Source organism: Zea mays, chromosome 6 (genome assembly GCF_902167145.1).
Source record: "Zea mays cultivar B73 chromosome 6, Zm-B73-REFERENCE-NAM-5.0, whole genome shotgun sequence".
In the NCBI taxonomy this organism is placed as follows: Eukaryota; Viridiplantae; Streptophyta; class Magnoliopsida; order Poales; family Poaceae; genus Zea; species Zea mays.
In genome coordinates, this window is record NC_050101.1 from 83,161,835 (window position 1) to 83,450,192 (window position 288,358).

The 288,358-nt window shown below is 46.3% G+C and overlaps 8 protein-coding genes and 1 pseudogene across 10 annotated transcripts; 7 read left to right on the top strand and 2 right to left on the bottom strand.

Moving 5' to 3' along the window:
* Positions 1-14,296: 14,296 nt before the first annotated feature.
* Positions 14,297-44,774, top strand: LOC100283133 (uncharacterized). 3 transcript variants are annotated; one of them, XM_035959614.1, is made up of 6 exons: positions 14,297-14,515; positions 41,629-41,699; positions 41,777-41,999; positions 42,599-42,694; positions 42,785-42,953; positions 44,157-44,606. In XM_035959614.1, exons 4-6 carry the CDS (start codon positions 42,629-42,631, stop codon positions 44,351-44,353), a joined length of 432 nt encoding a protein of 143 aa, XP_035815507.1. In that variant the 5' UTR covers positions 14,297-14,515; positions 41,629-41,699; positions 41,777-41,999; positions 42,599-42,628; the 3' UTR covers positions 44,354-44,606. The 3 variants fall into 3 exon arrangements, with proteins under 3 accessions (XP_035815507.1, XP_035815506.1, NP_001281202.1); XM_035959613.1 differs by having other exon boundaries at positions 41,777-41,925; NM_001294273.1 differs by lacking the exons at positions 41,629-41,699; positions 41,777-41,999 and having other exon boundaries at positions 14,389-14,515; positions 44,157-44,774.
* Positions 35,659-38,694, top strand: LOC118472197 (uncharacterized). The gene is made up of 2 exons (XM_035959962.1): positions 35,659-38,138; positions 38,372-38,694. The coding sequence occupies exons 1-2, from the start codon at positions 37,052-37,054 to the stop codon at positions 38,404-38,406; spliced, it is 1,122 nt and encodes a 373-aa protein (XP_035815855.1). The 5' UTR covers positions 35,659-37,051; the 3' UTR covers positions 38,407-38,694.
* Positions 44,775-46,512: 1,738 nt separating the features above from the next.
* LOC100217110 (uncharacterized) lies at positions 46,513-52,047 on the top strand. Its single transcript, NM_001143479.1, has 10 exons — positions 46,513-46,853; positions 47,076-47,138; positions 48,669-48,747; positions 48,898-49,029; positions 49,621-49,699; positions 49,853-49,898; positions 50,273-50,379; positions 50,462-50,531; positions 51,200-51,282; positions 51,802-52,047. Exons 1-10 carry the CDS (start codon positions 46,632-46,634, stop codon positions 51,830-51,832), a joined length of 912 nt encoding a protein of 303 aa, NP_001136951.1. The 5' UTR covers positions 46,513-46,631; the 3' UTR covers positions 51,833-52,047.
* An 861-nt stretch (positions 52,048-52,908) lies between these two features.
* On the top strand, positions 52,909-54,698 carry LOC100191750 (transferase). Its single transcript, NM_001137177.1, has one exon. The coding sequence runs from the start codon at positions 52,993-52,995 to the stop codon at positions 54,406-54,408; it is 1,416 nt and encodes a 471-aa protein (NP_001130649.1). The 5' UTR covers positions 52,909-52,992; the 3' UTR covers positions 54,409-54,698.
* Positions 54,699-60,452: 5,754 nt separating this feature from the next.
* LOC103631142 (uncharacterized) lies at positions 60,453-189,938 on the top strand (annotated as a pseudogene).
* Positions 189,939-190,448: 510 nt separating this feature from the next.
* LOC103629491 (uncharacterized) lies at positions 190,449-191,435 on the top strand. Its single transcript, XM_008650596.3, has one exon. It carries the CDS (start codon positions 190,559-190,561, stop codon positions 191,210-191,212), a length of 654 nt encoding a protein of 217 aa, XP_008648818.1. The 5' UTR covers positions 190,449-190,558; the 3' UTR covers positions 191,213-191,435.
* A 1,048-nt stretch (positions 191,436-192,483) lies between these two features.
* On the bottom strand, positions 192,484-195,594 carry LOC103631143 (uncharacterized). Its single transcript, XM_020539306.1, has 8 exons — positions 195,381-195,594; positions 195,243-195,293; positions 195,093-195,166; positions 194,735-194,997; positions 194,463-194,531; positions 193,351-193,409; positions 193,179-193,280; positions 192,484-192,608 (listed from the first exon to the last, which is right to left on the bottom strand). The coding sequence occupies exons 1-8, from the start codon at positions 195,592-195,594 to the stop codon at positions 192,484-192,486; spliced, it is 957 nt and encodes a 318-aa protein (XP_020394895.1).
* Positions 195,595-237,522: 41,928 nt separating this feature from the next.
* Positions 237,523-239,642, top strand: LOC100193132 (uncharacterized). The gene is made up of 3 exons (NM_001138291.1): positions 237,523-237,891; positions 238,320-238,481; positions 238,893-239,642. Exons 1-3 carry the CDS (start codon positions 237,547-237,549, stop codon positions 239,250-239,252), a joined length of 867 nt encoding a protein of 288 aa, NP_001131763.1. The 5' UTR covers positions 237,523-237,546; the 3' UTR covers positions 239,253-239,642.
* Positions 239,643-239,750: 108 nt separating this feature from the next.
* Positions 239,751-241,163, bottom strand: LOC100274165 (uncharacterized). Its single transcript, NM_001148540.1, has 2 exons — positions 240,306-241,163; positions 239,751-240,200 (listed from the first exon to the last, which is right to left on the bottom strand). The coding sequence occupies exons 1-2, from the start codon at positions 240,716-240,718 to the stop codon at positions 239,999-240,001; spliced, it is 615 nt and encodes a 204-aa protein (NP_001142012.1). The 5' UTR covers positions 240,719-241,163; the 3' UTR covers positions 239,751-239,998.
* Positions 241,164-288,358: the final 47,195 nt, after the last annotated feature.

The window sequence follows — 288,358 nt, forward strand, 5'->3', positions numbered from 1 at the left end:
GCATTATTGATTAATGCGTTGGCTATGGGCATGGGATATTCATCTTTAGGAGTTGCTCTATTTAAATTGCGAAATCAATGCATACCCTAAGCTTACCTGACTCCTTCTTCTCCACCGGCACAATATTGGAGACCCACTCTGCGTATCTGCAAGGTCTAATAAAATTAGCTTTTAGCAGCCGGTGGATTTCGTCCTTGATTCGTGGGAGAATATCTGGACGAAATGTTCTAGCTTTTTGCTTGAAAGGTCTGAAACCAGACTTAATAGGCAGCCGATGTTCGACAATCTCTCGGCTTAGTCCAGGCATTTCAGTGTAATTCCAAGCAAAACAATCTGAATATTCCTTCAATAGATCGATCATCTCATTTCTAGAATCAGTCTCCAGGGTCTTGTTTACAAAAGTCGGCCTTGGAGTTTTACCATCTCCTATGTCAATCTCCTCCAAAGGATCGGCCGATGTAAACGCCTGTCCTAGTTTATCAAGATCTCTGAATTCCTCTATCATGTCCCCCACAGAGGAATCAGATGATCTTTGTGTGATGGCGGACTTTCCGGTCTCGGGGACCGGATCATCCGTAATACTGTCTTTTCGCTGTGGTAGATGTTCGGTCTTAAAGTCCGAACTGTTTTGTGAAAGACCGGACCATCCGGCTTTGAGAGTCGAATTGTCCGTGATCAACGACTCATGAACTCTGTGTGTATTCATCATTTAAACTTTATTTAGGATTTAGCTGATTCTCCATCGGCTCTAGCATTACATGAATGAAACCTTTCTTATCTATACTTATGAACTGATAATCAGAAAAATCTACTCCTATGAGACATGTAGCAGTCTCATAAGTCCAGAGTACAGGGGCATGAGCCACAGCGATGCAGGCCGATACATCAGCATGTACTTGTTCTACCTCATCGCCTACCCATTGTATTAGCATTTGATGTAATGTAGAAGGTATACATTGATTGGCATGAATCCAATCTCTACCTAGAATTAAACTGTAATTCCCTTCTACATTAGCGACGAAGAATGCAGCAGCAAGGGTCTTAGTCCCGATGGTTAATTCAACGGACGTGACTCCCCTGGCTTTAATCGAACTATCCCCAACACCGCTGAGGGTCATGTTGGTTTTGACAAGTTCGTCATCTTGTTTACCTAATTTTCTGTATAATGAATAAGGCATTAGATTTACAGCCGCCCCTCCATCTACCAACATCTTAGCAATCGGTATTCCATCAATGTGACCGCGCACGAAGAGCGGCTTTAAATGATTTACCGATTCCTTTGGTTTAGTAAAGGCGGCTTCTTTAGGACCGAAATCAAACTGGGCAACAACAGGTTCATCGTTGCCGATAATAGTACAATCGACAGAAAATGTAATAATATTTACATCCATATCTGGGCGTTCTGGAGAAGCCTCGTAGTCGACCAGGTCTTCTCCCAGCAGGTCGTCCTCTTCCATTGATGTTGTCGTGTCGTTGGAGGCTTCCTGGTGAACGGCGGACGGTCCGCGTGCGGGGGTCGGACGGTCTGCGCCTGGTGCAGGTTGTCCAGAGACTTCCTGGTGAACGCCGGACGGTCCGCGCGCAGGGGCCGGACGGTCCGCGCCTGGTGCAGATTGACTTTCTATTTCTGTGGCCGTTTGTTTTTTCTCAACGGCCTTCGGTCTCCATTTCTTTTGCGGTGGCGGGTATAGTGGATGTGTGTCATTAAATGTCTTTTCCGCCTCCTTCTCCTGGCTCTCCTTTGCTCTTAGGCGTTGTAATTTTCTCTTTTTGGATCGTGTCAATCCCGCTGGGCACCATCGAGGCATGGAGTATTTTGGATCGGCTGTTTTGATGGTAGCCGTATCCTTTTCGGTTGTGTTGGCCGATTCGCCAAAAATCATCGGCCCTTTATTATCTTCTTGTATGACAACATCTGCAGTGCCTATTTTGATGATGTCCTTTTTTGTTATTTTTTGAGTTGCTGCAGGCATATGCCCCCCTGCCGGATTGGTCGGCCTGGAAGGCCGAGTAGTCCGGCAATCCTGTTGGGTTTGTGCCTGGTGACCGGATTGAGCAGTGCTCAATCGGTCTTGTACTGGTGGCGTCAACCTGTCAAAAACAGATGTTTGGGGTGCCCCCCAGGCGGGGTACTGTGGCATCCCAAATGGATATGGTGGCATGCCCCACATTTGATTTGGGACATATGGCGGAGGTAAATATGTGTATGGATATGGCATAGGTGGATATGGAGGTGGAGGTGTCCATGCAGGTATGTTAGGTCTCACTTGTACAGTATGACCTTTCATTTCTTCCGATTGGTGGGGTGGTCCAATCGGCCTGACCTGACGCTGCTCATGAATGGGTGAGCGGGGTCGCTTTGCTGGCCGGTCACTGGGGTCGGCCTTCTTTTTTACGTATTTAGACAATAATTGATCAAAAGTTGGGTTGGCTTTAACCAACCGACCAGCTGCCTTGAATGTATTTGTTTTCCACGTACCTATCTTTGGTCGTCGTGGTTTGAAAGTACGTGGACATTGTGAGTCCTGAGTACGGCCGGACCGTCCGCCGGAGCTCTCCGGATCGTCCGGTGGGGTCCCGGACCGTCCGCGCCTACGTGCCGGACCGTCCGAGATACGCAGCACGGGTTCCTGCATCTGTCTCCCTGTTTGCGCTTGCTCCCCAGTACTGGAGGCTGTGATGGTCACCTTTAGGGTCTCCCCTCCATCGGGAGTCTTCTCGGCTACCACTTTCCTGCAAGAAACTTTACGATCCCCATCGGCCTCTTTAGCATTGCCGATGATTGTCTCTTTGCCTTTGTCTTTATCGGCTGTGTTTGGCCGAACTAGGACTTTCTTGCCCTCGAAGTCAATCATGTTCATAGGAAAGGGCTCTGTATCCACCTGCATTTCCTGAAATTTCAATCGTCCCTCGTTAATGGCCGATTGAATCTGTCGCCGAAATACATTACAATCATTAGTGGCATGAGAAAATGAGTTATGCCACTTGCAGTATGCACGACGTTTTAGCTCGTCGGCAGATGGAACAGTGTGATTTATTTTAATGTTGCCATTTTTGAGTAATTCATCAAATATTTTATCACACTTTCCAACATTAAACGTAAACTTTACATCCTCCTGCTGTTTCATTTGAATCGGCTGTAGGGAAGCACAAGCCGAAGATTTGGCCTGCTTTGGCCAAACCATTTCAGCAGCATATATTTCTGTTGACTCGTCCTCTGAGCTACTTTGATCGCACTCTATTATATGTACGTTATGACGAATTGCTTTAGCAGTTTCTTTGCTTCGGCTTTCACAAGCCGAAGCTCTCTGGTGTAACTGTGCTAGTGTAAAAAATTGGATGCCTTCTAATCTTTCTTTTAAATAATATCGTAGACCATTAAAGGCTAATCCTGCTAGCTGTTTCTCTGCTAAATGAATTTGGAAGCATCAGTTTCTTGTATCTCGGAATCTCCGGATGTAATCATTAACCGACCCATCTTTTGCTTGTCGTAATGACACTAAATCTACCAAATCCAACTCATAGTCACCGGAGAAAAAATGATCATGAAACTTTTGTTCTAGATCCCCCCCATGATGAAATGGAATTAGGAGGTAAAGTGGCGTACCACGCAAACGCAGTTCCTGTTAAAGATAATGAAAATAAACATATGCGAAATGCCTCCGTGTCGGCCAACTCTCCTAATTGTGCTAAAAATTGGACTATGTGTTCACGTGTGTTCTTTCCTTGATCACCCGAAAATTTTGCGAATTCGGGTATCCTGGTTCCCTGTGGGTATGGGTGGTGATCAAATCGGTTGTCATAAGGTTTCCGATATGATTGCCCCCCAGGGACCATGCTTACTCCGAGCTTATCTCGGAACGCCCCGGCAATTTCTTCCCTTACTATATCGATGGCAGCCGGTGCGAGACCACCGGCTCTCTGGTCAAACATAGGTGGGGTTGGCTGGATATTAGCATATTGTCTTTCCCCCCATTGGTTTGAACTACGTGGTGCATTGCCACTTGACCTATATGGTTCATATGTTTGATCGTTCCTTTTCGGCCTTCTCGGTGGGGCCGGAAAGTTTTCCTGGGCTCTAGATCTCGAATTAATGGGTTGATGCATTGTATAGTGCGATGGGAAGTGCTGCTGGGACGGGTGAGGATTCAGGTAACAATCCTCCTCAAAAAGGTCATGTGCGGACTGTCCGGACATTGGCCCGGACCGTCCGTGATTATGTGCGGACCGTCCGTCGTTGTACGCGGACCGTCCGACTGGGTAGTTTAGATTTTGTGTCGTGTGTGGTGGTTCGGGCGCATATCTAGGTAACTCATTAAAAATCGGCCTGACTGTTGTTGGTTCGGACGGTCCGCGCTCACGTGTGGATGGTCCGGGCATGCGCAGATCGGCTGATTTGCTGCCGATTTGTGGTTGCTCAGGGTATGTGTCCATCGGCATCCCATAAAGGGGTTGTGACTGGTCGTGACAACCTGTAGCCGATGTGTTACGCGTGTTACCTCCTAACTCAACCTCGTGCGAAGGAAAATTTGTGATACTAGATTTATCAAATGCACGTACTAGTCTCTTAAGATCGCTTTGCATACCCCCTATGATGTTCTGCATTTGTTCATGCTGATCTTCTACATAATTTCTAAGAGATTGCAGATCGTTGGTATTACTTACATTGGGGATATCTGGCGTGGGTTGGAGCGAAGCCAGATCCGTCGCCCGATGTCGGACGACCTTGTTGTTCCTGTCCACTTTGAAGTTGGCCAAGAACTTTGCTTTCGCCTCCTGGATCATCCGCTCCTTGTGCTCCTCGAACTGGAGCTGCTCGTCAGCCGGCAAGGTTTCCCAAGTCAGCTCTATGATGTTGCTTGGAGAAATATCAGAGCTATCCCTTGAACCGGCCATTGAGGGCCGATTTGATAAGCTTAGATATGTATGTCCCCAGCGGAGTCGCCAAAAAGTATGTTGACGCCTTTCCGGAGCGTCAAACACTCAACAAGAACCGTGGCGGTGCCCTCTGCACAGGGGCAGACGGTTCGCGCGCGGGGCCGGACGGTCCGCGGCCTGGTGCGCGGCTAGGGCTTCTCTGCCTGACGGTCGGACGGTCCGCGCCCTGGGGGCCGGACGGTCCGCGCGTACGCAGAGGCGGCGGAAGTCGCCGGCGGCGCCTGGATCTCGCTCCCGGGAGGGACCCCGTCGGGAAGGAGAGATCCTAGGTGGTGTCTAGGCTCGGGCCGGCCGACCTAGACTCCTCTAATCGACGTAGAGCCGAAGAGAGACGAAGAATTTGGGGATTGGATAGCTAAACCTAAACTAGACTAGAACTACTCCTAGGATAAAATGTAAATTGTATTGATTGAAGGTTCGATTCGTTGTTTTCAAATCGGCCGTAGACCTCTCTATTTATAGAGGAGGAGGGCTAGACCCGTTACAAACAAATTTCCGAGTGAATCCCGCGAATCTAGCTAACAACCGTAGCACAAAACTCGGAACCCTAAACTGCTCTGCGCACGCGCGGACCGTCCGGCCCCCAGGCGCGGACCGTCCGCCCTGCTCAAAATGGGCTCCAACACTAGGTCGTATACGCAGCTTGTTTTGGAAACAGCAGCTATTGAGATTCTCTCACTTCTTGTGCCTGCTGCTCAAATAGTGTCCTCTTTGGTCCAAATAATAGCACATGTACAAGCAATACTTATACAGTCAAATAGTGGCTAAGGAATGTCAGGTGGTTTGGGGCAAAGTTCTAGGCTGCCAACTTCTCCTTCAGGGGCTGCTGAATCCTCAGGTCCCAACCAAGCGAACAGTGCTGCAATTGGCATCAATGCCACTAACTTTGTTTCTAGGAGTGGTTACTCCTGCCAACAATTGTCTGTTTTGATGATTCAAGCATGTGGTCTTCTGCTGGCACAACTCCCACCAGAATTCCACATGCAACTATACTCAGAAGCAGCTCGAGTCATAAAAGACTGCTGGTGGCTTGCTGATGGTTCCAGGCCTGTTAAAGAGCTTGACTCTGCTGTTGGCTATGCACTGTTGGAACCTACATGGGCTTCCCGAGACAATACATCAACAGCCATAGGTAGTACATTTTTCTTTAGTCTTGTGAGCTGGATCAGATCAGAGTTAACTTAATGGGAAATTATATTGCGTCCTTGTTAGCTAAAATACCATATTGTAATGTTTCAAAAATAATCACAAAAATCATGTATGTAGTAGACCTAAAGTTAAGTGTAGCCGCAATAATTCAGTTTAAAATTCATCTTTGATGTTGAGATTAAAAAAACAGAAGTGTCACTGTCAACACATGGTGAACAGTGTCAGGTTGACTGCTTGTCTATTTTATTTCTTGGCATCTAGGATGAATTTCAAACTGAATTGTTGTAGCTATACTTTATGTGTATTACATACATGACTTTTATGTTGACTTTTGGAACATTGCAGCTTGGTGTTTTAGCTATCAATGGCGCCAAACCTGCACTCTAAGGCCCCGTTTGGTTTGGGCTAACTAAAGTTTAGTGACTAAAGTTTAGTCACTTTTAGTCACTAAAGAAGCAAACATAATGACTAAAGTGGGGTGACTAAACTTTAGTTCTTTAGTCACCAAATGGGTGACTAAAAGGGACTAAATTAATATTTTTACCATATTTGCCCTCTACACTTTCTTCTTATAGCAAACATCCATTAATTAATAGGGGTAAAACAGTCATTATTCACAGCAATTAATGCTCTTTAGTCCGGTTTAGTCACTGGAACCAAACGGGTTACTTTAGCGACTAAACTTTAGTCACTAAAATTTAGTTTAGTGACTAAAGGAACCAAACATGGCCTAACTTAATATGCTAGTGCCTCACTTATGTCTTATGTCGTTTGTGCTTTGGTTGCAGTAACATTGTTGCCCTTCTGCATTCCTTTTTTAGCAATCTTCTACAAGAGTGGCTGGAATCTACTTTTACTGTCATCAAACACCTTCGGCCAGTCAATTCAATTGTCATTATTGCATTCATAATAGTATAGAACTTTGTATTATTTTATTTTCCTCATCATGTGAACCTATGCTGATATTGCATTTTATTTAGTTAAGAACATTACCTTTTGTGCTCACCATCCAACTAAAATAATTCCTCTACTGCTCTTTTCCCCCATTGAAAGACCATTATTTTATATTAGTATGTCATTCACCTTCATTTAGCTTATGTTATTTTTTAATTACCAATAATCAAATTCATTGTACAACAGTCTATCATCATATGAATTAGTTTGAATTTAATTCTCTAACGTATAAATTAGTTTGAATTGAATTATTTTGCAATTGAATATGGAGTAAAACTCGTTATAAGTAATTTTAGCAGCAAATTTGTTCTCTAGGTGTTCTCCATTTGAACCTATGGTTTACCATAAATCATGCAGTCCATAGAGCTATAATGAAAAGAGATGCAATAGATGCTGAACATTAGAGTTGCAGTGAAAGAAGGTGCTAATTTTCAGTGGTTACCTGAACACCACTGGACCGAGCAGCACGTTGAGAGGCTTTGTAGTCATCCTCGCTCTCCGTCATGCGCGCAGTCCTCGTCTTCCTTGGAGTCGTGGTAGGGATATCCTGACAAAGATAGCGCTTACTGAGCAATACTGACGAACGTAGGTGTTAGGGAGGGACATCGGAGGAGTTACCAGACCTACCGACGCGTCGCGGTCGTCCACGCTCTCTGGGAACTACTCCGGCTCTGGCACACATGCGTGCTCGAGCTCGTACACAGAGGAGAAGGCGTGATGCCTCAAACATGCTCACTATTTATCTTCATCGACTGTGTGTTGTCCCAGGCGAAGTGGAAGTCGTGCAGATTTAGTGGAACTGGACGGTTGCTCTGATTGTGTCGTGGAAGTAGTGCGCGGGAGTGGGGGGAATCCGCTAACTAGGGGAAATGCGGTCGTGGGAGAGCAGTTGCTCCGATTGTGAGTGGATCTGCGGTACGGGGTGGTTGGGTGGGCAGTGAAGGCCGCCGAGCTAGGGAAGGAGCTGTGGAAGCCGTCAGCTAGGGAGAGAGGTGGTGGAGGCCGCTGGCCGGGGATGGGGTTGTGGAAGCCGCCAGCTAGGGGGAGAGGCGGAGGAGGGCGCCGACCGGAGGAGGAGGCCGCCGTCGGTGGAGGTCTGGAGGAGGTTGTGTTCTGTCCTTACTGGAGAACGAAGACCGTGGCTCAGGAGAGAAATCCTAGGGTTAATAAGTGGTTGTTTGCTGAACACCCTAAAAGAACAAAAAACGCGAGATTGTATGTAATCCAGCATGAGTCAAGTTGGCTAGAGGGTGGGAGGCTAAACATTCTGCTCGAGACATCCAGGGTTCGATCCCTGATCCACAGTAGGATTTTTTTTACTGCGGACAGTAAAGGGAACATGGGAGGGCAGAACAGAGTGGCAGCCTACCCTCTACATTCTACATAGTAGTAGAGATTATATATATAGGTCTATTGATCCATACCTATTTCTATGCGTTCCCAATGGCCGGACCGTCCAGCCTTCCTAGATGTCACATATGGTGCTCAACAGAAGTTATCATGTTTTTGTTGTCTTTATCCGATTGCATATATGGAAGGTTATACGGGAGAATAGATCTATGCAGTTTATGTCAACATGCTTCGTGCATGACACATGATAGTAAAAACTTATGTTTCAAAGGAGTAGAAATTAGATGGTTCTTAAGTAGTACCTCCGTTCTCGAATATTTATCGTCCGCTAGTTTATTTTTAAACAAAAATGTGACAAATATAAAAACGGAGAGAGTATATTTTAATATGCACTTTATCTCAATTTAAAATCACCAATCTTTAATTACCTTGTCATAACTGTTGAGTACCAAAATGAGGACCGGACGCTCCGCGCGTGCGCAGAACGGATTAGGGTTCCGAGTTTTGTGCTACGGTTGTTAGCTAAATTCGCGGAATTAGCTAGGGAGATTAGTTTGTAAAGGGTCCAGCCCCCCTTGTCTATAAATACAGGTATACGACCGATTTGTAATCATCAATCGAATCAATAACACTTTTATCTCGCATTTATTTCATGTACAATTAGGAGTAGTTCTAGTCTAGTTCTAGTTTAGCCTCTCAATCCCCAAATTCACCACTTCTCTTTGAATCTACGTCGATTAGAGGAGTCTATGTCGGTCTACCCGAGCCTAGACATCACCTAGGATCTCTCCTCCCCGACGGGGTCCCTCCCGGGAGCAAGATCCAGGCGCCGCCGACAACCTTCGCCGCCCCCTGCGCACGTGCGGACCGTCCGGCCCCAGGGCGCGGACCGTCCGGCCGTCAGGCAGGAAAACCCTAGCCCTGCGCCAGGTCGTGGACCGTCCGGCCCCTGGCCGCGGACCGTCCGCCCCTGTGCAGAGAGCACCGCCGCGGGTTCTTGTGTAGTGATTGGTGCCTCAAAAAGGCACCAACACACTTTTTGGCGACTCCACTGGGGACGATTTCGTACAGATATATCGAGATCGGCCCCCAATGGCCAGTTCAAAGGATAGCTCTGAAGTTTCCACCAGCAATATCATCAAGCTGACATGGGAAACCTTGTCGGCTGAAGAACAACTCCTATTCGAGGAGCGTCAGGAGCAGCTGATCCAGGAAGCAAAGGCGAAATTTCTGGCCGACTTCAAGGTGGACAGGAACAACAAAGTCGTTCGACAACGGGCGACAGATCTGGCTTCGCTCCGACCTACTACGAATACCCCCAATGTAAGTAGCACCAATGAACTCCAATCTCTTAAAGCTTACATAGACGAACAGCGAGAGCAGATGCAACGTATCGTAGGGGATATACAAAATGATCATAAAAGGCTAGTGTGTGCTCTTGATAAGTCTACTATTGCAAATCTTCCTTCGCACGAGGTTGAACTAAGGGAATACACACGTAATTCATCGGCTACAGGTTGTCACGACCAATCACAATCCCTTTATGGGATGCCGATAGACATGTACCTTGGGCAACAACAGCCTCCCACGCACATCGGCGATAAATTTGTCGATCTGCGCATGTCCGGACCGTCCGCACTTGAGCGCGGACCGTCCGGGCCAGCGCGCGGTCGAGCCCATTTTTAGAAGCGAATTACCGAGTCCTGCACCCAAGCCGCCACATACCGTGCAAACCCTAGATAACCCATTCAGACCATCCGCGTATGATGCCAGACAATCCGAATATAATGTTGGACGGTCCGCGTATTTAACCGGACGGTCTGGCACAGAGTTTTTTGAGAATGATGGATATCCAACTCCGTATCCGTCCCAGCTAGACTCCCCATCTCACCATACGACACACCAGCACCATAATATGATTTACCAAACCCATGAGGGTGAGTACTTTCCGGGCTCCAAAAGGCCAGAAAGGAATGGCCAGTCCTATGAGCCTCATAGGGCATGTATTAACGCGTCGCAAAACCCAAACCAATGGGGAGGAAAACAACATACCAACATCCAAACAAACTCACCCATATTGGACCAAAGAGTCGGTGATCTCCCACCAGTTGCCATTGATATAGTAAGAGAGGAAATAGATGGGGCGTTCCGAGATAAGCTCGGAGTTAGTATAGTCCCCGGGGGGCATTCATATCGGAGACCTTACAATAGCCAGTTTGACCATCTCCCATACCCACAGGGGACCAGAATACCCAAATTCGCAAAGTTTTCGGGTGACCAAGGAAAGAGCACGCGAGAGCACATAGACCAATTCTTAGCACAGTTAGGAGAATTGGCCGACACCGAAGCATTCCGTGTACGTTTATTTTCATTATCTTTAACAGGGACTGCATTCACATGATATGCCACGCTCCCTCCTAATTCCATTTTGTCATGGGGAGACTTAGAACAAAAATTTCATAAACATTTCTTCTCTGGCGATTACGAGCAAGATTTAGTAGACTTAGTGGCTCTACGACAAGAAAAGGATGAATCGGTTAGTGATTACATCCGGAGATTCCGGGATACGAGAAACCGATGCTTTCAAATTCATTTAACAGATAAACAACTGGCGGGAATAGCCTTTGATGGATTGCGCTATTATTTAAAAGAGAAATTAGAAGGCATCCAGTTCTTTATGCTAGCACAATTACATCAGAAAGCTTTGGCTTGTGAAAGCCGAAGCAAAGAACTAGTTAAAATGGTTCATCATAGTGTCCATATAGTAGAACACAATCAAAGTAGTTCGGACGATGAACCAAAGGAAGTTTACACTGCCGAAATAGTTTGACCCGAGCAGGCCAAATCTTCGGCTTGCTCCTCCTTGCAGTCAGTTCAAAAGAAACGACATGAGGAGGTTAAGTTTACATTTAATGTCGGCAAATGTGATAAGATATTCGATGAATTACTAAAAATGGTAACATTAAGATCGATTATATCGTTCCACCCGCCGACGAACTAAAGCGTCGCGCATATTGCAAGTGGCACAACTCATTTTCCCATGCCACTAATGTTGTAATGTGTTTCGACGACAAATCCAATCGGCCATTAACGATGGACGATTGGAATTTCAGGAGGACACGGAGCCCTTCCCAATGAATGTGATCGACTTCAAGAGAAAAAAGATCATAATTCGGCCCAACATAGCCGATAAGGGCAAAGACAAAGAAGTCATCATCGGCAACGCATGGGAGACGGATGGAAACAACAAAATCTCTTGCAGAAAAGTGGTGGCCGAGAAGACTCATAATGGAGGGGAGACACTGAAGGTGACCATCACAACCGCCGGCACTGGAGGGCAAGCGCAGACAAGGGGACATGCGCGAGAACCCATACTACGCATCGTGGACAGTCTGGTGCCCAGGCGCGGACGGTCCGTAACATCACCGGACGGTCCGGAGCGTTCTAGCGAATGGTCCGACAACGACAAGGAGCCACAACGACCACGTACCTTCAAACCACGACGACCAGAAATAGGTACGTGGAAAACTAACACGTTCAAGGCCGCTGGTCAGTTGGTAAAAATCAGCCCGACCTTTGATCAATTATTGTCTAAATACGTGAAAAAGAAGGCCAGCCCCAGTGATCGGCCACCAAAGAGGTCTCACTTACCCACCCAGGAGCAACAACAGGTTAGGCCGATTGGACCACCTCACCAATCGGAAAGGACGGGAGGTCATAATGTCCAACTAAGACCTAACGTACACGCATGGACACCTCCACTCCCATACACACCTATGTCATATCATTATACATACATACCACCACCACCATATATCCCGAATCAGATGTGGGGTATGCCACCATATCCTTTTGGGGCACCACAATACTCCGCTTGGGGGGCACCCTAGTCATCTGTCTTTGCTAGGTTGACGCCTCCAGTACAAGATCGATTGAGAGCCCCTCAATCTAGTCCACGAGCACAGGCCCAGCAAGATTGCCGAACCACTCGACGCCAAAGGCTGACTAATCCAGTAGGGGGTATATAGCTACGGCCTCCAACAGTACGATAAAAGGGGATGTCATTGAAATAGGAACAACAGATGTCATCGTACAACAAAATAACGAAGGGCCGATGATTTCTGGTAAATCGGCCAACACAAACAAAAAAGAAGATACGACTGTCAACAAAACGGCCGATTCAAAATACTCCATGCCCCGATGGTGCCCATCGGGATTGACGCGACCGCAAAAGCGAAAATTACAGCGTCTAAGAGCAAAGGAGAACCAGGAAAAGGAGGCGGAAAAATATTCAATGACACGCATCCGCAGTATCCGCCACCACAAAAGAGATGGAGACCAAAGGCCGTTGAGGAAAATCAAACAACCACAAAGATAAAAAATATAACAACAACTGTGCAGCTCTTTGCAGGTATGGCAGACAGTCCAGCTATAAATACCGGACCAACCGTACAGGGCGTGGACCATACAACCCCTGAGTCCGGACCGTCCACACTACACCAGGACACCTCCAACGATGTACCGACACCCATGGAGAAAGACGACCTACAAGGAGAAGACCTGGTTGACTACGGAGCTACGCCAGAGCACTCAGAAAATTAGGAAAGCAAGATGATGAATTGGTCAAGACCAGTACGACACTCGGCGATATTGGGATTGACAGTCCGATCAAAGCTAAACGGGTCACGTCCGTTGAGTTAACCATCGGGACCAAGACCCTTGTATACTATCCTAGTAGGTGGCAAGATGTCTAAGAAAACCTATGTGATCACATCGGGTTAGTTGCTTTTGGTTCGCTCAGCTCCACAAAAAGGCAGGGGGCATATGTTGAGTACCAAAATGAGGATCGGACGGTCTGCGGTCCGGACGGTCCGCGCGTGCGCAGAACAGATTAGGGTTCCGAGTTTTGTGCTATGGTTGTTAGCTAAATTCGCGGAATTAGCTCGGGAGATTAGTTTGTAAAAGGTCCAGTCCCCTCTATAAATACAGAGGTACACGACAGATTTGTAATCATCAATCGAATCAATAACACTTTTATCTCGCATTTATTTTCTGTACAATTAGGAGTAGTTCTAGTTTAGCCTCTCAATCCCCAAATTCATCGCTTCTCTTCGACTCTACATCGATTAGATGAGTCTAGGTCGGTCTACCCGAGCCTACACATTACCTAGGATCTCTCCTCTCCGATGCGGTCCCTCCCGGGAGCGAGATCCAGGCGCCGCCGGTGACCTTCGCCGCCCCCTACGCACGCGCGGACCGTTCGACGACCTTCGCCGCCCCCTACGCACGCGCGGACCGTCCGGCCGTCAGGCAGGAAAACCCTAGCCCTGCGCTAGGTCGCGGACCGTCCGGCCCCTGCCAGCGGACCGTCCGCCCTTGTGCAGAGAGCACCGCCGCGGGTTCTTGTGTAGTGATTGACGCCCAAAAAGACACCAACAATAACTCACAAAAACCCACATGAGATCTAGCGTCACTTTTATTTCTAAACGATCAACTAAAAAATAGGCCTAAACGCACTTTCCATAAGTCTAATATCAAGGCCACATCCCACATGCCCGATGCCCCTTAAAAATTACAAAGTTAGCCGACCTAATCAGTGTATCTGGTGAGATCAAACCATTATATTTTAATCCGAAACGTCCGACGGTGACCTTAAGTTTTGACCCAAAATTTGAATTTTTTTTGGACAAACATAATAAGGATGTGCAAAACGTCGAGTGAACATGAGGTTCATATCGAATTGAAGCAAACACAGTTTATTTCGTTTACGCACACTTGAGAATCCAGGTCATCTGTCTAAGTCCTTGCAAATACATCATTTTTTTCTATGTTTTTTTGAAAATAAACTGACTGATATAAAAATCCGTACATTAGTGGGCCGTAACCTCCAGCAGCTACCCTGCGACGTGCGGATTTTCGCCCCAGGCACACTCTGTTTTCTGTACTCTGTTCTCTCCCTTGTCCCCATGCATACAGCATACTTCAGCCTCTCTCTCGGTTCTCCCGGGCCCCTCGCGTGCGCTCTGTCTCTGTCGCCGTCGCCGTCGCCGCCGCCGCCAACCTACGCCAAGTGCCCAGATCTCCACCCTCGGGACCTTCGCCGGCAGCGAACACCCACCACCAGGTACGCCCATCCCTTTTCCGTTCCTGCCGTGCGAAACAGTGTACTACTACACCCAAACTTTCTGCATTCGGATCTGACTAGAAAAAACCTAGGGCGCCGCGTTGCCGCGCCGTCTTTGAGCAAGTCAGTGATTATATAAGTCCCTTTATTCATGGGCTCTGGAGAACCTGCAATTACCCAAGAACGTTGTAGACTTGTAGCACCTGGAATATTAAGAGGAAATGGAAAATTAAAAGAGCCACATGTTAAATAATCATTTTAAAACCCTTGGATTTAAGAACTCACTAGCATTTTCTATTTTTCCTATGGCCCAAGTGTTAGTATTTTGAGATTGAAGGGGAAAAGAAAAGAAGTGGTCATGGAGTGGACCTAGAGATCATATATAGTTGTACCGGAGGCACAACCTCAACCACCATAGTTTTGTCTGTACGAATATGCTTTCTCTTGCAGAGGACAAAGACAAAAAAATCATTGAACATGAATCTTAGTAGGTTTAGACAAAAACAGTAGATTTAGTGGGAAGGGAGCATACAGACAATTCCTCTAGTAGAAAACATAAAAAGGAACTCTGATTACCATACCACATCAGAAAGTTAGTGCATGAAAATGAGTTACCTTGTTATGATGGGTAGTGAACTGAGATTGATGAATTTTAATAAGCTAGGTTAAAGGACTTGAGCAGAGGAGAAACTATTAGTAAAAAAAACGATATAATCTTATATTTTTGAGACATTAAAGCTGTTTTACTTTTATCTGGTTTCAAATACTGCAATACCTGCAAGGAACAGCTACCTTTTTCTGTTTCAATCCACTCGTGCACCAATGATGTATATGTTTGACAATTAGCTGACATAACAGATTTTTGTTTTTTCACAATCAATCTGAAAAACATTACTAAGATGAAGTGACGTATCGTTGACTTTGTCTGATAAGCTGAAAACCTACACGAAGCTCTAGGCGGAGATACATGACTAACATCTCTATAACGTGAATATCATGAATAACCTTCCTAGAACGTGAAAACTCATCACAGTTACTAAACATCTTTGTCTATTCAGCTCTAACCATTTGAGTTTGTTTCATGCTAAACTTATCTTCAATCACGAGTCATGATCAACTTATTTAAAGTTTAAAGGCCCATAACAGTTATTGCATATACCAATTTAGTTCTGACCGATTCTTATGACCTATTATTTTACATATCAGTGCCAGTTTGTCGAACCGCCGCCGCCTGGGTTGCTTGACGGTGCACCAATTTTGTTTATATAGAAGAGCAAAAGGCTCACACTTTTAGGTGTAAGGCCCCTGAAAGGGTAAATTAAGAAAAAACATAGAAAAAGCGGATTTCTATACAAGTGTAGAACTATGTACATAGAGGTGGCCCCTGAGCAACATATGGGCCTGTTTGTTTCAGCTTTTTTCTGACGATCTTTTCTGAGAATCTACCTGTGGGAAGAATTTGGCTATGGGGAGAATGAGAGTATCATGGAGATTACGTGCGGAGGAAGATGAAAGAGTCCATATGGTTTAGGATCTATAAAGTGACGGATCGCGACGACTCAGCCAATTTTATGTTCATGTTGATTTCGGACAGTTTTCACCAAAGCGATTCTCACAAAAGCGGACTGAAAAGTTGGGCAGTCTGCGACTGCTTCTGGCGGCCAGAAGCTGAAAAAAGCTGCAACAAATAGGCTCTATATAGGGAGGAAGAGAGAGAGAGAGATAGATAGAGAGAGAGAGGGAGGCCTTTCGTGGATGGGGGATTACCATTTTTAGTGGCCAGCCGCACGCGACCCATTTGATAGACCTCGATCACTCGGTAGGGACCTTCCTAGGGGGGGGGGGGTAGTTTGTTCGTCCCCACCCGATTAAGGATGCACCAGAGCAAGAGATCCTCTGCGACGAGTGATTGGACTTTCACATGGCGCAGGTGGTAATGTCATAGGGCCTGTTAGTAATCCATTACTCGGTAGATGGCTTGGCATCGTCGCTCTTCGAGGAGATTTAGTTCTCCTAGCCGGAGCTGACCCTACAAGTTACCTTAAGGAAACTTGTAAAATTTCACTTGTTGAGGGCCGCATGAACAACATACTTAGCTATTCCCTTTCAGCTTTTCTCCTGAATTCTTTTCGAGGTCTCAGGAGACGAAATAATTGGCATTTTTACCACTGAATTCATTGCCTTTTTGCTATAGTGCCCTCAGTACCTATGATTTGTAGGTCCACCTCTGTCTATGATTTGTAGGCCTGACAACAAATTATCAAAGCCCATTGTTAATAATGGCAAATTAGGAGTTGAGACAACAAAGGCTTGAAGCTACAGCTGGGGCAAAGGGCCTGTGCACTCTGGCTGCCTCTCCAGCTACTCCCTAGGGTGGTTCGCTAGTTTTTTGTATGATGAATGTTTTCTTGTATGCCTACTGATGTATGGTCTACTTTAGACCTTTTTCTCTATCTTTTTAATATATAAAGGGACACAATTCTCCTACGAGTTTTCGAGAAAAAAATAATGGCAAATTAGCAAGTCGTCCCTAGGAGACAACATAGGAGGGGCGGTGTGACAACCAACAAACCCTGATTAAGTGGTGGCTTAGATGGGAGGACATACCAAGCTGAGGAAACAACGATCTACCATGGCAGAACTGGTACTAACCATGGCTTAGCCGCTCCTGGGATACTGCCTCCAGGCCTCGTTGCTAATTGCCATACCACTCAACATAGGTGTCAGCTGCTAGAGACAGCCCCAACCTGGCCTGTGTGGAGGCACATCAACTCGGCGACTTTATGTTTCTCCCCCATAGTAGATCCTACGGAGCATACAAAAAAAGGCAGTAAGGAGATGCATGGTACACGCTTATTTGCATATGGTTCTTCATCAACGTCGATAACTTCGGCAACCTTACGTTTCTTCCCCATAGATCCTACAGAGGAGAGGCACGGATCCTACAGAGCATACATTTCTGACTTTTTTTGGTATGCTTCATAGGATCTACTATCGGGAAGAAACTTAAGGCCGCCAAAGTTATCGACGTTCCTTTTTGCTATCATATTTGCGTTTAACTGATTTTTTTGGTTCCTAGGGTGCTCCATGATTCGAATCCCACCGGCAGAACTTTTTTTAAAAGGGGAAAAACTCTGGCCTCTGCATTCCCACCAACAGAAAGTGTTGGCCTGGCCATTGACACACGCCATCCGGGCGTGAGACTCGCCACTACCATCATCATTTAGAAGCATCATCTCCACACCTAGTGTCCTCAATCCGAGGTACCTCCTCCCAGAGTCTCCAAAGGCAGGTGCATCTACCTCTGCCTCTGCTTCTGACTCCTGGCATTGGAGCAAAAGAAATGGTTCACTATCAGGCTGGTAGCCACATAACAACATTTATTTAACAATATTGGTAATTTCTCCCATGGGCATTAATTCTATCACATCAATAGCAGCTTGTAGTTCAGCCACCATTTTGTTCAACTGCTTGATACTTCCTGTTGCTTCAGTTCAAATCCTAGGTTTTGACCTAAATTGCAACGAGGTGCTATAAATTAAGAAAAAATAAAAAAATCTAGAATCTTCACATTCTCTCTATGTTTATGTAAGAGATCATCTGTACAAAATTTGAGTTAATTTGGAGGAGGTCAAAAAAATCACTTGCTTACAAAAATTGGTTAAGTGAAATACCAAATGTTTTGTCCCTAAACAAGTGATATTTTCGACCATCTCCAATTTAACTCCAATTTTGTACACATGATCTCAAATTTTGTACTCAAATTTTGTACACATGATCCTAGCTACCTAGAAGAAATTCCACCAATGCGGCGCATGCGTGAGGGCGTCTAGGTCAGAGGCAAGGTAGTGGAGGAGTTCCGAAATTCCTGGATCATCTCCACTGTGCACTGAAGGCCCTGAACCTCCCTGTTGGTGTGTCCAAGAACGTCCACCTCGAGGTTGCCCTTGCCGCATAGCGCCTAGATAGCCCCAACGAGATTGAGAGCTCGGTCGATCGAGCGACCAAGAATGATGGCGGCTTTAGAGTTGGTCCATGTGAGTAGGCGTATGGAGCTTGAGAGAAAGCGTTGTGCTGGTGACGTTGGGAATCATGCCACCTTGTGCGATGGTGACGCCAGCGAGAAGCTTGTCGAGCTCTGGGTCATTCCGGACGATGAGCAACAGGTGACGAGGGACGATGCGACTCTTGTTGTCCTCGACACATAATTTTAAATGAAATGACCACAAATTTACACGTCAATGTTTTCCCCAACAATTTGCATATTGTTGCGCGAAACAAAATGCATGTTGGTACCAACTCTCCCAAGGTTTCATCGAGCCGGACGTTGTCGCGGTAGCAACGACAGATGCCGAGACGAACACGTGACACCAGGGCCACACCAGTTTAGGGTATGCGAAGTCGAGGCGAACGTTGTCTCGGTAGTGACGATGGACACCGAGACGAGCACGTGACACCATATGAAGGGCATCACCTGGTTCTACTAGCCATTTTCAGTTTAGATTGTTCCCAACTTTCATTGCATCGCCTGCTTCTATCACCGGCGCTTGCCGTCGGAGATTACCCAAGGAGTGTGGTAATTTCTTTCCCGAGCGGTGAGCGCCGACTTCATCAGTGAGGTTCTGGATGGCTCGCCCCAATCCACAGCGCCAGGCCACGGCCCCGACGACGAGAGGAAGAACTCGCGCTTCCAGTCCTTGAGAGAAACGGGTTCCGGGTTCGGCATCCCCGTGAAGCGCAGGCCAGAGTCGTACCTGGGCCAGAAACAGTACCAGCTTTTTCTATACCTGTGGGTGACGATGGTCAGCAGGAAGAAATGCTAGAACACCGAGAGTGACGGCGACACACCGATAGAGTGGCAGAGCACGAGGAAGCACGCCATGAAGCGGCCTCGCGCCTCACGGAAGAAAGGGTGCAACGGCACGCGCATCCCGACCTCCAACGTGTGTGTGTACACGCAGATAGCCTCGATGATAAGTGCCAACCAGTCTCGGTAGGTTGTTCTTCCTCTAGGTTTCTCCATTCCAAAGGAGGGTACAATGTTACATTTTGACCAACTCGGTACACACATACTATTGGCGAAATTAACTGAAATCAAAGCAACATAACAACCACATAAAGTAGAGGAATATTAATACTTTGTTACTCCATATTTGGTTAATGTTTTGTCATACTTATAGAAAGGACACCACACTCATTTCATCAAGCTTAACCACTGTCAGGCATAACCAAGTAGTAGCCCCAAAATATAAGTTTTGTCTATCACTCTTACATGAGACGATGAGAGCACTTGATACTAAAGCCAACTGGTTAGACATGCTTTCGCGAGCACATTGCAGAGACGATTGCAAAATGGTCATAAGTTCCATGGAGATCTCCAGATATTCCATGGTGATATCATGTCAATCATAGTTATTAAGGCGTTAAGAGCATCTCCAATAGTTATGTAAATTTAGCACCCTAAATTATAAATTTAAGAAGTTGCTAAAACATTTTAAGGAGTAGAAAAATGTATGTGCTCTAACAGTTCCCTATTTATTGGTTGCTAATTTTTAAAGTAGTCTACGTCAACAAAAAATAAGTGAGCATGCTTTCTATTTTTAATTGAGCTGTCGGCAGAAATCAATATCACAAGTTTTCCTGACATCTTGAGAGGTCGAAGTTATTGATGAAAGACCTTCACGGCGATGGCGTGAAGACATCACATGATGTGGTCTGACGATGCCTCGACATAAGAGGTTGTCTAGCAGTGGCGGCATCAAGACATCTGGGCGCTGGAGATGAATTTGTGGTTAACAGGACAATGGGACAGCGTAAAACAATGGCAAAAGTACGATTTTCACGATTGATTTAGTACCAACGTAGATTTAGAGTCACAACAAGGTTGATAAATGTAGGGATAAAATTGGGTTTTGTAGGAAGTTTGTAAATTTAGGGAACTAATTTACATAACTGTTGGAGAAGAGTTTTTCTTGAAAACTTGTTAAATTCGTATTTAGTAACTTGTTTACGTAACTATTGGAGATGCTCTAAGGCAACATAAGGCGACCGACCCCCTTTTTATCTTTTAGGCGGTAAAGCGTAAGGCGAGGCGACGCCTTAATAATATATATAAATATATAAATTATACCACACACACACACACAAATATATATATATATATATATATATATTACTAATTTAAAGTTAATGAGCAAGTTAACATATTAGGTCCATTTCAGTCTAGTTAGAAGAGGGAAACAGGAAAAAAGCCCATCAGCCGAACACAGCCCAACATCCTAACCCTAAAACAGCCCCAGCTGCTCTCTCTCCCTCCCCCACGCCGCCTCTCTCACTCCATCCCCACGCCGCCGCTCTCCTCTCTCTCCATCCCCACGCCGCCAGCTTCTCCCTCTCCCCCGGCGCTGCTGCTCTCCTCTCTCCCTCTCTCCTGCGGGCCGCCGCCGCGAGCGCCCTGCACGCCGCCGCCGTGCCTCGCCTTGCTCTCGGCCAAGGCGAGAGGACGCCTTACGGGTCCAAGCACGCCTTACTGCTTAGGCGTCGCTAAAGCGTCGCCTTAATAACCATGATGTCATTTTTTTCCAATATGCTCCATGTCGAACTGCAATTCAAGTAAATACAAATTTAGTTTCTCATGATAAATAATATAGCAACCGACATAACAGATGATTAAAGTACATCTTTGAGTGTGTTCATGTCTTTCCCATCATAACTCCCCAGCATCTCCAGCACATAAAAATCAGAAGCGACCTCCATAACTCTGGAAGTGAACTAGTTAGTTGTTAATAAACAAAAATAGGATTTATCAATAGGCAAAGGAGAAAGTTAACTGAACTCACTTAATTTTTTCCGATTTGAATATGTGAGGGGGATATTTTACTGAAAACTCCTTGCTGTTTTCAACTTCTCGTAGCTGTAGTGCTCCACAAAGGTTTCTAGCCTGAACAAAATGCATCATGGGCCCAATGTTGGAGCATGCAAGAAAAAGCTAACTGCAGCAAATGAAAGATGTAAGGCACATACCACAGTTTCCACAACCGCTTCAAGTTTCTTGTCTTCAGATTTACACATTGGGTCATAAATTTCTGCTTGCCAATTAACCAAGTTATGTGCAACCAGAATCCAACGATCCTCCTTGTGTAGTGGGACATGTATCTACAAAAGAACATTTTGCTAATCAAGTTAGTCCATGAAGTATGTTACATTTTCTTCGTAGTAAAATAGCTTCACCAGTATTTACCATTGTTGTTCACTTGTTCTCAAATGCTATAAATCAAGAACAAGACAACACAATTGTTAATGGTTAAAGACTTCGTCCTTCAAAGCATTATTTCCTCTCGGATATAATGATCTTCAGACGAAGGTCATGAAGGTCACACCTTCATCATTTTATCATGCAAACATGAATATAAACAAGAAAGTAAAGGAATACAGAAGAATACAAAGGAATAAAGGTAATAATTGCTATATATCAATAATCCATTTATCATTATCTTCATCAAATATGAATAAGTATTAACAATGTTCATATTACAATGATACCTTCGGCTTGCCAAAAGGTGGGAGAACGGGAATGACGCGAGAGCGATTACAATCCAGCGTGAACAGTACGGTGTTACTGTTCATCTATTTATAGGCACGGGACGCAGCCCGGATAAAAGTACATTTATATCCCTGGTAACTGCCTATAAATCCTAACATGAATTATTGAGGACTATAAGCTCTTTAGCCCCTTTCAGTCATCATCACGCTTTGAGCTTCGTCAACATGTTAGGCCGAAGGTCCTTGGCTTTTAGCTTCGTCGCCCACTCTTTGTCTCTCGTCATAAAAGTTCTTCATCCCAAAGCCGAAGCTTCCTGTAATTATTCATAATCATGCTGAAAACATATGGTTAGACACATTTTTGAGGACCTTCGGAAGAGTAAGGACCCAACAACCGTATTGAGCTTTCCTACATGTTCTGGGAAAGAATTTGCAACTGTTCTGAGGTTGCAGTCCGTAGTTCGAAGTTGCTCCTGTTTTGGGGTTAAAGAAGCTTAGACAATTTTCTTAAGGCATATAATCTGTTGGGATTATAAAAAGAAATGTGTGTACCACGATTTCCTGAGTCATGATGAACTTTGTAAGTTTACCTCACAGGATCATCATAGCCTCAACGAAAAGATCCATAAACTCCTTACAAATTTTTCCTTGAGATAATGCAGTGACAAATTGCAGTTCCGTCATAGAATAACGTCCAAGTGTAAGTTTTATTGAATTGCTTGGATTTGCCTTCTTCAGATGCATGGTTCCATAAGGGTCACCTTTTTGGGTGCAAGGGTAAGTACAACTACGTTGTAGTGCTTTCACTTGGTGTCGTGGGGTCCCAAGCGGGATCACTTGCTTCCACGTGGGGTAGTGTCACTGCCGCCGCTAAAGGCAGCATGAGCCTCATAGGAGAGGCCCTCGAAGTCTTACCTTTCCTTTTCTCCTGGGTGGCTGGGTGGTAGTGTTAGACAGCTGATTCCCTACCATATACAGGACCGCTCTATAGCCGGTTGACCATAGTAGGCAACATAGAGTATTATGGTTAGTGACATCCTGATTGAGGGCTTGGTATAGGATCATGATTAGGAGTTTCCTTAGTATATGAACCTGATTGGGGGTTTCCATCTTTGAGGAGATCTTGTCTATGGGTTTTCTTTAGCCCAAGATCTCCTCACTTCTATATATTGTAACCTTTGTGTCTCTCATTAATCAATCTACTATTGCACACAAATTCAATCTCTTTCAGGTAGCCTAGGGGAGTGGTTCATGCTAAATCAAGGCATTCTCCCAACATTCGAGGAGGCATCGACTATGATGTCTTTGGGGCACGACGTCGGTAGTGCCCGCCCGCTTGAGGTAGCGGAGGGTAGGACTGAACCGGATTGAGGCGTCGTTTGTGTTATGGCTCAAGGTCGGAATTGCCGGAACTGGTGTTGGAGGCCACCGCTTCATTGAGTGGATGTGCTGGTGAAGCACTGAAGCCATGTTGGAACAACATGAAAGCACATCAATGTGCACCAAAGCTCCCACCTGTCTCGTCGAATGTTGTCGATACGACATCAAGGTACCAATGGTACTAGAGAAATTTGTAGATTTAAAGATTGAGTGAGGGGCATAGGCTGGAGGCCTGCTGGATCAGGGCACTGTCACAGCAACAAGCACACAAACGATTTATAGAGGTTTGAGCCGCGTGTGCGTAATACCCTATGTCCTCATTGTTGTGGATGAATTGATGGAAGCAAAGACGAAATTACATGCTCATACACTATCTGAACTAGAGGACCGACTAGCCTGCCCCCTACTTTGGTTCTGGTGAGAGTTCTATTCTAATTACCAAAAGTGCAAAAGTCTAAGAAGGTTTGGACTAAGCCAGACCCTAGACTGACTTTTTTCCCTCTAAGTTAGACCTAGAATGAGGGCATGGCCTAGATGCTCTAATCGATCCCCTATCCCTAGACCTGCTTCTACATTGCTCTAGTCCTCCCTTTTATAGCACAAGGAGGACATAATTACATCTCTGCGTGGACGGTAAGCCCTGCCCAATAGAGGTTCAACTGCTCATATCTTGTCATAGTTACTGTCAAGGACCTCCCTGTCACACCCGGATTTTAGGGGTCCAAAACCCGGGTGCGAACATAATCACCAGGTGTGCTGGGACCAAGTCTCACACATATGATGAATCATGGCACATGATCGAATGTCACATCTTTACTACATAACAGGAGTTTTATACAAAATAAATAATTACATTATAAGGAGACGACGGTCCAACAACCCAAAGTTGACTGGGAGACGACGACCTAGACCTCTCACGAACTCGCCACAGCATCCTCCATGCGCCTCATCCTGTGGTACCTGTTCTTGACCTGTGGGGGGGTGTGAGACAGCAAGAGTGAGCTCACATACGTTCATCGCTCAACAAGTTGTGGGGAATAATGTGCATGAACTCGCCAAAGGTGGGAGCTCACGTGAAGTGTAAGGCTTACCAAAGAGGATGGTTAGAGCTGAACATTGCTTTTAAAGTTGGTCAAAATTTTATTAGCAATTACTAAGTATAAGTAAATACCAACCCAATTAAATAGTAGAACAGAAGTAACAACATCACCTGCGATGCAATGCATATGACAAATTGAATTTAAGTTCCATAAATTAATCATGTGAGTGTCCGAGCTGCTCTTGACCGTGAGCACGGCTAGTATACCAGTTTTACACTCTGCAGAGGTTGCACATCTTTACCCACAAGTCATGTTACCCATCTGCCAAGGGATCGCGACTTCCCATACACCTCTACCGAGGAGGCGAGGCAGGGTAACACTACGAGGCCTTTACAAAGTTCCACTAGCTTCAGAAAACCCGCTACAGTTTATAGGAAGCTCCAATGCAGGAATCCCTTGCAGGAGCGCCATCGCAGCAAAATCCTCCCGAGGGCCTCCCTACACTGACCACTCCCCTACTGCCCTTGCCCCTTTCGGGTAAGGTAGTCCTCCACTAGCTTTCCTAATTAGTCAGCCAAGGGCGTCCATAAACCCTTGTGGTAGCACTGTTTTCCCGGGTGGTTCTCCATGTTCCAATTAACATAATGATCTTATCATGAACAGTAAATAACAACGGATAACAAAAGTATAATCATGAATAATGTATCTTCATACCCGAAACCACATAAAGCACTAGCAAGTACTACCCAAAAAGTTCAGTGTAAACAAGGTATAAAGATAATCAAACTAGGGTAACCTATTGGGTCCCATCAAAATTAACCTATGCAGATCATTATGATTAATCAGAACATGAGTAGGTAAAAAGAAGTGATCAAGGGCACAACTTGCCTGGGACTTGAGATTCCAGTACCAACTTGCTTTTCAGATGACACAAGTCCTCGCGCTAGTCGTAGCAATACAAACAAACATGGTATAGATAAAATTAACATCACACCAAACATAAGAACAAACTGAATAATAATAATCTACACGTTGCTACGAGACTAACGCAACTTGAACGAGTCAAATCGGAGTTAAAACGGAGGAGTTATGAATTTCCTAGGGTTTTATGTGCTTGAAAGGAGATTAAATGGGAAATTGATTTTCTAACTGTTTTCATGATAAAACAGAGACTCTAAGTAATAGACAATAACATTACAAAATTTTAGAAATTGGAATGGAGTAATTTGGACTTAGTATGAATTTTCTAGGGATTAAACATGTTTTAATAATTAAGTTCACATTAAAATCATTTCTGAAATTAATTCATCTGCCTCTGGTTTGCGCGCATGAAATATAGAAAGTGCAGGGTCTAACCCGCAAAGGTTCCTAAGACTCAGGCCGCAACCTAGGTGGACGGCGGGTTCAATTTTAAACTAACCGAGGGGCCCTTCTGCAATTCTACAAAGCCGAAGCGGTATCGTCAAATCTCGGTCTTGCGATCGCAAATGGACGGTCCCGATTAGATCTCCCAGTGCAAGGAATTGGTGCGCAACCAGAGCCGTCAAACCAGTGATCGAAGGTCCGGATTTAATAATGCCCCTATTCGATTTTCACCCGCCCGATTCAAGATCGACGGCCCCGATCGGACCTGACCGAACCGGTACCCCCGGCTAATCGCGACCGTTGGTTAAAAGATCAACGCCGCATGTTCTTTTCTTCTCCACCTACCCCAGGCAGCGGCGCCGCCGCCATGGCTACACGGCGGAGGCACGGCCGAGATCCAATTGGCCATCCCCGATCACCAAACCCAAATTGGACCGAGCTAAACGTAGAGGAGGACGAGGCGAGTCGATTGGATGGGTTTCTTACCGACGGAATGAGGCACAGGAGCGTGGCCACGGCGATGGGCGGAACAGGGACCAGGCGCGAGCTCCGACGAGGAATTGAGAGCGGCGCGACCGAAGTTTGTGCCCCCCCGAGTGGTCACACACCTGCGGCATGAGTAGAGCAACACCTCGGCACCACCCGAAAGCCTGATTATGGAGTAACGACCAACGACCGTGGTGGCGGTGATGAAGGTTTCTCTCCCCTCTCCCGGCGTCGATGATAAACTGGCAGAGGAGTAGTTGGGTCGCGAGGGTAGGCGGATACGGAAGGAGAGGCGAGCCTGGTGAGCTTTATACCCGGAACGTGCCCACGGTCGCAGGGAGAAGCCGAGCAACCCCCATCGCCGAGCTCTGCGGAGTCCGCGCGGGGTCTGTTCCTTCAACCACCAGCGCAAGAAGCGGAGAGGAGATAGGGAGGGGATAGAGCTAGCACGGGTCCGCCGTCACCCATGAGCGCGAGGCAGCGGAGGCGGGCCCTGGGTTTTCCTCCGCGGTTTGCGGCAACAGCACCACTGGCGCGCGCGATTTCCGCGGCTCAGGTTGCGAGTAGCGAGTCCGAGCGCGAGTTAGGAGATGACCCAAAGAAGCCGGTCGCGGGACCCACGCGACAGCCAAAGGGGGGGTTTAGCGCGCGCTGAGGTGGGCTGCCCGCGGAGAAGGAGTGGGCCGCTGGTGGACATTTCGGCCCAGGTGAGGTCTTCCCCTTCTTTTTTTTTATTTTCTAATTTCATTTCAATTTACAAATCCAAACTAAATCAAATTTGGTTTTAAGACTCCAATACAAACTACATGTACATCACAAAATTTTCAGCCTGAATGCAAATATATATATATATATATTATATTTGTCTTATTTAATTCTTTTATACATGATTCCCAATCATATAATAGAGAATAGGTATTTGAAAAATGTCATTTGTAGTTTGTACTTTTCTTTAGTGAATAAGTATAAATATATTTTAATAAAGTAACAAATTTATATGGAGATTATTTTAAATCTTTATTGGAAACATAATTATGTTATGTGGTGTTGTCCCACATGTAAGAAAAGAGAAAAAAAAATTATTGGAGGATTTTCTAGCACCAGAAATCTTTAGAGGATTTATTTACTATTATCTTATTTATTAGTTTATTTATTTTCAAAAAAAAATTTCAAGATGAGATTTTAGGTGCTACAAATCCTACCCCCCTTAACAGAAATCTCGTCCTCGAGATTTGTAAGAAAAGGGATGTATACTCATATTGTTCTCGGAACATGTGCACAGACAAAGAAATCTCGGCATGATGCATAATTCTTTAACAAAACATAGGGTCAATAGACCTTATTATTATCACTAAAATAGTAAAATACTAACTAATAGCTAAACTAATATTTAGGTCTTACAAATAGTAAAATATATATGTATCTATATTTATGTTTATCTCTATTCTTGTTGTTCGTTGACTTCTTCACCGACTACTTCATCTTCAACTAGCTCTTCTTCTTGAATTTCATGTTCACTTGGTTCAGCTTCTACTTCTGCATGATGGGCATGTCCCCGGTTGATAGATAGGGGCTGACTCTTTCCTGCCGAGGCTTGTCCTTGCTTCATCGGAGCCGGTGTAGTGTAGGCAGCTCTGTTGGGACAGTAGTTGGCGTAGTGTCCCGGTTGTCCACACTTGAAGCATGCCCTGTTGGTGGTTGTGTTAGGAGCAACGGGTCCTGCTGGGGTGCTTGCTTTCGGAGGAGCAGTTGGTGTCTGTTGAGTTTGTTGTCCGGTACTTCCACTAGCTGGTGTACTTGGAGTGGTAGTATAGCGAGGACGGGAACTACTTCCAGCCTGCCCTTGGTTAGCAACCTTTCTTTTCTCTCCAAATATACTCCTCTTGTTTTCTACAGCAATAGCTTTGTCAAGTAGCCTTTGGAAGGATGGGAATGTGTGCGATACCAGTTGATATTGCAAGGGTCCAATCAAACCGTCCAGAAAAAGCTCCTGCTTTTGCTCATCATCCTCAACATCTCTAGGAGCATATCGAGATAACTGGATGAATTTGTCCCTATATTCACTCACGGACATACTTCCTTGCTTGAGGGAGAGAAACTCCTTTCTCTTAATCTTCATGAGTCCAGCAGGAATATGGTAATTCCTGAATTGTGTGGAGAATTCTGCCCAGGTAATTGTATCGACAGCAGCATGAGCAGCGCAGTACGCATCCCACCAATCTGCAGCAGGACCAGCGAGACGACCTGATGCGTAGAGTACTTTCTCTCGGTCCGAGCACTGAGCTATGTTGAGCATCTTCTCTATAGACTTTAGCCAGTCATCAGCTTGTAGTGGATCCGTGGAGTTGGAGAAGGTTGGTGGTTTGTGGCTCATGAATTCCCGATGCTTATCTCGGGGTGGAACTGGTGGTGGAGGTGGAGGCAATGGCACCTGTTGCTGTTGCTGCTGTTGTTGAAGTTGTTGTTGCAGCTGCTGTTGTTGCACCCTTCTCTCCTGGCGTATCTCTTCCCGCTCTTGGTGCATCTCCCGACGTGCATCCTCTCTTTCCTGGCGCATTTCCTGGCGTTCTTGCTGCATTTGGGCGCGCATATCTGCCATAGTGTCAGCCATTTGCTGCATCATCCTCATTTGAGCTGCAATCAGTGGGTCAACTCCGCCTGGTGGAGGATTAGGAGGATTCATCTCTGCTGGCTGTGGCTGGGGTTGTCTATATATCCGCCGAGTGTGTCGATTAGGAGGTAAATCAATTCCACCACCCCTCCTGGTATTGACCATCTAAGTTAGAAGCATATCGTAAGATAGTTTTGCAAGGGAATCATTTGGTAGGCAGAATGAATAGGCTGATAGTTGGTTATGTACTGAAGATTCTTTGGTAGGGCTTGACCAGATATTTTATGTCAAGACTAGGGTAACTAGTTGTATGAGGTGAATGTCCAAAGGTAAGATAGAATCTGATAAGATGAGATAGATACGGAATACTAGATATTTTTTTTAGGGAAATAATCTAGTTTATCTAGTTATTTTTATAAACATTTTTTTTATATGTATATGCAGATGTAATTGTGGACATTACTCCACAACTCATCACACTCAATCAAAGATCCAAATCAAACAAGTATCATTTTTCTCGAACACGCAGGAGATCTGCGTATCATTCCATTAATAGATAGAAGAAGGTACAACACACCACACCCGACACACACCTGACACGACACACACACACATGACACAACAAGATACAAGACGCAACACAGAAACCACACACAGCCACTCTGAACAAGCCACTAGTCTATCCCCCTGGGTCAAGCATAAACATAAGAGTTGAAAGCAGGTTCAGCCCTTTTGCCCCGGCACTACACCACATCCTGAGCTCATCGCCAGCGAGGGTGAGAGCACTCGCCAGACTTGGCGATCTCCCATTAAACACGCAGTCGTTGCGATGACGCCATAGGCTCCAAGCGCCAAGAATAACTAGAGAATTGAAGCCGGATTGGAGATCACGGGGAATCTTCTCCACAGCTCCGCTCCACCAATCATCAAGGCTGCAACTAGCATTATCTGGTGAAAGGTTAGGCAACCCAGACCTGCTTAACAAGGAATACCAGAACTGTCGTGCAAAGACGCAAGAGATGAGAAGATGTTGTATTGTTTCCTCTTCTTGGTCGCAAAGGGGGCACACACTGGGGTGGGGTAGCCCCCTTCTAGCAAGACGGTCTGCGGTCCAGCATCTGTTGTGCATGACAAGCCAAAGGAAGAAACTGCACTTAGAAGGTGCCCAAGATTCCCAAATGCGCTCATAAGCTCTCAAAGAAGTGGAACCAAGAAATAACATATCATAAGCCGACTTTGAAGAGTATTGGCCTGTCGGGGAGAATTTCCAGATATGCTTGTCTGGCACTCCAACATTAATGGAGTAATCTGCAATGACTTCACTAAGAGTTAAAAAATCCGAGAGGACATCCCAAGTGATGGTGCCTCTCAGGTCCCGAATCCAAGCCATCTCCACGATACCCTCAGCCACCGTTCTCCTATTGGTAATCCTGGTCGGGACGATGGCAAAAATATGAGGAGTTAGATCCTCAATCCTCAACCCCATCAACCATCTGTCCCTCCAAAATAAGGTGTTACGACCATCACCAATTTCTGTAATCAAAGCTGTAGAGAGGATAGATTTCAGAATGCTGGAACTCTGGAGAGGTAAATCAGCCCAAGACTTCGAGGGATCCGTTTTTTCCAACCACAGCCATCTAACCCGAAGGGCCCAATTCAGCTTTTGTAAATCTGAGATGCCAAGCCCACCAAGCTCCTTTGGGCGTGTCACTTTGCCCCAAGCGACTAAGCAGTGGCCACCGAGTACATCCTTACGTCCTTTCCAAAGAAAACCACGTCTAATCTTGTCAATGGCTTTGATAGCCCACTTAGGTAAATCCAATGCCATGGCGTGGTAAATAACTGTTGCCGTGAGCACATGTTGCACAAGTATCATAAGAACAAGCATTTCAAGCATATAGCTACAAAAAAAATAGTTTTGTTTTTTTTTTTCCTAAGAGTAGGTCTCCTATTCCTAAAGGTCACTTTTAGGCACAGGACTTCAAAGTGTGAAATCCACATTTGTCTTTAGAATGAAAAGGTAAGAATAATCAGAGTAAGCGGAATTAGATGAGAAAAGATTAAGAAAAGTTTAGAAAGAATCAGAGTAGCAAGGTAAGTAGATAATGGTTGTCCAGTTCTATCTAGGTTTCGTCTTACAGTCAACATTGCCTCTGATACCACTTCTGTCACACCCGGATTTTAGGGGTCCAAAACCCGGGTGCGAACATAATCACCAGGTGTGCTGGGACCAAGTCTCACACATATGATGAATCATGGCACATGATCGAATGTCACATCTTTACTACATAACAGGAGTTTTATACAAAATAAATAATTACATTATAAGGAGACGACGGTCCAGCAACCCAAAGTTGACTGGGAGACGACGACCTAGACCTCTCACGAACTCGCCACAGCATCCTCCATGCGCCTCATCCTGTGGTACCTGTTCTTGACCTGTGGGGGGGTGTGAGACAGCAAGAGTGAGCTCACATACGTTCATCGCTCAACAAGTTGTGGGGAATAATGTGCATGAACTCGCCAAAGGTGGGAGCTCACGTGAAGTGTAAGGCTTACCAAAGAGGATGGTTAGAGCTGAACATTGCTTTTAAAGTTGGTCAAAATTTTATTAGCAATTACTAAGTATAAGTAAATACCAACCCAATTAAATAGTAGAACAGAAGTAACAACATCACCTGCGATGCAATGCATATGACAAATTGAATTTAAGTTCCATAAATTAATCATGTGAGTGTCCGAGCTGCTCTTGACCGTGAGCACGGCTAGTATACCAGTTTTACACTCTGCAGAGGTTGCACATCTTTACCCACAAGTCATGTTACCCATCTGCCAAGGGATCGCGACTTCCCATACACCTCTACCGAGGAGGCGAGGCAGGGTAACACTACGAGGCCTTTACAAAGTTCCACTAGCTTCAGAAAACCCGCTACAGTTTATAGGAAGCTCCAATGCAGGAATCCCTTGCAGGAGCGCCATCGCAGCAAAATCCTCCCGAGGGCCTCCCTACACTGACCACTCCCCTACTGCCCTTGCCCCTTTCGGGTAAGGTAGTCCTCCACTAGCTTTCCTAATTAGTCAGCCAAGGGCGTCCATAAACCCTTGTGGTAGCACTGTTTTCCCGGGTGGTTCTCCATGTTCCAATTAACATAATGATCTTATCATGAACAGTAAATAACAACGGATAACAAAAGTATAATCATGAATAATGTATCTTCATACCCGAAACCACATAAAGCACTAGCAAGTACTACCCAAAAAGTTCAGTGGTAAACAAGGTATAAAGATAATCAAACTAGGGTAACCTATTGGGTCCCATCAAAATTAACCTATGCAGATCATTATGATTAATCAGAACATGAGTAGGTAAAAAGAAGTGATCAAGGGCACAACTTGCCTGGGACTTGAGATTCCAGTACCAACTTGCTTTTCAGATGACACAAGTCCTCGCGCTAGTCGTAGCAATACAAACAAACATGGTATAGATAAAATTAACATCACACCAAACATAAGAACAAACTGAATAATAATAATCTACACGTTGCTACGAGACTAACGCAACTTGAACGAGTCAAATCGGAGTTAAAACGGAGGAGTTATGAATTTCCTAGGGTTTTATGTGCTTGAAAGGAGATTAAATGGGAAATTGATTTTCTAACTGTTTTCATGATAAAACAGAGACTCTAAGTAATAGACAATAACATTACAAAATTTTAGAAATTGGAATGAAGTAATTTGGACTTAGTATGAATTTTCTAGGGATTAAACATGTTTTAATAATTAAGTTCACATTAAAATCATTTCTGAAATTAATTCATCTGCCTCTGGTTTGCGCGCATGAAATATAGAAAGTGCAGGGTCTAACCCGCAAAGGTTCCTAAGACTCAGGCCGCAACCTAGGTGGACGGCGGGTTCAATTTTAAACTAACCGAGGGGCCCTTCTGCAATTCTACAAAGCCGAAGCGGTATCGTCAAATCTCGGTCTTGCGATCGCAAATGGACGGTCCCGATTAGATCTCCCAGTGCAAGGAATTGGTGCGCAACCAGAGTCGTCAAACCAGTGATCGAAGGTCCGGATTTAATAATGCCCATATTCGATTTTCACCCGCCCGATTCAAGATCGACGGCCCCGATCGGACCTGACCGAACCGGTACCCCCGGCTAATCGCGACCGTTGGTTAAAAGATCAACGCCGCATGTTCTTTTCTTCTCCACCTACCCCAGGCAGCGGCGCCGCCGCCATGGCTACACGGCGGAGGCACGGCCGAGATCCAATTGGCCATCCCCGAGCACCAAACCCAAATTGGACCGAGCTAAACGTAGAGGAGGACGAGGCGAGTCGATTGGATGGGTTTCTTACCGACGGAATGAGGCACAGGAGCGTGGCCACGGCGATGGGCGGAACAGGGACCAGGCGCGAGCTCCGACGAGGAATTGAGAGCGGCGCGACCGGAGTTTGTGCCCCCCGAGTGGTCACACACCTGCGGAATGAGTAGAGCAACACCCCGGCACCACCCGAAAGCCTGATTATGGAGTAACGACCAACGACCGTGGTGGCGGTGATGAAGGTTTCTCTCCCCTCTCCCGGCGTCGATGATAAACTGGCAGAGGAGTAGTTGGGTCGCGAGGGTAGGCGGATACGGAAGGAGAGGCGAGCCTGGTGAGCTTTATACCCGGAACGTGCCCACGGTCGCAGGGAGAAGCCGAGCAACCCCCATCGCCGAGCTCTGCGGAGTCCGCGCGGGGTCTGTTCCTTCAACCACCAGCGCAAGAAGCGGAGAGGAGATAGGGAGGGGATAGAGCTAGCACGGGTCCGCCGTCACCCATGAGCGCGAGGCAGCGGAGGCGGGCCCTGGGTTTTCCTCCGCGGTTTGCGGCAACAGCACCACTGGCGCGCGCGATTTCCGCGGCTCAGGTTGCGAGTAGCGAGTCCGAGCGCGAGTTAGGAGATGACCCAAGGAAGCCGGTCGCGGGACCCACGCGACAGCCAAAGGGGGGGGTTTAGCGCGCGCTGAGGTGGGCTGCCCGCGGAGGAGTGGGCCGCTGGTGGACATTTCGGCCCAGGTGAGGTCTTCCCCTTCTTTTTTTTTATTTTCTAATTTCATTTCAATTTACAAATCCAAACTAAATCAAATTTGGTTTTAAGACTCCAATACAAACTACATGTACATCACAAATTTTTCAGCCTGAATGCAAATATATATATATATATATTATATTTGTCTTATTTAATTCTTTTATACATGATTCCCAATCATATAATAGAGAATAGGTATTTGAAAAATGTCATTTGTAGTTTGTACTTTTCTTTAGTGAATAAGTATAAATATATTTTAATAAAGTAACAAATTTATATGGAGATTATTTTAAATCTTTATTGGAAACATAATTATGTTATGTGGTGTTGTCCCACATGTAAGAAAAGAGAAAAAAAAATTATTGGAGGATTTTCTAGCACCAGAAATCTTTAGAGGATTTATTTACTATTATCTTATTTATTAGTTTATTTATTTTCAAAAAAAAAATTCAAGATGAGATTTTAGGTGCTACACTCCCGACCTAGGGTAGCTGGCCCCTGACTACGGACAGCTTCATCTTCCTCCTCCTCAAGGCCCTCCAGTAAGAACAGCCGCTTATAGATGCGATTGTGGCCCCTTGTGAATTTGTCGTCACAATTGTAGCAGAGGCCAAGGCGGCGGCGCTCTTCTTGTTCTGCCTGCGAGAGGCGCTTGATGGTGCGGCCTTCGACGGTAATGGTCCCCGGCGCGGCCGGTTTGGCTCCTGGCGGCGCGGGTAGGGCCAGCCGGGCGGCAGGGGCCGACAGTAGAGGACGCCTAGGAGCGCGCACGGCTGGGGCGACGAATTGCTCGCGCAACTCGAATTGGCGCGCCAGACTCATGGCGGCGACCAGCGTTTGAGGATTCTGGATCCTGATGTCTATGCTGAGTGGCGGCTGGAGTCCGCCGACGAAGAGCTGTACCCGCTGCGCCTCCTGGAGTGGTCCCGCGCGAGGAAGCAGGGCCTGGAACCGGTCCTGGTACTCGGCAACCGTACCGGTGCGCCTGCACTCCGCCAGTTCGGCCAACGGCGCGGAACGCAGGGGCGGCCCGTACCGAAGGTGCAGCAGCTCCGTGAAGCGGTGCCAGGATGGCGTGCCCTCGTCCGCCTGGACCATAAGGTACCACATCTGTGCGCCCTCCTCAAGGTTGTAGGAGGCCATCCATACCTTCTCCTCCATGATGCGCTGCTGATGGAAATACGATTCGCACCGACTGGTGAAAATCAGTGGATCAGATTTCCCATCATAGCGGGGGAAATCCATCTTTTGAAAGTGCGGCGGTCGATCATTGTGGTGCTGCCCATCATTGGTCCCATGGCCGCCCGACGAGGAGGTCTTTCCCTTCTGGAGCTTGGCGACAGAGGATTGGAGGGCGGCGACCGTCGATGTCAGGGTCTCTATTATCTTGGCCAAATCAGAGGTGGTTGGCTCGGCCATGGTAGAGGTGGTGTCGGCGTAAGGCGGCGAGGTTGGTGGGCTTGGCTGGGATTGCGGCTGGGTGGAAGAAGAAGTCAAGGAACGACTGGATCGCGATACCAGGTTGTCAAGGACCTCCCGACCTAGGGTAGCTGGCCCCTGACTACGGAGTTCGTACCACGGTCCGTCGTCGCCGGTGAGGTTTTTCCCCTCAGCCGTCAGCTTGTTTAGAGAGAGAGAGAGAGATTAGGAAATAATAATCTTGCTTGCTTTATTCCCTGCTGCCATGTGGCTTATAAATAGCCCTATGGCTAACCAACTTCTCCTATAAACTCTCAACTAACTCCTATTTTCTTGGACTTATCTGCTGCCAACTAACTCTCCACAATTCTCTCATCTCAATCTTATTCTCTAGCCTTATCTTTATTTCTAAATCTATCCACTGGTTGTGGCCTCCTCCTGTGCGCGTTCAGCGCGCTCTGCAGCGCGCGCGTGCGTCACGGCGGCGCCTATATGTGCGCCCGCACATGACAGTTACATAGTGCACTCAATCGTGCCGTAGTGTTGAACATGTTGTGCTACAGTGGACGGTATGCGTGCCCACACCGTTGAGTATAATGTATTAGCTGGTACTTTATAATACCTTCGGGTATGCCTGTCATCGCAGGCATGGCTATAATGAGAACTTCAACTGCACGTCGTGCATAGTGGTGCTGGCTCGCCTGATGCCCTTTGACTACAATGTTGCCCATCACATTAAATGTGATGAACATGAGACTTATATCCTTGCTAGGCGCCACAAGGCTGATGTGGTCAGAGTCGCACATGGAACCAGAGTCGTCCCACCCGTCGTTCTTGGGGTCATCTTGCCTGGGACCGTCACGTAGCACCGGGTTCATACTACCTATGCCTTTCATCACATTAAATGTGATGAACATGAGACTTATATCCTTGCTAGGCGCCACAAGGCTGATGTGGTCAGAGTCGCACATGGAACCAGAGTCGTCCCACCCGTCGTTCTTGGGGTCATCTTGCCTGGGACCGTCACGTAGCACCGGGTCCATACTACCTATGCCTTTCTGCCTGAGGGTGTGGTCCATAGTGTGTGGGTGCTGGTCCTACATGGCCCCGGGACCTGCGCTTCAGGAGCTTGGCTCCCGAGTTGCAGGCCCTACTGATGCCAAATTTGCACCAGCTGGGCCCACTACGGGTCTCTCACTTATGTGGAATTTCTCGGAGGGCGTTTTGCCACTATTCGGGGGTAATCACTGTTAGGCAATAGAATATGCCATCTGTGGATATCCTAGCTGCTATAGATAGCAGATGTAAATCAGGGATAGAATCCTAGCTGCTATAGATAGTAGATGTAAATCAGGGATTAGTTGCTAGATATAGCAGATGTAAATCAGGGGAATTATCCCTGCCTTGTAAAGCAGGCCAGCCAGCTCTATATAATAGAAGGTGCCCCCCTCTCATTGAGGTGTGGCCAATTGCCCTCAACCCTGTTTCTCTACATGGTATCCGAGACCCAGGCATCGATCTAATTTCCCAACCCCCCCCCCCTCACCTTCTCTCCTCCAGCCGCGCCGCCTTAACCAGACCGCGCCGCCTGCCCTCTCCTTCCCCTTCCCTGTGCCATGAGCACCATCTCCGATGCTGCCGATTCTGCTCCTGTCCTCTGCCCCTTTGCCACCATCAACATCATGCTCCACGTCCCCATGACCCTGGAGTTGAAACCTTCCAACTACACCAAGTGGTCGACGACGTTTCAGGCCACGTGTGGGAAATTTGGGCTGCTGCATCACCTCTCCACCTCGCGCCCCACCGATGCGGCATGGGCACAGGCTGACTTCTGCGTCCGCGGATGGATGTACAACACCACCTCCGACGCCGTCCTCAACCTCGCCATGACCGACAGCACCCAGACGGCGAGCGCCCTTTGGAAGGCCATCGGCGAGGTGTTCCAGGCAAACAAAGCTCCCCGCGCCATCTTCCTGAATCACGAGTTTCACTCGATGACTCAGGGGGACCTGTCCATTGACGCCTACTGCGTTCGCATGAAGGAGAAGGCCGACGAACTACGCGACGTTGGGCAGCCCGTATCTGAGCCCAACCTCGTCCTCAACCTGCTGCGTGGACTTAACGAGGTCTACTCCGGCGTCGCCGACAACATCGCCGGACAGCAGCCCCTCACCCTCGCCACCGCACGCCATCAGCTACTCCTCAAAGAGCTGCGGCTGCAGAACGACGAGAAGACGCGTGCTGCTGCTGCCCTCCTAGCTAATGTTGGTGGTTCGCAGCAGCAGCACCAGCAGGGCGCCCGGCGCCCTAATACCAAAAAAGGCGGCCACCAGCCCTTCTACAACACCTCTGGTAGCTTCTCCAACAACTCCGGCAACACCAGCACCAACAAACGTGTTCCCTGGGGCTTTAATCCCTGGATTGGCGAACGTGTGGCCCCTGGAGAGCGCGTCACCCCTCCTGGACAGCGCCGCCAGGAAGGTTCTGGTGCCCAGGCTGGGCGCACCCTGGGCATTCTCGGGTCTTCCCCGCAGGCCCACACCGCCTTCGCTCCACTCCAGGCGTCCTCCAGCAGCTCCAACACCTCCACCAGCACCTGGGATGCAGCAGGCCTCATCGCTGCCCTGCAAAACATGCAACTTCAGGGCAACTCGCCCTGGGTTGTTGACTCCGGCGCCTCTACGCACATGACGTCCTCGGATGGTATGCTTACTCAGCGCCTTCCCCCCTCCATCTCCTCAATAACAGTAGGTAATGGCACTAGTATACCTGTTATGTCTAGAGGTCATTCCGTCCTTCCTACACCTACAACAAATTTTGCTCTTAATAATATCCTTGTCGCCCCATCCATAGTCCGCAACCTGTTATCCGTTCGTCAATTCACTCGCGACAACAATTGTTCCTTTGAATTTGACGCCCATGGTTTCTCTATTAAGGATCTCAGGACGGAACGCGTGATTCTCTGTTGTAACTGCGACGGGGACCTATACACCATGCCTGCCTCCACACCTGGCGCTCCACCTCATGCTCTCCTGGCTACATCGTCAACTCTCTGGCATCAACGTCTCGGTCACCCCGCCCCCGCCGTTTTAGAGCGTCTCAATAAACTTCATGTTATTTCCTGTAATAAAGTACAACACTCCCTATGTCACTCATGTCAACTAGGCAAGCATACGCGTCTACCTTTTAGTTCTTCGCATTCCATAACTCATGCACCCTTTGAACTCGTTCACTGTGATGTATGGACTTCACCCATCAATAGTCTGTCTGGTTTTTCATATTACTTGGTCTGTTTGGATGATTACACTCACTACTGTTGGGTTTTTCCGCTCCGAAAAAAATCTGATGTCCACCAACACTTAGTCGAGCTTGCTGCCTCTGCCCAAACACAATTCAGCCTCCCCGTCAAATGCTTTCAGGCTGATAACGGCACTGAATTCGTAAACACTGCCACCATCAAATTCCTCGCTGCTCAAGGCACTCACCTTCGCCTCTCCTGCCCCTACACATCTCCCCAAAATGGCAAGGCTGAACGCATCATCCGCACACTCAACAATTCCATTCGCACCATGCTTCTACATGCCTCCCTACCACCCACATATTGGGCCGAGGGACTCCTGACAGCCTGCTACCTCCATAATAGGCGCCCATCCTCCTCTATTCAGCATGAAATTCCCTATACTCGTCTGCATAATCAACCACCAACTTATAGCCATCTGCGTGTTTTTGGGTCTCTCTGTTACCCCAACATGCAAGCAACCTCTAAACATAAGCTCGCCCCTCGCTCCACGGCATGCATCTTCCTAGAATATCCTAGCTCACACAAAGGTTACCGCTGTCTCGACCTATCAACCCGTCGCATCATCATCTCTCGCCATGTCACATTCGACGAGACCACCTTTCCCTTTGCAGCCACCTCAGACGTCTCGTCCTCTGCTTCCCTAGAATTCCTCCTCGACGACGATATGGTTTCGGTGCCCTGTCCTACTGTTGTTGCAGGTGGGACTCCATCCTCGACGCACGTGGTTGCTCCATCCCACTCGGATGTTGAGCAACCGCCCCCAGACGTTGCAGCCTCACATGACTCGCCTTCTGCGACACCGGGCGGGCGTGGTCCCGTGCCCCCGCCTGGACCCGACGTGGTTCCCTTCCCACGAGTCTACGTCCGTCGTTCCCGTACGACGTCTACGTCCGAGCCGGCAGCTGTCCCAGCAGCCCCTATGACTTCATCGCCTCCGCCGTCGCCGCGCGTCACTCGCACCATGACGGGTGCCATTCCTCGTGTCTGCTATGAGGGGCTGGCGGCCACGACGTCACCCTCACCATCGCCGCTCCCGACGAACTACCGCAGCGCGCTGGCCGACGCCAACTGGCGTGCCGCGATGATGGATGAATATCAGGCCCTCGTCGACAACAACACCTGGGAGCTTGTTCCGCGCCCCCCGGAGCCAACGTCGTAACGGGGAAGTGGATCTTCCGGCACAAGTTCCATGCCGATGGGTCCCTTGCTCGCCACAAGGCTCGCTGGGTTGTCCGTGGCTTCTCCCAGCGCGAGGGCGTTGACTACGACGAGACCTTCAGCCCGGTTGTCAAACCGGCTACCATACGGTCTGTACTCAGCATCGCTGCATCCCGCGCCTGGCCCATTCATCAACTGGACGTGAAGAACGCCTTTCTTCACGGCCACCTCGAGGAGACCGTCTACTGCCAACAGCCGCCAGGATTCGTCGACCCTGGCGCTCCAGATCACGTCTGCCATCTGCAGAAGTCCTTGTATGGCCTGAAGCAGGCCCCGCGGGCATGGTACCAGCGCTTCGCCACCTTCGTCCGGCACCTCGGCTTCGTCGCCTCCATCTCCGATACGTCTCTTTTCGTTCTACGAGAGGGGACAAGTCTCGCCTACCTACTGTTGTACGTCGACGACATCATCCTCACCGCCTCGTCGTCGGCCCTGCTACAACACATTATGACTCGGTTGAGCTCCGAGTTTTCCATGACGGATCTTGGCGCCCTCCACCACTTCCTCGGCATCGCTGTCACGCGCTCCTCCGATGGTCTCTTCCTCTCCCAGCGACAGTACGCGGTCGAGCTTCTTCAGCGCGCAGGCATGGCTGAGTGTCATCCGACATCGACACCTGTTGACACTCACGCCAAGCTATCCGCGACCGACGGGGATCTACTGTCAGAGAAGGATGCATCAGAGTACAGGAGCTTAGCGGGGGCTCTCCAGTACCTGACGTTGACTCGTCCTGATCTGGCATATGCTGTTCAGCAGGTGTGCCTCTTCATGCACGCCCCGCGCGAGCCTCACCGTGCGCTGGTCAAGCGCATCTTACGCTTCGTCCAGGGGACTCTCTCCTCGGGTCTTCACATTGGCACCGGGTCTATCACCAAGCTGACTGCCTACTCTGACGCCGACTGGGCAGGCCGCCCAGACTCTCGACGATCCACCTCTGGCTTCTGTGTCTATCTCGGCGACAATCTAGTTTCATGGTCCTCCAAGCGCCAGACCACGGTGTCCCGCTCTAGCGCCGAGGCCGAGTATCGGGCTGTGGCTCACGTTGTGGCTGAGTGCTGCTGGCTTCGACAGTTACTCCAGGAGCTACACATCCAGCTGCCTTCTGCCACAGTTGTCTTCTGCGACAATGTCAGCGCCGTCTACATGACGGCCAACCCCGTCCACCACAAGCGAACGAAGCACATCGAGATCGACATTCACTTCGTCCGCGAAAAGGTGGCCCTTGGTGAAATTCGGGTTCTCCATGTGCCCTCCTCTCACCAGTTCGCCGACATCATGACTAAAGGGCTTCCGACAGCACTCTTTCGAGAATTTCGATCCAGTCTTTGCGTCCGGGAGCCTCCCGCTGCGACTGCGGGCGGGTGTTAGGCAATAGAATATGCCATCTGTGGATATCCTAGCTGCTATAGATAGCAGATGTAAATCAGGGATAGAATCCTAGCTGCTATAGATAGTAGATGTAAATCAGGGATTAGTTGCTAGATATAGCAGATGTAAATCAGGGATAAATCAGGGGAATTATCCCTGCCTTGTAAAGCAGGCCAGCCAGCTCTATATAATAGAAGGTGCCCCCCTCTCATTGAGGTGTGGCCAATTGCCCTCAACCCTGTTTCTCTACAATCACTTTCTCCGGACGCTGAGAATCCTTATAATTGAGAATATTGTCATTTTTAGATGAATCAAATGTTGCAGAAGAAGATATATGGCCTGATTGGTTGCCCGCATATAGTCGAACCAGGCTCACGGTATGCAACTGCGATGTGTTTGGTTGCACGGCCAGGATCATGCTACTTATCGTTTGTTTGGTTTGCTACATGTATAGGTGAGCCTGATTCTCGTGGTGGCAGAAAAGGCCTCAGGCTAGGATCTAGAGATGCGACCAAAATCAATGTATCTTCAGAGCCAGGCCCAGGCTGTCGCGGTGTACAGCTGGGCTCTCGCTAGCCTGGTTAGCACGACCAGGTTGCCCAGGTGCGGGCAACCAATCAGGTCCATAGTATATGTGTACTCCCTTCGGTGTCATATTATTTGTCCTTTTGGATAAGGTTCGAGTTAAACTTATAAAATTCTAACTACAAATAACTGTTTTATTATTTAGTTTTGAAACCTAATATTCATATGCACCGATTTGTCTTTAAAAGTACTTTTATAAAATATAAATGTATTAAGAGTTTATTTGGAGATCGTGTCGTTGTCCTAAACGACAAATAATAGGACACCGGACGGGGTATGCTTTTATCTTTGTTAGGATAATAAAATAATTCACAAATTCAGTGACATAGTTGCTTAGATACCGGAGGTTCTTTATAAACAAAAGAAACATTGGTTTGTAAGCACATTAATTTACTGGTCAATGACCAAATCGAATCACTGGACATGAACTGGAGGACCAGTTATGCATTTTGCTGCATATTAGGGCAAGATGTTATGTAATGTGAACATTGGGCACTGATACTAATTAACATTTTGAGTGCTTGTTGTTCATATATCTTATTAAAGTTCAAACCAGAGGGAATTTCCCCCCAGAAAATATTCATTCAGAAAAGTTGAACTGTTTAAACGCCTACGAGAATTGTTCTTTGCTAGTTGTCTGTTACTGTTACATTTATCAAGTATTTACATGGCTGTGGATATTTCTCTGCAGCTGATATAGGGCATTTACCCTTTTGTGACTATGGCACTAGCGGCTATCTATAACCTTTTCATCATTAACAAATCAGGCGGCCTTATATACTACAAGGTATGTTTCTGGGATCCCTTATCTCTTCTTTATTGAGATCTTCTAGACCTCGAGCTGTAAACCATGTCATCTGCCTGCATATCTCTCCAGGACTATGGTTCAGCAGGGAGGATGGATACCAATGACAGTCTAAGATTAGCAAGTCTGTGGCATTCGATGCATGCTATCTCCCAGCAACTCTCCCCTACCCCTGGCTGTACTGGCATTGATCTCTTACAAGCTCATAACTTTGATCTCCATTGCTTTCAATCCCTCACAGGTATGTTATCTGCTTAACAGTTCAGCTAATGCATATTTGGGGTGTGTGGGTACACACACAGAATTAGTTTAAGTGTTACAAGCTCTGACTTAAGTATACTGTAGGTTCGTAAACTTGGATAATTTTTTTCTCATTGATATTGCATACAGCACCAAAGAATGTGGTTTTTGTGCTGACCACTACATGTGTGGGAATACTTCCATTATCTGCTATTACTTTGCCCGGTGCTAAGTAGCAGTGTTTTTAGCTCAGGAATGGTAAGATTTTTGTAGCATGTGTGATTTTTGTAGGCAGTGAGGGTTTGAATGCTTAGGGCTAGTTTGGCATCACCATTTTTCCAAGGGACCATTTTCCCAAGGAAAATTAGTTCATTTTCCCTTAAGAAAATGGAAATCTTTAGGAAAAATAGAGTTGCCAAATTAGCCCTTATGATAGAAAATGGAGACTTTAAAACCTGTCACAGTTCATTGCAAAACAATTTTGTTGGAGCATGGATAATTTGATTCGAATCATTATGCAGCTGAAATATATCTTTGGGGGTAGAGTTATAACTTATGCGGTTATCTTTTGGTTGTTTGAGATTGTGGCCTATAACCATTGAATAATAATAAGAGCATCTCCAATAGTTATGTAAACAACTCCCTAAATATGAATTTAAAAAGTTTTCGGAGAAAACTCTTCTCCAACAGTTATGTAAAGCAGGTCCTTCAATTTACAAACTCCCTACAAAATCCAATTTCATCCTTACATTTATGAACCTCGTTGGGACTCCCTAAATCAATGTTGGTTCTAAATCCATCATGAAAACCATATTTCGGCCACCGTTTTGTGTCGTCCTACCGTCCTATTGACCACAAATCTATATTTAGTGTCATGTGTTGTCTTCATGCCGTCGCCGCAACCTTCTGGTCTTTTATCGACAACTTCGACCTTTTAAGACATTATGGAAGGTTGTTGATGTGCTAGCTCAATTTAAAATAGAAACCATGCTCACTTTTTTGTTGACATGAACAATTTTAAAAATTAGCAACTAATAAATAGAGAACTGTTGGAGCACACACATTTTTCTACTCCTTAAAGTGATTTAGCAACTTCTTAAATCTATAATTTAGGGTGCTAAATTTACATAACTATTGGAGCTGCTCTAAGTCACCCAAACTGGTCTGTTTCACATGTATATTCTGATTGCCTCGCTTGCTTCAGGGACAAAATTTTTCGTTGTATGCGAAACTGGAGCTCCAAACATGGAAATGCTGCTGAAAGTGATTTATGAGCTGTACACGGACTTCGTTTTGAAGAATCCGTTCTATGAGATGGAGATGCCGATCCGGTGTGAGCTGTTTGATCACAACCTGGCTCAGATGATCCAGAAGGACCGTGTTGCGCTTCTGGGTCGGTGAATCTTGAAAACTCATGGTCTCAGCCCTTGAAAACCCTACTTTTCCGTTTTCGACGCTTGGACTTGCTCTGCTGGAACCCTAAATTCTACCTTGCGGCACTGCTGTGCTGTGCATAACCGATAACTTGAATAGTGTGTTGCTCGCTTGTAATCTTCTTGCGGTGTGATGAAATGTAGAGCTTTGCGGGCATAAATGCCGCTGCAAATAGTAACAACATGGAAGCAGCTTTTGTTCTTGCATGTTTTCCCTGCAATGAGCTTGAGCAGCTAGATGAGGGCTGGTTTGGTGGAAGTGGAATTGAAGGGGATCCATAGAGAGGAATTTCCTTGCTATTTTTGAATAGCAAGTGAATTTCTCCCATAGATCCCTTCAATTCCATTTTACCAAATTGGTTATCAGTGATTTTTCAATGCCCTTTTACCAAATTGGTTATCAGTGATTTGGTGTTCCTCGTTGTTGGGGATCATTGTTCGGGTGACAGATGGTCAATGTTCTGTCGACTGTTGTAGGACCACCGGTGCCATGGCACCAGCCTTCGGGCCTGATTGGTTCAGCTTTTTTCTGACCAGCTTTTCTGAAAATCTGGTTGTGGGGAGAATCTGAGTATCATTACGATTACATGTGGAGGAAGATAAAGTTGTTTATAGGGCTAAGGATCTAGAAAGTGACAGATTCCTACTATTACAACGACTCAATCGATTATGTGTTTATGTTGATTTTGGATGGTTTTTGCCCCAACGAATTTTATAGAAGCTGGCTGAAAAGCTGAGCGTTTGGCAGTCCGCAGCAGCTTTTGGCTTTTGAAAGATGGAACAGTCAGTACTGTTTGTAATGATCCATCTCAAGCTACGGACAAATTCAATGCGAATGAAATCGTTGTTATCGCATTCAAATGCTTCTGAGTTCTGACAATCTGACCTAGTAATAGCACTAAAACTTTGCATACCCTATTATACAATATAGCTAGCGATATGTTTAGAACGTATGAATTTTATACCCCTCCGTCTCAAAGTATAATTTATAATTTGTTTTAGGTAAAACATATATTTATTAATTACGTACGAATATAGTTTATACGTTTGTCTATATTTGTTATCATTAATTTAAGGGAAATTTGGATCCATACCATTAAAAGATCACCACTTTGGATCTATACCATTACTATCTCACTTACATGTGGGTCCTAATGAGTCAATGACATGTGGGGTCCATGGTATATATCTAAAGTTTGGATCTTTTAATGGTATAGATCCAATTGTTCCTTAATTTAAATGTTGAAAAATAGCTAACGATATGTTTAGAATGTAGGAATTTTACGGGAACCCTGTATGAATTTTATAGCAGTTCAATTTTATCGAGCGAAAAAACACAGTAACGACAACATTTTTCCCACCAGTTCCAAGTAGACGCAGTTGCAATTTGGTTCTATCTGGAGCAGAACCTCTATCTATTATTTTAAACTTCTTTTCTACAATTATTAAACAATATTATCTATAAGTTCCGTGTCTCTTAGTTGAGTCGAGAGACTGTCTAACTCCGGTGCCAAATGCCCAAATCGACAAGCACACTTGGCCCATGCTAGAGCTAGACGCAGCAGTCACAGTTAGGAATGGCAATGGGAACTACCCTACTACCCTGTCGGGTTTTAGCTCTTCGTTCTCGTTCCTGTGATGATTTTTTTATACCGGAATCTCCACAAACGCTTGTGGAGGAATTTTTTCTCCATCCCTGATCCCTGTGAGATAAATCCTATTGGGATCTTGTCTTCGCTTAAATTATAATTAAGACGCACTTCATATATTATTAATATAAAAACATGTCACTTATACTGTGTCAGATGTAAGAAACATTATATGTACATTAAAATAAATATATTTGTATAATACGGGATCTCTTAACAATATAATTATTTATTTTTATAATTAATTATTATATGGAAATATCGTCACATCTAACTTTAATGAGTCCATGAAAAACAGGGTAGAGAATGTTTCTACGTCTCTGTTTCCGCTTAGTCATCGAGAGATAATTTTTCTGTGTTTACATTTTTTTCAAGAAACTTCCCTATTCATATTCCTGTGGAGAACTTCCCGTCGGGGAGTCGGAGATGGTCACCTCTAGTCACGTTCAAAGCGACACGCGCACCGGTCCTGGAGGCAGCAGTGAACCGGGCAGAGGAAGAGAGAGAGAGAAGTAGGGAACGCCCACCGCGGCGCCGCCGACGCCACACCCGGCCGAGCCGAAACCGAGACTGCATCCTCCTTCGCGGCGCGCCGAGATGAGCGGCATGAGCCTCTCCCATCGTCTCCCTCCCGCCGCGGCGGCGGTGGACCCCTACTACGTGTATGCGGCGCACCCGGACCCACAGCGGCAGGGCGTGCTCACGCTCTTCGTCGCGGGGCTCCCCGACGACGTGAAGCCCCGCGAGATCCACAACCTCTTCTCCCACCGCCCCGCCTTCGATCACTGCCTCCTCGAGTACACCGGCCGTGGCAACCAGGTCCGTCTCCCTCCGCCTATCCCCCGTGCTACTCCGCTAGACTAAACCCACCATCTTTCTGTCTCTTCTGTGAGGCCGTCTAAGATTTAAGTGTAGTTTAGAGCGCAACCCGGATTGATGTAGCGATGGGAGAAGATAGACTGCTGCAAATACTGCCTCTGTATGGATATGTACATCGATGCAATGATGTTGTTTACTGAATTTTTTATTCTTATGCCACAGGCGGTTGCTTTTGTGACGTTCTTCACCCATGAGGCGGCCCTGTCGGCAATGAGTTCCCTAAATGTGAGCCAAACGACCATGCTGTATACCTGTACTGTAGCTGCTCCATAACTGTCAACAATGAAGTTGGTTGTCTTCAACCTTGTTACTAGTGCTGTAGAGATAGGGGACAATAATAACCTAATTCTTTCTGCATTTCTATCTGCTCTATACTCTACAACATGACCCGGATGGTGATGTGGATAAATAACTGAATTCTCTTGTAAATCTAAGGAGTGCAGGCTTGGTGCAGTGTGAGAGCTGTCTCACCGAGTCACCGGCACTGGGTCTGCCCTTTTTCTCTTGTGAATCTAGCCAAACCACCTTATCTAATTCTGTGCTCATTGTTATGCATTATGTGAACCAACACATGATCCACCTGAGTAGAAATTTGAGTACTGAAGTTTACTAAGCTGAACAATTAGCACGTTAGCAATACCGAGGCATCACTGGACGCTTTGTGGACTCTAGTTCATGTCACTGACTCCTTAGAATTAGATAGACTTACTATTCACCCTGCGAGATGTAAATAATGAAACATTGTACCATGGTTTTTAAGGCGGTAAGGTGAGATAAGGCGTTGGACCACCGCCTAGATGTGTAGGTGATGCCTTATCAACCTGAGAATCAGCAAAACAGCCCCATGGAGGAGGAAGAAAAAGAAAAAAAGGAAAAGAAAAAAGGAGAAGGAAGGGGTAGGAGGCCTAGCCCACCAGTCTGCCCATATAATCCTTCCTCTAGCAACCCTAGGTTGCCTTTCTCCCCCACCATTCAGCTGCTGCTGCCCCCGATTTCGCCGCCGCCACCTCAGATTCGCCGCCGCCGACAATTCGGATGCTGCCGCCAACGATTCAGATGTCGCCGCCCCCGATTCAGCCTCCGTCGCCCTGGATTTGGCCTCCCTGCTCCCGATTCGGCACTGCTGCCCCGAAACGGCGCCGCCCCTTCCCCTCTGCCCTATGCCCTCTTGCTGATTCTTACCTAGTCGACGGGGACACCTTGGATCTTTTGGGCGCCTGGACGCCTAGGCGACGCCTTTAAAACAATGCATTGTACAGATCACAGCTACATGGTCAGAGGAACTTCAAAGCTACTGTTGTTATCATATTCGCCACTTAAGCATACTATAATGTATTATTCTGTCTTAGTATTGTGCGGCTCTAGCACCTTCAATTTAATCGCTGCATTGCTCATTATTTGAATCCACATCTTGTGTAACATCTGTAATCAGTTAGATTGTCCAAAATCATACCCATATATTTCTTGGCCACATACTAGTAGTGTGGGAGTTGATACAAATTCTATGAGAAAACATCTGGCTACACAGAGCGAAAAACCAACTCGGAGTTTTAGAAATGCTAACTAAAAGAATGTCTATGTTTGTCAAACCTAACCAACAAGCAAACTTTTATTTATAGCATGTAAATCGCAAGTTTAATGTATGCACTAGTAGATAGAAATTAGCCTACAAATTCATAACTTTGTTACTTTCTAGCTATATTTATTAAGTATTGAGTGCTATTGTCACTGGTCTAATATTTTTATCCATTTCAGGGAACAATTTTTGATCCGGAGAGTGGCGACCGTTTGCACATTGAGCTAGCTAAATCAACTTCACGCAGACCTCGTGGAGGTGCCTTAAATGCCATTACAAACTTTATTATTAGATTTTCCTGCCTGTTTGATCGTTATTTAATGTTTGCATGCTACCATACTAATTATTTATTTAATGTATCATGCAACCATGTCGATTCTAATCATTTGATGGTAATTTTTACCTTAGGTGTCGAAGGCTACCGAGTTATTGACAAACGGGCTAACAAAACAGAAGGAAATGCTGACCATGAAAACGTTGGTGATGAAGATGATGACGAAGTATGGGGGGAAGATGAGGATGGAGGCAATGACAATAATGGTCAGCTTTATTACTTGATATATTTATGAATCACCTTCTTGTTTTTGTTAAATGAGGTTACATGAAATGGCGCTTATGTGGTAGAAACCCAGTCGCAACATTCTAATCTTGTTAATAGGGCACTGGGAAATCTTAATAATGCATATATACAACTATCCAATCACAATGATGCGATTAAACTCTGAAACTTTGTTGCTTTATGGTATGGTAATGAAAATATGAAATTCAGGCATACCTTCTTTTCAGAAAATATATAAATCTAGCCCATTGATACATAAACATGGCTGCAACTATCTGTAGTTTTTTAATTTAAACCCACTTTGTATTTTCCTTTTTCCTTTCTCCTATTGCAGTTTCGGTTTGTTGATGACTTTGATGAAACCTCATCCATTGTTTTTTATTATGAAAATTTCCATGTTGATTAAACATTGTAACTAGGACTGAATTAGGATTGACATAGCACCTAATTAGGGGGTAGCAACTTTCTCACTCATTTAATGAAACAAATGTAGTCTAGGTTTTCTAATGGCACTATAACTACTTCATAGCATAAACCTCACCTGCACATTTTTGTTGGCACCAAACGTGTAGGTGATGGAGGATCAGATGAGCCATCGGGCACAGAAAATGAAAATCCCAGTGATAAGAATGAATTGCCTACGGATCAGAGGTTGGCACACAATTCATGTTACAAATAGCTGGAGACGATGCCCTTTCTTTATCTTTTATCTTAATAAAATATCAAAGCATCTTTTCTTGTGTTATCAACTTTTCATGGGTCTTCTAGTGGTTTATCACGAATAACATTTCTTTTAATGGGCAGTGATCAACCAGGGCACAAGCAGCAGAATGGGCAATCTCTCTCAAATGTGAGTTTATTGTTATGGTTTCACTTCATGTATTTATACCTACATCATAGTTGTAATAACTAATGACAGCACACACTGTTGCAAGCCTATGAAACATTGTAAGTAGCTGCCAATTTTTCATTAGATTGTTACTTGAACGACATGCATTTGTGCATTGTGCTGGTAGGGGCTACTAATTTTAATAATACCTAGAGGACCCTTGCCAAACTATTCTTGAAATGGGATATATCTGCATGTCTTGTCTCAATAATCATCTAGTATCTTGACTTACCCACCAATCAAACTAGTGGGCAGATTTTTTAGAAGTTTTTTGTTTCTTAGTTAAAGCTTGCTCGACATGTACAAAGCTTGATAATATGGCATGTTTGGTGTAGGAAGGACGAGACAAATCTTCAAGTGATATACCACCTTGCTCTACTATCTTCATTGCAAATTTGGGACATACATGCACAGAGGACGAACTCAAGGAAGTTTTATCCAAGTATGATGTGTGGATTCTTCTAATTTGCTTTTGAAGTGGATCCATAGTAATGAAACTGCTCATTGTTGTTCTATATTGTCAGGGAACCTGGATTTCATGTCCTTAAAATGCGTCGCCGTGGTGGAATGCCTGTAGCTTTTGCTGATTTTACGGTATACCTACCTATCTATACCTTTATCGATTTAACTAGTGACTTGAACTACTGCTGTTATGTGGTCTAAAAAGTAAAAAATGTTGTATCTTGAACTACTCCCAGTTAATGAAGTTTCTGAAGATCACTTAGTAAGTTTTAAGCCAATGCAAAATGCTAGTTCTATTAGCATGAATAAATAAGTGCAATATTTTTACAAGGCTAGAAGGAATGCAGTTTTTTAGGCCATTCTCAATGCAAGTTTCATGAGAGATTTTATTTTATTAATTAGTATGCCACATAGGATTTTTGATAACATGGCACTATTTATTATAAATTAGTCGAAACTAGTTTCATCACCATGAAACTATGCCAACCCGTGTCCAAGGTATTGGAAAGCGTGTGAGACCACCATTGAGAGCAATTTATTTCATTTCCATCTATTTCACCTATTCATATTGGTTATTTAGATGCAACGTTAAAGTCATATGTTAGTCTATGAAATTGTGTCATGAAACTCTTCATTGAGGGTATATTTCATCTTATTTTTGTTGACTTGGCAATATTGAAAATGGTGTGATGAAACTATCACCGAGAATGACCTTAGAGCGACGCATCATCATTTCAGCATAGTTTTTTTTATTTTTACTTTTTTACCAAGAGCCTGAGACAGGTGCTTGCAATCTGCAGGATATTGAATCGTCTACCGCTGCTATGAATAGACTCCAAGGCACTGTACTGGCATCTTCTGATAACGATGGATTGCACATTGAGTATCCTCAGAATTACTTGCTTTTGTTTCAATATTTCTGTTTGTTCGAGCATCCCCTTGAAACGACGTCAAATGGTCTAGTAAGTTTTATCGGAAAAGCCAGGAGTACCAAATGCATCTCTTAGTACAAGTTAGTTTCTCTTTTGGGTTTCGTAATCTCGTAGTACAAGTTAGTTTCTCCCTTTTGGGTTTCGAACAAAGTTGGGTTTATTGGTCTGCCATTTCCGTGGTGTTCACCTTGTGAGTTTTAAAGATCGTTTTGCATTTGCCATGATGAAATGTTACCCAAATGTTGGTTCCTCGCTTCAAAGATAAACGCAATTGTTTGATTTTGGGTAGGTTAGGCTCAACATGTCGTGTCCGGTATTTATGCAACTGAGGAGGCTAGAATCGCTGTCGCCGTTGTGCGTCACTGTTGAGAATTACTCCTGGCTTATCACAACGTGCTGTACAATTTATTCCATTGATTCGACATCAGGCGCTGTTATATGGCCTTGTTTCCTTTAACTCCAGCAAACAGGTACGCAAGGTCGAAGATGAGGAAAAGCTAAGTTGTTGGACTGCAAGGATTGGCAGTGTCATCTCCTGTCTGTCTTCCTGGAGGCTACCAGTAGGCATCCCTGCACACGTAGCTGCGTGTAGCTGCTTGCTAAGCGTGAGAATCCAGAACGGTGCTAATTGTCCTGTATGCCATTATACAATACTCCCTCTTTTAAATCATGAGATACTCTCTTCGTTTCAAATTCAAATTACAGCCCGTTTGGATAATTGGAATTGAATTCTATTCTAATAATAGTAATTTAGTCACATATCAATTAAGCTAATACGGTTTTATACAAAATATATTTATATATTATTATTAGTAAGATATTAGAAATATTTGTGTTATGTTTTACTAAAGACGAGTGAGCTGAAAAGCGTCCTGTAAATTGTAGAGTGAAAATATATTGTACTGATATATAAAATTATTTTTCATCCTCTATATAGGTTTATATCTAAACTTTAGAAAGTGACGGAATATTAAATTTCAAATTAAAGAGGTTACTTTATTAAATAAATTCTAATTTCTTAAGATCAAAACGCCTCATTATAAGATTTCTCGGCACTTCAAAGTACATATATCTAAAAAAACAAAAGAACCAAAAGTTCTTCTAATCTGAAATGGAGAGAGCATTTACTGGTACCGAGACATCCATTCTGGAATCTGCTATGATCAGCGATGATCTGTACGGCATCCTAGAGTTTCACATGGATCCAACACGGGACCAGAATTCATCAGATCTTTGCCTATGATCAAGAGAAGTCAAAACCAACAACTGTTTGGTCCTGACTACGTACCTTTCCGTCTTCTGATCGCCCGGTATTGTTTCCTTCTTTTGTTCTCGAAAGATTTATCGCCCGGTACTGTCGAACGGCTCAGAGGCGTACACGGAAGTGGTCGAACTCGCTGCAGGGTCCCGCACCCTGCGTAGAAGTCTTTTTTCCCAATGTATCCTCCATTCGACGCCGGGAACATGGTGCCGCCGCCTCCCGAGTCCCGCCGAACTGCCAAGCGCGAACGCTTCCCGTCCTCTTTAAAGCCAGGTGTCGTCCAGTCCAAGTGCTTGCTCCCAACCATTTCTGCGCGTGCGCCTCCACCGCCAGAACCCCGAAGAAGAGCATCCCCCTCCTTGGAGATTTTCAGTAACCGTTCCTGCTCGACGCCGACGGCATGCCGACCGAGCGCGTCGATGTCGCGGTCTCCTCACGGACGCTGCTGCGGGCGTCCGACCCGCCTCCGGACTTCCCCGCGGTGCTCCAGGCGTCCAACCTCGACCTCATCCTCGGTTCCTTCCACATCTACCTCATCGCCATGTACCCCGCCCCGGCCGCGGGCTTCCCCGCCGTGGTAGCTGCCGCGCGGGACGCCATGCCCGCTTTCCTCTCTCGCTTCTTCCCTTTCGCTGGCCGCGTCGTCGCCAACGCCGACACCGGCGTGCCCGAGATCGCGTGCGACAACACCGGCGCGGAGCTCGTGGTGGCGCGCGCTGGGGTGAGGCTCGCGGACGTCGACTTCGCGGACGCCGACCGCTCGCTGGGCCGCATCGCGGTGCCGTTCCAGCAGGACCTCGCGCTGTCGCTGCAGCTGGTGCGGTTCGCGTGCGGCGGGTTCGCGCTGTCGTGGGGGACCAACCACCTGCTCGTGGACGGCCACGGTCTGACGGCGCTGCCCAGCGCGTGGGCGGAGCTGCTCCGCACCGGCGGCCTCTCGTGGGAGCCTCACCACGAGCGGGCCTCGCTCTTCCGGCCGCGGGACCCGCCGCGGTACAGCGCGTCGCTGGACGCCGAGTTCACGCGGTACGCGCCGGCGGGCCTCCCGAACTCGCTCCTGACGGCCACGCTCGTGCGCCGCAACTACGTGGTGTCCGCCGCGGACGTGGACCGGCTCCGCGCCGCGGCCAGCACCCCCGCGCGCCGCGCCACGCGGCTCGAGGCGCTGTCGGCGCACGTGTGGAAGCTGCTCGCGGCGGCCGTGGGCGGGCTCGACGCGCACTGCCGCATGGCGTGGCTCGTGGACGGCAGGCCGCGCCTGGACGCCGCCAGGTACGACGGGGCCACCGTGCGGCGCTACCTCGGCAACGTGTTGACGTACGCGTCGCGGGAGGCGGCCGTGGAGGCCGTGTCGTCGTCCCCGCTGGCCGACGTGGCGGCCATGGCGGGCGCGGCCATCGCGGAGGTGTTCCGGTGGGAGCGGTACGAGGAGCTGGTGGACTGGATGGAGGTGCACAAGGGGGTGTTCCGGGAGGGCGGCAAGTGGACGGAGGTGGTGGGCACCGGCATGGGGAGCCCCGCGCTGGTGGTCTCTACGTTCGTGCCGTTCCGCGTGGAGGGGGACTTTGGGTTCGGCCGGCCGCGGTTGGTGTTTCCGTGGGTGCGCCCGGGGCGGCTGGGTTCCGCGGCCATGACGGTGTCACGGAGCCCGCGGGAGGACGGGTCGTGGCTCATCACCGCCAGGATGTGGCCGCGACTTGCCGACGCCGTGGACGCGGACCCGGACGCCGTGCTCAAGCCGGCCACCGCCGCGCGGCTCGGGTTCGGCGCGCCCGATCCGGCAGACGTGATGCAGCATGCTACCAGTCGCATGTGAGTCATAGAGTGGTTTGCCGTGCGCGAGCCGCGAGGCGAGCCGGTGGGCCTCAGCCCTCAGACTCAGGGTGGCACGGGCGGACAGAACAGCGCCCCTGTGGGCCTGCGTATGACATGGCGGCATGGCGCTGACGGGAGTTTCATGTGCGCCCATCGATCTGGTACAGTTTTGTACATTTTTTATCGGCACGATCCAAGAAAATATTTTGGACATTCACAGTAGCTCTCTCTCTCTTGACTGGAGATAACGAAGATGGTGGGACCGTGGGAGTAGCAGTGAGCGATTGAATCTGTTGGTGTCTTTTTGATCGTCAATCACTGCATGAAAACTGACGGCTCTGCTCGCTGCAGAGGCGTGGACGGTCCGCGAACTGGGACATAGCTAAGGGTTTCCTGCCTGACGACCAGACGGTCCGCGCGTGTGCAGGGACGGCGGAAGTCGCCGGCGGCACCTGGATATCGCTCTCGGGAGAGACCCCGTCGGGGAGGAGAGATCCTAGGTGTTGTCTAGACTCGGCAGGCCGACCTAGACTCCTCTAATCGACATAGAGTCGAAGAGAAGCAGAAAATTTGGGAATTAGAGGGCTAAACTAGAACTAGACTAGAACTACTTCTAAATGTACAAGAAATAAATGCGAGATAAATTGTTTATTGATTCGATTGATGATTTCAAATCGGCTGTATTCCTCTGTATTTATAGAGGAGGGGGCTGGACTCATTACAAACAAACTTCTCGAGATAATTTCGTGTATCTATCCAACAAAAGCAGCAAGAAACTTGGAACCCTAATCGGCTCGGCGCGCGCGCGGAACGTCCGGCCCAGGGCCGGACCGTCCGGCCGGTCCGGCCCTCTATTTGGTACTCAACATATGCCCCCTGTCTTTTGGTGGAGTTGAGCGAACCAAAAGCAACTAACTCGATGTGATCACATCGGTTTTCTTAAGCATCTTGCCACATACTAGGATGGTACTGCTTGAGGAAACGTCCATTCAAAGCCTTGGTCAAATCTTTGCCTTGCAATGTTTGCAGTAAATAGGCGTTACCAGATATTACTTGTGTTACTTTGTATGGACCCTCCCAGCTTGGCGATCACTTCCCAAACTTCTGGTCTTTGTTTCTTAGAGGCAAGATGGTCTTCCACACAAGGTCCCTACCTGAAATGATTTAGCTTTGACCTTCTTGTTGTAGACCTTGGCTACCATGATCTTGTCCTTTTCTATCTCTCCTAAGGCCGCCACTCTTTTATCGGTCACCTCATCAACACTGTCCATCATCAAATTATAATAATCACCAACAGTTAAGTCATTTTGCCTGGCGATCCTGACAGCATTCAAACTTATCTCCACGGGTAAAACTGCTTCCTGCCCATAGACAAGCTCAAATGGAGAAACTTTAGTAGCACAGTGTTTAGATATTCTGTGAGCCCACAAAGCTTCGGACAAAATCTTGTGCCAATACTTAGGATTATTATATATCTTCTTTTTTATCAAGTTAGTCAATGTTTTATTACTAGACTCGACCTGTCCATTGGCCTGAGCATAATACGGAGATGAATTGAGCAATTTAATTATATATTATTCAGCAAACTCACATAACTCTTTTGACATAAAAGAAGCCCCTTGATCTGTAGTCAAGGTCTGGGGAATGCTGAATCTATGAATAATATGTTCGGTTATGAACTCAATTACCTCCCTGTGTGTCATGTTCTTCAGAGCAACGACTTCGGTCCATTTGGTAAAGTAGTCAGTGGCAACTAACACGAACCGATGCCCCTTTGATGATGAATGATGAATTTCTCCTATAAAGTCTAATCCCCATCATCTGAAAGGCCAAGGCTTGATAATAGGATGTAATTCGGCTGCAGGGACCAACTGTAAGTCGCCGAATTTTTGACATACTTGGCATCCTTTGTAGTACTTAAAACAATTAGCTATCATGTTAGACCAATAGAAGCCAGAACTTCGCAACAACCACTTCATCTTTGGAGGCAATTGATGGGTACCACAAATCTCTTCATGTACTTTGGTCATGGCTAATATAGCATCATCTGGGCCCAAGCACTTAAGCAGGACGTCGTTGACTGTTCGGTGGTAGAGTTCATCACTCATTAAAACATACTTGAAAGTTGTACGCTGAATGTTCTTATCCGTCCTAATATTGGGATTTCGTAAATAATTAATTATGAGTGTCCTCCAATCACTTGCATTGGCTTCATTATCAGCCGAATCAATTAGGAGAACTTTCCTGGCAACCCCGGACAGTCCGAAGTCTTCACTCGGACGGTCCACGACCTGGGGGATTGGCCCTGTACCCGTTATTAGATTTTCAGTGTTGTCAAATCTCCCTCGCTTTATCCGATAACCTGATGCATCTTGTGCTAAATTGTTTGCTCTGTGATTCTCAACTCTAGAGATGTGTCGAATACTGAATTCGTCAAAAGAATGAATTATGCCCCAACACTTTTCAAGGTAACTATTTAGAGTACCATCAAAACATTGATATTCTTCTAATACCAGTTGGACAGCCAGCTGAGAATCACCAAATGCCTTCACATGTTTTACTCCCATACAATTTAAAAGCTCTAAACCGAACAAAAAGGCCTCATATTCGGCTTGATTGTTAGTGCAATAAGTTTTCAATCGGCTAGAGAAGTCGAAGGAGACATTACTTGGTGAAACAAGCACGATACCAATTCCTTGCCCTTCATTGCAAACCGATCCATCAAAATATAAAGTCCAGGGAGTAACAGTGAGGTATGATATGTCTAGTTTATGAGTATCATTGATCCGATGTTCTACAATAAAATCTGCTACGACCTGGCCTTTCATAGATTTCAATGGTTCATAAGCCAAGTCATACTCTATAAGTGCATAAGCCCATTTACCAATCCTACCACTCATAATCAGGTTTTGCAACATGTATTTAATCACATCGGTTTGACTGGCAACGGCGCAATGACTAGACAGTAAATAACATCTACACTTGGTGCATGCATAAAATAGGCATAAGCATAACTTTTCGATAAAAGTGTACCTTGTTTCAGCATCCACCAGCCTCCGACTTAGGTAGGTCACCACATGCTCCTTTCCTCCAGTCACTTGCGTCAGAACAACCCCAATAACCTTATCTTCAGCTGCAATGTACAATCTAAACGGTACTCCTACTTGTGGTGCTTTTAATATGGGAGCCGAAGACAAATACTTTCTGATGAGATCAAACGCTTCATGTTGTTCTGCCCCAAGTGAATTCGGCATCATTCTTAAGCCGAAGGATAGGGGTGAAGGCATCAATCTTCCCGGCTAGGTTAGAAATAAACCTCTGCAAATAATTTATCTTGCCGAGAAACTTCTGCACATTTGACCTTACAGGTTGGAGGTCCCACATTCCGAATAGATTTGATTCGATCAGGGTCTATCTATATACCGTGTTCATGAATGATGAATCCTAAAAACTTACCAGCCGACACTCCAAAAGCACATTTACGTGGGTTCATTTTCAGACCATACCGACGCATTTTACCAAAGGCTTTGTGTAAATCAGCTATATGAGAGCTAAACCCAGCCGATTTGACTACAATATCATCAATGTAGACTTCCACAGTGTTTCCTAACAGCTCATAAAAGATCAAATTCATAGCCCTCTGATAAGTAGCACCAGCATTCTTTAGACCAAATGTCATAACAACCCACTCAAATAAACCAATGAAGCCTGGACATATAAAGGCCGTTTTAGACGCATCTTCTTCGGCCATGAAAATCTGATTATATCCTGCATTACCATCAAGGAAGCTAATAATTCTATTTCCTGACGCATTATTGATCAATGTGTCGGCTATGGGCATGAGATATTCGTCCTTAGGAGTTGCTCTATTCAAATTGAGAAAATCAATGCATACTCTGAGCTTACCAGACTCCTTCTCCACCGACCACCGGCACAATATTGGAGACACACTCTACGTATCTGCAAGGTCTAATAAAATTAGCTTCTAACAGCCGGTGAATTTCTTCCTTGATTCGTGGGAGAAGGTCTGGACGAAATGTTCTAGCTTTCTGCTTGAAAGGTCTGAAACCGGACTTAATGGGCAGCCGATGCTCTACGATCTCACGACTTAATCCCGGCATCTCAGTGTAATTCCAAGCAAAGCAATCCAAATATTCTTTCAAGAGACCGATGATTTCATCTCTAGGATCGGTCTCTAGGGTCTTGTTTACAAAAGTCAGCCTTGGAGTTTTACCATCTCCTATGTCGATTTCCTCCAAAGGATCGACCGATGTAAACCCCTGTCCTAATTTATCGAGATCTCTGAATTCCTCTATCATGTCTCCTACAGAGGAATTAGATGATCTTTGTGTGATGGCGGACTCTCTGGTCTCGGGGGCCAGATCATCCACGATACTGACTTTATGCTGTGGTAGATGTTCGGTCTTAAAGATCGAACTGTTTTGTGAAAGACCGGACCATCCGACCTTAGAAGTCGAACTGTCCGTGACCAAGGACTCATTCATTTTGTGTGTACTCATCATTTAAACTTTATTTAGGATTTAGCCGATTTTTCATCGGCTCTAACATCACAGGAATAAAACCCTTTTTATCTATACTTATAAACTGATAATCAGAAAAGTCTACTCCTGTGAGACACGTAGCAGTTTCATAGGTCCAAAGTACAGGAGCATCGGCCACAGCAATACAGGCCAATGCATCATCATGCACTTGTTCTACATCGTCGACTACCCATTGTAGTAGCATTTTATGTAGCATGGAAGGTATACATTGATTAGCGTGAATCCAATCCCTGCCTAAGATTAGACTGTAATTTCCTTCTACATCAGCGACGAAGAATGCATCTGCAAGGCTCTTAGTCCCGATGGTTAATTCAACGGACGTGACTACCCTGGCTTTGATCGAACTATCAGTCCCAACACCGCTGAGGGTCATGTTGGTCTTGACAAGCTCGTCATCTTATTTACCTAATTTTCTGTACAATGAATAAGGTATTAGATTTACAGCCACCCCCATCCACCAACATTTTAGCAATCGGAATCCCATCGATGTGACCGCGCACGAAGAGCAGCTTTAAATATTTACCGATTCCTTTGGTTTGGTGAAGATGACCTCTTTAGGACCAAAATCAAACTGAGCAACAACAGGTTCATCATCGTTGATAATGTTACAGTCGGCGGAGAATGTAATAACATTTATATGCATACCTGAGCGCTCTGGGGAAGCTTCATAGTCGACCAAGTCTTCCCCCAGTAGGTCGTCCTCCTCCATTGGTGTCGGCACGTCGTCGGAGGCATCCTGGTGTGGTGCGGACGGTCCGGACTCAGGGGTCAGACGATCCGCGCCTTGTGCAGATGGTCCGGCCTTTCCAACCGGGTTGTCTGCCATACCTGCAGGGTGCTGCACAATTGTTGTTTTATTTTCTATTTTTGTGGTTGTTTGCTTTTCCACAACGGCCTTTGGTCTCCATTTCTTTTGTGGCGGCGGGTACTATGGATGTGTGTCATTGAATATCTTTTCCGCCTCCTTTTCTTTGTTCTCTTTTGCTCTCAGGCGCTGTAATTTTTGCTTTTGGGACTGTGTCAATCCCGATGGGCACCATCGAGGCATGGAGTATTTAGGATTGGCTATTTTGATGGCAATTGTATCTTCTTTTCTGTTTGTGTTGGCCGATTCACCAAAAATCATCGGCCCTTCATTATCTTGTATGACGACATCTGTTGTACCTATTTTGATGATGTCCTTTTTTGTTTTTCTTTTGGTTGTTGTAGGTATATGCCCCCTGCCGGACTGGTCGGCATTTTCGGTCGAGTGGTCTGGCAATCTTGTCGGGCTTGTGCCTGGTGACTGGATTGAGAGGTTCTCAATCGATCCTGTACTGGAGGTGTCAAACTGTTGAATACAGATGCTTGGGGTGCCTCCAAAGCGAGATAATGTGGCATCCCAAATGGATATTGTGGCATGTTCCACATGTGACTTGGGGCATATGGTGATGGGGGGCATATGTTGGTGGTATGTATGTATATGGATATGACATAAGTAGATATGGGAGTGGAGGTGTCATTGCAGGTATGTTAGGCCTTAACTGAACAACATGACCTTCTGTTCTTTCTGATTGGTGAGGTGGTCCAATCGGTCTTATCTGCTGATGCTCCTGAATGGGTGAGCGAGGTCGCTTTGCTGTCCGGTCACTTGGACCTGCCTTCTTTTTTACATATTTGGACAATAATTGATTGAAGCTCGGGCCAGATTTGACCAGCCGACCAGCTGCCTTAAATGTATTTGTTTTCCACGTACCTATCTCTGGTCGTCGTGGTTTGAAGGTACGCGGTCATTGCGGGTCTTGAGTGTTGCCGGATCGTCTGCTAGAATGTTTCGGACCATCCGGTGATGCTTCAGACCTTCCGCGTCTGGGCGTCGGTGAAAGGGAAATGTGCCCTTGGGCCATTTCTAAGTATTTTGGTGATTTAGTGTCCAACACAAGTGCCTAAGTGTAAAAAGGTGGACAATGTACAAATCAAGGATAAAGGTATGTTTCTCAGACTTAGTACATTGTTTTATGGACTAATGTATTGTGTCTAAGTGCTGGAAACAGGAAAAATCCAATTGAAAATGTCTTGGCTCGAGCAGCCAAGAATCTGCTGAGTCTGGGAGCACCGGACTGTCCGGTGGTGCACCGGACAGTGTCCGGTGCGCCAGGCTGGCTCGAGCGAACTCGTCGCTCTCGGGAATTCGTCAACAGCGTACGACTATAATTCACCGGACTGTCCGGTGAGCCAACGGTCGGCCGCGCGATCTGCGCGGGACACGTGGCCGAGCCAACGGCTAGAAGGGGGCACCGGACTGTCCGGTGTGCACCGGACATGTCCGGTGCGCCAACGGCTCTCAGGATGCCAACGGTCGACTGCGCCATATTTGGAAAGAAATCGGGCACCAGACAGTGTCCAGTGTGCACCGGACTGTCCGGTGCGCCAGTCGACAGAAGGCAAGATCAGCCTTCCTAGATTGCTCTCAACGGCTCCTAGCTGCCTTGGGGCTATAAAAGGGGCCCCCCTAGGCGCATGGAGGAACAGACCAAGCATTCCTACAACATTTCTAAGCACCAAGACATCAATTCCGCGCCTTTGATTCTTTGCGATAGCAATTAGAGCTCTAGTTGAGTAGTGAACTCATTGAGTTGTGTTGTGAGCTCTTGTTGCGACTTGTGTGCGTGGTGTTGCTGTGATTTCTTGTCTTGAGTGTGTTGCTAATTCCTCCCTTGCTCCGTGCTTCTTTGTGAATTTCAAGTGTAAGGGCGAGAGGCTCCAAGTTGTGGAGATTCCTCGCAAACGGGATTGAGAAAAGCAAGCAAAACACCGTGGTATTCAAGTTGGTCTTTGGACCGCTTGAGAGGGGTTGATTGCAACCCTCGTCCATTGGGATGCCACAACGTGGAGTAGGCAAGCATTGGTCTTGGCCGAACCACGGGATAACCACCGTGCCATCTCTGTGATTGATCTTGTTGGTTATTGTGTTTTGTTGAAGATTCCTCTCTAGCCACTTGGTGGTTATTGTGCTAACACTTAACCAAGTTTTTGTGGCCTAAGTTTTTAAGTGTTACAGGATCACCTATTCATCCCCCCTCTAGGTGCTCTCAATTGGTATCGGAGCCGTTCTCTTCACAAAGGGACTAACCGCCCGAAGAGATGGATCCTAAGGGGAAGGGAATCGTGATCAACGACAAAGAGAAGGAATCCTTCGTCAACGAGCCGAAGGATGACAAGCCTACCGACTCCGGCTCGGGCCATAGACGGAAGCATGGGAAGAAGAAGAAGACGAGGCGCATCAAGGAGATCGTCTACTACGACGACAACAATGAGTCTACTTCTTCCCAAAAGGACGACGACCACAACGACTACGAGAGAAGGAAACCGGTCAATTCGAACTTTTCTTTTGATTACTCTCGTATTCCTCAAAGTACAAATGCTCATTTATTATCTATTCCACTTGGTAAACCTCCTCATTTTGATGGAGAGGACTACGAATTTTGGAGTCACAAAATGCGTAGTCACTTGTTCTCTCTCCATCCTAGTATATGGGAGATTGTAGAGAGTGGAATGCACTTTGATAGTTCGGATAGTCCCATGTTCATTAATGAGCAAATTCATAAGAATGCACAAGCTACTACTGTTCTTCTAGCTTCATTGTGCAGGGATGAATACCACAAAGTGAGCGGCTTGGATAACGCCAAGCAGATCTGGGACACCCTCAAGATTTCACATGAGGGGAACGACGTCACCTTGCTCACCAAGATGGAGTTGGTGGAGGGCGAGCTTGGACGATTCGCGATGATAAGGGGCGAGGAGCCGACACAAACATACAACCGGCTCAAGACCCTTATCAACAAAATAAGGAGCTACGGAAGCACGCGATGGACGGACCACGACGTCGTCCGACTGATGCTAAGGTCCTTTACCATTCTTGATCCTCATTTGGTGAATAATATTCGTGAGAATCCCAGGTACACCAAAATGTCGCCCGAAGAAGTCCTTGGAAAATTCGTAAGCGGGCGAATGATGATCAAGGAGGCGAGGTACGTGGACGACGCATTGAATGGTCCAATCACCGAGCCTCAACCCCTTGCTCTCAAGGCAACAAGAAGCAAGGAGGCGCTACCTAGCAAGGTGGCACAAATTGAGGCGGCCGGACTTAATGATGAAGAGATGGCCCTCATCATCAAGAGATTCAAGACGACGCTAAAGGGTCGCAAGGGGCAGCCAAGCAAGACCAAGACAAAGGGGAAGCACTCATGCTTCAAATGTGGTAAGCTTGGTCATTTTATTGCTAACTGTCCCGACAATGATAGTGATCAGGATCAAGGGAACAAGAGGGAGAAGAAGAAGAACTATAAGAAGGCAAAGGGCGAGGCACATCTTGGCAAGGAGTGGGATTCGGATTGCTCCTCGTCCGACTCCGACAATGAAGGACTCGCCGCCACCGCCTTCAACAAGTCATCCCTCTTCCCCAACGAGCGTCACACATGCCTTATGGCAAGGGAGAAGAAGGTATGTACTCGAGACTCTACTTATGCTTCTTCAAGTGAGGACGAATCTAGTGATGAAGATGAAATAGATTATTCATGTTTATTTAAGGGTCTAGATAGAACCAAGGTAGATAAAATTAATGAATTGATTGATGCCTTGAATGATAAGAATAGGCTTTTAGAAAAACAAGAGGACTTGTTGTATGAAGAACATGATAAATTTGTAGAAGCACAAAAATCTCATGCCTTAGAAGTTAAGAAAAATGAAATGCTTTCTTGCGAATTATCTTCTTGCCATGAGACAATTTCTAGCTTAAGGAGCATTAATGATGATTTGAATGCTAAATTAGAAATAGCTAGTAAATCTACAACTTGTGTAGAAAATGTTGTTATTTGCAATAGATGTAAAGATTTTGATATTGATGCTTGTAGTGAACACATAGCTTCTATTGCAAAATTAAATGATGAAATGGCTAGTCTTAATGCCCAACTTAAGACTAGCAAAAGTGATTTTGATAAACTGAAATTTGCTAGGGATGCCTACACGATTGGTAGACACCCCTCAATTAAGGATGGGCTTGGCTTCAAGAGGGAAGCCAAGAACTTAACAAGCCATAAGGCTCCCATCTCCGCCAAGGAGAAAGGGAAGGCCCCTATGGCAAGTAGTACTAAAAAGAACCATGCTTTTATGTACAATGATAGAAGACAGTGTCATAGGAGTTGTAATGCTCTTGATTCACATGCCTATGATTCTTATGCTATGTATGCTTCCAGTTCTTCCTATATGCATGGTAGAGATATGCCCAGGAAAAATATTCATCATGTGTCTAGAAAGAATATTGTTCATGTTCCTAGAAAAGTTATGAATGGTCCCTCTACAATTTATCATGCTTTAAATGCTTCCTTTGCTATTTGTAGAAAGGATAGGAAGATAGTTGCTAGGAAATTAGGGGCAAAATGCAAGGGTGATAAAACTTGCATTTGGGTCCCTAAGGAAATTGTGACTAACCTTGTAGGACCCAACAAGAGTTGGGTACCTAAGACCCAAGCCTAAATTTGCCTTGCAGGTTTATGCATCCGGGGGCTCAAGCTGGATTATCGACAGCGGATGCACATAGGGGTGGGCACTTTTTTACCATAAACCGAAAACCGAACCGAACCGAAATTTCGGTTTTTTCGGTAGTTCGGTTCGGTTTCGGTTTTTGTATCTAAGAAGTTCGGTTTTTGGTATCGTAATCGGTTTTCACCGTATACCGAACCGAAATACCAAAAAACCGAATACCAAACTTTATCAATTCTCAAATTTGACTATTAGAGTATGTGAACTAAATGTGTGATACAATTAAATTATTATTCACTTGTTTGTATGTGATGTATGATGTATCTCTAAATATTTGTGCCTATATAATTTTTATTTTTTAAAATTATGTGTAATCTATCATGTAAACTTGTTGTATGTATTGTCTTGAGTATAAGTTTGGTATTCGGTTTTTACCGAAAAACCGAAGTAAAAAACCGAAACCGAATTTCTCGGTTTTTCATTTTCTAGAAAACCGATCGGTTTCTAATGTATGAAGAACCGAAGTTTTTGAAAACCGAAAAACCGAACCGAAGTTTAGAAAAAAACCGAATGCCCAGCCCTAGATGCACAAACCATATGACGGGGGAGAAAAAGATGTTCACCTCCTACGTCAAGAATAAGGATTCCCAAGATTCAATCATATTCGGTGATGGGAACCAAGGCAAGGTGAAAGGTGTAGGCAAGATTGCAATATCTAATGAGCACTCTATCTCTAATGTGTTTTTAGTTGAGTCTCTTGGATATAATTTACTATCTGTCAGTCAATTATGTAATATGGGATATAATTGTCTATTTACAAATGTAGATGTGTCTGTATTTAGAAGATGTGATGATTCACTAGCTTTTAAGGGTGTACTAGACGACAAACTTTATTTAGTTGATTTTGCAAAAGAGGAGGTCGGTCTAGATGCATACTTAATTGCTAAGACTAGCATGGGCTGGCTGTGGCATCGCCGCTTAGCACATGTGGGGATGAAGAACCTTCACAAGCTTCTAAAGGGAGAACACGTGATAGGTTTGACTAATGTGCAATTCGAAAAAGATAGACCTTGTGCAGCTTGTCAAGCAGGGAAACAGGTGGGAGGCTCTCATCACACCAAAAATGTGATGACAACATCAAGACCTCTGGAGCTGCTGCATATGGACCTCTTCGGACCCGTCGCCTATCTGAGCATAGGAGGAAGTAAGTATGGTCTAGTTATTGTTGATGACTTTTCCCGCTTCACTTGGGTGTTCTTTTTGCAGGATAAGTCTGAAACCCAAGGGACCCTCAAGCGCTTCCTCAGGAGAGCTCAAAATGAGTTTGAGCTCAAGGTGAAGAAGATAAGGAGCGACAACGGGTCCGAGTTCAAGAACCTTCAAGTGGAGGAGTTCCTTGAGGAGGAAGGGATCAAGCACGAGTTCTCCGCTCCCTACACACCTCAGCAAAATGGTGTGGTAGAGAGGAAGAACAGGACGCTCATAGATATGGCGAGGACTATGCTTGGAGAGTTCAAGACCCCCGAGCGCTTTTGGTCGGAAGCCGTGAACACGGCTTGCCACGCCATCAACAGGGTCTACCTTCACCGCCTCCTCAAGAAGACTTCTTACGAGCTGCTAACTGGTAACAAACCCAATGTGTCTTATTTTCGTGTATTTGGGAGCAAGTGTTATATTCTTGTGAAGAAAGGTAGAACCTCAAAATTTGCTCCCAAAGTTGTAGAAGGGTTTTTATTAGGTTATGATTCAAATACAAAGGCGTATAGGGTCTTCAACAAATCATCAGGGTTGGTTGAAGTCTCTAGCGACGTTGTATTTGATGAGACTAATGGCTCTCCAAGAGAGCAAGTTGTTGATCTTGATGATGTAGATGAAGAAGACGTTCCAACGGCCGCGATACACACCATGGCGATTGGAGATGTACGGCCTCAGGAACATTTGGAGCAAGATCAACCGTCTTCCTCAACTATGGTGCGTCCCCCAACCCAAGATGACGAACATGTACCTCAAGTGGAGGCGCATGATCAAGGGGGAGCACATGATGATCAAGTTGAAGAGGAAGAAGCACCTCAGGCACCTTCAACCCAAGTTCGAGCGACGATCCAAAGGGATCATCCAGTCGACCAAATATTGGGTGATATTAGCAAGGGAGTAACTACTCGCTCGAGATTAGTTAATTTTTGTGAGCATTACTCCTTTGTCTCTTCTATTGAGCCTTTCAGGGTAGAAGAGGCCTTGCTAGATCCGGACTGGGTATTGGCCATGCAGGAGGAACTCAACAACTTCAAGCGCAATGAAGTTTGGACACTGGTGCCTCGTCCCAAGCAAAATGTTGTGGGAACCAAGTGGGTGTTCCGCAACAAACAGGACGAGCACGGGGTGGTGACGAGGAACAAGGCTCGACTTGTGGCAAAAGGTTATGCCCAAGTCGCAGGTTTGGACTTTGAGGAGACTTTTGCTCCTGTGGCTAGGCTAGAATCAATTCGTATCTTGCTAGCATATGCCGCTCACCATTCTTTCAGGTTGTACCAAATGGATGTGAAGAGCGCTTTCCTCAACGGGCCGATCAAGGAGGAAGTGTACGTGGAGCAACCCCTTGGCTTCGAGGATGAACGGTACCCCGACCACGTGTGTAAGCTCTCTAAGGCGCTCTATGGACTTAAGCAAGCCCCAAGAGCATGGTATGAATGCCTTAGAGACGTTTTAATTGCTAATGCTTTCAAGGTTGGGAAAGCCGATCCAACTCTTTTTACTAAGACTTGCGATGGTGATCTTTTTGTGTGCCAAATTTATGTCGATGACATAATATTTGGTTCTACTAATCAAAAGTCCTGTGAAGAGTTTAGCAGGGTGATGACGCAGAAATTCGAGATGTCGATGATGGGCGAGTTGAACTACTTCCTTGGGTTCCAAGTGAAGCAACTCAAGGACGACACTTTCATCTCCCAAACGAAGTACACGCAAGACTTGCTAAAGCGGTTTGGGATGAAGGATGCCAAGCCCGCAAAGACGCCGATGGGAACTGACGGACACACCGACCTCAACAAAGGTGGTAAGTCCGTTGATCAAAAAGCATACCGGTCTATGATAGGTTCTTTGCTTTACTTATGTGCTAGTAGACCGGATATTATGCTTAGCGTATGCATGTGTGCCAGATTTCAATCTGATCCTAAGGAGTGTCACTTAGTGGCTGTGAAGCGAATTCTTCGATATTTAGTCGCTACGCCTTGCTTCGGGATCTGGTATCCAAAGGGGTCTAACTTTGACTTGATTGGATACTCAGATTTCGACTATGCTGGATGTAAGGTCGATAGGAAGAGTACATCAGGGACGTGCCAATTCTTAGGAAGGTCCCTGGTGTCATGGAACTCTAAGAAACAAACTTCCGTTGCCCTATCCACCGCTGAGGCCGAGTATGTTGCCGTAGGACAGTGTTGTGCACAACTACTTTGGATGAGGCAAACCCTCCGGGACTTTGGCTACAATCTGAGCAAAGTCCCACTCCTATGTGACAATGAGAGTGCTATCCGAATAGCGGAAAATCCTGTTGAGCACAGCCGCACAAAGCACATTGACATCCGACATCACTTTTTGAGAGACCACCAGCAAAAGGGAGATATCGAAGTGTTTCATGTTAGCACCGAGAACCAGCTAGCCGATATCTTTACCAAGCCTCTAGATGAGAAGACCTTTTGCAGGCTGCGTAGTGAGCTAAATGTCTTAGATTCGCGGAACTTGGATTGAATTGTAGCATACATGTGTTTATGCCTTTGATCGTGTTCATTCTGCATTCTGTTGCCTATTATGGTGCTCAAGTTGTACAAACACTCCCTGGACCTCACAAGTCCTTTGTGCAAGTGATGCACATATTTAGGGGGAGTTGTGCTACAACTTGACCCTTTGAGACTAACCGTTTGCTTGAGTTTGCTTGATTTAGTCTCAAAGGAGTTTTGAAAGGGAAAAGGTGGACTTGGACCATGCAAGACTTCCACTCACTCTGATGAAAAGAGTAACTTCTCCAAGTTCATCTTTATCCTCTTATTGCCTTTGTACTCTTATTTGAAGATTTTGGTGAGGCAATAGGGTTAAAGGGCCAAGATTGATCCCATTTTGGTGCTTGATGCCAAAGGGGGAGAGAATAAAGGCCAAAGCGATAAATGGATCAGCTGCCACTTGAGAGATTTTGAAATTAGTAGAATAGAGCTTTTGGGTTGTCAAAACTCTTTTATTGTCTCTCTTGTCAAAAGTTGGCTTCTTATGGGGGAGAAGTATTGATTATGGGAAAAAGGGGAGTTTTTGAAATCTTGAATCAATTTCTCTTGGAATGACTCTCTTTATGTCTTAACATGTGTGTTTGACTTAGAGATAGAAATTTGAGTTTGATTTGCAAAAACAAACCAAGTGGTGGCAAAGAGTGATTCATATATGTCAAATTCGAATCAAAACAATTTGAGTTCTTATTTGAATTGATTTTGTACTTGTTCTACTTGCTTTATGTTGTGTTGGCATAAATCACCAAAAAGGGGGAGATTGAAAGGGAAATGTGCCCTTGGGCCATTTCTAAGTATTTTGGTGATTTAGTGTCCAACACAAGTGCTTAAGTGTAAAAAGGTGGACAATGTACAAATCAAGGATAAAGGTATGTTTCTCAGACTTAGTACATTGTTTTATGGACTAATGTATTGTGTCTAAGTGCTGGAAACAGGAAAAATCCAATTGAAAATGTCTTGGCTCGAGCAGCTAAGAATCTGCTGAGTCTGGGAGCACCGGACTGTCCGGTGGTGCACCGGACAGTGTCCGGTGCGCCAGGCTGGCTCGAGCGAACTCGTCGCTCTCGGGAATTCGTCAACGGCGTACGGCTATAATTCACCGGACTGTCCGGTGAGCCAACGGTCGGCCGCGCGATCTGCGCGGGACACGTGGCCGAGCCAACGGCTAGAAGGGGGCACCGGACTGTCCGGTGTGCACCGGACATGTCCGGTGCGCCAACGGCTCTCAGGATGGCAACGGTCGACTGCGCCATATTTGGAAAGAAATTGGGCACCGGACAGTGTCCGGTGTGCACCGGACTGTCCGGTGCGCCAGTCGACAGAAGGCAAGATCAGCCTTCCTAGATTGCTCTCAATGGCTCCTAGCTGCCTTGGGGCTATAAAAGGGGCCCCTAGGCGCATGGAGGAACAGACCAAGCATTCCTACAACATTTCTAAGCACCAAGACATCAATTCCGCGCCTTTGATTCTTTGCGATAGCAATTAGAGCTCTAGTTGAGTAGTGAACTCATTGAGTTGTGTTGTGAGCTCTTGTTGCGACTTGTGTGCGTGGTGTTGCTGTGATTTCTTGTCTTGAGTGTGTTGCTAATCCCTCCCTTGCTCCGTGCTTCTTTGTGAATTTCAAGTGTAAGGGCGAGAGGCTCCAAGTTGTGGAGATTCCTCGCAAACGGGATTGAGAAAAGCAAGCAAAACATTGTGGTATTCAAGTTGGTCTTTGGACCGCTTGAGAGGGGTTGATTGCAACCCTCGTCCGTTGGGATGCCACAACGTGGAGTAGGCAAGCGTTGGTCTTGGCCGAACCACGGGATAACCACCGTGCCATCTCTGTGATTGATCTTGTTGGTTATTGTGTTTTGTTGAAGATTCCTCTCTAGCCACTTGGTGGTTATTGTGCTAACACTTAACCAAGTTTTTGTGGCCTAAGTTTTTAAGTGTTACAGGATCACCTATTCACCCCCCCTCTAGGTGCTCTCAGTCGGTCCGTCCGTGATGAGCAGCAAGGGTTCATGTGCCTGTCCCCTTATCTGTGCTTGCCTCCCAGTGCCGGAGGTCGTGATGGTCACCTTCAGAGTCTCCCCCGATCAGGAGTCTTTTCGGCCACCACTTTCCTGCAAGAAATTTTACTATCCTCATCGACCTCCCGCGTGTCGTTGATGACTATCTCTTTGCCTTTGCCCTTATCGGCTGTGTTTGGCCTAATTAGGACCTTCTTGCCCTCGAAATCGATCACATTTACAGGGAAGGGCTCTGTATCCACTTGCATTTCCTGAAATTTCAATCATCCCTCGTTAATGGCCGATTGAATTTGTCGTTAGAATACATTACAATCATTAGTGGCATGAGAAAATGAGTTATGCCACTTGCAATATGCACGACGTTTTAGTTCATCGGCGGATGGAACAATATGATTTATTTTAATGTTGCCGTTTTTGAGTAATTCATCAAATATTTTGTCACATTTACCAACATTAAATGTAAACTTAATCTCCTCTTGCCGTTTCTTTTGAACCGGCTGTAAGGAGAAACAAGCTAAAAATTTGGCCTGTTTGGGCCAAACCATTTCAGCCGCGTATACCTCTGTTGATTCGTCATCCGAGCTGCTTTGGTCGCACTCTACTATATGCACGTTGTGACAAATTGTTTTAGTAGTTTCTTTGCTTCAGCTTTCACAAGCCAAAGCTCTTTGATGCAATTGTGCTAGCATAAAAAACTGGATACCTTCTAATCTTTCTTTTAAATAATATCGTAGTCCATTGAAGGCTAATCCTGTTAGTTGTTTTTCTGCTAAGTGAATTTGAAAGCATCAATTTCTTGTATCCCGGAACCTCTGGATGTAATCATTAGCCGATTCGTCTTTCCCCTGTCGCAGGGCCACTAGGTCTACCAAATCTAATTCATAATCACCGGAAAAGAAGTGATCATGGAATTTTTGTTCTAACTCCCCCATGATAAAATAGAATTAGGAGGTAATGTGGAGTATCATGCGAACGCGGTCCCTGTTAAAGACAATGAAAATAAATGCACGTGGAATGCTTCTGTGTCGGCCAATTCTCCTAATTGTGCTAGAAACTGGCCTATGTGTTCACCTGTGCTTTTCCCTTGGTCACCCGAAAATTTTACAAATTCGGGTATCCTGGTTCCTGTGGGTATGGGTGGTGGTCAAATCGGATGTCATAAGGCCTCCGATATGACTGCCCTCTAGGGACCATGCTTACTCCGAGCTTATCTCAGAACGCCCCAGCTATTTCTTCCCTCACTATATCAATGGCAGCCGGTGCGAGACCACCGGCCCTTTGGTCAAACATAGGTGGGGTTGGCTGGATATTAGCATGTTGTCTTCCCCCCATTGGTTTGAGTTATGTGGTGCATTATTATTTGCCTTATATGGTTCATAGGATTGACCGTTCCTTTCCGGCCTTCTAGGTGAGGCCGGAAAGTACTCGCTCCCATGGGCCTGAGACTCCGTATTAATGGGCTGGTGCATTGTATAGTGTGATGGGAAGTGTTGTTGGGACGGGTGTGGATTTAGGTAACGATCTTCCTCCAACATCCCTATGCCGGACCGTCCGATCGGATACGCGGACCGTCCGGTCGGATATACGGACCGTCCGTGATCATATGCGGACGGTCTGTCTGAGTGGTTTAGGGTTTGTGTAACATGTGGCGGCTCGGACGCATATCTCGGTAACTCATTAAAAATAGGACTGACCGTTGTTGGCCCGGACGGTCCGCGCTCACGTGCGGACGGTCAGGACATGTGCAGATCGGCTAATTTACTGTCGATTTGTGGTTGCTCAGGGTATGTGTCCATCGGCATCCCATAAGGGTTTGTTCGGTTATTTTCAATCCATATGGATTGGAGGGGATTGATACGGATTGGAGGGGATTTTGACTTACTAGGGATTAAAACCCCCTCAATCCCCCTCAATCCATATGGATTGGGGTAGAACCGAACAAGCCCTAAAGGGGTTGTGATTGGTCGTGACAACCTATAGCCGATGCATCACGTGTATTTTCCCCCAATTCAACCTCGTGCGAAGGAAAATTTGCAACAGTGGATTTATCAAACGCACGTACTATTCTTTTATAATCCTTTTGTATACCCCCTACGATATGTTGCATTTGTTCTCGTTGTTCATCTATGTAAGCTTTAAGAGATTGGAGCTCATTGGTGTTACTTACATTGGGGATATCCGGTATGGTCGAAGCGAAGCCGGACCAGTCGTCCGTTGCCGAACGACCTTGTTGTTCCTATCCACCTTGAAGTTGACCAGGAATTTCGCCTTCGCTTCTTGGATTAGCTGCTCCTTGTGCTCCTCGAACTGGAGCTGTTCGTCAGCCGACAAGGTCTTCCAAGTCGGCTCTATAATATTGCTGGGGGAGATATCAGAGCTATCCCTTGAACCGGCCATTGAGGGCCGATTTGATGAGTCTTGATGTGTTTTTCCTAGCGGAGTCGCCAAAAAGTGTGTTGGTGCCTTTTTGGGGCGCCAATCACTGCGTGAGAACCGGCGGCGGTGCTCGCTGCATAGACGCGGACGGTCCGCGACATGGGACAGGGCTAAGAGTTTCCTGCCTGACGGCCGGACGGTCCGCGCATGAGCAGGGGCGGCGGAAGTCGCCGGCGGCGCTTGTATCTCGCTCCCGGGAGGGACCCCGTCGAGGAGGAGAGATCATAGGTGTTGTCTAGACTCGACAGGCCGACCTAGACTCCTCTAGTCGAAGAGAAGCGGGGCTTTTGGGGATTAGAGGGCTAAACTAGAACTAGACTAAAACTACTCCTAAATGTACAAGAAATAAATGCGAGATAAACTGTTTATTGATTCGATTGATGATTTTAAATCGACCGTATTCCTCTGTATTTTTAGAGGAGGGGGACTGGACCCGTTACAAACAAACTCTCCGAGCTAATTCCGTAAATTTAGCCAACAAAACTAGCAAAAAGCTTGGAACCCTAATCGGTTCTACGCGCTCGGACCGTTTAGACCCGCGGCGTGGACCGTCCAGACCGCGAACCGCCCTGTCCCCGGGCTAGACCGTCCGGCCCTATATTTGTACTCAACAGGACCGAATGAAGTCGTGAAGCCTAGAGCAATGCGTGTCAACCGGAAGGAACATTAATCCGGAGTAGGTGAACTTGTTGCCGGTCAAACTCGAGCCGTAAATGGTCGTAGGCGATTCACTATCCACGTGTTTGGTTTTGGTTGTCATGGGAATCAGACTAATCGCATGCATTTACCACGATCCAGCATACAATCTAGGCTTATTACTTGCCTACCTACGCAGAAAACAGCGTATTTGGTGGGCCAAACTCACGTTTACCTGGCTGCACACGTATGGCCATCCAATCCCACGACATGTGTTAGACCTTGTTTGTTAATTCCGTTACCCATGAATTGGATGAGATTGAAAAAAAATTAAGAAGAAATTTGATTTGCTTGGGATTTAAACCCACCTAATCCCACTCAATCCACATGAATTGAGAGCTAACCGAACAAACCCTTAGAGTGATAAAAGAATCAGACCATAGAGAACATTCAGTATTTGCACTGATTATAAAAGAGCGCCGTGAGTTCTCCAACGAGGATTAATATGAAGTATCGACTTTTGGATACCTTATAGAAAATATCAAAACATTTATAATTCTTTATTTCCTTTAGGAATTTACATTTGTACAATTATATTTAAGTATGTATATTACTGTAGTGACTACTTTAGAATAGTATTAGAATCTAGGATGCAAAACATTTGATTATTGGGAAATTTGGATCCATACCATTAAAAGATCACCACTTTGGATACATACCATTACTATCTCACTTACATGTGGGTCCACATGAGTCAATGATATGTGGGGTCTATGGTATATATCTAAAGTTTGGATCTTTTAATGGTATTGTCGGCGTTTCGAGACAGGGGGTTCCCTAAGCCGACGAGTGAGTGTGCTGCGTGCCCCAGCCCAGATGGGTCGAGCGCGTGGGCGAGCGCGAAGGGGGGAGAGGCGAGGTGGCCGGAGTCGAGCGTGAGAGAGGTGGAAGTCCCGCGGCCTTCGTGTTCGTCCCGCGCCCAGGTCAGGTGCGCTTGCAGTAGGGGGGTTACAAGCGTCCACGCGGGTGAGGGAAGCGAGCGGCCCCAAGAGAGCGCCTGTCCCGTCCTCGGTCCCGCGCGGCCAACCCTTTCTAAGAAGGCCCTGGTCCTCCCTTTTATAGTCGTAAGGAGAGGATCCAGGTGTACAATGGGGGGTGTAGCAGAGTGCTACGTGTCTAGCGGAAGGAGAACTAGCGCCCTTGGTACATGCCAATGTGGCAGCCGGAGAGGTCTTGGCACCTTGCTGGCGTGATGTCGTGGCGGTCGGAGGTGCGACGGAGCCTGGCGGAGGGACAGCTGTTGGAGCGGTCGAGTCCCTGCTGACGTCGCCCTGCTTCCGTAAGAGAGCTGGGGGGCCGCCGTCGTCATAGAGTTTGTGGAGCGCCATTATTGCCCATCCGGCGGAGCAGGCCGGATGGGACGCCGGTCTTGTTCTCCGTGACCCGAGTCGATTCGGGGTAGGATGATGATGGCGCTTCCTGTTGACGTGGCGGGTCTGTGCCCTAGGCAGGGTGACGTGGGGGCTCCTCCGAAGCCGAGGTTGAGTCTGTCCTCTGTTGCCGAGGCCGAGCCCGAGCCATGGGGTCGGGCGAGGCGGAAGTCGTTTGGCCGAGGCCAGGGCGGAGTCCGAGCCCTGGGGTCGGGCGACGCGGAGTTTCGTCGTCTTCCGGGTCTTAGCCCGAGTCCGAGCCCTGGGGTCGGGCGAGGCGGAGTTTCGTCGTCTTCCGGGTCTTAGCCCGAGTCCGAGCCCTGGGGTCGGGCGAGGCGGAGTTTCGTCGTCTTCCGGGTCTTAGCCCGAGTCCGAGCCCTGGGGTCGGGCGGAGCGGAGTTCGCCGTCTTCCGGGTCTTAGCCCGAGTCCGAGCCCTGGGGTCGGGCGGAGCGGAGTTCGCCGTCTTCCGGGTCTTAGCCCGAGTCCGAGCCCTGGGGTCGGGCGGAGCGGAGTTCGCCGTCTTCCGGGTCTTAGCCCGAGTCCAAGCCCTGGGGTCGGGCGGAGCGGAGTTCGCCGTGGCGCTTTTGGCAAGGCCTGACTGCCTGTCAGACTCACTCTGTCGAGTGGCACCGCAGTCGGAGTGGCGCAGGCGGCGCTGTCCTTCTGTCAGACTGGTCAGTGGAGCGGTGGAGTGACGGCGGTCACTTCGGCTCTGCCGGGGGCGCGTGTCAGGATAAAGGTGTCAGGCCACCTTTGCGTTAAATGCTCCTGCAATTTGGTCAGTCGGTGTGGCGATTTAGTCAAGGTTGCTTCTGAGCGAAGCCAAGGCCTTGGGCGAGCCGGTGATGTGTCCGCCGTAAAAAGGGGGGCCTCGGGCGAGACGGAAGTCTCTCGAGGTCGGCTGCCCTTGGCCGAGGCTAGGCTCGGGTGAAGCGTGATCGAGTCACTCGTGTGGACTGATCCCTGACTTAATCGTACCCATCAGGCCTTTGCAGCTTTATGCTGATGGGGGTTACCAGCTGAGAATTAGGCGTCTTGAGGGTACCCCTAATTATGGTCCCCGACAGTAGCCCCCGAGCCTCGAAGGGAGTGTTAGCACTCGCTTGGAGGCTTCCGTCGCACTTTTTTGCAAGGGGACCAGCCTTTCTCGGTTGCATTTTGTTCCGGTGGGTGCGCGCGAGCGCACCCGCCGGGTGTAGCCCCCGAGGCCTCGGAGGAGTGGTTACACTCCTTCGAGGTCTTAATACCTCGCGTAACGCTTCGGCTGGTCTGGTCGTTCCCTCATGCGAACTGGCCGTAGCCCGGGTGCACGGTCGGGGCCCAAGCTCTCGGGCTGGTATGTTGACGCTGTCAACGGTTTGGCCGGAGCCGGTTTTTGCGAGAGCAGCCCCCGAGCCTCTGCACAGGGCGAGAGGACGATCAGGGACAGACTCGACTTTTTACATACGCCCCTACGTCGCCTTTCCGCAAGGAGGAGGGGGGGAGTGCGCCATGTTACCCTCGATGGGCACCGAACATGGTGTCTCCGGTGAGCTGCAAGCGGGTAATCCGAGTGGACGTCCGTGCCCCGTTCGTTGGGGGTCGGCTAGGGGCCCGGAGGCACACCCAAAAGTACCTGCGGGTGATTTGCCGGACCCGGTCCCCTGGCGACGGGGTCCGAGGGCTCGATGCCTCCCTCCGATGGGATTCCGTTACAAGATCGTTCCCGCTGGTCTCAGAAATGTCCTAGGGTACCTCGGGAGCGCAGCCCGAGCCTTGGTTATGTATCGAACGTACCCCTGGTCATCCCTCGCTCGGTGTCTGAGGCGACTGTGAACCCTTCGGGGGCCAGCCTTCGAACCCCTGATCAGTAATGGGCGCGGAGCCCGAGTAGCCTGAGGCGGCCATGGAACCCTTCGGGGGGCTGGCCTTCGAACCCCTGACCAGTAGTGGGTGTCGGGCCCACGCGATCTGAGGCGACTGTTGAACCCTTCGGAGGGCCAGTCTTCGAACCCCTGATCAGTAGGGGGGGCTCGGAGCCCGGTTCCTTCGCGGAGAAGGGTCCTTTTCAGGGTATCCCCCTTTCCCGGTCCCTGTTGCAAGAGATAGAGAAAGAGGAAAAAGGAAAAGGATACTAAATCGAATGACGTGGCGTACCTTTTCTGACGCGGTTATTACGGCGAAGGTGAAGCGTCGCGCACTCCTCCCGTCAGAGACGCCGCCTGTCCCGCCGCGGAGTAAATGCGACGGGGCGTGTGGTTGGCGGGGTGGCCGTTACGCGTGCGCGAGCCGTTTGAGGAACGGCTGTACCGCTTCGCGCTTTTCGAATCCCGCGTCCGGTCCAGGCGGCGTACTGGAAACGGTTTCGCCCTGGCCTTCATATACTTGAGAGGGGGTCCGGTGACGGTTCTTCGCTCTGCTCCCTTCTTTTCCCTTTAGGTTTTCGCAACCCGGGAAACTTTAGTCGGAGGAGAGAGAAACCGCCCTCCCTGCCCCCCGCGCCGCCATCTTCTCCATCTTGGTGATGGCGGATCGAGTGACCATAATCCCCCCGCGCGATCCGTGGCCCTTCTCCACGGTGACGGCGAGTGATCTGGAGGAGCTGGTCGGCGAAGGTTTGCTCCGCCCCCTCACCGACAAGCAGCGGCCAGAGTGGATTCCTCCCGTGGGCGGAGCCGCTCCGTCCCCACCGCCGGGGTATGTCGTGAGCTTCGTCTCCTTCCATGAGCGGGGATTTGGTGTGCCGACGGGCCGCTTTATGCGGGCCATCCTATTCCACTACGGGGTGGAGTTGCACAACCTCTCCCCCAACTCCATCTCGCAGGCCGCTATTTTCGTAGCGTTATGCGAAGGGTACTTGGGGATCGCTCCTCATTGGGATTTGTGGACTCACCTCTTTCTCGCCGAGCCTTTCGCCTTGTCGACAGGGGAGAGGAGGATCCGTGCAGCGGTGCGGGCCGGCGGCTGCATTCTCTTGTTGAGGCAGTCGCGGGCGTTGCAGTACATTCCTGCCATTCTTGCGTCTTCGAACAAGGGGTGGCAGCGCCGGTGGTTCTACCTCCGGAATGACGGTGAGTTGCTCCCACCGTTTTCCCAGCGAGTAGTTACGGCTGCCACCGACGCCTGGCGCCACGGGACCCCGCACGAGAGGCAGAAGAATCTCGAGCCCCTTCTCCAGGCCCTGAAGGAGTTGCGGGAGGGGGGACTTACCGCTGCGGGAGTGATCGCCGCTATCCACCGTCGGAGGGTGCTTCCATTGGCGGAGCGGCGGCTGCCGCTCTGGGAGATGACCCCGGAAGCTGACTGGGAGGGCTCACGAATGTCCCCTGATTCTCTCCCCTTCAACGCCCTCCAATGGCGGGTGTCGGCCGCGATGGGGAAGCCGGACCCCCACGCATACTCCCAGCTTCGGATGCGCCCCGACCAGGGGTGCGTGACTTTGGTGAGTGTTCGCTCCTCCCTTCTTCGTATATCTGGTTGCTCCGGGTCCTTATGATCGGGTTCCTTTCTCCCCTCCTTTTAGGATGTGGGGTGGCACAAACCCTCCCTGCCACGGGTCCCGGAGGACGCGGTGGACCGTGCAGCGCGGCGGGTCGCCGTGGAGGAGAAGAAGAAAAAGAAGGACGCGGAGAAGGCCCGGGCCCGCGAGCGAAGGCGGGCTCGGGACGCCTTGGAGAAGCGCCGTCGCCAGCAGGAGAGGGACGGACTCCCGAGGGAGCCGTCGCCGGAGACGCCCGACGACGATGACGACGACGATGATGATAATGATGATGACATGGCCGCCCGTCTCGGCCTCAGCCTCGGCCTGGGGTTTGGCCAGGAGCCGTCGAGCCAGCCCCCGAGCGAGCCGACTCCGTCAGCCCCCGAAGTCGGGGCGTCGGGCTCCCGACCCGAGGCACGGGGGCGAACCGAGAGGTCATCTGACCCCTCAGCCGGAGGAGCTGAAGCAGTTCCGGAGGTCCAGGCCAAGGCGTCTGTTCCCCAGGGGCCGCCGCTCGTGTCGGTGGCGCATGGGGGTGACCCTCAGGTCGTCGCGGCCGTGCCCGGGGAATCTGCCTCCCAGGCGCCCCAAGCGCCGGCGAAGCGGACCTCGGCGGCTGTTTCGAGAGCCGGGATCCAAGAAGGCTCCCCCCAGGCGCGGTGGATCATGGCCCGGAGTGGGTGAGTACCTCGGAACGTCTTTGTCTTGGCTTCCCATTCGTATGTCTCGGTTGTGATCCCTTTTCTTTTTTATCCAGCAAGCGAAGTCATGGCCAGACCGACCTGGCACCCCGGAAGGCCCTCAAGACGGCGCCGAACTGTGTGGCCAGCGCCATTCAGCCGACCCTTTCGCGGGGTACTCCGCCATCGGGGGCTCGGGCGTCGCCAATCTCGGAGGAGCGGGCTCCCGAGGCCGGCTCTCCAGCCGAGGCGGCGATCGTGGTTGAGGAGGCGGCTGACGCCCACGCGGCTCTGAGTTCGCCTGTCGTGCCGGTCATGCCGGCGCCCGCCACCGCCGAGGTTGCTGCCGTCCCTGTCGAAGGGTGCCCAGTTGCCGCCAGCGCCGGGATGGCTGATGCGTCGGCACCCAAGACCTCAGAAGAGGTGGGCGCGGTCGCGCAATCCGTCCAGCCGGGTGACAGCCTCATCGCTGTGCGGCGGAGCCCCGAGGCCCGGCGCCCGTTGCTCCGATTCCGGACCCGCGAGGCCTCGGACCCCGTCTTCGTTCTCGATGATGAGCAGGAGGACCAGTCCTGGGGTGAGCTCCGCGAGTGCGCAGAGGCAACGGTGGGGTCGCTCCGGTCGTCGCTGGAGGTTTTCTGCAGAGACGTCCCCAAAATCCTCCAGGTAGCGGTTTCGGGCATACCTTTTTTCCTTCTGTGAGCGAGATACTCGTTGTGACGCCCTGTTTCCTTTCCCCAGGATCTGACGGACCGGAGCGCCGCCAAGTCGTCGTTCATCCGCCGCGAGGTTGATGTCTGGGGTTCGCTGCGATCCCTGAGGTCTTCGCTCGCCGGGGCTACCACGCGCCTTTCTCAGCAGGATGCCAAGGTGGCGGACCTCCAGCTGCTCTGCGCCGACCTGAGAGCCGAGGCGGCAGCAGCGCGTGCGGAGGCGCAACAGCAGCGATCGGAGCTCGTCCAGGTCGTCGAGGAACGGAACCGACTTCAGGGCCGGGCTGCCGAGGCCGAAAGCCGAGCCGAGACCCTTGCGGCTGACTTAGCCGCGGCCCAGGTCGCGGCCTCGGAGCACCGCGCCCGAGCCGGGAGTACGTCTTGGTCCTCCCTAGTTCTTTTTCTTGTCCGTTTCCTTTGCTTGTGCTTGAGGTATTTCTCCTGGTTGCTTGCAGAGCTTGAGTCCGCCCTTGACGAGTCCGCCAAGGCGCTTGCTGAGGCGCTTGCCGGAGCCGCCGAGCAGAGGGAGGCGGACCTCGCGGCCATGTCCGAGGCCGTCTCGGACTTTTATTGTGTCCTCGGCTCCGGCGACGTCCCTTCAGGAAGCTCCCCTCAGAGCCGCCTTCGAGCCTTGGGTGGTCACGCCCGCGGCAGAGTCCGCGAAGCGCTACACCACGGCGTCAGGCGGGCCTTCGCCGTGCTCGCTTCCCACTACGTTGTGGACCTGGAGCGGGTTAGTGAGGGGTACTGTCTTCCCGACGAAGACGATGCTGCTCTAGCGGAGGTGCAGCGGCTTGACGCGGTCGCCGCGGGTCCGAGCGCGGTGCTGGCGACCACCTTTGAGGCGGAGGTCCTTCCCCCTGCGATGTCACCGGAGGCCGAGATGGACCCCATCGATGGCGGCGATGGAGCTGAAGGCGCGGCTCCTTCCCAAGGCGGCGCCTGATTCTCGTTTGAACAGTTTCTTGTTGAATGTGCGTCTCACCGCGGCCGCTGAGGCCTGAACACTTTTGCCTTTCTTGCATGGAGTCGTACTCTCATTTCTTTCCATCTGCATGTTCGTCCTGGCTCATCAATAATAGGGTGGCTTCTCGAGTTGGGCCATTCTTCGTGGCAGGTGATGAGTGAGGTATCCCTAACCCGGAGGCACGGGAGTTCCTCGGCTCAGTCGGCCTTGCCATTTTCATGTACCCGCGTTCGCTCCTCGAGACCCTGCTTCTGACATAGCCGGGAGAACGCAAGAGGCCCCTTTTTTGATTTAAAAAGATCTTGACGCAGAGGGGTTCCCCCTTTTTAGCCCCCGAGGGAGGGTCGGGCTCTGCCAAGGCGAGGCCGACCCTTCCTTGATGACCGAGGCGCAGAGGCGGCCTGACGGATCGGGCCCCGGCCCGAATATCCAGCGAGTGTTTGGCGACATCCCTCGGTATGCCGGGCATGTCCGAGGGACTCCGCGCAAAGACGTCGGCGTTTGCGCGGAGAAAGTCGACGAGCACTGCTTCCTATTTGGGGTCGAGCCCGGAACCGATCCGGACCTGCTTGGTGGTGTCGCCACTGGGGTCGAGAGGGACGGCCTTAACCGTCTCCGCTGGCTCGAAGTTGCCGGCATGGCGCTTCACGTCTGGCACCTCCTTGGAGAGGTTCTCCAGGTCGGCGATGAGGGCCTCGGACTCGGCGAGGGCCTCGGCGTACTCCACGCACTCCACGTCGCATTCGAACGCGTGTTTGTACGTGGGGCCGACGGTGATGACCCCGTTGGGGCCCGGCATCTTGAGCTTCAGGTAGGTGTAGTTGGGGACGGCCATGAACTTCGCGTAGCATGGCCTCCCTAGTACGACGTGGTAGGTTCCTCGGAACCCGACCACCTCGAACGTCAGGGTCTCCCTTCGGAAGTTGGAGGGCGTCCCGAAGCAGACGGGGAGGTCGAGTCGCCCGAGGGGCTGGACGCGCTTCCCAGGGATGATCCCGTGGAAGGGCGCAGCGCCTGCTCGGACGGAGGATAGATCGACGCGCAGGAGCCTGAGGGTCTCGGCGTAGATAATGTTGAGGCAGCTGCCCCCATCCATCAGGACCTTGGTGAGCCTGACATTGCCGACCACGGGGTCGACGACGAGCGGGTATTTCCCCGGGCTCGGCACATGGTCGGGGAGGTCTGCCTCTTGCTTGCGATGCCGAGCCGAGGCATTCGCCGCATGCCCTCCATAGATCATGAAGCAGTCGCGGACCTCGGGGAACTCTCCTGCTGGGTGATCTTCGTTCTTGTCGTCGTCGCGGGCCCTGCCACCCTCGGCGGGTGGGTCGGCCCTGTGGAAGTGACGCCGAAGCATAACGCACTCCTCGAGGGTGTGCTTGACGGGCCCCTGATGGTAGGGGCACGGCTCCTTGAGCATCTTGTCGAAGAGGTTTGCACCTCCGGGGGGCTTCCGAGGGTTCTTGTACTCGGCGGCGGCGACAAGGTCCGTGTCAGCGGCGTCGCGTTTCGATTACGACTTCTTCTTGCCTTTCTTCTTGGCACCGCGCGGAGCAGACGCCTCGGGAGCCTCTTCCGATGGGCGGCCCTGGGGCTGCCTGTCCTTTCGGAAGATAGCCTCGACCGCCTCCTGGCCAGAGGCGAACTTGGTGGCGATGTCCATCAGCTCGCTCGCCCTGGTGGGGGTCTTGCGACCCAGCTTGCTCACCAGGTCGCGGCAAGTGGTGCCGGCGAGGAACGCGCCGATGACATCCGAGTCGGTGATGTTGGGCAGCTCGGTGCGCTGCTTCGAGAATCACCGGATGTAGTCCCGGAGCGATTCCCCCGGCTGTTGCCGGCAGCTTCGAAGGTCCCAGGAATTCCCGGGGCGTACGTATGTGCCCTGGAAATTGCCAGCGAAGGCTTGGACCAAGTCGTCCCAGTTGGAGATCTGCCCCGGAGGCAGGTGCTCCAACCAGGCGCGAGCAGTGTCGGAGAGGAACAGGGGGAGGTTACGGATGATGAGGTTGTCGTCGTCCGTCCCACCTAGTTGGCAGGCAAGGCGGTAGTCCGCGAGCCACAGTTCCGGTCTCGTTTCCCCCGAGTACTTCGTGATAGTAGTCGGGGGTCGGAACCGGGTCGGGAATGGCGCCCGTCGGATGGTCCGACTGAAGGCCTGCGGACCGGGTGGTTCGGGCGAGGGACTCCGATCCTCCCCGCTGTCGTAGCGCCCCCCACGCCTGGGGTGGTAGCCTCGGCGCACCCTTTCGTCGAGGTGAGCCCGACGGTCGCGTCGATGGTGCTCGTTGCCGAGGTGGCCCGGGGCCGCAGGCGCGGTGTTGCGCGTGCGCCCAGTGTAGACCGAGGCTTCCCGCATGAATCGGGAAGTCGCGGCGTGAGGTTCCGAGGGATATCCTTGCCTTCGGGAGGCAGTGCTCTCGGCCCGTCGGGCCGCAGCACCTTCCAGGAGATTCTTGAGCTCTCCCTGGATTCGCCGACCCTCGGTGGTTGATGGCTCCGGCATCGCGCGGATGAGCATCGCCGCGGCTGCCAGGTTCTGACCAACCCCGCTGGATGCGGGCGGCGGCCTGACCCTGGCATCGTTGGCGACACGGTGCTGGAGACCTTGGGGCAGGTGACGTATTTCCCCGGCCAGGGGTTGGCCCACCCATGCCTGTCCGACGTCCCGACGGATCAGCTCAAGCGCTCCTGTTCCCTCGTTGAGCCTGGCCTGCGCCTCGCGGACTTGCTCGAGTTGTGGGTCGTAACCCCCCGCCGGAGCGGGGACCACAGCTAGCTCCCGTGGGATGTCGGCGCGAGGCGCCGGCCTAGGGAAATCACCGTCCTCCAGCATGCCAAGATGGTTGCCTTCGGAGGGATCCCCTAGCTCGATGTGGAAACATTCGCGGCTTGGGTCGCAGCTCTCGTCGCCAAGGCTGCGGCTTCCGTCGGAACAGTCGGAGAGGCAGTAGCCACATGCGGTCATGAAGTCCCGCACGGCACTGGGGTTGCCAAGTCCGGAGAAATCCCAACAGATGCTGGGATCGTCATCTTCCTCGGACCCAGAGGGCCCGTAGGTCGAGACGTCCGTCAGCCGGTCCCAAGGCGACCGCATACGAAACCCCAGTGGGGTTGCACTCGCCTCAATGAGAGTGCCCGCCAAAACGAGGTCGTTTGGCGGGTTGAGGCCGAGTCGAAATGACGCAAGATGGGAGTTAGTTGGTACCTTTTGGTCGACGAGGAGCGACGTAGTCACATCGGGGACTGGTTGCACCGTCATCTCAGGTACGAGGGCGACGTCCTGCAGGCTTTCCGCGAGCGCGCTGGCGTCGTCTTCTTGTTCGGGGTCAGCGCGTCGCGGGGGGACGGCGCTTGCCTTCGTCTTGAACGCGAGGTCGACGTCCGGCGTGCCCTCCGTCGGGGCGTCGGGGGCGTCGATTCGCTCGACGGCCAACGAAGCGCGGCCTCCCACCTGGCCTTGATGGCCCCGCCTCCTCCTCCGTTGGCGGGGGAGGGAACGGAGCGAGCCCGAATGTTGCTCTTCCACCACGCGGGGAAGATGTCGTCGATTCCGCCGCCGGCGGGCGGGTTGTCGGCCGCCATTGCCGTCGTCGCGCGGCGGTGGAAGGAGTATCATGTCGTAGCTGCCGTCGAAGGACATGAACTCAAGAGTCCCGAAACGAAGCACCGTCCCGGGCCGGAGGGGTTGCTGGAAACTGCCCATCTTGAGCTTGACGGGGAGCTGTTCGTCAGCACGCAGCAGGCCCCTACCCGGCGCGCCAACTGTCGGCGTTTCGAGACAGGGGGTCCCTAAGCCGACGAGTGAGTGTGCTGCGTGCCCCAGCCCAGATGGGTCGAGCGCGTGGGCGAGCGCGAAGGGGGGAGAGGCGAGGTGGCCGGAGTCGAGCGTGAGAGAGGTGGAAGTCCCGCGGCCTTCGTGTTCGTCCCGCGCCCAGGTCAGGTGCGCTTGCAGTAGGGGGGTTACAAGCGTCCACGCGGGTGAGGGAAGCGAGCGGCCCCAAGAGAGCGCCTGTCCCGTCCTCGGTCCCGCGCGGCCAACCCTTTCTAAGAAGGCCCTGGTCCTCCCTTTTATAGTCGTAAGGAGAGGATCCAGGTGTACAATGGGGGGTGTAGCAGAGTGCTACGTGTCTAGCGGAAGGAGAACTAGCGCCCTTGGTACATGCCAATGTGGCAGCTGGAGAGGTCTTGGCACCTTGCTGGCGTGATGTCGTGGCGGTCGGAGGTGCGACGGAGCCTGGCGGAGGGACAGCTGTTGGAGCGGTCGAGTCCCTGCTGACGTCGCCCTGCTTCCGTAAGAGAGCTGGGGGGCCGCCGTCGTCATAGAGTTTGTGGAGCGCCATTATTGCCCATCCGGCGGAGCAGGCCGGATGGGACGCCGGTCTTGTTCTCCGTGACCCGAGTCGATTCGGGGTAGGATGATGATGGCGCTTCCTGTTGACGTGGCGGGTCTGTGCCCTAGGCAGGGTGACGTGGGGGCTCCTCCGAAGCCGAGGTTGAGTCTGTCCTCTGTTGCCGAGGCCGAGCCCGAGCCATGGGGTCGGGCGAGGCGGAAGTCGTTTGGCCGAGGCCAGGGCGGAGTCCGAGCCCTGGGGTCGGGCGAGGCGGAGTTTCGTCGTCTTCTGGGTCTTAGCCCGAGTCCGAGCCCTAGGGTCGGGCGAGGCGGAGTTTCGTCGTCTTCCGGGTCTTAGCCCGAGTCCGAGCCCTGGGGTCGGGCGAGGCGGAGTTTCGTCGTCTTCCGGGTCTTAGCCCGAGTCCGAGCCCTGGGGTCGGGCGAGGCGGAGTTTCGTCGTCTTCCGGGTCTTAGCCCGAGTCCGAGCCCTGGGGTCGGGCGGAGCGGAGTTCGCCGTCTTCCGGGTCTTAGCCCGAGTCCGAGCCCTGGGGTCGGGCGGAGCGGAGTTCGCCGTCTTCCGGGTCTTAGCCCGAGTCCGAGCCCTGGGGTCGGGCGGAGCAGAGTTCGCCGTGGCGCTTTTGGCAAGGCCTGACTGCCTGTCAGACTCACTCTGTCGAGTGGCACCGCAGTCGGAGTGGCGCAGGCGGCGCTGTCCTTCTGTCAGACTGGTCAGTGGAGCGGTGGAGTGACGGCGGTCACTTCGGCTCTGCCGGGGGCGCGTGTCAGGATAAAGGTGTCAGGCCACCTTTGCGTTAAATGCTCCTGCAATTTGGTCAGTCGGTGTGGCGATTTAGTCAAGGTTGCTTCTGAGCGAAGCCAAGGCCTTGGGCGAGCCGGTGATGTGTCCGCCGTAAAAAGGGGGGCCTCGGGCGAGACGGAAGTCTCTCGAGGTCGGCTGCCCTTGGCCGAGGCTAGGCTCGGGTGAAGCGTGATCGAGTCACTCGTGTGGACTGATCCCTGACTTAATCGTACCCATCAGGCCTTTGCAGCTTTATGCTGATGGGGGTTACCAGCTGAGAATTAGGCGTCTTGAGGGTACCCCTAATTATGGTCCCCGACAGGTATAGATCCAATTGTTCCTTGATTATAAGGTAGAGAAACACTTCTAGCTAGGTACAACTAATAAAGTGGGATTGTTGATAAACTTATATTTATGTGACGAATTTGAAAGAAATCTAATTGGGCATATTGATTATTTTAATTAGTAGCACAGCTTCATGCTTGTCGAATTAGAATTTACTGCCTACAACAAAGGTATGCGATGAGGATGAACTCTCTTTTATGATCGAGGGAGACTGTTGGGAGCCTACATTGCTGAAGGTTCTCAAAATATTTGTATTACATAATTAAGTGTATAATGAAAGTCAGACGAAGCAAGCCTTCGGCTATTTCAGGCGTACGATGTAGGTTGAGCGAAGCTGTCTGTCGGCTGAAGCTACGTAAAGAGAAGTTTCGCCTATGCGCACAAACAACGAAGATGCAAGTCGAGGTAGCCAGCTTCGGCGGAGAAAAGGTCTCGGACGAAGAACGACGAAGGAGCAATAAGTATGAAGAAAGGGAAAAGACGACAATATCCTTACGACATTTGTAAACAATGAGTATAAAGCCTTAAGGGGCACAATTGTTATTTTGTATAAAAGCGGTTTATCTTTCCTATAAATAGATGCACAATGTTCTACATAAAATATCTTTTTCGAGGGCCATAGTTTCGTGTCGCTTAGCCTTCGAAGAACCTTCGCACTACCTTTTGTTGAAGAGCCGAATGTATGCTTGTAAACTTATCTAACATAATGGGAGATGAAATAAAAACGCTAAGATAAAGAAGATGAGTTTTCATACTCTATTGTATTGTCGTTCCACTTCGCATCACTTTCATTTACATTTTCCTCCGAAAACCTTTGTCCTCTACATTAACGCTTTAAAGAAATGTTAAGCTTAGGACGAATGTCCACAATCCTAACTCATGTTGTCTTGATTTTCAACGCTTTCGAGGGATTGAAATCAAGTATCCAACAGAGACAATTTCCGACATTATAAAATTCATATGAAGACATACTTAAGGCCTCTTAAAGCCTAAGGATCTACTAATTCAACTGATGATGACAAATAGAATGCAAGGGTTAGAACATTCTCTTGCTTCCTACGCTAATTGTAGCTCTAAACACCTTATAGTTAACAAATAGATGTACCTTGTCTTTTTCTCTCCGACCATCGTTACATTGGTCTAGATTTTGTTAGCAACTTTTACCTTTCTAACTTTTACTAGTGTCTGGCACATCTTTTACGTTTGAATCCACAGGTGTAGTTTTTTTTTTGAACGGACCTATCGGATAACGAACTTTTTTCATTGGATATTGGCACGCCTATATTTAACAAATGTAGGATCAATCCGCCGCGTGTTCTTTTCAACGTTGCCAAAAGCTGCTTTCGTTCTTTGAACAAGGGTGCATGATGAGACCAGATCGTCCATGGCGTGATGCTCACTGCGGACCTCATAAAACACATTAGATTCTGCGGTCTAAAATTAGGAACTGTTTGGAAGGGTTCAGTTTAAAAATTTCAGATGCGTTCCAGCAATACTTTTAGTTCTTTGAGCTCTAGCTTTTAAAAAAATGAAAGTAGAAACCGGTTTCATAAAATTTTTAAAGTTTCACAAAGGGTACATCAAAAACACTATTTCCATACTTTCTCGTTAAATTATACAAAAATTATCTACCATGTCATTGCTTACACGACCTATCAATTTAGGTCTCACTAATTATCAAGTATAATTAAGGAAACTCACATAAATTTATTGTATTACGGAAGTTGGAGTTTATGTAATTTACGCCTCACTAATTATCGAGTATGATTAAGGAAACTCACATAAATTTATTGTATTATAGAAGTTGGAGTTTATGTGTAATCCAAACACTACTAAAACACACCTTAAGAGGTGTTTGGTTTCTAGGGACTAATTTTTAGTCCCTACATTTTATTCCATTTTAGTTATAAAATTATCAAATATAGAAATTAAAACTCTATTTTAGTTTCTATATTTGTCAATTTATATACTAAAATGCAACAAAATGAAGGGACTAAATATTAGTTCCTAGAAACTAAACACCCCTTTAGTATGTTAGAGCTGTCTTACAGTAAAACTGAAAAACTGAAACTGATTGAATCTCTCCCAAATAAGGCCTTGAAATAAACGTGATTCTAGAAACCACTCGAAGAAATGGACGAGGAATGGCTATAGATGTCCAAACGGTGCGGGCTGCCCGTTTGGCCCGCAGCCCGGCACGGTTTTGGCCCGGCCCACGCACGGCACGGCCCGATCCTAATCGTGCCCGGGCCGGCACGGCCCGATCCGCGTGCCGGGCTTGGGCGCCATATGCAGCCCGCGTGCTCCGGCCCGGCCCGGCACGGAAAGCAGGCCGGCCCGTTAGCAGCCCGCGCCCCATCCTAGGATACCTAACCCGCGCCCCCACTCGCCCAGGCCGCCGCCCTCATTTCGACCGCCCCGTCTCCCAAGTCCCACTCCTCCCCGCCCCGGTTGTGCTTGGCGATTTTCGTGCTCCCGCTCCCGGCGGCTCAGCCCGTGCCTCGCCGTCGCCTTGCTGCCTCCTCCGGTCCTCCCACCGTCGACGGCCGACGGCTCGCCACCTCCGACGTCTCTGGTGCTCCCTGACTCCCTCTCCTCCCTCCCTACGTCTCCCTGTTCCTAACCCTAACCCTAATCCCATTCGGATCTGGTGATTGGTGATACCCTAACCCCCAATCCCATTCGGATCTGGTGATTGTTGATGCTCGTTCATCGTTGGTGCTCCTCGCTGGTCGGCTGGTGCTCCTCGCCTCATCGGATCGAGTTGTAGCTTCACAGCTGGACGACTGGTGCTCCGTGCGGTGCCGGTGCGGGTGCGTGATTCCCTTCCTGATTCTTCTCTGTCTCCGGTCCGGTGGTCCGCTGCTCTGCGCCTTGTATGGTCACTGGCTCACTCCTCACTGCCTCACTGGTGCAGTAGTGCCCCTGCTGGCTGCTTGGACATCTATAATTTTGTTCTGTTTTCATTTTCCTCCCATTCTCGTCCTCCTTCTAACCTGTCCGGTTGCCTGACTTTCTCTGGTGCTCGGCTGGTCCTTGCTTGCTGTTGCTGGTCGATCTGCGCCTCTGCTCGGCTGCTCCTCGGACATTGGCTCCGTTCCGTCGTCTCTGGTGCTCCGGCTTCGAAAGGTATGTTTAATTTTAGCATTTAATTCTTGTAATTGTGTGGATAGTTGCTTTGAACCTTGTCACTGGCTCACTGACTCACTCCTCACTGCCTCCATTTTGTTGCTTTGAACCTTGTAGCCGTTGAGGTAGCCGGAGCCGACTGTACGTTGTAGCTCATGGACCTTGACGCGGCAGCGGAGGAGGAGCGCAGACTCGAGGACTTTAATGAGGCTGAGGTAATTGAAGAGTCTACATTTAGTCTTGCTGGCAGGGTAATTGAAGAGCGTCGACGTCGTCTAGCTCCTGATATGGTAGAGATATTATCCTGCATCAAAGATTGGGAACTTGCTGATGCTCACCTGCAACACAGTGTGGAGGAAGACACAAAAGAACTTGAAGATGAGCACGACAACCTGTGGCTTGATGATCCAGCAACATTATCAGCTAGGGATGATTGAAATGCTTAGTCTTGCAACCTACTAGTCATGTGTCTTATGAGTTGTATTGAACTAATGATCTGTACACTGTAATGGACTGTAATGATTTATAAACTTAGGAGCTGGGCCGCACTCTTTTTTCCTTCTTAGGGTTTTCTCACGAGGTGTGAGTTTTTACCTAAGAAGGTTTTTAATGAGGCGGCCATTGCACTAACAGCTCCAAATAGTCATTTCATATCTGTGTTTGTGTAATATCCTGTGAACCAGCTGTTATTTGTTGTGTGATTAATTCTGTGTGAATCCTGTGATTAATTCTGTGTGAAACATGTGATTAATTCTGTGTGAATCATTCTGTGTGAATCATTCTGTGTGAATCATGTGGTTAATTCTGTGTGAATCTGGTATTAATTCTGTGTAAATCTGATATGTACATGTATTTAATTCTGTTATTATGTATTGGTTCGGGCCAGTGGTCGGCCCGGTACGTTCAGGCCCACCGGGCGAACGGGCCGGCCCGGCACGATTTATACATGTCCGTGCCGGGTTTGGACATGCCCCTAGGCACGTGGGCCAGCCCGACCCGGCCCGAAGCTTCAACGGGCCGTGCCTGGCCCGGCACTATTCGGTCCGGGCCGAAACGGGTTCGAACCGGGTCCGTGCCGGGTGGCCCGTTTGGACATCTATAGGAATGGTGAAGGCGTGCAGGCAAAAGTCATCAAATCGAATTCGTCCACGGATGTCGTCAAGTCTAATTCGACCACGTGTCTTCTGGCCTATCTCTATACGGGCGTGAGGTATAGATGGCCAAAAAGCACGAGGCCCGTGAGCCCGGCACGAAGCCCGCTTTTTGGGCCCGGTCCGAACCCGACACGGTAGAATAAGCGGGCGGGCTTGGACAGGAAACTAGGCACCGCGGGCTAGCCCGGCACGGCCCGTTTACCTCTAAGCCCGTTAAGCCCGGTTTTTTTACACTAAAACGTGCTTACTGGCCCGTTTAGCTCGCTTTTTGGCCCGTTTTTTTCGTGCTAAACGGGCCGGCCCGACCCGTTTAGGCCCGCTGCGGGCCGGGCTTGGACAGAAAATTAAGCCCGCTGGCACAGCAGGCCCGGCCCGGTTTCTGGCCGGGCTTCACCGGGCCCGGGCCGGGCCGGGCCGGGCGGCCCGTTTGGCCATCTCTAGCGTGAGGTCCTCGCATGTTGGCCGTGCTGGGCCGTCCGAGCTAGAGGTGGCCAAGGGTCGGCTCAGCAGATTCTTCTGCCTTCTTCAGTCTGGGCCCGTCCGTTTCTTATATGGCTCGAACATGTTAGAAGAGGCAATTTGTCGTGGTATACTTAAGGTGTAATGAATCATGATCCAATATTTCTCATAACAAGTTAGAACTTTTAAATAACATTTTGTTCAAAAACTAATAGAAATAGAGTATAATTTCAATTCAAATTCGTTTCGATTCTTGAATTTTATAGTAATCTAGAGCCCGTTACCAACCCTAGGTATACCACCGTCCCTAACTCTCCAATGAATTAGATACCGATATTCAAGTACCCAACGAGTTTTAAGTTTTACCTCATATAAAAGTAGATATAAAATTATTTCTTTTTTCGTGTGTATGTTAATGAGCAAGAACATCTACCTAGCGGGTAGACAGATATGGGTACGAGTGAGTACTACCCATACCCGTGTACCCGTGGTTAAAATATACGCGCATCATACCACTATTACCATATAATAAAACTCATCTTAGCTAAAAGAAAATATTTCTCCAGATATGGTTTATTTAACTATCAAGTTATGTGATCATTTGGTTTGTTATATATTTGAACTTGAACTTAGTTTTGTGTGTTTGTTTCATAGTTTGAGTGATTGGCATATTAGAATTTAAGACTTTCCTATCGGAATTACTCATGTGGGTACGAGTACGAGAAAGATTCTACACCGATGTGCGAATACAGGTAATCCGACGAGTAGAATTTTTTATGGATACATGTATGAAACAATACTACCTGATGGGTATATACCAGTTGTCATCCCACTTCGAAACAAGTTCCAGACCCACAAGCCAAGGGCAAGGTTTGGTAGCTACTATAAATATCCAAGCTCGCCATTAATTTGGCCTCTTAATCGAAGCTCTCGAACATCTCGATCATAACTTCACATGATTAGTAGTGACTGTGGCATCATCTTCATCGGCTTCATTATATTTTTGTTGAGAAATTTGGGGGAGAGCATCCCCACCTTTTCATTTCCTTCATAGCTCATATGTGAGTAGGTTGTTACATGTCAATTATAGGTAGGACAACATGGTAGAGGGGAGAAAAACTACTGCCCAGGCAAGGACAACAACATGATCCGTAGGGGGCAATCTACAAGCCTAGATCATTGTAGAATACAACATCATACCAGTGTTTTCATAGACGCCAACAACACAGGAGTAGAAAAGCATTGAAATGGGTAGAATGGGAGGTGCACTGGCAGCCAGACTTGCCATGGAGATACCACATCATCTTTATCCAACTCAACACCAATATGGGCTCAAAAACTCACATAGGAGCATCCATAATGAGACGGGTGGAACTTTCAACCCCCGAGTTACAAATCGCACAAGTGCTTCATTTTATTCAAGATATGTGGGTTGCCCATTAGTTGATTCATATTCTTTATCTATTGATCTCTCTGTTCTTTTCTATTAATCTCTTTGTGATCTTGCCTATTGTTCTCTTTGTGTTCGATTTCTAGTTTCTAAGATGATTTCCAACGAGGTTGGTTGTCGCAATGTGGATTTGATTATGTGTAGTTGTCACACCCCGTTTTGGAAGGTAAACCGAATGCGAACCATGTACGTGCCAGGATCAGAAATTCACGTACACAACGATGACATAATTGGACATCATCACACAATACTCAAATAATAGCAGAAATAAGTATAACTTTATTACATCATGATGCCCAAAACATCCACATAGTCATTAACTTAAACATAAATCAAAGTGTTGAACGAAACACAATAAGATAAGGCCTTCACAGGCAGCCGACTGGGGGTTTAATGCTAGTCTATATTAGAATTCCTCGAAGTCCTAAAACTCCTAGAAATCCTCAGCTTCCTTCATCTTCTCCTGAGCAATGGTTGCAATAGGGACAACCTGGTAATTGGTGTTTAAGCAAGGGTGAGTACACATCAACGTACTCAGCAAATGTCCCGTTTGGCAGAAGTGGATAAGCTGTATGTGGGGTTAAGCTCAAAGCAGTTGCTTTTAGTTGGTCAGATATTTATCATTAATAGAAGCCAAGTTTTATCATAAAACCCAAGTTGATATTCCCAAAAAAGAGCACTTCCTCCAAGAGTAAGGTTGAAAGGGAAATGTGCCTTTGGGCAATTTCTATTATGTTTTGGTGATTAAGTGCCCAACACATTTAAATAAGCTCTCATGTGCTAAATAAAGAGAGAAGTGATAATCAAGGCAAAGGTATGGTTCTAGACTTAGTACATTGGTTTTTGTGTGTATTAATATATTTGTCTAAGTGCTAGAATCAGAGAAAAGAGAAGAAGAAAAGGACTTGGCTCGGAGCAGCCAAGACTCAGCTCGGTCTGGCACACCGGACTGTCCGGTGGTCCACCGGATAGTGTCCGGTGCGCCAGGCTGGATTCCGGCGAACTGGCCGCTCTCGGGAAAACTTGGCGACGTACAACTATAATTCACCGGACTGTCCGGTGAGCCAACGGCCGCCAGCGCAACGGTCGACCGCGCAATCCGTGGGCGACGCATGGCCCGCGCCAACGGTCGGCAGGGGGCACAGGACTGTCCGGTGTGCACCGGACAGTGTCCGGTGCGCCAACTAGCCCGGAGTTGCAACGGTCGGCTGTGCCAAATTAGGAAGGAGATCCGCACCGGACATGCTACAGTGACTGTCCGGTGGTGCACCGGACTGTCCGGTGCGCCACCCGACAGAATGCAAGAATTGCCTTCCTTGTTGGTCTCCAACGGCTCCTAGCTGCCTTAGGGCTATAAAAGGGACCCCTAGGCGCATGGAGGAGTGACCCAAGCATTCACTAAGCAATTCTAAGTCTCCACACTCCGTCTTCACGCACTTGATCGATCGTGTTAGTGATTTGAGCTCCATTCTAGCTGTGAACTCTCTGTGCTTCATTTGAGCTCAAGTCTTGGCTTGTGTGCGTGTGTGTGCTGCAGATTTGTGTGTGTTGCTCCCAACCTTACTCTTGTGTTTTCATTGTGATCTTTGTTGTAAGGGCGAGAGGCTCTAACTTGTGGAGATTCCTCGCAAACGGGAAAAGATATAAGGAAGAATACCGTGGTATTCAAGTTGATCATTGGATCACTTGAAAGGGGTTGAGTGCAACCCTCGTCCATTGGGACACCACAACGTGGAGGTAGGCAAGTGTTATACTTGGCCGAACCACGGGATAAATCACTTTGTCTCTTGTGTTGTCTTTCTTTGTGATCTTTGTGATTCGCAAGAGCTCACTCTATAGCCACTTGGTTCTTTTGGGCACTAACATCTTTATAACCAAGTTTTGTGGCTATTAGTTGTTGAATTTTACAGGATCACCTATTCACCCCCTCTAGGTGCTTTCAATTGGTATCGGAGCCATTCTCTTCACGTAAGGGACTAATCGCCCATAGAGATGGATCCTAAGGGAAAGGGGATGGTGGTCAACGACAAGGAAAAGGAGTCCTTCCTCAACGAGCCTAGAGATGACAAGCCCACAGACTCTGGCTCAAGTCACAAGAAGAAGGACGGGAAGAAGAAGAGGCGCATCAAGAAGATCGTCTACTACGACAGCGATGAATCTTCTTCTTCACCAAGAGACGACGACGACGAGAAAAAGAATCTGGTTAATTCAAATTATTCATTTGATTATTCTCGTATTCCTTTTAATTCCAATGCTCATTTACTTTCAATTCCTCTTGGTAAACCTCCACACTTTGATGGAGAGGACTACTCTTTTTGGAGTCACAAAATGCGTAGTCATCTATTCTCTCTCCATCCTAGTATTTGGGAGATAGTTGAAAGTGGAATGCAATTTGATAGTACAGATAACCCTATGTTTATTAACAAGCAAATCCATAAAAATGCACAAGCTACCACTGTTTTGCTAGCATCTTTGTGCAGGGATGAGTACAACAAGGTGAGCGGCTTGGACAACGCCAAGAAAATCTAGGACACCCTCAAAATATCACATGAGGGAAATGATGCCACCATGATCACCAAGATGGAGTTGGTGGAAGGCGAGCTGGGAAGGTTCGCTATGATCAGGGGAGAGGAGCCAACACAGACGTACAACAGGCTCAAGACCCTGGTCAACAAGATAAGGAGCTATGGGAGCACGAGATGGACGGACCACGACGTCATCCGACTTATGCTCAGGTCTTTTACTATTATTGACCCTCATCTTGTGAACCTCATCCGTGAAAATCCCAGGTACACAAAGATGACGCCCGAGGAGATACTCGGAAAGTTTGTGAGCGGGCGCATGATGGTAAAATAAGCCCGATATGTAGACGACGCGCTTAATGGCCCATTACCCATCTACGAGCCTCAACCCGTTGCTCTCAAAGCAACAAGTAGCAGGGAGGCGCTACCAAGCAAGGTGGCACAAGTTGAGGCGGCCGGGCTAAACGAAGATGAGATGGCTCTCATCATCAAGCGCTTCAAGACTGCATTGAAAGGACGCAAGGAGTACCCCAACAAGAGTAAAGCAAGGGGAAAGCGCTCCTGCTTCAAATGTGGTAAGACATGTCATTTTATTGCTCAATGTCCCGATAATGAAAATGACCAGGGAGAGGAAAGACATGGGAAGAGGGAGAAGAAGAAGGCCTACAAGAAGGCGAAGGGCGAGGCGCACCTTGGCAAAGAATGGGATTCAGACTGCTCTTCTTTCGACTCCGACGATGAAGGACTTGCTGCCTCAACCTTCAACAAGTCCTCTCTCTTCCCTAACGAACGCCACACTTGCCTCATGGCAAAGGAGAAAAAGGTAAGCGTTCGAGAAACCCCTAAGTATACTACTTCAAGCGATGATGAATCTAGTGATGATGAAGTAGATTATTCTAGCTTATTCAAAGGCCTAGATAGAGCAAAGGTAGAAAAGATCAATGAATTGATTGATGCTTTAAATGAAAAAGATAGACTACTAGAGAGGCAAGAGGACATTTTGTATGAGAAACATGACAAATTTGTTAGTGTTCAAAAGTCTCTTGCCTTAGAAATTAAGAGGAATGAATTACTATCTTCTGAGTTATCTACTTGCAATGAATCTATCTCTAGTTTAAAGACTTTGAATGATGATTTAATTGCTAAGCTAGAAGTAGCTAATAGATCAAGTTCATGTGTTGAACATGTTGTTATTTGCAATAGATGCAAGGATTTTGATATCAATGCTTGTGATGAACATCTTGCTTCTATTGCTAAATTAAATGATGAGGTGGCAAGTCTTAATGCTCAACTTAAGACTTGCAAGGTTGATTTTGATAAACTAAAATTTGCTAGGGATGCCTACACTATTGGTAGACACCCCTCAATTAAGGATGGACTTGGCTTTCGAAAGGAAGCCAAGAACTTAACAAGCCAAAGGGCTCCCATTTCCAACAAGGAGAAATGGAAGGCCCCTATGGCTAGTAGCGTTCAAAAGAATCATGCTTTCTTGTATAATAGGAAAATTGTTAGTCATAATAGGAGATATGATTATGATGCATATGATTCACATGCTATGCTTGCTTCAAGTTCTAATTTTAATGGTAGGCCTAGGATAAATTTTGTGTCTCATGCTCCTAGGAAAATGTGTAATAAACCTACTACTGTCTTTCATGCTTGCAACACTATGTTTGTACTTTCATGTAAGAATGAAAAAGTGGTTGCTAAAAAATTGGGACCCAAATGCAAAGGAGACAAGGCTTGCATTTGGGTACCAAAAGCTGTTGTAACTAACTTGTAGGACCCAACAAGAGTTGGGTACCTAAAACCCAAGCGTAAATTATCTTGCAGGTTTATGCATCCGGGGGCTCAAGCTGGATTATCGACAGCGGATGCACAAACCACATGACGGGGGAGAAGAAGATGTTCACCTCCTACGTCAAGAACAAGGATTCCCAGGATACGATTATCTTTGGAGATGGGAACCAAGGCAAGGTCAAAGGCTTGGGCAAGATTGCCATCACAAATGAGCACTCTATTTCTAATGTATTTTTAGTAGAGTCGCTAGGCTATAATCTCCTGTCTGTAAGTCAATTGTGCCACATGGGCTACAATTATTTGTTTACAAATGTTGATGTATCTGTCTTTAGAAGGAGTGATGGTTCATTAACATTTAAGGGTGTACTAGATGGCAAACTCTACTTAGTTGATTTTTCGAAAGAGGAGGCCGATCTAGATGCATGCTTAATCGCTAAGACTAGTATGGGCTGGCTATGGCATCGCCGTCTAGCACATGTTGGGATGAAGAACCTTCACAAACTTCTAAAGGGAGAGCATGTGTTAGGACTAACCAATGTATGTTTCGAAAAAGATAGACCTTGTGCAGCTTGTCAGGCAGGGAAACAGGTGGGAAGCACTCATCACAACAAGAATGTGATGACTACATCAAGACTACTGGAGCTTCTCCACATTGACCTCTTCGGACCCGTCGCCTACCTTAGCATCGGGGGAAGTAAGTATGGTTTAGTAATTGTTGATGATTTTCCCCGCTTCACTTGGGTATTCTTTTTGCAGGATAAAACAGAAACCCAAGGGACCCTTAAGCGCTTTCTAAGGCGGGCTCAAAACGAATTTGAGCTCAATGTGAAAAGATAAGAAGCGACAACGGGTCCGAGTTCAAGAATCTGCAAGTGGAGGAGTACCTTGAGGAGGAAGGCATCAAGCATGAGTTCTCCGCTCCCTACACACCACAACAAAATGGTGTGGTAGAGAGGAAGAACAGGACGCTTATCGACATGGCAAGGACGATGCTTGGAGAGTTCAAGGCGCTTGAGCGGTTTTGGTCGGAAGCTATGAACACAGCTTGCCACGCCATAAACCGGCTCTACCTTCATCGCCTCCTCAAGAAGACCTCGTATGAACTTCGTACCGGTAACAAACCCAATGTATCATACTTTTGTGTATTTGGGAGCAAATGTTACATTCTAATGAAGAAAGGTAGAAATTCTAAATTTGCTCCCAAAGCTGTAGAAGGGTTTTTACTAGGTTATGACTCAAATACAAAGGCGTATAGCGTCTTCAACAAATCATCGGGATTGGTTGAAGTCTCTAGCGACGTTGTATTTGATGAGACTAATGGCTCTCCAAGAGAGCAAGTTGATCTTGATGATGTAGATGAAGATGATGTTCCAACGGCCGCAATACGCACCATGGCGATTGGAGATGTGCGACCACAGGAACAACAAGAGCAAGATCAACCTTCTTCCTCAACGATGGTGCACCCCCCAACTCAAGATGATGAACAAGTTCATCAAGAAGAGGCGTGTGATCAAGGGGGAGCACAAGAAGAACAAGTTATGGAGGAAGAAGCACCACCAGCCCCTCCAACTCAAGTCTGAGCGACGATCCAACGGAATCACACCGTTGATCAGATTCTAGGTGACATAAGCAAGGGAGTAACTACTCGCTCAAGATTAGCTAACTTTTGTGAGCATTACTCTTTTGTCTCTTCTATTGAGCCTTTCAGGGTAGAAGAGGCCTTGCAAGATCCGGACTGGGTGTTGGCCATGCAGGAAGAGCTCAACAACTTCAAGCGAAATGAAGTTTCAAGCCTGGTGCCACGCCCAAAGCAAAACGTTGTGGGAACCAAGTGGGTGTTCCGCAACAAGCAAGACGAGCACGGGGTGGTGACAAGAAACAAGGCTCGACTTGTGGCAAAAGGTTATGCCCAAGTCACAGGTTTGGATTTTGAGTGGACTTTTGCTTCTGTGGCTAGGCTAGAGTCTATTCGCATTTTGTTAGCCTATGCCGCTCACCATTCTTTCAGGTTGTTTCAAATGGACGTGAAGAGCGCTTTCCTCAACGGGCCAATCAAGGAGGAGGTGTATGTAGAACAACCCCCTGGCTTTATGGATGACAGGTATCCCGACCACGTTTTTAAGCTCTCTAAGGCGCTCTATGGACTTAAGCAAGCCCCAAGAGCATGGTATGAATGCCTTAGAGATTTATTAATTGCTAATGCTTTCAAGGTTGGGAAAGCCGATCCCACTCTTTTCACTAAGACTTGTGACGGTGACCTTTTTGTGTGCCAAATTTATGTCGATGACATAATATTTGGTTCTACTAATCAAAAGTCTTGTGAGGAGTTTAGCAGGGTGATGACATAGAAATTTGAGATGTCAATGATGGGCGAGTTGAACTACTTCCTTGTGTTCCAAGTGAAGAACTCAAGGACGACACCTTCATCTCCCAAACGAAGTACACTCAAGATCTTCTCAAGCGGTTTGGGATGAAGGACGCCAAGCCCACAAAGACGCCAATGGGAACCAACTGACATGTCGACCTCAACAAAGGAGGTAAGTCCGTTGATCAAAAGGCATACCGGTCTATGATAGGTTCTTTGCTTTATTTATGTGCTAGTAGACCGGATATTATGCTTAGCGTATGCATGTGTGCTAGATTTCAATCCGACCCAAGGGAATGTCATCTTGTGGCCGTTAAGCGGATTCTTAGATATTTAGTTGCTACGCCTTGCTTCGGGATCTGGTATCCAAAGGGGTCTACCTTTGACTTGATTGGATATTCAGACTCCGATTATGTCGGGTGCAAGGTTGATAGGAAGAGTACATCAGGGACGTGCCAATTCCTAGGAAGGTCCCTGGTGTCGTGGAGTTCTAAGAAACAAACCTCCGTTGCCCTATCCACCGCTGAGGCCGAGTATGTTGCCGCAGGACAGTGTTGCGTGCAACTACTTTGGATGAGGCAAACCCTCCGGGACTTTGGGTACAATCTGAGCAAAGTCCCACTCCTATGTGACAATGAGAGTGCAATCCGCATGGTGGATAATCCTGTTGAACACAGCCGCACTAAGCACATTGACATCCGACATCACTTTTTGAGAGACCACCAGCAAAAGGGAGATATCGAAGTGTTCTATATTAGCACCGAGAACCAGCTAGCCGATATCTTTACCAAGCCTTTAGATGAGAAAACCTTTTGCAGGCTGCGTAGTGAGCTAAATGTCTTAGATTTGCGTAACTTGGATTGATTTATAGCACACATGTTGTTGGGTCTATGCTTCGTCGCCGAAGGTCTTATAGAAAGAAGTGGTCCTCGAATGAAGCTGTTTGTATAAGATAGCCGAAGGTTCCTCTTCGTAAAGCTTCGGCATTACAAACCGACTTAAAGATAGAATGACCTTTTAGTCCATAAAGGTCTGAGTCAATGTTGTAAGTTTTTATAAGGGGCATACTTGTAATTCCTCACAGGCTGCGCCCTGTGCCTATAAATAGTGAACAGTATTCCGTTATTGTTCAGGCATTCGATTAATTACAATCGCATCTCTCGGAATCCAACTCTTTGCCAAGGCAAAGGTATTGTTGTATTCAATAGTTCAATACATTAAGTAAATACAATGTAATTCATCTATGATGTATTTATTCCTTTCATACCTTTCGTTTTATGTCATTTCATAATTTTTACTGAAATTTTATTACGAAGATTTGAGCTTCGTAATTATGCTTTTATCAACCTTCGTCCAAGATCCATTGTTCTCGAGAGAATAATGTTTCATGGACGAAGGGCATTAACATTTAACATTTTATGTTGCCTTGTTCTTAATCTTAAGCATTTGAGAACAAGTCCCCAACATTGGCGCCCACCTCCGGTGAACTCACTTCCACTTTTTTGAGTTGATGGCTTCGTTCAACGACCAAGCTGGAGCTGCTTCGGACCCGAAGTTGGTGCTCCCGATCACAGGTGGCTCGTCCTCAGAGCCAGCTAACAAGAAACAGAAGAAGGAAGCACAGAGAAGGGTACAGCATGTTGGGGTGCAAGGACCCTTCATCAAGTCAAGATGGTCTCACATTCCTATTACCTTCTCCCAGGAGGACCTTCAGCTCAAAGATTACCCACACAACGATGCCATGGTTATCTCTTGTGTTATCAAAGGATTTCTGGTCCACAATGTCTTGGTTGATACAGGCAGTGCAGCGGACATCATATTTGCTAAGGCCTTCAGACAGATGCAAGAGCCAGAAGATAAGATTCATGATGCTACACATCCTCTCTGTGGCTTCGGAGGAAGACAGATTGTAGCACTGGGCAAGATCACCATGTCAGTGACCTTCGGGTTCATCAACAACACTAGAACTGAGCAAGTGGTGTTTGATATTGTTGACATGGAATACCCTTACAATGCAATTATTGGTCGTGGTACTCTCAATGCCTTCGAAGCAATCCTTCATCCTGCCTATCTTTGCATGAAGATACCTTCGGATCAGGGACCCATTGCTATCCATGGAAGTCAGGAAGCTGCAAGAAGGGCCGAAGGCAATTGGACTGACTCAAAAGCAATCCATAACATAGATGGAGCTGAAGCTTGTGAACAGTACAAATTCAGAAGGGAGAAAGCAGCTTCAGCAGATCAGCCGAAGCCTATGCTCTTATGTGAGGACATAGCAGAGCAGAAGGTGCTGTTAGGCTCTCAATTATCCGAAGAGCAGGAGAAAACCTTGATAAGGTTTTTGTTCAATAACAAAGATGTTTTTGCATGGTCAGCCAATGATCTATGCGGAGTTAATAGGGATGTTATTGAGCACTCGCTCAATGTCGATCCATCCTTCAGACCCAGAAAGCAAAGGCTTCGGAAAATGTCAGATGATAAGGCCGAAGGTGCTCGCAACGAAGTTAAAAGACTCCTCAGTGCAGGAGTTATCAGAGAAGTGAAGTACCCAGAATGGCTAGCTAACACTGTAATGGTAAAAAAGGCCAATGGCAGGTGGCGAATGTGCATCGATTTTACAGATCTTAACAAGGCTTGTCCGAAGGATGAATTCCCACTACCAAGGATAGACTCTTTAGTTGATGCAGCAGCTTCTTCAGAGCTCATGAGTCTGTTAGACTGTTATTCAGGCTATCATCAAATTTGGATGAAGAAGGAAGATGAGCCGAAGACTAGCTTTATAACTCCAAGTGGCACATATTGCTATCTTCGGATGCCTGAGGGGCTCAAAAACGCTGGAGGAAGTTTCAGCCGAATGACTGCGAAGGTTCTCCAATCTCAAATAGGCAGAAATGTGCTAACTTATGTTGATGACATCATTGTCAAAAGCACGAAGCAGGAGAATCATATTGCTGATCTGCAGGAGACCTTCGCCAGTTTCAGGCAAGCTGGCTTAAAATTAAATCCAGAAAAATGCGTCTTCGGGGTGAAGAAGGGGAAATTTCTTGGATGCTTGGTTTCAACAAAGGGAATTGAAGCTAATCCAAGTAAAATTGAAGCTATACTTTGGATGGAGCCACCAACTACAAAAAAGGGGGCTCAAAGATTGACAGGAAGATTGGCATCTCTCAATAGATTCATATCCAGATCAGCAGAGAGAAACTTACCATTCTTCGAAGTGCTGAAGTCAGCCGAAGTCTTTCAATGGGGACCAATCCAGCAGAAGGCTTTTGAAGAGCTAAAACAGTATTTAATAGATCTAACAACATTGACTCCACCAATGCCAGGGGCTCCTTTGTTATTATATGTGGCAGCTTCGCACTCAGCGGTAAGTGCAGCGCTTGTTCAGGAGAAGCTTGATGGTCAAGTCAAGAGGCAGGCCCCAGTATATTTTGTATCCGAGGTTCTTAGTTTGTCAAAGAAAAATTATACAGAGTTGGAGAAGGTATTGTATGCTGTCTTGATGGCCTCCAGGAAGCTTCGGCACTATTTCCAAGCTTACAACATAATTGTTCCTTCTTCACAACCTCTGAAGGATATTATGAGGAATCGAGAAGCTACTGGAAGGATTGGAAAATGGGCTGCAGAGCTCAATGAATTTTGTATTGAATATGTTCATAGATCTTCGATTCAGTCACAGGCGCTGGCAGACTTTATTGCTGATTGGACGCCAGGGGCTCAGGAGGAGGAAACGAATAAAGACAGCGAAGCCTGGACAGTGTTTTGTGATGGATCTTGGGGAACCTTCGGAGCAGGAGCGGCTGCTGTGTTGATTTCACCTTCCAAAGTCAAAACTTGTTATGCGGCAAAACTTGATTTTAATTGCACAAATAACATTGCTGAGTACGAAGATTCATTTTGCATCAGTCAGGCACCCGGAGTCAAATGGACTCGTTGAAAGAGCCAACGGCATTATAATGACAGGAATAATGAAGCTAATCTTCAATCAACCTAGAGGAAAATGGCCAGATCAGTTAACCAAAGTGGTGTGGAGCCACAACACGACAACATCAAGGTCTACAGGCTTCACTCCATTCAAGTTGTTATTCGGTGACGAAGCAATAACTCCAGAGGAAGCTAAAACCGGGTCAATAAGGATAGTAGCTTCGGCAGAGTCAGATTCCGAAGCTGCTTATTCTATAGAAAAAGATGCTTTAGAAGGGATCAGACTGCAAGCCGTGGAGAATATCAATAAATATCAAGCTGAAACAGTCAAATGGCGGGATAGAAAGGTTCGGCTAAAAAATATTGAGCCAGGGCACTTGGTGCTTCGGAGGGTGGCCAACCCAGAAACAGTGGGCAAATTGCAGTTGAAATGGGACGGACCTTTCTTAGTAGCATCTTCGTCAAGACCCGGTTCATACAGATTGAAAGATATGGACGGCAATGACATTCCTAGGTCTTGGAATGCGGATGAGCTTCGGCGATATTATGTATAATTCGATGTAATTTTTCATATTTTTTATTTTTTCTTTCATGGCACCCTTTTCCTTTCCAAAGGGGGAGAAAGGTTTTTAATGGGGCCAGCATATGTAATTTCCTTTTTTAGTTCTATAAGAGCAAAATCCCCCAAAGAATGTAAATGTAAAAGCTGACAGCGCACCATCGAGTGCCAAAAAGTAAAGGCGAACAAGCTCCAAAGTCGTTCCTAAGGGAATGCAGAGCTTACAGCGAAAAGTCAACGCTGATTCCGCCAAAAGTAAAGGCGAAGAAGCTCCAAAGTCGTTCCTAAGGGAATGCAGAGCTTACAGCGAAAAGTCAACGCTGATTCCGCCAAAAGTAAAGGCGAAGAAGCTCCAAAGTCGTTCCTAAGGGAATGCAGAGCTGAGGTGTGATTGTTTCTAAGCAAATAATGGCTATGAATATGGCTTCGGATACGTGTTTGGCCATTCATTTGCACATCACATTACATCATAACATTTGCATTCATAAACATTCATCTAGGCATATGTAGGATAATCATCTTCATCACATAAATGGTTGCTTCGGCAAAAAGAGAAAAAAGAAAGGGAAAAAAGAGCTTCGTGCACAAAGAAGAAAGGAAAATGTTGTTTTCTATGCTTCGCTGCGTACGAAAAGAAGGGAAGGTGTTTTTTCGCCTTCGGCTCAAAAGAAAATTTCGTCCACATCAAAGCATTTCTCATACATCAATGGAAGGATAAGGATATATAACAAGGTATGAACAGAATTCATTAAAGACAAGTTTTGGCTACATTTACAAAAGTTATCTCAAAAGTTTTTCAAGTATTGTCTACAGTCTACTATCTAAATCTCCAAGGAGCTTCGGCTTCGGCGTTATTTTTGATCATCAGCTTCGGCTTCGTCATCCTACATGAATAAGGTCGTTGGAAGTCAAAATAAAGTTTACAGGAAAAGGTAAGCACAAGGTATGGTTTCTTACTGGATCAAGGTGGCTACGAGCTTCGTCTCCAGCTTTCTCTCGACCACCTTTTGTCCATATCATTTTTACAAATCGATTCGAGATGCTTCGGGCGAGATCAGGGATGTCATCCAGGATTGATGGTGACAAAGTGAAATTTGGCCTATTAACAATCTTCCCATGATCACAGCCAGCCTTCAGGAAGGCTGCAGCAGTCCCTCGAGAAGCCACCCAGGCACAAAAGTCACCATGCCCAGCTATGACTTCGTCGAGCTCGTCAATCTCCCCCTCAATATGTTCGAAGGTTTTCGGTAGATCTTCAGCTGAGGGGGTGAATTTTTCACTGCTGGCTCCAACTGAGTAAAAAATCTTTCTTAATCGTTGAATGCATTTGTTGCTAAATAGCAAGCATTTTTCTTGAAGACTTGTCAGTAGTTTTCTCAAATCTGAATTTTGCTGAGCTTCGGCTTCAAGTTTTGCATTAAGATCTTGTTTTTCTCGTTCGAACTGCTCAGACTGGCGGAGAAGCTTCGTGTTCAGTTCTGATATTTTTGCTTCAGCTTCCGCCAATAAACCTTCGGTTGCCTGGAGCTCAAAGTTCTTTTTCTCAAAAGCATCTGATTGCTCCTTTATTTTGTTTTCCAAATTTCCAATTATAACTTCATGCTTTTTATCTTCAAGATCTTGCTGCATTTGCAAGGCTTTGCTCAATAGCATACTCTACACGAACACAACCTTCGTCAGACATGTTTTTATTAGAAGCAATAAAAGTTAAGGGACAAGTTATTCACCTTGAAGTTGGAGTAAAATAAACTACCAACGACATGTTGTCGTCGGTAGCGGCTGATGTCTGTTTCCAGCTTCGGGAATCCAATACTCTTGGACAGAGTACTAATAACTTTGGCCCCTGTTTGGTCTCGAATACACTCTAATTTCTCATCATCAACGCCTCCGAAGAGGAGTGCCCCAGGTTTGTATCCACAGGATTTGGCATACTCTTTAAGCTCTTCTATTTCAGCTTTTGATAGATGTTCTCCAACTAAGTTTTGGAACGCGAAGGCTTCGTTTTCTGAAGCTTCATCAGCAATTTCTTTTCCTTTCTTTGACGCTGCGGTCACGGCCTCTTCGGCAGCAGTGGTAGCTTCTTCTGCAGCCATGTCTAGCAGTATTTGGTCAATATGTTCAATTGTGCTCTCCAAATTCAAATCTTCAGCTGAGGCAGCTTCGGCAGCTGCGGCCTCCGAAGGTGCAATTTCAATATCTGCCCCCTCTGCAGCCGCTCGTGTTTTTTGGGCCGAAGCTCTTGGCGGTGTTTTGTCAATTACCTCTATCACGGTAATAATTCTTTGTTTCTTTGCCTTGATTGTTTTCCTCGATTTCTCGGGCTCCTTGTCCTTCTGAAAAAACTTTGTCAGTTGAGGACCCAGTGGACTTAGCTTCGCAGGTAAGGATTCAGTCATTACCTTCAGAATTTCCTCAACAACAGCAGCAGAAGGTGATGCGGGGGTTTCTTCTGCTTCGGATATTTGTTGCTTCGGAGAAGAAGCTTTCCTTTTCTTCGGAATTTTCTTCTTTATTGGCTCTTTTTCACCTTCATCTAAGGCTTCAGTTACCCTTTTCCTTTTTTGGCCTCCGGCACCTTTGTTCAGATTTTCGTAGTCTGGGTATTCGAAACCCAAGGCGTCCAACACTCGATTTAGCCTTCGTTTCGGACGGGTGCCGAAGGCCGCGGTCATCAATTGATCTTCTTTTTTCGAATAATTGCCAAGTATCTCATTGCACATCACTTCAATCGTATCCAGCCACTCTTGGCAAGGAGTTTTAAAGTATTTCTTAAATTTGAAGTAGTAAGGTAAACGTACAAGTTCACCTTTTTTCTTCTCCCCCTTCAGCTTCGGCATTTCCCACTCTTTTACACTAGGAAAAACCTTGAAAGCCAAAAACTCCTGGACCAGGTCCCTTGTACTGATGTGCTCTGCAATTATTTTAAATTCATACATTGCTTTTTGAGTCGAACCTTCTGGTAACATGTGGCACTGGGGGCGGGTTTCTCCGAAGATCAGTTCAAGTGGACTTTGCACAAGCTTTTCCTTATCGTCATCAACCTTGACATAGAACCATTCCGATTTCCACCCTGCTGCCCATTTGCTTCGGTAGCTGATCACAGGATACTTCGTAGTTTTCCGATAAGCAAAATTATAGCAACCAAAATTGTCATGTAATCCATCCTTTCTAGCCTTTGTCTGATAGTGCAGTTCGTGAACTCGGCAAAAGCTGTCCGCAAACGGTTCCACCGCCTGGCTTCGGAGTGCCCAGATATAAACATTAAGCCTAACGATAGCGTTAGGGGTTAGCTGGTGAAAATAGATTCCGAAATTCTTCAATATCTCTGCAATAATCCCATGAAGGGGGAATCTTAACCCAGCCTTTAGGAAGCTCTTAAAAATAACAATTTCATCTTTCTCCGGCTTTGGGGTAGTCTCTTCTCCCCCGAAGCGTAATAGCTTCTTTTGATTTTCAGTAAAATAGCCTGACTTTACCATCTTGGACAGATCAGCCTTCGAAACAGTAGATTTCCCGAAGTCCAAATGGCTGGGTTTGCTTGGCGTGGCAAGGTGATAATCATCTTCGGGGTCAGTTTCCTCAGCATCTTCTCCTTCTACTTCAGCGATTGCTTGTTCTGCATCATCGATAGGAATCTTTTCCGAAGTCACTAGCCCGGATCGTTGCATGGCTTCGGAGATAGGGACAGTCTCCGAAGCTTCAGTTTCGTCCCCCTCACGCTCAACCCTAGCGGTAGAACGGACTCTGGCCATTTAACTATGAACTTGTGAAACTTTAATACTTTTTTCCTCCGAAGCAGGCTTCAAGATGGAGCTTCGTTCGATCTCGACAAACAAGCTTCGGCGACGGTTAAAAATTTTGGCAGCAAAACTGTGCAAATAGCAGTAAATGCTGTGGTAACTTCACACCTACTCGTCTGTTTATATAGTGCCGCAGGTAAGAAGGCGAAGCGCCAGAAGTTTTACACCAGGCGGACACCCGCTCGCACTCGCTGAACGGTGGACCGCAGAGACCGAACAGTAACTCTGCAAGGTGGGGCCGTTACGCGCAGGGAGATTGAATCGTTTCTCGACAACGAGCTCAGGGAAGGTGTTTTTGAGACCTTCGGCGCTCCGAAGCCTAAGAAACTTTTTTCACGGATCAAGCTCGTTACGAAAAACGATCTAGCACCGCGAAAGGGGCTACTGTTGGGTCTATGCTTCGTCGCCGAAGGTCTTATAGAAAGAAGTGGTCCTCGAATGAAGCTGTTTGTATAAGATAGCCGAAGGTTCCTCTTCGTAAAGCTTCGGCATTACAAACCGACTTAAAGATAGAATGACCTTTTAGTCCATAAAGGTCTGAGTCAATGTTGTAAGTTTTTATAAGGGGCATACTTGTAATTCCTCACAGGCTGCGCCCTGTGCCTATAAATAGTGAACAGTATTCCGTTATTGTTCAGGCATTCGATTAATTACAATCGCATCTCTCGGAATCCAACTCTTTGCCAAGGCAAAGGTATTGTTGTATTCAATAGTTCAATACATTAAGTAAATACAATGTAATTCATCTATGATGTATTTATTCCTTTCATACCTTTCGTTTTATGTCATTTCATAATTTTTACTGAAATTTTATTACGAAGATTTGAGCTTCGTAATTATGCTTTTATCAACCTTCGTCCAAGATCCATTGTTCTCGAGAGAATAATGTTTCATGGACGAAGGGCATTAACATTTAACATTTTATGTTGCCTTGTTCTTAATCTTAAGCATTTGAGAACAAGTCCCCAACACATGTGTTTTATGCCCTTGATCAAGTTACCTTATGCATTTATGAGATTTGTTGTTTATGTATGGTGCTCAAGTTATGCAAGGGATCCCCGGACCTCACAAGTCCATGTGTGAATGATGCACATATTTAGGGGGAGAAGTGCTACAACTTGACTCTTTGAGACTAACCTTTGTGTTTGAGTTTACTTGATGTAGTCTCAAAGGTGAATTGAAAGGGAAAGGTGAACTTGGATCATGCAAAGACTTCCACTGCACTCCGGTAAAAGTGTACTCACCTCCAAGTTCATTCTTAAGCTCCTATTGACTTTTTGCTCTTAATTGACGATTTTGGTGAGGCAATGGGGTTAAAGGGCCAATAATGATCTCGTTTTGGTGCTTCATGCCAAAGGGGAGAAATTAAGGCCAAAGCAAATAGATCAGCTACCACTTGAGAATTTTGAAAATAGTAGATTTAGAACTTTTGATCTGTCAAAATACTCTTATTGTCAAATTTTGGTCTCTTGTGGGGAGAATTTATGATTATGAGAAAAAGGGGGAGTTTTTGTCACTCGATCAATTTTTCAATTGGAATATCTCTCTTTGTGCCTAAACATGTGTGTTTGACTTAGAGATAGGAAAACGATTTTGATTTGCAAAAACAAACCAAGTGGTGGCAAAGAATGATCCAAATATGCCAAATTAGAGTTAAAAACAATTTGGTCTTCAATTTGAATCAATGTTGCATGTTTTGCATTGCTTTTGGATGTGTTGGCATAAATCACCAACAAGGGGGGAGATTGAAAGGGAAATGTGCCTTTGAGAAATTTCTATTATGTTTTGGTGATTAAGTGCCCAACACATTTAAATAAGCTCTCATGTGCTAAATAAAGAGAGAAGTGACAATCAAGGAAAAGGTATGGTTCTAGACTTAGTACATTAGTTTTTGTGTGTACTAATATATTTGTCTAAGTGCTAGAATTAGAGAAAAGAGAAGAAGAAAAAGACTTGGCTCGGAGCAGCCAAGACTCAGCTCGGTCTGGCACACCGGACTGTCCGGTGGTGCATCAGACAGTGTCTGGTGCGCCAGGCTGGATTTCGGCGAACTGTCCGCTCTCGGGAAAACTTGGCGACGTACGACTATAATTCACCGGACTGTCCGGTGGTGCACCAGACTATCCGGTGAGCCAACGGCCACCGGCGGAATGGTCGGCCGCGAAATCCGCGGGCGACGCGTGGCCCGCGCCAACGGTCGGCAAGGGGCACAGGACTGTCCGGTGTGCACCGGACAGTGTTCGGTGCGCCAACCAGCCCGGAGTTGCAACGGTCGGCTGCACCAAATTAGGAAGGAGATCCGCACCGGACATGCTATAGTGACTGTCCGGTGGTGCACCGGACTGTCCGGTGCGCCACCCGACAGAAGGCAAGAATTGCCTTCCTTGTTGGTCTCCAACGGCTCCTAGCTGCCTTGGGGCTATAAAAGGGACCCCTAGGCGCATGGAGGAGTGACCCAAGCATTCACTAAGCAATTCTAAGTCTCCACACTCCGTCTTCACGCACTTGATCGACCGTGTTAGTGATTTGAGCTCCGTTCTAGCTGTGAACTCTCTGTGCTTCATTTGAGCTCAAGTCTTGGCTTGTATGCGTGTGTGTGCTGCGGATTTGTGTGTGTTGCTCCCAACCTTACTCTTGTGTTTTCATTGTGATCTTTGTTGTAAGGGCGAGAGGCTCCAACTTGTGGAGATTCCTCGCAAACGAGAAAAGATATAAGGAAGAACACCGTGGTATTCAAGTTGATCATTGGATCACTTGAAAGGGGTTGAGTGCAACACTCGTCCATTGGGACGCCACAACGTGGAGGTAGGCAAGTGTTATACTTGGCCGAACCACGGGATAAATCACTGTGTCTCTTGTGTTGTCTTTCTTTATGATCTTTGTGATTCGCAAGAGCTCACTCTATAGCCACTTGGTTCTTTTGGGCACTAACATCTTTATAACCAAGTTTTGTGGCTATTAGTTGTTGAATTTTACAGGATCACCTATTCACCCCCCTCTAGGTGCTTTCAAAGGTACCAAATATAATAATTATAGACATCATCATTAAACCATTACCCACGAGTCGTGATCCCTCTCCAGCCTGGGTTTGCAAGACCCGATCTTCACGACTGAGGTGAATGGCCAGGGATTCACTATATAGCCTTTACAATGATTCTCCTGGTGTGTAGCTGCCCATTAGGTTTCGCTACTCGTACAAACACAATACTCCTCCCTAAGGTGGGTGACTAACAAAACCAAATCGAATGAACCTCGACACCCACCCTTAGCAGAGCAAGCACTATGCCCCAGCCCCCATTGACGGCACAACAATGAAGCAAACTACACCCCAAGTTCCTCCAATTAATCAGCTAAGGGTGTCTCATTCCGCCCTCATGGTTGTACTGTTGTCCCGGATGGTTTATCAACGAACAAGTCTTTATGGAGAGGCACTCGAGAAACCGCCCGAGCCCCCTAAAATGCCACAAGTTCATAATCATAATCATAATGGATCATAGTATCATAAAGTAATTCTCATCATGTTCGTTGATTAGGGTAGATCACTAGCAAGTAGATGATTATAATAACCCAACCCAAAAAGTTGATCAAGGACAGGATAAATAGAAAGCTAGTCAATCCTTAGGTTAATCATAGTATGCAGGACAGTGAATCATAAGGTATATAGGACATAATAGGTCAAAGGACACTTGCCTGCACCAAACTGTTGCTGCTCAGGGGCTTCTTCTGCAACTTCCTCAGCTACCATGACAGAACGTTATATAAGCGAGTGCGAACATACATTCAACATTCTTGGAACAGAAAGAAACAGTACACCATACAAGGGAAACATGTGCAATACAAAATAGCACTCACTTCTACGGTCACTCGAGGAAAAGAAACACAGAGATCGAAGCTACGATTGAGAAGTTATCGCGTCTATATTATACAAATATGAAATAGAACATTTAATCCGACATACTCATATTAATCAACATTTATTAAATGCAATTAAAGCTATCGCCTAGTTTTAATTAGTTTTCTAAGCTAACAACTTTCAGTTAGATAAATAATTCAAATAACATTAGCGAATATAAGCGAGACGAAAAATGCAACGCGCAAAACAACACGACAGCACGCGCACGGTACACGCACAACATGCGTACGGTGCAGGGGCCAACTCTACACGCGATAACTAATTAATAGATAGTATGATTAAACTAAACAATTATTAAATAAAGCATAATTCTGTTAAGATTAGCTACGCTTATGTTTATTTATAAATGCACAAATCAAAATCCTAGATTAGATTTAAAATGAAACGTCCATCTATTAACCCTTGGTCAAATAAAAATTTAAATAAATTAATATGCAACAGTAAATAATATTACTTCTAACATGTATACAATTTTAATATGAATCTAACGCAACTTAAACGAAGTGAATCAGATTTAAAACGCAAAAGTTATCGCAGTTTTAAATTGAACTAAATTCCTGCGCATGGATTAAAAGAAACAGGGACTAAATAGAAAAATCTCCATCTTCTTCCTCATGTTCCTTCTCCTTCCTCTCAACCATGGGAGGGGGAGGGGAGAGGAGGGCGGCTGCGCGTTGGGGGGGGGGTCGACCCGGCCGCGCGCGGAGTGGGAGGGGGGGGGGGGACGGGGCCGCCGCTGTTGGGGGAGGGAGCGCCGCCGGGCGAGGGGGAAACGGAGGGGAAGGGGCACCACAGAGAGAGTGAAGGGAGAGGAGGGCCCTGCACTTATGGGAAAACGGAAAACCCCTAGGTGCAACAATGGTGGAGGTTCATCGGAGAAGACGAAGTTCGTCGGAGCCGAGCACAAATTCACCGATTGGGGACGAACCATCGGTTGGATCGACGAATTGAAAGCACCGGAACGAAGCTCTCGACGAGACGAACGCAGCGGTACCCTCGAATTCCACCGACGATGCACGGATCAAATGTAATTGCTCACCGGAGTTGTCGTCGGAGTTGGAACCGTCCTGAACTTCAGCGAGCAATTCCGGGAGCTTCAGATCGAATCTGAGGATGGGGTTTCGAATTTTGGAAAGGGCTCGACGAGAGGATTCCAGCCATATATATATTGCTAAGGTTTGCAGATATTTTATTTTTCGTAATTACCATATTTTTAAAATTAAAAGTAATTTAGAAAAAGGCTGAAATCGTTTTTAACATCCAGAAAATATCTCGAAGGATCCAAAAATTCTAGGAAAATTCCTAGACATGATTTGGCACCCAATGAACTCAAAAAATATATTTAGAGCTTTTGAAAATGTTTTAAGTATCTCAAATAAATATATTTTGAATTTCAGAAAATATAAAAATATGAAAATTTACGGAAAACTTCTACAAGACATATTGACAAGCTTCAAACACTTGTTGCCCTTGGAAACACTATGAAGCATCATGAATGCAACAATCATGACACTTCTAGAGCTCTCGCCAATATAGAACCAAAATAAACCAAAATAACTCTTTACTGTTTTGATAAAGGGAAAAGAAAAGTGAATAAAGAAAGGGTAACACTTGAATTTTGAGTATAGAGCAAAGAAAATTTTATACCCCAAAATTCATGGTGTTACAGACCTATCCCCCTTAAAATAATCTCGCCCCTGAGATTCAAGGCTGGCTAACAAAGAGTTCAGGATACTTGGCTTTCAGATCATCTTCGCGTTCCCAGGTTGCTTCTTCTTCAGAGCGGTGACCCCATCTGACTTTGCACATTCTGATGGTATTCCTTCGAGTGACTTTGTCTGCTGTCTCCATAAGCTGCATTGGTTTCTCCTCATACGTCAGATCTTCTTGGACTTCCAGTCCTTCCACTCGCAACTACTCCACTGGTACTTGCAAGCACTTCTTCAGCTGAGACACATCGAACACATCATGCACTACTGACAGGTCTTCTAGTAAGCTGAGCTGATATGCCACTTCTCCACGCCTTGCCAGAATCTGGTATGGCCCAATATATCGCGGAGCTAACTTGCCCTTGACCCCAAATCTTCTGACTCCTCTGATAGGTGACACCTTCAGATAAACATGATCTCCCACTTCAAAACTCAATTCTCTTCTTCTTGTGTCAGCATAACTGCGCTATCTTCAGATTCTCTCAAACCATTTTAATGTTTTCTTCTGCTTCGAGCAAAACGTCTGGACCAAACACCTATCTCTCTCCAGGTTGATCCCAGAGCAGTGGAGATCTACAATTCTCCTATAACAACAGCCATCATGCCAGCCTGAAACAGTGACATCTTCAAACTGGCATGATGGTTGTTGCTATAGGAGAATTCCACTTAAGGCAACTTCTTATCCCAACCTGACTTATCTTGCAATGCACATGCTCTCAACATGTCTTCCAGAATCTGGTTAGTTCTTTTAGTTAGATCGCCAGTCTGCGAGTGATAAGCTGAACTGAACTTCAAATGCGTGGCCAAAGCTTCTTGTAGCTGTTGCCAAAAATGAGAGGTGAACTGTGTTCCTCGATCTGACACTATCTTCTTCGGATCACCATGCAAACAAACAATCTGAGACATGTATAACTCAGCTAGCGTTGCTCCATTATACGTGTTGTATTCACTGGTATGAAATGGGCCACCTTTGTTAAGTGGTCCACAATCACCCAAATGGAATCGTAGCCGGCCCGGGTATGAGGTAGGCCAACTATGAAATCCATTCTGATCTCCTCCCACTTACACTAAGGAATCTGCAACGGCTGCAAAAGTACCGCTGGTTTCTGATGCTCTGCTTTAGTTCTCTTACAGTTGTCACAAATGGCCACATCCTCTGCAATCTCTCTTTTCATTCCGTACCACCAAAACCTCTTTTCAGATCCTGATACATCTTCTCGCTGTCGGGGTGTATGGAATATGCTATCTCATGAGCTTCTTTGAGAATTAGTTCCCGAATAGACTCGATATTGTGAACACACAGCCGGTCCTTGAACCATATAACACATTCTGCATCCTCTAGAAAGTTTTTGCCTTTTCCTTCTAATATTAGCTGGCAGATCTTGCTGATCTTTTCATCATCTTTCTATCCTTCTCTGATATCCCGCTCTAGGGTGGGTTCCAGCTCAACTATCACTCCCCGAGTGCTGTTCATAAATCCGAGGCTCAATCTATCAAACTCATTGGCTAACTCATACGACAGTGGGTGAGAATCTATCATATTGACTTGACTCTTTCTGCTTAGTGCATCTGCAACCACATTCACTTTGCCCGAATGATAATATATCTCCAGCTCATAGTCTTTAATCAACTCTAGCCATCTTCACTGCCTCATATTCAGCTCTAACTGGGTGAAGATATACTTTAGACTCTTGTGGTCTGTGTATACATCACACTTCTGTCCATACAGGTAGTGCCTCCTTGTTTTCAATGCATGAACCACTGCTGCTAATTCCAAGTCGTGCATGGGATAATTCCTCTCATGAACCTTCAGCTGTCGGGATGAATATGCAACGACTTTCCCTTCTTGCATTAGCACACATCCCAAGCCAGTGTAAGAAGCATCACAATACACTGAGAATGACTTGTGAACGTCGGGCAGAACTAAGACTGGCGCTGTTGTCAGCTTCTCTTTCAGCGCTTCAAAGGCTTCTTGGCACTTCTAGGTCCACTTGAATTCAACTTTGTTTTCTAGCAAGGCTGTCATGGGTCTCGCAATCTTTGAAAAACCTTCAATGAAATGCCGATAGTATCCGGCCATTCCAATGAAACTTTTGATTCCACGAACATCCTTTGGTGCTTTCTAGTTTAGAATGTCTACTACCTTCTTTGGATCCACAGCTAATCCATCGACAATCCATGAACACACTTTTCATCAGATACATGAAGAAAGCTGGCGCATTGGCCAGACCAATCGACATCACTATGAACTCATACAACCCATACTTGGTGGTTGTTGGGGACTTGTTCTCAAATGCTATGAGTTAAGAACAAGGCAACATAGAAAATGTTAATCGTTAAAGTCCTTCGTCCTTCGAAACATTATTTCCCTTAGGGTATAATGGTTTTCGGACGAAGGTTATGAAGGGTATACCTTCATAAGCTCATTATGTGATGACGGAGGATGAAATGTAAGGAATATAAATGACAATATGAACAATTATATATTATTATTAAGCATAAACAGGAATATCGTTAAATTACAGGTGTACCTTCAACTGGAAGGAGATGATAGTACAATCGTGACGCAAAAAGCGAATGCCAAGTTAGCGTCCCCAGTACGGGGGTACTGTTCACCTATTTATAGGCGCGGGACACAACCCATACAAAATTACATTCATGCCCTTTACACTTGTTAATAACTCTATAGTAATCTGTCGAGGTCTAAATAGCCTTTTCATCTTTAAGTCGGTTCCACCTTCTGCTGTCACGCCGAAGCTTTCCTGCTCACACCTTCGGTGCTGCACCAACCTTCGTATTATTCTGGTCTACTGTGATGCCGACTTGAGTCCGAAGATACCTGTTCACACATTATACTCCAGAAATACTGTTAAATCCTGTTTTTGAGGACCTTCGGAAGCCGAAGGTCCCCAACAGTAGCCCCTCGCAATATTAATTTGTTAAAAATAATAAATTTAGATTGCGACATGGACGAAGGCTTTACGCCGAAGGTCCGAAAAAACACCTTCCCTTTGCTAGAATAGCAACATTCACTGACAAGCGGGGTCTTTCAATTTTCAATGCACTTGGCGTATAAATACGGCCATACCGCAAACTCATTTGACACGCTCTCTGGCCAACTGCTCCCGCTCACTCAATTTTTAGCTCTTGTGCACTACGATTTGCTAAGCTTTTAATTTTGAAGCTTCGGCTTTGAAAATAGTTTTTTAGTGTCTCCGAAGATGTCTGAAGATAAGAAGACTACTGCTGAGATGAAGCTGAGCCTTGACGAAGAGAAAAACTTGGGGTTTCTTATAGCGATGTCAAAGACCAACACAGAAAAAATTACCAAGGAGATTCTGGAAGGTTTGTCTGAAGATACTGGTGACAGTGACAGCTATGATGTGGACAGTGGTGGTGAAGACTCCGAAGATCGTCCCTGGCGACCAAGCCATTCAGTTTATGGTAAATCAACTATCAAAGAGAATCATCTTGTCAACATGTGAGGAAGGTATTTCCGGGATTTGTCCATTGTGAGGGCCGATGAAGGGGAAAAAACTTGCCCACACCCTGAAGAGAATGAAGTCGTAGTGTACCGAAGCTTTTTGAAAGCTGGACTGCGATTTCCCTTGAGCAGCTTCGTTGTAGAGGTGCTGAAAATATTCGAAGTCTATCTCCATCAACTTACCCCCGAGGCAATTATAAGGTTGAATATCTTCGTGTGGGCCGTGAGAAGCCAAGGTTTGAAGCCTGATGCAAAAAGCTTCTGTAATATACACGAATTATCGTACGAAACAAAACCTTGGGGTAAGGAACAGTATCACAATAATTTTGGCTGCTACAGCTTCGTTTCTCGATCCGGGTCAAGCTGCCCCGTGCCAACCTTTCAGAAGAGATGGCCCGGCGACTGGATGACAGAGTGGTTTTATGTGAAGAATGATCTGACAGTACGAGAAGATATCAAGGGTATAATTATGCGCCCCATTTGGCAAAGCTTCGGCCTTCGGAGGCCGAAGGTTGAAATGAATGAAGCTGCCGAAGAATGCCAGAGGGCCTTCGGCGTTATCTGTTCTTTTATTGGAACGAGAGACTTAGTACAAGAGCATATTGCCTTCAGGGTATGGCCGCTTGCGGAGAAATGGGAAATGCCACAAGAAACCATAAAAGAGGCCGACGAAGGTGGACTTATCAGGTTGAAATACACTTTTAAGTTTGGAGATAAATTCGTTGAGCCAGATGATGACTGGTTAAAAAGCATTGAAAATTTAAGTGATGAGCTGCTTGGGACCTATTCGAAGGCCGAAGACACTGCAATGTCAGCAGCCTTCGGAGGCCGAAAAAAGAAGAGGCTGAATCGGGTATTTGATGCAATCGGGTTTGTCTACCCTGACTATTGCTATCCCATTCGAAGGCAGAAGAGAAAAAACACAACCTCTGCAAAAGAAGAAGCTGCAACTGCTCCTAGCGAGCCAGAACCGAAAAGAAAGAAGATAAAGGTCCTCACACATCGACCGCGCTATATTGAACCAGCTTCGGTGCCTGAATTTACCGGAGAAACCTCTTCGGCCACCGAAGCTGAAAAACCAACCGAGACAACCTTGCTGCCAGAAGTTACAGAAACGGCCGAAATGCCAACAAAGATAGAACTGGAACAATCAAAGATTTTGTTATCAGAAACGAAAGAAAAGGCCGAAGCGCCGTCCGCAGAAAAAATGGAAGAAGTAAAAGAAGCAACTGAGGGATCAAAAACATCAGAAGTTTTGTGTCCTGCATCAAATATTGAGGCAGTAAAAAATCAAAAGGTGCCAGCAGTGACCCCGAAAAGGAAGAGAATGGCCAACGTGCTAGATGTTTTGGAGACAATTAAATCTTCAAGCACACCTCCGAAGGAGACTGTTGTCATCCCCGAAGAAAAAACTGAAATCTCTGATACTAAAGCTCTAGAACAAGAAACTGAAGCCGAAGCTGGGTCCTTAGAACCCACGAAAATAAAATCCCTGGAATTTGAGGAAGAAAAAATTGCAGAGCCAACTTTTGTTGAAGAAATCAGTGCTGCTGCCCTCGAAGCATCTCCCAAAGTCCTTGATTATATTATTCGCCATGCTTCGGGGAAACAACTTTCAGAAAAAGAAAACTGAAGTATCCAAAGGGGGCATTAATATTCAATGGCAGTGGAGAAGAAGACTTTTTGTATTGTCTCCCTGACAGCAAAGAGATTTCTGTCTGTCGGGAGATGAGCAAGAGCTTCGGATTCCCAACACTGGAAGACGGGCTCTCAGTGCTATCGAAAAATGATTTGGCCGACAGCCTGGCGTATAATAGCTTGAAGGTGCAACAAATGGAATCTTTTCATTTTTTGTTGAGATCAAAATTTTTCGTTTGTTTAAACCTATTGACACACACATATTTCTCTTTGCAGGGCCTGATACTTAGCAATGCCCTCAGGGCACAGAAAGATGCTGAAGACGAAGGGTGCTCTATAGCCCTGAGCAACCTTCGTTCCGAAGTAATTGAACTGAGGAACGAAGGTCTCGAGAAGGATAAAATATTACACTCATTGATAAATAAAATAAAGAAAGACGAAGCTGTTTTTAAAGGTCAAGCTGAAGCTCATAAACGCGAACTTGAAGATCTTCGGAAACAACTGGCCAGAGCCAAGGAAGAACGTATTCTTGAAGAAACAAAGCGAGAACTCAGCGACCAATGGGCAGATCACTTAGAAGGAACTGTTGAAGAGCTTCGGTCGTCCAAAAAGAGATGCTATAACAAATCTATAGAATGTGTTAAGAAGCTAAAGGCTAGCTTCGCCAAGGTCGGCGCATTCTCAAGCGAGGAAAACTTTACGAGAGGCAATCCCGAAGGTCCCATCGAATGGATCGACCACGAAGCTGAAGCCTTCGAAGAGATTTTAAATAGCCGTGGGGATATATGCGCCTTCTCGGGTGCCAGAGGAATTGCCACTATTTTAGAGAAAAGAGGCTGCGAACATGTAAAGATTCTAGCGCAATCCGAAGGTGCTTTGTCCTTCGAAGATGCAAGGGATCCATCGGCCGAAGCTAGCATGGTTGGTGGAAAATTTTTCACCGATATCTGGGATAATGGCGGCCGAGAAATGGCCCGAGAGATTATTCAAAGAAGCGAAAAGGGCATTCACGATGCTAGAGAAGTAGCTGAGGCCGCTGAAAAGAGCGCAGAGCCCGAAGGTTAATTAGGTATTATCTAATAGTTTTTATTGTGCTGTAATTTTAGGTTTTGAGATTCGTTTGCAATTTGTCATAGCAATGTAGCTGTATCCTGTTCTACTTCAGATTCTGCCAAAGCCCCTTCGGACACTCAGCCGAAAGGAGACGACGAAATAAAAAAGATGGCTGAAGCTATTATGGACGAAGTCGTCAATCGACTTCTAAACGAGGCTGCAGAAGTCGTCTTGAGAGAGGATTAAGTATTATTGCAAAAACTTCTGAAATGTAATATATATTGTAACATTTCGTAATCCTGAATGTAATATACCTGTTTTTCTTGCTTAATTCTTTACGATGCATGAAACTTTACACGTACCGCTTTTGAGTCTTTGACGAAAAAAAACACCTTCCCTTCTTTTCATGCTTCGTGAAGAAGAATTTTTCAACAATATCTAGTGTTCTGATGAATAATAACCAGGCTTTGTGAATATATTTTCCGAAGCTACACCTCCGAAGATCGATAATGTATCTCCTTGCGACATTATGATTTTTCCCTTTTTTCAAAACGTTCTTCTGTAGATTGATATTGTATCCACCTCTTGTGCCATATGCAACATGATGTATGATGCTTATGCTATGCAAAATGATGCGATGATGTTATGTTATGTGATGCGATGCGTATTCCGAAGATGCACACGCATCCCTGCAATAAAACACATAATTGTTTACAAGCCTCCCTTAGGAGCTTCTTCGCCTTTTACTTCAGCGGAATCAGCGTTTATTTTTCGCTGTAAGCCTCCCTTAGGAGCTTCTTCGCCTTTTACTTTCAGCGGTATTCGCGTTGACTTTTCGCGCTTCGCCTTTTACTTAGGCGGTATCAGCGTTGACTTTTCGCTGTATGCTCTGCATTCCCTTTGGAACGACTTTGGAGCAGAAAACTTACACTGCGCTCCCTCTGGAGCGGCTTTTTGTGACTTCGGCAAACTTACTCTGCGTTCCTTAGAACGGCTTTTTTGTTACTTCGAAGAATTTTCAATAGTTCGAAGGTCCTCTTTGTTGTCACAAATTCAGCCTGTGAAGAAAATATATTTTCCTTGTGGGAATCGACGAAACTATTTACATGAAACCTGAACAATGTCCTTTATTACAGAAAATAAAACTGAATGAAAAAAATTGCTATTAAGGTAGGATATTTGTCAATAGATGTGCTTTGACTCTGGCACAGTGCTGTTGACTGTGCGAGCTTCGGACTGCTCTCTGAAGTCCCTTTGGTGTGGAGTATATTGGCTCCCTTCTGGCTGCTGGCCTTGTTGCAGCGGTGGTGGAGGCGGAGGTTGTTGCCAGGAAGCCTGAGGTTGACTTGCCGAAGCAACAGAAACTGCAGGGTGATTGCCTATATACTCTGGGATGTAAGGCGAATGATACGAAGCAGTGTGCATGACCTGCTTCGGCTGAGCCTGCTGTGCTGCCGCTTCAGCTATTTCTTTTTGCTTCTAGATGGTAACATGGCACATCCTGGTGGTATGACCTTTGTTCTCACCACAGAATAAGCAAAAGATTCTTCTCGGTTGATCACCAAATCTTCCTCCGAAGCCCCTGGCGCCTCTGCCCCTTGGAGCTGGTGGTCGGAAGGAGCCTTGCTGTTGCCCCGAAGCCTGTGAGGAACATTGTGGCCTTTGCTGTTGGCTCCCTCTATCATCATTTTGTGTAGAGTTATGAATTGATCTAACGTGCCTCGGGTAGAACCTTCCTCCGAAGCCCCTGGTCATTTCAGAAAACCTGAAGGCCTCCTCCCTTCTTTGGCGAAAATCATTATCGGCCCGAATGTACTCGTCCATCTTCTGAAGTAGCTTCTCCAAAGTTTGAGGGGGCTTCCTAGCGAAGTACTGAGCTGACGGTCCTGGCCGAAGCCCCTTGATCATGGCCTCAATGACAATTTCATTGGGCACCGTTGGTGCCTGTGCCCTCAGACGCAAGAACCTTCGGACATACGCCTGAAGGTATTCTTCGTGATCCTGGGTGCACTGGAACAGAGCCTGAGCAGTGACCGACTTCGTCTGAAATCCTTGGAAGCTAGTTAACAACAAGTCCTTCAGCTTCTGCCATGAAGTGATCGTTCCTGGTCGAAGGGAGGAATACCAGGTTTGAGCAACACTCCTGACAGCCATAACGAAAGATTTGGCCATGACTGAAGCATTGCCACCATACGAAGATACTGTTGCTTCGTAGCTCATCAAAAACTGCTTCGGGTCTGAGTGGCCATCGAATACGGGGAGCTGAGGCGGCTTGTAGGACGGAGGCCAAGGTGTAGCCTGCAGCTCAGCGGACAGAGGAGAAGCATCATCAAAAACAAAATTCCCATGATGGAAATTGTCATACCAGTCATCTTCGTTGGGAAAACCCTCCCGATGAAGATCTTGATGCTGAGGCCTTCGGTGCTGCTCATCCTGGGCAAGATGACGAACTTCTTCAGAGGCTTCGTCTATCTGCCTCTGCAGTTCAGCTAGCCTGGCCATCTTTTCTTTCTTCCTCTGTACTTGTTGATGAAGCATCTCCATATCTCTGATTTCTTGATCTATCTCGTCCTCTGGTGGTGTCGGGCTGACAGCCTTCCTTTTCTGGCTTCGGGCCTCCCGAAGGGAGACTGTCTCCTGATTGTGGTCTAGCGGTTGCAGATCTGCAGCCCCAGTCGCTGAAGCTTTCTTTGGCGCCATAACGAAAGATTATGGTTGCCGAAGGTGTTCAAAAAACTTCAAAGAGTGGAAGTGAGTTCACCCACGGTGGGCGCCAATGTTGGGGACTTGTTCTCAAATGCTATGAGTTAAGAACAAGGCAACATAGAAAATGTTAATCGTTAAAGTCCTTCGTCCTTCGAAACATTATTTCCCTTAGGGTATAATGGTTTTTGGACGAAGGTTATGAAGGGTATACCTTCATAAGCTCATTATGTGATGACGGAGGATGAAATGTAAGGAATATAAATGACAATATGAACAATTATATATTATTATTAAGCATAAACAGGAATATCGTTAAATTACAGGTGTACCTTCAACTGGAAGGAGATGATAGTACAATCGTGACGCAAAAAGCGAATGCCAAGTCAGCGTCCCCAGTATGGGGGTACTGTTCACCTATTTATAGGCGCGGGACACAACCCATACAAAATTACATTCATGCCCTTTACACTTGTTAATAACTCTATAGTAATCTGTCGAGGTCTAAATAGCCTTTTCATCTTTAAGTCGGTTCCACCTTCTGCTGTCACGCCGAAGCTTTCCTGCTCACACCTTCGGTGCTGCACCAACCTTCGTATTATTCTGGTCTACTGTGATGCCGACTTGAGTCCGAAGATACCTGTTCACACATTATACTCTAGAAATACTGTTAAATCCTGTTTTTGAGGACCTTCGGAAGCCGAAGGTCCCCAACAGTGGTAAACGTTGTCTTCGGTACATCGGAAGGTCGGATTTTGAGCTGATGATAACCTGACCTCAGATCTATCTTTGATAACACACTGGCTCCTCTCAGCTTGTCGAATAGATCTTCTATTCTGGGCAGGGGGCACTTATTCTTGATGGTGACTTCATTCAGAGCTCTGTAATCTATGCACATCCTCTTTGTACCATCCTTCTTCTCCACAAACAACACTAGGGCGGCCCAGGGCGAGATGGAGGGTCTGATGTAGCTCTTCTCCAACAACTCGTTATCTGCTTCTTGAGTTCCACCAACTCCGGTCCGAACACTCTGTAGGCTCTTTTAGAAATGGGGGCGGTGCCTGGGATAAGCTCTATGACAAATTCAACTTTTCTCTCGAGTGGCATGCCTGGTAACTCCTCGGGGAACACATATGGGAATTTTGACACTACCCTGATAACCTCGAGCGGACTGACTTCCTCACTATGGACAAATATTTGGTGACAGTTTCCTTTCCTTGGTCCAGACAAGATCAACTCCACTTATACTTCTTCTCATGACAAGTACATCATCTTCACAGTCCTCTTATCATAGCTAAGGCCTACTTGGTACTTCGTCAACCCATTCATCCCTAGGACGACATCTATGTCTACATTCCGAGTACCCATTACTATCAAATCGGCGAGGAACTCTACCCCCCTTATTTGGACTCTTGCATTTGGGTAAAATTTATCTATTTGGGTCCTCCCACCAGCTGAACTAACCCACATAGGAGGGTACATGGGTGCTACTGATATACTATGTGTTTCTACCTATGATGCAGTCATAAAAGAATGTGTGGCTCCAGTATCAAACAACACATTTGCAGAATGAGATTCGACTGAGAACGTACCTAGTGCCACTCCTAGGGTCTCCTGAACTATGTCGGCCTCTACGTGGTTCACCTTTCCATACTGAGCACGTGGCTATCCACGGTTGTTTGCTCCTTGCCGAGGTGCATTCTGTCTTGCTGGGGCATTAGGAGCTGACTGCTGCTGAGCTGCTTTCTTTGGGCATTGCGACACCTAGTGGCCTTGTTCTCCATAATGGAAACATTCTCTGCCTCCTTGCACTGGGACTGCCTGACCATTCTGAGTAGCCGCTGGGGCAGAAAGGCGAGGTGCCTGACTATTCTGCCTTGGGTATTGGTTTCCTCCTAGTTGATTGTTCTGACAGTAATAAAAGTCGCCTTGAGGGGGGTGAATAGCCGGAAACTGAAATTTACAAACTTAAAGCACAACTACAAGTTGGGGTTAGCGTTAGAAATAAATCCGAGTCCGAAAAGAGAGGGCGAAAACAAATCACAAGCAAATGAAGAGTGTGACACGGTGATTTGTTTTACCGAGGTTCGGTTCTTGCAAACCTAATCCCCGTTGAGGTGGTCACAAAGACCGGGTCTCTTTCAACCCTTTCCCTCTCTCAAACGGTCACCTATACCGAGTGAGCTTCCTTCCTTGATTTCCCGGGTCACTTAGACCCCGCAAGGACCACCACACAATTGGTGTCTCTTGCTTCGCTTACAAGGCTTTAAGAGTAAGAATGAGAGAAAGAAGAAATCCAACCAAGCAACAAGAGCAACAAAAGAACACAAGTCGATCTTCTCACAAGTCCTAAAAACTAGAGTTGAATTGTGGACTTTGATTTGATCGGAGACTTTGATTTGTGTCTTGGAGTATTGTGTATTGCTCTTGTATTGAATGAGGAGTAGTGAATGCTTGGATGTCTTGAATAGAGGTGGTTGGGGAGGGTATTTATAGCTCCAACCACCAAAACAGCCTTTGGAGAGGGCTGCTGTCGATGGGCGCATCGGACACTGTCCGGTGCGCCAGCCACGTCACCCAACCGTTAGGGTTCTGATGGTTTCGACCGTTGGAGCTCTGACATCTTGGGGCACCGGATTGTCACTGTTCACTGTCCGGTGCGCCTTCTGGCGCTGCTCTGACTATGCGCGAACTGTCCGCGCACTGTTCACACTGCAGGCGACCGTTGGAGTCGATCATTGCGCTTCTTAGCCGTTGCTCCGCTGGCACACCGGACAGTCCAGTGACTCACTGGACAGTCCGGTGAATTATAGCAGAGCAGCTCTCCAGAAACCCGAAGGTGAAGAGTTCAGCCTGTACGGTCCCTGGGGCACCGAACACTATCCGGTGACACACCGGACAGTCCGGTGCGCCAGACCAGGGTTCTCTTCGGTTTCTTTTGCTCCTTTCTTTTTGAACCCTAACTTGATCTTTTTATTGGTTTGTGTTGAACCTTTAACACCTGTAGAATATATAATCTAGAGCAAACTAGTTAGTCCAATTATTTGTGTTGGGAATTTCAACCACCAAAACCATTTAGAAAAATGTTTGACCCTATTTCCCTTTTAGGTACTGTTGCGGCTGCTGGTACTGTCTTTGAGTCTGCTACTGATTCTGACGCTGATTATGCTGCTGATATCCCTACGGGTGGCCATGTCTGAACTGTTGAGATGAGTTGCCTGAGAAACGGGAGCGACTGTTTCTCCCAGGCTGGAGTCCACTTACTTTGCGCTTTCGGTCTTTCATCTCTTTGCGCTTTCTCAATGTCATTATAGTCCTAACAATCAGATGCTGGATGGTCAGGAAGGTGTGATTCATCAGCTGATAATGCAGGAGATCAGCCAAACCTCTCAGAAATCATAAAGTACCTAGTATGCGGGGCAGTGAATCATAAAGTACATAGGACATAGTAGGTCAGAGGACACTTGTCTGCACCAAACTGTTGCTGCTCAGGGGTTTCTTCTGCAACTTTCTCGGCCTCCACGGACGAAACGTTATCTAAGCGAGTGCGAACATACATTCAACATTCTTGGAATAGAAAGAAATAATACACCATACAAGGAAAACATGTGCAATACAAAATAGCGCTTGCTTCTACATTCACTCGAGGAAAAGAAACGTAGAGATCGAAGCTATGATTGAGAAGTTATCGTGTCTAAATTATACGAATATGAATAGAACATTTAATCCGACATACTCGTATTAAACAACATTTATTAAATGCAATTAAAGTTATCGCCTAGTGTTAATTAGTTTGCTACGCTAACAACTTTCAGTTAGATAAATAATTCAAATAACGTTAGCGACTATAAGCGATACGAAATAACGGTGCGAGACGAAAAACGTAACGTACGAAACAACACTGCAGCACGCGCATGGGCCAACTCTACACGCAAGAACTAATTAATAGATAACATGATTAAACTAAACAATTATTTAATAAATAATAATTCAATTAAGATTAACTATGCTTGTGTTGATTTATAAATGCATAAATCAAAATCCTAGATTAGATTTAAAATGAAACGTTCTTCTATTAACCCTTGGTCACAAACGTTTAAATAAATTAAATAAAATGTGAAACAGTAGGTAATATTACTTCTAGCATGTAGAGAATTTTAATATGAATCTAATGCAACTTGAACGGAGTGAATCTGACTTAAAACATAAAAGTTATCGCGGTTTTAAATTGAACTAAATTCTTGCGCACGGATTAAAAGAAACAGGGACTAAATCAAAAATCTCCATTTTCTTCCTCCTCTTCCTTCTCCTTCCTATCAACCATTGGAGGGGGAAAGGAGAGGAGGGGTGCTGCGCGCGGGGGGATGATGGGGCCATCACCACCGAGCAAGGGGGAAGGGGCGCCGCTGCCAAGGGGAGAGAGGGAAGGGAGAGGAGGACCCTGCACTAACGGGAAGAGAAAGCCTAGGCGCAACAATGGTGGAGGCTCACCGGAGAAGACGAAGTTCGCCAAAGTCGAGTACAAATTCACTGATTGGGGACGAACCGTCGGTTGGATCGATGAATCGAAAGCATTGGGACGAAGCTCTCAACGAGATGAATACAGCGGTACCCTCGGATTCCGTCGATGACGCACAGATCGAAAGTAATTGCTTGCTAGAGTTGGAACAGTTCCGAACTTCGGCGAGCAATTCCGAGAACTTCGGATCAAATCTGAGGATGGGGTTTCGAATTTTGGAAAGGGCTCGACGAGAGGATTCCATCTATATATATATATCTAGGGTTTAAAGATATTTTATTTTCGTAATTATCCTATTTTTAAAATGAAAAGTAATTTCAGAAAAAGGCTGAAATCGTTTTTAATATCTGAAAAATATCTCAAAGGCTCCAAAAATTGTAGGAAATTCCTAGACATGATTTGGCACCCAATGAACTAAAAATATTTAGAACTTTTGAAAATATTTTTAAGTATCTCAAATAAATAGATTTTGAATTTTGGAAAATAGAAAAATATTCAAAAAATATGAAAATTAACGAGGAACTTCTACAAGACATATTGACATGCTTCAAACACTTCTTGCACTTGGAAATACTATGCAGCAGCATGAATGCAACAATCATGACACTTCTAGAGCTCTCGCCAATATAGAACCAAAATAACTCTCTACTGTTTTGATAAAGGGAAAAGAAAAATGAATAAAGGAAGGAGTAACACCTGAATTTTGAGTATAGAGCAAAGAAATTTTTATACCGCAAAATTCAGGTTGTTACAGTAGTATAGGTGTAGATAAACCATTGAACAATCTCAACTTGTTTTATATCTACAAAACTGATAGGCTTAGATTGCTTCATGCATGTTTCGTATATTAGTTAACAATGAATTACTCTCTTCTAGTTAATAGGAGGTTGTTTGAATGTATTCAATGTACATGTACAATGCTTTTTCAACTTTTAGATGAGGATAATTAGTAGAACTTATAGATTTTATTACTTTACGGGTCCATAACTATTTTTGTTTTAAACTTTTAATGATTAAGTTGTTTAATATTATGTAGATATGAAAACGAGCAGCCCATGGCTCCTAAGTGTGTTGCCGAAGATCTTCCTGAGCAACAACCTGGTGAAGGAAAGTGTCCTCTGACCTACTATGTCCTACTTATTTCATAATTCACTGTCCCGCATTACTTTATTGAAACCTAAGGATTTACTAGTCTGTATTTACCTTATCCTTGTTTACCTTTAAGGTTATCATGGTTAGCTTTATGCTATTGCTTTACCTTAATCAACGAACATGATGCGAACATATATGATACGATGATGTTATCCCGATGATGATCTTGTCATACTTTAGGGGACTCAGGTTGTTTCCTGAGTATCTCTCCGTAAGGACCTGTTTGTTGAGTGACCACCCGGGATAACAGTACAACCATGAGGGTGGAATGGGACGCCCTTAGTTGATTAATTAGAGGAACTTGAGGTGTAGTTGGCTTTGCCATAGGACTTCAATGGGGTCCGGGCATAGTACTTGCTTTGCCGAGGCTAGTTGCCGAGGTTCTTTCGATTTGGTTTTGTTAGTCACCCTTCCTAAGGGGAGAAGTACTGTGTTTATCAAACTGGAGAAACCTAACGGGAGACTAAGACCTCTGGGGAATCTTTGTAAAGGCTACGTAGTGAAACGTTGCCTACTCACCTTGGTAGTGTTTGAGGGTTTGATCGACCCGAGGCAAAAAGGGATCACGACTCGTGGGTAAAGTGTGCAACCTCTACAAAGTGTTAGAAACTGGTATATCAACCGTGCTCATGGTTAAGAACAGCCTTGGGATCCTCTTTGATTAGAAGAACTTTGGATAATTTTATGATTATGGTTCATGATGATAGTAATAACTCTGATCTTTGGTATGTTAGTGGCAAACCCCCAGTTAGCTGCCTGTGAAGGCCTTATCTGCTATGTTTCATTTCTGCACTTTGATAATATTAATGACAATGTTATGTTAATGACCCTGTGGATGTCTTGGACATCTTGATGTAATAAAGTACCTTTTCCGCTATTTACTTTGAGCAACGTATGATGATGTCCAATTATGTAATCGATGTTTACGTGAGTTTCTGATCCTGGCAAGTACATGGTTCACATTTGGTTTACCTTCCAAAACTAGGTGTTACATAACTGGTATCTAAGCCTTGCTTACTGTAGGACCGCTAACCTAGACTAGAATGGTTGCCCTAAGGACTATAGACCCCTACCCTTACCATGACCTTAGGTGTCACTTCAAAAGTTGGTCATCTCGACCAATTCTATGTTATATTATTATCTATATACTCATCTCACAAAATTTTATCTCACTTTACTTTTGGTTTACTGCATAGTCACCTGTGCTTACGACGTCTTTTGTACTCTTGTGCTTACGACGTCTTTTGTACTCTTGTGCTTACGACGTCTTTTGTAGATGGCCCATCTTAGATGCACTGCACGTAAGTCAGTCATCCCCTTTTTACCCTCTCGCCTTGCGGAGCACCCACTGCGCCGCACGGTGACAGGTCAGTCTAGCCAGCTGGAGAGACTGCATAGTCATCTGCACGAGGAGCAGGAGCGCCGACGCTAGGAGCAAGCGCAGCAGGACTCTTCCACCTTGCCTTAGCAGGAGGTGGAATCTAGGAGGCAGCCTTCCCCTGCACCTCAGCTAGAGATGCCCCTACACCACCACTGGACATCCCAGCTGCTGGAGGAGACCCTGACGAAGACGACGACAACAGTGGCAGTTCGAGCCACAGCAATGAGCTCTCGGAGGAGCAAGAGTCAGAGGGATGGATCGCTAGACCCATCACTCATGACACCGCTCGCGGTTGTCACTTCCACGATGCTCTCGACACCTTGTTGCGTCGGGCCTTCGACCGACACACTTGGTCCATTGAGTACCGTTGTGTAGTCTACTAGCATCGTTGCGGGTTATCCCCGGACCAGTGGGAGGCTACTTGCTTGGTGCGTCGTCCAGACGATGATCTCTAGGGTGCAGAGTGTTAGAAATATGCCCTAGAGATAATCATAGAGATGAGCATATTTCTTTGTATCCATGATATATATATTGCTTAATTGAATATCCATGAAAGGCACCTTGTATTGATTAGCAATTATGTGAATTGTTTGTGAGATTCTTTACTTGTATGGTTATTCTAAATGATGTCGCTGGTCAAAGTCGATGACTAGCACATATATTAGTTGATGACTACATTTCACAAGTCATGGACATGGAGATGTTGAACTAATAATGTGGGCGCATGTATGACATGAGGCTGGACCGACCCAATGTGAGATATTGTAATATAGTTCTCTTTTTGCAACATGTATACTGTGTCCTTAGACCTGAGATTATCGCATGTTCTCAAGATGTGGATTGACCTACTTAGGGACTATCAAATGCTACTCCATAACTGGGTAGTTATAAAGGTAGTTTTGGGTTTGTCAGGAAGCATGCTGTGAGGCATGGTTAGTTAAGATGGAATTTGTCCCTCTCTTCTTGAGAGAGATATCTCTGGGCCCCTCGAGTGATTGGATCAAGAAATGCATGGCCGTGCTAGGGTTAAGAGTTAACCATTGAAAGGATTCCAATTCACAGTATCGAGAAAGAGAGGTCAGCTTAGAGCCAGACCAAATATCATGAGACAAAGGGAACAACATATACGTAATGTTGCAATGGTTCGTCTGATATGATCTTTACGTGCACATAGGAGTTGACATGTTTTTCTAGAGGTCGCTATCAATTATTGGGCCAAGTAAGAGTACTCGGGCCATGTCTATTTGTACATGAACCTATACGGTCACACACTTAAGGGGAAGGAAGCCAAACTTGGATTAGATCCGAAATTAGACTGGGCTTTAGGGTTACTGATGGGCCTCAGTGTCAGAAGCCCACCATAACGCCTATATAATGAGGGCCGGGGGCGCGGTTAGGCTAACCCTAATTTGCCACCAGCAAACGAGCAGCCGCTCGCCTCTTGCCCTCGCGAAGCCGCCATCGCGAACCTAGCAGTTCGGTACGTGGTGCTTCCTCCCTATACGTGTGGATACCTAGGAGGTGCTGCATCTGGAGCACTAGGACGAACCACGCGAGGACGTGAAGGACGCCGGCGACTACACGACACTGCTCGATGCGTTCGTCTACATCGAGATGTCTTCCGCTGCCCTGCGCGTCTAGTGGTAATTCCATGACCTATAACCGCAGTAGTTCTTGGTTTTATGGGGTCAAAAATTTTGTTTTTTCGCTAGCGTAGCCTCCCCATAATCATACATAGAGGCCTTCTCAGAGCATTATTCTATCACCGCGAGGGACACTGTCGAGGCAGCCATGCAAGATGTTGTACGACATGCACTTTTGCAGTACTGCTCGTTGTTCAGTGGGGTAACTGATGGCCTCGACCTAAAGTACTACCCTCTTCGTTCGACCGGCAGTTCTGGAGGTGTGATTGTCTCAACAGTTGGTGAGGGCAATCATAGGCTGAACAACATGGTCAACCTGGCCACAGTGCTCAACATCGAGCTAGACCACGCCCTTGACGAGTTGGGCAAGGCTCGGGCGGAGATTGAGGAACTGTGTGCTGAGCGTGCGACGCACCACTATTAGGATGGTGGTTCCCCCACTCCTGTCGAGATTTAGCACCCTTACCGCTCGCCACCCCGTTATCGTTATGCTTATGGCACCCCTGACTGCAGGAGCCAGATAGATTTGAAGCCATAGATCGACAGTCGAAGTCCGTAATAATGCTTAATTCAGTGTCTTAGTCTTAATCAGTCTTAGTTAGAGTTAGTTTGCTTATCATGTTTTGATGCTTGTCGTGATGAACTCGTGATGAAGTTGGATCTTTGTAATGATTGCCACCAAGGTGTGGGCATCCCCGGCAACTTGGTGTAGTTATTAATAAAGTTAGTCGTTTAGTTGGGCAACCTTTTATTTCCACTTTTCTCTTTATCTGAGAAGTTGTGTTTGGCTGTTTTGGGAGTCAGTGAAGATGCTCATTTGTTCAGTACTATGAAGACTTCTATATATCATTTATTATGCTGAAAGACTATAGAGTCAGATCTGATGTGTGTGTGCTTTCTACATATGTTTGATAATAGGCGCAGAGGTGGAAAGCGTGCTCCGCAGGAGCAGCAGGCACCCCAAGAGGAGGCACCTCAGCAGCAGTTGCCACCGCCACCCCCGATGACTATTGAGCAGATGTCCTAATGGAAACCCAAGCAGTCCAAGCGATTGGCTAGACCTTAGCAGCAATGCAGCAGGTGCAACCGCATCAACCCCCACCTCAACCTTATATGCAAGTGCAGATGCCATAGATGCATAGGGACAAGCGGGCGGAGTTCATGAGGGGTCATCTCCCTGTATTTGCCCATTCTGCTGACCCCATGGATGTCGAGGATTGGCTGTGTGTCGTGGAGCGTGAGTTGCACACTGCTCAGTGCAACGATCGGGAGAAGGTTCTGTATGGTCCCCACCTGCTAAGGGGAGCATCACAGTCTTAGTAGGAGTCCTACCTCACCACCCATGCCAACCCTGAAGCCATCACTTGGGAGGAGTTCATGGACAACTTCCATCGTTATCATGTGCCTAAAGGATTGATGATCGTGAGGAAGGAGGAATTTCTAGCATTAAAGCAAGGTCCGTTGTCAGTCAGTGAGTACAGGGACAAGTTTCTGCAGCTGTCACGCTATGCACCCGAGGATGTCAATACAGATGCTAAGAGGCAGTACCGCTTTCTGGGAGGTTTGGTTGATCCCCTTCACTACCAACTGATGAACCATACCTTCCCTACCTTCCAACATTTGATCGACAGAGCCATAATGACTCAAAGGAAGCACCGGGAGATGGAGGACAGGAAATGCAAGATTGGTGGATCTCAGGCCGAGAGTAGCAGTCGTCCCCGTTACTCAGGCAATCCACCACAACAATTCAAGCAAGGTCACCCTTAAGGACACCAGCATCAACGTCAGAGGAAGTTCCCTCAGCAGCAGCAGTACCATCAGAACAACCAGCAAGGAGGAAATCAGTACCAGTGCCAGAACAACGAGGCACCTCGCCTTCCCGCCCCAGCAACCAATTAGAGCAACCAGGCAGCGCCAGCACAAGGAGGAGGTCGTGGATGTTTCCATTATGGGGAACAAGGCCACTGGGCGAATCATTGCCCAAAGAAAGTAGTTCAGCAGTAGCCAGCTATCAACACCTCAGCAAGACAAGGAGAACCACAACAAGCACCAGGAGGCCGTGGCCAGACCTACAACCGTGGAAAGGTGAACCACCTGGAGGCCGAAGCAATCCAGGATGCACCAGATGTGGCAGTAGGTATGTTTCTAGTCAAATCCTATCCAGCAAAAGTACTGTTTGATACTGGTGCCACACATTCTTTTGTTTCTACATCATGCGTGGAATTACATAACATCCCCGTAAAACCAATGATTCCACCTTTAAGTGTTAATTCAGTTGGGGGGAAAGTTCAGTCCGATAAGATGTGGTCGAATCTCAGGATTGAAATAAAGGGGATAGATTTTCCCGCTAACCTAGTAGAAATGGGTACTCAAGGGTTAGATGTCATTCTAGGGATGAATTGGCTACACAGAAACCAAGCCACTGTCAGTTGTGACAAGAGGACAATAAAGTTAGTGTCTCCATCCGGGAAAGAAGTAGTAACTGAACAATTCATGCCTAACCTAGAAGAAGGAGCCTGTCACCATTTGTCTGTAGATGGAAAGGAGGTCAACCTGCTTAGGGAAATTAGAATTGTGTCAGAGTTCCCCGATGTGTTCCCTAAGGATTTACCAATCATGCCACCTGAGCGTAAAGTTGAGTTTTCCATAGATCTTATCCCTAGCACCGACCCTATTTCTAAGGGAGCTTACAGAATGTCTGGACCAGAATTGGTGGAACTCAAGAACCAGATCGACAAACTGTTAGATAAAGGCAACATCAGACCAAGTGCTTCGCCTTGGGACGCTCCAGTTTTGTTCGTGGAAAAGAAAGATGGGACAAAGAGGATGTGCATTGATTATAGATCTTTAAAAGAAGTCACCGTCAAGAACAAGTACCCCTGCCTAGAATTGAAGATCTGTTCGACCAGTTGAGAGGAGCCAGTGTGTTCTCGAAGATAGATCTGAGGTCAGGTTACCATCAGCTCAGGATTCGACCTTCAGATATACCAAAGACAACATTTATCACCAAGTATGGACTCTATGAGTTCACCGTCATGTCATTCAGATTAACAAATGCACCAGCTTTCTTTATGTACTTGATGAATAGTGTGTTCATGGACTACCTCGACAAGTTTGTAGTAGTGTTCATTGATGATATCCTCATATATTCTCAGAATGAGCAAGAGCATGAAGAGCATTTGAGGAAGGTATTGCAGAGGCTACGAGATTGTCAGCTATATGCCAAGCTTAGCAAGTGTGAGTTCTGGATCAGGGAAGTCCTGTTCTTGGGTCATATCATAAACCGAGATGGATTAGTTGTGGATCCTAAGAAGGTAGCACCCATTCTGGATTGGAAAACACCAAAAGTTGTATGAGGAATCAAGAGTTTCATTGGAATGGCTGGATAATATTGGCGTTTCATTGAAGGTTTCTCTAAGATTGCCAGGCCAATGACAGCCTTGCTGGCAAAGAAAGTTGAATTCAAGTGGACCCTAGAGTGCCAAGAGTCCTTTGAAACATTAAAGAAGAGGTTGACTACAACACCAGTATTGATTCTACTAGATGTTCACAAGCCATTCTCAGTATACTGTGATGCTTCGTACTCCGGACTGGGATGTGTGTTAATGCAAGAAGATAGAGTAGTGGCGTACTCGTCTTGACAATTGAAGATTCATGAGAAGAATTACCCCACACATTATCTAGAGTTAGCAGCAATGGTTCATGCACTGAAGACCTGGAGGCATTATCTATATGGACAGAAGTGTGATATTTATATAGACCACAAGAGTCTCAAGTATATATTCACCCAGCCAGAATTGAACATGAGGCAGTGAAGATGGCCGGAGTTGATCAAAGACTATGAGATGGAGATACATTATCACCTAGACAAAGCTAATGTGGTTGCAGATGCTTTGAGCCGAAAGAGTCAAGTCAACATGATGGTCACTCACCTGATGCCGTATGAGCTAGCAAAGGAATTCAACAGGCTGAGTCTCGGATTTCTAAACAACACCAAAAGAGTGACAGTGGAGCTGGAACCCACCTTAGAGCGACAAATCAAAGATGGTCAGAAAGACGATGAGAAGATCAACGAGATTCAATAGCTGATCATAGATGGGAAAGGCAAAGATTTCCGTGAAGACGCAGAAGGTGTGGTATGGTTTAAGGATAGACTGTGCGTTCCCGACATCAAATCGATCTAGGAGCTGATTCTCTAGGAAGCTCATGAGACAGCATATTCCATACACTCTGACAGCGAGAAGATGTACCAAGTCCTGAAGAAAATATTCTGGTGGTACGAAATGAAAAGGGAGCTAGTAGAGTATGTTGCTATATGTGACAGTTGTAAGAGGATCAAGGCAGAACATCAGAGGCCCCCAGGTTTGTTGCAGCCGTTGCAAATTCCTCAGTGGAAATGGGATGAGACTGGGATGGACTTTATAGTCGGCCTGCCTCACACTCAAGCCGGTTATAACTCCATCTAGGTAGTAGTGGATCGCTTAACAAAGGTGGCTCATTTCATACCAGTCAAGACCACATATAATATTGCAGTGTTGGCAGAGCTATACATGTCTCGAAATTGTATGCTTGCATGGAGTTCCAAAGAAGATAGTATCTGACAGTACTCAATTCACTTCTCACTTCTGGCAGCAGTTGCATGAAGCCTTGGGCACACACTTGAAGTTTGGTTGAGCTTATCCTCCGCAAACAGATGGTCAAACTAAGAGAACCAACCAGATTCTTGAAGATATGTTAAGAGCTTGTGCGTTGCAAGACAAGTTAGGTTGGGACAAGAGGCTACCGTATGCAAAATTCTCCTACAACAACAGCTACCAGGCCAGTCTGAAGATGTCACCATTCCAAGCACTCTATGGGAGAAACTATCAAACTCCGTTGCATTAGGACCAACCCGGTGAAAGGCAGGTGTTCGGTCTAGATATTTTGCTTGAGGCTGAAGAGAATATTATAATGGTTCGAGAGAATCTGAAGATAGCACAGTCTAGGCAGCGAAGCTATGCTAACACCCGAAGAAGAGATCTGAGTTTTGAGGTAGGAGACTATGTCTACCTGAAGGTGTCACCGATAAGAGGAATCAAAAGGTTCGGAGTCAAAGGCAAGCTAGCACCTCGATACATCGGACCGTACCAAATCTAGGCAAGACGTGGAGAAGTGGCATATCACCTCAGTCTACCAGAAAGTCTGATAGCTGTGCATGATGTGTTCCATGTGTCTCAGCTCAAGAAATGCTTCTGAGTACCAGAAGAGCAATTGCCAATAGAGGATCTTGAGGTTCAAGAAGACTTAACATATGTTTAGAAGCCCACTCAGATTCTGGAGACAATAGATAGAGTCACTCGAAGAAGTACCATCAGAATGTGTAAAGTCAAATGGGGCCATCACTCAGAGAAAGAAGCAACCTAGGAAAGAGAGATGATCTGAAAGCCAAATATCTCGAACTCTTTGCTAGCCAACCTTGAATCTCGAGGGCGAGATTCTTTTTAAGGGGGTAGGTTTGTAACACTCTGAATTTGGGGGTATAAAATTTCTTCTCTAAATGCCTACCAAATTTAGGTGTTACCTCTTGTCTCTCTCTAGACTCTCTCTCTCTTTTCCTTTTGATTAGAATTAGGTTAATTAGGTGAGGGATTAATTATTTATTTTGTCAAAACTATGTGAGTCATGAATTGTTGCATCATGCGAAGCTTAAATTGTTCTTCTGTTTGATGCGTATGTTTGAATTATTTGAATTTTTGTTTGAATTTGAATTGAGTTCACTAGAGAAAATAAAAAGAAAAGCAATTAGAAATTTGGAGAAAAAGGGAAAACCCATTTTAGTCCAAGCCGACCTAGTCTAGCCCATCTAAGCCGCGCGCGCGTGCCCGCCTCCCTCTGACAAGTGGTCCCCGCGTGTTGGGGCCTTCGTCTTTCGAAGGTCCTCAAAAACATGACTAACATGTTTTCCAAGTGTAATATACTGTTACAGGAACCTTCGGTCTTAAGATGAAGGTGTGCATGGTATGAAAGGAGTGGTATGGAAGAAGGATGAATTAGTTCCGAAGCTATGGATGAAGAAGCTTCGGCTTAGAGCAAAGACGGTGATGAAAAATGAAACCGACCTAAAGGGGAAAAGACTGCTTAGTCCTCGACAGATTACTCCTTAGTCAATAGTAAATGTCAAGGACTTGGATGTAATTTTACCCAGGCTACATCCTGTGCCTATGAATAGATGAACAGTAACACCGTACTGTTCACGCTGACTTGTATTCACTTGCACGTCACTGTTGGATTCTTACCTTCTATCAAGCCGAAGGTATAAATGTAATTTAATATCGTCAATGTTTGTTCATGATTATATAATGAGAATATAGATAATCTAATGGATTAAATATGATTATTAATATTCTTTGTATGTCCCATATGTTCCTGCTTTTCATTACATATTGAGATGATGAAGGTATGTCCTTCTTAACCTTCGTCTGAAGATCATTATATCCTAAGGGAGATAATGCTTCGAAGGACGAAGGTCTTTAACCATTAACATTTGTGTTGCCTTGTTCTTAACTCGTAGCATTTGAGAACAAGTGACCAACATTGGCGCCCACCTCCGGTGAACTCATTTGACCACCTTCGACAAGCTGTGACCTTCATCATGCCGTCGAAAAAGTCTTCAGGGCTAGGGGCTGCACAGCAGCCACTAGACGTCAACCAAGAAACATTACGCGAAGCTAGGAGCCAAAAAAGGAAGGCTACCAGTCCGACACCTCAGGAGGAGGAGTTGGACCAAGAAATCAGGGACCTCGAAGCCATTCATCAACAGGTCCAGAGGAAAAAGGAAAAGATGCTTCGTCTCGCCGATCTTCAGAAGAAGATTGACGAGGCCGCTAAAGAAATGCGTCATCTCACTCAAGATGACCAAGACCGAAGACCTTAACACAGAGAGCTTCATCAAGACAACTGCTACAATGATGATGAATGGTATGATGATTTCCATCATGACAATTTTGCTTTTGATGATGCTTCTCCTATAGCAGCAAAATTGCAGGCTACTCCATGGCCTCCATCATACAAGCCACCCCAGCTCCCTATGTATGATGGGCACTCAGACCCGAAGCAGTTTCTAATGAGCTATGAGGCAATCATATCTTCATATGGGGGCAACACTGCAGTCATCGCAAAATCCTTAGTCATGGCGGTCAAAAGTGTTACACAAACTTGGTACTCTTCTCTCCAGCCAGGGACAATCACATCATGGTAGAAGCTGAATGATATGCTAATCACTAGCTTCCAAGGATTTCAGACGAAGCCAGTCACTGCTCAGGCTTTGTTCCAGTGCACACAAGACCATGAGGAGTACCTTCAGGCATATGTCCGAAGGTTCCTGCGTCTCAGAGCACAAGCGCCTACAGTGCCCAATGAAATTGTCATTGAGGCCATGATCAAAGGGCTTCGGCCAGGACCTATGGCTCAGTATTTTGCCAGGAAACCCCCACAAACCCTGGAGAAGCTTCTTCAGAAGATGGATGAATACATCCGGGCTGATAATGATTTCCACCAGAGAAGGGAAGAAGCCTATAGGTTTTCTGAAATGACCAGGGGCTTCGGAGGAAGAATCCACCCCAGGCATGTCAGATCAATCCATAACTCTAGCCTAAGTGATGACAGAGGAAGCCAGCCTCAAAGGCCACAACATAGCTCCCAATCTCCAGGGCAACAACAAAGCTCTTTCAGGCCACCAGCCCCAAGGGGCAGAGGCGGTAGGGGCTTCGGAGGAAGATATGGGGATCATCCTAGAAAGCTCTATTGCTTATTCTATGGTGAAGACAAGGGCCACACTACAAGAACATGCCAAGTCACAATTCAGAAGCAAAAGGAGATTGCCGAAGCTGAGGCGCGACAAAATCAGTCGAAGCAGGTCCTACATACTGCTTCATGCTACTCTCCCTATGTACTGGAATACATAGATAATCAACAACCTGCGGCTTCTATTGCTTCAGCAAGTCATTCTCAAGCTTCCTGGGCCCAGCTCCCATTACCACCACCATTACCACCTACTCACACCCGAAGCCAGCAGCCAAAAGGGCACCAGCACGCTCAACAGCAGCGCGACTTCCGGGAGGAGTCCGAGGCTCGTATAGTCAACAACATCGTGCCAGAATCTAAGCATATCTACTGAAGAATATCCTACTCTTGATGAACCTTTATCTTTTATGCCATTTTGTTTTTTGTATGATAAACAAGTAACGAAGGACTAAATTTCGATTTCATGTAATAATTCAGCCTGCATCAATGAGTAAAATATGCCTTCCTCATAGACTTCCGAAGCTACAAAAGTCGTTCCCAAGGGAGCGCAGAGTAAGTTTTCTGCTCAGAAGTCGTTCCTAAGGGGATGCAGAGCCAAAAATTCCACCGAAGTAGAAGGTGAAAAAGCTCAAAAGTCGTTCCTAAGGGAGCGAGAGTAAGTTTTTTGCTCAGAAGTCGTTCCTAAGGGGATGCAGAGCCAAAAATTCCACCGAAATAGAAGGTGAAGAAGCTCCAAAGTCGTTCCTAAGGGGATGCAGAGCTTAAATGCCACTGAAATATAAGGTGAAGAAGCTCCAAAGTCATTCCTAAGGGGATGCAGAGCTTAAAGAAGACGTCCCTAAGGGGATGCAGAGTCTTGTGTGTTCCAGTGTGGGCGCGTGCGTGTGTGTCTTCGACATCACCACCATATTGCATCATAACATCGCATCATTCCGCATAACATTACATCATACATCATATCACATCAATAGCAAAAAGTTTGGATACGAAGCAAATCTTCGGCAATACTTTATTGAACGAAAATGTGCTGAGGCACAAGGCAAACTTCGGGAAAACAGTTTTATCAGACGCCATAGAAGGGGTTTCTTTCTTTACGAAGCATGAAAAGAAGGGAAGGTGTTTTTTCGCTGAAGGCTCAAAAACGTTATGTGCGTAAATTTCATGCATCGCAAAGAAATATATTACAACAATTTACATGTCTGATTGATCATGCCATACACCAAATGTTACACATTATTATTACAATAAAGTTCAATCTTCCTTAAGTATTTTCTCTGCGGCTTCGTTCAACAGCTTGTCGACGACTTCGTCGACGATGGAGTTAGCCACGCTCATTATATCTAGTGCTTCTTTCATGACTGGATCGGCTAGGGGGTTGTATGGCTCGGGCAGCGGTGACAATTCAGCTGTAGTAGGCAAAGTGTTAGTTCGAAGCCAGAAAATAAGAGCCGAAGCTAAAATTCAAAAACAATACCTATGCGCCTTTCGCGTTCAGCAGCTTCGTTGACTCGTTTAGCTTCTTCTCGGGCTTCATGGATTTCCTTTTCATTTTTCTTTATAATTTCGTTGGCCAATTCCCGGCCATCGTTCACCCAGACATCAGAATAAAATTTTCCGCCCACCAAAGTAGCTTCAACCGAAGGGTCTTTTGTGTCGTTTGTGGAGAAGGCGGCTTCAGCCTAGGCTACAGTTTTAATGTGGTCGCAACCAGCCTTGTCCAGAATTGCCGCAATACCTCGAGCACCAGAAAAAGCACAAATATCCCCGCGATCGTTCAGGATTTCTTCAAAAGCTTCGGCTTCCCCGCTTATCCAATCAATAACGCCCTTGGGGTCGCCTCGAATGTTTTCTTCGGAAGAATAGGCGCCTACTTTTGGAAAGCTGCTTTTCAATTTTTTCACGCAATCCAAGGACTTCTCAAAGCACCTTTCCTTGGATTCGCGGAGCACCTCAACATTTTTCTCTAGCCTAGTTTTTGACCATTCACTAATTTCTTGACTAGCTTTTGCAAGTGCAAACTTCTCATTAGCTTCGGCGAGCCTTTTCTGAAGGTCTTCACCCTCGGCTTTATGAGCTTCTGCTTGAGCATTGGATTTTGCTTCATCTTCCTTCACTTTAATCACCAATGAAAGTAGAATTTTGTCCTTCTCCAAGGCTTCATTTCTCAGCTTGATGACTTCTGATCGAAGGTTGCTGAGAGCTATTGTGCAGCTTTCATCCTCTGCATTCTTTTGCGCCCTTAGGGCGTTGCTGAGAATTAAGCCCTGTACAAAAGAAGAATAAAGGGTTAGCATAAGAATAAAGGACTTTATTTCCAGGTTCATAGACTTTAAGTTCACAACTTCTGTACCTTCAGACTGTTATATGCAAGGTTGTTCGCAAGATCATCCTTCGACATGGCGGAGAGGCTAGCTTCGAGCTTCGAAAATCCCAAATTTTTTGCCATCTCCCGGCAGATGGATATCTCTTTGTTGTCCGGGAGACAGTAAAGGAAATCATCTTCGTCCCTGCCATTGAACACTAAGACCCCCTTCGGGTATTTCAGTTCTCGGGTGTAGTGTTTGGCTTCCATAACCTCTTGTTCAGATAACCTTTTTCCCGAAGCATGTCGAATAATAAAGTAAATATCCTCGGACAGTGCTTCGGGAACAGGAGATTTAACTTTTTCCGTCACATCCTGATCCAGAGTCATGCCAGCATCTAGAGATTCTTGTTCAGCCTTATCCTCAGTTGCAGCAGGCTTCGTCTCAGTAGGAACTGAAGGCCCAGCTTCGGCTTCAGCCTAGGCCGTAGAAGCTTCGGCAACTTTCTTCGCAGGGGCAGGAGTTAATGCCTTCATAGTTTCCATGACAGCGTCTAGCACGCTGGCCATTCTCCTCCTCTTCGGAGTTGTGGCGGGATCCTTTGTCACCTTTGGCAGTTCTGCCTCTATCGGTGGACTCAGAATTTCTAGCAGCACTATTGTTCTTTCCAATTCTGGCTTTTTGGCCGCACCATCTTTGGCTTCGGCTGACCCGACTATAGGCACCTTTGGCACTACAGTCGATCCTTCAGCGCTCCGAACGGTGGGAACAACTTGTTCCGCTTTGGCAGCGGAAGAGGTCCCTTCACCAAATTCAGGCACTACGTCTGTTTCAATATATCGTGGCTGGTGGGTCAAAACCTTCATTTTCTTGCCCTTCGGCACAGCAGTGATGGCCGAAGCGGCAGTTTTCCTCTTTTTTCCTTGCCTTCACGAGGGGTAGCAGTAATCAAGGTATATGAAACCAATCACATCAAAAACTCGGTTTCACCTTTTCTTGCCCCGACCCCCGAAGGCTGAGGACAAAGCATCATCTTCGGCTCTGGTGTATGCCCCAAGTAACTCGTCGCTAGTAGCCTCAATACATTTCAGCCACTCGTTGTTTGGTTTGTCAAACCGGTCTCTGTATCTGAAGGAGTATTTCGAGCGAACTAATCCACCTTGGCTAGACCCGGCAGCAGTCTCCTTTGGCATCTCCCACTTATCCACAAGTGGCCATACCCTGTAGGCTATGTGCTCTTGGATCAGGTCTCTTGTACCAATAAAAGCACAGACATTGCTGAAAGCCTTTTGGCATGCTTCGACATCATTTTCAATCGCCACAGTCGGCCTTCGAAGGCCGAAGCGAGACCAGATGGGGCGTTGGATAATCCCCTTTATGTCTTCCCTTTTAACCAGATCATTTTTGACATAAAACCATTCCTCCATCCAGGCCCCGGGCCACCTTTTCCAAAATGTTGGAAACATATAGCTTGCATTAGAACGAGCAATGAATCCATAACAACCGAAGTTGTTGTGATACTGCTCTTTGCCACTAGCCTTCGTCTCGTACAACAGTTCGTGCATATTGCAAAAACACTTCACGCTCGGTTCCAGCCCTTGGCTTCTCACAGCCCAAACAAACAAACCCATTCTGATTATAGCTTCGGGAGTAAGCTGATGAAGAAAGATCTGAAATATCTTCAACACTTCAACCAAAAATTTGCTCAATGGGAACCAAAGACCCGCCTTCATAAAGCTTTTGTAGACAACAACCTCATTTTCTTCAGGAGCAGGGGCGGTGTTGTCTCCTCCAACCCTCACAATATACATATCACGAAAGTATCTTCCTTTCATGGCGTCAATTTGACTTTGCTTAATGGTCGACTTTCCGAAGATGGTATGGCTTGGCCGCCAGGGCTAGTCCTCAGAGTCTTCATCCCCACTTTCCACATCATAGTCATCGCTATCGTTAGAATCTTCAGACAAATCCGCCATTATTTCCTTTGTGATCTTCTCTATATTTGTTTTTGCCATAGATTCGTAAAACCCAGCAAGAAAAGGGTCCACAACTTTCCTCTCATCGGACATCTTCTCCTCCTCAGATATCTTCTTCTCCTCAGACATCTTCTCTTCAGACATGTAACAAGCACTTGTCTATATTACGAAGCTCGAAAATCAAGCGAGAGCTGATAGCAAGAGTTAAAAATTTGAGAAAATAACGCAAACAACAAAAATGGCATAACAAATGTTGTCGCTGTGGATTTCTATTTATATGCCTAGTGCATTGCAACTTGGTGGGCCCCATTTGTCATTGACTTTCGCTATTCTAGCGAAGGGAAGGTGTTTTTTCGGACCTTCGGCTAAAGGTCTTCGTTCACGTCGCAGTCTAAATTTGTTAGATACAACAAATTAATACTGCGAGGGGCTACTGTTGGGGGCCTTCGTCTTCCAAAGGTCCTCAAAAACATGACTAACATGTTTTCCAAGTGTAATATACTGTTACAGGAACCTTCGGTCTTAATATGAAGGTGTGCACGGTATGAAAGGAGTGGTATGGAAGAAGGATGAATTAGTTCCGAAGCTATGGATGAAGAAGCTTCGGCTTATCCCAAAGACGGTGATGGAAAATGAAACTGACCTAAAGGGAAAAGACTACTTAGTCCTCGATAGATTACTCCTTAGTCAATAGTAAATGTCAAGGACTTGGATGTAATTTTACCCAGACTGCGTCCTATGCCTATAAATAGATGAACAATAACACCGTACTGTTCACGCTAACTTGTATTCACTTGCACGTCACTCTTAGATTCTTACCTTCTGTCAAGCCAAAGGTATAAATGTAATTTAATATCGTCAATGTTTGTTCATGATTATATAATGAGAATATAGATAATCTAATGGATTAAATATAATTATTAATATTCTTTGTATGTCCCATATGTTCCTGCTTTTCATTACATATTGAGATGATGAAGGTATGTCCTTCTTAACCTTCGTCTGAAGATCATTATATCCTAAGAGAGATCATGCTTCGAAGGACAAAGGTCTTTAACCATTAACATTTGTGTTGCCTTGTTCTTAACTCGTAGCATTTGAGAACAAGTGACCAACACCGCGCGCTCTCTCTCCCTCTCGCTGCCTGGTGGGGCGACTTGTCAGTGCTAGTTTCCTCCGCGCACGCGCACATTCTCTCTATCTCGCAGACCCTGCTCATCATCTCTGCTGCTTGTTCGCTCGCCCCCTCTCTCTGTTTTGTGGGCCCCGCCTGTTGGAACCGTCTCGCCCGAACCGACTACGCTCTCCGCCGTGGACGCGCCCACGACCGCGCGTTTTCTGTACGCCCCCACGGGCCCGAGCCATTTTCTCGAGCCCGCACACACTCAGTCGCCCCCACTCCTCCGCTAAGTTGCGCCCTTAGCCGATCACCCTCACCCTCTCTCTCGCTCTGCGCGCGCGCCCGTTAAGTTCTGTCGTGGTCCGCCGCCCGTTCTGTTGCCGCCGTTCAGTTTCTGCCACGCCCGTTGCCTCGGTGAGATATGTCCCTTCGCTATCAACATGGGACACCTCCTGGTTCGCCCGGTCCACGCTCACCGGCTTTCTCATCTTGCAGCCGGAGCTCCGCCGCCATCGACCAGAGGTCTCTCTATGTCCCCACCATTGCTCAAGCATTCCAGAGTCTCCACCCGAGGTGAGCAACTCCCCCACGCCCTTAATTTCCCGTGTGTTACCCTGTCATTCACGCAATTGCTCATCGGAGCAAGTCTGCGCCGCCGTTGGGCCGGATCGCCGCGGACTATGCCCTCGAGTGCCCTCACACCGATGTCGTGCCTATGTTTGAGTGTGCCGTGTCACCCCAAGTGCGCCCGAGCCCTTCCCCAGTGCCTAGACCCTAGCCTTGTTGTGCCCTCGCCTCCGGCGGAACCTCGCCGCGGAGACGGGCGGCGTCGCCACGAGTAGACTAGGCACTCGGCCTGTGCTTGTAGATTGGATCTCGGGCGTTCATCCGAGATCGGGTGGCATAGGTTTAATTAGACCAGAGCTAATCCCAACCATTCGTTTTGGATCTGACTGCTTGTATCCGCGCCCTCGCTCGTGCTCTACAGCTGGACCCGGCCTGTCAGCCCCGCTGACACCCCCACCCCACATGTCATTTGCGCTGGCCCGCCCATGCCCACACGCTCGCGTGTTGATCTAATCTTGGCCGCTGATCGTGGATCTGACGGCTGAGGAAACCCCGTACCCCTTCGTGCAGCGGTTTTGCTAAAGAAGCCCTTGGTTTTGTAGGAATCAACCCATCGTCCCTCAGTTTCGTATGCAGGCCCCTGTTTTCTTGCAAACAGACCCCTGACCTTTTTATTAATCACAGATTTAGACCTAATTTTGTATTTTGAACTCCAAAAGTTGTTTATTTCATATCTTTTGCATATGAACTCCAAATTGGGTGATTCAAATTGCAAAATGTTCATAAGATTAATATCTGTCTATGTAAATTATAAATTTATAATCATTCACTGTCTGCACATATTAATTTTATGCCTAGACTATAGGTTAGTTTAGGTAATGGTTTATTTATTAATAAGAAAAGTAAAATGGAAAACCCTAATGGTAATTAGATGTTTAACCTTGTGAGATTAATAATATGTAATGCATGAATCTATCCCTGGTATGATTTTTGTGTCTCATTAAAATAAGTGGAATTAAATTATGTAATCCATGGAGATAGATAATACTTAGAGAATCACAAACTTCTAAGTGTGCTAGTTCACCCTAGAACCTAAGTTTACCTTTTGTGTTTATACTGTTCCGTTAAACTTATGTTCACTTGATTGTATATGTTTGGTGTATTGTTCATTTGTCTTTATCCAAATGTATAGAATGCAAGATCGCTTTGTTTAGACAACGAGCAACATGTGGTTCCTAAGTGTGTTGCTGAAGATCTTCCTGAGCAACAACCTGGTGAAGGCAAGAGTCCTCTGACCTACTATGTCCTACTTATTTCATAATTCACCGTCCCACATTACTTTATTGAAACCTAAGGATTTACGAGTCTGTATTTACCTTATCCTTGTTTACATTTTGGGTTATCATGGTTAGCTTTATGTTATTGCTTTACCTTAATCAACAAACATGATGTGAACATATATGATATGATGATGTTATCCCGATGATGATCTTGTGATACTTTAGGGGACTCAGACTGTTTCCTGAGTATCTCTCCGTAAGGACCTATTCGTTGAGTGACCACCTGGGATAACAGTACAACCATGAGGGTGGAATGGGATGCCCTTAGCTGATTAATTAGTTGAACTTGAGGTGTAGTTGGCTTCGCCATAGGGCCATCAATGGGGTCTGGGTACAGTACTTGCTCTGCCGAGGCTGGTTGCCGAGATTCTTTCAATTTGGTTTTGTTAGTCACCCTTCCTGTGGGGAGAAGTACTGTGTTTATCAAACTAGAGATACCTAACGGGCGACTATGACCTCTGGGGAATTTTTGTAAAGGCTACGTAGTGAAACCTTGCCTACTCACCTTGGTAGTGTTTGAGGGTTTGATCGACCCGAGGCAAAAAGGGATCATGAAAGTCGCCTAAAGGGGGGTGACTAGGCGAAACCTGAAATTTATAACTTTAAACACACACTACAAGCTGGGGGTTAGCATTAGAGTTAAATTCAAGTCCGAAATAGAGGGAAAACAAATCAACTAAGAATCAAGGCGAGTGAACACGGTGATTTGTTTTACCGAGTTTCGGTTCCAAAGAACCTAGTCCCCGTTGAGGAGGTCACAAAGACCGGGTCTATTTCAACCCTTTTCCTCTCTCAAACGGTCACTTAGACCGAGTGAGCCTTCTCCTTAATCAATCCGGTCACTAAGACCCCGCAAGGACCACCACACACTTAGGTGTCCCTTGCTTTGATTACAAGTCACTAGAGAGCAAGACTGAGAAAGAAGAAAGGCAATCCAAGAAACAAGAGCGCAAAAGAACACGAACACACTCTCTCACAAGTCACTAAATGTTTGAGTTGAATTCTAGGCTTGGAGAGGGTATGATCTTTGGAAATGTGTCTTGGAGTGAATGCACTAGCTCTTGTATTGAATGTGATCTCTGAAAAACTTGGATGCCAAAGGTTGTGGTGGTTGGGGGTATTTATAGCCTCCAACCACTTTAGTAGCCATTGGGGAGGCAGCTGGCGATGGGCACACCGGACAGTCCGGTGCGCCACCGGACATGCACTGTTCCTTGTCCGGTGTGCTGCCACGTCACCCAACCGTTAGGGTTTGGAGCTGGTCGACTGTTGGAGGCTTTATCCTCTTGCGGCACCAGACAGTCCGGTGCCCCTCTGACTCTGCTGCTCTGAATTCTGCGCGGTACTGTGCTGCACTGTTGCTGCTGTTAGAGTCGACCGTTGGCACAGATAGCCGTTACTCCGCTGGCACACCGGACAGTCCGGTTGCACACCGGACAGTCTGGTGAATTATAGCGGAGGGCACCCTAGAATTCCTGAGAGTGGCTGGTTTGGACTTGTAAGACCTGGTGCACCGGACACTATCCGGTGGCACACCAGACAGTCTGGTGCGCCAAACTTCAGCACACTCAATTCCTTTTGCTCCAATTAAATTGTGTCCCTAACTTGGTTCTTTTCTTGGTTTGTGTTGAACCTTATGCACCTATAATAAATGATTTCTAGAACAAACTAGTTAGTCCATGTGTTTATGTTGATTATCAACCACCAAAATTAGTTATAGGAAATGGTTAACCCAGTTTCCCTTTCAATCTCCCCCTTTTTGTTGATTGATGCCAACACAAACCAAAGCAAATAATAAGTGCAGAAATGCAACTAGTTTGCATTTGGAATGTGCATAGGTTGCTTGGAGTTAAACCAATTGAAAATCTCACTGAGTATGAATGGATTGCCTTTTCTTTTATTTAACATTTTGGACCACTTTTGCACCACATGTTTGTTTTTGCAAATTCTTTCGGAAAATCTTTTCAAAGTCTTTTTGCAAATAGTCAAAGGTATATAAATAAGATTGCAAGAAGCATTTTCAAGACTTGAAATTTCTCCCCCTATTTCAAATGCTTTTCCTTTGACTAAATATAAACTCCCCCTGAATGAAATTCTCCTCTTAGCTTTTAAGAGGGTTTTGAGATAGATATCAATTTGAAATTTTACTTTCATAAATAAAGTGAAACATAGATACCAGTTGATACCAGATACTAATTTGAGAAAACATCAATTGAAATAAATACCAATTAAAATTACATTTCAAATCTTTTTGAAATGGTGGTGGTGCGGTCCTTTTGCTTTGGGCTTAATACTTTCTCCTCCTTTGGCATTAATCGCCAAAAACGGAGACTTTGAGAGCCCTTTTGCATCTTTCTCCCAAATGGTAATATAAATATGAGTGAAGGGTCATACCATTGAGAGTTTGTGGGAGTAACGACAAAGGGTAAATGATACCGTTAGAGCTGAGTGGAAGCCTTGTCTTTGCCGAATATTCCATTTCCCTTTCAATCTACGACTTAGTATAGAAATACACTTGGAAACACATTAGTCGTAGTCTTGGCACAAGAAGAATAAGAAATATGCATTTGTACCAAATGAAAGAGACGTGATCAAAGGTATATAAAAGAGCTATGTGTGCAATGTTTCAATCAAAATTCCGAGAATCAAGTATATTTAGCTCATTCCTAAGTTTGCTAAAAGTCTTTTCATCTAGTGGCTTGGTAAAGATATCGGCTAATTGGTTTTGGGTATTAACATAAGCAATTTCGATATCTCCCTTTTGTTGGTGATCCCTCAGAAAGTGATACCGAATGTCTATGTGCTTAGTGCGGCTGTGTTCATTGGGATTATCCGCCATGCGGATTGCACTCTCATTATCACATAGGAGAGGGACTTTGCTTAATTTGTAGCCGTAGTCCCTGAGGGTTTGCCTCATCCAAAGTAATTGCGCACAACAATGGCCTGCGGCAATGTACTCGGCTTCGGCGGTGGAAAAAGGTACTGAGTTTTGTTTCTTTGAAGCCCATGACACCAAGGATCTTCCCAGAAACTGACAACTCCCTGATGTGCTCTTCCTATCAATTTTACACCCTGCCCAATCGGTATCGGAATATCCTATTAAATCAATGTTAGATCCCTTAGGGTACCAAAGCCCAAACTTAGGAGTGTAAACTAAATACCTCATGATTCTCTTCACGGCCCTAAGGTGAACTTCCTTAGGATTTGCCTGGAACCTTGCACACATGCATACAGAAAACATAATATCCGGTCGAGATGCACATAAATAGAGTAAAGATCCTATCATCGACCGGTATACCTTTTGATCTACGGATTTACCTCCCGTGTCGAGGTCGAGATGCCCATTGGTTCCCATGGGTGTCTTGATGAGTTTGCCATCCTTCATCCCAAACTTCTTAAGTATGTCTTGAATGTACTTTGTTTGGGTGATGAAGGTGCCATCATGGAGTTGCTTGATTTGAAATCCTAGAAAATACTTCAACTCCCCTATCATTGACATCTCGAATTTCTGTATCATGATCCTACTAAACTCTTCACAAGTTGACTAGTTAGTAGACCCAAATATGATATCATCAACATAAATTTGGCATACAAACAAGTCTTTTGCAACAGTTTTAGTAAAGAGAGTAAGATCGGCTTTTCCGACTTTGAAGCCATTAGTGATAAGAAAATCTCGCGGTCATTCATACCATGCTCTTGGGGCTTGCTTGAGCCCATAAAGCGCCTTTGAGAGTTTATACACATGGTTAGGATACTCACTATCTTCAAAGCCGGGAGGTTGCTCAACATAGACCTCTTCCTTGATGGGTCCATTGAGGAAGGCACTTTTCACATCCATTTGATAAAGCTTGAAGCCATGGTAAGTAGCATAGGCAAGTAATATACGAATTGATTCAAGCCTATCTACGAGTGCATAAGTTTCATCAAAGTCCAAACCTTCGACTTGTGAATAACCTTTGGCCACAAGTCAGGCTTTGTTTCTTGTCACCACACCATGCTCATCTTGCTTGTTGCGGAATACCCACTTGGTACCTACAACATTTTGATTAGGACGTGGAACTAAGTGCCATACCTCATTCCTCGTGAAGTTGTTGAGCTCCTCTTGCATAGCCACCACCCAATCCGGATCTCTTAATGCATCCTCTATCCTGTATGGCTCAATAGAACACTCAAAAGAGTAATGTTCACAGAAATGAGCAACTCGAGATCTAGTGGTTACCCCCTTGTGAATGTCACCAAGGATGGAGTTGATGGGGTGATCTCTTTGAATTGCTTAGTGGACTCTTGGGTGTGGCGGTCTTTGACCCTGAATTTCTTGATCATCTTCCTTGTCTTTATTAACTTCATCTCCCCCTTGATCATTGTCCTCTTCTTGAGGTGGCTCATCCTCTTGATCTTCATCATTTTGAGCCTGATCCTCATCTTGAGGTGGAGATACTTGGTTGGAAGATGACGGTTGATCTTGTGCTTGTGTGGGCTCTTTGGATTTCTTAGGACACACATCCCTAATGGACATGTTCCTTAGCGTGACTCATGGGGCCTCTTCATCATCTAATTCATCAAGATCAACTTGCTCCACTTGGGAGCCATTAGTCTCATTAAACACAATGTCACAAGAAACCTCAACCAATCCAGTGGATTTGTTGAAGACTCTATATGCCTTTGTGTTTGAGTCATAACCAAGTAAAAAGCCTAATAAATCCTTAGGAGCAAATTTAGATTTTCTACCTCTTTTAATAAGAATAAATCATTTAATCCTAAAGACTCTAAAATATGAAACATTGGGCTTTTTACCAGTGAGGAGTTCATATGATGTCTTCTTGAGGATTCAGTGAAGATATAACCGGTTGATGGAGTAGCAGGTGGTGTTAATCGCCTCGGCCCAAAACTCGTCTTGTGTCTTGTACTCATCAAGCATGGTTCTTGCCATATCCAGTAGAGTTCGATTCTTCCTCTCTACTACACCATTTTGTTGAGGTGTGTAAGGAGAAGAGAACTCATGCTTGATGCCCTCTTCCTTAAGAAATCCTTCAATTTGAGAATTCTTGAACTCCGTCCCACTGTCGCTTCTTATCTTTTTTATCCTTAATCCGAACTCATTTTGAGCCCGTCTTAAGAATCCTTTTAAGGTCTCTTGGGTTTGTGATTTTTCCTGCAAAAAGAACACCCAAGTGAAGTGAGAATAATCATCCATAATAACTAGACAGTACTTACTCCCGCTGATGCTTATATAAGCTATCGGGCCAAAATAGATCCATGTGGAGTAGCTCGAGCGGCCTGTCAGTCGTCATTATGTTCTTGTGTGGATGATGGGCTCCAACTTGCTTCCCTGTTTGGCATGCACTACAAACCCTGTCTTTCTCAAAATGAACATTGATTAGACCTAAAATATGCTCTCCCTTTAGAAGTTTGTGAAGATTCTTCATCCCAACATGGGCAAGTCGGCGATGCCAGAGCCAACCCATATTAGTCTTAGCAATTAAGTAAGTGTCAAGTTCAGCTTGGTTATCATTAAAATCAACTAAATATAGCTGACCTTCTAACACTCCTTTAAATGCTATTGAATCATCACTTCTTCTGAAGACATTAACACCTATATCTGTAAATAGACAGTTGTAGCCCATTTTGCATAATTGAGAGACAAAAAGAAAATTGTAATCTAAAGAATCTACGAGAAAAACATTGGAAATAGAATGGTCAGGTGATATAGCAATTTTACCCAAACCTTTGACCAAACCTTGATTTCCATCCCCGAATGTGATAGCTCATTGGGGATCTTCATTTTTCTCATAGGAGGAGAACATCCTTTTCTCCCCTGTCATGTGGTTTGTGCACCAGCTGATAGCTTATCCAACTTGAACCACCAAATGCATAAACCAACAAAACAATTTTAGGCCTTGTTCTTAGGTACCCAAACAATCTTGGGTCCTTTGACGTTAGAAACAAGCACCTTGGGTACCCAAACACAAGTTTTGGAGCTCTTGTGTTTGCCCCCAACATATTTGGCAACTACTTTGCCTGATTTATTAGTTAAAACATAAGATGCATCAAAAGTCTTAAATGAAACATTATGCTCATTTGATGCAACAGGAATTTTCTTTCTAGGCATTTTAACATGTGTGGTATGCCTAGAGCTAGAAGCCTCATTTTTATACATAAATGCATGATGAGAAATAGTATGAGGCTTCCTAGCATGAATCTTCCTAATTTTGTGCTCAGGATAGTTAGCAGGATATAAAATGTAGCCTTCACTATCCTGAACCATGGGGGCCTTGCCCTTAACAAAATTAGACAATCTTTTAGGGGCATTAAGCTTGACATTGCTCCCCTGTTGGAAACCAATTCCATCCTTAATGCCAAGGTGTCTCCCATTATAAAGCATACTACGAGCAAATTTAAAATTTTCATTTTCGAGCTCATGCTTGGCAATTTTTAGCACTTAATTGAGCTATGTGATCATTTTCTTTAATCATGGCAAGGTGATCATCTATAGCTTCAACATTAATATCTCTACATCTAGTGCAAATAGAAACATGCTCAACAGTAGATGTAGATGGTTTGCAAGCATTTAATTCCTCTATCTTAGCTTTTAATCCAACATTCTCATTTCTAAGACAGGAAATAGAATCATTGCAAACATTGAATTCTTTAACCTTAGAAACTAAACTAGCATTTTCATTTCTAAGACTAGAAATTGAATCATGACAAATGCTAAGCTCCTTAGTTAAGTTTTCACATTTTTCTACTTCCTGAGCATAAGCATTTTTCAACTTAACAATTTTTTTGTTTTCTTTAATGAGGAAGTCCTCTTGGCTATCCAAGAGTTCATCCTTCTCATTAATGGCTCCAATTAATTCATTTAATTTTTTCTTTTGGTCCATGATAAGGTTGGCAAAAAGAGACATTAAATTATCTTCACTATCGCTAGAGCTACCCTCATCACTAGATGTTGTATATTTGGGGGTGGCTCTAGTGTGTACCTTCTTTTTTGTAATACTCGAAAATTGTATACAAGGAATATATAGTGATTTCCTTATTTTATGTGCCTTATTTGCATCATAAAAAGATTATACATAAAATTAAAAGTGATTAATTAAAACAAATGACACTAAAATAAAAGAAAGTGCATCTTGCTGGAGTTTTGGATTGTGCATTTAAAACTTAGTTTAAAATCCAAACTATATTTAAAACGGCATTGCAGGTTTGAATTTAGAAAACAGAAAAAGATAAAAAGAAAGAAATGAACATGCTAATCGAATTGGCGTAGCCCATCTCCCTAACGTATATAGCCATGATCGTTTTGTTTTTGTTTTATCATATCCAGCCGCGCTTACATCACCCATTTTTCAAACCACGTAAGCAGCCCAAACGCATATATCGGAAGCATGCGTTTCGTCGTCCCAATCGCCTGTGCGCGCCTGCGAAGGCCTCTACGCACAAGGCACTGGCTTGTGGGACCGCCACCAGAAGCCACCCCTTCCCCCGCGATGCTCTGCTCAAGCCGTCCGTAAGAAACGCCATATCTACCGCAACGAACTCGATTACTTCGGCCGTCGCCAACTCCTTCCGTTCTGGGGTATATAAACGGGCCTCGGTGATCCCTCGAGGAGCTGAGCCGGAGGGAGTCAAGGAGAAGATAGCAGCGGCGCCGCGAAAGCGCACAGCGAGCCGGAGGGAGAGAACAGTGAGGGACGAGAGCCGCCGCGGCGGGAATTCCAGCAGGGCCACTGTCCGCGTCTCGTTTGATGCCCGTGACCTTCACCAGGCCTGGGGGAAGGTCCTCCGCTGCGTCACGGGCGAGATTAGCCTCTGCGACTCCGGGAATTGCTCGTCGGAGTTCCTATTCGTCGCGTCGCCGTGGGCGTGGGTCTCTGCGCCACCACCTGGGGTAAGAACCCTTCCATTCCTTTCGTTTCGCATTACGCATTGTTTAGGGTCATCAAAGTCTGAGCTTAGGGCCCTAGTGCGCGGATGGGGGCTCGCCGGTGTTATTTGGTTATGGCACCACCGCGGTTGGCCCTGCGCCACCGTACTGCGTGCCTGGAGGTAGTAGAAGGTTGTCGCACCGTTGATTCGTTTACGGACGGTGTGGATTAGATCAATGCGTAACCCTTCGCTGGATCGGATCCTAGCCCTTAGATCGTAAATGGACGAGCGCGTAGCGGTCCTAACATTTAAAATCCTAGCCGTGGGCTCCCAATCGGATGGTTCTGCGGCGCCCTGAGTTTTATCCACGCAGATCTAATCCATACCATCCGCGCGAGATCCGACGGCCAATACGCGGGGATACCCCTTCGCGTGGCATTTATCTAAAGGGACCTTAAGTTATTAACAATTCGACCCGCAGTCCACCCGGGTCTCTCCTTGAGTCTGTGAATTTTTTGTGCCAAAATCCCTATGTTTTCAAGAAATAATCGCCTGGTCCAGTGAACAGAAAAATCAGAGAAATTAATTGGGAAATAGATTTTTAGTGCATATTTAATTCCAGAAACTTGTTTAATTTGTAGAAAATCCATATGAACTCCAATTTGGTCCATTCCAGTTCCTAAATTTTTGTAATATTATTCTCTATCAAATTGTGCCTCTGTTTTGGCATGAAAGACACATTAAAATTTATCTATCGCTTAATCATGTATTAAATACACAAAACATTGGAGAATTCATAACTTAAAACCGATAACTCAAAATTTAATGATTCCAGTTCCTATGATCTTATTCTAGTGTCTAGATTATTACTGTGTATTTTATTTACATGTTTGGTGTGATGTTAATTTTTGCTATACTATGTATGTATTGTGTTGATGCGAGTAGACGAGCAAGCTACAGAGGATTCTGAGGTTCAGTTGGTAGAGATAGCTGAGCAGGAGCTCATTGAAGGCAAGTTATGCCCTTGATCACTTCTTTTTACCTATTCATGTTCTTATTAATCATAATGATCTGCATAGGTTAATTTTGATGGGACCCAATAGGATACCCTAGATTTTGACTATCTTTATACCTTGTTTCACCACTGGTTTAACTACTAAATTTTTGGGTAGTACATGCTATTGCTTTATGTGGCTTTGGGTATAAAGATATTCATCACTCATTGTTATACTTATTATTATCTGTTTATTATTATTGTTCATGATAAGATCATTATGTTAATGGGAACATGGAGAACCACCCGGGAAAACAGTGCTACCACAAGGGTTTAATGGGACGCCCTTGGCTGATTAACTAGGAAAGCTAGTGGAGGGCTACCTTACCCGAAAGGGGCAAGGGCAGTAGGGGAGTGGTCAGTGTAGGGAGGTCCTTGGGTTGATTTTGCTGCGATGGCGGTCAGACAAGAACCCTGCACTGGAGCTTCCTATAAACTGTAGCGGGTAGTCTAAAGCTAGTGGAACTTTGTAAAGGCCTCGTAGTGGTACCCTGCCTCGCTTCCTTGGTAGAGGTGTATGGGGTCTGATCAACTCCGTGGCAAATGGGTAACACGACTTGTGGGTAAAGATGCGCAACCTCTGCAGAGTGTAAAACTGGTATACTAGCCGTGCTCACGGTCATGAGCGGCTCGGACACTCACATGATTAATTTATGGAACTTAAACTTAATTTGACATCTCATTGCATTTGGGATTATTTTATTATCACTTTTATTTATTATTACTATGGTTTGGTATTCACTTATACTTAGTAATTGCTAATAAAATTTTGACCAACTTCTAAAAGCAATGCTCAGCTTCAACCTCTATTCCATTGATCAGCCTTACACTTCATGAACTCCCACTTTTGGTGAGTTCATGCCACATTATTCCCCACCACTTGTTGAGCGATGAACATGTGTGAGCTCACTCTTGCTGTCTCACACCCCCCCACAGGAGAAGAACAGGTGGTTCAGGAGGAGCCACAGGGCGAGGAGTTTGATCTGATCTAGGTGGCGTTTCTCAGTTGACATTTGCGCCGACGATCCTTAGTTCGTTTTATATTTATTATTTTATTTTGTAATAAGTCTTCCGCTATGTAATAAATACTCTGATGTTTTATGACATTTATCTCTATACACTCTGTTATTATATATGTTGTCTTCTTGGCGCATGTATGAGATGCACCCGGCTTTGTTCCTTAAATCCGGGTGTGACAGAAGTGGTATCAGAGGAAATGTTGACTGTAGGACGAAACCTAGATAGAAATGGACCTACTTATCTTATTCTGATTCATTCTATACTTACCTTATTCTGATTCTTTCTACACTTATCTTGATCCTGTCTCACCTTCTACTGTTCTACTCTAATCATTCTTATCTTTTCTATTCTGAGACAAGATGGATTTCACACCTTGGAATCCCTACCCCTATGACATTTTTAAGAGATAGGAGGCCTAAGACCAAATTAAAACTATTTTCTTTAAAAAAAATGTTGTTTGATTGTGCTGATGCTAAATGCCTGATTTGCTTCTTTGATTGATTGATATATGGGCATCTTAGCATGTACCACCATAAGGTAATGTATTAGCTTTAGTAGGTGACACACTAATCTACTTAGCTAATAAATCTACCGCAGTAACATTCTCCCTAATTACTCGCCTTGTCTACAATTCTTCGTTTCTTACGCTGTATTTCTAACCCCGATGGGCTAACCCTATAGTGTCAGAAGAGAGCACTATAGACGTGATCCTTGGTATGTCATGGTTAAGAAAGGCAAATGCAGTTTATACACTATGCTAAAGGAACCATAGAACTCACCAGTTCCAAAGGAGAAAGATTTGAAGTTGAAGTTGCAGTAACTACCACCATCAGACTAGCGACATTCTTAGTAGATGAGAAGTTTGTGGGTGACAACATCCGTGCAGTTAGGGATTTTCCGGATGTCTTTCTAGAAGAATTGTTAGGGATGCCACCAGATATGGAAGTTGAGTTGGTCATTAATCCCTTATCTAGGACTGCCCCTATTTCTAAACGGCTATACGGGATGTTCGTAGAAGAACTAAAGGAACTTAAGAAGCAATTAATGGAATTACAAGAGGCTGGATATATTCGTCCGAATTCTTCACCTTGGGGAGCACCGGTGTTATTTGTGCAGAAGAAGGATGGATCGCAACGGATGTGTGTGGACTATAGATCACTTAATGATGTCACGGTAAAGAACAAGTATCCATTACCCCGTATTGAGGATTTGTTTGATCAAATGAGAGGAGCCAGGGTATTCTCGAAGATTGATCTCCGATCGGGATACCATCAGATGAGGATTAGACCATCGGATATTCCCAAGGCGACTTTCTCGACTCGATATGGATTATATGAGTTTACTGTTATGTCATTTGGATTAACCAATGCACCGGCTTATTTCATGAATTTGATGAATAAGGTGTTTATGGAGTATTTGGACAGATTCGTCGTGGTGTTCATCGACGATATTCTTATCTATTCTAAGAATGAAAGTGATCATGATCAACATCTAAGGTTGGTGCTACAGAAGTTGCGAGATAATCAACTCTATGCTAAGTTCAGCAAGTCCGAGTTTTGGATTGACAAGGTGTCATTCCTTGGTCATATTATTTCTAATGGAGGAATAGCAGTGGATCCTGCTAAAGTGAAGGAGATAATGGAGTGGAGAGTGCCCACTACAGTTACTGAGATTCGGAGTTTCCTGGGACTCGCAGGATATTATCGGAGACTCATTGAAGGGTTCTCTAAAATTGCCAAGCCTATGACATCGCTTTTGGAAAAAGGAAAAGAATTTAAGTGGGATGAGAAATGCCAAGAAAGCTTTGATCAATTGAAGGAGAGATTGATGTCACCTCCGGTGTTGGTGATGCCAGACCTACAGAAAGGATTTGATATCTATTGTGATGCATGTGGCCAAGGATTGGGATGTGTGCTTATGCAAGAAGGTCATGTGATTGCCTATGCATCTCGTCAGTTGCGGAAACATGAATTGAACTACCCCACTCATGACTTAGAACTGGCAGCAGTTGTGCATGCCCTGAAGATTTGGAGACACTACATTATGGGAACTAAGTGCCAAGTATATACGGATCATAAGAGTTTGAAGTATATATTCACTCAGAAGGATCTCAACCTTAGGCAACGCCGTTGGTTGGAGCTTATTAAGGATTATGATTTGGAGATTCAGTATCACCCGGGCAAGGCGAATTTGGTTGCAGATGCCTTGAGTCGGAAAGAGCATGTTCACTCCGCTTTTGTCGTCCAGCTACCCGATGAATTAGCAAAAGACTTTGAGAGACTCAATTTGGGAATTGTTACTCACACTGAAGGAGTTACCATTGAGTTGGAACCTACCTTGGAGCAAGAGATTCGTAAAGGTCAGGTTGGTGATGCTAAAATTCAAGAGATTAAGGATCTGATTACGGAAGGTCGAGTACCGAAATTCACGGAGGATGAGCAAGGTACTATATGGTTCAAAGATCGGATATGTGTTCCAGAGATTGATAGCCTCCGTGAGACTATATTGAAAGAAGCTCATGATTCTGATTACTCAATCCACCCTGGTAGCACTAAGATGTATCGGGATTTGAAGCAAAAGTATTGGTGGTATGGACTGAAAAGAGATGTTGCTGCTCATGTGGCTAAGTGTGATGTGTGTCAAAGAGTTAAGGTCGAACATCAAAGACCAGCTGGGCTATTGCACCCATTGAAGATACCCGAGTGGAAATGGGAAGAAATTGGTATAGATTTCATTGTTGGACTACCCCGCACCCCAGCAGGATTTGACTCTATTTGGGTGATTATGGACAGATTGACAAAAGTGGCTCATTTCATACCAGTGAGGACTAATTACACGGGAGCCAAGCTAGCAGAATTGTATATGACTCGGATAGTTTGTCTACATGGAGTGCCTAAGAAGATCATGTCTGATCGAGGATCACAGTTTACTTCTCGATTTTGGAAGAAGTTGCATGAGAGCTTGGATACAAAATTGAATTTCAGTTCAGCCTACCATCCTCAGACTGATGGACAGACCGAGAGGACAAATCAAGTGCTGGAGGATATGTTAAGAGCTTGTGCTCTTAAGCATGGTGGCAGTTGGAAAAAGAGCTATGCTGACAATAGGAGAAGACTACTGGAGTTTAAGGAGGGTGATCATGTCTATTTGAAGGTGTCACCACTCCGGGGTATGAGGAGATTTGAAGTTAAAGGAAAATTGTCCCCTCGCTTTATTGGACCATTCGGAGTTTTTAGGCAAGTTGGAAAGATGGCCTATTAACTCGAGCTACCTGATAATCTATCTGATATGCATAATGTATTCCATGTGTCTCAATTTAAGAAGTGTCCCCGTGTCCCTAAGGAACAGTTACCAACGGAAGAGCTCAGTGTTCAGTGTGATTTTACTTACACGGAATATCCTATTAAGAGTATTGACACTTTGACTCGAGTTACAGGAATAAAGTGATAAAAATGTGCAAAGTGCAATCGAGTCACCATGGAGAAGGTGAAACTACTTGGGAAAGAGAAGAAGAGCTTCGTATAGATTTTCCCTATCTTCTCCCTAGACTTTCTTAAATCTCGAGGACGAGATTTTTGTTAAGGGGGTAGGATTTGTAATACTCGAAAATTGTATACAAGGAATATATAGTGATTTCCTTATTTTATGTGCCTTATTTGCATCATAAAAAGATTATATATAAAATTAAAAGTGATTAATTAAAACAAATGACACTAAAATAAAAGAAAGTGCATCTTGCTGGAGTTTTGGATTGTGCATTTAAAACTTAGTTTAAAATCCAAACTATATTTAAAACGGCATTGCAGGTTTGAATTTAGAAAACAGAAAAAGATAAAAAGAAAGAAATGAACATGCTAATCGAATTGGCGTAGCCCATCTCCCTAACGTATATAGCCATGATCGTTTTGTTTTTGTTTTATCATATCCAGCCGCGCTTACATCACCCATTTTTCAAACCACGTAAGCAGCCCAAACGCATATATCGGAAGCATGCGTTTCGTCGTCCCAATCGCCTGTGCGCGCCTGCGAAGGCCTCTACGCACAAGGCACTGGCTTGTGGGACCGCCACCAGAAGCCACCCCTTCCCCCTCGATGCTCTGCTCAAGCCGTCCGTAAGAAACGCCATATCTACCGCAACGAACTCGATTACTTCGGCCGTCGCCAACTCCTTCCGTTCTGGGGTATATAAACGGGCCTCGGTGATCCCTCGAGGAGCTGAGCCGGAGGGAGTCAAGGAGAAGATAGCAGCGGCGCCGCGAAAGCGCACAGCGAGCCGGAGGGAGAGAACAGTGAGGGACGAGAGCCGCCGCGGCGGGAATTCCAGCAGGGCCACTGTCCGCGTCTCGTTTGATGCCCGTGACCTTCACCAGGCCTGGGGGAAGGTCCTCCGCTGCGTCACAGGCGAGATTAGCCTCTGCGACTCCGGGAATTGCTCGTCGGAGTTCCTATTCGTCGCGTCGCCGTGGGCGTGGGTCTCTGCGCCACCACCTGGGGTAAGAACCCTTCCATTCCTTTCGTTTCGCATTACGCATCGTTTAGGGTCATCAAAGTCTGAGCTTAGGGCCCTAGTGCGCGGATGGGGGCTCGCCGGCGTTATTTGGTTATGGCACCACCGCGGTTGGCCCTGCGCCACCGTACTGCGTGCCTGGAGGTAGTAGAAGGTTGTCGCACCGTTGATTCGTTTACGGACGGTGTGGATTAGATCAATGCGTAACCCTTCGCTGGATCGGATCCTAGCCCTTAGATCGTAAATGGACGAGCGCGTAGCGGTCCTAACATTTAAAATCCTAGCCGTGGGCTCCCAATCGGATGGTTCTGCGGCGCCCTGAGTTTTATCCACGTAGATCTAATCCATACCATCCGCGCGAGATCCGACGGCCAATACGCGGGGATACCCCTTCGCGTGGCATTTATCTAAAGGGACCTTAAGTTATTAACAATTCGACCCGCAGTCCACCCGGGTCTCTCCTTGAGTCTGTGAATTTTTTGTGCCAAAATCCCTATGTTTTCAAGAAATAATCGCCTGGTCCAGTGAACAGAAAAATCAGAGAAATTAATTGGGAAATAGATTTTTAGTGCATATTTAATTCCAGAAACTTGTTTAATTTGTAGAAAATCCATATGAACTCCAATTTGGTCCATTCCAGTTCCTAAATTTTTGTAATATTATTCTCTATCAAATTGTGCCTCTGTTTTGGCATGAAAGACACATTAAAATTTATCTATCGCTTAATCATGTATTAAATACACAAAACATTGGAGAATTCATAACTTAAAACCGATAACTCAAAATTTAATGATTCCAGTTCCTATGATCTTATTCTAGTGTCTAGATTATTACTGTGTATTTTATTTACATGTTTGGTGTGATGTTAATTTTTGCTATACTATGTATGTATTGTGTTGATGCGAGTAGACGAGCAAGCTACAGAGGATTCTGAGGTTCAGTTGGTAGAGATAGCTGAGCAGGAGCTCATTGAAGGCAAGTTATGCCCTTGATCACTTCTTTTTACCTATTCATGTTCTTATTAATCATAATGATCTGCATAGGTTAATTTTGATGGGACCCAATAGGATACCCTAGATTTTGACTATCTTTATACCTTGTTTCACCACTGGTTTAACTACTAAATTTTTGGGTAGTACATGCTATTGCTTTATGTGGCTTTGGGTATAAAGATATTCATCACTCATTGTTATACTTATTATTATCTGTTTATTATTATTGTTCATGATAAGATCATTATGTTAATGGGAACATGGAGAACCACCCGGGAAAACAGTGCTACCACAAGGGTTTAATGGGACGCCCTTGGCTGATTAACTAGGAAAGCTAGTGGAGGGCTACCTTACCCGAAAGGGGCAAGGGCAGTAGGGGAGTGGTCAGTGTAGGGAGGTCCTTGGGTTGATTTTGCTGCGATGGCGGTCAGACAAGAACCCTGCACTGGAGCTTCCTATAAACTGTAGCGGGTAGTCTAAAGCTAGTGGAACTTTGTAAAGGCCTCGTAGTGGTACCCTGCCTCGCTTCCTTGGTAGAGGTGTATGGGGTCTGATCAACTCCGTGGCAAATGGGTAACACGACTTGTGGGTAAAGATGCGCAACCTCTGCAGAGTGTAAAACTGGTATACTAGCCGTGCTCACGGTCATGAGCGGCTCGGACACTCACATGATTAATTTATGGAACTTAAACTTAATTTGACATCTCATTGCATTTGGGATTATTTTATTATCACTTTTATTTATTATTACTATGGTTTGGTATTCACTTATACTTAGTAATTGCTAATAAAATTTTGACCAACTTCTAAAAGCAATGCTCAGCTTCAACCTCTATTCCATTGATCAGCCTTACACTTCATGAACTCCCACTTTTGGTGAGTTCATGCCACATTATTCCCCACCACTTGTTGAGCGATGAACATGTGTGAGCTCACTCTTGCTGTCTCACACCCCCCCACAGGAGAAGAACAGGTGGTTCAGGAGGAGCCACAGGGCGAGGAGTTTGATCTGATCTAGGTGGCGTTTCTCAGTTGACATTTGCGCCGACGATCCTTAGTTCGTTTTATATTTATTATTTTATTTTGTAATAAGTCTTCCGCTATGTAATAAATACTCTGATGTTTTATGACATTTATCTCTATACACTCTGTTATTATATATGTTGTCTTCTTGGCGCATGTATGAGATGCACCCGGCTTTGTTCCTTAAATCCGGGTGTGACATTTTTCTAGCCATCCTTAGCCATGAGACGCTTTTGGCCGATGTTGGGGAAGAGGAGGCCTTTGTTGACGGTGATGTTGGCGGCGTCCTCGTTGGAGGAGGAGTCGGTGGAGCTCTCGTTGGAGTCCCATTCTCGACATATGTGGGCATCGCCGCCCTTCTTCTTGTAGTATCTCTTCTTCTCCTTCTTCCCTTTCTTGTCATCGTCCCTGTCACTTCCACTAGAAATTGAACATTATGCTATGAAATGACCGAACTTACCACACCAGTAGCACACCTTCTTGGAGCGGGACTTGTAATCCTTCCCTCTCTTTTGCTTGAGGATTTGGCGGAAGCTCTTGATGATGAGCGCCATTTCCTTGTTGTCGAGCTTGGAGGCGTCGATTGGAAGCCTACTTGGTGTAGACTCCTCCTTCTTCTCTTCTGTCGCTTTGAATGTGACGGGTTGCACCTCAAGTGTGGAGGTGGCGCCTTGCTCCAAGTTGACAATATGCTTGGAGTCTTTGATCATAAGTTCAAAGCTCACAAACTTGTCAATCACTTCCTCGGGAGACATTAGTTTATATCTAGGATCCCCATAAATTAATTGCCCTTGAGTAGGATTACGAAAAACAAGGGATCTTAGAATAACCTTGACCATTTCATGGTTGCCCCACTTGGTGCTCCCGAGGTTGCGCACTTGGTTGACCATCGTCTTGAGCCGGTTGTACATTGCTTGCGGCTCTTCCCCTTTGTTGAGGACGAATCGACTTAATTCTCCCTCGATCGTCTCGCGCTTGGTGATCTTGGTCACCTCGTCCCCTTCGTGCGCGGTCTTGAGGACATCCCAAATTTCTTTGGCGCTCTTTAACCCTTGTACCTTGTTATACTCCTTTCGACATAAGGAGGCGAGGAGTATAGACGTGGCTTGGGAGTTAAAGTGCCTAATTTGGGCGGCCTCGTCCGAGTCATACTCTTTGTCCCCCCACCTTAGGTACCTGCGCTCCATACTCAACAATATCCCAAATACTTTCGTGGATTGAGGTTAGATGGTGCCTCATTTTATCACTCCACATACAATAATCATCACCATCAAAATATGGTGGTTTCCCTAGGGGTACGGAAAGTAATGGAGCGCGCTTTGAAATACGAGGATAGCGTAGGGGCATATAACTATACTTCTTGCACTCATGGCACTTAGAAGCGGTGGATGACTCGGAGCTCGATGTGGAGGGTGACGAAGAGTCGGTCTCGTAGTAGACGACCTTATTCATCTTCTTCTTCTTGTCACCTCTCCGATGCAACTTGATGGAGGAAGAGGATTCCTCCTTGTTTTTGTTGCAGGACTCCTTTGAGAGAGTCCTCCCTGAGCATGCGGACTTGTCGCCGGTCATGATCTCCCTCTTAGTGTGATCTCCAGACATCACTTCGAGTTGGTTAGACTCTTTATGAAGTACTGGCTTTGATACCAATTGAAAGTCGCCTAGAGGGGGGTGAATAGGCGAAACTTGAAATTTATAACTTTAAACACACACTACAAGCCGGGGGTTAGCGTTAGAGTTAAACTCAAGTCCGAAATAGAGGGAAAACAAATCAACTAAGAATCAAGGCGAGTGAACACGGTGATTTGTTTTACCGAGGTTCGGTTCCAAAGAACCTAGTCCCTGTTGAGGAGGTCACAAAGACCAGGTCTATTTCAACCCTTTCCCTCTCTCAAACGGTCACTTAGACCGAGTGAGCCTTCTCCTTAATCAATCGGGTCACTAAGACCCCGCAAGGACCACCACACACTTAGGTGTCTCTTGCTTTGATTACAAGTCACTAGAGAGCAAGAATGAAAAAGAAGAAAGGCAATCCAAGAAACAAGAGCGCAAAAGAACACGAACACACTCTCTCACAAGTCACTAAATGTTTGAGTTGAATTCTAGGCTTGGAGAGGGTTTGATCTTTGGAAATGTGTCTTGGAGTGAATGCACTAGCTCTTGTATTGAATGTGATCTCTGAAAAACTTGGATTCCAAAGGTTGTGGTGGTTGGGGGTATTTATAGCCTCCAACCACTTTGGTAGCCATTGGGGAGGCTGTTGGCGATGGGCGCACCGAACAGGCACTGTTTCTTGTCCGGTGTGCTGCCACGTCACCCAACCATTAGGGTTTGGAGCTGGTCGACCATTGCAGGCTTTGTCCTCTTGCGGCACCGGACAGTCCAGTGCCACACTCGATAGTCCGGTGCCCCTCTGGCTCCGCTGCTCTAACTTCTGTGCGGTACTGTGCTGCACTGTTGCTGCTGTCAGAGTCGACTGTTGGCACAAATAGCCATTACTCCGCTGGCACACCAGACAGTCCGGTAGCACACCGGACAGTCTGGTGAATTATAGCGGAGGGCGCCCTGGAATTCCCGAGAGTGGCTGGTTTGGACTTGTACGACCTGGTGCACCGGACACTATCCGGTGGCACACCACACAGTCTGGTGCGCCAAACTTCAGCACACTCAATTCCTTTTGCTCCAATTAAATTGTGTCCCTAACTTGGTTCTTTTCTTGGTTTGTGTTGAACCTTATGCACCTGTAATAAATGATTTCTAGAACAAACTAGTTAGTCCATGTGTTTGTGTTGATTATCAACCACCAAAATTAGTTATAGAAAATGGTTAACCCAATTTCTCTTTCAGATCACGACTCGTGGGTAAAGTGTGCAACCTCTGCAGAGTGTTAGAAGTTGGTATATCAGTCATGCTCACGGTTAAGAGCAGCCTTGGGATCCTCTTCGATTAGAACTTTGGATACTTTTATGATTATGGTTAATGATGATAGATATAACTCTAATCTCTGGTATTCCTTTTGGAGGGAGTACTTTTGGGTAATAACTGGGTTTATTACTAAAACATAGCTTTACTACTAAGTAATAAATACCTAACCAACTAAAAGCAATTGCTTAACCATAACTCCACATACAGCTAGTCCACTTTAGCCAAACAGGACATTTGCTGAGTACATTGATGTGTACTCACTCTTGCTTTAAAAACCTGTATTAAGTGCTCAGGAGGAGATGCTGGCAACATGGAGGACTTTTAGGAGTTCTAGGACTACGACAAGTTCTAGTTATGTTAGTGGCAAACCCCTAGTCAGCTACATGTGAAGGCCTTATCTGCTACGTTTCGTTTTCCGCACTTTGATAATATTAATGACAATGTTATGTTAATGACTCTGTGGATGTCTTGGACATCTTGATGTAATAAAATACCTTTTTCGCTATTTACTTTGAGCAACGTGTGATGATGTCCAATTACGTAATCGCTATGTACGTGAGTTTCTGATCCTGGCACGTACATGGTTCGCATTCGGTTTACCTTCCAAAATCGGGTGTGAAATTCTTCCTCTCCCCTGTCTCACTAGTTCTCTTGCTTGCTATTGCTTTTGAGTTGGCTCCCAAAGTTATCCGCATTGATTGTGCAACTCATGGCAAGAACAACTATCTTCTGCACTCCGGTTATATTAATACTTGTTCTAACTCTAACCACAGGACAAGTTTGTGTTCAAAGTTTATAATTTTTAGGTTTCACCTATTCACCCCCCTTTAGGCGACTTTCATAGAGACACATTTCCAATAACTCCAACACTAAAATGCTTAGTAGAATCACTAAATGATTAGCGTAGGTGCTTTGCGAAGTGCTTAGGTTAGTTGGACTTCTTTAGCGCTTGCTCTAGGATTGTTCCTAGTTGATTGAGTGAGGTTAGAACAACCCACAAACCCCTCGGCTCTTGCATGAGCCGTTTTAATATTGTACCGAGTGTGGCTGCCAGCGTGTACACGAGGGAATGAGACCCGTGGTGTTTCGGCTGAAAGCTCGATAGTGAAGATGGCGGGGAGTGTCCAAGAGGAGGTCGGAAGCGGAGCACCACTTGCGCGTGGAGAAGGCCTACAATTCTATATGGAGTTACTCGACCGGGTGCTTCGCCCTCGTGTGGGTGTCCCTTTGGGTAGGAGCACCAACGAGGAATTGTCAGAACCTTGCGTGGTTCTGGATACCTCGGTAAAAATACCGGTGAGTCCACGGGAGTTTGCAATCTCTACCTTTGCTCTTTAGCTTCCGCATATACATTGTTTACTTAAGTTGCAATCTTTACTATTCTTAGTTTAGAATATAGGATTGGAACTTAGGTTGCATAACTCTTTTGGCGATAGAGATAGCAACACTTAAACAAAACCTAGTTTGCACATTATCACTTAGTTATTTGCTTATGTTTTGTTTAGGAGGATTATTTGTGGCCTAGATTAGCGAGATTTTTAGAAGTCCTAATTCACGCCCCCTCTTAGGCATCCGAGTTCCTTTCACTGCTGAACGTTTGGACTTTCTATGCAAAAGTCGGTTGAACCAATTTCGACCCCAGTTGAACCGCCCCTGAGAGACCGGTTCAACCACCTGTCTAGCAGAGACTACAAAATGATGGACTGAGCAAAAGCTAGTTGAACTGGCCCTAGGAGGCCGGTTCAACTGGGTTTCACTAGAGAGGTTCTTGGATAAAACCCGGAATCGCCCTTGGAAGATCGATTCAACCGGTTTTGACCAGAGAGCTTCGCTGGCCTAAGCTGGTTGAACCACCTCTAGGCTAGGTTCAACCGCCTTGAACCAGAGAGGATTTCTGTCCAGAAAACTTTGGTGAGGTTGAACTACACACATTTCACTCCAAAAACTTGGTTTCAAAAATAGCTTTTGCAAGGGAAAATTTTGAGCTTATGCAAACACCACTACATTGTGGACCCCTCTTAATTGTACGGTGATTTCTAAGACTCAAATGATATAAAAATTTTAACATGTCTTTGCTTGGAACCACTAGAAGCGCAATGAGGAACATGAAAAAATTGTGTGAACCTCCCTAATCATATGCTTCTTGAAAGGGAATTAGGCTTACACCTATTTCCTAATTGATTTTGGTGGTTGAATTGCCCAACACAAATATTTGGACTAACTAGTTTGCTCTAGTCTATAAGTTCCACAGGTGCCAAAGGTTCACAATAAGCCAATAAAAAAGACCAAGAAAGGGTTCAAACAAAGAGAGCAAAAGACAACCCAAAGGCACCCTGGTCTGGCGCACCGGACTGTCCGGTGCACCAGGGCACTTCAGCTTGAACTCTTCACTTTCGGGAAAATCAGAGGGCGCTCCGCTATAATTCACCGGACTGTCCGGTGAGTCACCGGACTGTCCGGTGTGCCAGCGGAGCAACGGCTACTTCGCGAGCAACGGTCGGCTGCAACGCATTAAATGCGCGCCTGCACGCGCAGAGGACAGAGCAGCGCCAAAAGGCGCACCAGACAGTCTACAGGACCTGTCCGGTGCACCACCGGACAGCCCAGAGGCCCCACAAGTCAGAGCTCTAACGGTCGAACCCCAATGGTCTGCTGACGTGGCTGGCGCACCGGACTGTCCGGTGCGCCATGCGACAGCACACTTCCAACGGCCATTTTTGGTGGTTGGGGCTATAAATACCCCAACCACCCCACATTCAATGGCATCCAAGTTTTCACACTTCTACACCTTACAAGAGCTATAGCATTCAATACAAGACACACCAAAGAGATCAAATCCTCTCCCAACTCCACACAAAGCTTTAGTGATTAGAGAGAGTGATTTGTTGTGTTCATTTGAGCTCTTGCGCTTGGATTACTTCTTTTCTTCCTTCATTCTTGTGATCAAACTCAATTGTAACCAAGGCAAGAGACACCAACTGTGTGGTGGTCCTTGCGGGAACTTCATGTTCCGTTTGATTGAGAAGAGAAGCTCACTCGGTCTAAGTGACCGTTTGAGAGAGGGAAAGGGTTGAAAGAGACCCGGTCTTTGTGACCACCTCAACGGGGAGTAGGTTTGCAAGAACCGAACCTCGGTAAAACAAATCATCGTGTCTCGCTCTTTATTTGCTCACGATTTGTTTTGTGCCCTCTCTCTTGGACTCGTTTATATTTCTAACGCTAACCCGGCTTGTAGTTTGTGCTTAAGTTTGTAAATTTCAGATTCGCCCTATTCACCCCCCCTCTAGGCGACTTTCAATTGGTATCAGAGTTGGTTCTTCATTAGAGCCTAACCGCTCGAAGTGATGTCGGGAGATCACGCCAAGAAAGAGATGGGGACCGGCGAGAAGCCCATTACAAGCCATGGGAAGGCTTCATCGGGAGAGTCCTACAACAAAGGGAAGGGGAAGGAAAAGGAATCCCCTTCACACAAGTCGCGTCGGAGCGGTGACAAGAAGAAGAAGATGAGGAAGGTGGTCTACTACGAGACCGACTCCTCGACGCCATCCACCTCCGGCTCCGACACGCCGTCCGTAACTTCTAAGCGCCATGAGCGCAAGAAGTTTAGTAAGATCCCCCTACGCTACCCTCGCATTCCTAAACATACGCCATTACTTTCCGTCCCATTGGGCAAACCACCAACATTTGATGGTGAAGATTATGCTAGGTGGAGTGATATGATGTGATATCACCTAACCTCACTCCACAAAAGTATATGGGATGTTGTTGAGTTTGGTGTACAGGTACCATCCGTAGGGGATGAACACTATGATGACAACGAAGTAGCCCAAATTGTGCACTTCAACTCCCAAGCCACCACTATACTCCTCACATCTCTAAGTCGAGAGGAGTATAACAAGGTGCAAGGATTGAAGAGCGCCAAGGAGATTTGGGACGTACTCAAGACGGCGCACGAAGGAGACGAAGTGACCAAGATCACCAAGCGGGAGACAATCGAGGGGGAGCTCGGTCGCTTCCGGCTTCGCCAAGGGGAAGAGCCACAAGAAATGTACAACCGGCTCAAGACCTTGGTGAACCAAGTGCGCAACCTCGGGAGTAAGAAATGGGATGACCATGAGATGGTTAAGGTTATTCTTAGATCACTTGTTTTCCTTAACCCTACACAAGTTCAATTAATTCGTGGTAATCCTAGATATACACTAATGTCTCCCGAGGAAGTAATAGGTAATTTTGTGAGCTTTGAGTTGATGATCAAAGGCTCAAAGAAAATCAACGAGCTAGATGGCCCCTCCACGCCCGAAGCACAACCCGTCGCATTCAAGGCGACGGAGGAGAAAAAGGAGGAGTCTACATCAAGTAGACAACCCATCGACGCCTCTAAGCTCGACAATGAGGAGATGACGCTCATCATCAAGAGCTTCCACCAAATCCTCAAGCAAAGGAGGGGGAAGGATTACAAGCCCCGCTCCAAGAAAGTATGCTACAAGTGTGGTAAGCCCGGTCATTTCATTGCTAAATGTCCATTATCTAGTGATAGTGACAGGGGTGACGACAAGAAGGAGAGAAGAAAGGAAAGGAAGAGGTATTACAAAAAGAAGGGCGGTGATGCCCATGTGTGCCGCGAGTGGGACTCCGACGAGAGTTCCTCTGACTCCTCCGATGAGGACGCCGCCAACATCGCCGTCACCAAGGGACTCCTCTTCCCCAACGTCGGCCACAAGTGCCTCATGGCAAAGGACGACAAAAGGAAGACGGTAAAATCCTCCACTAAATATGAAACCTCTAGTGATGAGGATAATGCTAGTGATGAGGAAGATAATTTGCGCATCCTTTTTGCCAACCTTAACATGCAACAAAAGGAAAAATTGAATGAACTAATTAGTACTATTCATGAGAAGGATGAACTCTTGGACACCCAAGAGGACTTCCTAATTAAGGAAAATAAGAAGCATGTTAAGGTTAAAAATGCTTACGCTCTAGAAGTAGAAAAATGTGAAAAACTATCTAGTGAGCTAAGCACTTGTCATGACACTATTGCCAACCTTAGAAATGAAAATTGCTAAATTAATTGCTAAGGTTGATTCTAATATTTGTGATGTTTCAATTCCCAATCTTAGAGATGATAATGTTAACTTACTTGCTAAGATTGAAGAATTAAATGTCTCCCTTGCTAGCCTTAGGATTGAAAATGAAAAACTAATTGCTAAGGCTAAAGAACTAGATATTTGCAATGTTACAATTTCCGATCTTAGAGATAACAATGATATTTTACGTGCTAAGATTGTTGAACTTAATTCATGCAAACTCTCTACATCTACCACTGAGCATGTTACTATTTGCACTAGATGTAGAGATGTTAACATTGATGCTATTCATGATCATATGGCTTTAATTAAACAACAAAATGATCATATAGCAAAATTAGATGCTAAAATTGTCGAGCATGACTTAGAAAATGAGAAATTTAAATTTGCTAGAAGCATGCTCTATAGTGGGAGACGCCCTGGCATCAAGGATGGCATTGGCTTCCAAAAGGGGGACAATGTCAAACTTAATGCCCCTCCTAAAAGATTGTCTAATTTTGTTAAGGGCAAGGCTCCCATGCCTCAGGATAACGAGGGTTACATTTTGTACCCTGTCGGTTATCCTGAGAGCAAAATTAGGAGAATTCATTCTAGGAAGTCTCGCTCTGGCCCTAATCATGCTTTTATGTATAAGGGTGAGACATCTAGCTCTAGGCAATCAACCCGTGCTAAATTGCCTAAGAAGAAAACTCCTAGTGCATCAAATGATTCCAACTTTTCATTTAAAACTTTTGATGCATCTTATGTTTAGACTAACAAATCCGGCAAGGTAGTTGCCAAGTTTGTTGGGGGCAAACACAAGGGATCAAAGACTTGTGTTTGGGTACCCAAAGTTCTTGTATCTAATGCCAAAGGACCCAAAACCGTTTGGGTACCTAAAACCAAGAACTAAACTTGTTTTGTAGGTTTATGCATCCGGAGGCTCAAGTTGGATCATTGATAGCGGTTGCACAAACCACATGACTGGGGAGAAGAAGATGTTCTCCTCCTATGAGAAAAATCAAGATCCCCAACGAGCTATCACATTCGAGGATGGAAATCAAGGTTTGGTCAAAGGATTGGGTAAAATTGCTATATCACCTGACCATTCCATTTCCAATGTTTTTCTTGTAGATTCTTTAGATTACAATTTGCTTTCCGTATCTCAATTATGCAAAATGGGCTACAACTGTCTTTTCACAGATGTAGGTGTTACTGTCTTTAGAAGAAGTGATGATTCAATAGCATTTAAGGGAGTGTTAGAGGGTCAGCTATACTTAGTAGATTTTGATAGAGCTGAACTCGACACTTGCTTAATTGCTAAGACTAACATGGGCTGGCTCTGGCACCGCCGACTAGCACATGTTGGAATGAAAAATCTTCACAAGCTTCTAAAGGGAGAACACATTTTGGGACTAACAAATGTTCATTTTGAGAAAGACAGGGTTTGTAGCGCATGTCAGGCAGGGAAGCAAGTTGGTGTTCATCATCCACACAAGAACATCATGACGACTGACAGGCCACTCGAGCTCCTACACATGGACCTATTCGGCCCGATAGCTTACATAAGCATCGGCGGGAGTAAGTACTGTCTAGTTATTGTGGATGATTATTCTCGCTTCACTTGGGTGTTCTTTTTGCAGGAAAAATCTCATACCCAAGAGACATTAAAGGGATTCTTGAGACGGGCTCAAAACGAGTTTGGCTTAAGGATCAAGAAAATTAGAAGCGACAACGGGACGGAGTTCAAGAACTCTCAAATTGAAGGCTTCTTTGAGGAGGAGGGCATCAAGCATGAGTTCTCTTCTCCCTACACGCCACAACAAAATGGTGTAGTGGAGAGGAAGAATAGAACTCTATTAGACATGGCAAGGACCATGCTTGATGAGTACAAGACTTCAGATCGGTTTTGGGCTGAGGCGGTCAACACCGCCTGCTACGCCATCAACCGGTTGTATCTACACCGAATCCTCAAGAAGACATCATATGAACTCCTAACCGGTAAAAAGCCCAATATTTCATATTTTAGAGTCTTTGGTAGCAAATGCTTTATTCTTGTCAAAAGAGGTAGAAAATCTAAATTTGCTCCTAAGACAGTAGAAGGCTTTTTACTAGGATATGATTCAAACACAAGGGCATATAGAGTCTTTAACAAGTCCTCAGGACTAGTTGAAGTTTCTTGCGACGTTGTGTTTGATGAGACTAACGGCTCTCAAGTAGAGCAAGTTGATCTTGATGAGATAGGTGATGAAGAGGCTCCGTGCGTCGCGCTAAGGAACATGTCCACTGGGGATGTGTGTCCTAAGGAATTCGAAGAGCCACCAAATGCACAAGATCAGCCATCTTCCTCAATGCAAGCATCCCCACCAACTCAAGATGAGGATGAGGCTCAAAATGATGAAGGAGAAGATCAAGGAGTTGAGCCACCTCAAGAAGAGAGCAATGATCAAGGGGGAGATGCCCATGATCAAGATGAGGAAGATGAACAAGTTCCAAGACCGCCACACCCAAGAGTCCATCAAGCAATCCAACGAGATCACCCCGTCGACATCATCCTCGGCGACATTCATAAGGGGGTAACCACTAGATCTCGTGTTGCACATTTTTGTGAGCATTACTCTTTTGTTTCCTCTATTGAGCCACACAGGGTAGAGGAAGCACTACAAGATTCGGATTGGGTGGTGGCGATGCAAGAGGAGCTCAACAACTTCACTAGGAACGAGGTATGACATTTAGTTCCACATCCTAATCAAAATGTTGTAGGAACCAAATGGGTCTTCCGCAACAAGCAAGATGAGCATGGTGTGGTGACAAGGAACAAAGCCCGACTTGTGGCCAAGGGGTATTCACAAATCGAAGGTTTGGATTTCGGTGAAACCTATGCACCCGTAGCTAGGCTTGAGTCAATTCGCATATTACTTGCCTATGCTACTTACCATGGCTTTAAGCTTTATCAAATGGACGTGAAAAGTGCCTTCCTCAATGGACCAATCAAGGAAGAGGTCTATGTTGAGCAACCTCCCGGCTTTGAAGATAGTGAGTATCCTAACTATGTATATAAACTCTCTAAGGCGCTTTATGGGCTCAAGCAAGCCCCAAGAGCATGGTATGAATGCCTAAGAGATTTTCTTATCACTAATGGCTTCAAAGTCGGAAAAGCCGATCCTACTTTATTTACTAAAACTCTTGACAATGATTTGTTTGTATGCCAAATTTATGTTGATGATATCATATTTGGGTCTACTAACGAATCTACATGTGAGGAATTTAGTAGGATCATGACACAAAAATTCGAGATGTCAATGATGGGGGAGTTGAAGTACTTCTTAGGATTTCAAGTGAAACAACTCCAAGAGGGCACCTTCATTAGCCAAACAAAGTATATTCAAGACATTCTAACCAAGTTTGGGATGAAGGATGCCAAGCCCATCAAGACACCCATGGGAACCAATGGGCATCTCGACCTCGACACGGGAGGTAAATCCGTCGATCAAAAGGCATATCGGTCGATGATAGGCTATTTACTCTATTTATGTGCATCTCGATCGGATATTATGCTTTCCGTATGCATGTGTGCAAGATTCCAAGCCGACCCTAAGGAAGCTCACCTTATGGCCGTAAAACGAATCTTGAGATATTTAGTTTATACTCCTAAGTTTGGGCTTTGGTACCCTCGGGGATTCACATTTGATTTAATTGGTTATTCGGATGCCGATTGGGCGGGGTGTAAAATTAATAGAAAGAGCACATCGGGGACTTGCCAGTTCTTGGGAAGATCCCTGGTGTCTTGGGCTTCAAAGAAGCAAAATTCCGTAGCTCTTTCTACCGCCGAAGCCGAGTATATTGCCGCAGGTCATTGTTGCGCGCAACTATGAGGCAAACCCTTAGGGACTATGGTTACAAATTAACCAAAGTTCCTCTTCTATGTGATAATGAGAGTGCAATCCGCATGGCGGATAATCCCGTTGAGCATAGCCGCACTAAACACATAGCCATTCGGTATCATTTCTTAAGGGATCACCAACAAAAAGGGGATATCGAGATTGCTTACATTAACACTAAAGAACAATTAGCCGATATCTTTACCAAGCCACTAGATGAACAAACTTTTAACAAACTTAGGCATGAGCTAAATATCCTTGATTCTAGGAATTTCTTTTGATGTTTTTACACACATAGCTCATTACTATACCTTTGATCATATCTCTTTTATATGATATGACTAATATGTGTTCAAGTATATTTCAAACCAAGTCATAGGTGTATTGAAAGGGATTAAGAGTCTTCGGCAAAAACAAAGGCTTCCACTCCACTCCACAACTCATCCTTCGCCGTCGCTCCGAGCAACTCTCCAACTTTGGTATAATCTTCACTCATATTTTGTTAACCAAAGGGGGAGAAAGTAGTAAGAGGGCTTATATTTCACTCAAAGTATCCGTTTTTGGCGATTCATGCCAAAGGGGGAGAAAGTATTAGCCCAAAGCAAAAGGACCGCACCACCACCTAATTTTAAACTAATGTTTTTCAAAATTGGTATTTTATTGTGTTCAAAAGGGGGGAGAAAGTAGTATTTTCAAAAATGATATCTTAAAACCCTCTTGAACACTAAGAGGAGGATTTTATCGAGAGGAGTTTTGTGTAGTCAAAAAAAAGCATTTGAAACAGGGGGAGAAAATTTCAAATATTGAAAATGCTTCTCAAAATCTTATTCATTTACCTTTAACTATTTGCAAAAGGACTTTGAAAAGAATTTACAAAAGAATTTGCGAAAACAAAACATGTGGTGCAAGCGTGGTCCAAAATGTTAAATATAAAGAAACAATCCATGCATATCTTATGAGAATTTATATTGGCTCAATTCTAAGTAACCTTTGCACTTACAATTATGTAAACTAGTTCAATTATGCACTTCTATAATTGCTTTGGTTTGTGTTGGCATCAATCACCAAAAAGGGGGAGATTGAAAGGGAATTAGGCTTACACCTATTTCCTAATTGATTTTGGTGGTTGAATTGCCCAACACAAATATTTGGACTAACTAGTTTGCTCTAGTCTATAAGTTCCACAGGTGCCAAAGGTTCACAATAAGCCAATAAAAAAAGACCAAGAAAGGGTTCAAACAAAGAGAGCAAAAGACAACCCAAAGGCACCCTGGTCTAGCGCACTGGACTGTCCGGTGGCACACCGGACAGTGTCCGGTGCACCAGGGCACTTCAGCTCGAACTCTTCACTTTCGGGAAAATCAGAGGGCGCTCCGCTATAATTCACTGGATTGTCCGGTGAGTCACCGGACAGTGTCCGGTGCACACCGGACTGTCCGGTGTGCCAGCGGAGCAACGGCTACTTCGTGAGCAACGATCAGCTGCAACGCATTAAATGCGTGCCTGCGCGCGCAGAGGACAGAGCAGCGCCAGAAGGCACACCGGACAGTCTATAGGACCTGTCCGGTGCACCACCGAACAGCCCAGAGGCCCCACAAGTCAGAGCTCCAACGGTCGAACCCCAACGGTCTGTTGACGTGGCTGGCGCACCGGACTGTCCGGTGCGCCATGCGATAGCACACTTCCAACGGCCATTTTTGGTGGTTGGGGCTATAAATACCCCAACCACCCCACATTCAATGGCATCCAAGTTTTCACACTTCTACACCTTACAAGAGCTATAGCATTCAATACAAGACACACCAAAGAGATCAAATCCTCTCCCAACTCCACACAAAGCTTTAGTGATTAGAGAGAGTGATTTGTTGTGTTCATTTGAGCTCTTGCGCTTGGATTGCTTCTTTTCTTCCTTCATTCTTGTGATCAAACTCAATTGTAACTAAGGCAAGAGACACCAACTGTGTGGTGGTCCTTGCGGGAACTTCGTGTTCCGTTTGATTCAGAAGAGAAGCTCACTCGGTCTAAGTGACCGTTTGAGAGAGGGAAAGGGTTGAAAGAGACCCGGTCTTTGTGACCACCTCAACGGGGAGTAGGTTTGCAAGAACCGAACCTCGGTAAAACAAATCATCGTGTCTCGCTCTTTATTTGCTCACGATTTGTTTTGCGCCCTCTCTCTTGGACTCGTTTATATTTCTAACGCTAACCCGGCTTGTAGTTTGTGCTTAAGTTTGTAAATTTCAGATTCGCCCTATTCACCCCCCCCCCCCTCTAGGCGACTTTCACTTCTTTTATTTGACAAGATCTTTTGTACTCCTTCTAATTTATCATAAACTGAGTACACACTTTAGAGCAAACTTATTAGTGTCTTTATTTGTTTTGTCCTTTGATCCCTCGAGAGGTTGATTGCACTTATAGTTTCTCTATACAAACTTTGGCTGAAGAAATAAAATCTCCTACAAAAAACTTTGCCTTTTGTATTACATTTCATTCTCTATCGGTGATGCCTCACAAACATACAACCTCCATCACTTGTAATCAACACAAGTATTCTATGGTTTTATTTGTTAATCAATTGTAACTTTGCTTGCCAATGCACCTAGCAACACAGTACTTTGTAGCCAAGCCATGTTTTTTGATCTTCTCATCCTAGCCACATGACTCCATACCATGCCTCATAGAACTCCTTCATAAAACTAGTTGATCATTCAATATATCCGAGTTATTTCTAAAGGATTATGGGGAGGCTACACTAGCGCAAAACAAAAAAAATTGACCCCATAAAACCAGGAACTACTGTGGTTATAGATCATGGAATTACCACTAGACGCGTATGGCAGCGGAAGATGTCTTGATGTAGACAAACGCGTCGAGCAGTGTTATGTAGTCGCCAGCGACCTTCACGTCCTCACACGGTTCATCCTAGTGCTCCAGATGCAGCACCTCCGAAGTATCCACACGTACAGGAGGAAGCGTCATGTTCTGAACTGCTAGGTTCGCGACGGCGGCTAGGCAAGGGCGAGGGGCGAGCGACTGCTCATTTACTAATGGTGAATTAGGGTTCACTTAACCATGTCTCTGCCCCTCATTATATAGGCGTTCTGGTGGGCTTCTAACTCTTAGGCCCATCAATAACTCTAAAGCTTTGTCTAATTGCGGATCTAATCCGAGTTGGGCTTCCTTCCACTTAAGTGTGTGATCCTATAGGTTCACGTACATATAGACATGGCCCAAGTACTCTTACTTGGCCCAATAATTGACAGCGACCTCTAGCAAGACATGTCAACTCCTTTGCGTAAGTAAAGATCATATCAGACGAACCATTTCAACATTACGTACATGGTGTTCCCTTTGTCTCACGATATTTGGGCTGGCTCTAAACTGGCATCTATTTCTTGATACTGTGAATTGGAATCCTTTCATTAGTTAACACTAAACCCTAGCATGGCCATGCATTTCTTGATCCAATCAGTCGAGGGGCCCAGAGATATCTCTCTCAAGAAGAGAGGGACAAACTCCATCTTGACTGATCATGCCTCACAACAAGCTTTCTGATAAACCCAAAACTATCTTTATAACTACCCACTTACAGAGTAGTGTTTGATAGTCCATAAGTAAGTCAATTCACATCTTGAGAACATGCGACAATCTCAGGTCTAAGATACAGTATACATGTTGCAAAAAGAGAACTATATTACAATATCTCACGTTGGGTCGGTCCACCCTCATGTCATACATGCGCCCACATTATTAGTTTAACATCTCCATGCCCATGACTTGTGAAATGTAGTCATCAACTAATACATGTGCTAGTCATCGACTCTGACTAGGGACAACATTTAGAATAACCATACAAGTAAAGAATCTCACAAACAATTCACATAATTGCTAATCAATAAAAGGTGCCTTTTATGGATATTCAATTAAGCAATATATATATATATATATCATGGATACAAAGAAATATGCTCATCTTTCTGATAATCTCTAGGACATATTTCTAACAGTCTTCCACTTACACTAGAGTAAATCTAGAAGATATCTAATACCCATAGATCTCATGTGTGCCTCATGCTTGGGTTGTGGAAGAGGTTTTGTCAAAGGATCAGCAACATTCAAATCCGTATGTATTTTACATATCTTTATCTCACTTGGACTAACAAATTCCCGTATGAGGTGAAACTTCCGCAGTATGTGTTTGCTTTTTTGGTGGTTCCTTGGCTCCTTAGCTTGTGCAATAGCCCCATTGTTGTCACAGTATAGGTTCAATGGACTAGAGGCATTAGAAAACACACTAAGCTCGATGAGGAACTTCCTTATCCAAATACCTTCCTTCGCAGATTCAAAAGCTGCAATGTACTCGGCTTCTGTTGTAGAATTAGTCATAGTCTCCTGCTTGGAATTCTTCCAACTAATAGTACTACCATTTATTGTGAACACAAAACCTGATTGTGATTTTAACTCGTCTGGATCAGTTTGGAAGCTAGCATCGGTGTAACCAGTTACAACGAGCTCCTCCTTACCCCCATATACAAGGAACATATCTTTAGTCCTTCTCAAGTACTTAAGAATGCCTTTTACCGCTGTCCAGGGATCCTCACCTGGATCATCCTGGTGCCTACTCGTAGCACTTATAGCGTATGAAATATCTAGGTGTGTACTTATCATGGCATACATGATTGATCCAATTGCCGAGGCATATGGTACCTTACTCATTTGCTCTCACTCATTAGCTATCGTCGGACATTGCTTCTTGCTAAGGTGTATAACATGTGACATAGGTAATAACCCTTTCTTGGACTGTTCCATGTTGAACCATTTCAACACCTTGTCAATGTACGTATCTTGACTTAATCCTCTTTGACCTATCTCTATAGATCCTTATGCCCAAAATATATGCTGCTTCCCCTAAGTCCTTCATAGAAAAACTCTTTTTCAGTGAAGCCTTGACGGACTCCAACATAGGAATGTCGTTCCCAATCAATAATATGTCATCCACATACAAGATCAGAAATACAACAGTGCTCCCACTTTCTTTCTTGTAAACACAAGCTTCTTCTTCATTCTGATAAAACCAAACCCTTTGACCACTTCATCAAAACGAAAGTTCCAACTCCGAGATGCTTGCTTCAACCCATAAATAGATTTCTAAAGTTTGCATATCTTTCCAACAGTGATCGGATCGACAAAACCCTCGGGCTGTATCATATACACATCGTCATCTAGGTTCCCATTAAGGAAAGCTGTTTTGACATCCATCTACCAAATCTCATAATCGAAATATGCGGCAATAGCTAGAATGATCCGAATAGATTTAAGCATCGCTACTGGCGAGAATGTCTCGTCATAGTCAATTCCTTGAACTTGTCAAAAACCCTTTGCAACAAGTTGAGCCTTATAGATGTGAACATTTTCATCCATGTCTTTCTTCTTCTTATAGATCCATTTGCACTCTATGGGTCTAACAACATCAGGCGGGTCAACCAAGCTCGAAACCTGATTTTCTCCCATGGAATCTATCTTGGATCTCATGGTGACTTGCCATTTCTCGGAATCTAGGTCCATCATCGCTTCTACATATGTTGTAGGTTCATCGTTGTCTAACAACAACACTTCCCCATTGCCCAACAATAGCACTTATCTTCGTGTCTCACGAAGCCTTGATGACCTTCGTGGTTGTGGTGGTGATTCTCTTGCCATAGACGTCTCAACTTGTTCTGCTACATTAGCATGATTTGTTGAATCTTGTCCCACTGGCTCATCCTGAACTTCTTCAAGATACACCTTTTGTTTACTTTCCTCTCTTTTGAGAAACTCTTTCTCTAAGAAAACATTGTTCCTAGCGACAAACACTTTGCCCTTTGACGGGTGGTAAAAGTAATATCCCAAAGTTTCTTTTGGATATCCCACGAACATGCACTTGTCCGATTTTGGAGTGAGTTTATCCGACTGTAGTCTCTTGACGTATACCTCACAACCCCAAAACTTCAGAAAAGACAGACTGGGAGTTTTCCCAGTCCACATCTCATATGGTGCCTTAACTACGGACTTAGATGGTACCCTATTCAGTGTGAAAGCTATTGTTTCTAGAGCGTATCCCCAAAACGACAAAGGTAGGTCCGACTTGCTCATCATTGGTCGAACCATATCCAATAAAGTCCGATTACATCGTTCAGACATGCCATTCCTCTGAGGTGTTTCAGGTGGCATAAGCTACGAAACAATTCCACAACTCTTTATATGATTGCTAAACTCATGGCTCAAATATTCACCTCCACGATTAGATTGTAGTGCTTTAATTTTCTTGTCACGCTGATTTTCAACATCATTTTGAAACTCTTTGAACTTTTCTAAAGATTCAGACTTATGTTTTATCAAGTAGGAATATCCATATCAACTAAAATCATCAGTGAAGATTATGAAGTATTGGAATCCTCCTCTAGCTGTCGTACCCATTGGTCCGCACACATTAGCATGTATGAGTTCCAACAAATCTAATACCCTCTCAGGTAAACCTGTGAAGGGTGCCTTGGTCATATTGCCAAGTAAGCATGCTTCACATGTCTCGTATGATTCAAAATCAAACGAAGTTAAAAGCCCATCAGAATGAAGCTTCTTCATGCGATTCTCACTTAAATGACCCAAACGACAGTGCCACATGTAGGTAGGACTTAAATCATTAGGACAATGCCTTTTAGAACTAATATTACAGATAGGTGCATCGTCAAGATTTAAAATGAATAACCCATTCATAATGGATGCAAAAGCCACAAACATGTCATTCTTAGAGATCACACAACCATTGTTTTCACTTGCAAATGAATAATTATCCTTCATCAAACATGAAGGAGACATAATGTTACTAGAAACTAGATAACAATTATTTAACTCCAAAATAAATCCTGATGGAAGGTGGAGTTGCATCGTCCCGATGGTCAACGCAGCAACTCTTGCATTATTGCCTACTCGGAAATCAACTTCTCCTCTTTTCACGCTTCTACTTCTTATCATTCCCTGCATCGAATTGCAAATATGGGCAACTGATCCGGTATCAAATAGCCAAGAATTTATATAAGAATCAACAAGAAAAATTTCTGTAATGTGAATAGCGAGTGTACCTGTGTCACACCCGGTTTTAGAAGGTAAACCGAATGCAAACCATGTACGTGCCAGGATCAGAAATTCACGTACACAGCGATTACATAGTTGGACATCATCACATATTGCTCAAAATAATAGCGGAAATAGTTTAGTACATCAAGATGCCCAAGACATCCATAGAGTCATTATCTTAAGTCATAATCATAATCAAAGTGTGGATACGAAATGTAGTACGATAAGACCTTCACAAGCAGCTGATTGGGGGTTTGCCACTAAACTAATCTAGAACTCATCAAAGTCCTAAAACTCCTGGAAATAATCCATGTTGCCTTCATCTTCTCCTGAGCACTGATTGCAATGGGGACAACCTGGGGGGTTTGGTGTTCTAAAGCAAGGGTGAGTACACATCAACGTACTCAGCAAATGTCCCGTTTGGCTAAAGTGGACTAGCTGTATGTGGGGTTAAGCTTAAAGCAGTTTCTTTTAGTTGGTCAAGTATTTATTACTAGTAAAAAGCTATGTTTTAGCAATAATCCCAAGTTATTACCCAAGTGGCACTCCCTCCGAGGGGAAATACCAAAATACCATAAAGATAATCATCATCATAAAAGTATCTAGAGTTACTTTAATCAAAGGAGCTCCCAGGGCTGCTCATAACCGCAAGCACGACTGATATACCAGTTTCTAACACTCTGCAGAGGTTGCACACTTTACCCACAAGTCGTGATCCCTATTTGCCTCGGGTCGATCAAACTCTCAAACACTACAAGGGTGAGTCAACAATGTTTCACTACGTAGCCTTTACAAAGATTCCCCTGGTGTATAGTTGCCCGTTAGGTTTCGCCAGTCGTACAAACACAATACCCTCCCTATGGTGGGTGACTAACAAAACCAAATCGAATGGACCTTGGCACCCACCCTTAGCAGACCAAGCACTATGCCCCGGTCCCCATTAACGGCACAACGGTGAAGCCAACTACACCCCAAGTTTATCCAATTAATTAGCTAAGGGCGTCCCATTCCACCCTCATGGTTATACTGTTTTCCTGGGTGGTCATCCAACGAACAGGTCCTTACGGAGAGGTACTCAGGAAACAGCCCGAGTCCCCTAAAGTATCACAAGATCATCATCATAATCAAGATAGCATCATCGTATCATAGATATTCTCATCATGTTTATTGATTAAAGTAAAGTAATAGCATCATACTAATCATAGTAACCAATTCCCAAAGGGTAAACAAGGACAGGAAAACAGAACACTAGTCAATCCTTAGGTTGATCATGGTATACGGGACAGTGAATTATAAAGTAAATAGGACATAATGGATCAGAGGACATTTGCCTTCACCAGGTTTCTGCTCAGGTAAGTCTCCTGCAACACACTCGAAAACCTCGAACTGCTCGTTGTCTACACAAAGCAATCATTCATTCAACACATTTTGGAAATGACAAAGAGAACAGTACACCAAACATATGCAACAGAGTGAACACAAATTCAATAGAAAATCATAAACACCAAAGTGAAACATAGGTTCTAGGGTAGATCAATATACCTAGTGTTCTATTGTTCTCTAAGTACTGTCTATCTCAGTAAATTAACTATTTAACTATGTCTATCTTAGTGAACTACTTATTTAGATAAAGTTATTCTAGGGATGGGATCATACAATAACTGAAATTACAATAATTGAAATTAATTCTACAAAGTTAAACACTTGCACATTCATTAGGGTTTCACTTTTATTTTACCCTTAATAATTATTTTACCACTTTAAAGTAACCTAGTGTCTAGCCATAAAATTAAGACATGCAAACAGTGAATGATTATAATTTAAACAGGTAGAGAATAACATTATGAACATTTTGCAATTTGAACCACCCAATTTGGAGTTCATATGCAAAGGATATCAAATATACAAGTTTTATAATTCAAAACTACTAAGTTAAACCCATATCTGTGATTAAAATAAAGTCCAGGGACTTCTCTGCAAAAAACCAAGGGTCTGGGCGCAAGAAAACAGGACAGCGGGTTAATTCTCGAAAACCCGAGAGGTCTTTTAACAAGTTTTCCAAACGAACGGGTATCGGGTGTTCTCGGCCGTTAGATCTCGGATCAGTGGCTGAGATTAGATCGGCGGGCGAGCGCGCAGGCACGGGCGAGCGAGCGCGGCTGACAGACCGGGCCCGACAGCAGGGGCGCGGGTGAGGGGACGAATCCAAGCGCCCGGATCACGAGCAGATGGTTAGGATTAGATCTAATATATAGGTTTCTTTTGCAGCTTGTTGAGCAAGATGAGGAAGGGCATTGCAATGCAGAATGCAAGACCATTGAGCGTGCATGTCAGGAGGTGGTTTGATAACTATTTTTAACTGTATTATTTTTATGAAGCTTGTTAAAGTTGGCCTTCCAATTCTTCATCAATTACTAACCATAAAAGAGTAGGCAGAGCACTGTCTTTATTAGATATTGTAATGTAGAATTTTGCTGAATCGAATTCACTGCAGGTGATAGGATATGCTGATACTGATGTTGCTGAGTTTGTATATATTGTATTTTGGTGTGTGTCAATATCACACAGCACCTCTCACTTCCATTATACTACTTCACTTTACAGATAGACCCTTACACTTGTTTATAATTACACCAACACTCCCCCTCAAGATGGGTTAAATATATTTAACATTCCCATCTTGTTACATGCCAACTCATTATCCTTAGGACCTAAACCTTTTGTGAGACTATCCGCTACTTGATTACGAGATTTGACATACTTCAACTTCAAAGCCCCACTATCAATCTTCTCTTTGATAAAGAACTTATCAATCTCCACATGCTTCATGCGATCAAACTGAACTGGATTATTTGCTATGTTGATTGCTGCCACATTGTCACAATGGAGCGACATCGTCTCATTCTTCAACACTTGAAGCTCCTTCAAGAGACCCTTCAACCATATCATTTCACACACTACAAGAGCCATTGCTCTATGTTCAGCCTCTGCAGTGGACCGAGATACCACAGCTTGCTTCTTGCTTCTCCATGAAACCAGATTACCTCCCACAAATACACAATATCCAGAAGTGGACCTCCGATCATCCCTGCTGCTTGCCCAGTCCGCATCACAATACCCCTCCAAATTCATATGTTGATTTGGTCTAAACCACAATCCCTTGCCAGGGGTTCCCTTTAGGTATCTCAGGATTTGATAAACTATCTTCATATGCCCAGTTCTAGGATCATGCATATACCTACTCACCACACTTACTGCATAAGCAATGTCCGGTCTTGTATGGCAAAGATATATCAAACGACCAACTACCCTCTGATATCTTTCCCGATCTATAGGGTCACCAGACTCAGCACATGTTTGGTGATTCCTATCGATGGGTGAGCCACATGGGCGACACCCAAGCATTCCTGTCTCTGACAAAAGGTCGAGGACATACTTTCTTTGGGAGAGAATAATTCCCTGAGGTGATCTAGCTATCTCAATCCCAAGGAAGTATCGGAGAGGTCCAAGGTCCTTTACCTCAAAGGCTCTACTTAGCCTTTCCTTCAGTTTCTTGATCTCCTTCGCATCATCTCCAGTGATCACTATATCATCAACATAAACCGCCAGAATAGTGATACAAGAGTCCTGATGTTTGTAGAAGACTGTGTGATCTCCATTGCATTGATGATAGCCCATATCACACACAACTCGCCTGAATCTATCAAACCATGCACGTGGTGACTGTTTTAGGCCATAGAGCGACTTCTTAAGTCTGCACACTTTCCCAATAGTCTGTTTATTTGCAAATCCAGGTGGAATTTCCATATAGACCTCTTCCTTCAGATCACCATGGAGAAATGCATTCTTCACATCCAGCTGATGAAGAGGCCAACCAAAGTTGGCCGCGCATGAGATTAAGGTCCTCACCGTGCCCATTTTTGCCACAGGTGCAAAGGTCTCATCATAGTCGATCCCATATGTCTGACTATATCCCTTCGCCACCAGTCTTGCTTTGTACCTATCAATCTTTCCTTCAGGAGTCTGCTTTACTGTGAAGACCCACTTGCACCCCACCGCCTTCTTTCCTTCTGGTAGGTGAACAAGTTCCCATGTCTTGTTCTTCTGAAGGGCAAGCAGCTCTTCCTTCATGGCATCCTTCCACTTTGGATCCTGTTTGGCACACCTCCAATCCTTCGGAATAGATATTGTTTGTAGAGATGCAATGAAAGTTCTATATGCAGGAGAGACACTAGAGTATGAGACATACTTAGCAATGTCATGTTCATAATAATAACGAGAAGGAGGTTTCCCAGCATTTACTCTAGGAACTCTTCTTTGTGCAAGAGGTAATTCTTCATGTTCAGGAATGGGAGAAATATGGATTGGGGAGACATTACCAGCTGGGTCTGGAGAGGAGTCTGAGGAGAGATATGGGACTGGAGCTTCAACACATCCAGGTTGTGGTTGCTCCCCCTGCTTCTTTATCCGCTTTCGATAGTATACGATAGGTTGCTCCCCCTGTTTGTCATTCACCTTTGCCCCAATGGAACAATCATGTTGCTCCCCCTGTTTCTCATTCAACTTCCCTGCAGTAGGACATGGGATTGACCCAACAATCACTGCCTCATCATCCTCTGTCTCCTCCTGAATATTAATAGTTGGATCACCATGATCCCCACTACTTTCATCATCACTCAATATCTGCGTAGTTATCCCTTTCTCCACTTCTGGTGGAATCATACCTCCAACAATCACCCCTCTTGAAGCTCCACTAGCCCCATCACTACCTCGACCACTGTCATCCTCCCCCTCTCGACAGTCTCCTCCATCGACTGGAGAGAAGTCCTCCAGGATTTGATATGAATCAACTTTCTTTTTATAATATGGGTCTTCCTCACGAAATGTTACATCCATACTCACTAACAATCTCTTACCAATAGGGTCCCAACACTTGTATCCCTTCTGAGTAGATGAATAACCAACAAAAATGCACTTGACTGCTTGAGGATCCAACTTACTCACCATAGGTCGATGATCTTTTACAAAACAAACACAACCAAAGACCTTGGGCGGAACACGAAAGTCACACTTTCCCAATAGAAGTTCTGCAGGTGATTTCATATTAAGTATTCTTGAGGGCATCCGGTTGATGAGGTATGTGGCCGTCATTACTGCCTCACTCCACAAATACTTAGGCACATTCATCTGAAACATGAGAGATCTTGCTACTTCCAACAAATGACGATTTTTCCTCTCTGCTACACCATTCTGAGGTGGAGTTCCAGGACAAGTTGTTTGGTGAATGATTCCTTGATCTGACAGATATGATCTAAATTCATTATTCACATACTCTGTTCCATTGTCAGTTCTGATAACCCGAATTCTTGCATCAAACTGATTTGCAACCAATTTATGAAAGTCTTGAAAGCACTTTAACACCTCGTTTTTATGCTTAAGTATATAGATCCAAGTCATACGAGTGTAACAATCAATAAAAGTAACGTACCACTTTGCACCATTCACAGAAGTGACTGAACAAGGACCCCAAACATCTGAATGTATTAGAATAAACGGTTCACAACTACGAAGACCAACACTAGGGTAGGTAGATCTAGTATGTTTGCCAAGTTCACATGCATCACATACAAGTCTACTTTTGTCCACTCCCTTAAACATCATGGGATACAACCGACTTAAGTTCTCAAAAGATATATGTCCTAACCGACGATGATGTAGTAGAATCTCCTTGACATCCCCCTCAACAGTTGCTTTCAATGCTGACTCCTCATGACTGATGAACCACAACCCATTATGCCTGACTCCAGTCCCAATCTTTCTCCCAGTACTCTTCTCCTGAAAGACACAAGAATTCTCATCAAATATTACTGTGCACTTGAATTGGTCAATGATTGAACTTACAGAAAGGAGATTGACTGGAAAGGATGGAACATGCAGAACTGATGACAAGCTAAGAGATGGTGTACACTCAACAGATCCTATACCACGGATTTGTTGAGATGTACCATCAGCAATTTGAACTGACTCAGAATGTGTATAAGGAATGTATGTTTTGAAAGGGGTGGACATGCCAGTCACATGCTTTGATGCTCCTGAATCTATGACCCAATCTATGTGATGCCTACATGAGGATACAAAATCTTGTGTCTGAGTACCTTCACCCATGTGGGCGTAGTTGGCAAAGTTACCGAAGGAGTTGGTGGCTTGCCCATCAGGTGAAGTGAGGCACTCGGAAGACTTTCCCTTCTGCCACTGCTCCCATTGCTTAGCTTGTTCCCCAGACAGAGTAACAGTGAGACTCTCTTCAGTGGTAGCTATGTTGGCCTTGGAGCCACCACGGCCTCTACCACGACCTCCGCGACCCCTTCCATAGCTCCCACGACCACGAGTACCCCCTCGTCCTCCACGAGATCCTCCCCTGCCACCATTTCCTCTAGGGTTGGGACAATCGTAACTCAGGTGTCCCCTTTCCCCACAATTATAGCATTCTCTATCCTCAATTGCAACGTATGCTGGCTTCACATGATTACCACTACTCATCACTCGAAGTCTGCTCTCTTCATCTATTATGGCAGACACAGCCTCATCTATGGTAGGAAGACTCTCCTGGTGACAAAAGGCCGCTCTCCTGCTCTCAAACTCAGAATCCAGATTCTTTAGAAAGTGGGTCACCCTCCTATCCTCTACCCACTTATGAACCATTTGTGCATCCTGTGGGCAAACCATTTGGAGAGGAGCATAATGATCCAACTCTCCCCATAAGTGTTGGAGCTCACTAGCATATTGTTCCACTGATCTCCCCATCTGCTTTACTGCATCTGCCTTGCTCTGTATTTCCATCATCACCATCACATTCCCCTTTCGGGAGTATATATTACTCAAGGTCTTCCAGATCTGTGATGCAGTACGCATGGCTTCCACCCTCTTGCTAATAGTCGGAGACATAGATGCCAACAACCATGCAACTATCACAGAGTTTGTCGCATGCCAGATTCTCCATTCTGCGCCGAGCTTATCAATCGGCTCAACACATGTCTCCTCCAAATAATACTCCACTCCCTTGCCTCCTAGGAGTACACGCACTCTTCTGGACCAGCTTAGATAATTCTTACTGCCTTCTAACTTCACATCATTAGGCACAAGTTCCAACTTCAGCTCAGATGTGCCTGTATTGGCCTTAGCACCAATCAACCCTAACCCCATGAGCTCTTGGATCATACTTCTCATTTCACTCATCATCTCACTCTTTGTGATCCCTCCTGAACCACTACCATCAATTCCTGTCTTCTTCGCAGCCTCCTCTGTACTCATTTTCACAGAAGCACACACACTCGACTCCTTTCTCGCAGCCTCTCGAGCTCTCTACTCAGACCACATATCTCGTCCTCCTCTCCTGTTCCAGCCCCCGTGCAGCAGCAGCAGCAGCAGCACGTCGGAGTGGCGATGCGTGGAGGCAGTGCGGTCTGCTGCTGGTGACCAGCGGCTTCTCCAAGCGGGCGTTGCCTCCCCGGCGGCGTGGGCAGCCGCGCAGGCGCGCAGGCAGCCCCGAGCGTGGCCCCTCGATGCGGGCACGAGCAGCTCCGGGCGCGGCCTCGCAGGCAGGTCGGCGTTCCAGGCGCTCAGGCCCGGCCGCGCGGCCCTCTGGAGCGGGAGCAGCGGCGTCAGGCACCGTGCAGCTCGGTGGATGCAGGCAGGCAGGACGGACGCGCGGCGGGCGGCCGACGGCGGCGCAGCTGCAGGACGCGCGGCGGGCGGCCGAGGCTGCAGGCCGGCGGCGGTAAACCCTGCCTAAACCCTAGCTCTGTATACCATATTGTATTTTGGTGTGTGTCAATATCACACAGCACCTCTCACTTCCATTATACTACTTCACTTTACAGATAGACCCTTACACTTGTTTATAATTACACCAACAGTATACAAAAATATCCCCTCAGTTGATCGGCTGATGAAATTCCTCTGCAAAGATTTTTCGAAAGCGTGTGCCAAGGACCCACCGCCAGTTCCAAAAGTGAGTCCTTGGAGCCTTCCTTGTCTGTTTTTAAGCTTTAGTTGCTAATACTAGTATTTCCTAATAAAGACATTAGTATGATGCCTTGGTGTCAAGCTCCCTGTTTAAGTGCTCATAACCAGTATTGTCAAGCTGCACCTAATGAAACCGAATCACATTTATTATATAGTCTGCAGTGAATTCAGTTGTTTTCTGACTTATATGTTGAAGTGCTCTAGTGAAAATGTGTAGTATGTTGCAAGACCTCCCCCCTAACTGGTAATGCAAAAGTAGCTATGGACTTCATGAAGTGATAGAATCAAAGACTTAACCATGGGATTGCATGTTATATTCTGATACCCTGTAAAACAAAGCCTGTGAGGCTTTAGGACACGAGTGTCGAGAACTCAAGATAAGTAACGCTTCTCATTCGGAGACACCATTACGAATCTTATAGGATCGAGTCCCTGGGGAACCATTTGCAGGGAAGCCATCAAAAGATGCTGAGATGGAAAAGCTATTGAGATCAATGGAGGTATATACTTTAACCTGAGCCAGTTTTTACTTTATCCAAGTGAGTTTTTAAGTTATTAAAAAATGCTTCTCATGGGTGATGGCAGGGTATGCCGGGATGTACTCCAGGGACGATCTGATGAAAAATAACTTTGGTACTGAAGACGACGACGACGAGGAGGGTGATGGAGACGAGGATGACAACTTCGCAAAGAACATGGTGATGCTGACTCAAATGATTCGAGTGAATATTTACTTTCCAAATTAGACATCTAACCACACCTTCTCGTGCAGGGAAAAGCTCTGAAAGACAAGGGTTCTCAAAAGAAAGATTTGAAGCAGCAAGCTGTGCAACGGTTCAAGGATGCCAGTGAGAAGTTGAAAGGGGCATGTAAACAAGGTGTCCAACGTGGTGAAGAAATGGTGGAAAGGGGCAAAGAAGCCTGCCGCCAAATCCAGCAAAAGCAAAACTGAATTCTGAAGGACCACTGCATTGCTGCATCAGTTCAGTAACTTCGTCCATCTTCCACTTCGCCTGGAGCAGAGTTTTAGACGATTTTCGGAAGATAAAGTAAACAGCAACGCATTCAGAACTTTTGTCAGAAAGTTTTAGATACGTAAACGTGTACAATTGTTTTTTCCCCCTTGTGTCATTTTTTTCAGTGTATACTAGAAAAAAAATGAACTGAACTCTGATAGTTTTTACCAGGTTAGTCGTCTTCCAATTGGCTGTTGGTGTCTGATACTCTGTAAAACAAAGCAATTGGTGACACCAGTAAAATTAGATTATTGGCTACGCGTAACCTTGCTGTTCGCTAACTAGCGTCTTACTGTCAAGTCTGTCTGGACTGCTGGAGGTTTTTACACGGGCAGGCATGACATTGCCCCCATCTGTGCTACAACATTTCTCCTCTAAAATTAGCTTGTCCCAGTTAAGAACAGGAAAAGTGTTATTCCAGAGCCACACAGCCTGAAGCCGAACCGGCCCTCTCCGGTTTCCAATTTGAAAACGGGTGGTTGCCCCCGCAACGCGGGAAAAGCCTCCGGCGAGCAGCTAGCCAAATAACTTCCTTTCCCATCGCTGGGATCCCGCCGGTGACAATGGTAAGGTGGCTGCCGCCGCCGGTGACAGCGGACGGCGAGCTACCCTTCGGCCACGACGCCGTAACGTTTTCCTTCTTGGTGGCGTGCGTGGCCGCCACCGTCACGCTCGCGTCGTCCATGTGCTCGGCGTGCGGCCGCAAGCCAAAGGCGGCCACCAACGCGGACCCGGCGGGGACGGGCTCCTCCGTCTCCGGTGGTAGCGGCAGCCAGGAGGCTGGCGGCGCGGAGGAGGCGGCGGTAGAGGAGGAGGTGGTGAGGCTGTCGCCGGAGCTGGCGATGCACGGCGCCATCGAGCCGGTGGCGCTGCCGTCGTCGACGTCGAGGCGGCGGCTGTCCATCAGCGTGAGCAAGAAGCTGAGCCTGAATATCCCGGACAAGCTGCGGCTGAGCCGGCGGGAGCACAAGGACCACCACCATCACAAGGTGGAGTCGGAGGACACACTGTGGAAGAAGGGCATCATCCTCGGGGAGAAGTGCAGGATCCCGGGGGAGCGGGAGGCGGAGTGCGCCGACCCCGACGACGACGACATCGCCGCCGCCAACTTCCGCCGGTCCAGCTACTCACGGCCCGTGTCGCGGTCAAGCTCGTTCGCCATGCACCAGCCGCAGCACGACGCCCCCGGGCCCGCCTTGCACGCCTCGGATACTTGACAGCCCGAGAGTAGGTGTACGTGTAGGCGTCAAAGGGGAGAATCGGCGAAGGATGCTACTATGCTAGTGTGGTGTGAAGTGCATTCAGATAATCAGGTTCAGATGTTTGCTCTATAATTTTCTTGTGTCATCTTATCTTTGTGAAATTGTGTGGTCTGGTCTAGATGCATGGACAGTCACCGAGAGAAGATCCAGTTTGGAAACAAAGAAATTTCGTATCAAATTGGATTACTCATGCGAAATTAGATTGTTAGTTTATTTTAATGGCATGGAGTGGCATAAAATCTAACTAATTTCTAACTTTTTTAAAATTGAAGTACCATATTTCTAATTAACCCTAATTATTTTGAAAAAAATAAGAATTCGGTGATCGAAATTCAGTTTTAGTTTAGAAAATTGGGCTCATCGATGCTATTACCCTTCAAAGAATAGCATTCCTTATCAGAAGTATAAAGCGTTTTCCAGGTCAAGTATAAAGCGTGGTGAGAACTATGACAATTTAATCCGCGAACCAAAAACCGATGAGTACCCTGAAGATTTTGACCTGGGTACACACATATCCGATGAGTATCCCGAAGATTTTGACCTGGGTACACGCATATCTGACCCGAAGTTTCACGAATATGGGTGCAAAATTACATTTCAACACTGGTGACCCACACCAATTCCGAAATTTAGTTCATTACAAATGATTAAGATACAATAGTAATTATTTTGAACAAATAAGTTAGCTAATGATTCATGACATGTTTTGTTGTTACTCAACATAAGAAAGCTTAAAATCCGTAAATATAACTCAAATATTGCTAGTACTTAATTGGTTATAGCTAAATTACTATTTAAAAATGTACACTAAGCAAAAACTCGTGGGTGACGTAAAACGCACCTGAAGCACGAGTTTGAAATTACACTCATGGGTGTAATTGCGAAAGGTTTAAATAGACTTTACATGTACGAAATTTTTGCTCCACACAACTCAAACATGACCATTGCCATCCTTAAGTGAGAAAGACAACTAGGGATGTCAAGGAGGAAGGGATTGTCACCAATGTTCGTCATGGCATGAAAGATTCCCCATCTCTATCATGGGGATGCTCGCGGGAGAGTTTTTTTTTCCATCCACATCCCCACACGGCACTGGCACAGGCCTCATAGGAGAGGTTTTTCTTCCATTCACGTCGCCGCATGGGAAACTATCCCATGGAGAATCTGTCCCTGTTATGAAATGCAAATACAAATTGATTTGATTTGATTGGAAACTATCTGATTAGCTATTGCGCACGATGTTGACGCTGATCCTCCTTCAGCTTCTCCCTGGGCGAGAGCTTGTCACCGATCAGTGTGCACTTCCAGCAGTCTGCTTCTAGTGTGAAAACCGAACCAGCTTTTGGTACAGCTGCAGGTTCCAAAGCAGTAAGTTGCTTAGAAAGTCTAAGTGTAACAGAACTCCACATGCGCAGGAGTACCAATAACGACAAGCCTCTGACAACAACATTCGATGTGTTTGTAAGGAGATGAAAAAATCATGGCTGCGTGAACCTTTGATCGTAAAATTTCAGATCATGCGCCGAAAAGGTGTTTCGGTCAGAAGAAAGGCACAAGTAGGGGTGGTAATGTGCTCTAAATTTTAGTACACTATAAAATTTAAGGATCAGATCATATTAGGATCGGGCTTTATTTATATTCATTTTTAAACTAATATTATTTAAGGGCCCTAACAATTTATGAAGAAATATTTGGATTGTGATCCATTATCTCCTCTAATCACAAGCAACTATTTCACAACTCAACTCATCCTATGGAGTTAGAGCTATAGAAGAATGGTCTAACAACATTTACAGTATGTGGAATCTAGCAGTAGAACAAGGCTGATTCATCACTTTAAGGGTCATTTTGCTATACAAAGTAAAAATACAGCTAATGCAAGTGATTCACAATGCAGCAACGGAAAGAGAAGGATACATACCTCGGAAGCGGTTGTCCTCGGATATAATTCCAAATGTCTCTGCAGTATCCCGAATCATGATGCCATTTAAACCTTTATCTGAAGCAGCTTTGCATTCTGCCACTGGATACCTCAGTAATATAAGCATGATTGAATTAAAAGGAAGTTTCATAAAGTACATCATATGGATCACCTATTAGAAGGGCTCCATGAAGATCTGCTGAAAGAAGGTTCTCAGACAATTTCTTTTTCCTGTGGTGAAGACAGGACATGTAACTAGCTCATATAAGGCACAGATTACAGGAACAAGCACAATGGCAGGGTTTACATTCAAGGTTTCCAAAAGATAGATCGAGATGGTCTCCTACTCGAGTGTGTTTGCTTCGCACATTATTGCCTTTCTTGTTTGTTCCAATGATTTAGTGCTTTTAGTTTAGTCCCTATGATCAATAAATTTGAACTAGGGTCTTTGAGTGGTCTCGATGTAGCTTGTATAAGAAAACACATTTTACTGTAATGTATAAAGTCTAGAAATCAGTGTACCCCTTAATTATTTGCTGCACTAGACATAGGGGGTGTTTGAATACATTAGAACTAATTGTTAGTGGCTAAAATTAGCTGGAGACATCCAAACACCTTAGCTAATAGTTGAACTATTAGCTATTTTTAGTAAATTAGTTAGTATTTAGCTAGCTATTTGTTAGCTAGCTAATTCCAGTTCCACTAGCAATTTTAGCTAACTAACTATTAGATCTAATGCATTCAAACACCCTCATAGTAGGTTTAAAATCCATCATGTTATACGATCGATCTATCACTATAACATTCTAAATAGAACCAATTCAGTATATAATTGGGTGTGCTTGTGTGGGTTGTACTCTAAATACTTCTCATCAAGGCAATGATCCGTAGCTCTCCTGCAGTCATGCCTGTGTATTCAACGACAAAAAAGTTCAACTGGAGACAGTAGCGTAGCCAAAAGCTTTTAGGAGCCCGGGCGACCTCATTATGCAAAAATATTTAGCAAGCAAATCATAGTATTCTTCTTTGATACAAAGAATTATTTCTTTTGAACTTCGCCGACGGCCCATGGAGGGTGGACGGCGGCTCCGCCACTGGCTGGAGAGCCAAAATTCTGAGACCAGCAGCAGAACACTCAAAGACTAAAAAGGCGTAAAGAATAAAAATGTCTTTTATTTTGTTGAGTTTCAGTATAACACATGGATTTTATTTCCCCTGAAAAGATGTAAAGAATAAAAAGGCAGATAAGTGGGCCAAAATAATAGACAAAATGTGGAGTCGTACGGGTTCACATTTATAAGCTCTCTGATATAGTCCTTCCATATCTTATGCATTGGCTCATAGAGGCCATACCTACAAGACCAAGAACATCAGGTGCTTGTGCAGACTCCAAAGTTTTTTTGGGGTAATGTTAGAGTCCAAAGGTAATAAGGGTATTATGTAGAGATTTGAGCAAGGGTATAAACTGTAGTTTCATGTAAACTAAATAAACCAAAAAAGGTCATGTTTTTTTGGTGGTGAGGTATCAATCTAGGGGCAACCAAAACAAAACTTACTTGTGCAATGTACCATCTAAATCAAATGAACCACATTTCTTATGTTGTTTCAGAGACAAGTGTCTTTTTGATCGCTTTGAATGAATCAGTAAAGATCTTGCTTGGGCATCCACTAATCTAGGACCCCTCTGAACATAATTATCCAAAAGGATCCCTCTTTCCAGTTTCAACTTTTTGGCTCCCTTTGTAATTTTCCCAGCATCTCCACCTTTCTGAATTATGTCATTTATAACATTGTAAACAACCTCTGTGTCATCAAAATCCTAAACCAAAGTTCACCATAGTGAATATTATAGGTCGTAAAATAACATATGACAATAAATTTTATATGGAGAACCCATATGGGAGGAATATTTACCGAGATAACACCTTTAGACAAATTGTCATGAAAAGCACAAGAAAGTTCAGCATACACAGGATTGATTTCTTCACCTACAAAGTTCAAAGTATTTGTTGCATAGGTACACAGCCATACACTTGATCACATAGAGATAGAGAGGCAGGGTACCTGAGGACGTGGAAGGCTTTTGTTGATAATTAGAACTGGAAAATGCTACACCTGAAATGCAGCAGCAGCATGTTGGAAAATTCTGATAAACAAAACCTTGCCTAGTTGCATAAAAAAGAATAATGAAGAAAACAAAACCTTTATGACGAGAAGGCTGGATATATGTTCCTCGAGGAGTGATTTCTGGACCTTTGCCTTCCCTTGGTGCATCAAAGTTAGGCTTAGGGGTATTAAAATTGCTCTTCTTCTGACTCTTAACCTTTTCATCTTGCAATTTCTTAGCTTTTGCAGAAGTATACCGTTGCTGAAGGGCTTCTAACGTGCGTTTCTTCTGATCAGAGATAGTCGACATTGATCCTTTAGGAAGCCAATATACTGAAACAACAAAAAGCTAGTACCTTAACATGGCAACATGCAAAATATTTGAAGCTGCACAAGCACAACAAATGTCTATAACTACCACTGGATGCTGAAAAAGACTACTTCCAATCACAAATGTAAAAGACAATCTAGCTTTGTTCTAAGTTAAATTTTTTTAGCTTGAACTACTAACATGTAAAAAAACTCATACAGATTAGTAATATAAGATGGATGTTTATAGATTCATGATGAAATACACTTCCGTAAAAAAATATTGACCATAAATTCTATGTAACATAATATACTTTTATCGATAATATAGTTTCATGATAGATTCCTTTTAAAATAATATACTTTTATCAATATTCGGAGTCAAATTGTATGATGTCCTAATGGACTTTTTTTCTCGAACACGCAGGAGAACTGCGCATCATTATATTGAGAGAGAGAAAGGTCCGAAGTGGACCACAGTACAATGCCAAAACAAGGCAAAAAAACACAGGGAAACAAACAGAAAAAAAAATCTATCCTTATCTCCAACTGTCACAGCATTAAGCACTAGAAATAGCCCTGACCCTAGATAAGGCAGTTGGGAGGCCAAGGCTCTCAAGATGCTTTGCACCAACCCTACACCAACACTCCACTTCATCCATAAGAAGTCTTTGAATGGTGCTCAAGGAAGGGCTTGTTCCATCAAAAACAGCCCTGTTGCGATGCAGCCATAAGCACCAGGCTCCCAGGATAATGATACTATGAATACCTTTTCTGATTTGTTTGGGTACTCTCCTCGGCACCTTGCCCCACCACTCAGCAAAAGAGCCCACATCTCTATCAGGCGTGAGATGGCCCATCCTCAAAGATGAAAAGATATTATGCCAAAATTGTCTAGCAAAATTGCACGTACATAAGAGGTGCAAGATAGTTTCCTGCTCTTGGTCACATAAAGGACAAACCACCGGGTGCGGTAATCCTTTTCTTTGAAGCCTATCAGTAGTCCAACATTTATTCCTTATTTCCAACCAAACGAAAAATTTGCATTTAGGGGGTGCCCACGACTTCCACACCCTTTTCCATGGCTCAAAAGAAATAGCTCCCATAAAAACGCCGAATAACAAGATTTTGAGGAGAATTCGCCAGAGCTCGAATGCACCCACACATGTCCATCCTCCTCCTGGTTAAGCACCACTCCACTTAAAGCATCCCATAACTGCAAAGACTGTTGTAGCCCAATCAAAGATAAGGGATTCACAATGCCGCAAACCCATTGCCAGTTATGCAGCGCCTGAGCAATAGTTCTTGAAGTAAAGGATCTGCTACTCACCATACGAAAAGGATCTGCTACTCACTGTATATCAGTTATATAGTGATCCACTGACATGTGTATAACTATATAGTTGTGTTGACAGATTATGAAACATAGGGAAAAAACAGAAACAAATGCAGGTTTTTACGAAACCTATTTTGTATGTATAAACACGTTTATCCTAATGAATAGTGATATGCTGAAATGCATAAGCATATAGTTGTGTTAATGGATCACGAGGCATATGGGGAAAATACAAGCAAAGTGGGATTAACCTCGTGTGTCCATATGGGAATTTCAATACAAACATACATCCGTGCAGTTTTTACATACACGTATGTATAAACATGTTCTTATAAATGAATTATATACTCTATGTTTGGTGTAAACATATAATTAGCCAAATAAATATAGGATGAAGCAGACGAAAATCATAACTAACCAAAATAACAAATTTGTTGATGTACAGGTAGCACTGTACATAGCAGAAGCAATACAATCAACCGTGTTAGAGCTAAATGCTACGAAAAAACGGAACAGTCGATTCAACAACACAAAGTCGTAGCGGTGTAGAAGCAATGGCAAGAACCAATTACCTCTTGAGGTAAACCTTGTTGGCTTGTTTATGTGATATTGTTGCAATTATTGGAATCCAAGAAACAGTTTAGAGCGCTGGTATAAACCCAGAACCCAATGTTGATTCCCTTGTACTGTGCGTTCGATGCACATAAATAAACAGGTAACTTAGGTGGTGGCGAAGCAGAGGAAACACACAAGCACAAGGAGATAAAACTATTTCATGAGTACGGGTGAAATTAGCTCATGCTAGTACCACATTTAGTATCAAAGATAATATAAGTGCAGCATTTAGAAGCAACCCTTTGTTTGTCATCGCATAAAAGACGTTTATGAACCAAATCGATAAAAGCATTGGTGCATAGGGGAATACAACAAACATGTGGCATGACGACAAATTAGCATGATCTCGGGTTCCCTAATAAGATATCCCAACGGAATCTTGCTTTTTTGTAAAGCCACCCTTTTTAAAGAATAAGGAAGGATGCTTTGGATGTGACTCATGAGCAATACAACAAACATGTAGCATGCCAACAGATTAACATGATCTCGGGTTCCCCTGAAAATTCCTTGTGAGAGCCTTCAGGAATCAGCAGAAAAGGAGCTGTACTGAGCAGCGACCAAACAATTATCCTATCCTTGATAAAAAGAGGTTGTGATAAATATAGCATATATATTTCTATCTAGCGAAATTCTCCAAAAGGTTAATGATTAGCAGACAGGGTTAGAGACCTACAAATTGAATTAGAATAAATAAGGGTTAAGAAGCTCCAGCTGGAGCACTCTTTATGCAGCAGTGGATGGGAAACCAACGCTTGTATAGAAACTAACATTGAAGAAATTTTTTATCTAGGTTTTCATATGACACCAACTGGCAAACGGATTACCATTGCACCCTCTATGTTGACTAGAAGAAGCACTGCAGGGATTGGAGTCGCTCAACGATTGTTCCCTACAGAAACAATAGCTGCTTTGGATCATCTAAAAAAATCACGCTGTTATTTCTTGAGGGCCGGTCCAATAATTCACCAGGTAATGAAATCCTTGTATGGGACAACCTAGTACTGACTGACGAACATGTGGCTTCTAAGCCGCACCACCCTAGCTATGGTTTTAGGGGCGAGGTTAGGGTAGATTTCGAGGGGATTTTCTAGAATACGATTCTCCGTCACACAGCCGTCAGTACAAACACGAAGCCGAGCAAAGATCTAGCAAACGGAGGACATGAACCCTAGAACCAAGAACGCAACCAAAGGTTGAAAGGCAGAATGGTGCCGAACCAGAAAAAATCCAGCGCGGTCGCAATAGCGGAGGGAGCGAGGTCGGTTCAAACTTGTAGCGCTCGGCGCGAAGAGGAAGAGGCGGCAGAGTGAGCGACGACGCCGAGAAGCCCCCACGTGGGGCCGAAGCGAGCGTCAGAGAGAGTGTCGGCCAAAGCATCCAAAGGCATAGTGAGCTGAGATTACAAGAGAGCTAAGAGACGGTATAAGGATTTTTTAGGTCGACCTGAAAAATTTGCGTCCACGTGGACAACGTATCTAGCCAGCTTTCATCAATCTGGACCGTCTGTGCCCACGATAGCCGCGTGCGTCAGCCGCTCGTGATCCATCCGCCCGCGCTCCCGTGTGTGTCCTCCCCCACGATAGCCACGAGCAACCTCTCCCTCTCTAGAACCGACGTCGCCGCCCTCTCCTCCCTCTCTCTCTCCGTCCCTCTCGCCTCCTTCGAACCAACGAAGACTCACTCGCCTCGCTTCTTCCTCACTGCCTCGCAGTCCCCAACCTGCTTGGCTTCACCAGATCATGCCTGATGCGGTCGCTGGGACGCCACCATGATCTCGACGCGGCTCACTCTCGACCACTGGTGGAGGCACGTCGTCCCGCATCATGGTGGAGAAGGATCGACTAGGGTTGGTGTTGGTGAGAGGTCTAGAGCCACGTCCTAAGTCCACCACTTCTCTCCTCTACGACGCGAGCAAGGGCAATGCCGACTGCAGCGTCGGCGGGAACTGGGCCTCGCCCTCCCCATCTCTCTAGTATGCATCTTCTTTTGTTTTGCTCTGCGCTCGCCTCTACCATGGAGATTAGGGTTTAGGGTCTGGTGGCGCAGCCGCCTACATCACCGGCATCCTCAACGTCACTGTCCTCTGCTCTCACGTTATCCTCACGCCCGCCAGTAGCCCTCGGCCTCTACCTCGTTAGGGCTAGGATCGTTCCACCTCTACCTCAGGTTAGAGTCGTTCCACCTCTACCTCTGTGTATTGACTGTGGTTTGGGACAAGGCTCACACCCATTGCTAATCTGTTGATTTGTTTGCTGCATCGATGTTAGGGTTTGATTTTTATGGATTTGATATGTGATTGATTACTGACAACAGTAGACCAAGTTGTTGGTGTGCGAGAATGGGATAGATGGGGCAGTAAGGGTGCCATGCCTATTTTTAATTAGGCATACTTGGATTGGATGTGAAGGTTCTATACAACATGCAAAATCATGTTATTTCCATTGTCACATCACAAGTTTTTCGAAAAAAATCCTCTGTGTACAAATCCATTATTGAATAACTAAATGATAAAGAAGAGGTACGTGTCCTGTTTATGCGTCATGTGAATTCTATTTAGTCTAAAATTCCATCTTTTAGATGTGTGACCTTTAGAATTCGAAAACCTTTGTGTGCGAATCCAATATTGAATACCAGATTGATATAGAGGAGATACTTATCCTATCTATGCGTCATGTGAATTTATTTAGTCTAAAAGCCCATCTTTTAGAAGTGTGACACTGTGACCTTTAGAATTCGATTTAATCTGAATGATACTGAGGTACTTATCCTATCTATCCATTATTGAAGCTTTTTAGAGTGGGATAGATGATGCCCTTGCAAGATGGCACTTGTTAGGCATCTTTTTTAGATGTGTGTAAATGATTAAGGGTAGCATTGCCTAGAAAATAGTTGCACAAAAGCATACTTTGGCTTTGTATTTCATAGATGTATATCATTACAAGCAATGGCAGAGCTTAGACCTAAACCCAGCAGGGGCTATGTAACACTCCTGGTGTTACGAGACTAAAACCTGGCATGACATCATATGCAACTGCATTAACTTGCTTGATATACATAGAATGCATTCATTAGGTAAATTTTTTTGCAATAAGTGTGATGTTGTGTATTAGAGTATAGGACTTAGTTTGAGGGTTTTGTTTAAGTAAGTGGGGGTAAGTCATCTCTTAAACAAGTGATAAGTTGACTTTGAGTCTTAAGTACTAAGGGTGAATCTCAGAACCCAGAGCAACCTTACTTTTAAAAGCTAAATCAAAGTGGAAGAATCACTGGGGAGATGGATAAACTTCAAAACCCTAAATTAGAGCTCAAAACTGAAATCTGAGATCTGGCCATAGGTTGCCAAAAGTTAAAATACCAAAGTTATAGAGTTTCCAAAACCAAGCAACTTTCATGTGTTGAGATTTTCAAGTTTTGAAGAGAAATTTGGAGTAATTTGCAGATTTCCAACTTTATACAATATTGGTTCAGCTAAAAACAGTTTGCTTTACCTATTTCTAGACCCATGTATGTTTTAATCTGGGTGCTTTTGGCAAAAGGTTGCTATAGTAAACTTGTAGAGTAACTATAGGAGAACAACGTTTATTAAGTGTTGAAGCTCTAAATCTATATGGAATTGGTATAAAAAGGAGCCTAAAGATGCAGTGTTCAGTTTGGAAAATCAGACTTAAGATAAAAATTCAGTCCTGCTGATTTTTCAGTCTGAAGCAGATTTGGGATACTCCTTAAGGGCTGATCCATGTAGTTCTAGGCTATGAGTGCTGTACCAAAGTGGAAGCCCATACTTTGGTGTGCAAGTTGGATTAAGGGTAATGCCACTAAAACCAGTTGGAACTGACAGTAACAGTAGTTCAAAGATTTAATGTGCTAAATTTGAATTCAGGCTTAGTCTTATTTCAGCACACAGACATTGTGTGTTTGGCTCAACTTTGGAGCTCTCTAGTGCTTGATCCTTGGAGTATTAAGCCATATTTTTATAAGCAGAGTTGAAGAACTTATATTAGTGTGCAAGTTTGATGTACGGAGGTAGCTCTGTCCCTATAAAAAAATGGGAGCAAAAGAAAGATGAATCTGGCTCTGCAGTCGAACTAAAGAAGTTCAACGCAGTTAGTGTAGTCTGAATTTTCAGACTGGAAATAGTATCTGGCAGAGACTGAATTTCAGTGTTAGTGATCAGTTTAGAGTCTTGGTGCAGCAAATTCTTGTGGTTTTGGACTGAGAATTTTGTAGCAAAATGGGAGATCATGTATAGGTGAATAAATTCCTTTAAGTCATCTGGGCCTGGTAGCATATAAACTTAGGAGAAAAGGAGTCGCGAAATGACTCTGTCAGGCTTTAATGGCTGGTTCTGATAAGGAAGTCGAGCTAATGTGGCTGAGTCCAGAAAACAGAAAAATATCTGTAAAAAAATCCCTGACTACTACTCCCTCCAGGTGATTCTAGACCGGTTGAAGATAAGAACAATTTGAACTCAAAGAAATGGGGGGGATAACGTGGGAGGCATTTTAATGCATAGAAGGTGAAATTTTTTCAGTTTAGCCTTATCTCAATTGGTGACTCTGCTACCTATCGGATGTCTTCCTGGCCAACATGCAGCAACTGGTTTCCGACTCCCCCTCCTTTTTCCTGTGTTGGGCTAGCATGGGCTGGTGGGGTGTGACGTGTGTCCACATGCTCCTCAGCATGTAGCTAATAATCCTTGGAGTTTCTCCCCCCCCCCCCCCCCCCCACCCCTAAAATCCCATTGCGTCCAGGAAAAAAACTTATACCCTGCTCACTTGTGTTAAAAGGCTTGGAGTAGTGAGGTGTGTCCTTGCCATTTTCAGAACCCATAACTGAAGATAATGGTGTGCCATCTTCATAAACTAGTTCATACTTACCTTACCCCTCCTAAAAACTCTTTGCTCATTGATGCTCCAAAAGTGGTGACCACGTCGGCAGACTTTTCTTCCCATCGTGGCCATTTTCCTTTGTAGGGTAACTTTTTTGTGAACCCTACCTCAGCCCATCTCTTGGAACGCCGGTGGGGGGGCGCCGTGAATTATCCTCAACGTCGACCGGATTGTTCGCGTCCTGCTCGATCGGGTCCGGGTGAGCATCGTAATTTGGTTCAAGCATTAGTGCTTTTACACCGTTATGTTTAAACGCTACTGCCATATGGCCTTGGGCGTAGCTTAACCAAGGTTGCGCTCCTCCTGTCGTCGGATGTAGACGGGGTTCAAGATCAGCACAGATCAATCCGGTTCAGACCTTGTTCGTTTCTGCCGGGTTGATGGGTCGGAACGATTCCTGACCGAATTGTTTCTCTAATTTATATAAACTTTGATTAGCTAGAACGATTTCGGGTGCAATCCGACGGAAACGAACAAGGCCTCACGGGATTAGTCAACTAAGGCCAAAGTTGGTGCGGGAATATTTATTTCCAATAGAGTAGGTCACCGGTGGCGAACGCTGGTGCCATGGCCAGGCGTTCGACCTGGGTTACTGTGGGTAAAGGACCGGGACTCTCAAATGAAGGAATAGAGGAGGGTCTCGGCGTAGATGTCAGTGAAACAAGAAACTAGGGCGCCAGACTTTTCTGCTGTTAACTGATCTTACGAGGGGATGTTAGTAAGAATTCCATATACGATCGCAGACGGCCTGTGCGCGGCTGTTTTCCCTGTGTGCATGGGTCGAGCCCATAAGTTTCAGCCCATCATTGTTAAGTCATTTTTCTTTTTCTTTTACCCGACAACAAATAACTTACACTAGAAAATGTAGAAAAATTATAACATAGTGAAACAAATTTTCCAGAGTCCATGAAAGCCTGTAGTTCCTGTAAAAATTAGCTATAGGATTTTTGCAGCAACTGGTAGATTTTTGATTTATTTAAAAGTACCTTTAAGAGGCTTAAAAAAGTTTTAGAAATAAAACTGTAGGTCCAAAAATCATGAAAATTTGTGGGAAAATTATATACCTTTAGAATAGCTCCTGGTAAAAATCTTAGCCTGTTTAGTGTTGATTTACCTAGAGAACCACAAACTAGCTAGGTATATGTATTTAAAACCTTAACCTTGGTACTAATTTAGGGTTAAAACAAACTTGAACCATACCTAGTGTTAAACAGTAATTGGCCAACTAGAACTTGAATAATTCTATGATTTTTCTAAAGTATGTTTAATATGATCCCATAGATAAAGATTATACTACCCAGAAACATGAGTATAAGTGTCATATGATTAACTCAGAGTATGTAAGCCTTCCACCTCTCTTTGAATGAGATTTTGCATAGCATCTCATTACATGAGCATTCAAATACTTCGAATTGACTTGTAAAGCACCTTGAAGAAGAATTTGAAGTGGAAGTAGAAGGGAGCCTGTTCCTCCATCTGAACCTTCTCCAACTGAGGTTGTCACTAAAGGTCCTCCAAAAGGTGCCCCATTTGGATTTGCTGCTAACTGCAATATCCTGGTAGAAGAGCCCGACTCTCCTCCTCACCAAGGCAAGCCCCGGTGCATTTGCCACCTTCCTTGTGTTTACAAAATTTTATCACTTATATGTTGCATTAGGTGATAGGAATTGATTGATTAAACTTTTGATGCATGACCATCCTTGAAAGTTTGATTACCATACCTTGTTACCTGTTTAATAAAAGCTAGTGATGCTTAGTCACGCTGATAGATTAAGAAAAATGTTTTTGATCTATGACTCATGTTTTTACAAAAAGAAAAAAATAAGTCTGGGATAATGAAGGCATCAAGACGTTGATGGGTTCATTATCCAGGCATGGCCCCTCTGTCAGGCACCAAAGTTTTGAAATAGTTTAAAATAAGACCAGACTCTGAGCAGGAAAAGTCTCCCGTCTGTATCGATTAAGGACTGTACCGATTGTTGGCCTGCTGATCTAGGACCTTTTATCTGGCCACATACCTCGTCATGGGTAAGCCTGAACCCGATTATTCCATATGTGAAAAGACAATCGCGCACTGATGTCACACCCGGGTTTTGAGGCACCAAGACCCGGGCGCGAACATAATCACCAGGTGTGCTGGGACCAAGTCTCACACATATGATGAATCATGGCACAGGATCGAATGTCACAACTTTACTATATAATAGGAGTTCTATACAAAATAAGTAAATAATTACATTATAAGGAGACAACGGTTCAGCAACCCAAAGTTGACTGGGAGACGACGACCTAGACCTCTCACGAACACATCGCATCATCCTCCAAGCGCCTCATCTTGTGGTACCTGTTCTTGACCTGTAGGAGGGTGTGAGACAGCAAGAGTGAGCTCACATACGTTCATCGCTCAACAAGTTGTGGGGAATAATGTGCATGAACTCGCCAAAGGTGGGAGCTCACGTGAAGTGTAAGGCTTACCAAAGAGGATGGTTGAAGCTGAGCATTGCTTTTAAAGTTGGTCAAAATTTTATTAGCAATTACTAAGTATAAGTAAATACCAACCCAATTAAGTAGTAGAACAGAAGTAACAACATCACCTGCGATGCAATGCATATGACAAATTGAATTTAAGTTCCATAAATTAATCATGTGAGGGTCCGAGCTGCTCATGACCGTGAGCACGGCTAGTATACCAGTTTTACACTCTGCAGAGGTTGCACATCTTTACCCACAAGTCATGTTACCCATCTGCCAAGGGATCGCGACTTCCCATACACCTCTACCGAGGAGGCGAGGCAGGGTAACACTACGAGGCCTTTACAAAGTTCCACTAGCTTCAGAAAACCCGCTACAGTTTATAGGAAGCTCCAATGCAGGAATCCCTTGCAGGACCGCCATCGCAGCAAAATCCTCCCGAGGGCCTCCCTACACTGACCACTCCCCTACTGCCCTTGCCCCTTTCGGGTAAGGTAGTCCTCCACTAGCTTTCCTAATTAATCAGCCAAGGGCGTCCCATTATACCCTTGTGGTAGCACTGTTTTCCCGGGTGGTCGCTCCATGTTCCAATTAACATAATGATCTTATCATGAACGATAAATAACAACGGATAACAAAAGTATAATCATGTGTAATGTATCTTCATACCCAAAACCACATAAAGCACTAGCAAGTACTACCCAAAAAGTTCAGTGGTAACAAGGTATAAAGATAATCAAACTAAGGTAACCTATTGGGTCCCATCAAAATTAACCTATGCAGATCATTATGATTAATCAGAACATGGCTGGGTAAAAATAAGTGATCAAGGGCATAACTTGCCTGGGACTTGAGATTCCAGTTACCAGGGTGATTCTTCAGATCCTCGTGACCTCACGCTAGTCGTAGCAATACAAACAAACATGGTATAGATAGAATTAACATCACACCAAACATAAGTACAAACTGAATAATAATGATCTACGCGTCACTACGAGATCAAGAACTACTAAGATCGGAGTTACGGTTACTGAGTTGTGATTTACGGGCGATCTATGTGATGGAGCAATTACAACTAGGTTTTGAGTTGATTTTATAAAGATAATCTAATGAAATAATCAATTCAACTTTAATCTCTATTATAACTTTACTAAAGATTATATTTTAATCAACTTAATTATAATATCAGAATATTATATTAACATTAGAAAAGTTAATCCAATAAACATAGATTGATCCATCTAGTTACTTAATTTATAAAAATATGGGATATCATATAATCAATGCTTCTACTGCGTAGTAATTACTTATACGAAACTAACGCAACTAGAACGGTTCAATTTGGAATTACGGATTGCGAGTTATGAATTTCTGAAGTTCTTATGTGTTTGGTACAAAATATAATTGCGTGATAAATTTTAACATGGTTTTCATGCTAGAACATTGTTACACAGTGATGGACAATATTATTATCAAATTATAGGAACTGAAATGGACTAAAAAGGATTTAATATGAATTTTCTATGAATTAAATGGGTTTCTGCAATTATTTTTATATACAAAAATCAATTTCTAATTGAATTTAGTTGTTTTCTGTTCCTCTGTATTGCGCGCAATAATACAAAGGACTGTAGGGGGCTAACTAAAATTTATCGGGCTCCTCTGCAATGATCTTAATATACTTCTGGACCGCGGGTTTATTCCTGCTTTTCTCGGGGTTTCTCTAGCAAAGTCGCCACGGCGAATCGTTATCGCGCAAAGCTAGCCGCCGATCCCCAAACGGACGGCACAGATTAGAACCCATCAATACTGAACCGGTATGCAAAATTGGCCATTGGATCAAGATCCTAAGGTCCCGATTCTATGAATCCCCAAACTCATCACGTCCGCCCGATCAGATCCGGACGGCACAGATAGAAACCCCGGAAAGGTGCAACTAGATCTAATCACAGTCGCTAGCATCTGATCAAACGGCCAGGAGCTTTTCACTTACCTTGCGACCGCGGCCGAGCAGCAGAAGAACGCGGGTTGAGCGTGCGACGGCGGTGATTCCTTCTTCCTCGCGACGGCGCTACCGGTACGCGCGTGGTGGCGGCAAGACTACGTCGGAGCACGGCCCCGCAGCTGCACGCGTTCAGCCGATTGGGAAAACAGGCACCACGTACGCAAACTGGGCCTGCATCGCTGCCACACCCAATCCAAGACGGTAGCCACCATCCTGTCTGCCGCCCGCCTGGAGTCCGTTCGCCGCGTACACAGGAGGCGACAGCGAGATGCAGGAAGTAGGGCACGGTGCAGAAGCCAGGTTGGGCTCCACGGTCGGGAGTTGAGGGCGAGCTCGCCATATGGAAGGAGCAGGGCGGCTCGAGGTGAGTTGCCAGCAGAGGGCGAGGCGACGAACAGTGCTTCAGAGTGCACGACGGCCGCAACGAACGCTCTGGTTCTCCCTCACCGCTCTGCTCGATGGAGGTGCTCGGGTCTGATGGAGGGGGAAGGAGGGGTACAGAACTTCGGCTTATATGCACCACGGCGAAGTCCGTGCGGCGGAATGATGGTGGATTCGGTCCCAGGATTCCCGGCGTCAGCTTCGGTAATCTAGTTCGTGCGCGCGGCAACGCATCGCAGGAGGCAGTTTTGATTCGGTATCTCAGGCCCTGGGAAGTCGAGATGAGTCCACCGGTGAGAACAGCTGCGAGATTTGTGCAACCACCATGCGAAATCCATGGAGTTCCAGTGCCGCAAGTTTCGGTACGGAGTTGACGGCGGGGATAGATATGGTACTGACCAACGGGACCCACGTGCCATTGTCTTCACAGAGAGACAGAACGAACGGCCAGGCCATTGTTGCCTGCTAGCTTGATGTCACGTTGATGTCATGATGACATCACCCGCGGCAAGAAAACATATAACAATGGGAAGGACGTGGGCTATGCTGCAAAAGGGAAGGTGGGCTTTGTGATTGGGCCGGTTTCCTATTCCCTATTTTTATTTCTTTCACATTTTCAATTTCTATTTCAAATTTCCACCATTCAACTCAAATTCTAATTACTATTTTAAATTCAGATTTCCTCATATCAAATATGATCCAATCATGGTTATTAACACTATTATTTTCCCTATTAGTATTTATTCTCCTTCCTATTATCTAGTAATAAAGAAATTTAATCACAATTTCTCTCCTCACATTCTATTTTATATTTTCTTTAAATTTTTGAGATCAATTTAAATCACGTTACCTTATTTCAATCGGATGTATCACCAGGAATTATAAGCAAGAGATGCAACACCCCATTATTTATTTAGTGGTTATTTAACTAAATTAACATTATTAATTGATTATGAATAGGAAAGATCCTAGTAAATTCTCCAAAGGCTTTCAAAAATTCTAGAACACTATTATCGATATTTTTATTTTTTTATTTTACTATTTCATTTTATTTTCTACCGATTTTGGGCTTTACAAATCCTACCCCCTTAATAGAAATCTCGTCCCCGAGATTTGTAAAGAAAGGGTGTATATTATGTCATCTCCGAACATATGCACACACAAAAATTCTCAGTATGATACATAATTTATTAGCACCACATGGGGTTAATTAGACCTTATTATTCCTCCTAAAATAGTATCATACCAACCACTAACTAAAGTAACATTTAGATCTTACAAATAGTAGTAATTTATATATATATATATATTTATGTAGCTTGGTGGAGCTGGTGGTGGTGGTGGAGGTAGTGGGTGATTAGGAGAGTATAGGTACCCATCTACTTATTTTGTAGGATATAAGCTGGACAGATTGAGGTAAGGAAGATTATAGCAAGGAAAAGACTTTATCCAAAATGTGTAAGTCCTGATTCATCTTGAGATTCACTTTGACTGTTATATCCTTCCTTGTCGATGTTGATCTTTCCTTCTCCGGTCTTGGTCTCATTAATTCGAGTTTAATGTATATCAGGAGAGTTGGGCATATGGTTGAAGTAGTTATGGGTGAGATGGACTACAAGATGTAGGTAAAAATATTGTTTGATGTCAGGTGGGGATAGATAGATTATGCAACCCATCATGACTCTATTGGTTGGGTTGGTCTAATGTGCTATGTTAAGTTAACACCTAGCTAGTAGGGTCTAATCTCTTCTACCAGTATCACTAATCTGTTTGAGTAGACCACATTAGATTAGATTATGCTTGTTAAACTAGTGTGGGATAAATGTGCTTATTAGGGCAAGATGAATCCATAATAATAAGGTAGAATCTTTTGAGGTCAGTTAGATCTATCAGAATAAGATAAAATCTTTTCAAGATAAGATAAATCTATTGGGATAAGAGAGAATCTTTTAAGATAAATGGATCTATATGAAATAGATACACTTTAATGGAGGATAATCTAGGTTGTTTAGTTATCTCATGAATTTTATTCATTTATATTTATGCCTATATGTATATGTAGATGTAATTGTGGACATTACTCCACAACTCATCACACTCAATCAAAGATCCAAATCAAACCAATATCATAAGAACAAGCATTCAAGTGCATAGAGATAAAAAAAATTTTGTTTTTGTTCCTAAGATTAGGTCTCCTATTCCTAAAGGTCACTTTTAGGCACAAGATTTCAAAGTGTGAAATCCACATTTGTCTTTGGAAAGAAAAGATAAGAATAATCAGAGTAAAGCGGAAATAGATGAGAAAATATTAAGATAAGTTTAGAAAAGAATCAGAGTAGCAAAGGTAAGTAGACAATGGTTGTCCAGTTCTATCTAGGTTTCGTCCTACAGTCAACATTCCTCTGATACCACTTCTGTCACACCTGGGTTTTGAGGCACCAAGACCCGGGCGCGAACATAATCACCAGGTGTGCTGGGACCAAGTCTCACACATATGATGAATCATGGCACAGGATCGAATGTCACAACTTTACTATATAATAGGAGTTCTATACAAAATAAGTAAATAATTACATTATAAGGAGACAACGGTCCAGCAACCCAAAGTTGACTGGGAGACGACGACCTAGACCTCTCACGAACACATCGCATCATCCTCCAAGCGCCTCATCTTGTGGTACCTGTTCTTGACCTATGGGGGGGTGTGAGACAGCAAGAGTGAGCTCACATACGTTCATCGCTCAACAAGTTGTGGGGAATAATGTGCATGAACTCGCCAAAGGTGGGAGCTCACGTGAAGTGTAAGGCTTACCAAAGAGGATGGTTGAAGCTGAGCATTGCTTTTAAAGTTGGTCAAAATTTTATTAGCAATTACTAAGTATAAGTAAATACCAACCCAATTAAGTAGTAGAACAGAAGTAACAACATCACCTGCGATGCAATGCATATGACAAATTGAATTTAAGTTCCATAAATTAATCATGTGAGGGTCCGAGCTGCTCATGACCGTGAGCACGGCTAGTATACCAGTTTTACACTCTGCAGAGGTTGCACATCTTTACCCACAAGTCATGTTACCCATCTGCCAAGGGATCGCGACTTCCCATACACCTCTACCGAGGAGGCGAGGCAGGGTAACATTACGAGGCCTTTACAAAGTTCCACTAACTTCAGAAAACCCGCTACAGTTTATAGGAAGCTCCAATGCAGGAATCCCTTGCAGGACCGCCATCGCAGCAAAATCCTCCCGAGGGCCTCCCTACACTGACCACTCCCCTACTGCCCTTGCCCCTTTCGGGTAAGGTAGTCCTCCACTAGCTTTCCTAATTAATCAGCCAAGGGCGTCCCATTATACCCTTGTGGTAGCACTGTTTTCCCGGGTGGTCGCTCCATGTTCCAATTAACATAATGATCTTATCATGAACGATAAATAACAATGGATAACAAAAGTATAATCATGTGTAATGTATCTTCATACCCAAAACCACATAAAGCACTAGCAAGTACTACCCAAAAAGTTCAGTGGTAACAAGGTATAAAGATAATCAAACTAAGGTAACCTATTGGGTCCCATCAAAATTAACCTATGCAGATCATTATGATTAATCAGAACATGGCTGGGTAAAAATAAGTGATCAAGGGCACAACTTGCCTGGGACTTGAGATTCCAGTTACCAGGGTGATTCTTCAGATCCTCGTGACCTCACGCTAGTCGTAGCAATACAAACAAACATGGTATAGATAGAATTAACATCACACCAAACATAAGTACAAACTGAATAATAATGATCTACGCGTCACTACGAGATCAAGAACTACTAAGATCGGAGTTACGGTTACTGAGTTGTGATTTACGGGCGATCTATGTGATGGAGCAATTACAACTAGGTTTTGAGTTGATTTTATAAAGATAATCTAATGAAATAATCAATTCAACTTTAATCTCTATTATAACTTTACTAAAGATTATATTTTAATCAACTTAATTATAATATCAGAATATTATATTAACATTAGAAAAGTTAATCCAATAAACATAGATTGATCCATCTAGTTACTTAATTTATAAAAATATGGGATATCATATAATCAATGCTTCTACTGCGTAGTAATTACTTATACGAAACTAACGCAACTAGAACGGTTCAATTCGGAATTACGGATTGCGAGTTATGAATTTCTGAAATTCTTATGTGTTTGGTACAAAAATTAATTGCGTGATAAATTTTAACATGGTTTTCATGCTAGAACATTGTTACACAGTGATGGACAATATTATTACCAAATTATAGGAACTGAAATGGACTAAAAAGGATTTAATATGAATTTTCTATGAATTAAATGGGTTTCTGCAATTATTTTTATATACAAAAATCAATTTCTAATTGAATTTAGTTGTTTTCTGTTCCTCTGTACTGCGCGCAATAATACAAAGGACTGTAGGGGGCTAACTAAAATTTATCGGGCTCCTCTGCAATGATCTTAATATACTTCTGGACCGCGGGTTTATTCGTGCTTTTCTCAGGGTTTCTCTAGCAAAGTCGCCACGGCGAATCGTTATCACGCAAAGCTAGCCGCCGATCCCCAAACGGACGGCACAGATTAGAACCCATCAATACTGAACCGGTATGCAAAATTGGCCATTGGATCAAGATCCTAAGGTCCCGATTATATGAATCCCCAAACTCATCACGTCCGCCCGATCAGATCCGGACGACACAGATAGAAACCCCGGAAAGGTGCAACTAGATCTAATCACAGTCGCTAGCATCTGATCAAACGGCCAGGAGCTTTTCACTTACCTTGCGACCGCGGCCGAGCAGCAGAAGAACGCGGGTTGAGCGTGCGACGGCGGTGATTCCTTCTTCCTCGCGACGGCGCTACCGGTACGCGCGTGGTGGCGGCAAGACTACGTCGGAGCACGGCCCCGCAGCTGCACGCGTTCAGCCGATTGGGAAAACAGGCACCACGTACGCAAACTGGGCCTGCATCGCTGCCACACCCAATCCAAGACGGTAGCCACCATCCTGTCTGCCGCCCGCCTGGAGTCCGTTCGCCGCGTACACAGGAGGCGACAGCGAGATGCAGGAAGTAGGGCACGGTGCAGAAGCCAGGTTGGGCTCCACGGTCGGGAGTTGAGGGCGAGCTCGCCATATGGAAGGAGCAGGGCGGCTCGAGGTGAGTTGCCAGCAGAGGGCGAGGCGACGAACAGTGCTTCAGAGTGCACGACGGCCGCAACGAACGCTCTGGTTCTCCCTCACCGCTCTGCTCGATGGAGGTGCTCGGGTCTGATGGAGGGGGAAGGAGGGGTACAGAACTTCGGCTTATATGCACCACGGCGAAGTCCGTGCGGCGGAATGATGGTGGATTCGGTCCCAGGATTCCCGGCGTCAGCTTCGGTAATCTAGTTCGTGCGCGCGGCAACGCATCGCAGGAGGCAGTTTTGATTCGGTATCTCAGGCCCTGGGAAGTCGAGATGAGTCCACCGGTGAGAACAGCTGCGAGATTTGTGCAACCACCATGCGAAATCCATGGAGTTCCAGTGCCGCAAGTTTTGGTACGGAGTTGACGGCGGGGATAGATATGGTACTGCCAACGGGACCCACGTGCCATTGTCTTCACAGAGAGACAGAACGAACGGCCAGGCCATTGTTGCCTGCTAGCTTGATGTCACGTTGATGTCATGATGACATCACCCACGGCAAGAAAACATATAACAATGGGAAGGACGTGGGCTATGCTGCAAAAGGGAAGGTGGGCTTTGTGATTGGGCCGGTTTCCTATTCCCTATTTTTATTTCTTTCACATTTTCAATTTCTATTTCAAATTTCCACCATTCAACTCAAATTCTAATTACTATTTTAAATTCAGATTTCCTCATATCAAATATGATCCAATCATGGTTATTAACACTATTATTTTCCCTATTAGTATTTATTCTCCTTCCTATTATCTAGTAATAAAGAAATTTAATCACAATTTCTCTCCTCACATTCTATTTTATATTTTCTTTAAAATTTTGAGATCAATTTAAATCACGTTACCTTATTTCAATCGGATGTATCACCAGGAATTATAAGCAAGAGATGCAACACCCCATTATTTATTTAGTGGTTATTTAACTAAATTAACATTATTAATTGATTATGAATAGGAAAGATCTAGTAAATTCTCCAAAGGCTTTCAAAAATTCTAGAACACTATTATCGATATTTTTATTTTTTTTTATTTTACTATTTCATTTTATTTTCTACCGATTTTGGGCTTTACAACTGAGAGTGGAGAGATGGCGAGAGTGGTGTGTACCCACCTGGCACATGGCTGGATGGTGGCTCGAGTGGTCCCATAAACATGTGATCAAATAAAAAAAGAACAAATGTATATTAAAAATTCCGGTAAAGTGTTTTCGTAAACATGTAATTTGTAATTAATAGTTTCAAGAAAAATTTATAATATTTTTTTTTAAAACATAAGTAGTCCCATAAACATGTGATCTCGTAAGTAGTCCCAAAATTTATAATATTATTCTTGTGCTCGACAACAGAAAAAATAAACAATGTAGTCCGATAAATTTGTGTTATTATAATTAACTTATGAGACCACTAATTTTGAAATTTAAATAATTAACTAGCTGAATGCCCGTGTGTTACAACATGAATAAATAATACCAGTATACTATGATAACTTATATACAAAATAACTTATATACAAAATGTGTGTTGTATCGTTATGAGAAAATATTTTATAACCAATTTGTGATTCTGGCCATACATAAATTTTGTTATTTATAATCTATCTGTTTTACCACTACATTGCAACCATCAGTATCATGCAAACTTCGATATATGTTACGATTTGCATGGTCTCATCATTGGAGATCACGTTCCACACATATCAGAAGAAATTTTCTCGTATATCGTTAGTCATCAGACACGTACCACTGTCGGGGACCATAATTAGGGGTACCCTCATTACGCCTAATTCTCAGCTGGTAACCCCCATCAGCATAAAGCTGCAGAGGCCTGATGGGTGCGATTAAGTCAGGGATCAGTCCATACGAGTGACTCGATCACGCTTCACCCGAGCCTAGCCTCGGACTTGGGCAGCCGACCTCGAGGGACTTCCGTCTCGCCCGAGGCCCCCCTTTTAACGACGGACACATCTCCGGCTCGCCCGAGGCCTTGGCTTCGCTAAGAAGCAACCCTGACTAAATCGCCGCACCGACTGACCGAGTTGCAGGGGCATTTAACGCAAAGGTGGCCTGACACCTCTATCCTAACGCACGCCCCCCGGCAGAGCCGAAGTGACCGCTGTCACTCCGCTACTCCACTGACCGGTCTGACAGAAGGACAGCGCCGCCTGCGCCACTCCGACTGCGGTGCCACTCGAAAGAGTGAGTCTGACAGGCAGTCAGGCCTCGCCAGGGGCGCCATAGGGAACTCCGCTCCGCCCGACCCCAGGGCTCGGACTCGGGCTAAGACCCGGAAGACGGCGAACTCCGCTCCGCCCGACCCTAGGGCTCGGACTCGGGCTAAGACCCGGAAGACGGCGAACTCCGCTCCGCCCGACCCCAGGGCTCGGACTCGGGCTAAGACCCGGAAGACGGCGAACTCCGCTCCGCCCGACCCCAGGGCTCGGACTCGGGCTAAGACCCGGAAGACGGCGAACTCCGCTCCGCCCGACCCCAGGGCTCGAACTCGGGCTCGGCCCCGGAAGACGACGAACTCCGCCTCGCCCGACCCCAGGGCTCGGACTCCGCCCTGGCCTCTGCCGAACGACTTCCGCCTCGCCCGACCCGGGGGCTCGGACTCGGCCTCGGCAATGGAAGACAGATTCGACCCCAGCTTCGGAGGAGCCCCCACGTCGCCCGGCCTCGGGCGCGGGCCCGCCACGTCAACAGGGAGCGCCATCACCACTCTACCCCGAGACGACTCGGGCCGCAGAGAACAAGACCGGTGTCCCATCTAGCCAGCTCCGCCAGATAGGCAATGATGGCGCCTCCCAAGCTCTATGACGGCGGCGGCTCTCAGCTCTCTTACGGAAGCCGGTGGACGTCAGCAAGGACTCGACCGCTCCGACAGCTATCCTTCCGCCAAGCTCCGTTGCTCCTCCGACAGCCACGATATCACACCAGCAGGGTGCCAAGATCTCTCCGGCTGCCACATTGGCATGTACTTAGGGCGCTAGCTCTCCCTCCGCTAGACACGTAGCACTCTGCTACACCCCCATTGTACACCTGGATCCTCTCCTTACGACTATAAAAGGAAGGACCAGGGCCTTCTTAGAGAGGGTTGGCCGCGCGGGACCGAGGACGGGACAGGCGCTCTCTTGGGGCCGCTCGCTTCCCTCACCCGCGTGGACGCTTGTAACCCCCCTACTGCAAGCGCACCCGACCTGGGCGCGGGACGAACACGAAGGCCGCGGGACTTCCACCTCTCTCACGCCCGTCTCCGGCCACCTCGCCTCTCCCCCCTTCGCGCTCGCCCACGCGCTCGACCCATCTGGGCTGGGGCACGCAGCACACTCACTCGTCGGCTTAGGGACCCCCCGGTCTCGAAACGCCGATAGTTGGCGCGCCAGGTAGGGGGCCTGCTGTGTGTTGACGAACAGCTTCCCGTCAAGCTCCAGATGGGCGGTCTCCAGCAACCTCTCCGGCCCGGGACGGTGCTCCGTTTCGGGTGTCTTGAGTTCATGTCCTTCGACGGCAGCTACGACATGATACTCCTTCCACCGCCGTGCGACAACGACAATGGCGGCCGACAACCCGCCCGCCGGCGGCGGAATCGACGACATCTCCCCCGCATGGTGGAAGAACAACATTCGAGCTCGCTCCGACATCTCCGCCGCCAATGGAGGAGGAGGCGGGGCAACCAAGGCCAAGCGGGAGGCCGCGCTTCGTCGGCCGTCGAGCGAATCGACGCCCCCGACGCCCAGACGGAAGGCACGCCGGGCGTCGACCTCGCGTTCGAGACGAAGGCAAGCGCCGTCCCCCCGCGACACGCTGATCTCGAGCAAGAAGACGACGCCAGCGCGCTCGCGGAAAGCTTGCAGGACGTCGCCCTTGTACCTGAGATGACGGCGCAACCAGTCCCCGATGTGACTACGTCGCTCCGCGTCGACCAAAAGGTACTGACTAATCCCCATCTTACGTCATTTCGACTCGGCCTCAACCCGCCTAGCAACCTTGCTCTGGCGGGCGCCCTCATTGAGGCGAGTGCAACCCCACTAGGGTTTCGTATGCGGTCGCCTTGGGACCGGTTGACGGACGTCTCAACCTACGGGTCCTCTGGGTCCGAGGAAGATGACGATTCCAGCATCTGTTGGGATTTCTCTGGACTTGGCAATCCCGGTGCCATGCGGGACTTCATGACCGCATGTAACTACTGCCTCTCCGACTGTTCCGACGGAAGCCGCAGCCTTGACAACGAGGGCTGCGGCCCAAGCCGCGAATGTTTCCACATCGAGCTAGGGGATCCCTCCGAAGGCAACCATCTCGGCATGCCGGAGGACGATGATCTTCCTAGGCCGGTGCCTCGCGCCGACATCCCGCGGGAGCTAGCTGTGGTCCCCGTTCCGGCGGGGGGTCACGACCCACAACTCGAGCAAGTCCGCGGGGCGCAGGCCAGGCTCAACGGGGGAACAGGAGCGCTTGAGCCGATCCGTCGGGACGTCGGACGGGTATGGGCGGGCCAACCCCCGGCCGGAGAAATACGTCACCCGCCCCAAAGTCTCCAGCACCGCGTCGCCAACGATGTCAGGGTCAGGCCGCCACCCGCATCCAGCGGGGTCGGTTAGAACCTGGCAGCCGCAGCGATGCTCCTCCGCGCGATGCCGGAACCATCAACTACCGAGGGTCGGCGGATCCAGGGAGAGCTCAAGAATCTCCTGGAAGGCGCTGCGGCCCGACGGGCCGAGAGCACTGCCTCCCGAAGGCAGGGATACCCCTCGGAACCTCATGCCGCGACTTCCCGATTCATGCGGGAAGCCTCGGTCTACACCGGGCGCATGCGCAACACCGCGCCTGCGGCCCCGGGCCACCTCGGCAACGAGCACCATCGACGCGACCGTCGGGCCCACCTCGACGAAAGAGTGCGCCGAGGCTACCACCCCAGGCGTGGGGGGCGCTACGACAGCGGGGAGGATCGGAGTCCCTCGCCCGAACCACCCGGTCCGCAGGCCTTCAGTCGGGCCATCCGACGGGCGCCGTTCCCGACCCGGTTCTGACCCCCGACTACTATCACGAAGTACTCGGGGGAAACGAGACCGGAACTGTGGCTCGCAGACTACCGCCTGGCCTGCCAACTGGGTGGAACGGACGACGACAACCTCATCATCCGAAACCTCCCCCTGTTCCTCTCCGACACTGCTCGCGCCTGGTTGGAGCATCTGCCTCCGGGGCAGATCTCCAGCTGGGACGACTTGGTCCGAGCCTTCGCCGGCAATTTCCAGGGCACATACGTGCGCCCCGGGAATTCCTGGGACCTTCGAAGCTGCCGACAGCAGCCGGGAGAGTCGCTCCGGGACTACATCCGGGGATTCTCGAAGCAGCGCACCGAGCTGCCCAACATCACCGACTCGGATGTCGTCGGCGCGTTCCTCGCTGGCACCACCTGCCGTGACCTGGTGAGTAAGTTGGGTCGCAAGACCCCCACCAGGGCGAGCGAGCTGATGGACATCGCCACCAAGTTCGCCTCTGGCCAGGAGGCGGTCGAGGCTATCTTCCGAAAGGACAAGCAGCCCCAGGGCCGCCCATCAGAAGAGGCTCCCGAGGCATCTACTCCGCGCGGCGCCAAGAAGAAGGGCAAGAAGAAGTCGCAATCGAAACGCGACGCCACCGACGCGGACCTTGTCGCCGCCGCCGAGTACAAGAACCCTCGGAAGCCCCCCGGAGGTGCAAACCTCTTCGACAAGATGCTCAAGGAGCCATGCCCCTATCATCAGGGGCCCGTCAAGCACACTCTCGAGGAGTGCGCCATGCTTCGGCGCCACTTCCACAGGGTCTTGCCACCCGCGGAGGGTGGCAGGGCCCACGACGACGACAAGAAGGAAGATCACCAAGCAGGAGAATACCCCGAGGTCCGCGACTGCTTCATGATCTACGGTGGGCATGCGGCGAATGCCTCGGCTCGGCATCGCAAGCAAGAGCGCCGGGAGGTCTGCTCGGTGAAGGTGGCGGCGCCAGTCTACCTAGACTGGTCCGACAAGCCCATCACCTTCGACCAGGCTGACCACCCCGACCATGTGCCGAGCCCGGGGAAATACCCGCTCGTCGTCGACCCCGTCATCGGCGACGTCAGGCTCACCAAGGTCCTGATGGATGGGGGCAGCTGCCTCAACATCATCTACGCCGAGACCCTCAAGCTCCTGCGCGTCGATCTGTCCTCCGTCCGAGCAGGCGCTGCGCCCTTCCACGGGATCATCCCTAGGAAGCGCGTCCAGCCCCTCGGACGACTCGACCTCCCCGTCTGCTTCGGAACACCCTCCAACTTCTGAAGGGAGACCTTGACGTTCGAGGTGGTCGGGTTCCGAGGAACCTACCACGCGGTACTGGGAAGGCCATGCTACATGAAGTTCATGGCCGTCCCCAACTACACCTACCTGAAGCTGAAGATGCCGGGCCCCAACGGGGTCATCACCGTCGGCCCCACGTACAAACACGCATTCGAATGCGACGTGGAGTGCGTGGAGTACGCCGAGGCCCTCGCCGAGTCCGAGGCCCTCATCGCCGACCTGGAGAACCTCTCCAAAGAGGTGCCAGATGTGAAGCGTCATGCCGGCAACTTCGAGCCAGCGGAGACGGTTAAGGCTGTCCCACTCGACCCCAGTGGCGACGCCTCCAAGCAGATCCGGATCGGTTCCGGGCTCGACCCCAAATAGGAAGCAGTGCTCGTCGACTTTCTCCGCGCAAACGCCGACGTCTTTGCGTGGAGTCCCTCGGACATGCCCGGCATACCGAGGGATGTCGCCGAGCACTCGCTGGATATTCGGGCCGGAGCCCGACCCGTCAGGCAGCCTCTGCGCCGATTCGACGAGGAGAAGCGCAGAGTGATTGGCGAAGAGATCCACAAGCTGATGGCAGCGGGGTTCATCAATGTCACACCCGGATTTTAGGGGCACCAAGACCCGGGCGCGAACATAAACACCAGATATGCTGGGACCAAGTCTCACACATATGATGTATAGTGGCACAGGATCGAATGTCACATCTTTACTACATAACAGGAGTTTTATACAAAATAAACAATTACATTATAAGGAGACGACGGTCCAGCAACCCAAAGTTGACTGGGAGACGACGACCTAGACCTCTCACGAACTCGCCACAGCATCCTCCATGCGCCTCATCCTGTGGTACCTGTTCTTGACCTGTGGGGGGGTGTGAGACAGCAAGAGTGAGCTCACATACGTTCATCGCTCAACAAGTTGTGGGGAATAATGTGCATGAACTCGCCAAAGGTGGGAGCTCACGTGAAGTGTAAGGCTTACCAAAGAGGATGGTTAGAGCTGAGCATTGCTTTTAAAGTTGGTCAAAATTTTATTAGCAATTACTAAGTATAAGTAAATACCAACCCAATTAAATAGTAGAACAGAAGTAACAACATCACCTGCGATGCAATGCATATGACAAATTGAATTTAAGTTCCATAAATTAATCATGTGAGGGTCTGAGCTGCTCATGACCGTGAGCACGGCTAGTATACCAGTTTTACACTCTGCAGAGGTTGCGCATCTTTACCCACAAGTCATGTTACCCATCTGCCAAGGGATCGCGACTTCCCATACACCTCTACCGAGGAGGCGAGGCAGGGTAACACTACGAGGCCTTTACAAAGTTCCACTAGCTTCAGAAAACCCGCTACAGTTTATAGGAAGCTCCAATGCAGGAATCCCTTGCAGGACCGCCATCGCAGCAAAATCCTCCCGAGGGCCTCCCTACACTGACCACTCCCCTACTGCCCTTGCCCCTTTCGGGTAAGGTAGTCCTCCGCTAGCTTTCCTAATTAATCAGCCAAGGGCGTCCCATTAAACCCTTGTGGTAGCACTGTTTTCCCGGGTGGTCGCTCCATGTTCCAATTAACATAATGATCTTATCATGAACAGAAATAATAAACTGATAATAAAAGTGTAATCATGAATAATGTATCTTCATACCCAAAACCACATAAAGCACTAGCAAGTACTACCCAAAAAGTTCAGTGGTAAACAAGGTATAAAGATAATCAAACTAGGGTAACCTATTGGGTCCCATCAAAATTAACCTATGCAGATCATTATGATTAATTAGAACATGAGTGTGTAAAAAGAAGTGATCAAGGGCACAACTTGCTTGGCACTTGAGATTCCAGGTACCAACTTGCTCTTCAGATGACTCGTGACCTCGCTCTAGTCGTAGCAATACAAACAAACATTGTATAGGCAAAAATTAACATTACACCAAACATAAGAGAAACTGCATAATAATAATCTACGCGTTGCTACGAGACTAACGGAACTTGAACGGATCAAATCGGAGTTAAAATGGAGGAGTTATGACTTTTCTAAGGTTTTATGTATTTGATATAAGATTAATTAGGAAATAAATTTGTATTACTGTTTTCATGTAAAAACAGAGGCAATAGGTGCTAAACAACATTATTACAAAATTGTAGAAATTGGAATGGACTCATTTGGACTTAATATGAATTTTCTAGGGGTTAAACAAATTCTAGCATTTATTTTCACATTAAAAATCATTTCCTAATCATTTTTACTGAATTTTATATTTTCTGGGCTGGGCACAAGATAACCAGAGAAGACAGGGGCCACGGCGCAAATAAACCCTAGACTCAGGACACTATTCCCTGGACGGCGGGTTGATTTCAGCAAAGGACAGGGGTTCATTTGGAAGACGGCCAGGCCGAAGGGGTACGGCGCGCTATGAACCGCACGATCCAAATCGGACGCGCGAGATTAGATTGAGTACATTATGAATCGGTATGCAATATCAACCGCGGGATCGGAGATCAATGGTTCAGATCGGAAGCCGATCAGCCCAATCCGCGCCAGCCCTAAAACCTTACGATCCAGATCCAACGGCCAAGATTTCAAATTGGTGATATGCCAGTCTATCCCTCCGATTACATATCAACGACCAGATTGAAATCGAGCAAAGGGGTAGGAGAGATCCAATCTAAACCGTCTATAGCTGTTTGAACGGCCAGGGCCAGCTTCTTCCTCCCGCGGCTATTCTATGGTGGCGCAGACCCCCAGCGGCGGCGGCGCCATGGCCATGACCGAGCGAGGAGCTCCGCCCAGTGGACACCATCAAATCGAAACGAATCTACGCGTTGTTGAGACTACGGCGAGCAGGTCTAGGGCACACTTACCCGTAGTTAGGACGTCGAGGTACCCCGACCATGATGAGATGCGGATCCAGGGCGAGGGAAAACTTCGATGAGAAATTCCCATCCACCCACGGCGTCACGAGCTTCGATTCGACTTCGATTATCATCCCCTCATGCTGGCGACGCAACTTGACTGGAATCCCGACCCCGAACGCCATCCCCCATTGGATTCGCCCTAGGCGGCTATTACCTCACTGCATATGGCGGTACAACGAAGGAAAGGGGGGGGGCAGGGACCCAGTTTTATACTCCGAGAGGTGCGCGAGATCTCCGGGGAGCCATGACCACGCAGAGCACGGAAATCACGGGTTGTTGGGGAATTGCCATGAGATCCGATGGGTGCGGCAAGGTTGTGCGGAGAACTCCGTTTCCTGGGCACGCGACGCGGAGGAGACGGGTCTGACACCAGGGAGCGATTGGGGAATTCGAATTTATACTGGAGCAGAGCCAAGATTGGGAGGTCGGCTAGCTAGATTTCCGCCCCAGACCGTTGCTGGGGATCTTGGCTGCTTCAGTTGAGGTGTGGTGACATCGGTGAAGACGATCCTGGCGAGTGGGCCCGTGCATGTCGGCGCAAGGAACGACCAGCGCGCGCACACGGGGAGACTACGTAGCGGATGACACCGTGGGCCCACCAGGCATCCAAAGCTAGTCACACGCGGGAGGACATGGGCTGCTCGGGTAGTAATTTGGAAATGGGCTGAGGGAGAGAAAACTAAGTGGGCTGCCAAGGAGGTTTCAGCCCAAGCGCTTTTGTTTTTAATTCTATTTCCTGTTTTGTTTCTCTTTTTTTTATCTTAAACCTAAAATTTGAATTCAAATCTTGTGACGAATTTGTACTAAAATTTAAATGTCTGTTTTGAACATGCCATTATGGGATGAGTTTATTTTCTTGTAAATTTATTTTGTATTTTGTAACATCTCTCTCTCTTCTTTTCTGTATTATTTCCAATTCCCTAAATTGCACTTTTGGGTTAAATCCAAATTCTTAGTTATCATTATGTGTTTAGTTTAGAGATATATATTCTATAAAGAAATGAATTTGTTATCAGAAATCATTTCCCAAAATAGAATTTTTTAGGTGCTACAAATCCTACCCCCCTTAAAAATAATCTCGTCCTCGAGATTTGTAAGGAACATGATACAACAAATTTAGCTTGTAGTCTAGATTTCAGTTTCTAGTTAGTTCAAAAATCAAGAGTCCCTTTTTTTATTAGTTAGTTATTAGGAGAGCATAGGTATATATGGTTATAGACACTTTATTATGCAGGATAAAAGATATCTTTTAAAGCCTATATAGGTTTGGGCAAGAAAGAGTGGGGTAAAGAAAGACTCCATCCAAGATTGTGGATCTTGTCTCATCTTGGTGACCTCACTTGATCCTTGTAGACTTGAGTTGGTGCTCATCCTTTCTTGATGAAGTTGATCATCTTCTTCGGTCTTGTCTCATTGATTAGGAGTTAGTGTACATTATTGGGCTAGGGAATACGGTTAAGATAGGTATGGATGAGGTAGACTACATGATGTAGACCAAAAACTTGTTTGATGTCAAGTGGGGGGTTGATAGATTATGCAATCCATCAAGACTCTATTGGTTGGGTTAGCTCATGGTTGTTATTCTAGAGTGGGATAAATACGCTAATTAGGGCAAGATGAATCCCTAAGGATAACGTAGAATCTTTTGAGGCCAGTTAGATCTATTAGGATGACATGAAATCTTTTTCAAGATAAGATGATTCTATTAAGGCAATAGAGTATCTCTTAGGATAAGGTAAATCTATTAAGCTAGATTGGGATAAGTTAGGATCTTTTGAGAGGAGATGGATCTATGAGTGTAAGATAGAATCTTTCAAGATCAGATGGATATTGTTAGGCTAGATACTTTAATAAGGGATAATCTAGTCTCTTTTTTTTATCTTATGAATTTTATTTATTTACATTTATGCCTATATGTATATGTAGATGTAATTGTGGACATTACTCCATAACCCATCACACTCAATCAAAGATCCAAATCAGACAAGTATCATAAGAACAAACATTCAAGTGCATAGATAACTATAAAAATAGTTTTGTTTTTTTGTTCCTACAAGTAGGTCTCCTAGTCCTAAAGGTCACTTTAGGCACATGATTTCAAAGTGAGAAATCCACTTTTGTATTTAGAAATGAAGAGGTAAGAATAATCAGAGTAAAGCGGAAATAGATGAGAAAAGATTAAGAAAAGTTTAGAAAGAATCAGAGTAGCAAAGGTAAGTAGATAATGGTTGTCCAGTTCTGTCTAGGTTTCGTCCTACAGTCAACATTCCTCTGATACCACTTCTGTCACACCCGGATTTTAGGGGCACCAAGACCCGGGCGCGAACATAAACACCAGATATGCTGGGACCAAGTCTCACACATATGATGTATAGTGGCACAGGATCGAATGTCACATCTTTACTACATAACAGGAGTTTTATACAAAATAAACAATTACATTATAAGGAGATGACGGTCCAGCAACCCAAAGTTGACTGGGAGACGACGACCTAGACCTCTCACGAACTCGCCACAGCATCCTCCATGCGCCTCATCCTGTGGTACCTGTTCTTGACCTGTGGGGGGGTGTGAGACAGCAAGAGTGAGCTCACATACGTTCATCGCTCAACAAGTTGTGGGGAATAATGTGCATGAACTCGCCAAAGGTGGGAGCTCACGTGAAGTGTAAGGCTTACCAAAGAGGATGGTTAGAGCTGAGCATTGCTTTTAAAGTTGGTCAAAATTTTATTAGCAATTACTAAGTATAAGTAAATACCAACCCAATTAAATAGTAGAACAGAAGTAACAACATCACCTGCGATGCAATGCATATGACAAATTGAATTTAAGTTCCATAAATTAATCATGTGAGGGTCCGAGCTGCTCATGACCGTGAGCACGGCTAGTATACCAGTTTTACACTCTGCAGAGGTTGCGCATCTTTACCCACAAGTCATGTTACCCATCTGCCAAGGGATCGCGACTTCCCATACACCTCTACCGAGGAGGCGAGGCAGGGTAACACTACGAGGCCTTTACAAAGTTCCACTAGCTTCAGAAAACCCGCTACAGTTTATAGGAAGCTCCAATGCAGGAATCCCTTGCAGGACCGCCATCGCAGCAAAATCCTCCCGAGGGCCTCCCTACACTGACCACTCCCCTACTGCCCTTGCCCCTTTCGGGTAAGGTAGTCCTCCACTAGCTTTCCTAATTAATCAGCCAAGGGCGTCCCATTAAACCCTTGTGGTAGCACTGTTTTCCCGGGTGGTCGCTCCATGTTCCAATTAACATAATGATCTTATCATGAACAGAAATAATAAACTGATAATAAAAGTGTAATCATGAATAATGTATCTTCATACCCAAAACCACATAAAGCACTAGCAAGTACTACCCAAAAAGTTCAGTGGTAAACAAGGTATAAAGATAATCAAACTAGGGTAACCTATTGGGTCCCATCAAAATTAACCTATGCAGATCATTATGATTAATTAGAACATGAGTGGGTAAAAAGAAGTGATCAAGGGCACAACTTGCCTGGCACTTGAGATTCCAGGTACCAACTTGCTCTTCAGATGACTCGTGACCTCGCTCTAGTCGTAGCAATACAAACAAACATTGTATAGGCAAAAATTAACATTACACCAAACATAAGAGAAACTGCATAATAATAATCTACGCGTTGCTACGAGACTAACGGAACTTGAATGGATCAAATCGGAGTTAAAATGGAGGAGTTATGACTTTTCTAAGGTTTTATGTATTTGATATAAGATTAATTAGGAAATAAATTTGTATTACTGTTTTCATGTAAAAACAGAGGCAATAGGTGCTAAACAACATTATTACAAAATTGTAGAAATTGGAATGGACTCATTTGGACTTAATATGAATTTTCTAGGGGTTAAACAAATTCTAGCATTTATTTTCACATTAAAAATCATTTCCTAATCATTTTTACTGAATTTTATATTTTCTGGGCTGGGCACAAGATAACCAGAGAAGACAGGGGCCACGGCGCAAATAAACCCTAGACTCAGGACACTATTCCCTGGACGGCGGGTTGATTTCAGCAAAGGACAGGGGTTCATTTGGAAGACGGCCAGGCCGAAGGGGTACGGCGCGCTATGAACCGCACGATCCAAATCGGACGCGCGAGATTAGATTGAGTACATTATGAATCGGTATGCAATATCAACCGCGGGATCAGAGATCAATGGTTCAGATCGGAAGCCGATCAGCCCAATCCGCGCCAGCCCTAAAACCTTACGATCCAGATCCAACGGCCAAGATTTCAAATTGGTGATATGCCAGTCTATCCCTCCGATTACATATCAACGGCCAGATTGAAATCGAGCAAAGGGGTATGAGAGATCCAATCTAAACCGTCTATAGCTGTTTGAACGGCTAGGGCCAGCTTCTTCCTCCCGCGGCTATTCTATGGTGGCGCAGACCCCCAGCGGCGGCGGCGCCATGGCCATGACCGAGCGAGGAGCTCCGCCCAGTGGACACCATCAAATCGAAACGAATCTACGCGTTGTTGAGACTACGGCGAGCAGGTCTAGGGCACACTTACCCGTAGTTAGGACGTCGAGGTACCCCGACCATGATGAGATGCGGATCCAGGGCGAGGGAAAACTTCGATGAGAAATTCCCATCCACCCACGGCGTCACGAGCTTCGATTCGACTTCGATTATCATCCCCTCATGCTGGCGACGCAACTTGACTGGAATCCCGACCCCGAACGCCATCCCCCATTGGATTCGCCCTAGGCGGCTATTACCTCACTGCATATGGCGGTACAGCGAAGGAAAGGGGGGGGCAGGGACCCAGTTTTATACTCCGAGAGGTGCGCGAGATCTCTGGGGAGCCATGACCACGCAGAGCACGGAAATCACGGGTTGTTGGGGAATTGCCATGAGATCCGATGGGTGCGGCAAGGTTGTGCGGAGAACTCCGTTTCCTGGGCACGCGACGCGGAGGAGACGGGTCTGACACCAGGGAGCGATTGGGGAATTCGAATTTATACTGGAGCAGAGCCAAGATTGGGAGGTCGGCTAGCTAGATTTCCGCCCCAGGCCGTTGCTGGGGATCTTGGCTGCTTCAGTTGAGGTGTGGTGACATCGGTGAAGACGATCCTGGCGAGTGGGCCCGTGCATGTCGGCGCAAGGAACGACCAGCGCGCGCACACGGGGAGACTACGTAGCGGATGACACCGTGGGCCCACCAGGCATCCAAAGCTAGTCACACGCGGGAGGACATGGGCTGCTCGGGTAGTAATTTGGAAATGGGCTGAGGGAGAGAAAACTAAGTGGGCTGCCAAGGAGGTTTCAGCCCAAGCGCTTTTGTTTTTAATTCTATTTCCTGTTTTGTTTCTCTTTTTTTTATCTTAAACCTAAAATTTGAATTCAAATCTTGTGACGAATTTGTACTAAAATTTAAATGTCTGTTTTGAACATGCCATTATGGGATGAGTTTATTTTCTTGTAAATTTATTTTGTATTTTGTAACATCTCTCTCTCTTCTTTTCTGTATTATTTCCAATTCCCTAAATTGCACTTTTGGGTTAAATCCAAATTCTTAGTTATCATTATGTGTTTAGTTTAGAGATATATATTCTATAAAGAAATGAATTTGTTATCGGAAATCATTTCCCAAAATAGAATTTTTTAGGTGCTACAATCAAAGAGGTATTCCATCCCGAATGGCTTGCCAACCCTGTGCTTGTGAGGAAGAAAGGGGGGAAATGGCGGATGTGTGTAGACTACACTGGTCTCAACAAAGCATGTCCGAAGGTTCCCTACCCTCTGCCTCGCATCGATCAAATCGTGGATTCCACCGCTGGGTGCGAAACCCTGTCCTTCCTCGATGCCTACTCAGGGTATCACCAAATCCGGATGAAAGAGTCCGACCAGCTCGCGACTTCTTTCATCACGCCGTTCGGCATGTACTGCTATGTCACCATGCCGTTCGGTTTGAGGAATGCGGGCGCGAACACATCGGGTGCGGTGCATGAACCATGTGTTCGGCGAACACATCGGTCACACAGTCGAGGCCTACGTCGATGACATCGTAGTCAAGACAAGGAAGGCTTCCGACCTCCTCTCCGACCTTGAAGTGACATTCCGATGTCTCAAGGCGAAGGGAGTCAAGCTCAATCCTGAGAAGTGTGTCTTCGGGGTGCCCCGAGGCATGCTCCTGGGGTTCATCGTCTCCGAGCGTGGCATCGAAGCCAACCCGGAGAAGATCGCAGCCATCACCAGCATGGGACCCATCAAGGACTTAAAAGGCGTACAGAGGGTCATGGGATGTCTTGCGGCCCTGAGCCGCTTCATCTCACGCCTCGGCGAAAGAGGTCTGCCTCTGTACCGCCTCTTAAGGAAGGCCGAGTGTTTCGCTTGGACCCCTGAGGCCGAGGAAGCCCTTGGGAACCTGAAGGCGCTCCTTACGAAGGCGCCTGTCTTGGTGCCCCCAGCTGATGGAGAAGCCCTCTTGGTCTACGTCGCCGCAACCACTCAGGTGGTTAGCGCCGCGATTGTGGTCGAGAGGCAAGAGGAAGGGCATGCATTGCCCGTTCAGAGGCCAGTCTACTTCGTCAGCGAAGTACTGTCCGAGACCAAGATCCGCTACCCACAAGTTCAGAAGCTGCTATATGCTGTGATCCTAACAAGGCGGAAGTTACGACATTACTTCGAGTCTCATCCGGTAACTGTGGTGTCATCCTTCCCCCTGGGGGAGATCATCCAGTGCCGAGAGGCCTCGGGCAGGATCGCAAAGTGGGCGGTGGAAATCATGGGCGAAACAATCTCGTTCGCCCCTCGGAAGGCCATCAAGTCCCAGGTGTTGGCGGACTTCGTGGCCGAATGGGTCGACACCCAGCTGCCGACAGCTCCGATCCAACCGGAGCTCTGGACCATGTTTTTCAACGGGTCGCTGATGAAAACGGGAGCCGGCGCGGGCCTGCTCTTCATCTCGCCCCTCGGGAAGCACCTACGCTACGTGCTACGCCTCCATTTCCCGGCATCCAACAATGTGGCCGAGTACAAAGCTCTGGTCAACGGGTTGCGGATCGCCATCGAGCTAGGGGTCAGACGCCTCGACGCCCGCGGTGACTCACAACTCGTCATCGACCAAGTCATGAAGAACTCCCACTGCCGCGACCCGAAGATGGAGGCCTACTGCGATGAGGTTCGGCGCCTGGAAGACAAGTTCTTCGGGCTCGAGCTCAACCACATCGCTCGGCGCTACAACGAGACTGCAGACGAGCTGGCTAAAATAGCCTCAGGGCGAACGACGGTCCCCCCAGACGTCTTCTCCCGGGATCTGCATCAACCCTCTGTCAAGATCGACGACGCTCCCGAGCCCGAGGCACCCTCGGCACAGCCCGAGGTACCCTCGGCACAGCCCGAGGCACCCTCGGCACAGCCCGAGGTACCCTCGGCCCCCGAGGTACCCTCGGCCCCCGAGGGCGAGGCACTGGACGTCGAGGAAGGGCAGAGCGGGGCCACGCCTGATCAAGATTGGCAGGCCCCGTACCTGCAATATCTCCGCCGAGGAGAGCTACCCCTCGACCAATCCGAGGCTCGGCGGGTAGCGCGACGCGCCAAGTCGTTTGTCTTACTGGGCGATGAGGAGGAGCTCTACCACCGCAGCCCCTCAGGCGTCCTCCAGCGATGCATCTCCATCGCCGAAGGTCAGGAACTCCTGCAAGAAATACACTCGGGGGCTTGCGGCCATCATGCAGCACCCCGAGCCCTTGTCGGGAATGCTTTTTGGCAAGGCTTCTACTGGCCAACGACGGTGGCTGACGCTACTAGAATTGTCCGCACCTACGAAGGGTGCCAATTCTATGCGAAGCAGACCCACCTGCTCGCTCAGGCTCTGCAGACGATACCCATCACCTGGCCCTTCGCTGTGTGGGGTCTAGACCTCGTCGGTCCCTTGCAGAAGGCGCCCGGGGGCTACACGCACCTGCTGGTCGCCATCGACAAATTCTCCAAGTGGATCGAGGTCCGACCCCTGAACAGCATCAGGTCTGAGCAGACGGTGGCGTTTTTCACCAACATCATCCATCGCTTCGGGGTCCCAAACTCCATCATCACCGACAACGGTACCCAGTTCACCGGCAAAAAATTCTTGGATTTCTGCGAAGACCACCACATCCGGGTGGACTGGGCTGCCGTGGCTCATCCCATGACGAATGGGCAAGTAGAGCGTGCCAACGGCATGATTCTACAAGGGCTCAAGCCCCGGATCTACAACGGCCTCAACAAGTTCGGCAAGCGATGGATGAAGGAACTCCCCTCGGTGGTCTGGAGCCTGAGGACAACGCCAAGCCGAGCCACGGGTTTCACGCCGTTCTTCCTGGTCTATGGGGCCGAGGCCATCTTGCCCACTGACCTGGAATACGGCTCCCCGAGGGCGAAGGCCTACAACGAACAAAGCAACCAAGCTAGCCGAGAAGACTCGCTGGACCAGCTGGAGGAGGCTCGGGACAAGGCCTTACTACACTCGGCACGGTACCAGCAGTCCCTACGACGCTACCACGCCCGAGGGGTCCGGTCCCGAGACCTCCAGGTGGGCGATCTGGTGCTTCGGCTGCGGCAAGACGCCCGAGGGAGGCACAAGCTCACGCCCCCCTGGGAGGGGCCATTCGTCATCGCCAAAGTCCTGAAGCCCGGAAGATACAAGCTGGCCAATAATCAAGGCGAGATCTACGGCAACGCCTGGAACATCAAACAGCTACGTCGCTTCTACCCTTAAGATGTTTTCAAGTTGTTCGTATACTTCGCACCCATGCAAAGTTTAGTCATCAAGGAAGGGTCGGCCTCGCCTCGGCAGAGCCCGACCCTCCCTCGGGGGCTAAAAGGGGGGGAGACCCCCTCTGCGTCGAATTTTTCCCTCAAAAAAAGATCTCTTTTTAGCAGAATTTCTTTCGTGCTTTTTGACTACTTCGAAAAGCGGATCCTGGAAACGACGGAGTACACGTAAGCAGCCAAGGCTGACCGAGCCGAGGGACTCCTACGCCTCCGGGATACGGATACCTCACTCATCACCTTCTGCGATAAGTAACTCGCGTTCGGATAAAGCGACTCCGTGGACCGGACAAGTCTTCACGTTCGGAAGCTCTTCTGCCAAAGTGGTCCTTCAAGCTTCCTCGACTAAGTCGGAGACAGGGCCTCATGGACGGGTGAAGGTACGCGTAAGCGGCAAGGCCGACCGAGCCGAGGGACTCCTACGCCTCCGGGATACGGATACCTCACTCATCACCTTCCGCGAGAAGCAACTCTCGCCCGCACAAACATCCCTGTTACCGACGGAAAGTCCAGATGCTCGGAATAAGGGAAAAGAGACGCAGCTTTACAAGCGCAGCGAGGGTGTGTTTTCTGGCCTCAACGGCCGCAGAAGGCACGCGCTACAAGACGATCTGATCCTGCAGGCTCGGGTCTTCACGCTGAAGGGGGCCGTAGCACCTTCGGCATCGACGACGTCTTCAGCAAGGTCCGACCCAGCCTCGGACGGCGACGCGATCCGAGGACTTCTCCAGGAATCCGGCCCGAGCAGGCGGCTCGGCCGGCTACCCCCGGGGCCTCGGCCAACCATCTTCCAAGGGCGCTAGCCCGACCCGAGGCCTCGGCTGATCGACTCCGGCGTCGGATCCGCTGACGGACAACCCGGCTAGGCTCCGGCCAACCAGGTTCCCATTTTCGAGCCAACTCCGCCTCTGTTCGTACTGATATCGCTACCCCTGGCCTCGGCTCGTCGAGGAGCGGCCGAGGGGTCTCTTTAACTAAGCTAGAGGAGCCTCAGACAATAAGGCCGATCGAGCCGAGGGATTCCTACGCCTCCGGGATACGGATACCTCACTCGTCACCTTGACACGGGGCGACTCATGCTTGGTGAAGCGGTACAGATAATCAACAGGCGAGACTTAGTGCTCGAAAATGAGGAAAAAACACGGCTCCGTGCCGAAATTACATACATGTTCAGGCCTCGACAGCCACAATGAACATAAAACACTGGCATTCAAGGTGCCATAACAAACGGAACTCCGGTTCCGTCCCCGCGGGTACGAGCGACCTCAGACCTTTGGGGGACGAACATCGAGAGGCTCTCACCCACAGAGGACGAGAACCAGCCATTCAGGCCAGGAGACGGAGACCCAGGGCTACTGGCGCCCTACCTATCCCGGCATGGCTGGAGGAAGTCCCCGTGGGACGGAAGGATGCCATTCTCCCCCGGGCGCGGGGGAAGAAAAAGGCAGCCGGCCCATGCGGGGGCAGCCCCCCGACTCGCCTCATCCTTCATCTTGGCCTGGATGATGAAAATCCTTGAGGCCGAGGGAGGGGTAGAGGCCGCAGCCTGGCACGCTCTCCCCACCGTCGAACTGGAGGTCACCATCTTGGGTGGCCACCGGCGGAGGGGAGCAACCAGGCTGTGTGATGAAAATCCTTGAAGCCGAACGATGGCTGAAAGGTACCAACTCCCACGGAGTTGTGTTCCTCCAACGAGGAGGCGGAAAGACGGTGGGCACCCCCCATCCAGGGGCTTGGAAGATGGAAAGACACGACGCATGAGGGAGGAAGAAGGCGTGGTCGCCTTCCGAAAGGGGTCGCCCTCCTTTTAAAGGCAACTCTCCCTACGTGCGCCCCAAACGCCGCGGGCTGAGTCTTCTCCAACACGCTCCAAGGCCCACCCCTGCGACTCGGGGGCTGGGTCCCGCATGTCATGCAGACCGGCTCCGAGCAGAAGAAGCCAAACCGCCGCGCGTGGTGCGCACAACCGCCCAGCGGTTACAAGCGACCCCCCACTTTTGCCCAGACCAACGGGCGGGAGGGGCGGGCAGCCATGCAGGCGGCATGCAACTGCGCCAGGTGGACGCGCTTCTCCGACTTCTGACACGCCAGCTTGGAGGCCCAGGCCCACGCGTCACGCAACCAGCGCACCAGTTGTTGCATGCAAGCAACCGTGCCACCACTTGTGCCACCGTCGCACCTCTTCGGTTGCGGAGCCTATGCCGCGACTCGAGGCAACCCAGCGCACGACCCAGCGGCGCCAGCCTGGCGCGACGGTCAATGCGGCCGAAAGTGGGCCGACAGTAATGACGGTGGCAGGCGGACGGGAGCAGCAGTCACGTCGTCAGCCAGGCTCACGTCCCATCCAGGGACAGAAAGAGAGCCTCCTCCCACGGCGTGAAGACGGTGCGCCCGTGATCCGTTCCTCGAACGGCTCGCGCACGCGCAACGGCCGCCCCGCCAACCACTCGCCCCGTCGCATTAACTCCGCGGCGGGACAGGCGGCGCTTCTGGCAGGAGAAGCGGATGACGCTTCGCCTTCGCCGTAATAATCGCGCCAAAAAAGGTACGCCACGTCGTTCGATTTCGTATCCTTTTCCCTTTTTCCTCTTTCTCTATCTCTTGCAACAGGGACCGGGAAAGGGGGATACCCCGAAAAGGATCCTTCCCTGTGAAGGAACCGGGCTCCGAGCCCCCCTACTGATCAGAGGTTCGAAGGCTGGCCCTCCGAAGGGTTCAACAGTCGCCTCAGATCGCATGGGCCCGACACCCACTACTGGTCAGGGGTTCGAAGGCCGGCCCCCCCGAAGGGCTCCATGGCCGCCTCAGGCTACTCGGGCTCCGCGCCCATTACTGATCAGAGGTTCGAAGGCTGGCCCCCGAAGGGTTCACAGTCGCCTCAGACGCCGAGCGAGGGATGACCAGGGGTACGTTCGATACATAACCGAGGCTCGGGCTGCGCTCCCGAGGTACCCTAGGACATTTCCGAGACCAGCGGGAACGATCTTGTAACGGAATCCCATCGGAGGGAGGCATCGAGCCCTCGGACCCCGTCGCCAGGGGACCGGGTCCGGCAGATCACCCGCAGGTACTTTTGGGCGTGCCTCTGGGCCCCTAGCCGACCCCCAACGAACGGGGCACGGACGTCCACTCGGATTACCCGCTTGCAGCTCACCGGAGACACCATGTTCGGTGCACATCGAGGGTAACATGGCGCACTCCCCCCCTCCTCCTTGCGGAAAGGCGACGTAGGGGCGTATGCAAAAAGTCGAGTCTGTCCCTGATCGTCCTCTCGCCCTGTGCGGAGGCTCGGGGGCTGCTCTCGCAAACCCGGCTCCGGCCGAACCGTTGACAGCGTCAACATACCAGCCCGAGAACTTCGGCCCCGACCGTGCACCCGGGCTACGGCCAGTTCGCATGAGGGAACAACCAGACCAGCCGAAGCGTTACGCAAGGCATTAAGACCTCGAAGGAGTGAAACCACTCCTCCGAGGCCTCTGGGGCTACACCCGGCGGGTGCGCTCGCGCGCACCCACCGGAATGAAATGCAACCGAGGAAGGCTGGTCCCCTTGCAAAAAAGTGCGACGAAAGCCTCCAAGCGAGTGCTAACACTCCCTTCGAGGCTCGGGGGCTACTGTCGGGGACCATAATTAGGGGTACCCTCATTACGCCTAATTCTCAGCTGGTAACCCCCATCAGCATAAAGCTGTAGAGGCCTGATGGGTGCGATTAAGTCAGGGATCAGTCCATACGAGTGACTCGATCACGCTTCACCCGAGCCTAGCCTCGGACTCGGGCAGCCGACCTCGAGGGACTTCCGTCTCGCCCGAGGCCCCCCTTTTAACGGCGGACACATCTCCGGCTCGCCCGAGGCCTTGGCTTCGCTAAGAAGCAACCCTGACTAAATCGCCGCACCGACTGACCGAGTTGCAGGGGCATTTAACGCAAAGGTGGCCTGACACCTCTATCCTGACGCACGCCCCCCGGCAGAGCCGAAGTGACCGCTGTCACTCCGCTGCTCCACTGACCGGTCTGACAGAAGGACAGCGCCGCCTGCACCACTCCGACTGCGGTGCCACTCGAAAGAGTGAGTCTGACAGGCAGTCAGGCCTCGCCAGGGGCGCCATAGGGAACTCCGCTCCGCCCGACCCCAGGGCTCGGACTCGGGCTAAGACCCGGAAGACGACGAACTCCGCTCCGCCCGACCCCAGGGCTCGGACTCGGGCTAAGACCCGGAAGACGGCGAACTCCGCTCCGCCCGACCCCAGGGCTCGGACTCGGGCTAAGACCCGGAAGACGGCGAACTCCGCTCCGCCCGACCCCAGGGCTCGGACTCGGGCTAAGACCCGGAAGACGGCGAACTCCGCTCCGCCCGACCCCAGGGCTCGGACTCGGGCTAAGACCCGGAAGACGGCGAACTCCGCTCCGCCCGACCCCAGGGCTCGGACTCGGGCTCGGCCCCGGAAGACGACGAACTCCGCCTCGCCCGACCCCAGGGCTCGGACTTCGCCCTGGCCTCTGCCGAACGACTTCCGCCTCGCCCGACCCGGGGGCTCGGACTCGGCCTCGGCAACGGAAGACAGATTCGACCCCAGCTTCGGAGGAGCCCCCACGTCGCCCGGCCTCGGGCGCGGGCCCGCCACGTCAACAGGGAGCGCCATCACCACTCTACCCCGAGCCGACTCGGGCCGCAGAGAACAAGACCGGTGTCCCATCTAGCCAGCTCCGCCAGATAGGCAATGATGGCGCCTCCCAAGCTCTATGACGGCGGCGGCTCTCAGCTCTCTTACGGAAGCCGGTGGACGTCAGCAAGGACTCGACCGCTCCGACAGCTGTCCTTCCGCCAAGCTCCGTTGCTCCTCCGACAGCCACGATATCACACCAGCAGGGTGCCAAGATCTCTCCGGCTGCCACATTGGCATGTACTTAGGGCGCTAGCTCTCCCTCCGCTAGACACGTAGCACTCTGCTACACCCCCATTGTACACCTGGATCCTCTCCTTACGACTATAAAAGGAAGGACCAGGGCCTTCTTAGAGAGGGTTGGCCGCGCGGGACCGAGGACGGGACAGGCGCTCTCTTGGGGCCGCTCGCTTCCCTCACCCGCGTGGACGCTTGTAACCCCCCTACTGCAAGCGCACCCGACCTGGGCGCGGGACGAACACGAAGGCCGCGGGACTTCCACCTCTCTCACGCCCGTCTCCGGCCACCTCGCCTCTCCCCCCTTCACGCTCGCCCACGCGCTCGACCCATCTGGGCTGGGGCACGCAGCACACTCACTCGTCGGCTTAGGGACCCCCCGGTCTCGAAACGCCGACAACCACCATACGCTTTTGCTTAAACAAAAAGACAAGTGTGTGTTTACGAAGAGAATTAAAGGCAAGTCGGCACAAAAGCTACCTCAACGGTGGCGAGGATGACGAACTGGTCATTGTTGTCGGTCCTCCCCTACGTCACCTCTGGCGCCAAGATGACGTCACAGTCCTCGATATAGTAGTCGTCGAACGTGCGCGACATACCGAGTACTAATGACTCTTGGCTAGGCTGTAAAACGAAGTGCACCCCAGGCTCATCAGCAAGGTAGTACCCCTGGCCGTTGCACCACCGGATGCGCTACTCCTCTACATACATCGTGTTCGAGGATACTCATACAACGTCAGCAACGACTATCGTCTCAGCACACAAGAATTCATGGCCAGTTAGTAGCGACTTACGTGGCAGGTTGGACTTCAGGTGGATGATGAGCTGGACGACGTGATGGCGTCGTCGTCGAATGCGGTGCCTAGAACAACCCGAGAGTCGCCGACGTTGGCGACGACCATGAGGTCCCCCTGTTTGACGATGGACAACGCGGAGCAGCCGCTCTGCACCGCGTCCAAGCGGCGGCTGCGCCGGAGCTTGTCGTACATAGCGGCACATGCGACCACGTAGGACTGCTTCTAGAGGTCGAACTGGCAGTCGCCAAGTTTCTTCTTGTCGTCGATGAGCGACCCCAACGCGAGTGCCTCCTGCTAATAGTGTTTGTTCGGGGTTTTTAAGTAAGAAACATGAATTCATGTTTGGCGTTAGTTTATAAAAATGACTCACAAGTCAGATCCATGGAAAAAATATTACAAAGAATAAATGTCACACATGCAAAAAAAGAATTTAAGTTAAAAACATTATTCAAATAAAAGAAATTGCATGCAAGGCTCTTCTTTAAATACTACTCCCTTCATCCAAAAATATAATTCAAGAATCTCGGTGATACTTATCTACTACTACGCATTGTGCAAGGGTAGCAGGTGGGCTTAGAGAGAGATGTAGTAGATGTGTTTTCTGTTATAGATGTAGACATAAACACACATATGGTGTAGTGGTAGCTACGGGGGAATGAGAATGGAGGGGAGGAGGGAATCGGAAAGGCAGAACACGGAATGGGCAGAACGCGGAATGACCGACTACTATTGCAGCCTTAATAAGTAGTAGAGATTTGTTCATTTAATTACAAAATGTACATTATGTACAAACTAAATACAATTTAATTTTGAGAAAAATAAAGTAGTTTAAGAATTCTGTTAGTACTGTAGATATACCGTGTGTTTGGTTGGTTGTACCGGGGGAGAAACTGCATCCACAAATCCTCAAAGCACATTTTGTTTGTTTCACTTCTCTGCATAACCAGGCTGAGCGGGTGCAAGAAACAACAGCGAGCCAGACCCGCTAGAAACGGACGCTCGGCGCGTACGCGCGCGTGCAGGCACGGTGCAGCCACGCCCGTACGGACCAGGCTGACACCGTCCATGAACCAAACATGTGGATAAAGGACGTAATTTAGAGTATCCTGCTATAAATAAAAAGATATAATGGACGAAATCTTCTAAAGCCTGCTATAAATGACAGAGAATATGAGATAATGTTGCTCGAGACACACTTACACCGAATCCAGCGAGGAGCCGAGGACTGTCATTTCGTCTGGACCTAGTTCTGACCGAACCCAACCGTTCCCACTTCCCACACCGTCTGCGGTCTGCCTGACCGAAACCGAACCCCCCAGCCTACACCACCCGCTGTCCTGATGGCGACGGACCCCGCGCCGGTGCCGGCGATGCGCTGCTACTCGCTGCCGCCAGTCCGCCTCCCCGCGGAGGACATTCTCTTCTGCGTCGACGTTGACCTCGAGGCCCGCGCCGAGATGAAGTCCGCCGCCGCCGCCGCAGCGTCCTCGGGCTCCACCTCCACCGCTTCGCCGCAGCCGACGCAGCCCGCGGGGGCCGGGGGTGCCCCGGCGGCGGGGCCCCGGACCGTGGTCAGGCGGATGGACGCGGTCAGGCAGGCGCTGCTGCTGTTCGTCCACAGCAAGCTCACCATGTGCCCAGAGCACCGCTTCGCCTTCGCCTCCCTCGGCGAGACGTTCTCCATGGTACCACGGTTCCCCTCATCTGATCCCTTAATTTCTCGGCAACATCTAGTCGGTCTTCGCGTTCTTTGCTCTTGTCGACGAGAAATTTAGGGGACGATTATTCCTATTTGTGCAGAACTGTTACTAGATGACTACCTGCTGTCTCATACAGACATACAGTCATACTACCAATCACGATTTGTTCTGTGACGTGGTAATGTTTGAGCGCCCAATTCGAGGTATGATGAGGGGATCTACGTGAGGGAGTTCTGTTTAGGCTGGATTTAAGTTAAGCGTGGAGTGAGATATTCGCCCCCAAATTTCCCCAATCATCGTGCATTATTGTTCTGTAGTTTGCTCTGAGAGTTATTGGTAAATCAAGGTGCTTATTGTATTTTAGTGTGCGATAATATATTGGTTAATATAATCTGTCCCCTTTCAATTTTAAGGTGAAGAAGGGCTTCAGCAGTGATGCTGGTTTCGCAATGGAGGCAATCCATTCCTTGTCTGCTTCAGAAACAAGATATGCTATGGCTGATCTGACCCAGCTCTTTATGACAGCTTGCCAGGAAGGGAAAAGAGCAGAATCGCAAGGCCGGATTCTCCGGGTGGTAAGCTCTTTTTGTAACTACCCACGATCCAGTTTTACATTGCTTTAGTAATGTCTGTCAGCTAATTCTGCCCCGTTTTAGTGTCTGATAACCAATTGGATATCCAGCACTTACGAGTTACGAGTTAGAACATTGTTTATAATTTTTCTAATTATTATCACCAACTTGTGATGTAAATTTAACATAAAGGCCTCTTATCATTAATTATAGTGCTCTCGAAATATTAGTTTGTTTTCATATATGTAAAATGCAGGATCACTCTGAATTATCGTGGTGCTAATTTTCCTCGGATCACTATCTATCCTTCTGTGCATAACATGCTACACAGGCTCCTGCAGTTATCTACTTTCCATTTCTTCATCAGTTATATAATGTCTTGGGTCTTGATTGCTTCAAGGTTAATCATTCCAGGTGCTCATATACTGCCGTTCCTCTACAAAGCCACAGCATCAGTGGCCCGTGAAGCCAAAGAATTTCACCCTCGACATAATCTATCTCCACGACAAGCCAAATCCTGACAACTGCCCACAGAAGGTATATGATGCCTTGGTCGATGTTCTTGAGCATGTCAGCCAGTATGAGGGGTACATTCTCGAGACTGGTCAAGGGCTTGCTCGCGTGCTCTTTCGTCAGATGTGCATTCTTGTATCCCATCCTTTGCAACGTTGCATGCAAGATGACCTTGATATTCCCAAACAAGTCGCTAAGAAAATCGTGGCAGCCGAACCTGCACAGAATGAAGATGCCGCTCCAGTCTCCAGCCAACAGTAGGGTCTTCTAGTTGAACGGTATGCAAACATGAAGTTACTCGCAAGCGGTTGGCATTACCGTTCTACTAGATCAGAATGCCTGTTCTGTGTGATGGAGATTCCATCCCAGAATTTGTGTACTATGCTTTAACTGTCCAAGGAGTCATCCTCTTGCCCCCGTCCCTTGTTTGCTTGGGTATTCAGCATGTAGTTGCACATGATACAAATAACTCAAATCTTTGGCACTTGAATTTCATTTGTTTGCGAACTTTAAGTTGTGCTGCAGGTCGTATCATGTTCAGCTCATCTGAGAGAACTCTGCTGAATTTTGTGTTGTGCTAGGGGAACCTTCTCTGCCGTGTAACCATTAAGCCAGAGTTATCTTACATCATGAGGCCCCTGTGATTTTCCTAGTTGTTTACATCCAGATTGAGGTCATGTTAGCAAAGTAGGAGGATCATTACAACTCCACTTTCAGAACTGAACTGTAGATGGCATTCATTATAGAAGCGTCGAAATTGACTTGGAATTGTTCAGTGTCTCCATAGTACATAAAAAGATCGTTTGCACCGCCAGTGAAGCAAGTAAGCCATTCTGAATTCGACATACATACATATATATACTTCCTTGCATTGCAAGAACCTCCAACACCATCTTTGTACCCGGAAACCCCTTGCCCTTACACTTACCCTCACATTTCCTCGCACCCTAACGCCCAAGTGGCTATTTACAGAGACATCATGCTGGCCGCTGCATTTTGCTTGCTTATCAGCAGCAGGGGAAGCAGGAGAACAAGCCGCCCTTTCCTGCCTCCGGTTTGCTTCTTGTCTCCGGCTGCGGCTCCGCCTTCGCTTCAACTACTGGCGGTGCTGGCGCGGCCTTGACCGCCTCCGTCGTTGCTGCTGCTGCTTCCGGCTGGTGGTCTCGATGAGACTGCTTCTTGGAGTAGTTCCTCTTGTCCTCTATCAAACTGCGCCATCAGATTTTGTTCATCAGTTGGTCCGGTCGAGAAGATTCAGCTTTCTAAAACAACAAGAACGTGTCGCATGGAACGAGGTGGCGGTATGCGTAGTACTTTGGGAAGGCGAAGGAGTAGTTCCCCTTCATGGCGCTCTCGGGGAGCTCTGGGATGCTCTCGAAGGGCGGCGAGACGATGGCAGGGGCGGCCTTGGCATCGTTGTCGGCGTCGATGACGGCGCTGCTGCGCGGCGGCGTGGCGATGTCCATGAGCTCCGGGTGCGCCAGGAAGAAGCCGGTGAAGTCGCTGGACGGCGCGACCTGGAGGCCGAACACCGACTCCGTGGACATCATGCTCCAGTCCTTGTTGGACTCGGACGGGTCCCGCTCGAACACCGCCGCCGGGATCCTGTCAGCATCCGCCTCTGCCTCGGCGCTGCCGTCTGACGACGAGAGCCGTTCCATGAGCTGCGTCGGCGGTGGCGTGGCCGGCGCCCTGCCGGGGAGGCCGTTCTGCAGGGGCAACGCCATGCGCGCGCGCGCGCACCAGCCGCCGGTCACCGATCTGGGCGCGGCGCCTGTGGCACGGGGCGACGACGCCTAATCCTCGGTTGGTGGAGCGGAGGCGGAGCGGAGCCGTGCCGAACGCCTCGTCAGCGCGCGGCATGCATGGCACGGTCGCTCGCTATTTTTGGTCCACCAGCACAGCCGCCCGACCGCTCTCGGACGGCTGGGGTGTCTCTCTCTCTCCCTGCTGCAAATTAGCAAGGCGTCGTCGTCGTCAGCCTCCACCCTCCAGCGAGCACCAGGATGAGGGCGAGGCACACGGCTGGCCTCCGATCAGACGACGGCCGGCTCTCCCAGCGCCGCGCGGCGCGTCTGAACCGCGTGGCACGCACACGCACGGGCCACGTCGCACGAGCTGCGCTGGGGCTTGCTGGATTCGACGGCTCGTCGTGGGTTTGTTTGCAAGGCGGCTCGGGCGCTCGGCCCTCCGCCCTGCGAAAACGAATAAATACGACGGCGGGGAAAGAAGGTCCTGCGCGTGCGCGGGAGCGCCCAGATTAGCATGGCGCGCTGGCTTAATATGGCAGCGACGGCGTGGCGTCAACCAGCAGCTGTTGCGATCGGCAAAGCCGCGGCGCTGGCGTGGTGATTGTCTGGCGACAGGCGCGGCGGCGACGAGGAGGCAGATGCAGCACAGCACAGGTCGCGCGTGCCTCGTTTTGGCTCGTGACGACAGCGGAAACGCGACGACACGGCTTCGTCGTAAGCAAGACGATAGTGTTAGGCCTATATGATCTAACTGAGTCCAAACTTAGACTAATCCGAGGTACTTAGGATAAAGAATGTGTGGATCTAAACATATGCTCACTGTAAACACACAGAGGAAGGAAGAAACATACCGTTGCCTTGTAGTAGTACCCGGTCGCCGCCGCCGGTGATGTCGCCACCGTCGCCTCGCGCCCTCGCCGATGTCCTACAGGGAGCGACAGTTGGACCCAGTGCCCGTTAGGGCGTTGAGATCCGAGGCCGATGGGAAGAGCTCTTTCGGTCACTCCGACGTCTAGGCGATTTGTGTCTATGTATGGATTAGGGTTTAGAGCGAGGGACTAGCGTTGGTTTTCCTGCAACCCTTAATCCTTTATATAGTGTCATGTGACCGGGGGCTCCAACCGAGATTAGCGTGACCCTCCCAATCAAGAGCATGGTTAAGGAGATGGACAATTGGGTTAAGCCCAATCCAGTCACTGAAGACCGACCGTAGAGGATACATCCAACAATCTCTTCTTTGTTCTCTATATTCCTTATACTCAATTTTTCTGGATTACATCACTTGACAAGTTTACACATAGAGACCGATGTGTGACAATGACCGATTAAGTATCACCGCACTTATTGACTACAATATGCTTTCTTGCTTCAGAACGATAAGATACTTTATTAGGTTGCAATATGTAGCCCATGTGATTCAAGATCATAGACACTCCCTTAACCCATGTCGACTACGTGTTGTTTTAACACATTGGGTGGAAGGCATTTTATGAGCGAATCCGCTAGCATATGGTATCTACTGTTATGCTCAACTTTTACGGTTTGATCCTAAATCTTTTTCTTAACAACAGAACACTAAATGTCAATAAACCTGGCAGCACCACTTGACTTGTTATAGGAGTAAAATACTACTCACTCATTATGGCAGCAAATTCTCAGTGGTCGTTCTATGCTATCAACCACTCTTAATCCAGTTATGAATTTCTTCATCTATATTGCCTGCCCATTTATCTCATACATGGCTACAAACTCAGTGTGCATTGTCGACGATGCACTCGTTGTCTATTTGTAACTCTTATAAGAAATAACTCCCTCAGAGAGTGTAAATACATACCCCGAAGTAGACTTCAGTTGTATCTCTAGAACCTCCTTAGTCAACATCTGCATAGCCAACTATTCGTAGGGAACTAGATCTTCTGTATGTTAGCATGAGACCATTTTAGTACACCTTGGAGATACATTAGAGCCTTATTAACTACTTTACAGTGTTCTATGCCTGGGTTAATGAAGTGCCCCAGATCCTCTAGGACTCAAATGTGATATAATTACTAGTCCCAGGAGGCTAGTAAACACATTTATACATAAGATAGTTCCAAATCTGCTTAAACGAGACAAACCTATAAAGGTGGCGATCAACTTTAAGAGTTGGTCCATAACTCAGGACATATCATTAGAGTGGGGCTGAAGCAGCCCGATATACGCAGCGAAGCAAATCAGCGGTCCAACAGCCACAGGCAAGGTTGGGAATAGTCGTAACTCTTACCCGATCCCCTTTTCTAAAAAACAACAAATAAGCAAGGGTGAGTACAAACGTACTCAGCAGCCCACCTTCACCCGCGGAATGGGGAAATCAGATATAATGCATGGAATATGTGGAGCTCAGGATATTTTGCAGAAACAACAATATTTTATGCAGTGTTGTTTTGTAAAACATTTTTATTTTTCAAAGCGCATCCTCTCCTAAAGGAGCAGAAAGTTTTTCAATATAGAATAAAATCCCCTGGACTAAACCATCCAGGTATCTCAGCAGTTTCCCACTGGTTTTCATTTTCAAAAACAGCTACTGGACTTCCCGTCCACCATAGCTCATGGCTCAACCGCCGGACCTTTTAAAAACCACTTTTATCAAACGCACCCTTTTTTTGAAAACAAAACACTAATTTCCATACCACACCAGACTCGTCCATTCCTGTGGACACATACTATTCGAATAGGTTTGAACTCTGCGCAGAGGAGTACACTTTATCCACTTGTCCGGTTTCTGCGATCTCACCGTCGTGAGACCCGAATGCCGAATCTCTTTCTTTCCTCGCATGTTCTTACCTTAACGGTTATACCGGAAGGAGTCAGGCCACCGCCATGTCCAAATCGGACAAAACATCCCCCTCCTTATCCTCCCGGTGCTCCCCGACCTTCATAACCCTGGGGTTTGGACCGTACGAGTTCAGATTGAGTGACTACCCATACAGTCTCGAGTGGTTGTACCTATCATGAGTACAGGTAGTGAAGGATGACAAACCGGTCCTTATGTGAGGGGACAATCGTTCTGCTCACAACTAAACTAGCTGAGCCATCACATTAGGCCCTCCCCTAAACCAGGGAGTCCCTGATCATCCCTACTCAATGGTGATAAGGGTGAAAACCCTTCATCATACACATTTTGAAAAGCATTTTCTTTTGAAAACTCACACCTTTTCTCAAATCATTTGTAACAAATATATCAAGGATTGATTGCGGCAAGCAGCTGGGTGGCCATAATAACTTGTCTCAAAATCATATCATGCATAAAATAACAGGCTGAGGGTTGTGGTTGAAAAATCATAGGTAATTTAGGCATCAAAGGGATCCAGTGAGCTTGCCGTGCTTATCTGGCGAATGGGGAAGGGGAGCTCGCGGAACTGGATTCTAGCTCCACTGCCTGGCGTAGACTTGCAGATCTGGCCTCCACGAGACGGCACGAACGCTCCGATAACTATGCAACATGAATAAGCAAACATACAAACCAGCAAGTATATCAACAGATATTTAGTATAGTGGTCAGAATAGCGATATATGGATAGGTAGAGTTTTGAGTAGAATCTGTCATGTGGTGTTGAGATACTACTAGTGGTGGAGCGGAGGTGCTTACGAGGAGGGTGGACTGGAGGCGAAGCGACACTATGTGTGTAGCCGGCAGAGCGGAGGAACTAAGTGGGTGGGGTGTTTGCCTTGGCTAAGGATGTTGAGTGTGTGGAGAGGGAGAGGGTAGCTGGGTGTATGTGGTGTAGCACAGTGAAGTTCACTGTTGGTGAGAATAGTGACGAATGAATCGCCTGACTTAGTATGAACAATAGAGTTATAGGCAGAATATGGGACAAGAGTATTTTGGGAGTTTTCTGGAACATGAACCATGCTTAAGGGATGACATGGTTGGGTAGGGAATAATTCGATAAGAATTTAGAAACAAGAATTATTGGAATCAGAGTTTAGAAGCCTGGTTCGAAAGAATCTCAAAGTTAAGCGTGCTCAACTTGGAGAAACCTGGGATGGGTGACTAGATGGGAAGTTCCCTACTGGATGTAAAATCACAGTCACCGGAGTTCGTATGACTGGAATATGGGTCTGGCTGGTCTTAGGTGGACTGGACAACATGATGGATGAGTAGTTGAAATTTGGGGCGATCAGATGATCGATGAATAGTAACACAAAAAACTAATTATAGGTATCATCGATAAATAGTAACGATGAATAGTAACAATGATGAATACCATCGGTGAATAGTAACGATGTTGAATAGTATTAATGAATAGTAATGACGAATAGTAACAATGATGAATAGTAGCGGTGAATAGTAATGGTGAATAGTCGTATGAGCGAACGATGGACGATGAATAGTGACTATGAACGAACGATGAATAGGAACTATGAACGAACGGACGAACGATCGAATGATCGGACGAATGAATGATTGGAATTTCGGTAGCATAACGGCAGGACAAAGATTATCTGGAAGAACGATGAGTAGGGACTATGAACGAACGATGAACGATGAATAGGAACTATGAACGAACGATGAATAGGAACTATGAACGAACAGACGAACGATCGAATGATCGGACGAACGAACGATCGGAATTTCGGCAGCATAACGGCAGGACAAAGATTGGACGAACGATGAATAGGGACTATGAACGAACGATGAACGATAAATAGGAACTATGAACGAACGATGAACGATCGAATGATCGAACGAACGAACGATCGGAATTTCGGCAGCATAACGGCAGGAAAAAGATTATTTGGACGAACGAACGGACGAACGATCGTACGAACGAACGGACGAACGATCGTACGTACGAACGAACGAACCATGAACGATCGGACGAACGATCGAATGATCGAACGAACAAACGAACAAACTAAGAATAGGTGGACGAATGATCGAAGAACGACCGAACGATCCTTGTGCTTGTGTGGAACATGGAGTGGGCGTGTGTGGGGTGGAGGAGAGTTGCCATGAAATGGCTTAGGGTGGGATGAGAGGAGGCCCTTGCCCCTCTATTTATAGCCATGGTGGGGGGGATTAGGGGGAGGGATGAGAGGATTAGTGGGAGGATGAGAGGATTAGTGGGAGATCAGCATGGATTTGTCTTATATGAGTGTAATTAGCTTGTAGAGCTCAACGTATGACACCGGAGGCATACGTATACGTATGAGCATGAGGAAAGTTATGAAGAAAATATTTGTAGGGACTTGAAAAATGATTCTGAAGGTATTTCTCAGGAGGAAAATACTTGGAGATATATCGGTGGAATATCTGGGCAATATTTCTGGAAAGAATCAGAGGGGATCTCTGGGGAAATATTTGTAGGATATTTTGAGGAGTATTTTGGAGAGAATATAGACCACTATAATTTATTTGTTGATATCATCTTGCAAACAAACATTTTGAATCGAAATTTAAAATTCATTTTGAATTTAGAGCGAGTTTGAGGAAATTTTCAAGATTTGAATTTTTGGGATGCTACAGTTAATCTGATATCTCCCAAGCATCTTGGTAGTAAATTCTAAGTCAGAGGCAAATATATATTTGAGCATACATAACGCTTCCGATAGTAGAAGCATATGGTACTAATTTCATCTAATCTTTCTGGCACTGATTCTGGGGACACTGATGTTTCCTAAACTTATCACCCTTGATTATTGGCGCATGCGTGGCCTTACACTGAAGCATATTGTACCTCTTCAGTACATTTTCTATGTATGACTTCTGTGAGAGTCCTAATACTCCTTTTGTCTATCTCTATGAATTTCTATTTTTTATAACACAAGAGGCTTCTCTCATGTCTTTCATTTCGAAGTTCGAGGAAAGAAACCTTTCTATTTCTGCCAGTAGATCATTATCACTACTAGCTAAAAGTATGTCATCGACATACAGAACTGAAAGTCGCCTAGAGGGGGGGTGAATAGGGCGAAACTGAAAATCTCAAAAATAATCACAACTACAAGCCGGGTTAGCGTTAGAAGTTGATAGTCGCCTAGAGGGGGGGTGAATAGGGCGAAACTGAAATTTACAAATATAAACACAACTACAAGCCGGGGTTAGCGTTAGTAATAATAAATGAGTCCGCAAGAGAGGGCGCAAAACAAATCCCAAGCGAATAAGCAAATGAGACACGGAGATTTGTTTTACCGAGGTTCGGTTCTTGCAAACCTACTCCCCGTTGAGGAGGCCACAAAGGCCGGGTCTCTTTCAACCCTTTCCTCTCTCAAACGGTCCCACGGACCGAGTGAGCTTCTCTTCTCTAATCAAAGCCGGGAACAAAACTTCCCCGCAAGGGCCACCACACAATTGGTGCCTCTTGCCTTGATTACAATGGAGTTGTGATCTCAAGAACAAGTGAGAAAGAAAAGAAGCAATCCAAGCGCAAGAGCTCAAATGAACACGGCAAATCACTCTCTCTAGTCACTAGGGTTTTGTGTGGAATTGGAGAGGATTTGATCTCTTTGAATGTGTCTAGAATTGAATGCCTAGAGCTCTTGTAGTAGTTGAGAAGTGGAAAACTTGGATGGATATGAATGGTGGGGTGGTTGGGGTATTTATAGCCCCAACCACCAAAAGTGACCGTTGCTGGCAGCCTCTGTTCGATGGCGCACCGGACAGTCCGGTGCACACCGGACAGTCCGGTGCCTCTGCCACGTCACCATTGCCGTTGGATTCTGACCGTTGAAGCTTCTGACTTGTGGGCCTGCCGAGGTGTCCGGTGCACACCGGACATGCACTGTTTGATGTCCGGTGCACCGGTATGGGCAGCCCTGACGTCTGCGCGCGCTGCGCGCGCATTTAATGCTGCGCAGGGAGCCGTTGGCGCCGCAGAGAGCCGTTGCTCCGCTGGCACACCGGACAGTCCGGTGCACACCGGACAGTCTGGTGAATTATAGCGGAGCGGCTGTCGTGAAAACCCGAGGATGACGAGTTCCGGAGGCCGCGGTTCGTTGGCGCACCGGACATGTCCGGTGCACACCGGACAGTCCGGTGAATTATAGCGCGCCGGCCTCCGCGAATTCCCGAGGGCGAAGGGTTGAAGTCGAAGTCCTCTGGCGAAGGGTAGAAAACGAAGTCTACGGGCGCACCGGACACTGTCCGGTGCACACCGGACAGTCCGGTGCCTCCAGCCAGAGGTGCCCTTGGTTGCCTTATTGCTCCTTTGTTGAATCCAACACTTGGTCTTTTTATTGGCTAGATGTGAACCTTTTGCACCTGTATAACTTATACACTAGAGCAAACTAGTCAGTCCAATATTTGTGTTGGGCAATTCAACCACCAAAATTATTTAGGAACTAGGTGTAAGCCTAATTCCCTTTCAATCTCCCCCTTTTTGGTGATTGATGCCAACACAAACCAAAGCAAATAGAGAAGTGCATAATTGAACTAGTTTGCATAATGTAAGTGAAAGGGTTACTTGGAATTAAGCCAATAAAACTACTTACGAGATATGCAAGGAATGTTTCTTTCTTATATAACATTTTGGACCACGTTTGCACCACATGTTTTGTTTTTGCAAATTCTTTTTGTAAATCCATTTCAAAGATCTTTTGCAAATAGTCAAAGGTAAATGAATAAGAGTTTGCAAAGCATTTTCAAGATTTGAAATTGTCTCCCCCTATTTCAAATGCTTTTCCTTTGACTAAACAAAACTCCCCCTAAAAGAGATCCACCTCTTAGTGTTCAAGAGGGTTTTGATATACCATTTTTGAAATACTACTTTCTCCCCCTTTTGAACACAATAGGATACCAAATGATAAAGACTTTTGGAAAGCACTAAGTTTTTGAATTTGGTGGTGGTGGTGCGGTCCTTTTGCTTTGGGCTCATTTCTCCCCCTTTTTGGCATGAATCGCCAAAAACGGAATCATTAGAACCCTCAAGTAAGTTCCTCCCCTTTGGTCATAAGTAAATGAGTTAAGATTATACCAAAGACGAGGTCCGGTCCTTTTGCTTTTGAGCTTTTACTCTCTCCCCCAAGGATAGAGTCCTTTTTTTGATGCTCATTTCTCCCAAGGAATAGAGAGTTGCTCGGAGTGATGGCGAAGCATGAGTTACGGAGTGGAAGCCTTTGTCTTCGCCGAAGACTCCAATTCCCTTTCAATATACCTATGACTTGGTTTGAAATAGACTTGAAAACACATTAGTCATAGCATATAGAAGAGATATGATCAAAGGTATTCAAATGAGCTATGTGTGCAAGCTTAGCAAAAGAAATTTCTAGAATCAAGAATATTGAGCTCATGCCTAAGTCTGGTAAAAGATTGTTCATCAAGTGGCTTGGTAAAGATATCGGCTAATTGATCTTTAGTATTAATGTAAGAAATCTCGATATCCCCCTTTTGTTGGTGATCCCTAAGAAAATGATACCGAATGGCTATGTGCTTAGTGCGGCTATGCTCGACGGGATTGTCGGCCATTTTGATTGCACTCTCATTATCACATAGCAAAGGGACTTTGGTTAATTTGTAACCGTAGTCCCGCAGGGTTTGCCTCATCCAAAGCAATTGCGCGCAACAGTGACCTGCGGCAATATACTCAGCTTCGGCGGTGGAAAGAGCGACCGAATTTTGCTTCTTTGAAGCCCATGACACCAAGGATCTTCCCAAGAACTGGCAAGTCCCCGATGTGCTCTTCCTATTGATCTTACACCCCGCCCAATCGGCATCAGAATAACCAATCAAATCAAAAGTGGATCCCCGAGGGTACCAAAGCCCAAACTTAGGGGTATAAGCCAAATATCTCAAGATTCGTTTTACGGCCGTAAGGTGGGATTCCTTAGGGTCGGATTGGAATCTTGCACACATGCAAACGGAAAGCATAATGTCCGGTCGAGATGCACATAAATAAAGCAATGAACCAATCATCGACCGGTATACCTTTTGATCCACGGACTTACCTCCCGTGTCGAGGTCGAGATGCCCATTAGTTCCCATGGGTGTCTTGATGGGTTTGGCATCCTTCATCCCAAACTTAGCAAGAATGTCTTGAGTATACTTCGTTTGGCTGATGAAGGTGCCCTCTTGGAGTTGCTTGACTTGAAATCCTAGGAAATATTTCAACTCCCCCATCATCGACATCTCGAATTTTTGTGTCATGATCCTACTAAATTCTTCACATGTAGATTTGTTAGTAGACCCAAATATGATATCGTCAACATAAATTTGGCATACAAACAAATCATTGTCAAGAGTCTTAGTGAATAAAGTAGGATCGGCCTTGCCGACTTTGAAGCCATTTGCAATAAGGAAATCTCTAAGGCATTCATACCATGCTCTTGGGGCTTGCTTGAGCCCATAAAGCGCCTTAGAGAGCCTATAAACATGGTTAGGATACTCACTGTCTTCAAAGCCGGGAGGTTGCTCAACATAGACCTCTTCCTTGATTGGTCCATTGAGGAAGGCACTCTTCACGTCCATTTGATAAAGCTTGAAGCCATGGTAAGTAGCATAGGCTAATAATATGCGAATTGACTCAAGCCTAGCTACGGGTGCATAGGTTTCACCGAAATCCAAACCTTCGACTTGTGAATACCCCTTGGCCACGAGTCGAGCTTTGTTCCTTGTCACCACACCATGCTCATCTTGCTTGTTGCGGAAGACCCACTTGGTTCCTACAACATTTTGATTAGGACGTGGAACTAAATGCCATACCTCATTCCTTGTGAAATTGTTGAGCTCCTCTTGCATCGCCATCACCCAATCCGAATCTTGAAGTGCTTCCTCTACCCTGTGTGGCTCAATAGAGGAAACAAATGAGTAATGTTCACAAAAATGTGCAACCCGAGATCGAGTAGTTACCCCCTTATGAATGTCGCCGAGGATGGTGTCGACGGGGTGATCTCGTTGTATTGCTTGGTGGACTCTTGGGTGTGGCGGCCTTGGTTGATCATCCTCCTTTTCTTCATCATTTGCATCTCCCCCTCGATCGTTGCCGTCATTTTGAGGTGGCTCATCTTCTTGATCTTCTTGTTCAACATCTTGAGCCTCATCCTCACCTTGAGTTGGTGGAGATGCTTGCATGGAGGAGGATGGTTGATCTTGTGTACTTGGAGGCTCTTCGGATTCCTTAGGACACACATCCCCGATGGACATGTTCCTTAGCGCGATGCATGGAGCCTGTTCTTCACCTATCTCATCAAGATCAACTTGCTCTACTTGAGAGCCGTTAGTTTCATCAAACACAACGTCACAAGAGACTTCAACTAGTCCAGTGGACTTGTTAAAGACCCTATATGCCCTTGTGTTTGAGTCATAACCAAGTAAAAAGCCTTCTACAGTTTTAGGAGCAAATTTAGATTTTCTACCTCTTTTAACAAGAATAAAGCATTTGCTACCAAAAACTCTAAAATATGAAATGTTTGGCTTTTTACCGGTTAGGAGTTCATATGATGTCTTCTTGAGGATTCGGTGAAGATATAACCGGTTGATGGCGTAGCAGGCGGTGTTGACCGCCTCGGCCCAAAACCGATCCGGTGTCTTGTACTCATCAAGCATGGTTCTTGCCATGTCCAATAGAGTTCGATTCTTCCTCTCCACTACACCATTTTGTTGCGGAGTGTAGGGAGAAGAGAACTCATGCTTGATGCCCTCCTCCTCAAGAAAGCCCTCAATTTGAGAGTTCTTGAACTCCGTCCCGTTGTCGCTTCTAATCTTCTTGATCCTCAAGCCGAACTCATTTTGAGCCCGTCTCAAGAATCCTTTTAAGGTCTCTTGGGTATAAGATTTATCCTGTAAAAAGAACACCCAAGTGAAGCGAGAATAGTCATCCACAATTACAAGACAATACTTGCTACCGCCGATGCTTATGTAAGCGATCGGGCCGAATAAGTCCATGTGTAGGAGCTCCAGTGGCCTGTCGGTAGTCATAATATTTTTGTGTGGATGTTGGATGCCAACTTGCTTCCCGGCTTGACATGCGCTACAAATCCTGTCTTTCTCAAAATGAACATTGGTTAGTCCTAAAATGTGTTCTCCCTTTAGAAGCTTATGAAGATTCTTCATTCCAACATGGGCTAGTCGGCGATGCCATAGCCAACCCATATTAGTCTTAGCAACTAAGCAAGTGTCGAGTTCAGCTCTATCAAAATCTACCAAGTATAGCTGACCCTCTAGCACTCCCTTAAACGCTATTGAATCATCACTTCTTCTAAAGACAGTAACACCAACATCAGTAAATAGACAGTTGTAGCCCATTTGACATAACTGGGATACGGAAAGCAAATTATAATCTAAAGAATCTACGAGAAAAACATTAGAAATGGAATGGTCAGGGGATATAGCAATTTTACCCAAACCTTTGACCAAACCTTGGTTTCCATCCCCGAATGTAATCGCTCGTTGGGGATCTTTGTTTTTCTCATAGGAGGAGAACATCCTTTTCTCCCCTGTCATATGGTTTGTGCACCCGCTGTCGAGTATCCAACTTGAGCCCCCGGATGCATAAACCTACAAAACAAGTTTAGTTCTTTGTTTTAGGTACCCAAACGGTTTTGGGTCCTTTCGCATTAGATACAAGAACTTTGGGTACCCAAACACAAGTCTTGGAGCCCTTGTGTTTGCCCCCAACAATTTTGGCAACTACTTTGCCGGATTTGCTAGTTAAAACATAAGATGCATCAAAAGTTTTAAATGAAACAATATGATCATTTGATGCATTAGTGGTTTTCTTTCTAGGCAACTTGGCATGGGTTGGTTGCCTAGATCTAGATGTCTCACCCTTATACATAAAAGCATGATTAGGACCAGAGTGAGACTTCCTAGAATGAATTTTCCTAATTTTGCTCTCAGGATAGCAGGCAGGGTACAAAATGTAACCCTCGTTATCCTGAGGCATGGGAGCCTTGCCCTTAACAAAGTTAGACAAGTTCTTAGGAGGGGCATTAATTTTGACATTGTCTCCCCTTTGGAAGCCAATGCCATCCTTAATGCCCGGGCGTCTCCCATTATAGAGCATGCTTCTAGCCAATTTAAATTTTTCATTTTCTAAGTCATGCTCTCTAATCTTAGCATTAAGTTGTGCTATGTGATCATTTTGTTTTTTAATTAAGGCTAGGTGATCATGGATAGCATCAACATTAACATCTCTACATCTAGTACAAATGGATACATGCTCAACATTAGATGTAGAAGGTTTGCAAGATTTTAATTCAATGACCTTAGCATGCAACAAATCATTTTTAGTTCTAAGGTCGGAAATGGTAGCATTGCAAACATCAAAATCCTTAGCCTTAGCAATTAATTTTTCATTCTCATTTCTAAGGCTAGCAAGAGAAATGTTCAATTTTTCAATCCTAGCAAGCAAATCATCATCATTATTTCTAGGAATTGAAACATTGCAAATATGAGAATCAACCTTAGCTAACAAATTTGCATTCTCATTCCTAAGGTTGTCTATAGTCTCATGGCAAGTACTTAGCTCACTAGACAATTTTTCACATTTTTCCATTGCTAGAGCATAAGCATTTTTAACCTTAACATGCTTCTTATTTTCTTTAATAAGGAAGTCCTCTTGAGAGTCCAAGAGTTCATCCTTCTCATGTATAGCACTAACTAATTCATTCAACTTTTCTTTTTGTTGCATGTTGAGGTTAGCAAAAAGAATCCGTAAGTTATCCTCCTCATTTTTATCATCCTCATCACTAGATGTTTCATATTTAGTGGAGGACCTTACCTTCCTTTTGCCGTCCTTGGCCATGAGACACTTGTGGCCGACGTTGGGGAAGAGAAGGCCCTTGGTGACGGCGATGTTGGCGGCGTCCTCGTCGTCGGAGGAGTCGCTTGAGCTTTCATCGGAATCCCACTCCCGACAAACATGGGCATCGCCGCCCTTCTTCTTGTAGTATTTCTTCTTTTCCTTTCTTCTTCCCTTCTTGTCGTCGCCCCTGTCACTGTCACTAGACATAGGACATTTTGCAATAAAGTGACCGGGCTTACCACACTTGTAGCAAACCTTCTTGGAACGGGGTTTGTAGTCCTTCCCCTTCCGTTGCTTGAGGATTTGCCTAAAGCTTTTGATGATTAGGGCCATTTCCTCATTGTCGAGCTTGGAGGCGTCAATTGGTTGTCTACTTGGTGTAGACTCCTCCTTCTTCTCCTCCGTTGCCTTAAAGGCCACCGGTTGCGCCTCGGATGTGGAAGGCTCATCAAGCTCGTTGATCTTCTTGGAGCCCTTAATCATGCATTCAAAACTAACAAAATTCCCGATGACTTCCTCGGGGGTCATTAGTGGATATCTTGGATTACCACGAATTAATTGAACTTGTGTGGGGTTAAGGAAAATAAGAGCTCTTAGAATAACCTTAACCACTTCGTGGTCATCCCACTTTGTACTCCCGAGGTTGCGCACTTGGTTCACCAAGGTCTTGAGCCGGTTGTACATGTCTTGTGGCTCCTCCCCTTGGCGAAGACGGAAGCGACCGAGCTCCCCCTCGATCGTTTCCCGCTTGGTGATCTTGGTGAGTTCATCACCTTCGTGCGCCGTCTTGAGAAGATCCCAAATCTCTTTGGCGTTCTTCAACCCTTGTACTTTGTTGTATTCCTCCTTGCTTAGGGAGGCAAGGAGGATGGTTGCGGCTTGGGAGTTGAAGTGCTCGATTTGGGCCACTTCGTCCGTGTCATAGTCCTCATCCCCTATAGATGGTACCTGTACACCATACTCAACAACATCCCATATACTCTTGTGGAGAGAGGTTAGATGAAATCGCATTAAATTACTCCACATAGCATAATCTTCACCATTAAAAGTTGGTGGTTTACCTAATGGGACGGAAAGTAGAGGTGTATGTTTAGGAACACGAGGATAGCGTAGAGGGATCTTACTATACTTCTTGCGCTCTTGGCGCTTAGAAGTGACGGAGGGCGCATCGGAGTCGGAGGTAGAAGTTGATGAAGTGTCGGTCTCGTAGTAGACCACCTTCCTCATCCTCTTGTGCTTGTCGCCTTTCCGATGTGCCTTGTGGGAAGAAGATTTTTCCTTCTTCTCTTTGTGGTGAGAAGAAGATTTCTTCTCCTTCCCTTTGTTGGAGGAGCTCTTCTTCTTCTCCCTCCTTTTGGTGCGGGACTCTTCCGATGAAGTGCTCCCGTAGCTTGTAGTGGGCTTTTCGCCGGTCTCCATCTCCTTCTTGGCGTGATCTCCCGACATCACTTCGAGCGGTTAGGCTCTAATGAAGCACCGGGCTCCGATACCAATTGATAGTCGCCTAGAGGGGGGGTGAATAGGGCGAAACTGAAATTTACAAATATAAACACAACTACAAGCCGGGGTTAGCGTTAGTAATAATAAATGAGTCCGCAAGAGAGGGCGCAAAACAAATCCCAAGCGAATAAGCAAATGAGACACGGAGATTTGTTTTACCGAGGTTCGGTTCTTGCAAACCTACTCCCCGTTGAGGAGGCCACAAAGGCCGGGTCTCTTTCAACCCTTTCCTCTCTCAAACGGTCCCACGGACCGAGTGAGCTTCTCTTCTCTAATCAAAGCCGGGAACAAAACTTCCCCGCAAGGGCCACCACACAATTGGTGCCTCTTGCCTTGATTACAATGGAGTTGTGATCTCAAGAACAAGTGAGAAAGAAAAGAAGCAATCCAAGCGCAAGAGCTCAAATGAACACGGCAAATCACTCTCTCTAGTCACTAGGGTTTTGTGTGGAATTGGAGAGGATTTGATCTCTTTGAATGTGTCTAGAATTGAATGCCTAGAGCTCTTGTAGTAGTTGAGAAGTGGAAAACTTGGATGGATATGAATGGTGGGGTGGTTGGGGTATTTATAGCCCCAACCACCAAAAGTGACCGTTGCTGGCAGCCTCTGTTCGATGGCGCACCGGACAGTCCGGTGCACACCGGACAGTCCGGTGCCTCTGCCACGTCACCATTGCCGTTGGATTCTGACCGTTGAAGCTTCTGACTTGTGGGCCTGCCGAGGTGTCCGGTGCACACCGGACATGCACTGTTTGATGTCCGGTGCACCGGTATGGGCAGCCCTGACGTCTGCGCGCGCTGCGCGCGCATTTAATGCTGCGCAGGGAGCCGTTGGCGCCGCAGAGAGCCGTTGCTCCGCTGGCACACCGGACAGTCCGGTGCACACCGGACAGTCTGGTGAATTATAGCGGAGCGGCTGTCGTGAAAACCCGAGGATGACGAGTTCCGGAGGCCGCGGTTCGTTGGCGCACCGGACATGTCCGGTGCACACCGGACAGTCCGGTGAATTATAGCGCGCCGGCCTCCGCGAATTCCCGAGGGCGAAGGGTTGAAGTCGAAGTCCTCTGGCGAAGGGTAGAAAACGAAGTCTACGGGCGCACCGGACACTGTCCGGTGCACACCGGACAGTCCGGTGCCTCCAGCCAGAGGTGCCCTTGGTTGCCTTATTGCTCCTTTGTTGAATCCAACACTTGGTCTTTTTATTGGCTAGATGTGAACCTTTTGCACCTGTATAACTTATACACTAGAGCAAACTAGTCAGTCCAATATTTGTGTTGGGCAATTCAACCACCAAAATTATTTAGGAACTAGGTGTAAGCCTAATTCCCTTTCAGAAGTATAATAGAGTCCGCGAGAGAGGGTGCAAAACAAATCGCAAGCGAATAATGAAGTGAGACACGCGGATTTGTTTTACCGAGGTTCGGTTCTCTCAAACCTACTCCCCGTTGAGGAGGCCACAAAGGCCGGGTCTCTTTCAACCCTTACCCTCTCTCAAATGGTCCCTCGGACCGAGTGAGCTTTCTTTTCTCAATCACTTGGAACACAAAGTTCCTACAAGGATCACCACAAGATTGGTGTCTCTTGCCTCAATTACAAGTGAGTTTTGATCGCAAGAAAGAATCAAGAAAGAAAGCACGATTGCAAAAACCAAGCGACAAGAGCGACAAATAACACACGGATCACTTTCTCTCTCAAGTCACTAATCACTAATGATCACTTTTCTCAATTGTGAAACTTGGAGAGATGGAGGCTTTGAATGTGTCTTGGAATGGATTGCTAGCTCTTGTATTGAATGTTGAAGGTTGGAATGCTTGGGTGTTATGAATGGAGGTGGTTGGGGTTGTATTTATAGCCACCAACCACTTCCTAGCCGTTACTCCATTCTGCTGAGCGTGGACGGTCCGCCCGCTAGGTCCGGACGGTCCGCCCCTGTAGATCAACGGCTGAAAATGCAACGGTCAGCAGTAACGGCTATATCAACGGCTATATTGCATTTAATGCGTCGTCAGATGTCAGACAGACCCAGTCGCGGACGATCCGGTCGTGCACCCCGGACGGTCCGCGAGGCCGCTATAATTCATTCTTCCGAACCCGTCACCTTCGGGTTTTTCGGATCCTTGCCTACCGGACGGTCCGCGCCTGAGGCCGGACGGTCCGAGCGAGGTCTCAGACGGTCCGCGCTTATCCTCCGGACGGTCCATAGTGCAGACTCGGATTTTTGCATTGGTTCTGTCCGAGGGTCATCCTTGTGTTGCGGACGGTCCGCCGCAAGGGCCCGGACGGTCCGCGCTTGGCCTGTTTTTCCAAAAAGCTTCCGGACGGTATTCCGGACAGTCGATATAGTATAGTTGTAGATGAACCTTTGACACCTGTAGAACATATAATCTAGAGCAAACTAGTTAGTCCAATTATTTGTGTTGGGCAATTCAACCACCAAAATCAATTAGGAAGTAGGTGTAAGCCTAATTCCCTTACAATCTCCCCCTTTTTGGTGATTGATGCCAACACAAACCAAAGCAAATATAAAAGTGCATATTTGAACTAGTTTGCATAATGTAAGTGCAAAGGTTGCTTGGAATTGAGCCAATAAGAATTCTTGCATGGATTGTTTCTTTATTTTTAACATTTTGGACCACATTTGCACCACATGTTTTGTTTTTGCAAAACTTTTTGTAAATTCTTTTTAAAATCCTTTTGCAAGGTAGTCAAAGGTAAATGAATAAGATTTTTGCAAAGCATTTTTAAGATTTGAAATTTTCTCCCCCTGTTTCAAATGCTTTTCCTTTGACTAAAACAAAACTCCCCCTAAATGAGATCCTCCTCTTAGAGTTCAAGAGGGTTTTGATATATCCATTTTGAAATACTACTTTCTCCCCCTTTAGAACATAATGAGATACCAATTTGAAATTGACCAATTGAAAATCTCCAACTTTTTTTAAAATTAGGTGGTGGTGCGGTCCTTTTGCTTTGGGCCAATACTTTCTCCCCCTTTGGCATGAATCGCCAAAAACGGAATCATTAGAATGAAATATAGGCCCTTTTAGACTACATTCTCCCCTTTGGCAAATAAAACATATGAGTGAAGATTATACCAAAGATGGAGAGTGAAGCGGAGCGACGGCGAAGGATGAGTAGTAGAGTGGAGTGGAAGCCTTTGTCTTCGCCGAAGACTCCAATTCCCTTTCAATATACCTATGACTTGGTTTGAAATATACTTGAAAACATATTAGTCATAGCATATATAAAAGAGACATGATCAAAGGTATACTTGTGTGCTATATGTGCAAATTAGCAAAAGAAGTTCCTGGAATCAAGAATATTGAGCTCATGCCTAAGTCTGGTAAAAGATTGTTCATCAAGTGGCTTGGTAAAGATATCGGCTAATTGATCTTTAGTGTTAATGTATGAAATCTCGATATCCCCCTTTTGTTGGTGATCCCTAAGAAAATGATACCGAATGGCTATGTGTTTAGTGCGGCTATGCTCAACGGGATTATCCGCCATGCGGATTGCACTCTCATTATCACATAGAAGAAGAACTTTGGTTAGTTTGTAACCGTAGTCCCGCAGGGTTTGCCTCATCCAAAGCAATTGCGCGCAACAATGTCCTGCGGCAATGTACTCGGCTTCGGCGGTAGAAAGAGCGACCGAATTTTGCTTCTTTGAAGCCCAAGACACCAAGGATCTTCCCAAGAACTGGCAAGTCCCCGATGTGCTCTTTCTATTAATCTTACACCCTGCCCAATCGGCATCCGAATAACCAATCAAATCAAATGTGGATCCCCGAGGGTACCAAAGCCCAAACTTAGGTGTATAAGCCAAATATCTCAAGATTCGTTTTACGGCCGTAAGGTGGGATTCCTTAGGGTCGGATTGGAATCTTGCACATATGCAAACAGAAAGCATAATGTCCGGTCGAGATGCACATAAATAAAGCAATGAACCAATCATCGACCGGTATACCTTTTGATCGACGGATTTACCTCCCGTGTCGAGGTCAAGATGCCCATTGGTTCCCATGGGTGTCTTGATGGGCTTGGCATCCTTCATTCCAAACTTGGTTAGGATGTCTTGAGTGTACTTCGTTTCGCTAATGAAGGTGCCTTCTTGGAGTTGCTTGACTTGGAATCCTAGAAAATACTTCAACTCCCCCATCATAGACATCTCGAATTTTTGTGTCATGATCCTACTAAATTCTTCACATGTAGATTCGTTAGTAGACCCAAATATGATATCATCAACATAAATTCGGCATACGAACAAATCATTGTCAAGAGTTTTAGTGAACAAAGTAGGATCGGCCTTGCCGACTTTGAAGCCATTAGCAATAAGGAAATCTCTAAGGCATTCATACCATGCTCTTGGGGCTTGCTTGAGCCCATAAAGCGCCTTAGAGAGCCTATAGACATGGTTAGGGTACTCACTATCTTCAAAGCCGGGAGGTTGCTCAACGTAGACCTCCTCCTTGATTGGTCCGTTGAGGAAGGCACTCTTCATGTCCATTTGGTAAAGCTTGAAGCCATGGTAAGTAGCATAGGCCAATAATATGCGAATTGACTCAAGCCTAGCTACGGGAGCATAGGTTTCACCAAAATCCAAACCTTCGACTTGGGAGTATCCCTTAGCCACAAGTCGAGCTTTGTTCCTTGTCACCACACCATGCTCGTCTTGCTTGTTGCGGAAGACCCACTTGGTTCCTACAACATTTTGATTAGGACGTGGAACCAAATGCCATACCTCATTCCTAGTGAAGTTGTTGAGCTCCTCTTGCATCGCCATTACCCAATCCGAATCTTGGAGTGCTTCCTCTACCCTGTGTGGCTCAATAGAGGAAACAAAAGAGTAATGCTCACAAAAATGTGCAACCCGAGATCGAGTGGTTACCCCCTTATGAATGTCGCCGAGGATGGTGTCGACGGGGTGATCTCGTTGGATTGCTTGGTGGACTCTTGGGTGTGGCGGCCTTGGTTGTTCATCCTCCTTGTCCTCAACATTTGTATCTCCCCCTTGATTATTGCCATCATCTTGAGGTGGCTCATCTCTTTGATCTTCTTCTTCATCAACTTGAGCCTCGTCTTCATTTTGAGTTGGTGGAGATGCTTGCGTGGAGGAGGATGGTTGATCTTGTGCATGTGGAGGCTCTTCGGATTCCTTAGGACACACATCCTCAATGGACATGTTCCTTAGCACGATGCACGGAGCCTGTTCTTCACCTATCTCATCAAGATCAACTTGCTCTACTTGAGAGCCGTTAGTCTCATCAAACACAACGTCACAAGAAACTTCAACAAGTCCTGAGGACTTGTTAAAGACTCTATATGCCCTTGTGTTTGAGTCATATCCTAGTAAAAAGCCTTCTACAGTTTTAGGAGCAAATTTAGATTTTCTACCTCTTTTAACAAGAATAAAGCATTTGCTACCAAAAACTCTAAAATATGAAATATTGGGCTTTTTACCGGTTAGGAGTTCATAGGATGTCTTCTTGAGGATTCGGTGTAGATATAACCGGTTGATGGCGTAGCAGGCGGTGTTGACCGCCTCGGCCCAAAACCGATCCGGTGTCTTGTACTCATCAAGCATGGTTCTTGCCATGTCCAATAGAGTTCGATTCTTCCTCTCCACTACACCATTTTGTTGTGGCGTGTAGGGAGAAGAGAACTCATGCTTGATGCCCTCCTCCTCAAGGAAGCCTTCTATTTGTGAGTTCTTGAACTCCGTCCCATTGTCGCTTCTAATTTTCTTGATCCTTAAGCCGAACTCATTTTGAGCCCGTCTCAAGAATCCCTTTAAGGTCTCTTGGGTATGGGATTTTTCCTGCAAAAAGAACACCCAAGTGAAGCGAGAATAATCATCCACAATAACTACACAGTACTTACTCCCGCCGATGCTTATGTAAGCGATCGGGCCGAATAGGTCCATGTGTAGGAGCTCCAATGGCCTGTCACTAGTCATGGTGTTCTTGTGTGGATGATGAGACCCAACTTGCTTTCCTGCTTGGCATGCGCTACAAATCCTGTCTTTCTCAAAATGAACATTTGTTAGTCCCAGAATGTGCTCTCCCTTTAGAAGCTTATGAAGATTCTTCATCCCAACGTGGGCTAGTCGGCGATGCCAGAGCCAACCCATGTTAGTCTTAGCAATTAAGCATGTGTCGAGTTCAGCTCTATCAAAATCTACTAAGTATAGCTGACCATCTAACACACCCTTAAATGCTATTGAATCATCACTTCTTCTAAAGACAGTGACACCTACATCAGTAAAAAGACAGTTGTAGCCCATTTGACATAATTGAGATACAGAAAGCAAATTGTAATCTAAAGAATCTACAAGAAAAACATTGGAAATAGTATGGTCAGGTGATATAGCAATTTTACCCAATCCTTTGACCAAACCTTGATTTCCATCCCCGAATGTGATAGCTCGTTGGGGATCTTGGTTTTTCTCATATGAGGAGAACATCTTCTTCTCCCCTGTCATGTGGTTTGTGCACCCGCTGTCGAGTATCCAACTTGAGCCCCCGGATGCATAAACCTACAAAACAATTTTAGTTCTTGACTTTAGGTACCCAAACGGTTTTGGGTCCTTTGGCATTAGAAACAAGAACTTTGGGTACCCAAACACAAGTCTTGGAGCCCTTGTGTTTGCCCCCAACAAACTTGGCAACTACCTTGCCGGATTTGTTAGTAAGCACATATGATGCATCAAAAGTTTTGAATGAAATGTCATGCTCATTTGATGCATTAGGAGTTTTCTTCTTAGGCAACTTGGCACGGGTTGGTTGCCTAGAGCTAGATGTCTCACCCTTATACATAAAAGCATGGTTAGGGCCAGAGTGAGACTTCCTAGAATTAACTCTCCTAATTTTGTTCTCAGGATAGCCGGCAGGGTACAAAATGTAATCCTCATTATCCTGAGGCATGGGAGCCTTGCCCTTAACAAAGTTAGACAAGTTCTTAGGAGGGGCATTAAGTTTGACATTGTCTCCCCTTTGGAAGCCAATGCCATCCTTGATGCCAGGGCGTCTCCCATTATAGAGCATACTTCTAGCAAATTTAAACTTTTCATTTTCCAAGTTATGCTCGGCAATTTTAGCATCTAATATTGCTATATGATCATTTTGTTGTTTGATTAAAGCCATGTGATCATGAATAGCATTGATATCAACATCTCTACATCTAGTACAAATAGAAGAGTGCTCAACGGTAGATGTAGAGGGTTTGCAAGATTTTAATTCAACAACCTTAGCATGCAACATATCATTCTTAGTTCTAAGGTCGGAAATAGTAGTATTGCAAACATCAAAATCTTTAGCCTTAGCAATCAAATTTTCATTTTCTACTCTAAGGCTAGCAAGAGAATCATTCAATTCCTTAATCTTAGCAAGCAAATCATCATTATCATTTCTAAGATTGGGAATTGAGACATCACAAACATGAGAATCAACCTTAGCAATTAATCTAGCATTTTCATTTCTAAGGTTGTCAATAGTCTCATGGCAAGTGCTTAGCTCACTAGACAATTTTTCACATTTTTCAACTTGTAGAGCATAAGCATTTTTAACCTTAACATGCTTTTTATTTTCCTTGATTAGGAAGTCCTCTTGGGAGTCCAAGAGATCATCCTTCTCATGGATGGCACTAATTAATTCATTTAATTTCTCCTTTTGTTGCATGTTTAGGTCGGCAAAAAGGGTACACAAATTATTCTCCTCATCACTAGCATTATCATCACTAGAGGATTCATATTTAGTAGAGGATTTAGATTTAACCTTCTTCCTTTTGTCGTCCTTTGCCATGAGGCACTTGTGGCCGACGTTGGGGAAGAGGAGTCCCTTAGTGACGGCGATGTTGGCGGCGTCTTCGTCGGAGGAGGAGTCGGTGGAGCTCTCGTCCGAGTCCCACTCCCGGCAAACATGGGCATCGCCGCCCTTCTTCTTGTAGTACCTCTTCTTTTCTCTCCTCTTTCCCTTCTTGTCGTCGCCCCTGTCACTGTCACTAGATATAGGACATTTTGCAATGAAATGACCGGGCTTACCACACTTGTAGCAAACTTTCTTGGAACGGGATTTGTAATCCTTCCCCTTCCGTTGCTTGAGGATTTGGCGAAAGCTTTTGATGATTAAAGCCATTTCCTCATTGTCGAGCTTGGAGGCGTCAATTGGTTGTCTACTCGGTGTAGACTCCTCCTTCTTTTCCTCCGTCGCCTTAAATGCCACCGGTTGCGCTTCGGACGTGGAGGGTTCGTCAAGCTCGTTGATCTTCTTTGAGCCTTTAATCATACATTCAAAGCTCACAAAATTCCCGATTACTTCCTCGGGAGTCATTAGTGTATATCTTGGGTTACCACGAATTAATTGAACTTGAGTAGGGTTAAGGAAAATAAGTGATCTCAAAATAACCTTTACCACCTCGTGGTCATCTCATTTCTTGCTTCCGAGGTTGCGCACTTGGTTCACCAAGGTTTTGAGCCGGTTGTACATATCTTGTGGCTCCTCCCCTTGGCGAAGACGAAAACGACCAAGCTCCCCCTCAATCGTTTCCCGCTTGGTAATCTTGGTGAGTTCATCACCCTCGTGCGCGGTCTTGAGTAGGTCCCAAATCTCCTTTGCATTCTTCAACCCTTGCACCTTGTTGTATTCCTCCTTGCTTAGAGAGGCTAGGAGTATGGTTGTAGCTTGAGAGTTGAAGTGCTCGATTTGGGCCACTTCGTCCGTATCATAGTCTTTATCCCCTATGGATGGTACCTGTGCTCCAAACTCAACAACATTCCATATACTTTTGTGGAGTGAGGTTAGATGAAATTTCATTAAATCACTCCACCTAGCATAATCTTCGCCATCAAAGGTTGGCGGTTTGCCTAATGGAACGGAAAGTAATGGAGTAGGTCTAGATGTACGAGGATAGTGTAAGGGGATCTTACTAAACTTCTTGCGCTCTTGGCGCTTAGAAGTTACGGACGGCGCATCGGAGTCGGAGGTCGATGTTGATGAAGTGTCGGTCTCGTAGTAGACCACTTTCCTCATCCTCTTGTGCTTGTCGCCTTTCCGATGCGACTTGTGAGAAGAAGATTTTTCCTTCTTCTCTTTGTGGTGAGAAGAGGAGGATCTTTTCTCCTTCCGTTTGGAGGAGTCCTTCTTCTTCTCCTTCCTCTTGGTGCGGGACTCTTCCGATGAAGTGCTCCCATGGCTCGTAGTGGGCTTGTCGCCGGTCTCCATCTCCCTCTTGGTGTGATCTCCCGACATCACTTCGAGCGGTTAGGCTCTAATGAAGCACCGGGCTCTGATACCAATTGAAAGTCGCCTAGAGGGGGGGTGAATAGGGCGAAACTAAAAATCTCAAAAATAATCACAACTACAAGCCAGGTTAGCGTTAGAAGTATAATAGAGTCCGCGAGAGAGGGTGCAAAACAAATCGCAAGCGAATAATGAAGTGAGACACGCGGATTTGTTTTACCGAGGTTCGGTTCTCTCAAACCTACTCCCCGTTGAGGAGGCCACAAAGGCCGGGTCTCTTTCAACCCTTACCCTCTCTCAAACGGTCCCTCGGACCGAGTGAGCTTTCTTTTCTCAATCACTTGGAACACAAAGTTCCTACAAGGATCACCACAAGATTGGTGTCTCTTGCCTCAATTACAAGTGAGTTTTGATCGCAAGAAAGAATCAAGAAAGAAAGCACGATTGCAAAAACCAAGCGACAAGAGCGACAAATAACACACGGATCACTTTCTCTCTCAAGTCACTAATCACTAATGATCACTTTTCTCAATTGTGAAACTTGGAGAGATGGAGGCTTTGAATGTGTCTTGGAATGGATTGCTAGCTCTTGTATTGAATGTTGAAGGTTGGAATGCTTGGGTGTTATGAATGGAGGTGGTTGGGGTTGTATTTATAGCCACCAACCACTTCCTAGCCGTTACTCCATTCTGCTGAGCGTGGACGGTCCGCCCGCTAGGTCCGGACGGTCCGCCCCTGTAGATCAACGGCTGAAAATGCAACGGTCAGCAGTAACGGCTATATCAACGACTATACTGCATTTAATGCGTCGTCAGATGTCAGACAGACCCAGTCGCGGACGGTCCGGTCGTGCACCCCGGACGGTCCGCGAGGCCGCTATAATTCATTCTTCCGAACCCGTCACCTTCGGGTTTTTCGGATCCTTGCCTACCAGACGGTCCGCGCTTGAGGCCGGACGGTCCGAGCGAGGTCTCAGACGGTCCGCGCTTATCCTCCGGACGGTCCATAGTGCAGACTCGGATTTTTGCATTGGTTCTGTCCGAGGGTCATCCTTGTGTTGCGGACGGTCCGCCGCAAGGGCCCGAACAGTCCGCGCTTGGCCTGTTTTTCCAAAAAGCTTCTCCTGTCCGGAATAATCTACGGTATTCCGGACAGTCGATATAGTATAGTTGTAGATGAACCTTTGACACCTGTAGAACATATAATCTAGAGCAAACTAGTTAGTCCAATTATTTGTGTTGGGCAATTCAACCACCAAAATCAATTAGGAAGTAGGTGTAAGCCTAATTCCCTTACAAGAACAAGAAAGATATACTTTCCTTTCTTAAACTTTGCATAAATGCAATGGTCTTCCCTATTTTCCTTGAAACTAAACTATTTGATAATCTGATCAAACTTGAGATACCACTTTCTGAAGGCTTGCTTTAACCTTAAATGGACCTCCTTAAGTGACGTCACTTATGTTCTTTTCCGCGCATGGCAAAACCCTTTGGTTGTGTCATGAATATGTTTTCTACTAACTCTCCATTTAGGAATGTTGTCTTTACATCCATCTGATGGAGCTCTAGATCAAAATAGGCAACTAATGCCATAATGATCCAAAATTAATCTTTCGTTGAGACAGGTGAGAAGGTTTCATGGTAGTCAATGCTTTCTCTCTATGTGAACCATTTGGCCACAAGCCTAGCCTTGTATCTTTCTACATTCCCTTTGGAGTCACGCTTGGTCTTGTAGACCCACTTACAACCTACTATTTTGGCTCCTTGTGGAATGATCTCTAAGTCCCAAACTTTGTTCATTCTCATAGATTCTAATTCACCTTCCATGGCTGAAAACCATTTGGATGAATTTTCGCTTCTCATAGCATCTTCATATGTAGTGGGATCACCTTCTGCATCGATATCCTCACTCATATAAATCTCATCACTTTCTATGTCTACACTTGTGTAAAATTCATAGTTATTAAGAATCGCAGATTGTCTAGACCTTTGAGATCTTCTTAGACTTGTTTCTGATTCTGGTTCATTTTGGTGCTCCTGCAATAGTGTGTCACTTGGTGCAACACCATCAATGTCTTGTGAACTTTTTGTGCAACCGACTCAGAAGAGCTAGGCTGTGCAGAAGGTGAAGCAACTTGCTCTGTAGTAGTTGCACTAGGTGATGCAACATTTGCAGTAGGGGTTTCACCTCCAGTCGGAACAACCATTGGTGGAACCACAACGAGTATCGAGAAGTATGGTTCTTCAACCATCAGAATCGGGACATACATCCTGTTTTCCTGAAGGTTAACCTCTCTGAGTACCTTACTCCCCTTGATCATGTCATCTGCCAAGAAGATGGCATGTTTGGTTTCTATAAACTTAGTTTGTCTACCTGGATAGTAGAATCTGTAATCTTTCGATCTTTCAGGGTATCCAATAAAATGGCAGCTAGTGGTCCTGTCATCTAGCTTTCCCTGTCGAGATTAAATATTCTAGCTTTTGCCGGACAACCCATATGTGAAAGTAGTTGAGCGTGGGCTTTCTGCCAGTCCACAACTCATATGAAGTTTTAGCCATTGATTTACTAGGGACTCTGTTAAGTATGTGGATAGAGGTTTTTAAAGCCTCCATTCACAAACCCAATGGTAAGCTGAAGTAACTAAGAATACTCCTTACCATGTTCATTATCGTTTTGTTTCGCCTTTCGGCTACCCTATTCTATTGGGGTTCACCAGGTGTCAAATACTGGGCAACAATGCCATTTTCTTTTAGGAACCTCGCAAAAGACCCTGGGACCTGTCCATACTTATTATGGCGCTCGTAGTACTCTCCCCACGATCTGATCTGACAAACTTTATCTTCAAATTGTTTAAATTTTTCTAAAGCTTCTGATCTTTCCTTAATGGGATAAATATAACTGTTGCGAGAGGAGTCATCTGTGAAGGTTATGAACGAGTCGAACCCATCTACTGTCCTAAATGGAAAAGGGCCACATATATCTGTATAAATAATTTCTAACACTCTCGTACTGTGCTTAGCATTTTTCTTGATCTACTCACCAAATTTACCCTTAACGCAATGTTTGCATTGCTCTAAGTCTGTAAAGTCTAAGGGATGGAGAATGTCTTCCTTAATGAGATACTCTATTTGAGACACTCTATTCTCCCCCTCAAAATATGGCATAAACGATAGTGCTATAATTTCAACGATGTGTCTTCATCACTTTGTTTTCTTTTTCTTCTATTGCTGGATGGATCGTTTTCTGGTGTATCTAAGATGTTAACAACATCACTATGCGAAGATAAATAAAGCATGACTCGTCGGATGGTGAGACTAATATCCTTATTACCAAACTAAATAACACCCAATATTTGTCATTGTCTGTCGCCGAAGTGACAATGGATATGTTGATCATCTAATCTCAAACTTGAAGTTAAATGACTTATTCATTTTCGTTGGCCACTGTAACTGTTTTCAGTCCCTTTAGGAGCCTTAGGCTTATACGAAATCCCATTCTATAGAAGGTATTGTAGGAATTCTGGGCACTTTCTTGCAGTAGAGACAGGTATCAGGGGGAACTGAGAAACTGTCTTACTATTGCTGGTAGAAGCCTGGTGATCATGCTTCATCTGTTTCTTGAACTTTTTCTTAGAGTTGTTGTTGTGTTTGGGGATATTGAGTTTGGTAACATTGACAAAGTCACCTTTTTGACTCTTCAACCTTTCCTCCTCCTGGGCACACTGTGCAATGAATTGTTCTATGTTGTACTTGTCCTTTACTCTGGTGTTATACTGAACATGAAATGTCTCATACTCTGGAATAGCACCCTTAATAGGGTCCTTTACTCTAGAATGATGGAGGACCTCACCTGAGTTTGAGCCTCATCAAAGGCTATAGGATCTAACCGAGTCCAAACTTAGACTAATCCAAGGTACTTAGGATAAAGAATGTGTGGATCTAAACATGTGCTCACTGTGAACACATAGAGGAAGGAAGAAACATACAGTTGCCTTGTAGTAGTTGTACCCGGTCGCCGCCACCGGAGATGTCGCCACTAAGACTGGGCGTTCGAGTTACCCGTTTAGTTCGGGTCGGGTAGTTCGGGTTTTGATAAATTCGGGTAATAGAAATTGGTACGCGATATCAGTCTTGAAAAAATGCTATCCTTTATTTCGGGTATCCGCAATTTCAGGTTCGGGTTCGGGTATACCCAATTTACCCAAAATAACACTGAGAATGAAGTTCCGAGAAAAACCATCAATTCAAGGTGCTCATCATGAGGGGATTCAATAACTTTATGATCCAACTACCTTCTCACATGTTCCAGCACAGATATTCTTTGAAATCCCATACCAAAATCGTAGCTAAAGTCGAAGCATGTAGATAAACAAAGTAGCTTGAAAATTGCAAGGAAAACAAGAAAACAACACGAAAGTATCAACTCGAATACCAGAGAACAACTTGTTCATGACATGACTTAATTATTACAATGTCTGGTCTTTTCTAAGAAAGAACACATAGAGTCTTTCATCTTTGATGGCTGCAGCGGCTAGCAGCATCGATCCGTTGACCTCGATAGTTGGGTGAGCCAGCGAGGTGAGTGAGGTTGTTAGGGGTAGAGGATAGAGGTGGGCGAGTGTTGCGGAGGACTCGAGGCTCTAGCCTCTGGGCTCCAAGCAGGCGGGCACTGCCACCGAGGAGAGTGCAGAAAGACGTCTGGTGGCTAGGTTATGGAGGGGACTAGACAGGGCACCGTTGAGCATTGGGCCGTCGCACCAAGGAATGGAGGAATCAAATGCGCCTTGATGGACCGTCGCACAGTTGGACTGGACTGTGGACTCCACAGTCCACACGCCAATAGTTCGGGTAGTATGGGTACTTCGGGTACCGGGTGCTGCTACCCGAATTACCCAAACTAAATTTGGGTAACAACATTTACTATCCAAACTAAATTTTGGGTCCTTCGGGTTCGGGTATTTTGGGTCGGGGCATTTCGGGTTCGGATATCGGTGAAAGGGAAATATGGTCAAACCTTTTCCTAAATGATTTTGGTGGTTGAAATGCCCAACGCAAATAATTGGACTAACTAGTTTGATCTAGATTATATATTCTACAGGTGCTAAAGGTTCAACACAAACCAATAAAAAGATCCAAGTTAGGGTTCAAAAGAAATGAGCAAAAGAAACCGAAGAGAACCCTGGTCTGGCGCACCGGACAGTCCGGTGCCCCAGGGGCCGTATAGGCTGAACTCTCCACCTTCGGGTTTCTGAACAGCCGCTCCGCAATAATTCACCGGACTGTCCGGTGGGTCACCGGAGTGTCCGGTGGGTCACCAGAGTGTTCGGTGTGCCAGCGGAGCAACGACTAAGAAGCGCAACGGTCGACTCCAACGGTCGCCTGCAACGTGAACAGTGCGTGGATAGTTCGCGCAGAGTCAGAGCAGCGCCAGAAGGCGCACCAGACATTAAACAGTGCCTGTCCGGTGCGGCACCGGACTGTCTGGTGGCGCAAGCTGTCAGAGCTCCAACGGTCGAAACCGTTAGAACCCTAACGGTTGGGTGACGTGGCTGGCGCACTGGACAGTGTCCGGTGGCGCACCAGACTGTCCGGTGCGCCCATCGACAGCAGCCCTCCCCAAAGGCTGTTTTGGTGGTTGGGGCTATAAATACCCCCCAACCACATCTATTCAAGGCATCCAAGTTTTTCAGACTTCACATTCAATACAAGAGTTAGTGCAATCAATACAAGACACAATTCAAAAGAATCAAAGCCTCTCCAAGTCCCAAATTCACTTCAACCAAATAGTGACTAGAGAGAGAGTTTTGTTCGTGTTCTTTGAGCTCTTGTTCTTGGATCACTTTTCTTCTTCCCCATTCTTGTTCTCAAGACACTTGTAATCAAAGCAAGAGACACCAAGTTGTGGTGGTCCTTATAGGGGTCTAAGTGACCCGTTTGATTAAGGAGAAAGCTCACTCGGTCTAGGTGACCGCTTGAGAGAGGGAAAGGGTTGAAAGAGACCCGGTCTTTGTGACCACCTCAATGGGGACTAGGTTTGCAAGAACCGAACCTCGGTAAAACAAATCACCGTGTCACTCGCTTCATTTGTTTGGTTGATTTGTTTTCGTTCTCTCTTTCGGGCTTGGTTTTATTTCTAACGCTAACCCTGGCTTGTAGTTGTGTTTAAAGTTGTAAATTTCAGTTTCCACCTATTCACCCCCCTCTAGGCGACTTTCAATTGGTATCAGAGCCCGGTACTTCATTAGAGTTTAACCACTCGAAGTGAAGTCGGGAGATCATGCCAAGAAGGAGATCGTGACCGGCGGTGACAAGTCTACAAGCCACGGGAAGCCTCCATCAAGGGAGTCCAGCGCCAAAGGAAGGGACCGTCAAGTCGCATCGGAGTGGCGACAAGAAGAAGAAGATGAAGAAAGTGGTCTACTATGAGACCGACTCTTCATCACCCTCCACCTCCGGCTCCGACACTCCGTCCGTCACTTCTAAGCGCCATGAGCGCAAGAAGTTTAGTAAGATTCCCCTATGCTATCCTCGTATTTCTAAACGCACTCCTTTACTTTCCGTCCCATTAGGCAAACCACTGGTTTTTACGGTGAAGATTATTGTATGTGGAGTGATAAAATGAGGCATCACCTAACCTCACTCCACGCAAGCATTTGGGACATTGTTGAGTTTGGAGCACAGGTACCATCCATGGGGGATGAAGCATATGATTCGGACGAGGTCGCCCAAATCCGGCATTTTGACTCCCAAGCCACCACTATACTCCTCGCCTCTCTATGTCGAGAGGAGTATAATAAGGTGCAAGGGTTGAAGAGCGCCAAGGAGGGACGTGCTAAAGACTGCACACGAAGGGGATGAGGTGACCAAGATCACCAAGCGGGAGACGATCGAGGGGGAGCTCGGTCGATTCATCCTCAACCAAGGAGAGGAGCCACAAGCAATGTACAACCGGCTCAAGACCTTGGTCAACCAAGTGCGCAACCTTGGGAGCACAAAATGGGATGAGCATGAAATGATCAAGATTATTCTTAGATCACTCGTATTTCGTAATCCTACTCAAGTTCAATTAATAGGTGGTGATCCTAGATATAAGCTAATGTCTCCCGAGTAAGTTATAGGAAAATTTGTGAGCTTTGAGTTGATGATCAAAGGCTCCAAACAAATCGTCGAGCAAGGCGGCACCCCCACGCCTGAGGTGCAACCCGTCGCATTCAAAGCGACGGAAGAAAAGAAAGAAGAGTCTACGTCAAGTAGGCTCCCCATCGACGCCTCCAAGCTCGACAACGAGGAAATGACGCTCATCATCAAGAGCTTCTGCCAAATCTTCAAGCAAAGGAGGGGGAAGGATTATAAACCCCGCTCCAAGAAAGTGTGCTACAAGTGTGGTAAGCCTGGTCATTTTATTGCTAAATGTCCATTATCTAGTGATAGTGACATGGGTGACAACAAGAAGGGAAGGAGGAAGGAAAAGAAGAAGTACTACAAGAAAAAGGGCGACGATGCCCACATGTGTCAGGAATGGGACTCCGATGAGAGCTCCACCGACTCCTCCTCCGACGAGGACGCCGCTAACATCGCCATCACCAAAGGCCTCCTCTTCCCCAACATCGGCCACAAGTGCCTCATGGCAAAGGACGGCAAAAAGAAGAAGGTAAAATCTAGAGCCTCCACTAAATATATGACATCTAGTGATGAGGGTAGCTCTAGTGATGATGAAGATGATTTGCTTGCTCTTTTGCCAACTTAAACATGCAACAAAAAGAAAAATTTAATGAATTGATAGGTGCCATTCATGAGAAGGATGAACTCTTGGATAGCCAAGAGGAATTCCTTACTAAGGAAAACAAAAAGCATGTTAAAGTAAAAAATGCTTATGCTTAGGAAGTAGAGAAATGTGAAAAACTAACTAGTGAGCTTAGCATTTGCCATGACACAATCTCCAACCTTAGAATTGAAAATGCCAATTTGATCACTAAGGTTGAAAAGAGAAATGTTTGTGTTGATTCAATTGCCAATCTTAAAAATGATAATGCTAGTTTAATTGCTAAGATTGACAAATTGAATGAATCAATTTCTAGCCTTAAGATTGAGAATGAAAAACTAATTTCTAAGGCTAAGGATTTAAATGTTTGCAATATTTCTATTTCCAGTCTTAGAGATGAAAATGTCATGCTAAAATCTAAGATAGATGAATTAAAATCTTGCAAACCCTCTACATCCACTGTTGATCATGTTTCTATTTGCATGAAATGTAGGGATATTAATGTTGATGCTATCCATGATCACATTGCTATGATTAAACAACAAAATGATCATATAGCTAAACTAGATGCAAAAATTGCCGAGCATGAACTAGAAAATGAAAAATTTAAATTTGCTCGTAGCATGCTTTATAATGGGAGACGCCCTGGCATTAAGGATGGTATTGGCTTCCAACAGGGAGACAATGTCAAGCTTAATGCCCCTAATAAATTATCTAATTTTGTTAAGGGTAAGGCTTCCATGGCTCAAGATAACGAGGGCTATATTTTGTATCCTGCTGGTTATCCCGAGCATAAGATTACGTGAATTCAAGCAAAGAAGTCTCATTCGGTTTCTCATCATGCTTTTATGTATAAGAATGAGGCTTCTAGCTCTAGGAAATCAACCCATGTGAAATTTCCTAAAAAGAGAACTCCTATTGCATCAAATGAATCTAATATTTCATTTAAGACTTTTGATGCTTCATATGTTTTAACTAACAAATCAGGCAAAGTAGTTGCCAAATATGTTGGGGCCAAACACAAGGGCTCAAAGACTTGTGTTTGGGTACCCAAGGTACTAGTTTCTAATATGAAAGGACCCAAGACCGTTTGGGTACCTAAGAACAAGGCCTAAACTTGTTTTGTAGGTTTATGCATCCGGGGGCTCAAGTTGGATCATTGATAGCGGGTGCACAAACCACATGACAGGGAGAAAAGAATGTTCTCCTCCTACGAGAAAAACGATGATCCCCAAAGAGCTATCACATTCGGGGATGGAAATCAAGGTTTGGTCAAAGGACTTGGTAAAATTGCTATATCACCTGACCATTCTATTTCCAATGTTTTTCTTGTAGATTCTTTAGACTATAACTTGCTTTCAGTTTCTCAATTATGCAAAAAGGGTTACAACTGTCTTTTTACAGATGTAGGTGTTACTGTCTTTAGAAGATGTGATGATTCAATAGCATTTAAGGGAGTAATAGAGGTACAACTATACTTAGTTGATTTTAATAGAGCTGAACTCGATACTTGCTTAATTGCTAAGACTAATATGGGTTGGCTCTGGCATCGCCAACTAGCCCATGTTGAGATGAAGAATCTTCACAAGCTTCAAAAGGGAGAACACATTTTGGGACTAACAAATGTTCATTTTGAGAAAGACAGGGTTTGTAGCGCATATCAAGCAGGAAAGCAAGTTGGCTCCCATCATCCACACAAGAACATCATGACAACCGACAGGCCGCTTGAGCGACTCCACATGGATTTATTCGGCCTGATCGCTTACATAAGCATCGGTGGGAGTAAGTATTGTCTTGTAATTGTGGATGACTATTCTTGCTTCACTTGGGTATTCTTTTTACAGGAAAAATCACAAACCCAAGAGACTTTAAATGGGTTCTTGAGACGGGCTCAAAATGAGTTCGGATTGAGAATTAAGAAGATAAGAAGCGACAACGGGACAGAGTTCAAGAACTCTCAAATAGAAGGCTTTCTTGAGGACGAGGGCATCAAGCATGAGTTCTCTTCTCCCTACACACCTCAACAAAATGGTGTAGTGGAGAGAAAGAATAGAACTCTACTAGATATGGCAAGGTCCATGCTTGATGAGTACAAGACTCCGGACCGGTTTTGGGCCGAGGCGATTAACACCGCCTGCTACTCCATCAACCGGTTATATCTACACCGAATCCTCAAGAAGACATCCTATGAACTCCTCACCGGTAAAAAGCCCAATGTTTCATATTTTAGAGTCTTTGGTAGCAAATGCTTTATTCTTGTTAAAAGAGGTAGAAAATCTAAATTTGCTCCTAAGGCTGTAGAAGGCTTTTTACTTGGTTATGACTCAAACACTAGGGCATATAGAGTCTTCAACAAATCCACTGGATTAGTTGAGGTTTTGTAACACCCAAAAGTCTTAACTTGGGATTTAAGGAAAACCCTTTGGAGAAAAATAATAAGAATAATAATAATCATCAAAATAAGTACCCCTGACACATAATTGAACTTCAAAACTCACCCTTTCTAAGAAAATGGTCATAATAAAATAACATTAGTAAAACAAACCTTAATAAAAGTTTGTCAATTGGTAAATATTTTCTAGCAAAACCAAAGAATATGAACTCGTGAATATACCTTTAAATTAATTACACACTCAAACTAATATGTTATGGAAATAAATGTGGTAAGTAATCCATGTTGAAAGCATTTCCTAAAATAAAATAATGATAATAAATAAGGTAATTAAATAAGTTAATAAAACTATCCCACATTATGTTGGGGTTCCATTTGTGCATTTGACTTGAACTCAAATTTGGAATAGATTTGAATTCAAGTTGAATGGAAAAGAGAATAGAAAAAAGAAATAATAAAAGAAAAGAAAAAAACTCACCCTGTATACCTGGGCCGAATTCGGATCGCTCGACCCACCTCTCTCTGCTGCTTTCCCCTTTCGCTGGCTCCATGCGTAGCGGAAGCGTGGTGGGCCCCGCTGTGCAGCCGCCACTCATACCCCCTTCGCGTTCGTTCGCGACACTTACTTGTGGGCCCGCGCTGTCAGCTTCAACCTCACGCTGAAGCTATCGCGTGCCTCTGCCGTGGATTCCGCGCCTCCGTCGCTCGCTGGCGTTTGGGCCCTACACGCCAGCCATCTCTCTCAAGCATCACCACGGGCGCGGGGGTTCACAACCAACTCCCTGGGTAACGCCCATCCGAGGTCTTCACCGACCGCCATGAAATGCGGAAGGGCGAGAGCTCGGGATTCCGTTGAGATCCACAACCACCTGCGGATTTCGCGCTCGGCGCGGCCATCCTTTCCCCCGAAGATCTCGCGCGGCTCGGGGTATAAAAAGGAGCCTGGGATTCGCCGTTGACAAGAAGTGTGGCGGGGAGGGAACCACCGCCGTCACCATTGATTCAAACACATACGGCCGTTTGGAGCACAAAGATGGGTCCTGGGCTTCGTCGGGGGCTCGGGGTCATGCTCGTTGCGGCGCTGGGATCAGAAACCGGCTGGTTATCGGGGAATTCTTCACCGTCGTTCGTGGGCCGCCATGGATCCGCCCCCGCCCGTGGTCGGGGTACCTCAACGTCCTAACTATGGGTAAGTATGCCCTAAACCTGCTCGCCATAGTCTCAGCAACGTGTAGATTCGTTTCAATTGGATGGTGTCCACTGGGTGGAGCTCCTAGCATGATCCAGCCATGGCCACCGCCACGACTTGCCCTGCGCCGCCGCCGTTCCTGGCTGGAGGTGGGGGATCAGGCACGCTGCCGTGGATCTGGCCACGGACGGCCCCGATCTAACCGCGCATATCCCTTCGCTCGATAGAATTTGGGCCGTAGATATGAGATCAAGCGAACAGGATTTGATCATAGTCATTTTTTAATCTGGACCGACGATCTTTAATCCGGTGGTCCTCATGACGTACCGGTTCATTTTTAATGAAGTCTAATCCTGGCCGTGGAATTTAGATCTGACGGCTAACCTCGATCCATACCCCTTCGTGGCGACCATTTTGCTAAAGAGCCCTCCGAGAATTAGCTAATCAACCCGCGGTCCTAGGCATGCGCGGTCTGAGTCTGTTGAAATTTTATAGGTTTACCCCTGCCTTTCTCGGGAATTATGCGCGCAGTCCAGGGAAATGGGAAATCAGGGAAAGTGATTTATGAAACGAATTTCTTATACAAAAACAATTCCAGAATCTTGTTTAATCCATAAGAAATTCATATTAAGTCCAAATTAGTTCATTCTAATTTCTATAATTCTATAATATTATTGTTTATCACATAGTACATCTGTTTTGACATGAAAGTCACATTAAAATTTATATTCTATTTAATCTTGTACAAAACACATAAAATCATTAGAGATTCATAACTTTCTCATTTTAACTTCAAATTGAGTCATTCCAGTTGCAATAGTTTTATTTTAATATTGCCTATCAACTAGTAACACTGTTTAGCCATGAAACTTGAAGTAAAATTATTCATTTGAATTAATCGGTTCTAGGTGCGTAATAACTTCGGAAATTCATAACTTAATAATCGTAGCTCCGAATTTGGTGGTTCTTGTTTCCCACGATCTCGTAGCAACGCATAGAATATTATTATGCGGTTTATTCTTATGTTTGGTGTGATGTTAATTTTGCCTATACACTGTTTGTTTGTATCGCTACGACTAGCGTGAGGTCACGAGTCATCTGAAGATCATCCTGGTACCTGGAATCTCAAGTCCCAGGCAAGTTGTGCCCTTGATCACTTCTTTTTACCCAGCCATGTTCTGATTAATCATAATGATCTGCATAGGTTAATTTTGATGGGACCCAATAGGCTACCCTAGTTTGTCTATCTTTATACCTTGTTTACCACTGAACTTTTTGGGTAGTACTTGCTAGTGCTTTATGTGGTTTTGGGTATGAAGATACATTGTTCACGATTATACTTTTATTATCTGTTTATTATCACTGTTCATGATAAGATCATTATGTTAATTTGAACATGGAGCGACCACCCGGGAAAACAGTGCTACCACAAGGGTTTATGGACGCCCTTGGCTGATTAATTAGGAAAGCTAGTGGAGGACTACCTTACCCGAAAGGGGCAAGGACAGTAGGGGAGTGGTCAGTGTAGGGAGGTCCTTGGTTTATTTTGCTGTGATGGCGGTCAGGCAAGAACCCTGCATTGGAGCTTCCCATAAACTGTAGCGGGTTTTCTGAAGCTAGTGGAACTTTGTAAAGGCCTCGTAGTGTTACCCTGCCTTGCCTCCTCGGTAGAGGTGTATGGGAAGTCGCGATCCCTTGGCAGATGGGTAACATGACTTGTGGGTAAAGATGCGCAACCTCTGCAGAGTGTAAAACTGGTATACTAGCCGTGCTCACGGTCATGAGCAGCTCGGACCCTCACATGATTAATATATGGAACTAAATTCAATTTGTCATATGCATTGCATCGCAGGTGATGTTATTACTTTTCTTAATTGGGTTGGTATTTACTTATACTTAGTAATTGCTAATAAAATTTTGACCAACTTTAAAAGCAATGCTCAGCTCTAACCATTCTCTTTGGTAAGCCTTACACTTCACGTGAGCTCCCACCTTTGGCGAGTTCATGCACATTATTCCCCACAACTTGTTGAGCGATGAACGTATGTGAGCTCACTCTTGCTGTCTCACACACCCCACAGGTCAAGAACAGGTACCGCAGGATGAGGCGCAAGGAGGATGCTGCGATGAGTTCGTGAGAGATCTAGGCCGTCGTCTCCCAGTCAACTTTGGGTTGCTGGACCGTTGTCTCCTTATAATGTAATTATTTATTTTGTATAGAACTCCTATTATATAGTAAAGATGTGACATTCGATCCTGTGCCATGATTCATCATATGTGTGAGATTTGGTCCCAGCACACCTGGTGATTATGTTCGCGCCCGGGTCTTGGTGCCCCGAAATCCGGGTGTGACAGAAGTGGTATCAGAGGAATGTTGACTGTATGATGAAACCTAGATAGAACTGGACAACCAATACTTACTTACCTTTGCTACTCTGATTCTTTCTAAACTTTTCTTAATCATTTCTCATCTATTTCCGCTTTACTCTGATTATTCTTACCTTTTCTTTTCTAAAGACAAATGTGGATTTCACACTTTGAAATCATGTACCTAAAGTGATCTTTAGGGATAGGACCCACTCTTAGGAACAAAATCAAAACTATTTTTGTAAATATTTGTATACTTCAGTGTTTGTTCTTATGATACTTGTCTGATTTGGATCTTTGATTGAGTGTGATGAGTTGTGGAGTAATGTCCACAATTACATCTGCATATACATATAGGCATAAATATAATTCATAAGATAACTAAATAAATCTAGATTATCCTTCATTAAAGATCTATCTCATCTTAATAGATCCATCTTATCCCGAAAAGATTCTATCATATCCTGATAGATCTTACTAACCTCAAAAGATTCCATCTTATCCTTATGGATCCATCTTATCCTAATAATCATACTTATCCACCCTAGTTTAACAACCATGATCTAATTCAAATTAATTAGATCTTATCTAGTCAAGCTAGTCATACCAATCTAATCTAGATCCCATCTAATCTAAAGTGGTCCAATCTAAAGTGAATTACTTAATGGATAAGTTAATACTTGTGAAATAGATTAGACCCTATCAACATGTTTTATCTTAGTTCACTCTGCACTAAATAAAAAAAATGATAGACCAACTCAACCATGGGCATAAGAGCTAACCCAACCAATAGTGTCATGATGGATTGCATAATCTATCCATCCTCACCTAACATCAAACAAACTTTTGACCTACATCATGTAGTCCATCTCATCCATATCTATCTTAACCATACTCCCCAACCCTGCTGATATACATTAACCTCGAATCAATGAGACCAAGACCGGAAAAGAAAAGATCAACCTCGTCAAGGAAGGAGAGAAATCAAACTCAATCTTCAGATGCATTATCACCCAACACGGAGTTCTTCCTTACCATAAGCTTTCTTACCTTGGCTATTCTTGCCTTAACTTATCCATCTCTTAGATCCTACATAATAAGTAGTTGGATACCTATGCTCTCCTAATCACCAACTATTGACAAAAAACACTCTAGATTTTTGAACCACTTATAGACTAAAAGTAAAATCACAAACCAATCCTTTTGTATCCCTTTCCTTACAAATCTCGAGGACGAGATTTCGGTTAAGGGGGGTAGGATTTGTAACACCCAAAAGTCTTAACTTGGGATTTAAGGAAAACCCTTTGGAGAAAAATAATAAGAATAATAATAATCATCAAAATAAGTACCCCTGACACATAATTGAACTTCAAAACTCACCCTTTCTAAGAAAATGGTCATAATAAAATAACATTAGTAAAACAAACCTTAATAAAAGTTTGTCAATTGGAAAATATTTTCTAGCAAAACCAAAGAATATGAACTCGTGAATATACCTTTAAATTAATTACACACTCAAACTAATATGTTATGGAAATAAATGTGGTAAGTAATCCATGTTGAAAGCATTTCCTAAAATAAAATAATGATAATAAATAAGGTAATTAAATAAGTTAATAAAACTATCCACATTATGTTGGGGTTCCATTTGTGCATTTGACTTGAACTCAAATTTGGAATAGATTTGAATTCAAGTTGAATGGAAAAGAGAATAGAAAAAAAGAAATAATAAAAGAAAAGATAAAAAACTCACCCTGTATACCTGGGCCGAATTCGGATCGCTGAGCCCACCTCTCTCTGCTGCTTTCCCCTTGCGCTGGCTCCATGCGCAGCGGAAGCGTGGTGGGCCCCGCTGTGCAGCCGCCACTCATACCCCCTTCGCGTTCGTTCGCGACACTTACTTGTGGGCCCGCGCTGTCAGCTTCAACCTCACGCTGAAGCTGTCGCGTGCCTCTGCCGTGGATTCCGCGCCTCTGTCGCTCGCTGGCGTTTGGGCCCTGCGCGCCAGCCATCTCTCTCAAGCATCACCACGGGCGCGGGAGTTCACAACCAACTCCCTGGTGGCATAACATTATGGGTAACGCCCATCCGAGGTCTTCACCGACCGCCATGAAATGCGGAAGGGCGAAAGCTCGGGATTCCGTTGAGATCCACAACCACCCGCGGATTCCGCGCTCGGCGCGGCCATCCTTTCCCCCGAAGATCTCGCGCGGCTCGGGGTATAAAAAGGAGCCTGAGATTCACCGTTGACAAGAAGTGTGGCGGGGAGGGAACCACCGTCGTCACCATTGATTCAAACACATACGACCGTTTGGAGCACGAAGATGGGTCCTGGGGCTTCGTCGGGTGCTCGGGGTCATGCTCGTTGCGGCGCTGGGATCAGAAACCGGCTGGTTATCGGGGAATTCCTCACCGTCGTTCGTGGGCCGCCATGGATCCGCCCCCGCCCGTGGTCGGGGTACCTCGACGTCCTAACTATGGGTAAGTATGCCCTAAACCTGCTCGCCATAGTCTGAGCAACGTGTAGATTCGTTTCAATTGGATGGTGTCCACTGGGTGGAGCTCCTCGCTTGATCCAGCCATGGCCACCGCCGCGACTTGCCCTGCGCCGCCGCCGTTCCTGGCTGGAGGTGGGGGATCAGGCACGCTGCCGTTGATCTAGCCACGGACGGCCCCGATCTAACCGCGCATACCCCTTCGCTCGATAGAATTTGGGCCGTAGATATGAGATCAAGCGAACAGGATTTGATCATAGTCATTTTTTAATCTGGACCGACGATCTTTAATCCGGTGGTCCTCATGACGTACCGGTTCATTTTTAATGAAGTCTGATCCTGGCCGCGGAATTTAGATCTGACGGCTAACCTCGATCCATACCCCTTCGTGGCGACCATTTTGCTAAAGAGCCCTCCGAGAATTAGCTAATCAACCCACGGTCCTAGGCATGCGCGGTCTGAGTCTGTTGAAATTTTATAGGTTTGCCCCTGCCTTTCTCGGGAATTATGCGCGCAGTCCAGGGAAATGGGAAATCAGGGAAAGTGATTTATGAAACGAATTTCTTATACAAAAACAATTCCAGAATCTTGTTTAATCCATAAGAAATTCATATTAAGTCCAAATTAGTTCATTCTAATTTCTATAATTCTATAATATTATTGTTTATCACATAGTACATCTGTTTTGACATGAAAGTCACATTAAAATTTATATTCTATTTAATCTTGTACAAAACACATAAAATTTTTAGAGATTCATAACTTTCTCATTTTAACTTCAAATTGAGTCATTCCAGTTGCAATAGTTTTATTTTAATATTGTCTATCAACTAGTAACACTGTTTAGCCATGAAACTTGAAGTAAAATTATTCATTTGAATTAATCGGTTCTAGGTGCGTAATAACTTCGGAAATTCATAACTTAATAATCGTAGCTCCGAATTTGGTGGTTCTTGTTTCCCACGATCTCGTAGCAACGCATAGATTATTATTATGCGATTTATTATTATGTTTGGTGTGATGTTAATTTTGCCTATACACTGTTTGTTTGTATCGCGATGACTAGCGTGAGGTCACGAGTCATCTGAAGATCATCCTGGTACCTGGAATCTCAAGTCCCAGGCAAGTTGTGCCCTTGATCACTTCTTTTTACCCAGCCATGTTCTGATTAATCATAATGATCTGCATAGGTTAATTTTGATGGGACCCAATAGGCTACCCTAGTTTGTCTATCTTTATACCTTGTTTACCACTGAACTTTTTGGGTAGTACTTGCTAGTGCTTTATGTGGTTTTGGGTATGAAGATACATTGTTCACGATTATACTTTTATTATCTGTTTATTATCACTGTTCATGATAAGATCATTATGTTAATTGGAACATGGAGCGACCACCCGGGAAACCAGTGCTACCAAAAGGGTTTATGGACGCCCTTGGCTGATTAATTAGGAAAGCTAGTGGAGGACTACCTTACCCGAAAGGGGCAAGGGCAGTAGGGGAGTGGTTAGTGTAGGGAGGTCCTTGGTTAATTTTGCTGCGATGGCGGTCAGGCAAGAACCCTGCATTGGAGCTTCCCATAAACTGTAGCGGGTTTTCTGAAGCTAGTGGAACTTTGTAAAGGCCTCATAGTGTTATGCCTCGCCTCCTCGGTAGAGGTGTATGGGAAGTCGCGATCCCTTGGCTGATGGGTAACATGACTTGTGGGTAAAGATGCGCAACCTCTGCAGAGTGTAAAACTGGTATACTAGCCGTGCTCACGGTCATGAGCAGCTTGGACCCTCACATGATTAATATATGTAACTAAATTCAATTTGTCATATGCATTGCATTGCAGGTGATGTTATTACTTTTCTTAATTGGGTTGGTATTTACTTATACTTAGTAATTGCTAATAAAATTTTGACCAACTTTAAAAGCAATGCTCAGCTCTAACCATTCTCTTTGGTAAGCCTTACACTTCACGTGATCTCCCACCTTTGGCGAGTTCATGCACATTATTCCCCACAACTTGTTGAGCGATGAACGTATGTGAGCTCACTCTTGCTGTCTCACACACCCCCACAGGTCAAGAACAGGTACCGCAGGATGAGGCGCAAGGAGGATGCTGCGATGAGTTCGTGAGAGATCTAGGTCGTCGTCTCCCAGTCAACTTTGGGTTGCTGGACCGTTGTCTCCTTATAATGTAATTATTTATTTTGTATAGAACTCCTATTATATAGTAAAGATGTGACATTCGATCCTGTGCCATGATTCATCATATGTGTGAGACTTGGTCCCAGCACACCTGGTGATTATGTTCGCGCCCGAGTCTTGGTGCCCTGAAATCCGGGTGTGACAGGTTTCTTGTGACATTGTGTTTGATGAGACTAATGGCTCCCAAGTGGAGCAATTTGATCTTGATGAGCTAGATGATGAAGAGGCTCCATGCGTCGCGCTAAGGAACATGTCCATTGGGGATGTGTGTCCTAAGGAATCCGAAGAGCCCAATCAAGCTCTAGATCAACCATCATCTTCCATGCAAGCATCTCCACCAACCCAAGATGAGGATCAAGCTCAAGATGATGAAAATGAAGATCAAGGGGAGGACAATGACCAAGGGGGAGATGATAATGATCAAAACAAGGAAGATGAGCAAGAAGTACAGGGTCAAAGATCGTCTCACCCAAGAGTCCACCAGACGATTCAAAGAGATCACCTCGTGAACTCCATCCTCGGCGATATTCATAAAGGGGTAACTACTCGATCTTGGGTCGCTCATTTTTGTGAACATTACTCTTTTGTTTCCTCTATTGAGCCATACAGGGTAGAGGATGCACTAAGAGATTCGGATTGGGAGTTGGCAATGCAAGAGGAACTCAACAACTTCACGAGGAATGAGGTATGGCATTTGGTTCCACGTCCTAAATAAAATGTTGTAGGAACCAAGTGGATATTCCGCAACAAGCAAGATGAGCATGGTGTGGTGACAAGGAACAAAGCCCGACTTGTGGCCAAGGGCTATTCACAAGTCGAAGGTTTGGATTTCGGTGAAACCTATGCACCCGTAGCTAGGCTTGAATCAATTCACATATTACTTGCCTATGCTACTTACCATGGCTTTAAGCTTTACCAAATGGACGTGAAAAGTGTCTTTCTCAATGGACCAATCAAGGAAGAGGTCTATGTTGAGCAACCTCCCGACTTTGAAGATAGTGAGTACCCTAACCATGTGTATAAACTCTCTAAGGCGCTTTATGGGCTCAAGCAAGCCCCAAGAGCATGGTATGAATGCCTAAGAGATTTTCTTATCACTAATGGCTTCAAAGTCGGAAAAGCCGATCCTACACTCTTTACTAAAACCATTGCAAATGATTTGTTTGTATGCTAAATTTACGTTGATGATATTATATTTGGGTCTACTAACAAATCTACTTGTGAAGAGTTTAGTAGGGTAATGATTCAAAAATTCGAGATGTCTATGATGGGGGAGTTGAAGTATTTCCTAGGATTTCAAGTGAAGCAACTCCAAGAAGGCACCTTCATCAGCCAAACCAAGTACATTCAAGATATACTTACCAAGTTTGGAATGAAGGATGCCAAGTCCATCAAGACACCCATGGGAACAAATGGGCATCTCGACCTCGACACAGCAGATAAATCCGTAGATCAAAAGGTATACCGGTCGATGATAGGATCTCTACTCTATTTATGTGCATCTCGACCAGATATTATGCTTTCTGTATGCATGTGTGCAAGATTTCAAGCCGATCCTAAGGAAGTTCACCTTAGGGCCGTGAAAAGAATCTTGAGATATTTAGTTCATACACCTAAGTTTGGTCTTTGGTATCCCAAGGGATCCATTTTTGATTTAATAGGATATTCAGATGCTAATTGGGTAGGGTGTAAAATTGATAGGAAGAGCACATCAGGGACTTGTCAGTTTCTGGGGAGATCCCTGGTGTCTTGGGCTTCAAAGAAACAAAATTTAGTAGCTCTTTCTACCACCGAAGCCGAGTATATTGCCACTGGCCATTGTTGCGCGCAATTACTTTGGATGAGGCAAACCCTCAGGGACTATGACTACAAATTGAGCAAAGTCCCTCTCCTATGTGACAATGAGAGTGCAATCCACATGGCGGATAATCCCGTTGAACACAACCGCACTAAGCACATAGCCATTTAGTATCACTTTCTGAGAGATCACCAACAAAGGGGGGATATCGAGATTGCTTATGTTAGCACCAAAAAACAACTAGCTGATATCTTTACCAAACCATTAGATGAGAAAACCTTTACCAAACTTAGAAATGAGCTAAATATTCTTGATTCTTGGAATTTTGATTGAGACATTGCACACATAGCTCATTTATATACCTTTGATCATATATCTTTTATGTCTACGACTAATATGTTTTCAAGTATATTTCTATGCTAAGTCGTAGATTGAAAGGGAAATGGAGTATTCGACGAAGACAAGGCTTCCACTCCACTCTACCGGTATCATTTACCCTTCGCCGTCACTACGCACCACTCTCCAATTTTGGTATAATCTTCACTCTTATTACTCATACCAATGGGGAGGAAGTAAAAGGGCTCTCAAATGACTCGGTTTTTGGCGATTAATGCTAAAGGGGGAGAGAATATAGCCCAAAGCAAAAGGACCGCACCACCACACCAATTTCAAAATTTTCGAAATAAAGTTTTCAATTGGTATCTTTCAAATTAGGATTCCTCTAGAAATTCTATCTCAACTAGTATCTATATTGATCTATTTAAAAGAGGATTTTTTTCAATTGATATCTAAAAATTATTTGATCTTCTTTCAATTGGTAAAACCCTCTTGAACACTAAGAGGAGAATTTCATTCAGGGGGAGTTTTGTTTAAGTCAAAGGAAAAGCATTTGAAATAGGGGGAGAAAATTTCAAATCTTGAAAATGCTTCTGGAAATCTTATTCATATACCTTTGACTATTTGCAAAAAGAGTTTGAAAAGAATTTCCAAAAATATTTGCAAAAACAAAACAAGTGGTGCAAATGTGGTCCAAAATGTTAAAAGAAAGAAAGCAATCCATGCATATCTAGTAAAAGTATAAATTGGTTTAATTCCAAGCAACCTTTGCACTTGCCTTATGCAAACTAGTTCAATTTTGCACTTATATATTTGCTTTGGTTTGTGTTGGCATCAATCACCAAAAAGGGGGAGATTGAAAGGGAAATAGGGTCAAACCTTTTCCTAAATGATTTTGGTGGTTGAAATGCCCAACACAAATAATTGGACTAACTAGTTTGCTCTAGATTATATATTCTACAGGTGCTAAAGGTTCAACACAAACCAATAAAAAGATCCAAGTTAGGGTTCAAAAGAAAGGAGCAAAAGAAACCGAAGAGAACCATGGTCTGGCGCACCGAACAGTGTCCGGTGCCCCAGGGGCCGTACAGGCTGAACTCTCCACCTTCGGGTTTCTAGACAGCCGCTTCGCTATAATTCACCGGACTGTTCGGTGGGTCACCAGACTGTCCGGTGTGCCAGCGGAGCAACGGCTAAGAAGCGCAACGGTCGACTCCAACGGTCGCCTGCAACGTGAACAGTGCGCGGGCAGCTCGCGTAGAGTCAGAGCAGCGCCAGAAGGCGCACCGGACAGTGAACAGTGCCTATCCGGTGCGACACCGAACTGTCTTGTGGCCCAAGCTGTCAGAGCTCCAACGGTCGAAACCGTCAGAACCTAACGGTTGGGTGGCATGGCTGGCGCACCGGACTGTCCGGTGCGCCCATCGACAACAGCCCTCCCCAACGGCTGTTTTGGTGGTTGGGGCTATAAATACCCCCCAACCACCTCTATTCAAGGCATCCAAGTTTTTCAGACTTCACATTCAATACAAGAGCTAGTGCAATCAATACAAGACACAATTCAAAAGAATCAAAGCCTCTCCAAGTCCCAAATCCACTCCAACCAAATAGTGACTAGAGAGAGTTTTTGCTCGTGTTCTTTGAGCTCTTGTTCTTGGATCGCTTTTCTTCTTCCCCATTCTTGTTCTCAAGACACTTGTTATCGGGGACCATAATTAGGGGTACCCTCAAGACTCCTAATTCTCAGCTGGTAACCCCCATCAGCACAAAGCTGCAAAGACCTGATGGGTGCGACTAAGTCAGGGATCGGTCCATTCGATGGACTCGATCACGCCTCGCCCGAGCCTAGCCTCGGGCAAAGGGCAGCCGACCCCGGAGGATCTTCGTCTCGCCCGAGGCCCCCCTCCAGCGACGATCATACTTCCGGCTCGCCCGAGGCCCAGTCTTCGCCAAGAAGCAACCCTGACCAAATCGCCACGCCAACCGACCAAATCGCAGGGGCATTTAATGCAAAGGTGGCCTGACACCTTTATCCTGACACGCGTCCTCCAGTCGACAGAGCCGAAGTGACCGCAGTCACTTCGCCGCTCCACTGACCGGCCCGACAGAAGGACAGCGTCGCCTGCGCCGCTCCGACTGTTGTGCCACTCGACAGAGTGAGGCTGACAGGCAGTCAGGCCCGGCCTCAGGCACCATAGGAAACTCCGCTTCGCCCGACCCAGGGCTCGGACTCGGGCTCAGCCCCGGAAGACGGCGAACTCCGCTCCGCCCGACCTAGGGCTCGGACTCGGGCTCAGCCCCGGAAGACGGCGAACTCCGCTCCGCCCGACCCAGGGCTCGGACTCGGGCTCAGCCCCGGAAGACGGCGAACTCCGCTCCGCCCGACCCAGGGCTCGGACTCGGGCTCAGCCTCGGAAGACGACGAACTCTGCTCCGCCCGACCCAGGGCTCGGACTCGGGCTCAGCCCCGAAAGACGACGAACTCCGCTCCGCCTGACCCAGGGCTCGGACTCGGGCTCAGCCCCGGAAGACGACGAACTCCGCTTCGCCCGACCCTAGGGCTCGAACTTAGCCCTGGCCTCCACCGACGGTCTCCGCCTCGCCCGACCTAGGGCTCGGACTCGGGCTCAGCCCCGGAAGACGACGAACTCCGCTTCGCCCGACCCCATGGCTCGGACTCAGCCCTGGCCTCCGCCGACGGTCTCCGCCTCGCCCGACCCAGGGGCTCGGACTCGACCTCGGCCTCGGAAGACAGACTCGACCTCGGAGGAGCTTCCACATCGCCCAACCTAGGGCACGGACCGACCACGTCAACAGGAGGCGTCATCATTACCCTACCCCAAGCTGACTCAGGCTACGGGGAACAAGACCGGCGTCCCATCTGGCTCGCTCCGCCAGACAAGTAATGATGGCGCCCCGCACGCTCTATGACGACGGCGGCTCCCAGCCCCCTTACGGAAGCAAGAGGACGTCAGCAAGGACTCGACAGCCCCGACAACTGTCCTTCCGCCAGGCTCCAGCGCTCCTCCGACGGCCACGACACCACACGAACCGGGTGCCAAAACCTCTCCGGCTGCCACGATGGCATGTACTTAGGGCGCTAGCTCTCCTCCGCTAGACACGTTAGCACTCTGCTACACCCCCCATTGTACACCTGGATCCTCTCCTTATGCCTATAAAAGGAAGGACCAGGGCCCTCTTACAGAGGGTCGGCCACGCGGGGAAGAGGACGGGACAGGCGCTCGCGTGAGGCCGCTCGCTCCCCTCCCGCGTGGACGCTTGTAAACCCCTACTGCAAGCGCACCCGACCTGGGCGCGGGACAAACACGAAGGCCACGAGATTTCCACCCCTCTCTCTCTCTCGCTTCGGCCGCCTTCTTCCCCCCTTCGCGCTCCGTCTCGCGCCGACCCATCTGGGCTGGGGCACGCGGCGACATTTCACTCGTCGGTCCAGGGACCCCCCGGTCTCGAAACGCCGACAGTTGGCACGCCAGGTAGGGGCCTGTTGCGTGTTGACGAACAGCTTCCCGTCAAGCTCCAGATGGGCAGTCTCCAGCAGCCTTTCCAGCCCGGGACGGTGCTCCGTTTCGGGAATCTTGAGTTCATGTCCCTCGACGGCAGCTACGACATGAT

Excerpts from the sequence above, each read along its gene's own strand:
- LOC118472197 (XM_035959962.1), top strand. The coding sequence starts at position 37,052 with ATGAGCACCATCTCCGATGCTGCCGATTCTGCTCCTGTCCTCTGCCCC. Across the intron at positions 38,139-38,371 it reads GCACATGACGTCCTCGGATG|GATCTCAGGACGGAACGCGT; the intron begins GTATGCTTACTC and ends TTCTCTATTAAG.
- LOC100283133 (XM_035959614.1), top strand. The coding sequence starts at position 42,629 with ATGGCACTAGCGGCTATCTATAACCTTTTCATCATTAACAAATCAGGC. Across the intron at positions 42,695-42,784 it reads GCGGCCTTATATACTACAAG|GACTATGGTTCAGCAGGGAG; the intron begins GTATGTTTCTGG and ends ATATCTCTCCAG. Across the intron at positions 42,954-44,156 it reads TTGCTTTCAATCCCTCACAG|GGACAAAATTTTTCGTTGTA; the intron begins GTATGTTATCTG and ends CGCTTGCTTCAG.
- LOC100217110 (NM_001143479.1), top strand. The coding sequence starts at position 46,632 with ATGAGCGGCATGAGCCTCTCCCATCGTCTCCCTCCCGCCGCGGCGGCG. Across the intron at positions 48,748-48,897 it reads TTCACGCAGACCTCGTGGAG|GTGTCGAAGGCTACCGAGTT; the intron begins GTGCCTTAAATG and ends TTTTTACCTTAG. Across the intron at positions 49,030-49,620 it reads TGGAGGCAATGACAATAATG|GTGATGGAGGATCAGATGAG; the intron begins GTCAGCTTTATT and ends CCAAACGTGTAG.
- LOC100191750 (NM_001137177.1), top strand. The coding sequence starts at position 52,993 with ATGCCGACCGAGCGCGTCGATGTCGCGGTCTCCTCACGGACGCTGCTG.
- LOC103629491 (XM_008650596.3), top strand. The coding sequence starts at position 190,559 with ATGGTAAGGTGGCTGCCGCCGCCGGTGACAGCGGACGGCGAGCTACCC.
- LOC103631143 (XM_020539306.1), bottom strand. The coding sequence starts at position 195,594 with ATGTCGACTATCTCTGATCAGAAGAAACGCACGTTAGAAGCCCTTCAG. Across the intron at positions 193,281-193,350 it reads TCATGGAGCCCTTCTAATAG|TGGCAGAATGCAAAGCTGCT; the intron begins GTGATCCATATG and ends TGAGGTATCCAG. Across the intron at positions 192,609-193,178 it reads CGAGGACAACCGCTTCCGAG|CTGTACCAAAAGCTGGTTCG; the intron begins GTATGTATCCTT and ends TGGAACCTGCAG.
- LOC100193132 (NM_001138291.1), top strand. The coding sequence starts at position 237,547 with ATGGCGACGGACCCCGCGCCGGTGCCGGCGATGCGCTGCTACTCGCTG. Across the intron at positions 237,892-238,319 it reads TCGGCGAGACGTTCTCCATG|GTGAAGAAGGGCTTCAGCAG; the intron begins GTACCACGGTTC and ends TTCAATTTTAAG. Across the intron at positions 238,482-238,892 it reads AAGGCCGGATTCTCCGGGTG|GTGCTCATATACTGCCGTTC; the intron begins GTAAGCTCTTTT and ends TAATCATTCCAG.
- LOC100274165 (NM_001148540.1), bottom strand. The coding sequence starts at position 240,718 with ATGGCGTTGCCCCTGCAGAACGGCCTCCCCGGCAGGGCGCCGGCCACG. Across the intron at positions 240,201-240,305 it reads TACTCCTTCGCCTTCCCAAA|TTTGATAGAGGACAAGAGGA; the intron begins GTACTACGCATA and ends CTGATGGCGCAG.